Consider the following 213,325-nt stretch of genomic DNA (forward strand, 5'->3'; position numbering starts at 1 on the left):
CCACCCCCTGGCCATCTCAGCTTAAGCCAGTGTGGCTAGGACAATCAGTTCTCATCTTTTCAGTAACCAGAAAACTTCCCCCTATTATCTTTTTATATACCTCTTTACAACTTATGCTTTTTTTCTTAATTTCCAGGTTTCTGGCCCAGATTCTTGGACCCTGCCTCAACTGGCCTTCGGCATTGCCTACCTGGTTCTTTGTTGCTTACTCAGCCCATTCCTGTGGCTGCCCCTTACTCATGCCTGTGTCTGGCCTCTTACCTGGTACTGACTCGACCTGCATCCGATGTTACCTCACTGGGTCATATTAACTACTACGGACCTGTGACCTCATTTATTTCAGACCATTCACTTGACTTTGGCCTGTGGCTTTGAGTTCCATCTTCCAGTGTTTTTAACTCTCTTCACTTTGGTAATCTCCAGTTTTCAGCTGTCCTCCCCCACCACCCTGCCAAAGCACCTGACACCAGGATGGGTCACAACTGTTTACTCAAATGGCATGAAGAGTTGGATTTTAACTCATTTGGTTCATAGAGTACTTTGGTATTCTACTTTAGTCCCAGACTGATCATGATAAAACTAGATTTGGTTCTGCTTTTTGTAGGTTTAAGAGAGTGTAAGAAAAAAAAAAAAGCCACGAAAATTGAGTGAAAAAATGCATTCAATCCTGGGCAAGAAAATTAGAATGGTTTCTTCTAGTTTCCTTCTTACATCCTCCCCCAAGAATATGTTTATTAATTTTAGAAAGGGAGGAAGGGAGAGAGAGAGAGAGAGAAGCATTTATCAGTTGCCTCCTGTACACATCCAGACCAGTGACTGAACCTGCAACCTTTTTTTTTCTTTTGGTGTACGGGACTATACTCCAACCAACTGACCCACCCAGCCAGGGCTCTTGTGGTATTGAATTCATACTATTCGCATGTTTCCTTGGATTGGAGAGAAAATAGAGAAGTGGACCTGCTAATGGGAGGGACTAGGTGATGTGTCAGTCCCTGAGGGTCTAGACAAGTGTACACATGCAATGGAATTTCTCGTGATTGACTGTGCTGCTTTGCAATAGAAATGTCTCGCAGCCTGACAGTCGCACATCCTAAACACAGGGAGAGCAGGGAAGATGCTAACACATGGTCCGACACCACCACCAACTGTTCTCCTTCGGGACAAAGTAGACAGTTGACCTTTGTTTGGACAGTTGACAGGGGAAATTGAATTCAAGAGATCCGTAGAACATGTGTTTTTCTCATCTCTCTAAGGACTACCAAGAAGAGTGGTGCCTTGCTTAGGAAAACATGGAGGCCTGGGTATGAGGGTCATATTGATTTCTGGAAAAGGCTACCTTCTTCCATGGGACCTTCTTAAAACTGTTTTACAAGCTGCTTGAAACCTTTTCAACCCAGACATACCCCTTACATCTTGGCCTGATTAAACAGGCTTATTTTCCCCTTTCTGAGAAAAATGATGGTTCTGAGGGTATCCTGATAGCTGTAGGGGAGGACCGTCACTTTGGGTATTCTTTCTACCAGTCAGGCAGTTCCAGGGGAATTCTGCAGAAGAGGGTGGGGCAGGGGGGAGAAAAGCAGAGCTGGTTGCGGTTAAATGTCTCTGTGTTCCCAGGATAGTGAGGGCACCGGGCTCACTCACTGAGCGCCTGAGTCCACTCAAGTTCCATCGCTTGTTCTGCTCGCATCTGTCAGACATGCACAGTGAAACTACAGGGACTGGCAAAACAAAGGCATGATCTCCCAGGATTGTGGGGAAGTAGGTGGAGGTCAGTAAAGATGCGTGTCTTCAACAGCAGCAGATGTTGGGAATGTCCCTGCCTGGTGTGCAGTTACAACCTTGCACACAGAGGACCTGAGAGAAGGCTGTGCTCTGGGACACCTGGGGGAGGGAGGTGATTCGGCATGCAGGGCTTGTGCCCTCCACAGACACGGGATGAGAGACTCTGCGTTTGCTCTCCATTCCATTCCTTATGGAGGGCTCTGCTATTCTCCTCACTGTATAGGTGGGAAGACCAAGGCTTTGAGGTGTCGAATAACTTGCCCAGGGTCACAGAGGTAATGCACGTGGACCTGTCATTCAAGTCCATTTCTGGTTAGAGAACCTTAGTTTGTAGCCAGTGGGATTAAGGAATTAAATTTCCCTGTGATGACAAGTCAGGTACTTGCTCTGATGACTGCAGTGCCCTTCAATTGAAAGAAGTGAGCTTGCTCTTCGTGGTCTTTCCATCCTCCCCAAGCACAGGAGCTTGAGGAGTAGGTAAATCAGTTCTTTCAGGCTGGCATTCCCTTCCTCCTCACCGCTTTGTCCCACTTCTTGGTAGCACTTCCTTTGAACTGTCCAGGCCCCTGTTTCTTGCTCCTTCTCTGACAGCCTGCAGCTTCGATGCTGCTGTGAATATCTTGTACTGCTGTTCCAGGCTCTTTAAGGGATGCTGAGTGGTATGGAAAAGGGCAGGCTAGAGCAGGGTGGAAAGAACCCAGTGTGCCAGGGTGGAGGGGGCTGCAGTATGAAACAGGGTGGTCATGGTGGGCCTCTGGGATGAGGCTCGTTGAGCAAAGGTAGAAAAGGTGGTGTGCGTGTGTGTGTGTGTGTGTGTGTGTGTGTGTGTGTGTGTTACCAACTACCTGGACTGGAAATGCTTTGACAGAGGTCATGTTTATATTACTTGATAGCTTGTGTGATAAGCTCATAGTAGGCACCCAAGACACATTTACTGAATTTAGTGCATATCAGACTTAGTAAATCGCTACCAGAATTGAATGAGGAATGAGTGAACAATAGGATGATTTAATTTTCCTTTAAGAGCCTCCCTCCACAAATGACATTCCTGCTCGTCTTTTCTCCAACCACAAAGGCAATATTTGCTTAGTGTAGAAAACTGTGAAAATCCTAAAATAATAAGGAAGAAAACAGAAATTACCCACAATTCAAATTCTCAGTAGAATTATTACTAAGCATTTTGGTATATTCTCTCTCTCTCACATACACACACAGATACACACACATGTACATTAGACATAAGTTTAAAAAATTAACATCAGCCCTGGCTGGTGTAGCTCAATGGATTGAGCGCGGGCCTGCGAACCACGCAATTGAGGTTTGATTCCCAGTCAGGGCACATGCCTGGGTTGCAGGCCAGTTCCCAGCAGGGGATGCACGAAAGACAACCATACATTGATGCTTCTCTCCCTCTCTCCTTCCCTTCCTCTCTAAAGATAAATAAATAAAATATTTTAAAAAATTAGCATCATATTATAGGGATGATATTAAAAATTTTGAATGACCTACAAGATCTGTCCAGAAAGTATCCAGCCATGTACTATGAAAAATACAGACATTTATTGACAAAACTAAAAGAAACATTGTACATAGCACAATGATGCCTCAGTCCGCTTCAAAGTTAGGGGCTTTGAGACTTCACACAGTTCTCCCAGCATCTCTTCTACTGTTCAGTACATTGTCCTGGTCTTGCTGTGACTTTGCTGCATTTCCTGTGGGTGTGGAGAGCCAAGGAACTTCCATTTGGATGACTGGACCATTGCTTCCAGATTGTAGCCATAGACTCACGATTCATCTCTGGTTATGACCTTTGTGAAGAAATCGGGTTCACTGGTAGCGGATTGAGTCGAGTCTCTAGCAACTGCAGCATGTTCCTTCTGCTCTGATAATAGAAACTACAGAATGAATTTTGCCACAACACATTTCATGCCAAGATCCTGAGTCAAAATCTCAGACACAGTAGTTTTGGGAATCCGCAGATCAGCGTCTTGCACTGTCAGACGCTGATGTTTGTTGGTTGCAGACCATACACATTCAACATTCTCCGGTGTTCTGCTTGTTGCAGGCCTTCCAGAATGTGGATCACTTTCAACAGATTCTTAACCATCATTGAAGCCTTTGTGCCACAGTTTTATTTGTGCTGCACTCATTGCATCATCCCCCAAAGCCTTCAAAATCATCTGAACTGTTCTGCGGGGGAATGTTCAATCTTAACACAAAATTTCATGCAGATATGTTGCTCTACTTGCTCAGTCATTTTGAATGTGACAGCCACACAGTACACATGCTCACTAACAGTGTCCACTGCCCCCACAGACTAGTACATTAAAGTTGTCATTGTTCACACATGTGCACTCCAGTCCACTCTCCTTGGCTGCCAGGTTACATCACGTCGTGCAAACTGTTCTCATTATATTAACAATGGCTGGACTTTTTCTGGACAGACCTCATATATATCCAGGGCACTGACCCACTGTAACTCTTTAGTGGTTGGATGGTGGGGAGGCCTGAGGGGCCCCAGAGGAGGACCAGTGCAACAGGGGCCCCTTGGAGACACCGCTACATTGCAGGCCCGGTTCAGGTTGGACGTACTAGTACATCTCGACTGACCACCAGCACTGAGTGCGCTGTACGTAGTTTTGTACTTCTTTTCACCTAATATAACACAATGACAACATGACTGCAGGTCTTTTAACTGCATGTGTAATTTCAAAAGTATTTTTATTTCTTTAGTAGTTGGATGACATGCATCAATTAAAAAATATCTAAATGCCCTAACTACCCCTTATGTTGGGAAAAGCAATTAAGAAGATCCTATCTTCCCTCCATTCCTCAGCTTCTAGCAGTTCCGACGGTATTATCGCCTCTGTGTCAGCAGTTGTTTGGCTCACTGTGTAGACTTCTGAGTGCCGTGATGTTTAGGGAAGAAAAGATGACAAGAGCAAAGTAAACTAACTTGAAAGGCTGCAGATCTGGGTTGCTTGCCAACCAAAGTGTGGGACATTTCCATGTGTCATGAACATGCTCTGAAGGAGTGGTGATGACTGGGTTTCTGTGTCCTCTGCTGTCCTCTGTTTAAAAATCATCTCCTCACAGCTGCTGCTGCTGCCGCTGCTGGGCCCAGTCTATTGCCTAAAGCCCAGGGCTGGAAGCTTGCACAACCTTCTGAAGAGCACTGCATGAGTAAACGGGCCCTCCTTGTGAAGAGTAGCTGAGCAAGCAATGATGCACCGTGTCGCTACCTGCATTTCCTAAGATTAAAAACAGTGCCAGCCACAGAGACATGGGGTAGGAATACAGATCTACTTTATGATGTGGGTTTTGAAACCAGACCGATTTTATTTAGAGCAGAAGTGCTGAAGTTCTACAGATTAAAGGAGTGAATTAAATGTATTCATTCAACAAACATTTATTGATTATTCATTAGTTGCCACTCACTGGGCCAGGAGCCAGAGACAGACATTGTTCCTAGAGTCATAAAGCTTTCATTTTTAAGGGGCTTTGTTAAACGGAGATGAAACATGGATTATGCATTTCTGTATTTCATGAATGTGAATAGGAATATACATGTTCTTTCTCAGTCAGAGAAAGATTGATTTGATTTATTTTACATCTTGAGCTGCTTTTGTATAGAAGAGACTCTTTACTCTTACACCCAAAGGTCCAGTGTGTTCTCACACACTTACAGGTGTGTTGCATACATTGCAATACACCATCATGTTATGTTTTAAATCCTCCTAGAGGGACAATTGCAATGTGCCAAGACATTTAGAGTTGAGAGGATCTTTTGGAAAACTACAAAAAGACATGCACATGATCACATGTGGAGGAAGAAAAAAACCGCCTCTTGAGAAAGGGGCACGTATGCTGGTGTCCAGCCCCAGGAGGCAAAGAGCCTGAGGAGCTAAGTAAGGGATGATGTTTAACCAGAGCCCATGCTCCGGATCACATCATGCTTCTAGATCATGACCTGAGTACGCAGAACCTCAGAACTTCCTAGCTCCGGGGCCCCAAGTCAACTACCAGAGCCTGTGAGAGCTTCATTTATAGGTCTGTCTTTTTGAGTGTTGACTCTACTGTCACTGTGTGCTGGTGTGTGTACCCATGCATACAAGGGCCCTCCAAATGTAGGCTGAAGATAGAGGAAGAGGAGGTGGCTGAACCCCCACAGATGTTAGGTATGGGCCTGCACGTAGCTATGGAAATTTTCTCATTGGCTAAAGAAAAAGATAAGGCAAGGTAATTTTTTTGTGTGTATAATCTTTCCAACTTTTTCCATTTCTAGCTAGGGTTGCCCTTTAACAATTTAGGTTGAAGAGAGATAACTTAGGCTAAGTGAAAGATTCTATTTATTAATGTATTCTCTATACTTAAATAATTCTTTAGAGGAAACATAAACTTGAGCATTTATTTTGTGTACCATTGTATCCTTTGAAATAATGGATTACATCTTAATTCTGCACATCTTTTTAAGATGAGGACTCTATCTGGGTGGCCTAACCTTCCATGCAAACGTCTGGGTCACACATGTCTGTTCAGTCCTTTGCCAAGTGCTTAGTGGAGCATGGAATTATTGGTTAAATACTCTGGGGTCCTCTGAAGAGACCTAAAAGAAAGAGCAGGGTGCTCAGGGTGGCCCGACATGCTCATCACTTGGGTACAGCCTCGATCAGTCAAGCCATTTGCTTTAAAAAAAATTACAATAATTACAATCAGACTCTTCTCTTTGTGCTGTTTCTTTCTACTTTTAATGCCATTAAGTTTGTAATGATTGAGGATATTTCATTCTGTCACTTTTACAGGTTTCCTTTGGGTTTCTTTTTGTCATTGAAGTTAAAAGTAGACAATAGCTGCAGAGTCCTTAAATCAAAAATCGAATGAATCTGTCCTCATGTTGCTCCAGGAAACACAAAAACGCAGCCAATCCTTCTTTGTAAGCCTATGTAGTTGTAGAGTCACGACTGCGTGCACACAGTCTGTTTTAGGGGTTCACTGTTGAATCATGGACTGTGAGAGCAGACAGGGGTCTGAAAGGTCACCTGGTGTCATTGCGTCCTTTCATAGGTGAAGCACAAGAATTCAGAGGGTGAATGCTTTTTCAAGGTCACAGAGCACTGGAAGCCATGCTACACTTTCCACCTTCTTTCAGGTGACTGCAGACAATGATCAGGCAGTTCAAAGAGAAAATCTTCCCCCTTCCCTGGCCTCAGAACCCCCCCAAATAGCTTAAGGATAGTTATGCTCCACTCCGAACTTTATGTACTTTTGTAATAAACTATTATGAGTAAATTAGGAGTTTTACTTAGGACTGATGTGGCTTTTGGCTTACTCTAGCCTTATATCCTTGTATATCATCAACTTCCCTTATTTGCAGTAATTATGTCCTATAAAGTCACTGTGAACACTGAATTTGCGAGTACTGGACAAGGCTCCTAGGGACCTGCAGGGTTGGGTCCCTGCAAACCTATGGTCACATTTTTATTAATCGGTCTTTACATAACTTTGTTTTATGTGCATTTCTATTTAAAGACACTTTATTTAATGTACATGGTGGGCAAAAGGAGGTTCACAGGTGTTTGCATAGAAAATAATACCATAATTAGTAAATAATATAAGAATGCCATTTGGTGTCGTCACAACTGTGAACCTCCGTTTGCCCACCCCTGTATTTTGCTGATCTGTTGATGTTGAATCCATAGCCAACAGCACTCTAACTCTTGCCTAAATGATGCTTATGTTATTCGTAAGGCACATCACAACTTTCTTGCACTTAGGAACACTGGACAGTACTTCAGCACCATGCCCGGGGGCCATTTTCAACAGCTGACTCACCCACAAAAGGCACACAAATGCAAAAACATGACATTAAATTGACCATAAAAAGGTCACTTGTTTACAGTATGAAAGTGCAACAAGAAGGTAAGGAAATCCAGTTTTTCAGTTTTTAGTTTTTCTGTGAAGTTTCCTTGAAATCCACAGTACAGCCAGTTCTACTTCTGGTCTCCTAGACACCCTTGAACAAACCTTAATTATATCACTACATAATGGAATTGAAAAAATGGAAGTGGTTTCAGACATTTTTGTGGTTCAAATGCTTGAGGTACCTGTGTGAGGAAATACTCAGTGGGTAGTTACACAAACTCAAGACACCTAACTCCCACAACATAAACCAAATTATGGGTTGATGGCTGCCTTGAAGAGTCAACCTCGGAAGTGAAGAAGCCCACTGCAAGAGGAGATGGTCTCACTCTTCAAACAACTGCATCTATTTGTGGTCAGAATGTGGAGTAATCTCTATAAATCCTTAAATATCACACTCTTTTAATTCAAATTTATATTTTCATTACTAAGATATTCCCTTAGTAAAGTCCCTCTAAATATTGACTAAGTTCTATGAGAAAGCAGTGTTAGTTACATTTCCGAGGGATAAAATCTTTCTGAGTCTCTTTTTATCTTGTACGCTTTATCAGTGCCTGACTTTCTAAAATTCTGTTAATTCATTACCATGTTTCCTCATCTTCAACTCACTCTCTCATGTCTTTTCCTTTGTATTTTAGGCAATATTTTTTAAAAAATGCCTATAGTCAATCAATCTCTGATTTCTTTAGTTCCATGCATTTAACAAAACTTCAAAGTGAAGTTAAAGTAAGTTAAATGTATAGGTACTGCCAAATTCCAAACCTACTGACCTGGCTAAGTGGATTTAAGAAAGTGTTCTCCAGTATACGCTTTAATTTTTTTTCCTATTGGTTGAAATTCTTTCCAAGGAATGTCAGACAAATAATATGGAAACATTTTTAGGTTTAACTAATTAATATTTTAGATAAGTCTAGATTGTTATGGTGGAGACCACTACTTATTTAAACAAAGAAGCAGAAAAATAAGTATCAAATGAACAATATTAAATATAGAAGACATTTATAATGAACAAAAGCATATTCCATTAGAACCACCCTTTTGCAGCTTTTCTAGCCAAAAAGAGCAAATTCTTTGGGTTTACAGTTTAAGCTGAAGTGGCAGCATTTCACCTGCATTATTGTACTGATTGATCGTAAGTGATAGCTGAACACTGGAGACAGTTCCGACCAATCAGATAGGGCGGTTGGGAGTCATTGCAGCTCTTTCCTTGCCAACGTTCAAATCGTGTTTGTTTGCTTTTAAACAGTTACATTTGTCTCAGATACGTGTTGGGTTCTTTTTATTAAGAACAATAAACTTATTTCTCTGGGTATTTTTAGAGCAAAATAAAGGCTAATTAATTTTTTCCCAAACCACTGTTGGCATTATCATCTCATGGATTAGAAGAGCTGTGGATTCCAGGTTGCCAACTCTTCCGTTAATCAGTCCACTTGATTACATGGAAGGCACGGGACGAGGCATCCTGGGAAAAGAAAAGAACAAAGAGCTTAAAATCTGGCTGTGCGGAGAGGAGAGAGAGATGAAAATACAGCTAGCTAGCACAGCACATGACACGGGCCAAATTGGTCTTGATCTACCTTCTGTTTTACATCGGAATTGACAGCTTTGACAATGAGTATGGTTTTGAAATAAATGAGTTGAATGAAATAAGATGTTTTGGGAGAATTTCAAATTACAAATATATATTTGGTTTTAATTCCTTAAAAGTAGATCATATTCTTTTTCAAGTGTTATTCTTAAAGTCCAGTATATCATATCTTATTAGTGGAATATCAGGAGGAAGCTTGAGCAGGATAGTGATGAACCATTATCATCCTTGCGTGTATCTCCTCCTGCGTGATGTGGGGTCAGCAACTAGACGATTTACAAAGCTTCTTGTAGCTACATGAGTCTAACATTCCCACTTTCCTTGAGAAAGGGAAATAAATTTGGGGAATCTCCAAAGTAATATAGGATGTAAAAAGACCATTTTGCCTCTTGGGTGAACAACAACAACAAAAAAGAAATGGAAGCATGAAGTTATGGGCAGATTGAAGGAGTTAAATACATGGATCATTGTTAACAAAATAACCTACATAGGATTCTATGTGTGCTAATATTCCATCATATAAATTAAATATGACTAAAAGACAGATGGAATTTGGTTGTCTCCACAGCCCCAAACACAGGGGACTGGAGAGTTCCACATCACTGCCTTTTCTGAGCCAATCTTGATAGTATAGTTAATTTCAATGAGAACATCTTTGTCTTCAACCAGTAAGTTTCAAGTGTATGTAATGCCAAGAGAAAGAGATGATTTGTTAGGACTCCAGGGTAAATCGCTAGAGTAATGGTACTCCATTAAAAGATAACCCTGGTCCAGAAATACTGAAATAATTGGAGCAATTGCCCAGAGGGATTTTTTTACACTCCCTTAGCTTCATCAATCAAAAAAAAAGAGAACCAAGCTTGAACCAAAGACTATGGTTCATATCAAGAGGAAGAATCCTAATTTATCCATCTTTAATTTCTATGATTGTGCAAATCTAAATGAAAAACATTGGGAATATTCAAAATGTTTTCATGTATTTTTAAGCCACAATAACAGCTCAATATAGTACATTGTGTTCAGAGAGAAGTAAGAGAATAACTTAACACCAGCTTTATGAAATTAACTGCCAAGTAGAGAACTAGCCAGGTCAAGTTTCAGATTTTTGTCTTAAATACTAATATTCTGAAAAAAGTGAACAGATTCTTGAAGAGTTTAAGAAAAGAAATGGTTCTTCAAGCATATGCATATTTTACACAAACAGCTTGCCCCTCCCAACATGAAAATAATTTTACATATGTGTACTTAATAAAATATGTTTTTTGGAAACAACCTTATTTCCTTCTTGGTACCCCACAATGTCCAATCTATTCTCATATATCTCTTTCAGAGTTTCTCCATATCCCTCTCTCTTTTTAGTAATAAGCTATTTCCTGTTTTTTGTTTTTTTTTAGTATTTGGATGTGGATAGCCCCAAAATTTGATTATTCATTCTGAAATTCTAAAGCACCTATTTTTTATAGGAAGTGATGAACAGATATCATAAGATGTAATGATAACATCATGAAATGTTTCAAAACAACACACGTCCAGAACTTGAACAGCTAACTGAATAGCGCTTCCATCAAAGTAGTCACCTTTGGAGACGAGATGTTTGGGATTCGCTGACCCTGCTGTAAACAATTTTGGAATTTTTCTTTTGGAAAGGAGTTCAGAGCCAATGAGTGGGCAATGCCAAAAAGTTACTCTATGATTATAGTCTGTCTTTTTTACTGAAACACATGTTACCCAGCTTGATCATCTAGTTTGTTCAGCATAGTTGAATCCTTTATCAGCCAGGGTTTGAAAGAATTGTACAGTATGGGGCAAAAGTAGGTTTACAGTTGTGAGTGTGTGAACAGAGTTTATTCTTGTATTACTATTTACTAATTACTGTATTATTTTTCACATGAATAGCTATAAACCTACAGTGTGTGTGTATGTGTGTAATTAAGGAGTCCTAGATAAAGGCTCTGCAGTTGACCCTTGAACAACACTGGTCTGAACTGTGCAGGTCCACTAATACATGGATTTTTTTTCAATAAATGCCTGAACTGTTTTTCATTCACAGTGAGGAGCCTGTGGCTGCAGAGGGCTGGATGTATGCACTGATCTACATCATTTAATATAGGGAACTAGAGCATCCATGGATTTGGGTATTCATGGTAGTGGGGTGGGTCTCAGAACTAATACCCTGTGGATACTGAGAGACAACTTAAGATTTGGGGGAGTTGAAAATTATATACAGATTTTTGACTACGCAGGAGTTGGCACCCTTAACTCCTGCATTGTTCAGGGGTCCACTGTATTTACGAAAGATGTGTAAATGGTCATGGGAAACCAGCAAGGGATAGAGGGCAACTTATGTTCTGTGGGCCTGGAAGGGATAAAAGGAGGAAGCTGCTATTGGGATGTGCAAGGAGATGCAGGTAAAAGGAGGAAGGCAGCTACACCTCTGAGCTCATTTTCTTCCTTGCCTTCACATTTCTGATAGTGCTTCCCTTTGGATGAAATTGAGAGAAAGCCAGAGAGCCAGGGTGTCTTCGTACAGCTCACACAGATCAGTCTCCCAGGACATGGAGCACGGTGGAGGGACAAACGGAGACTCCCCAGCCCAGCCTTTAATGACTTTCATCTGTTAATAGTAATGCACCTCACTCCGCTGAGGACTGTTGGGAGGAGGCGGTGCGGCTTCTGAAGGCAATTCTGAGAACCATCCCTTACATAAGATGAGAATGTGAACTCACCGGAATAAAGATTCTGCCAACAGAGGAAATGAATATGTCTTAATTCATTCATTACAGTTCCTTTATGGTCATGTCTTTTTTGTTGTTGTTTTTTTGGACAACACATTGGAATGTTTTTTTGATACATTCAATCTAAGACATTTTCATAGTTTTTTAGGTAGAACAATGTATTCTTTGTTGGTATTTATAATGGAAAATGGAAATAATACAAAACGAGAGATCCAAGTATTCATGCTCATGTGTACATATATGTGTATATGGCTCATGGAGCCATTTGCATGCATTGGCAGTGACCTGAGTGAAATAGAGCCCTGAAGACCTCACTTTGAGAATGGGGGGATTACAAACAAAAATTCCATATATCTGTAATAATCTAAATCTGCCTGCTCTTGGCAGTTTTAACTTCATTGAACCAACCAATTTCAATGCTTGGCAGGTTCAGTGATGTTATATTTCTGCTGGAAAGTAGGAACATGGCGTAATCATGAATGCCAGGGCCAGAGAAGACGAGTTACACTGAGGATGCTCTGGAAAGCATGGGAAGTGTGGTCCCCAAGCCCGACTTGCTGGATTGGGATATGGATTACCTAACTAGCTTTCAATGCTCTTGTGTAATCAGATCATTTTTCAACCAAAATGAGAAATTTGAGCATTTTTCTCTAAACATCATGCCAATTTTTGATCTTGGTAATTCATCCATTATTATTCATGGTCACAGTCACTGGCTAGTGAACAATAGTAGCTCATGAGTTTTAAATGAGATACCAAGAAAAAAGTTGTTGTTTTTTAAATCTGGAGTTTCTTCTTTTTTATTGATTTGAGAGAGAGAGAGATTTGTTGTTCCACTTATTTATTCATTCATTTATTGTGTTTTTTTTGTGTGTATGTGCTCTGACCATGGATCAGACCCACAATCTTGGACGGCTGAGGCAACACTCTAACCAACTGAGCTACCTGGCTGGGGCCTAAGACAAAGTTTTTATTGCACATTTTCTCTGGTCTTTGCCTCCAAGAAAACTCCTGGTTTAGATGGTTTCTAGCAAGTATCTAGCAAATTCTTTAAGAAAATAGAGGGGATAGGAATACTTCGCAGCCCTTTATGAGGCCAACATAACCCTGATACTAAAACCTGTCAAGAAATATTACAAAAAAAGCAAAGAAAATTGCAGACCAGTATCCCTCATGAATGTAGATACTGACTCCTTCATAAAACATCAGCATTTAAGTCTAATAACATGCAAAAAGATATTATGCAATAAAAAATGGGAGTTATGCCAAAAATGAAAGACTGCTTTAATTCTTGAAAACTAATGAATGTCATTCATCATATTACCAAAAGAAAAATCAGATGATTATTTTAATAGATGCAGAATTGGTCTTTTACTTTTCTTTACATACATTTGAATTTATGTTTCTTTCATTTTAAAAAAAAGGGAAGAACAGGCCCTGGCTGGTATGGCTTACTGGGTTGAGTGCCAGCCTGTGAACCAAAACATTACCAGTTTGATTCCTGGTCAGGGCACATGCCTGGGTTGCAGGCCAGGTCCCCGGTTGGGGCACTTACTAGAGGCAACCAGTTGATTCTTCTCTCCCTCTCTTTTCCCCTTCCTTCCCTTCTCTCTAGAAATGAATAAATAAAATCTTTTTTTTAAAAGGAAGAGCAGAAAATAAAAGCAAACTCCATAGTTTGGTTTAAAACTCTAATATTATTTGTCTATAAAGATTAGACTTTTTTTAGAGCAGGCAAAATTTATAAAAGTCCCAATAACTCACATTTTGGAGTAAATTGAACTTCAACTTGAATCAGGAATAAATTCCACATCCATATTGTATATACCGATAAAGCTGTGTTTTTCATGTCACACATCCTCCATCCAAATCAAGATTCTAGAATCTGAGAGCCTTTGGGTATGGCTGCTGTCAACTAAAAGGGGACAGGAGAGTCATCAACATAAGGGGTGCAATTCAATGTGAAGCAACATCATCTGCCATCCACCCATCCACCACCCATCCATCCGTCCACCCATCCACCCATCCATCCATCCATCCACCCATTCACCCACCCACCCATCCATCATCCATCCACCCATCCATCTATCCACCCATCCAACATCCAGCCAGCCATTCACCATATATCCATCCATCCATTCACCCATCCACCACCCATCCATCCACCCATCCACCATCCACCCACCCATCCACCATCTATCCATTCACCCATCCACTATCCATTCATCCATCCATCCATTCACCATACATCCATCCAATAAATAACTGAGAATCTACTTCATGCAAGGCACAAAATAGATGAAAGCCACTGCCCTCCTGGGACATATATTTTAGTAGAATTACACAGAAAAATAATGTGTTTATCTCTCTCTTATGTATCAGAAACCTAAGGATGAAGTGTGGTGGTGATTCTTGGTTTGCCACAGGATTAGTAGTTTATAAGTGAGCCAAAATATAACTTCCAGCCTTGTTCATTTCATTTCATTTATTTTTGGCCAAAGGCAATTTGCTTTCTTCATCTTCCCTTCCCTTTTCTCATCTCTGTACAGGGCTCTGCGTGTTTCAGGAGTTGGCCCTGCCCTCCTTCTTGGCCCACCTGATCACAAAGCAACCTTGATAGAACATCTGTTTCTCTATCACAGGGCAATTGATTCCAGATGGTAGAGCCCGATCATTTAAGAACTATTGACAGAGACGTTTTGTGAATAGTTTGATGGGCTTTTTCTTCTTCTTTTTTTTTTTAGTTTCCCACTGCCTTCTGAAGAGTTTTGAGCAGAACTTTTAGGTTTAGTTTTCCTTGGACATTTACATATTCAGTAAATCTTTTGATCAGCCTTATTTAGTGTCATGGAACACCATGAAATTTCTTTGTTATTTTCTCAGTTAAGTTTCCAAGAAAGATTTGGGGGCCTGTCAAGGTAGCATGACTATTTAAGCAAGAATAGTTATAGAAATGAAGTCAATTACCAGAACAATTTTTGTAGATGTGTTATTTTGGATCTCGGGTGTTATAAGTGACATGATATACAACAGGGTAAATATATGATGTGATAGAATGTCACATCATATATTTATATGATGTGATTATTACCATGGGAGAATATCATTATTTTCATGGGAGAATGTATCTATCTCTCATGGAAATAATATGGAAATGTTCATAAGAGAATTTCTTCTAATGATACTGCCATTGTTTTCTTACTCTGTTTTGGTTGTTAATTCCAGGGTTCCCCTTTGATTTTTCTGAAGGTTTTTATCTTTTGAAGCACTGTTTTTTCTCAAGTATTTTGAGGTTCAGTTGAATATGTGTGGTCCTTGAACCTATATGCGGGTTCAGAATGACTGTTAAGCTTCTACTTGTCTGAGGGGGGCTTTTCCTAAGTGGAAATTCATCTTTAAACATAAAACCATAATAGATATTTAGTACACTATTCTCTATCAACATTGCCTATTACACTGAATATCGACTTTATAGTAATCACTCCCACCTAGGTTTTATTTTATGTTCTGTGTTCTGAGTCAGGTTCTCTTCTGTGTTTAAGAAAATAATTAGCTTCACAATGACAAAGACAGAAGCTTTTGTTGAGTTGGTAGTGAGTATAATTTAATCCTCAGTTGTATATTTATGTTTTATATGTAAGATGTGAAACTCAACCACCCTCTGAAAACATTCAACTTTAATTCCAGAAGTAGTTAATACAGTGGTCCCTATGGCTTTTTCTGGAGGTCTACTTCCCCCTGCATGTCCAGTTAAACAATGGCCAAATGACAAATTACCCAGATTTTAATAACCGGCAGTGTAATAAAATAACTGAAGATTGAAGTAGTCCAAAGAGATTGTGAAACTCAAGTACTCTATCATATATTTTGACCATTCCTTAGATGAGAAGGAGTTTATGATTCAAAGATGAACCAAGCCAATGTAATTCAAGATTATTGATTGAAAACTGGCAGGCAGGGAGAAAACCAGCATTTGCTGAAATTATTGCATCATTTAATCTTCCAAATTTTTTTTCAGGGAAAACACTATTTTCTTCTATGTCACAGATGAATGAACTATGATAACTTGTCCAAGACCAGGCATCTAGTTAGGGACAAGACTAAGGTTTATGGGATTACTTATTCAAAAATAGTAATCCTGGCTCTACTTAGGGAATTTCTTTTTACTTTAAAGATTACCAGAAATAAAAGAAAGAGGAAACGACTTGGTCATCATGATTTGAAAAAATTTTATAGAGTTTATCAGTACTGGAAAAAAATGACAAGAAATGAGTAATTTTTTCCGGAAAGGGAGCATAGAGAATCACCACTCTCCCCTCAACTCACTGGGGGAAGAGGATGAAAGCTGATACATGGCAACTAAAATTTCCAGCCTAAAGTTTGCCAAAAAGTCATAGAAGATTGCAGTGTCCTTTTACTCTCGTCAGTGCAGCCTCCCCAGGAAGAGAGTGTGGAATGACGTCATTCCCTATGTCACTCATCTGAACTGGCAGCAGTTCCCACAAGGGGTATCTCACGCTCTGAAAACAGACAGCTTGTTCAGACCAGACAAACGGGCTCATCTCAGTGCTGTGTCTGGCACTTTCCTCAAAGCTGGGCTCTGCCCTCCGCTCTGTCCTTTGATGGATAAAATGATGCTGATGTCTGAAGGCATTGGTACCATTGGTGGCTTCTTTTCTTCTCTTTATTTTTTTTGAACAATTATAATCACTTATTTTCAATGCTTTTTTTTTCAAAAGGATCTATTATCTCTAATTCTGGAAGTGCCCACTCTCCCTTGTTGGGTGGTTTGTTCCTGTCATGATTTGTCATGTTTGGTGTCAGCTCTTCTGCAGTAGAGGTCCCTTTGGAAGCCCCATGCACCCTGGGTCACCGTGTCCCTGCAGAGTAGTTTTGGCTGGTATCTATCTGCCTGGACCTACAGATTTCCTTGATTCACTATTTATGTTCATGTGTCACTCTTGGATTTTTGCGTCACTTGAGAGAAGGATATAGACTCCACACCTAAGCATGTGCTGGGATTCAGGCTTTGATGACTTAGAAATAAGTCTTCTTTCACTATCTCAGGAGGAAGGATGATTCGTGAAGCTAGCTCAGGCTAGGGGGCAGAGATATTTTATTCCCTGTCTCTCACCTGGGCAGCTTTATTCAGAAGGCACTGTTCAGTCTCCCAATTTTTCTTGCGTCTGAACGCTTATATTTCTCTTCCCTGGGTATGGCCCTGACCCCAGCCTCCTGGGGCTGTGGCCGAGACTGACACCACGTGGGTCAGTTGTCTTTGGTTTATCACTGAAGATTTTAAGTTCTCCCTTTCTATCTGACATAGGGATCTTTCTTTTTCTTGTTCTCACTCTCAGCTTAATTTTCATTTGCTATTATTATTCCTCTTTAATGTTTTCGTAGGCTGGATGGAGGTGTTCTCTGTGCCAACTCAGTCTACCAGAGTGACTGGAAGTTTCCCATTACTGAGTGTGTAATATCTTGATTCTATTGTAAAGGTTCTGGTTACCTGTTGACTCTCCTGAGCACTTTGTTATGCTAACCTCTCAGTCACACTTACAAGTTGACTATATATATACTATGACAGCAAACTACGCACATAATATGCTGGCTCATTAAGAAATAACTTATTTAATCACTATTGTAGTTAAATACATATTAATTCAGAAACCACTTTAACCTAGAAAATGATGGGAAATATATTTAAGCTCAGAATTTACAAGAAAGCTCTTGGAAAGGTTGAAAGCACAATTTGCAGAGTGCCTAAGGGTTGAGAGTTACATTGACCTTGAGCAATGAAACATTAGCAAAGGATATGTTTTAATGAGGCTTTTTTTTTTTACCCGAGAGAGAGAAGACTGGAGTTGTACTTGCTGTATATAAAACCCCCTGTAACCTCTTAACAGGTGTTCCAAGAATAAAGAAAACTACTGTTCTGCTCTCCCTGGAGACTTCTTACTTGTCACACTGGTTCAGATCCAACCACAAGGATAGAGTAGGGAACTATACAATGAAGTTGGTCTTTTTCTTCAGCTTCAGAGTCAGAAAAGAAACTAGATTCCCATTTTGGATCTGGAAGCAAATGACTTTGAAAAATACTTTTATTGTATTTTGTCCTTGTCCATTTCTTTAACCCATGGATCTCGGGAGGAAGATATTCATGTTTCTTAGATATGATTTGGGTCAACTTTATTTTTTAAGGTTGTGTCCAGTGAAAGGCTTATTTTGGTGTACTTTCTAGAAATGCAGTGCTAATGAGCAAGGTAGGTCAGAAAGCTGCAGTGCTTAGTGGAATAGAGCTGAAATGGTGTGCCTATTTCACAGGTATTCATAGAATGCATCACATTTGGGCTCGTCTTGGGCTTAATGTCAGTGGGAAGGAAGGCTTAAATAATTACCTAACCCTGATTAAGATTCTTGACCTGTTAAGAATTTCTCTTAAGATGCCAGAAATGAGATTATCATCTTTTCAGAAGAGTTAGCACCCAGAGAGGGGTTAGAAGCATGTGTAGCAACTAAGATAAAAACAAAATATGAACAGAACACACCCTCCATTCCACCCTAATACCCCATAGTGAGAAAATCCTAACCCAAACAATGAAAGCCCAAGAGCTCTAAACAAAACCTGGTACCCTGAAACATCCCCATAAAAATATGTAATACTCTATTTTTAAAAATTATCAGATGTTTTAAAAGCCGGGTGAAGGAAAAGTATAAAAAGGTGGAAAGAGTATGGTGTTGTAATTATAAGGAATTTCCCTAAACTCTGGCAAAACCCTTAAGGGCAGGGTCTCGGAATCCATCCCACTCAGTAAAGCATCTCCGCTGATTCTGGTTTCTTTACTTTCGAGGCTCACCAATAAGTCTGCTACACACCAACACTTTCTTTCAAAGCATATATGGAATCCTTGGACAGAGCCATTAAAACTAAGCTTGGACAGTGCCATGTGGTGGAGAGCACATGAAGCTTTGTTAGCTTGGGATACATTTTCAGTTTTACCAGCACAAGTTTTCTCCAATCAGGTGGTCTGTTCCCAAGGAGAAGAAATTTGAGTAATAAACATTTAAAATGTCATGCGAATCATTTCATTGTAAAGAAAGACAACTACCGATGATTTGGGGCAAAATTATGCCCACAGTGATGCTGTGGATCTGTCTGGATATAGACTTATTCTAAGCATTTCTAATGGTACTGGCACCACCCACAGAAGATTGGCCATCTTGAGCAGAAAGAGTTTGGGTGGAGTCTCCTGGTTTTCTTGGTTTGAGACGTTCTTTCCTAGTGAGAATTTTCTATGTGCCAACTCAGGTGCAAAGTCAGATAAGCAGGTATACTAATATATATATATATATTTTTTTTTCTTCCTCCTTCAAAAATTCAGTTGCTTATTAAATTTTTATACATGTAATAAAAGAGCAACACAAGAAGTTTCTTGGGGAGGAAATGGAAGATCTTTGGAAAAATTGAACTCTACCTCACATCTTTTTTGCACAATTTCTCAGGTCATAGGTTTGGAATTTTCCTTTCTTGGCACTAAATCTTCCTTCCCCCAGAGTAACAAACTCATAGCCTTGTCATAATGGAAGAAGAGGCCTTGCCTCCACATTTTTATGAAAGACCGACACTATGTGACCCAGGTCTTCCAGGGAGAGACTTTTGTTGTCTTGTCTGAAACAGAATATAAAACCTCTACATAGCCTGGGCAAATCTGAATATGAATGTAAGTATCAAAGTGAGCACATGTTATCAAGAACTTTATCATTCCCTATACTTTCTGTTTGGTGACTTGGATTTTAAACATAAAACCCATGCACTGTCAGCTTGGGAAGGGGCTATAGACATAGGTAATCTAACTTCCAAGAGTTAATCATGAGACATTGAGGTCCGGAGAAACTGAGTCTGGAGCCAAGAAGTCTGATGCTTTCCTTTACAGATTCTCCTAGTTTCCATGTTTAATTGGGGTTGTATGTGTGTGTATGATTGAATTGAAAGATGATTACTCCAAGACAGAAAGGAAACAAAGGTCAGCCATCCATAATCTCTGCAAATCCCAATTCCCCACAGACATTGTCAGGCATCATCTCAAGAGCTAATGATGCAGAATGATTATCTACTTAATACTTTTGTGCTGTCCCTTGGAAAGAATTGTGCAAGGTTATTTTTTCAGCAATTACTTTATAGACTTAAGAAAACTCAGTAAGATCATTCGTCTTTATAACCCTTGCCCCCAAATTCTTGTTCTGCAATTCAAATCTCCAGTGTGTTGAGTTTTGGTTCTTTTCATCATAATCGTTTATGTTAAGAGGGGCATTTCAAAACTTAATGCAGTTTCTGGGCTTTGCTATGCAAGCATCTGTGTGAATCTCCTGATGATATCAGGGATGGGAGGTCTGCCAGAATTATTGCTTTTACTTGGTGACTAAACATTGAAAGCCTTTCTTCAATATGGCAAATATTGAGAAATTGAATTTTCACAGCTTATGAAATCTTTTTGAAAAAAAGGAGTGATCCCTGGCTAGGTGGCACCATTGGTTGGAGCATCATCCAGTCCACCACAAATGTCATAGTTTCAATTCCTGGTCAGGGCTCATACCTAGGTTGCAGGTTCAATCCCCAGTCAGGGTGCATGAGGGAGGTAACTGATTGATGTCTCTTTCTTATGTCAGAGTTTCTCTCTCTCTCTCTCTCTCTCTCTCTCCCTCTCTCAAAAAATCAATAAAAATATTCTCAGAAGAGGATTTAATAAAGAAAGAAATAATAACTTTTTGGAAAAAGAGGAGAATTTCGTGTGATCATGGGTGAGTTTATTTCCATATTTCAGTGGTTATCACCAAAAGTAAGTTGCTCCCCCAGGGGCATTTGGCAATGCCTGGAGGCAATTTTTGGTTGTCATGGTTTGAGTGGGGTGGTGGTGGCGATGGTAGTGGCATCCGGGGGATAGAAGCCGTGGATGCTACCAATATCTCTACACATGGGGAAACCCTTCTTCCCTTTCCACAGAGTAACATTTATCTGCCCTCAGTGTCAATATTTCTGAGGTTGAAAAACTCATGACAATGTATTTGAACGGTGTGTGTCATTTGTGATGGCCTGCCAACTCTAATTTACACACCATGCCTGAAGCCAGGCACGTGGTAGGCCCATCTTTCCAACATATTTCAAAGTACGGTTTTACAGATCAGAGAGGGTAAGTGCGAGGTACACCCTCTGCCTTCTGCTGAATTTTAAATAACTTCCTGTAAGAGCAGAATCCTTTTTTACAAACACTGACATTATACACGCTGTGCAATGCAAAAACACAATATGAGAATTACCTAAAAAGGAAAGTAAAATGGCTGAACCCTTCCTTCACCACCCATAAAAATATTGGAGTCAGCCTGAACTATCACTAGCCTTTCAGTCATTAAAAACAATTAAACAAGAACAAGAAGGAAACAGCCTTCATTCTCCTTCTTGTCTTAAGCCTGTAAAACTGTAGTGCTCTTGGGTTAAAGTATTTTGCATTTTATGACCACTTGAATTTACTATTGAAATGTCAAACATCTTTATCTAATTTATGAAGTTGTACGTTGTCCAGGTTCGACTGACGATTGGAGCATATTTGCCCTTTCCCACGTGTCTGAATGGAAAAGGAACAGATGAACTTGCCTCCTTGTCATATTTGAAACTATTCGTGTTGGTATCATCTTCATAGTCTGCACTGTTCTGATTTCCATAGTAACCACGCTGCCCTTTAACTTTTCAAAAAGGCGATGCATTTTCCCCCCAGTGATTAGAATTTCTTGCCTGGTACTCTGCTTTTTTTTTTTTTAAAGCCTTGGTTTGGAAATGAAAGCAAATAGAAGAATGAGAGGATGCCACATACATTAAATGAATTTGTGTTCACTTATCTTGAAAAGTTACCTATAAGAAATATGTGTGGGTTCCCTTTGTGTTATGTAATTCCTTTCTAAGATTATTTTTAATCTGGGTGGTGTAATGAACCACATAGAACATCTAGGTGTTCAGCCCATTCAGTATAGTGAACACTATTAATGATAATACCTAAGGTTAGGGAACTAATCCTGCATTTTTACAGATAGGAAGCAGGGTGTGTCTTATATTAGATGAGGAAGGGAGCTTGGCTTGCTTGCCTAAGAGCTTTGATGTGACAGATCAGGGATTTGAACTCATGTGACTATAAAAGGATTCCACGTTCTTCATCAGTGCTTGGTAGTCTCTTATTGAAACCTAGCAAGACAGTTGCTTCAAGACTGTTTTCTTGAAGTCTTGAGGTTTCCTCATTGTCCCACCAAGTACCAAATTCAGCTCTCTGTTCTCTGCTCTTATTTACATTTCTGTCTCCTTAGCAGTTGACATTGTGGGGATGGTTGAGAATCCCTTCCTCACTTGCTCCCACCTCTTTTACTTTCTGACTTTTATCACCAGTTCTTCCATGTCTTGTAAGTCTTTTCTAACCAAAGTTCTATTGTTGCACTTTATCGATATGAATCATACTTTTGTGGGGAAAAAAAAAAACCCAACCAGATTTCTGACTCCTCTCTACTTTTCAAATCTCTGATCTCTATATCCCTATTTCCAATTGACCACTTGGGTGTACTCCAGCATCTTTAATTCAGCAAGTTCAAATGTCTTGAAATTTTTTTTGTTATTGTTCAATTACAATTGTCTCCATCGCTGCCCCCATCCATGGCTCTCCCCTGCCCTGCTCACCTCCCCACATAGTGTCTTTCCATTGACACTAGCTTCTCCTTGTGAACTTATATCTGTGAATAGCTCCCCATTCTCCAGTCCCCAGGTTCAAAACCTTGGTGTCTTCTCCAACTCCCCCTCATTTATTGCCCTCCACAGACAACACATTATCAAGCCCCATGGAGTCTAACTCTGTAATCTGTGATCTCTTGTCTTTTCCCCTTGCCCACCTTGCCTAAATCACGGACACACTTTCAGCTGTTCTTCCTGCCCTTTCAGCTCTCCATTGCAATCCATTTGCAATGGATTGCAATGCTTTTATCAGAAAATCCTTCATGGGATTTTACGTTCTGATCTTTCACGTTCTGATCATCTCACCTGCTTGCTCAGAAAACATCAGATATTCCTGATTACATCCTATGTATGCTTATGCATCTATGCTCTTCTGCTACCAAGAGAATTAAAACTACTTGTCATTCTCCAAACAAGTCATATGATCACAGGTTCTGTGTCTTGGCTCCTGCAGACACACAGACTTCCCCATTGAAAGTCTCCCTGTATTTCAAGCTCTGCTTCAAATATTACCTTGATCACGAAACCTGCTTGACTCCCATACTTATGATTTTTGATCCTTACATTTTCCCCACTTTCTTCATGCGATTTTGCATCTGTGTTATGCCATTTTTCCTACCCTTTAATTTTAGTTTTTGTTAATTTTACAATTTTTGTTAGTCCTGATTGCTTCCTGTACCTTGTAAATCTTCTGAGCTTTGTGAGCTTTGGCAAATTGTGTCTTTCAAGAAATTGGTCCCTTTTATCTACATTGTCAAATTTGTGGCCATTGAGTTGTTTGTAGTATTTCTTTATTATCCTTTTAATGTCCATCGAATCTGTAGTGATATATATTTTTTCCTGGTGTTAATAATTGTGCCCTCTGTCTTCTTTTCTTAATTAGCCTGGCTAGTAACTTAGCAATTTTATTGACCTTTTTTCAAGGAACCACCTTTTATTTCAGTGATATTCTTTTATTGATGTCCTGTCTTTAATTTCATTGATTTCTGTTCTAATTTTTATTATTTCTTCTGCTTACTTTAAATTTAATCTGCTCTTTCTCTCTCTCTTTTAGCTTACTAAAGCAATCTACTATTTTAAGTTGTCATTCTCCTACTCCCAAACTTATGTCCTGACTTACTTTCTATTATGGGTTGAATTGTGTACCCCCAAAATTCATATGTTGAAGTCCTCACCCCAGTACCCCAGAATGTGACCTTAATTGGACCTTTAAAGATGTAATTAAGTTAAAATGAGGTTTTTATAAGATTATTAGTATGGGCCCTAACCCAATAAGTCAGGTGTCCTTATAACAAGGGGAAGTTGGGGATGTACACCCATAGGGAGAATGCCATGGGAGTATGAAGCTGGCTGTCCACGAGCTAAGGAAATAGTCGCAGGACAGGTCCTCTCCTGACGTCCCTGGGAGGGAACCAGCTCTGCTACTCTGATTCAGGCTGCAGGACTCTAAGACTGTGGGACAGTGACGTGCTGTCCTTCAAGCCCCAGGGGTGGTGGCAGTCCTAGCACCCTACACAAGCCTCCAAATGTGCTGTATTTCTCTCACCTTTAACACCCCGACCTTTTCTTGACTTCTCCTCTCCCTCTGGCTATTTCCTCATTCCTTTGATACTTTACAGAACACTCGATATTTCTGCACTGGCTCTCCAGTTCCTGTCCTCTCAGTTTCCCTTCCATCTCATCTTCTGGTCTCTAAGGACTGGAGTATCGCAAGGCTTAATCTTGGGAACTTTTGGCTCTTCTCTCCATACTTACTCTGTATGTGAATTAATTTGGTCTCATGGCTCTTAAACACCACCCATAAGCTAGCAAATTCATCTCCTCTGCCTGGACCTCTCCCTTGTATATCAGGGACATTATAAAAAGGGGGAACCTGCCCTCTCCGCTCAACTGTGTATCCAACTGGCCACCTAATGCCTCTATTTGGAAGTCTTAATAGCCACCTCAAACTTAATATGACCCAGTCTGAACTTCTGATTTTCACCCTCCACCCACTAAACCCCCAAATCCTGCTCTCTCATTGACTTCTGCATCTCATAGATGTATGAGTTGCACATGCAAAAGACAAAGAAAACATAAACTAAAAGCCTTAGAGTCATCTGGGAACCCCCCATTCTCTCATGCTGCTCATCTAATCAGCAACTCCTGCTGAATTCACCTTTCGAACGTATCCAGAACCTGACCATGTCTCACCACCTCTTCCGCCCTCACTCTGGTCCAATCTTTCATCGTCTCGCACCAGGATTATTGCAATAATGCCTCATTTTCCTGCTTCCGTCCTATTTGCCTTAGCTACTCCCCATTTCCTTCATATAAACCTCACTCAATGTAGCAGATAGAGTGATCCTTTATAAATATAAATCAAATCATGTAACTGCTTGCCTTAGATCTCTTTAACAGCCCCTTGTCTGACTCAGAATAAAAGCTGGAGTCCTTACTGTGGCCCTTGAGGCTCTAGAATCTGCTCCCCAACTCCCTGAATTCATCCCCTGTCTGAGCGCATCACTTCCCTTACTCCATCCTCACTCACTCAGCTCCAGCCACGCTGATTTCCTTATAGAGACCCTGAGCGCTCTGCTACCTTGGTGGTCTTGTCCCTGATAACCCTCTGTCTGGAATGCTTTCCCATGAGGAGAGGTGACCGTTATATTGCACCCAAAATAGGTCGTCTATTCCAAGTGCTTTGCAGATATGCATACATTTTATCTACATGGCCTTCCTTTAGATATCCACTCAATCTTCTCTTTTCCAGAAAGGCCCTCTCTGGCTCCTTTGACAAAAAAGCAACCCTTTCCCCGTCCGCCTCCCACATCACCCTATGGTCTTTACTGTGTTTTTGCCTGCAGCTCTTACAATCATCAGTAATGAGATATATTTACTTGTTTGTTTTCTTATTACATGTTTTCCTTCACTGGCATTATTCTAAGTTTAAAGAAGCCAGGAACTCTATCTGTTCATTGCTTGTTGACTGACTGACAGACTGAATTTTATACTTGGTACCACCTGCAAGCTAACCTGAAATCTGTGACCAGGAATGAGGCCCTGGTTCTCTTCTGTGGCCCTTGTACTGCGTGTGTCCACCAGGGCTTGAGGGGGTGGAGGGACGTTTTGAAAAACATTTAAGTCACTTTTTGTTGGAAACCACTCTGCCTGGTTTCAGGAGTTGTAACTGCCCCCCATAGCTAAGACTGAATGAGTGACCTCTGGAATGTGAGCCCCAAGGAGACAAAGCTTGTCTCTGCTTCCTCCCCACCCCCAGTGCTTGGTTGGTTAGTCAGAGACAGGTACAACTCCTCAGAGGAGGGGCAACCTAAGCCAGACACGATCACTTGGGAGGCCATCATGGAAGGACTCGGGGGGGGGGGGGCTGCGACAAAGAGGAAGTGATGGACCTTTGTCCCCCAGCTATTCTGACAGCCCGAGTCCCCATAGAAATGGGGAGAAACGCTTCCTGGCTCTAATCCACCTCAGCCTAAAAACCTATGATGCAGAAGGCGGCGCAGCCCTGTGCCAGAAGCGGCAGGTTCCCTGGGTGATCAGGCCTAAGAAAGAATATGTAAAATCCTGTGAAACCTGCTTTGTTTAGAATGCTCTCATTTAAACAATAAGGGTCCAAGCAAGAAGTTTGTTCCTCAAAGCTTTATGGCTCTTTAGCTATCTGACCCTGACTGAGAATAAGCCCTCATAGTTCTTTGAATACTATCTGTTGTTTGATCCTTACCTGTATTCTTGTGCAAACGAACCCAATAAAAGGCCCTTGACAAAGGGGCTCTTGGCCCCTCTCCTTTGAGGGATCAGCCACCTTTCCTCCCCAAGCAGATCACGTCTTGGTAGTTTCACTTTCATCTGTGGCGGACGAGGGTGGGGGGGACTTTGATGGCAAAATTGCCCCCACACCTTTTCTCAAATAACTTTTTGGATAGGCTTGTAAAATTAGTCTGATTCACAATTCAACAGTGATTTTTCTGCGGGGGGCATAGGAGTAGGTCTCAGTGAGCTCACGCAGTCAGATGTAGCTTCTGTAAGGAAGAAGAGCGTTTTGTTCCAGGCGCTGAAGGATTCGGTAGGCGCGGTGTGAGGCTGGGGTACAGAGTTTGAAAGGAGGCCAGTGTTTTGAGAGCATCCTTATGTCGATGCTCAAGTGTATTCACATCTACATTTAACCGCTCTTTGGTCCTACCACAAAAATAAAGAATTCACATATATACATGTTTACAAAAGAGCATATTAGTTTGTTCAACATTTTGTAACTTTTAAAAACTGACAACAGATTAATAGCACCTTCCTGGGACAAATCATATCTAGTCTTACTGGATTTGTTACCTCACCTGGTAAAATTAGCAAAATAAAACCTGCTTTCTCAGGTTGGTATAAGAGTCACTATATAGAACCTAGTGGGTTCAAATTCTGGCTCTGCTACTTTCTAGTTGTGTGACCTTGGACAAGTCACTTGGCCTTGCTGTGCCTCCTCCGTTTCTTCATATGTGAAATGGGAGTAAAGATAGCAAGTACCTCATAGGGTCATTTTAAGGATTTAATGAATAAACAGATCTGAAGTTCTAGAGCAAAGGCCGAGACAGGCAGGGCTTCATGAAGGTTGGTATCGTTATTGTTACTAGGTGAGGATTAGCTACTATAATGTTTGTGAAAGTGATTTACCACATTGTACACGTACGTGTAGGAGGAGTTTCAAGTGTGTTTGTGTGTGTGTGTGTGTGTGTGTGTGTGTGTGTGCGCATGCATGGTGTCTGTCCTTGCTCTGGCACTGTGTAGCAGTTAAAGATAGGGACTCTGCAGCTGTGTGGTTTGGAATCACATCCTGGATCCATATGCTTGATCATTGGCATCCTCCCTGTTCTGAAATATCCTGCCTCATTTTTAAAGTGAGAATAATAATACCTCCCTTCTTCTATAGGTTAGTGGCATAAACACAATACTACATATAAAGTGCTTTTCCCAGTGGCTTGGCAGAGTAAGCCCTTAATGAATGCTAGCTATTATTATTAGCTCTTATTTGTGATGAATCCATGTGACTGGGGACTTAATGTACCAGCTCTATTAACTCTCCAGGTTTTACAGCACAGTCTGACCCCGGGCGTCCCTTTTGGCTAGTAAAGCGGGTGGTGAGAGGCTGAATAATAAGTCCCAGCCTTGAGTTTAGCTTATTCCGCCCCATAACATGCAAACACTTAATACTAATCTGGATTTCTCCCACCCTGGCTAATCATTACTTCTCAAAAATGCTGACCAAATCTGAAAATAATCCTTCACTTCTGTCATTAATTTAAGGAGTAATGTTTCCAGTGTGGCTAGCTTTCTCAAACCACGCTCCCAGTGAATTACATTCATTACTGTGGTGGGTATTCATTTTTGTTAAATTAATCTTTTAAGAGTGAGTAATGACCAGAGGAGTTGGCATCGTTGTCCGCTCCACGCGAGGACGCTGTTTAGAGAGTCCGCTAGGCCCAGCCGGACCAGCTCGTGGGGCCAGACGAGTGCTGCTGTTGCTCTCACCTTCAAAGCACATGTTGTGACGTGGTGTGGTGTCTCGGGTGTCATTGGTTGTATGGACTCTCCAGGACGCTTCGCGGAAAGTAATGATAACTTTTGCTTGCTAACTGGCTCTTATTTGGTCTCTGCTTTGACATGGGTAAAAGCTAAATATATCGGCGGGGGCAGGGTCTGTGTGTGTTTAACTGATGACAAATCAACTCACCCCAAGAATGTCATTCACACTCCCTGCAAAAACCCAGCCATTTCTTTAACTCTGCATTAACACCGAGTCTATTTTCCTTAGAAATGCATCTCTAACAGATGTGCTTACTTTTATAGGCAGGATATTTGATTGGAATGTGAATTTGTGTTTTATTTCTATTGCTGTCAGGTTTTGCTTATATTCATCATGTGGTCAGGCATTTACGCTCCATTAGTTCAGGGGCTTCGGGGCTATAGGTCAAAAGGAGAAATTGCCCGGTATCCACAAGGACTTCCCATCCCGTCTTTGGCTTCTGAAGGCCTGGGTTCATTGACAGGACTGATGGATCCTCAGTGAAAGGAAAGGTGGAGAAGGGCATTTGGCGAGGTGGCAGCCATCGCTGGCAAACCAGAGGTTCGACTCCCTGAGACGAGAGCGGCTAGGACTGGGCCGGAGGGTATCTCTACACTGTGCAGGGCCCCTCTGTGGGGGTTCGGGGGACTGTACAGGGCGGGCTGTGTACCCTCTGGGCTTGAGAGCGCGCTGAGGCTCTCTGAGCTTCAGCTCTACCCAGAGGGCATCTCTGTGCTTCCCGGAGCCCAGAGGCCTCCATGAGGAACAAGGATGGCAGGGGTGACGGCCACTCCAAAGCTGACATCTCATTTCAGTTTTTTGTCTTAGGGCAAGCCCCCAGCTTTGAGTTGGATTCCTCGGGGTTAGGGAGGAATTCTTAGTACTGACTGGAGTTTGCCACTGGGTTCACTTACTAGGGGAGCGGGCTGAGCAGATTTAAGCTGATTTAGAGACATAACTGGATCTAAGATTTCCTGTATCCAAGTATTGTGAAAGAAAATCCATGCCTGCCACATTTATAAGCCCATCACAGGAAGGTGGTCACAGTGAATAGAAAGAACCCAGAAGTTGCCATGAGGCAGAGCAGCGTGGACCAGGCGAGGCTTTCCTTGTGCACTCTGTCCCCATAAGTAAAGACCTAGTCTGTTCCCCAGGGGGAGGGTGGATCCAGCCCCTGTGTGCGGCTGTGCAGAACGAAGCCTCCAAAAGGTTCTGAACTAGAGAGTTCCTATCAACAGTGAGGATACTGAGTTTTATCCTGGGAACCAGCGGTGCATGGCAAGAATGCATTGTTCAAAGTGTCGGGCGGGCTTGGAACACTGCTCCTCAGGTGACTCTTGACACATTTGCCTTAAGGAGCCTATTTCTCATGCCAAACCTGGGAAACACAATTCTACTTTTGTTTTTGCAGATCCCCAGAAAAAGATGGAGGTTGCAGGTTTGAATAGAAAAATGCAACATTCGTTAGACAATGTTGAAAATCACTTAAGGAAAAAATTAAGTGAAAATAATGGGCTCTTCCAGCCATAGCTGCATCCATGTAAACCAAGAACAAACTCTGGTCAAAAACTTCAGCTGCCAATGTGTGAGGGGCAGATGTGGGGGCTTTGTTCCAATTGAGAAAAATTTTGTGTTTTCTTCTATGGTCGGACTATTTATTTGCCACCTCTGATGAGCTATTTCTTTGGGGTTCTTAGGAGAATTTTTATTGTTTCCAAGTGAAACAATAGGTTATAAGATACCCCTATGAGGAAGGGTTTTGGAGCTCACGTTGCTACACAAAGAAAAAGCTCTGGCGAAACCCTCTAGTCTAGAGAAGCTTTAGGCTTTTTCCCCCGGAGCTGTCGGATTTGGCAGCGACCTCAACCGCTTGGGAGTCAGAAGAAATGGAAGCAGTGATCCAGAACAAAAACGAAAAGAAATTTTAAGAGGCCCCTGCCTGGGAGAAGGAAAGGGGGTGAAGGGTCAGGCTACCAAAAGAGCCAAGACTATGCTTTCTGATTTATTCACTTTTGGAGAGGGCCGGACCTCCCGTGAGGGGATAGAGGTTCCTTAACCAGAATGGGCGGCAGCATTGGCAAAGTAAAATATTGTTCTCGTAAGATGCACCTCTCAGAAAGAGAACTGAGTGTCTCTTTGAAGTTCCTCTGTGTAGCAGCCTTCTTTATTATTCTGCGTGAAGACCAAACAACTTGGGCTTACTATTTTTCCATAACGGCAGCAGAATTCCACTGTGAGCATGCAGAAATACATAACAAGCCGTTGTCTGAGGTTTTCACTGAGCAAGCCCTCAGCTTAGGTATCTGTGCAAAGTGTGTTTCTCTACACTGTAGGTCTCTTTCTCATTGCATATCCACCCACCCACCTACCCATGACACACATGTGGTCGCTTTTTGTCTGGTGTACGTACATTCTATTATTTTTATTCTGTTATTCTACTGCCCTTGAATTTCATTTTCTAAGGGAAGTTTTGCTTTTTGGGAAAAGCAAATGTCAGGTATTTTTAAATGATCAGTGCTGTTTTAAAACAAAACTAAAGCATGATTAGTTGACCAGTGCAATGGAAGCACAAAGTGATAATAAATGTGCATGTGGGCACACACATAAAAATCACATAGTAGTTACTAGGGAAAAGAAGCTTTTAAATGTCTGATGAGTATAAGAGTCCCAGGCACAGAGGTGAAATAAAGGGCTTATGTTTGGCTCAGATTCTAGGCAGCACCTCTGTTCCTGAATTTTATGGACTGTTTCCTACTGCAGCATTGAAGCTGTTGATCCCAAGCAGCCTGGTATCATGCATCAACAGCATCATTCACTGTATCCAACAAACTTGTGACTAGCAACAACTTGGAAATAAATATATGGGCAGGCCTGTGGGAGCCCACAATTGGAGTCACTTAGCGTTGGGTTCATGGTCATTAGAAGGAGAGACAGGAACTTGGTGGTGTTTGGAGTTTCTTCCCTGTCAGGATGTGTGATACCAAGCGTCAGGGTTTGGGGCTATAATTAATTCTCTCCTCTCATCTAGAAAAGTCTTTTCAGATAAAATGTCAGCTTTAAAAAGTGCGTTATGAATGGATCGCTCAAGGCATTTTATTTTGTGGAGAATAAATTGGTAGCCAGAGAAGCTAACCTCATTCATTTGATCTTCAAGTTCTCCCTTCCAAAGATTAAGGTCCTTGTATTTCTTTAAGACTGGAAATTCCATTTTTTTTTTTTTTTTGCTAATTGGGATTGTGGGAAACAGAAGCCTCCTTCTTTTTTTAATTTACCTCTCTCATTTTGGATATCTGGATATTTTAATTTTAATTTTTAATGATTATTTTCTTTAACCACAGGATCAAATGCTTGTACTAGTCATTCATTTGGAAAAAAGTCTAGTGGGACTCTAGTCCCAAATCAAGGTTGCTGATTTTTTTCTCCATATGGCAAAGTGAAGGGTAAACTAGCTTATGCTTCCTTTGTGAATAGACTCAATACAACTTTTCATCAATGTGTGCAAATATGAGTATATAGTTGTGTTAGATCTTGCTGGAAAATATGATAAAGTGTAAACTAGAACCAGAGTTTCTTTTGTTGGACTTATTGTACTAACTACAACAGGAAGAAAAGAGGATTCTCTGATTCACAACAAGTTTGCAGACTTCCAAATAGCATCTTTCCAGACATGATCTCAACAACATTCATTCTTTGGGGGCAAAAAATAAGCTGAAGATTATTCCCTCTGCTTTCAGGAGAGAACAGTTTGGCCAGAGGTAGAGACAGCACACAACCAAGCAGCTTGGGGCTTGGAGTTTCTCAAAACAGAACACAGATTTCCCACCTCGGGCTCCCGGAGTGGGCCACACCACAGGTCTGCGAATCTGCAAGCTGTCCTTGTGCCGGTCTGAAATCGCAGGGCACGTTCTCGAAGAGGACTTTTCAGTTCACATTCCCGTGCTCGCTCGACTACTTCCGAGCAATCCGTGTCCCGGATCCCTGATGTTCTGGCCAGTTTACTTCTTATTAAATCACTTTGTGGTGGTCTTGGTAAATCTGTAAGTCTAAGTTTGTTATGGAAGCTATTTCAGACAGTTAAACACCAGAAAAAAGGAGAAGAAAAACTGCTGATGGGGGGTGAAGCTGCTCTCGGTTCATCTAACTGCTCCCCTGTGCTGAGACGGCAGGTCGCGCCCTGGCTGTGCCTCTGGGAGAGATTTTAATACTTCTTCCCTCCTCATGTGCTAAATAACTTCTGGTTTTTTCCCATTTATTTTTCATAACATTTTTCACTTTCTGGCTTAGGGTACATTTTTGCATAAGTTACATTTTGGGGACAATGAAGTGAATGGTCATATGCAAGTTTTTTTGTTGTTGTTTTATTATATTTATTTATTTATTTATTTAGGCTGTCCATTATTATCTTTAAAAACAAAAATATTTAAAAATTATTGTTACAAAAGTGACACATAATCATTGTGGAGCATTTAGGATATTCAGAGTTAACCTTTAGAACATATATACATTTATATATAGTCTATTTTTGAAAATAAATTTGGATCATACTATGAATACCGTTTTGGGCTTTTCTCCTCTGACAATATATTGTGAACATTTTTCCATATCTTTAAATAGTTCTGTGCAATATAATCTTTAAAGAATGCATAGTAGTTTTTTAATGTAAATTTTATATTTTAGGCACTATTCACTTTTTGGGCATTTATATAGATTCTAATTTTCAGCTATTATAAGTACTGCTTCTATGGACATATTTGTAGACTAATCTTTGAGTGCATTCATACTGATTTAGAATAAGTTCCTAAAATTAAAAGTATTGAGCCAAAGCATAGGAACGTTGTTAAAACTTTACCTGTTTATTGTCAAATTGTCTTTCAGAGGAAAGCGGATCAAGTTACAGGCCCACCAGGCACGTCCTCCTGGCCTTGCCTTTATTTTATCTCCAACCTGGTTTACTGATTCTCCCTCTTGACATGATGCCTAGTTGCAAAATTGCAACCCCATGTTTTCAAATGATAGATTTCCCCTTGTTTTTCATGAATGCAGGTATATCCTTAGAATCATTCTCAACTCAGAATTTTCAGTATAAAATACTACTAGTTAGAATGGTCTCATGAGAGGAAACCTAGATGCCATACCTGCTCTATGGATGAAATAAGAGAGCAGATGGTTAGAGGTCGGCCAACCAATGCTGCTGCATGTCACCCTCCACCATCTCAACCTGGCGGTACAACTCGATTTGGGGATGGTTTTGTGGTTTTGTGCCTACAAGGAAATCAGACCTACTAATAGGGACAAGGTCTGGGAGAGAGCACTGCTTACAGGGTTGCTTTCAGGTTCAAGGCTGGGCTGCAGCATGAGGAGCTGTGGGAGGTAGAGAAAACACAAGGTGCACTTTTCCAGGCTTAGGTAGCTCAAGAGGGCTCTGTTGGGGAAGGTCTCCCCTGCGTTAGCGGACGGCACACTTACCCAGTGCAAAGGTGGCAGTGATTTTTAAAATCCAGGTTAAGCCACCGTCTGTTCCCGTGTCTGAATTTTCTGTTACAGCTTGTCTGGAGGTATTATTAGGAGCTGCTGGGGGAACACTAGCTGCTTGTGGATGTGAGTGATTAGTACTGGGCTAACGGCAAAGGTTATGGATTCAGACATAAACCCTTTTTGGCGCTGCCTGAATGAGTATTCCCTGGCTGGTTCTTTCTTCTCTTGACTGCTCGCTGATCGCTTGGAAAACCAGACCTTTTAACCTCCGCAGTGCTCTCTCTGTCGCTGCTGAGTGTGACCCTGGGGGACAGCTTCCCTGACCAGGCCCAAACATTTGACAGCAGGAAGTGGGGGGGCGGGGATGGAGTGTGTGAGCTGGCTTGTGATTTAGAACAAAACCATACCGCTCTGAAAATCAATTTTCAACTGCCCTTGTGCTCACTTTTGTCCAGCATTTCTCAACAGAGTTTTCTTTGTTGTGACAATGAAATGTTTCTTCTGCCAACATTGAAAAAGTCCTCTTAATTTTAATGGTTTGCCTTAATTTTCTTAAAAGAGGAAAACGATACACGATAATTCAGAAAAAGAAAACAAACAAACCCTGATGCTTTGGAAATTCTTCAGTTAGATTACTGGCAGACTTATAAAAGCCTTTTTTAATTATGAAATATTCAGGAAGCCGAGAATGTTTTTACTCATAATTCAAATATTCTTCTTGAAAGAAAACATGGTTTCCCGGATAACCTTTTCTTATTCACTCTAGTTCCTCAGCAAGGCTGCAGTCTGACTGCACGGGGTTCGAGGGAAATGCAGGGACTGGTGGGAGCCCAGCCTGTGGTTGGTGTGATCTCCGCTCACGCCCCTTGCCCCTTCTTTTTCTCCTGTTCCTCTCCTGCTCCTACCTCTGCTGCTCTTAGTTTTCCATCCTCTCAGGTTCTGCAGCTTTGAATTGTGAGGCAGCATGGCTCTTGGTGATGTGAAAGCTTAGTCATTGAAATCAAGCATATAGTGTGTGTTCTGGATATGTGTGTGTGTTAATAACATTATAGTTCTACAGGTGTGTTTCCCCCCTCACTTGCTTATTTATATAAATGAATAACCAAAATACGGGAATGAAGCAAATTTCATTTCTAATTGGTGGGCCCATCCCCTTAGATTGAAAACTTCCCGACACCTCCAAATGCAGCAAGGCTGCTTTTAGCAGTTTCATGGGGGATATTTGATCCATATCTTTTTTTTAATATCCCCAGATCTTATTTACTTTATAACTGGAAGTTATACCATTGACCCCCTTCGCCCATTTCACCCCCACCCCACCCCTTGTTTCCACCACTACTCCTCTGTTCTATGTGAGTTTAGGTTTTCTTTGTTTGTTTTGTATTTTATTTTCTTTAGATTCCACATAAAAGTGAAGGCACGTGGCATTTGTCTTACTCTGTCTGATTTATTTTACTTGGCATGGTACCCTCAAGGTCTATCTATGTTATAGCTAATGGCAGGATTTTCCTTTTTTATGGCCAAATACTATTCCATTATAATATATGCCATATTTTCTTTATCCATTTATCCATCAAGGGACACTGATATGTATTTTTGTGTATTAATTTTTTCTCTATTTTTATAGCTCTAAGTAACATCATTTTGTGTGTTAATTTAGATCATTGTCATGCTTTGGTCTCAGATTCTAGTTCTACTCTCGATTCTGATTCAAGTGTATAGCCGTCTGGGGTTGGAGAGAAAGGGGCCATGACCATGTTCATTTGTCCTGCTCAGGATGCTTGCTTCTCTGATACCCGGTGAATGAATTGACTTCGGTTCAGACAAGGCTACTAGTTAGTAGGGTTGGAAGCCAGGCTTGCCGCCCTGTTGATGTGGATGGGGATCATTTGCTTGATGGTGCTAGTTTCATGAAAGCTGATTGTCTTCTCTTCCACTGGCCACACGGTTAGGAAAAAGAGAGAAATTTCCTAGAAAGTACACTCTAACAAAGCCTCATTTTCAATAGCTAAGAAAAGAGTAGTTAGACATTTATATTAGTTCAATCAGTTAAATTTGTGTTTGTATTATCTGTGAAAGCTCAAACAAGAGAATGGGGTACATACAATGAAGAAAATATTCACTTAAAGCAACATTTCAAACAGATCAGAAGCGTCCTTTCTTTTGTAAAAAATTGCGATGACAGCCACAACAATATTTACGTAATCATGACATGACGAAAACCTTAGAGTAACAGTTGTATTTCTTTACTATATGAATCAAGCAATAATAAGCCTTAAATCTGTATAAAGATAGGGTTAACAGCTATTTATTCAAATCTTTTTATTTGAATAGAATAATTTGATGTGGCATGGCTGATGTTATTATCCCATGGGCTAGTTGGGGTTAATTAACTTCTGTTGCCATTGTACTTAACTCCTAAAATCCCAGTGGTTTAACACACCCAAGGTCTCTTTCTCAGTCAGGAAGTCTGTTGGCAGCTGGGCCACCCTTCTCAGCCTTCCGGCCGCACCACATTGAACACCTGGGACGTAAGGCTGTTTCAGCTTAGAAAGAAAGAGATGGAAGGGGTGCACTGGCTTGTACCTGCCTTGGCCCAAAGTGACCCTAGTCACGTGCCTGAATGTTTTATTGGCTCAAATTAGTCACATGGCCTCAACCTAACTGCAGGGAGGTTGGGAACTGTATCTGTAGAGCTCTACCTTTCTCTGCCACACGTACACATTTACAAGTAAGAAAACTCTAAATAATAAGCAACTTGTACAAATTCACACAGATTTCAAATGGGGAAGCTGGTCTTTACTCAGTTCTTTTGACCCCAGTGAACTGCATAATGGTATCTCTATATACGTACATGGCTTGATAACTGAGATTCTCATTTAATCCTGAAGGCACTGAGACAGTTGTTTTGCGCACATATATAAGGAAAATATAAGGAAGGACTTTGGTTATTCCTGTTGTAAATAGTATGTGGAATCCTGCTTCAACGATAATGTTCAATGACAATCACCCCGCAGGCTTGTTATATTTTCTTCAATCCCCACATAGCCAGGCCTGTGATGAGGCAGTGTGGGGAAATACCATTGGTTTTGGTGCAGGATAGATCTCTATTCCTGTTCCTGTATCACCACTTCTGAGCAAGTTACTTAACTTCTATTACTTTCGTTCTCTTCCTCCACATAATAGCAGTAACAGTACCTGCCAGGTAAACTTCTTAAAGATATAAATGTAACTTTTAAAAAGTACCTGGAAATAGTAGATACTCAATAAATTATTTTTCTTTTTATATCCCTTAAAAAGTAGTAAGTTTAAGTTCATGAAGGAAGATATCTTAGATTTAGAGAATTCAAGGCAAGTCAGCCTTAATGCAAAGAGATTAATCAACTCTTTAAAAGGTATAACTGCAAATACTTATACAACAGAAAAAACTCACCAGGTAAGCAATGAAAAACAATGTGAAGAAATCCAGAGATGTAGCCTTTGGCTGGATTTCTGAGATTAGGTTGATAAATGTGGGCTGATCTGTATTTTTTGAAATTGGTAATTACAGGTTTTGATGGCCCATCTGGCACTATTTGTCCCATGTTTTTATGTCATTTATCTGTATTACACAGGAGGAATACAGATAAAGGGTGATAAAGTCTAATTGCAAAAGCAATGATCTTTCCATATGAAAGTCTGAAGCTATTGTCAGTTCGAGTAACCAGCAGACTTCCTGGGAACTGTCATAGCTGGGGCGGAGACAGGTGGCAATTGAGGTTTTTGTGTTCAATTTGCTGGTCCTATCCAGCACTCCCCAGATCCCCAAGTCAGTATTGCACGAGGGGAAATATTGTCTATCTTTCTTGGGTAGTGACAACAGTGTTTGATTTTAAGCATATTATTGCAGAGTATCTTCATAGCTGTAGGGAAAGGTGTATGTTCACATGCGAAATCCAGTGGATACACACATTTTTAAAAATGTCTATTCAGATTCTGCCCATTTTTTAATTTAATCTTTACTATATTTTTCCATGATCATTCAGTCCCCTACACCTTTTTATTTCCTTGACTTGAGCATTTTAAAGTCCAAGTCTTAAGATTAATTCAAATCCCTGTTGCAAAGGAGTTTTCACTTTGTCATCCGCTGGAGGAGTGGGGTCACCTTGGCTTGTGTGTTACAAAGTGAGCAGCGAAAACAGAACCGCGAGAACCACAGAGAAGTTGGAATTCATCACTGCCCAGGATGGCTTTCCATAGAAACTGCCAACAGCAGATCTCTGATACTCTGGTTGGTTTGTTCCCCGTTCTTAGGACCCTTCTGACTGAAGGAGTCTGGGATGCAATGGGAAAGGGGCTTCCCCAGTGACGTGTGCTGTGGGCTGGACATAGTCAACTAGCTGCTGCAAAGCACTGATGAGATAAATTGTTACTTTCTGTTCATGAAACTTCCTCTTACAAATTTTAAAACCAATTAAAAATGTTCTGAGTTTCTTTAAAACTTATCCTGAGCATTCTGGATATTTGGGAAAATAGCATTTTGTGAGGTAGGGGTAATTTTTTATTTGTTCCCTAACATTTCCCTCCTCAAATACCAAATGACAGTCACATTGCCATCTTGCTTTGTGGTGTATTGATCCCCAGCTCCTCCTGGTCCATGTTTTAGATTCAGAGACATGGAGGTAAGGAGAGAGAAGAGGCATTTGCTTTCGTGGAGCCCGTTCTAGCACTCACTCCAAACAGACAGTGTGGGGTCTTTGTCACATATACTTCTAATTGAGTCCCTGGCCTCTTTCATGTCATTGGTCACTTTTATATGATGGGTGGTTTTCTATGTTCACTCATTTTTTAAACCCTTCCATCCATTTATTTATTTAAAGAGGGCCTAGAGTTCACCTAGGACTTCTGAGTAAACATTTCCTACAGTCATCGAAGAGAGAGGCCATGGTGACTGTCCCAAGGTCCTCATATTCCATGGCATCCACTTTTCAACCTGTGGTTCCCATTTAAGGATGTTGGAACCCAGAAATGAGGAAGGTTCACTGACAATAACCAGCTGAACATTTGTTGTTCTGGGGATCATGTTATTATGAGGAGTTTAACATTTGGGAAATGGCTTTACAGAGAATAAAAATCACAATCCAAATGGGTACAAGTTATTGAAGATGACTTAACCCAACTCTATTCAAGTTATTCAACTAGGAGATGGAATTTGAGAGACCGCATGCCCTTCCAATATTCCAACATCCTTCTCTTCCAGTGTGTTCCGAAGCACAATAAAGAACAAAAACCCACTGGCTAAGAAAAACAGAGCCTAGCTGTAGTATAATTCGAAGCAGATTTCTAAATCTTCCTTCTGAAAGTTTCTTGGGTCTCTGAGCTAAAGGCATAACTACAGGTTGTGAATGTGGACACTCCTTTCAGTGAGAGGGCTGGGAACTGAGCACCTTTTCACAAATATTTTGTCAAGGGGAATGCAATGGAAATCAAACTAACTTTCTCATAGCTTCCAGTTCTCTTAGCCTGCCCATGAACTTGTGTCTGTGCATCTACAAATTTAAGAACTCTTCACTGAATAGATTTGTAAACAGAGACTGGACAAAGGGGTTGAACAGGGTGGGCCATAAATGTATTTCCTTCTGCACTCCACACCTACTCCCCCTGGCTTTTCTGCTTGTGTTAAAGGTACTTCTCATTCTTTGGCCACTTGGCATGGAGTAATCTATGAATTCTCTTCTTTCTTTGTTCCTATCAGCCTCTGGTTTCCACATTTTAAAAATTCTATTGCCAAAATACCTTTTCATGTGCTCTATTTATTCACTTTACTTCTTTTTTCTAATGTCCCAATCACTCTTCCAATACTTCACTTTACTGAACCTGCTTCTGTCCAGGTGACCAATGACCTCTATGCTCCCAGAACCTGAAGTCACTGTTCTGGTTCAATCCAAGCCCCTCTCAACCTGGTTCAGCACTGCTGTCGAAGGGAGCTCTCTCTCTCTGAAACATCCTCCTTCCTCGGCTACTCTGATGCCACCGTCTCCTGCTTTCTCTTTCCCCTCTGGCCATGCCTCTTGGCACTCATTGCTGATTCTTCCACCTCTGCCCAGAATCTAAAGGGAAGATGCAGCCCCCTAATCTTCTGTTTTTAGGCAATCTCATCCATTCTCAGGTACTTGTTTTAATAAGGGAATACATTTACTTGGCTGAAAAATTTAAAACATAGATATACAAAAATACATGTGAAAGTTTACCTTCATTGCCACATCCTCAGTACTTTCTTAGACTCAATTATTTGAACCATATGTATTTTAAAACTCTTTTTCTTTACCTCCAATATAGTATGTAGTATACCTATACCTCTATTCATTCTTTAAAATTCTTACCTGAGGGTATGGTTTATTGGTTTCAGAGACAGGAAGGGAGAGGGGAAGAAAGAGACAGAGAGGAACAGAGAGAAAAAGAAAGAGAGATCAACGTGAGAAAGAAACTTTGATCAGTTGCCTCCCACCTGGGGGTTAAACCCACAACCTACATATATGCCCTGATGGGGAACGGAACCCTTAATCTTTTTGGTGTACAGGATGACACTCTAAGCAATTGAGCCACACCAGCCAGGGCACCTCTGTTCATTGATTTGTTAACTTTAGATAACATCTCTTAATTCTTCATGATGAAAGAAGAGGGATTTACTTACTTATACTTCCCTCCAATTTTTTGATATTTACAGTATCTGCAGTTGTTCTGTCGCTTACCTTTACAAAATATTTATACCCCCATAGATGTGTCACCACTGTTAGATGATAATGCTTGTCTTTTTACTGTGACAGACAGGAAGTGATTGTTCCTGTATTCACTTTGTTCCCTCCTACTGACTTCTCTGAGCTATGCTTTGCTTTTTAGTCACTTTGCTTTCCCTTTCATTCCTTCCCTTTTTTTTTCCTGCCTTCTCGCAGAGTGGTCAAGTTTTCGGTATGCTTCAGGTCCCTTTATTGACTTGACAAGCTACATTTTATAGCCTTTTTAGTGGTTATGCCTAAAAAGTTTAATGTGCCTACTGCCAGTCAGCCAACATTAATCAATGTTTCTGTCCTCTTTTTAAGGAGGGTAGAATGATACAGTGCTTTAATCTCAATTTGAGCTTTCATTTTTCATGTTATTGTTATCTGAAATTTTGGTTAAAACTAGTTTTATAACTCCCTAAAATAAATTATTTAGAATTACCAAATGGGAGAGCCATGGAGGTGCCCTGTTCAGATGTCCCATTTACAGCAAGAGGGTGGTTAGCTGACAGCCTCCTTTTGCTGCACCTTCAGGATCCACTGCAGTGTTCATGCTGAAGCCCTCCTCCCCACAGGCTGCTCCCAGGCAGTGGCTAAGCTCAGGGTGTGCCCTGGAGCCAGGTACTTCGGCCTGGCATGGAGCTCCTTTCCCAGACCATCTTGGCATTGGGGTTCCCGGCTGGCCTGAGACTTTTTCAGAGATGTATGGCCACCTCAGCCTCTTCCTTCCCAATCGTTCTTCATTCCCCCTCTCCTTTACCAGACCTGTGCCATGTCTGAAGGATTTCCCTGACTACTCCTCATTCCACTCCCCTTTATTTTCGCAGGTATTTCCTTGTAATAAATCTCTTGCACTTCTGATTCCATCATGGCGTCTACTTCCTGAAGAATCTAACACTACACCAACATTTTCTACGCATACCTTTGTTCAGCTGTGCTTCCTGTACTCCCGCCATTCTGTTCAGGCTAGATGTTTTCTTAGAGCATCATCTTACAATTCTTCGGTTGGCCTACAAGGTCCTGGATGGCCAGATATCTCCTTACCTATCCAACCTCATCTCACACTTCCACCAATTAACTATGCACCAGTCCCATAGGCCTCTTTTTAACTTCTCAAAAAAGCATGGCTTGTTCTTCTTCATGGCTTTCTATGTGTGTGTGCGCCGGCTCCTCTGCCTGTATGTTCCTTCTCTTACTCTTGGTAGAGCTAACTCCTTCTCATCTTTATATCTCAGCTGAAATGTTACCCCTTCAAAGATATCTTTCTTTGATCATACCCCCTCCTAATTTTTTATTCTACAATACTGTAGCTAGTTATTTTTATCTTTAATATTGGTTTTGGTAATTATTTACTTGTATATTTCCACTATGTAGCAAGCAGAGGTTATGTCTGTTTTATGCAGCACTGTATACCCAGCACTTAGCACAGGGCATGCAACAAAGTAGATGCTTCATAAATATTTATTTTTGAATGATTGTCTACTCCTTTAACTTTCACTGACACTATTCTTATTTCTTGTCAGAATCATTGCTATAGGGTGCTTAACGATCTTACTGTTCACCACTGCTAGATTAATATTCTGCTCAAAAAGGTATCAAGGACTTCCCATTCGCAGTGACGGAGCTTGCTCAGCCTAGTGCTCAAGGACGGCCACAACATCTGTCTTTCAAGCCTCATATCCCACATCAGCTTCACCTACAAGTCAAAGTGGATAATCACCAGTCACCAAACACATTCTGAGCTTCTTTATCTCTGTGTTCTGTGCTACTCTAGATCATTCATCAGGCTGCTTCTCCATTTCCTTCCTCCTTCTCATCATCTTTTAAAGTCAAAATCTCCCAGCACAAATTCTTCCTCTTCCCCTTAAATGAATGAGCAGCTCCTGCTCTAAATTCTCTTGGCACATTGTTTGAGGCTTGGTGCATCCCTCCACTTTTCACACATTAAAATCAGTGCTTCCTTGTCTTAGTTCCTTTCTCAGAGTCAAAGATCTTCACGACAGGGAGTCTGTTATATGTCTGTGTGTCCTCTGCAGTGCTGAGTACAATACCTTTCTATTCATGTGTTTTTATTTTTTAAACTTTACCTTTATTTATAAATACTAGTTGAAGATTAATATCACTTTACTTTTAAGAAAATGAAATTGTTCATGTATATTATAGAATAAGGAAAAATAAATACAGAGAATAAGAAATAAAATCAACCACAATCGCACTGCCTTACAATCACTATACCTTAGTGTTCTGTTGTGCATACTTTTATTCTTTTTTTCTATAAATGATACATGTACTAACAGAGATCACACTGAACATTAAAAGTTTGTGTTTTGGAGAGTTAAAGTTCTAGCAGGAGCTTTCTTTAGAATTCATTGTAGTATGAGTTTTCTAGTGATAAATTCTCTCAGCTTTCTTTAACTAAAAATGTCTTTATTTTGTCTTCATAATTGAATGTTTTTGCTGGATGTGGAATTCCAGATTGACAAGTATTTCTTTCATCACTTTAAAAATGTCATTTTACTCTCCTCTGACCTTCACAATTTCTGATGAGAAGTCAGACAGTTACTGAATTGTTGTTCCTCTGTATAAAATTTGTCATTCTTTTGTTGCTGCTTTACAGATCGACTCTTTATAGAGCAGGGAAAAGTAGGGTTATAGTTGTGAGTAGGTGAAACACAGTTTATTCCTGTATTATTAATTCTTGTGTTGCTTATTTGTGCTGCAACTATAAACCTACTTTTCTCACCCCTGTGTGTTTGGCTTCTGATTCGGACTCTGACATAGTGTTCATAGAGCAGCTATACTCTTATATCTTTTATCAAATGTAGAAAATGATTGGTCATCACTTATTCAAATAGGTTTCTCGCCATTTTTTTGTTTCTCCATTTGGTGGGACTCTAATTACATGCATGTTCTACTACTTTGTCTTATTTAACAGGCCCTGGGACTTGGTTCTTTTTCTCGAGGCCTTTCTCCTTCCTCTGTGCGTGTGACTTGGTTAGGAATCCAAGAAATACTTGAGGAAAGTACACTTTTAATTTCATACGGAAAACATAATCTGTGCTGGGGGAGTGAATAGACGTGTAAGTGTAGCAACAAGGAAAAAAGTTTTATACAGTTATATGAGGAGGGTCTTCTGAATGGGCCTATTGAATCTTCCAGTTTTCCTGAAAAAAAAAAAAAACCCCAACCATATATTTATTGTAAATGACAAAAAATGAAATAATGTAATAAATAGCATCAGTTTTAAAAAATACAAATCCCTGGCTTGTGTAGCTCAGTGGGTTGAGCACGGGCCTGCAAACCACAGGATCACGGTTCAATTCTCAGCCAGGGCACATGCTTGGGTTGCAGGCCAGTTCCCAGCAGGGGACTCACGAGAGGCAACCATTCATTGATGTCTCTCTCCCTCTCTCCTTCCCTTCCCCTCTAAAGATAAATAAATAAGATATTTTTAAAAAATTCATCAAATTATATAAAAAATACAATATGTGAGCCATAATTCTATCTGTTCTGTAAGAGTGGGGTTTTTTATATCAACAGAGAAATTAGAAGAAACAAAATCTTATTTGCATATCTCAGAGGCATCTATCTAAACGGCATCTATCTTAACAGCATCTATTAGTGAGTTGGCCCCACCTCCCCTCCATTTAAATGGTGATGCTTTTTTATGGGGGAAGATTTCAGGTCATGCCGTATTTACACGACAGTGAAGAGTGAGAGAAGGGAAAATTCATACATTGTTTCACAGAGCTCACCAAAAATCAAAGGGAAATAAACTGCAGGGCTCTGATTTGTTAACTAGAACAGAAAGGTAAAAACAATATCGAAATATGACATTTCTATGGAAGTAAAATATTTTGTTCTCTCAAGATTTTATTTATGTATAATTCTATAATTTAAAATATGTAATTGCTATTTCTCTAGTTTATTAGTTTTTAATTTGTATAGCTTTTCTCTTCTTTTCAAATGTTATGCCTTGTTTCTTAATTATGGCTCTGGTAATGTGTGTTTGGTTAAAGGCAGGGTAACAATGCTTAAAAATATTTGAAGACAATATTTAAATAACTGTGTAATAATACATATAACATTCACCCACATAGAATTAGCAGTATGTACCCACTTACACAAAGGCATATGTCTCAAGAGGAAAATGTCTTATATAAGTTTTGGAACCTGTTCTTGGTAAAAATTTTAATTTTTAATTTGGTAGAATAAATTGGTTATAACCTATAAATAAATAAATAAACAAACCTGTCTTCTACTCCCAATCCGTTAATGCTCAATTTAAATCTAAGAATTTCAAGATAAACTAATCAGAAATAGTTTTTCTTCAAATCAAGCCAACCATCAAAACTCTTAAAAAATATATTTTCCTCTGTTCTTTGAGAATAATCCTTGATATTTCATCTGTTGCTTTGCTTCTGGGCAAATGAGAGCACATTAGGGGCAGGGAAAGCTGTGGAATATGGCCATCTTATTGACCTGAAACATGCAAGTGGGGTCATAGGTCTCTTGAGATGACGCTCAGCCTTGGGCAGGGTTCTTTTCCTGACCCTTGGAGCACTGACCTCTGACGCTGGGCGAGACTGGAAGTGGAGCCAACGAGAGAGGAATTCAACCCCTCAGGGATCTTATGGAGAGTGTTTTGGTTTCCTTGAGAACCCACACAGCTTTAGCTCTTCCAGCTTCTTGCTGGGCTGGAGCAGAGGAGAAGAGAGAGGTGCTAGTGCGGGCCACATTAGGTCTGGTGTGTTGTCCTGGGGTGGTTCTCGTCCAGTCCCCTGCCTGTGGCTTATGACTATGTTTGTTACTTCAGGGAAGGAAGAATGCTCAGACGCTGGGTTCTCTAACTGTGACTCCCCTGGTTTACTCAGGTGCGAGCAGGCCCCCTTCTCTGTGCTCTGCATCTGTTGCCTTCTCATTTGTTTTAGCCACCTTTTAACACATTTTGTCCTCAACTCCCAGTCCTTAGGTCCTCTCTTTGCTCAATCTAGGGCACAGGGGGCAAATACAAGGCCCCTGGGCTGAATCCGGCCCTCCACCTTGTTTTATCCAGCCTGGCACCTTGTTTTTACCTGGCGGCAGCACTGAGCTCCTTGCCCCTAGTTAAGGAGAAGTTATATTTATACAGCCCTAAAATTATATTCAGCCCTTTGCAGGCAACCTCGAGGCTAATGTGGCCCCCAGTGAAAATGAGTTTGACACCCCTGATGTATGGAATCTCAGGAAAGAATCTAATATCAGACATTTGCTATTTTTTTGGTTAGAGAGGTGGCAGATTCATTTTAAAATTAAAATCTCACTGTAGCCCTGGCTGGTGTAGCTCAGTGGATTGAGCATGGGCCTAAAAACCAAAGGGTTGCCAGTTTGATTCCCAGTCAGGGCACATGCCTGCGTTGTGGGCCAGGTCCCCATTATGGGGTGCACAAGAGGCAAACACACACTGATGTTTCTCTTTCTTTCTTTTTCCCTCCCTTTCTTTCTCTCTAAAAATAAATAAATACAAATTTAAAAGAAATCTCACTGTAGAAATGAACATCTTTGTTTGCTACCAAGTAAGAGGATTTGGTAGAGAAGGAGGTTTGTCTCATGTACTTAGGGGACAGGCTGCCCTTCGACTGAGGTTGTGGTCTAAAAAAGTTTGGCAGGAGTTACAAATCCTTAAAATGTGACCTTCTGAGGTGCTGGGGTTCCTCCTGAGGTGCTGGATGAGCCGAGTTGGTGACGAACTGGAATCTTCCTCTGCAGAACAGAAATTCTCAGCACAGCATTTCCCTGCTACCAGTTTCTCTGTCTTATGCCTCCAGTGGACTAGACACTCCCTGCTCTGAAGCTGCATGAACACTTTGCTAAGGAAATGCAAGCCCTTAATAGCATTTCCAAGGAACATATACTGACTGGGGCTGATGATTATCCCAGAGTTCTCATTTGAAAATGGACTGTCAAATTATATCAGCCTCAGAAATGTTCTTTCAGGTATTTGTCTTAGCTCACTGATCCTGCTTCTATTGTCTCCTGGAACTGCAATCACAACTTACTCTCAAATAGAGAAATTCATTCATTCATTCATTCATTTGGTGTTTATTGGATGCCCACTTTTGTCTCTGTGCTAAACTCTGTAGGGACTAAGATGAGTATAACCTCAGAATCTGATGATTGTTGGAGACTTTAGATATCATCTAGTCAAAAACAAGATAATCAGGATAAAATACCACCCGATGCCTGAAAAATGGTTTCCCTGCTCAAGAGAGGTGAGAAGTCAAGACAAACCCTCTGTGCCAATCTCACGGACTCAGGCTTTTACAGTCTCCAAGTATCATGGAGATTCTGTTGTCTTTTAGCACTTTTCGCTATTTGTGTTGCACTTAACAAGGTCAGCCTTGCTGGGAAATGAATAAGCAACCCTGGCGATGACCTCAAGGGTCCAGGGAAGGTCGTGCCCTTTTCCCGCCTCTCTAGGCCCCTCCATTCCTGCTTACTGATGTCTAAGATTTCACTAATAGAAACCGAGGTCTTACATATTTTAGGGATGCTTAAAAATCCAAATTACTCCAGAGAGATAACATAGACTTACATCTAAAAATGGTGTTAATGACTGCAATCCTTCCCTTTTTGGAGAAGAGAGGGAAGAGAGGAGGCTGGAAGGCAGTGATTCGGGTGAAGGGTTTCTACTCAGAAAGAAGAATAATTTGGATGCAGCCACTGTTTCATTCCAGAGCTACGAACCAGTTAAACAGAATTGTAATCAAGCTTGTGTTAATACAGCTAAATGCAGACTTTTATGTACTTAAGATCCCCAGAGAGTTGCTCATTAGCATGTGAGCTAATATTTACACTGAATAGCCAGGGAGTGCCTCTGAAAACATAAACATTCTGCTTTGCATATATGTGGTTTTGAACATTGAAAATGCTTTGTAACAAAGCTTTTAATGGAGTTTTAAATGCTCACCTACATTACCTTTTTAGGAATGAGTGGAAGGTAGGCTTATTCTTCTTAGTGCTTATGAAATGTAAGCCTTCTTCTCTAGCTTTTCCCTTCTCAGAAACCACTGGTGTACACACACATACACAATTCACAAGCAATAATTCAGGATTTCTGAACATCTTTTTTTAGGCTTTTTTCTTGCAAAATAATAAAATGTATTGTGCACCCATCTTAATGAAGAGAAAGCAAACATTCTAAATGATATAACATCTGCTGGAATGATAATCTAAATGGAAAACGTTTGCAGACATAAGGAGCAGGGGAGAAAGTATAGCAGATGGCAAGATGTCAATTCTAAAAGCAGTGTTTTTTTCAAACATTATACATGATAGGAAGGGCATAGATGAAATGTTTTTGGAACAACAAAAAAATAAAACCCAAACCCTAATCTTATCTACAGATTGAGAGCAGTGCTAATTTACTCCAGGCATAGTTAATTTTATTTTATATTCCCACCAAATTTTCAGATCCTAGAAAATAGAGAGGCCGTAGGTACAGAGCACCTGAGGACTTAGACTTTCCTTCAGGAGCAGTAATTCTTACCTAAGTAACTAAAATCACTAATCCCTATGAGGGACAAAGAACCATATCTTATTTCTTTTTCACAGTCATCACTTAAAGGAGCCTTGCATTTTTTAGCTAATCTAATATAGTCTCCTCAGTAAGCAGTACTGGCTAACCCTTTGGATAAGAGAACTTGTGTCTAGTGTAGGAAAAAGGGTACCAACGTGTGGAGAGTTCTGTTACCAGGCAAGGTAGAGGTGCTGTTAGGATCAAGTGAGATAAAGGGGCATTGAAAAACTATGAAGCTTATGAAGTGCAAGATGAAAAGTCTGATTAATTGTGCACAGCTGAAGTCAAATACAGTATTGCACCCTCCTGCAAGGCTCAGGGACCCATGCTGTGGTTGGGTATCTTAGTGGATTCTGGCTGTGGTAAGAAGATGCTATAGACTGGGTGGTGTAAACAGTAAACTTTTATATTTCACAGTCCAGAGGGTGGAAGTTGGCATCAGGGTGCCTGCATGAGGGAGTCTGGGGAGAACCCTCATCCTGGTATATTCTCACGTGGCCTTCCTTGGGATCTCTCTCTCTCTCTGAGTATAGAGAGAAATTCTGTGTTTCCTCCTTTTTTTTATGAGGACACTAGTTCCATCACAGTGGCTCCACCCACATGACCTCATCTACCTCCCAAAGGCCACTCCCCCAAGTACAATCATAATGAGGGATAGGGTTTTAACACACAGACTTTTAGGGGATGCAAACACTCAGGCCACAGTGGTGGGTAAATTAAGTGGCCACTGGTGTGGCATAATTTCCAAAGTGCCGTGAGCTCTACTCACTTCCTGAACAGTAGAACCATCGCTTCGTGCTGAGATGTTGGACCTAGAAAGCTTCTGCTGCAAGGGCTCCCCGACACAATAGAGGTAACAAATGTATTTGTTTTATCAGATTGGCCAGCTCTCACCTACGAGACAGCAGAGCTTCGAGGGAAGGAAACACAGGACAGATGCATTTGGAAGGAACAGGTGTGAGGATAGAATGGGGAGTTCTAGACACCGTTTATTGTGGGCAGGGCAAGCCCTTGGCAGTGTCATGGAGGGGGGTCCTGGTAATCGAGAAATAGCTCTGGGCACTGTGTTGCTTGTGTGGGACAGGAGACAGAGGAGAGAGAGTATGGAAGGTGGGAGACACATTTAAGCCACGTGCTGCCTGCGACATTGTGTGCCTGCAGCTGGGTCTTCTACGCCTGCTCTCAGTCCATTTATCTCTGAGCAGGTCCGTACTCCTCATAAATGCACCTCTGTTTTCTGCCCAATGCACAAACATCACGACCTGTGTCTGAGAATGTTGGGAATTTTATTAGGTCCATAAAGTTTTAGCTGTGGTCTAGTCCACCGAGGCCAAAATAAATAAATAGAGTGTAAGGTTAACAATTTTTTAAAAAACTTGGCTTAAAGAAAGAAAAACTACTGAAGCTCTAAAATAACTCTGTCATAGAGGCTTTAGAGGGGATTTCTCTGTACCAGCTAAGAATTCTGTAAAGTGCAAGCTGAGAAACTCCAGTCAAAATGCAGCCAGCGAATGCACTTGTCAGATCTCTCTGAGAACACAAAAATTCGAATAATAATCATGTCTGCCTTACAGGGGTGCCTGAGGGTTATGATGTGAACTGTTATATGGAGGAGTCTTCATGTGTTGGCTGCTGTTCTTATGTGTGTGTGTGTGTGTGTGTGTGTGTGTGTGCGTATGCACATGCACACTTCTGTTCCATGGCTGGAGATCTGGAATGTAATGAATTAAAGCAAGTGCTTCCACATCTCATTTGATCTCTCTCTCTCTCGCTCTCATTCTAAATTCACTTGCTTCAAGTGAAAGGGTTATTGTTTGCATTACTTCATTAGGTAATTCGGATGGTCTTGACTTTGTTGTCTCTGAACATTATGGGTGTTACAAAGCCTTCGAATAGCCTCGGGCAGCCATGAGGTAAAAGTTGGCCTGTCTTTCCTATTGAATGATAAAATAGAATAGAACTGATGAAGCCAAGCAGAGCGAATGGAGGATGTGACTCAGGTGGGGGCCCCAAAGCAAGGCTGACTAAACATAGATGTGAGCACATGAACCACCGTGCACAGAGTCCTAGATTCAGACTCTGAGAGAGCAGAGAGCTTGGGGTTTGGGGTACCCAGATGGCACAGACTAGCTCTCCAGATTGGCTGGCTTCTAATATTCCAGGCCCAGAATATTAGAAGCCCGGAATATTCCTGGGACCGGAGGGTCCCAGGCCCAGCTGGGCTGATCTCAAATGCTGTAGCATCCAGGAGTAAAGATCTTGGCTCTTTGAAGTAGTCTTGAATTAATTTTCAGGTGGAATTGGGTAGCAATGAGGTCAGTCTAAGAACAGGAGAAAAATGCTTGCATCTTGGGAAATCATGATAGCTACAAGGAAATATGCATTTCCAGACTGACTCTGAGACCCAAAGTCTTGACTTCTAAGGAGCTCAGAGTCTGAAGAAAAGACACAGAAGAAACTCTGAGAAAAAAAAAGCAAATATGTACATAAACATATGGATTTACACTTGAACTCTGAGAGTTAGAGGTCTAGCTCATGGCTAGGTGAGTTACTGAAGGTGTTGTGGGAGCAAAGCCTGGAGAGAGGAGTCTGGGAAGGAATGAGGAAAGGAAACACTTTGAAGACTGCTTTGAAGGAGTGAAGAAGGTCAGGGTCACTGGAAGAGAGCTCCCTTGAGAACACAAATTTGCGAGTTCCTTGCAAAACAAAATTATGTATATTTCGTTTTGGTGTTCCTAGAACTTTCCATAGCATCTGGCACACAGTAAATCTCAAGTATGTTGGTTAAAATGAGGGTAATCAGTCAGGTTTCTGTTTAGGTGGTGGTTTAGGGGGGATGGGAAAAAAGGCAGAGGGACAATGTATCCCTGAGTGAGATAAGAGTTCTAAAACAGGTGTGTCAGGGGCTCTGGGTATGGGCCAGGAAAATCCGAAATATGCTGTAAGTCTGTGTCCCCATGCGGGGTCTACATACGTATTCCCAGGGTTGGCATGTTCTCCCTAAGAATCTGAAAATGCCTTTTCTTCCCAATCATCTGGGTGACCGCATTCTAACAACCCTGCCGTGTGATTTAGGTCTTGTGTTTTCTCTGTATCTGTGGTTGAATGTTGGCACCACGTAATCACCAAAATGATAGCAATTAACTTTTATATATGCTGGTAAGCACGTCTGGCTGCTATTAGGTTGGCCGCTTCTCATGTCAAAGTCACAATAACCATTCCTCACCCACTGTTGTTCAGCACAGTGGTTGTTTATCCAGGAGTCTAAACACTGGAAGTGCCCAAAGAACAAAATTGTCCTAAATAACTTTAACAGAATGATAAAAAGAAATTCATTCTATGGCAATAAAGAATGACTGGCCCTAGTGCGTTTGGTCTAGTGCAGTGATTTTCACCCCTTTCCATTTCACGGCACACATTAATGAATCACCAAAATTCAGCACCACACCAAAAGTATATTTTTTGCCCATCTGACCAAAAAGGTAGGTACAATTTTGATTGTTACACTGGATGACTATTGTTATGTTGGCTGTTGTCATTGTTTTATTTGACAATCTAAGAGAAAGGAGTTCAGTGCCCCTGATTAAATAGTCAGGTACTGCATGTGTTAAAAATTCTTGCAGCACACGGCTGAAAATTGCTGTTCTAGAGAACGGCCTAGGAATTCAGAGGCTCCGGGGAATGGGACAAAAAGGATGTGTACATTGCCATAAATGGTCACTGTGGAGCCATAGTGTTCCCCTCAACCCCTGCACCCAGCCAAGCCTCTGTTCCTTGCTGGTAAAATGGAATTGTTGTTCTGTGTTCGTGTTTTGGCAGGAAACACCTAAACCAAAGTGTTAAATTTAAAATATTAAATTGAAATTTGAGAAATATGTTTTATGTATCCCATGTCTTAATTTAAATCCTAGAAAAGAAAAACAAGAGGCAGCACTTGGGAAATGCTGGGGTGTGGCCAGTGTTTTTCCACCCTGCTCTTCTTTTGGAGTTAAGGCTCCAGAAACATAGAGAATCCTGATGGAGCCATAGGGCGGGGCATGTTAAAGGATCCAGACAGTGTATATTAAATTATTTTAATCAGTTTTAAAGACAAAATTACCCATTTGTAGTGAAATTTGTCCTTTAAAGTCTCTTTCGTAGAGCAAGATTGCAGTTTCTTAAGTTATTTAACGTATTGACGTGTTGCATTGGTAGGAAGGCAAATGGAATGGGTTGGCAGAATGGTGTGCAGTTCAGTTGTTGGGGCTCACGAGAAAGGACAGTAGTGGGTTTGATGTGGCAGTGACGCTGCTGTGTTCGATGATGGCCCAGTTCCACATCTGCAGGTACCGTTGGCAGTTGCTGAAACAGAGGAAAGAGGTGGCAGAACTGGGTCAATGCATGGTCAACACAGGCAGAGACACGTCTGGCTCAGATGACAGTGGCACTTGATCCCATATAATTATGTTTCAATTGCCATTTGGTTTTGGCATATCAGTATTATGTGGTTCTTCCCATCCAGGTTGCTAATATACTATATAATCCATGAGGGCAGGTATTTGAGCCAGTTTGGTTTAATTTTGTGTCTTCAGCACCTCTGACAATACCTGGTGCATAATAGATGCTCAATAAAAAACCTTTTGGAATTATTACACTTGGGATTTATTGGTGGTGTACTTTTATTTTACTTCATTTATAGATTACTTTTTGTTTTATGATTGTGTAAGAGCTTTAAACCTAGTTCTATGTTGTACACATTTAAATAAGCTTAAAAATAGTTAAATTTTTAAGGGAGAGTCTGTGAAAAGTTCTTATTTTTATAAGGGTCTATACTTTGCTTCAGTTTGTCCAATGCTATAGCAGGGTAGGAGTGCTCAAACCCTGTGTTTCGTGTGTGTGACAGGAGAAGGGAAGTAGAAATGACACAAAGATCATCAACCTTGGGAAGTGCCATGAGGGTGATGCCATCACTCCTGCGGTGAGTTGCATGGTGACGCCCTCCCCAAAAACCAAAAAAAAAAAAAAGAGCATTTAAATCCAGAACCTCTGAAGGTAACCTTTTTGGAATGAGGGTGTTTGCTGTTGCAGTTCAGGTAGGGATCTCCAGGTGAGATCATCCTGGGTCAGGTGGGCCCTGACTCCAATGACTGGAGGAAAGCAGACAAACAGATGCGCAGAGAAAGAGGCCATGCCATGGAGGCAGAGACCGGGGCGAGTCGACTCTCACAAGCCGTGAAGCGCTGAGAATGGCGGGCAGTCACGAAGACCCAGCAGAGAGAGCCACGGAACAGCTTCTCCCCCAGAGACTCCGGAGGGGGACCAACCCTGCCAGCACTTTAATTTCAGACGCCTGGTCACTAGAGCTGTGGGTGAAGAAATATTTGTTGTGTTAAGCCACCCGGTTTGTGGGGATTGTTTCAGACACCCCGGGAAACTAACACAACTGTGGGGTACCAAGAGAAACAAAACACATCTTTAGAACTGGGGAAGCATTTAAAAATATTTTAAATATTCTGTTTTCTGACAGTTTTTTTTTAAAGTCCTATTAATCATGTGTCATCTAAATGGTCGAACATTTGAGAATAAAAAGAAGTGCAACAGAAAAGACCTTTAAAAACCAACTCATCACGACTGTCATATGCTCACAAAGCAGATTCCTCGCCCCAGGATGGTCTTTCCGTGACTGGCACCCGCCCGGCCCTCTCTCTGCGGCACAAACTGCCCTGTGTGCACGCACGCCCCAGCCAGGGTTTGACTTCTATCATTCTCTCCCATGTAAGGTAAAGAAAAGGCACAGATGAGATATGGCTGTCTTGCGAAGAAAGTTATTACAAATGGTAGTTGCTAACATTAAAAAAAAACCCAAACCAGATACAATATCACGAGTTTCTCACCGATTCCACTATAATCTGTTCGTGCATCTAAATGATCGTCACATTTTCACATGTCATCCTAGAGTCATTCATCTTTGCACAAAGGAGCTCATTTCCATGGGGCCGTCTAGAAGATAAAAAAGGAAAAGAGTATTTTTTCTCTTTATAGGTAGTTAAAAAACCTGATTTAAAAATATTTCCATATATGCACTGAATATATAAAATATCAAGTAATCACTGACCAAGCGGCACAGCCGTGAGGTTTCGTTCCTGGCGGGAAGATACGTAAATCAGATCAGCATGGGCCCTGCAATCTCCTCCTGAGAAACCTGTGCATTCCTGGCCTGTCACAATGGCTAGGAAAGGCACTTTATATTCTCCATCCCATATAAAGCCTCTGGTTTAGAAATGCTAGCATTTTCATCTGCTTAAATCAGAGTGGACTTTGAAAGGTGGGGAGGGGGTATTATTTTTCATTTCAACCATTCAAAAGAATTAGCTTTCCAGAAAAACTGTTGTTCCTATAATAAACCTAACTAGACCTACTTATTCACTCAAAAAAGAAAAGAGAGAAAGAAAGAGAGAGAGAATATGGAAGAGCCAACAATCTGTCAGCTCCACAATAGTGGTGGACCAGGCTCTGGCACTGAACTTGGGCAGGCTTTCTGCAGAGCCAGAAGACTCACAGAGTGGAGGCAAGTGTTACAGGGAAGAATTCTGGGGCGAAAAGAAATCTGCTGCTAACGTGCTCTGTAGTCAGGGAAGAAATGTTTCGCCTCTGAACTTGATTTATCAGTTAGGGTATTTTCTAAAATAAAACTGCTATTTCCCCCACCACCCGGAGCCAGAGGAGATGGGGGTTGTCTCCCAGTGAAAAAATCCTCCGTGGAGTAGTAGTTTGACTGATGGAGCATGCATGTTTCTGAAAGTTGGGTATAAGTTAACTTCAGAAATTGGCTCCCTTCTCCAGCTTTATGGAGATATAATTGATATATGACTCTGTGTAAGTTTCGAGGGTACAATGTGATGACTTGATGGATGTATATGGTGAAATAACTACCACAATGAGGTTCATTGACTCACCCATCACCTACTGTAACTACCTTTTTGTGCGTGTGGTAAGAACATCGTTAAGTGCAGTCCCCATGCTGTGCGTGAGATCTCCAGAGCTTACTCACTTTGTAACTGGGAGTTTGCACCTTTGACAGCCTCTCCCTGTGTCCCCTGGGTACTACCCTCCTACCAAGTTTCTATGTGTTCAGCTTTTTTAGATTCCACTCGTAAGTGAGATCATGTAGGTTTTGTCTTTCTCTGACTTATTTCACCAGCCTAATGCCCTTAGGCTAGGGTCTAGAATAGATCTAACCATGTTGTTGCAGATGGCAAGATTTTATTTTCTTTTTTTCTTTTTTCTGGCTGAATAGTATTCCCTTGTAAAACTGAAGTAGGTTTAGAATAGATTGGCATACTTGACTATAACTTTCCTGTTATGTTTTCCTATGTTGGGTTCACATACAGTAAACCCCCCTGTCAGAAAAGTAGGAGACAGGGTTTGAGTAGTGGAGGCAACAGAGGCTTTGGAGACAGTCCCACGTGGCACAAATTGTCCTTTCTCACTTATTAGCACTGTGACCTTAGGGAAAAGATTTAATTTACCTGACTCTCTAGTCTCTCTGTTGTCAAATGAGCACAGCTATAGAGAATTCAGAGGTTCAATGATGGGGAATTAAATACAATAACATGGGCTGAAAAATCCAGTATGATACCTGGCTCCAGGGAGGTCCTCTTACTGAAAGCACACAACTTAAGTTATTTCTCTGCACCCTAACCTAGTGAGCAGCCCCTAACCTTTCATTAGTTCAGTTTGTCTATCTAGATTCTGAATATCCTGGCATGCTTAAACATTGCTTCATTTCTAGACTCTGTTAAAATATGGTCATGCTAAAAGTAACACTGGTTCAAAATATCAGCAGCCTAAACAAGGTGGGAATTTACTTATCTCCAGGAGAAGTCTGGAGGTAGATGGGGCAGATTGCTGTTCTGCTCATAATCCTCAGGGACCCAGGCAAATTTGGGTTTGCTCCTCCATCATGCATTTTTCTGTCTCAAGTTACTTTGTGATCAAATACAGCTGCTCTAGCTCCGGCCATCATGTATTCATTCCAGCAAACTGAAATGAAGGAGGAATAAATAAAAAAAATGGGCAAAGGGCATCCTCTACTGTGTTTTCACAAAACATAACACTTTTATTTTAACACTCATTGGCTAGAACTTAGACACATGACTAATTCTAGCTGCAAGATAGGTTTTGGTGTCTCCAACTTACAGCTGGAGTTTCTGTCATTATGGAAAAACACAAATGGATATTGGAGACAACCTGTAGTCACAGCTCTGTATTAACATGTATATGTGCTTTTCACTCCAAGCCCATACCAAGAGTTGCTGAATACGACCCCAGTCTGCAAAGCTTGCTGTTCCTCTTGACTATCACTCATCTGTTGCAATTACCTTTCCTTTTAGCAGTAGTTTCTGGAGAATATTTAGAAAGCTGGGGTTGAGAAGTGTTACAGGCCATACCTGGTATGCTAATAAGAGCAGGCTTGTTGCGTTAGAATCACAAAGGCAGCTGATTCTGCAGAAAGCAGAGCTTCAGAAATCATGAAGTATCAGGATTCCAAATCAGTAAGAGCTGGACCCTATTGAGCCAACATCAAGAATGAGGCTATAGTAATGAAATCTGTATCTGAGCAACTGACACTTTCCGAATCCCATTGAGGATGATGTCGACGGTGTGATATGTCCTGGAATTAAATAATATTGGTGCGCTGGGGGAAGGGACACCAGCACTTGGTTATGTATGTGTGAAATTCTTAGTACTTGCCAGGGGGAAGATCGCACAGAAACACACATTTGGATGTTAGTGGTTCTGTAAAGAATTGCAGACCCTCGTCCAAACAGAAGACACCCTCTGTCCTCCAGGCCAGGCTGGTGTCTGCCTTACTGTGAGGAAAGGCCTGAAAAGTCTCTTGTAAGTTCTCATGGCTGGTTGTTTTCAACTACAAGAAACATCTTTCCTACTTTAACTCTCTACATAGAGAGGCACTTTTTTTCAAAGCTAAATCGCAGCTTTAGCTAGAGCTGCAAGTTACTACTGACATCCTCTTCACTTCCTGCTTGATTTTACAGATGAGAGAACAGAGACTTTAAAGGAAAGAACCTGTCCAAATATGGCTACCAGCAGTGTCCAAATGAGGATCCTGACCATATTTGGTGCCCCCAAATATTGCCAATCATTACTAGTTAAAGCAGAGAGGCAAGTTTTCTCTGTGAGTTGATTTGCATGCAACGTATTAGCATTATCTGCATATTCCATGGGTTTTGTATTTCCAGGGGATTGCTAACCAGGAATTTGAACCAGCAGGGATGGTTCAACAGAACTGCTGCTATTGGCCAACACTCCAAAGCCAGCCACATAACTGACATGGCAGTCTGACTTGTCACCACTACGAGGAAGTCTTTGCAAAGAGGAGGCCAGCTGGGAATTGTCATGCTTGTCATCAGAACAGAGGGTGAAGCCCAGACAGTTTTTAGTGCCCTACAGTGTGTATGAATGTCAGTGGTTAGTTACTAGCTTGTGACAACGGTTGTAGGCAGGGAAATGCTATTTCCTCAGTTGGCATCAGGTCTAGGTTGCAGTTCCACACCTAAATGTCTTCTCAAAGATAATAACATGTTGCCCGTGATTACTCACAAGCCGATTGGACTGCCAGCTTTTAATTTTTAAACCTATTCCTATTGTAAGCTTCTTGGCTCCTGACTGTAGCTCAGACTGGGACCTCATGACTAGCCGATCTCCTCATGGAAACATAGCCGAGGTGCCAGAGAAGGTGTCTTCAAGAAAACAACTGAGATCTGAATTTTATCTGGTTCAAGACTTGAGCAAACATTTACAAGGATAGTAGTTCTCTGACAATAGTTAGTATGGAAACTGGCTTTTAAAAGGTAAAGGCTTGAGTTTTAAATGCTTCTGACCTGTGTTTTAAAAATATCTCCCTTAATTTTCTACCCACTCGTGAACAGTCTTTGATTTCTTTCCATCCTTCTCTTTCTCCCTCTCCTTTCTTTAGTCCTTTCAAATTGGCTTTCACATTGTCCAGGCTGGAATTCAGGGCAAGGTCACATTTTCCCATGGCTCCCAGCCAGGAGGGGCTGTGATGTTGGTCCCGCCCCCGGGTAGGTTTTCCTTTCTCCCCAAGGCTGCAGCTCTGCTGCCGTAGGAGACATAAGGCACCTGGTGTAGTTGTGGGAGACAGCTCCTGAAGCCTATCCTGGGACAGGGGGGCCAACTGAGATCATAATCAGTGGCCTTGGCAGGTGCTTGTGTACAAGAAAGGTTGCACAGTCTAGTGGGCAGGAAGAACATTGTGCTCAGCCAAGGTCAGCTGGGTTCTGGTCCTCATTTCTGGGTGGTCCTGGGCAGATCACTCAGTTTTTCTGAGCATCTATTTCTTTACCCATCAAGTGACAAGGTTAGACTATGTATTCTCCAATTCCTTTGCATTTCCAGTGTTTATTATTCTGGAGACTCAGTTTGATCTGAGGCATATCCAATTCCATTTACTAGGATGCACGTGATGAAGAGATCCCTTTTTGCATTCTCAAAAAAATATGAATATAAATTTGTTTTGGAGTTACGGTAATTGCATGTGACTGCCTTTGGTGTAATTCCAGCATCAGGGAGCTCACCAAGCATCGATGGAGGAGCAGAATGAGCTGAGGTCTCAATCGGACTTTTCATTTTAAATTGGAGATGATGGTTCATCTTCCACTGATTTACCCTGAAAGTATCAGATAGCAACAGAGTGCAGTCAGAATTCCATGCACATTGGTTATTCCCACCACAGGTAGAGTTGCACAGCACTGCAGTCAAGATGGTGTCACCATGGCAACCAGTGGGGTCCCCTGCCCCCAATGTTCTCCTGTTCATCCGTTGTGTGAAGCTACAATCACCCTGATCTTTATATATCATTGCATGCATTCACATAAATGATAGTTAAAGGACAAAACAACCAAATTTGTGGTTAATACAAATGACTGGAGAGAAAAGTCAAAACTAAATGAGAACTCTCATTTGTGAAATGTTGAAATTTAAAAAAAGAAATCAGTGCCTTCCAGCTATCCGATTCACATAATCTTCTCAACCAGAGGTTCTCAGCTTGGTGGTGACCCCCTGGGGAGTCTCCATCCATTTGGGATGTGTCAGAAATAATATGTGGGGACATGTGGAGTGTCATAGTTTAAAGTAATCCATTTGCAAAATTTCACATAAAAAAGTAAAACAGATTCAAGGTCATCCCTTGAATGTTTATTTTCCCCTCACAGCATTCCAGTGTTTTTAAAATCAAGGGAGAAAGGGGTTGAGTTACCATGAGGGTGCAGGGACCTGTGGGTCACTCTGGGGGTGTCCAGAAACTGCCTGACCTGGCAGGAAAGCAGGCTGAAGATCTGAACTAAAAGACTGTGAGAAAAGCTCACATCAGCCTGGACTGAGCAATCACCGGAAACTTGCCAAGTACTGAACTCTAATGTCAGTTTTTCTCACTGGAATTATTATACGTGCACATGCTCAACTTTCCTTTATTGGGTAAGATATACATGTTCATTGCAGAGAAAATCAGCATATTTAGATACATCTAAAAGTAAACCACATTCCAGAATGCAATAATGGTAAGCCATCTCAATGAGTTACTGTGATAACTAAATGAGTGGATGTAAATGTAAAGCAGTTTGCCTGGCCCAGAGCAAGCGAACACTTATATGAGTGTTAGCTACAATCATTATCATGTCCTTGGCACGTGTCCTTTTAATTTCCCCTCCTAACTATTGCTCTTCCAGTAATTTCTAACTAGTAAAGGGCATTGTTATTTTTTTAGAGTTATTCATGCCAAAAATTTTACTCCTCTGACTCTCTCACACTATGAGTCCAGTCCACTAGATAATCTTGGTGATTCTACTTTTCACATATATCCAGAATTTAACATTTCACCAATTTTCTTACTACTACCCTTACTCCAGCTATAAGCATCTCCTACACCGGTGGCTGCCATAGGTTTTGAACTGGTCTTTGTTTCCACTCTTGCGCCCCCTACAGACAATTTCCCATGCTGCAGCCAGAGTCCTCTGTCCCTTTCCTGCTCCAAAACTTTCCAGAAGACCCTGGCCCTTGTTAGCCTACCAACCTCACTACTCCTTAGCCCTTAGCCATGGGGCCTTCTTGCTGTGCCTTGAATGTGCCTAACATGCTTTACTCCTAGCATTTGAACTTGGTGTTATCGGGGCTGGTGGTGGGAGCTCTGCTTTCCTTCTCTTCCTACAGATTTTTGTCCAAATGTTATTTCCTCAGAGAATCCTTCCCTGATCACACTATTTAAAATAGCTCCCTCCTACATACTCCAATTCTTTACCCTACCTCATTTTTACTCACAGTGCGTATCCTACTCTGACACTGGATTTGTGGTTTTTTTGTTTATTTACTTTCTCCCCACCCTTCCAGATTATAAACTGTGTAAGGGTGGGGACTCTGGATGTTTTGTTCACTGCTGTTTCTCCAGTGCCTAGAACCGTAAGAACAAAGAAGTGAGCCGTACGTATTCGGGAATGATGCATGTGTGAGCATCCTCTATATTTGTGTACATGTTATAAACTTTATCGTGCTGGACATCGCTTTGTGGTCCATTTTAGCATTCCATATCACACTGGGTTCACCTTCCCTGTCAGTGCACAGGCCTTCGTGACATTATTCTTGCACAATAAATCTCTGCTGATGCATGAATACATAGTAATTAATTGAAATGGTACCTTATTAATGGACCTTCAGACTGATTGCAGATTTTTCTTGTTATAAAAACTGCTGACACAAACACCATGCGGGACACCTGTAACTATAACCACAGGGTAAAAGTTGTTGGAAATAAGCAACTGACTTCAGGTGACTTCAGGTATGCTCCTTGGAGGGATTTGATTATAATACATAGCACCAGATAATCTTTCAGAGTAGTCGTGCTGATCTCGGTCTCACCGTCCATGTTGAGGCTACTTTTATGAGAAGCCCTGTGTTTTGCGTACAAAGATTCTGGAGGTGGAGAGCAGGGTTTCACGTACTGAATTTGAATAGCAACCAAGAAAAGCCCAGTTTAAAATGTCTTGGTGGTGGTAAGGAGAGGATGTGAGGAGGGACGTTTTGCTTTGGGATAGTTGGTTTGCAGAGCAGTGGCGGGCCTGGAAGTGAAGCAGCACAGCCACGCTTTCTCCCAACCACTGGGCAAAAAGTCTGCAGATAGATCGTAAAGCCTGCATTTCTGCCCTAACATAGAATGGTTGCATCCATGTGCCTCTGGGTAAAAAGGAAAGAGCACTTTCCTAGGTAATCCTACAGAATGTCAAGGATTGCCAGGGCACAAATGGTTGGACAACCTTCCTGAAGGTAAGGATGGGCAGTTCAGTGCTTGCGTGCCTTTCCCTATGACAGGTGCCCCCACTATCCAATAGTTTCCCTTCCAATGCTGTTCAAATGAGAGACGCTCCTGCCAAGGATGAGTGGTTTAAAGAAACATGCATTTCTGTGGCGCTCCATCAATCACTCCTGATTGGACATCCAGCAGAACTGGGGATGGAGGGGGACCACCTGCCCTAGGAAGCTGGCTCTAGGGAGGTCTAGCAGGCCCCTGGAGTTGGGAAAGATGCCTCCAAAGTGATTAATTTCCAGAGTTGGAAATATAAGCACCTTTCTAGTCTTGCCTTTTTTTTTTTTTGCAACTTTGTGTTCACAGATGACAGCCTGAAAATATGGTAGTCCAGAGGCTTGGGTGGGTCCTTCAGGAATTCCTGTGAGCCGGTGACCGGGAAAGCAAGAAGGCCTGGGTCCAGGAAAGTGGGCCGCGGCCACCTGCGTGAACTTCCTGGGAAATATTCAGGGACAACAATGGTGACCTAGTGCCTCTCTACAGCCCCCGAAACTCTTGAATTTGGCAATTGTGACAGAGAATTTAGATAGGTTACCATCCTGCTGGGATCAGACACCCTTCTCTAGACATTCTTTTACCATTTCTCTCATGCTGCGAAGCATCTCTGTGAGTAATAAAGAGAGCTGACTCCAAAATTTTCTGCTAATGTTACCATGACCATAAAGTTCTTAGTGAACAAAGAGGCTCTTTTGAAAATATTTTGTCCTATACCCTGTTCCCTGTGCGTGCTCCGCGGCACTTAATTCCCACAACATGTACGTTTCCTCTGGGAATCATTTTAAATTTATCATCGTGGAAGCTCTGAAGATAGGCTCTGTAATTCTGACTCCGGCACAGATGTGTGGAAACAGCAGAGAGAATCCCTGAGAATGAATCCACTTCCCCCAGATCCTTTGAAGAGCTGGCCTCTGGTTCCCAGGCTGTCTCCCAGGGCGCTGGCTTCCATGTGTTACCCTCTCAGCCTCCAGCGGGTCCAGCCTCCCATGCTGGAGAGTTCACTCATTTCGTGTGTTCCAAACGCTGCCGCCCTTGGAGCCAGCGCCAAGCAGCGGACCTGCACTAGCTTCGTTCCCGCTGCTTCCTAGGCCCGCAGACTGGAAACCAGCCTCTCGGTGACTCAGGGTGAGGGTGCTGCACCGAGGGCACTGCTGTCCCCCCTCCGGGCCTCTGATGTTTATCTCCCTGATTTCACAGTTTGTTCATGACATTTTCAAAAGTTCGGTGGGCTCCAAAATTGTTTCCATAATTTCACTTTTTCATGAAAGTTTTAATGTTGCTGTCTTTCAAGAGTGAAATTGCTCTTGTCCTATGTTTTAAGTGTGAGACATTTCAGCGGGAAAGCCTGGGTTCTGGAGCTGTGCACTTCTCCTTGGGGAAGGCTGAACCGTCCCCTCTTGCTCTGATGGAGAGCCCTGCTCTGCCAAGCTGTATTCAGACCATTCTCGGGGGCAGCCAGAGGGAGGAGGGGGCGGGGCGGCGGGGGCAGGGGCACTGGATTCTGCTGGAAATTCTCCTGGGCCGATGAACCAGGAGCTGAGACCTCTTCAGGGTCCTACCTGCTTCAGTCTGTGGGTTTGGGCTCGAGCATTTCCTGTGTCCCTGGCATAGTGATAACATAAGACACAGTCTCTGTACAAAGACTGCAGAGTGGGGAGTTACCTGGGAGGCTGGGGCCACATGCAGCTCTGCCACTTACTGTTTGTATGACTTGGTTAAGCCACCTGATCTTGGTTAAGGACTGATCTTGCTTGTTCATCTGTAAAAGGGCTTCACATCTGTCCTGGAGTTGTGATGAGAGTCAGCCGTGATATCTATTCGCACACCGCCTGGGACTCACACTCAGAAATACAAACAGATGCCTGCACCCAAGTCCTTCATTCTTTAGGGACTTAGTCCTTCACCTGGGCCTCCTCTGCTCCCCAGGGTGATGGGGAAGATCAGCCACAGTGACCTCTGAAAATCTACGACGATGCTAATGTGCAATAGGTGCTCAGGAAGTGATGCTTCCCTTCGCTTCAAAGCCTTTCCTGTGACCCAGAGACCTGATCTGACATAGAGAGGTTCCGGAGGTGGCGTTTTGTTGGAACCGGAACTGCCCCCCTATTTTATATTTTACTTTTATATTAAATTTTAAAACATTGCGCCTGGGGGTTTCCAATAAAATTCTGATTTCCTGCTGCTTGCTTTTACATCTGTTTGCCAAAGGTAATATGTGTTCATAATTTAAAAAACAGAGTAGCATGAGACAAAACAAGATGGCAGGCCCCTGACTTTGCATCCCACACCACTCTCCCCTGAGGCCGCCACTTTCGTTTCTTCTCATTTTAGTCCTTTGCAGTTAGCTCTGCATTTCCAAATAATATAACACCACTGCCACTTCTCATTATAATGATCGACTTTTCTTATGAAAGATGGAAATTGAACTTTCTTACGCACGCACACTTCTCTTCAGCTCCATTCTCCCAGTGCAGTTAAATCCTAATTAGCTCCTCAATTTGTTCTCAGTGTTTGCATTTTCAGGACAATGTAAGTATTGCTCACAGCACACTGTGATTACATTTCCGTCCTCGTACAGCCTTTTATTTTTCCTGGAATTCAAATTGCCTTTTTTCCTTTCAAAAATCCGCTCAGTGTTATGTCTTTACATTCATTAGTACCCACATTCTGCAGGAGAATGGGGCTTCAGAAGTTGGTTTTATTTTATGTTATTTTTTTTCTTGGAGACATTGTTTAATGGAGTATTTCATTTTCCTGCTGCAATCTGAACTTGAGGACGTTCAAGACGGCTGCATAGCTGCTGACCTAGGTATTCCCATCATTGTCATACAAGGAATTCTTTCCACACCTCTTCCCGAGGCCTCATCCCGCAGTCCTCATTTTCGGGGTGTCTTATGTTCCTTTATCTGTTTCCTCTATTATTTTTAGGGACCATGTCCTCCTGAAGTTTTCTGATATAGAGTGTAAGTTTTCTGAGACCCTGGATGTCATACATTTTTTATTGTACACTTACTTGATTTCTAGTTGACTGCGTATAAAATTCTAGATTGAAATTTTTAAAAATTGGAATATCGATAGTATTGCTCCAGCATTTTCTAGATTTCAGAGTATTTTCAGAACCCCCAAGGCCATCCTGATTCCTGGCCCTTAGTGTGTTTCTTGCTTTTTCTGTCTGGGATTTCTTAGGATTTTTTTTTGTTGTTCCCAATATTCAGAAATTTCACAGTGGTTTGCCTTGGTGTGGTTTGTTTTGCACTTATCGTCCTGATCACTTGGTGGGCCATTCAGTTTGGAAACTCCTGGCCTTTAGTTCTGGAAACTTTTCTATATTATCTGATTTTTTTTTTACTTCCATCTGTTTACTTGGTGTTCTTTCTGGAACTTCTATTAGTCAGAGTCCAAAGTGAGTTGAACCTCTATTTCTAAAAATTTCTTCTTTCTTATTTTTCAGTTTGTTATATTTTTTGTTCTACTTCTAAAATTTTCTCAACTTTATATTCTTTTTCCCACTGAATTTTAAATTTTGCCTTCGTATTTGTAATTCCCAAGAGTTCTTTCCTATTCTCTGAGTCTTTTTTTCTTGTCTTTTTCTTTTAAAATAACATTCTGTTTTTGTTATTTCTAGTCAAGGAAGCAATATTTTGTTTTATCTCTAGGATTTTAGATTGAGGTTTAAGTTTCCTTTTGTCCCAGCCTGGTCTCTGCTTCATCTTTTTGGTTTGTTCATTTTAGTCTCTGTTTCTTTTCCTCCTTTTTTTTTTTTCCAGTCCTCACCTTGAAGATACATTTCTTGATTTTAAAGAGGGAGGGAAGGAGGGAGGGAGGGAGGGAGGGAGAGAGGGAGAGAAAGAGAGAGAGAAACATTGATGTGAAAAGGGAACATCAATTGGTTGCCTCTTGTATGTGCCCTGACCAGGGATTGAACCTGCAACCCTCTTATACATGGGATGACCCCCTAGCCAACTGAAGCCCATGGTCAGGGTGGTCTCTGTGTTTCTTATACTATCTGCTGGCTGCTGGCTGACTGTAAAGCAGGATTGCAGGGTTCAAACTAGAGGTATACCCAGCATATATCACACCTGGATCAGATCGCTTCATTTTGTATAACACACACACAGGCATACAGGGGTGGGCAAGAATAGGTTTACAGTTGTGAGTATGTGAAACAGAGTTTATTCTTGGATTATTATTTATTAATTATTGTATTATTTTCCATACAAACAACCATAAACCTACTTTTGCCCACCCTTGTATATACCATAGATAACAAGTTATTTTCAGCAATGATAAAAATCAGTTAAATGATTATTTCTTTATTCTTTAGTTGAAAACAATTAACAAACATAATAATAAATTTCCATCTTAAAGAAGAATACATTTTAATTTTCAAGATATTAATTTTAATCAAATTATTTCACATTGACAGTAAATTTTGCAATTAACAAGCAATTATTTTTCATAGTCCTCTGTTCCTTGCTTTAAATTTTAAACCTCAATTAGAACCAACCTCTGAGTGGTTACATAGAATGACAAAATCCAGTAATTCCAGGTTTTCTGTCTTTACAAGGACTGTCGTGTCATTGTGGACTTTCGAATCAATGTTTAAGCACAGGAACCCCTGGGCCTGGAGACTCAAACTGCGCCGAAGCAAACTCGAATGATTTGAACCTTTGAACTTACTCTTGAAAGGAACACACGTAGCTGACTCTGCATTAACAGGGGGTTGACTGAAAATTGGGGAGTGGCCTGAATTAACTTTCAGGTAGAAAATAAAAATGTGCTAATTGGGAGTGTATGTACATATTATTGGTACTCCACAGCAGCCTCAGCAATTGTTTGTAACTTAGATGCAGGAAAGGGTTTGAGGGTGGGGAAGGAATATTTTATCACCGAGGTTCAGAATTGCTGCCCAATTGTGAGTAAAAATGCAAACCAACTACCAGTCGATTTCATTATTGGTTTTAAATTCTCTGCAGCTGATCCTGTGTTGCTCACACCCTGCGCTGACAGCTCCCGGCCCCGCCCTTGCTACCCAAACCGCTGCAGGGTCTGGGTTTTCCCTTGTGTTCCACAGATGTCAGTTTCATTTCTTTTCTTTTTTTAAAAAAATAGAGAATCATTGACAGACAATATTATATTAGTTTCAGGTGTACAACACAGTGATTCTGCATTTATATACCATATGACGTGATCACCAAGATAAGTCTAGTAACCATCTGTCACCATACAAAGTTATTACGATATTATAGACTATATTCCCTGTGCTGTATGTTACAGCCTGGTGACTTACTTATTTTACAGATGGAAGTTTGTATCCCTTAATCCTCTTTGCCTTTTCCTCATCCTAGCACTCCTCTCCCTCTGGCAACACAGATGTCAATTTCTTTAGGTCTTTTCTTTAGGGTACATCAGTCCCTCTGGGGTGTATGTATGGCTGCCAGCTTTTGGGGAGCTGACCAAGGGAAGAGGGCCAGGTAGTCACGTTTCATAGGTAGAGCCACTGAATCTTCTTGTTGGTAGGGGGCTTCCCTCCCACAGACAGCTAGGTCTGGTTCCCAGCCTCTCTGACTTGGTTTTCCAGAAGATAAACTTGCCATCTGCTTTTAGGTTGGGAGCTTGGGGACCATATTCACCTGGACATATGGGTAGAGGAGGATCTACAGTATGTGTTCCCTAAGTAGACTTTTAACCAGTTTCCTCTGTTTTTGCTTCTGATCCTCAACTCTGTTTTCAGAGATACTGATACATCAATTCTTGGCCATCCCTGAAATTTGCAGCCCAGATTTGTGGGGTTTTGTTTGTTTGCTTGGTGCTTCCCTCCAGAGTCATTTTAGGTCCTCACTTTCTCTACTCTACTAGGTTAGTTAGTATTAGTCAGTTTGCTTTCCATTTTCCGTTGGCTGCATCTGTTTCTCAGCATCATTGTCCACCATAATCTCTTTGTCTTTGTAGGTTTATATTATTTAAAATTCTTTTTTGTACCATCTTGTATAGAGCAGAGCTCAATGCATTGTTCTATCTATTTTACTTGATTGGAAGTCTTCTTAATATGTGTCTATTTATTACTTTTCTATGACAGTAGCCATCGACATTTTAGAGAGCAGAATGTGAAATTTAAATTAATTTTTTGATAAAAACACAATTTCAAGGACGTTTTTAAATCCAAGTTGTGCCACTTCTTGCTCTGCCACCAGATCCTGAAGGGAACATAGTCGCTCTGTAGTAGACAAGTGGGGGAAGCTGTTATGAGGCAAGGCGGTTTGGATAGATGCTTTGAGAACCAGGTCTTCAGTTGAGAAGGAATTTATACTACCCTCCAGCAGGTCAGAAAAACCCCTCATCCAGTTTGCCAACCAGGAAGTCATGCTTTGAAAAACATGTTTTCCACCAAGCATCACATGAAACCTGCAGTCACAGTACAAAACGATCACAGTAATAAAAGGATGGAAATAGTCTTTTAGCTAAATTCCTATGATCCCTGGATTCTGTGAATCCCAAACTCAGTTTGTAGCTCAGAGTCAAGAGCTCAGCTGTAATACACCCTGTGGAAATCTATTTGTTTTCTTGTCCTGTAGGTCTGTACCCTAAGGAAGTGTTTTTGTTTCATTTTGTTTGCTTATTTTGATTGGTAGTAATCGGGGTGTCAAGGACCCAGGGAAACTGGAATGCAAATAATTACTACTGGAATGTTTATTGGATGTGGTTCTTGGTAGCAAACAACATAAAGAACTCTGAGATTTCTATCAAAACAAAGGAATTTATTAAAGGAATTAAGTATCTTAACATTGCTCACTAGGACAATGTGAACTGATTATGAAATGCCCAGGGGAAGAAACGAGGACACGCTTATCAAGCAGCTCCTGTTCTCCATCAGTCAAGTTTTGCCCACCAGGTGTTAACTGCCTCCCGCTGGGGGACTGCAGGTGTACAAGTGTAGAGGGGTTCTGTGCTTTCTCAGAGAAGCTCTGCAGAGGGATGACCAAGAGGTCTGTGCCAACATGTTTTTACAGGAAAGTTTGGGATTGGAAGTTGAGATGAAGCCTATAAGGAGAAGTTTTGGGAAAGTTGGGTGTATGTTAGATACTGAGAAGGAAAGTAACTTGAAAAGGAGACTTTTATGAAACAGGACTGTGGGTTATAAATTGGTTCTCTTTGACATCCTTTAAGATATTCAAGGGGAGGTTGGAACTGCCTTTATCTTCTTATACTTGTTGAATTGCATTTGCCTAAACTCTATGACTTGCAGAGATTGGGCCACCTGGACCTCTCTCTAGTTTATAACCAGCTGTTGAAAGTACAAAGTATTCTTCAGTTCATGAGAACCAGGCTCTTCACTAAGAGTACCATGTTCATGTTCAGCCTCAGTGGATTTCTGATGTGAACTTCCTGGTAGCTCCCAACCAACTGAGTTGTATTATAAGCAGGATAGCTTATAATAGCTGTATCGTCTGAGCATGAGCTATTTGCAAAGCTGCGTTATGAGCCTTTAAACAACTGAATGCTTATTCCATTTTTTTTATTTCTGACAATTCAGGAAGTATCCATGGGACACTGAATTCTTTGGGAAAAATCACAAAAAGAGAAGAAAGAGGCGAACATTTAGCAGAAAGATTTGGAGAAGTTAAAATGCATCCAGTGGTATTTGGAGGCCTAAAATTAAAGAGCTAACTTTTCTTTTTGATGACCCAGAGTATTTCACAGACTTGCTAAAATGAGAACATGTGGTGGACTCAGTGATTCAGGAGGCTGGAATCTCCCTTTCTCTTGAGAGGGAGATCAAGGATATGTCCACACACAACGATGAGTGGAGAACTAGGGACTCAGGCTAGCTTGTGGGATCAGGAAGAGATCCAGATTCAGAGCAGGCAAGTCTGGAAGGACCAGGAAGGGATGGAAGGTCATAGCAGGTGATGAGCTGAGCCCAGAAAAATCAGACCACATAGGAGTGACTGGATAGATCTGAAAGGTCAAAACAGAAAAGACATCTAGACCACAAGAGGTTGTATAATTCTAGCATGTGGCATTGGCCAGGAGAAATCATTCTAAGTTTCGAATTTTGGGAGTATTACATTATTTGCCACTTATTAGCCATATGACTTTGGGCAAATTATGTAATCTCTATGAGACTCAAATTTTCATTGCCAAGTGAGAATAGTAAGGGTTGCCTTCATGTAAGGATTAATGTGTGTGAAATGCCTGATAGGTACGCAAAATTACAGAATTATTTCTAAGACTGAAGTTCTTTATCAGCAGAATACCTTGTTCCCGTGTCCATGCACTCCTGCCCTAACCCAGTGCTGTTTTGGAGGCAAATTAAAGCTTCTGCCACCTTTGTTGACCTCCTCTACATTTCTCACACACCTCTGACCCTACTCTGCTAAGCTCACGTAAAACATTCAGAGGCCACGTATATGTATATGTACGTGGCTGAGCTTGAATTTCCTTATCAGCCTTAACTGTAAGATTGACCAGGGCAATGTTACAGTTAAGATTGAGGGGCCTCAAAATCATGTCACGTGAGGCACAATGGAAAGAACCAGGGAAATTTAGCTTGGAGCAGAAATGACAAAATTAAAGCAAGTATGAAATATTTAATTCAATTCGGATCTATTGTAGGGAAACAGTGGAGTCACTACCCCTGAGTGGCCACTTGTGGGGTGTTTAAAGAGGGACTCCTCATGCTGAGAAAGAAATCTCCAAGAATCTCCTAGTTTTCCCGACTCTGAAGAGTCTGATATTTGGGAGCACAAGGTGGCCCATGTGTTGTGTATGGCATTGGCAAAGGTGCCAGGTTCTCTATGGAGCAGTTCCTGGCAGCATCCAGACCCCAAGCATGGGCCATGCCATAGAGTTTGCATTGTAAAGTTGGGACGTCAGAACCCTTGTTACGATAATTCTGTCGAAGTTCTCTCAATACATTTTCTTTCCATTCTTCTCTTTCATCAGTTGGCAATTACACGCTACAGAAAGTGTACAAAGAAGGAGCTTGTTTTGGTTACCATGTAGCTGGGTGAGAAGGAGCTGCGGCTGGTGGCTGATTGTCTGGGGTGACTGGGCATGGGTTATGGGAATGGAGGATGAAGTCCCTCATCAGTTTCCACAGCGTTGCCTCCCTAGCACCCTGGTGCTTGTGAATAGCATTTAAATCAATGGTCAAAGTGGAGAGGGAAGCTTAGTCCTCATTACTCCCCAGGACTAATTGACCTCTTCTGAAAAGGTGCATTCTTGATTGGGTGAGACTCTTCCTCATCTGGAAAGGCCAGTGAAGCAAAAAGATCTCATGTGAAAGGGTGGGGGTGAGGGGGTCAAGGTTGGCATTGAAGGAAGAGAAAGGTGCAGAGAATTCACTAAATCATTTCCACCAGAATAGAGGAGAAGAAAGGCATCACCATCCTGGGAGCATTTGTTAAGAACTCAAGCAGATCAAGCGCTTGTGCAGAGTCTGGTGACCTTTTCCTGCCCTGGAGACTCTCAGTTTTGTCATTTTGATGAATCTCTAAGTTGTGTTCACTGAGAGTATCTCTGATAGCAAGTAAGTGATTTAACATAAAAGGTCCTTTGAGCTAAATGCGTAAACATGGAGTCAAGCTCAGTGCCACTGCAAAGCAGTCCACTTACTTTTCATCATTCCCCTCACCCATCTTAGTTGCTAAGAAAGAAATATAAAAGAAGGAAGGAGAAAAAGTAAACAGAGAAGGAAAGGTGAAAATGATAGTAAAGAAACAGAAAGGAAACATGCAGTTTGATTCTTGTGTGAATCTTCTGTTGGTGATGTAAGGCTCGGCCATTCATGCTACCACCCCTAGAGCCAAACATGTATTCAGTATGTGGGAATCAAACCTCAGAGAAATCAGGCTGGATGTTTAATTTGGTGCCTCCCAGGGAGAGTGTATGTATAAAGATTCGGAGCATCATACGCACATCTATTTCCAAATAAAAACAATAGCATTCCCATCTATTGTCCACTTCAGGCTTCTGTCAGCGCGATGCTAATAATCCTGAGGTTAATCAGAGTAGAATTCGTATAAGAAGCATTGAGCCTGCATTAGTCTGCAATCCGATGGAAATTTCACCTGCATGCTGTCCAGTGAACCTTGTATCTCTAGCCCTACGGCTTGTTCCCAAGTCTTTCTCACCCTTTTCTTAGCAAGAACTTTTGTTTCTGAAAAATTTCAGGAGACCAAGTTGGCACTCTATAACTGCAGTGTCTAATCTTGTAGTTCCTAGCTGCATGTTATTTAACTTTAAAATTTTGAAAATTAAATAAAATTAGAATTTAGTTTCTTGACACACTAGTCACATAAAATGTTCGGTAGCCTCTTATGGCTCGTGACTCCCTGTTGGACATCATGGATATAGAGCATTTCAATCACCACAGAAAATCCTATTGACTGCACTGATCTACAGAAATACAAGCCTTCAGATGTACTTCGTCAGCATGGGGAAAGCATGCTCTTACCCAATACCTGGATAAAGTTAAAATGTAATGGGCATATTGGCACTGAATTTCAATTTCTCTTCTGGAAAGTGGTAATCACTGAATACAAGGATTGCTTTTTCCATGATCCTTAGTTATGCTAAATAAAGGACTTTAATCAAAACACACTTTGATCCATAAAGGAATTATAATAGTATAAATGGCATATTCTTCTTGTTACTCAGAAGAAAAAGAACTCCATGGCTATGAGACTCTGTTTTCTTGGCCTCGAATGGTCATTCAAAAATAAACCCGCATGTATCTTTAATTGCAGAATTCTGCCAAACAGACATGACAGTTCTTCCAACTTTAAACTGTAAATAAGAGAGAGGGCTGAAAGAGGAACAAATGGGTCAGGATCAGGCCCTATAATTCCTTATCAGATCTCTTATCATACTGAAAATCCACTTGGAATTGAGTCTCATGCTTTATTATGTGAAACCATATTACTCTGATGCCAAGAAACCAGAGAAAGACATTATAAGAAAAGAAAACTATGGGCCAGTGTCTCTCGCAAACATTAAACAAAAATCCTTTTAAAAATAGTAAATTGAATCCAGTACTATAAACCAAATCGGTTTATCTCAGGAATGCAAGGTTGGTTTGATGTTTGCAATCAATGTAATTCAATAGCCTAGAAAAGAAAAACCATATGATTATCTTGATACATGCAGGAAAAAACATTTACCAAAATTCAGTGTTTATTCATGATAAAAACACTTAGCAAAACTGGAGACAGAAATAAACTTCCCCAAACTGGTAAAAGACACCTATGAGAAATCTATAGCTAACATCATACTTCACAATAAAAAATCAAATACTTTCCCCTAAGATTGTCAAAACAATGATGCCTGCTTGCAATATATGATCGCATAGTTGCTAAGTAATGGAGCCAGGATTCAGACACAGCTCTGCCTGGCTTTTGTTAGTTGGCAATAAGGGGAGTTACTATACCTCCCCTACTTCCTACTGAGCTAGTACTTTCACTATGTTCTAAACACTGTGTTTTCTATTCTTTTCTCAAAGATACCCTTGGTTGCTTATTTTAACTTGTTTTCACTTAAATAAAGTTGTTGGAAGTGGGGTTCAGCAATTATCCATCTTCCTCTAGTGGGGTATGGGCCCAAGTCCAGGTTGGCTGGTATCTGTGAGAGAGGGTAAGAGTGTGCGATTTGCCTTGGCCCTTACTCCCACCTCCACCCTAAGAACAGAGCACATCCAATGGAATCCGGAAGTGAGTCTGGACCCAGACTTCTGCCCTTCAGTAGGTACTTCCAGCAGTCCCCTCATGTCTTCCAAGGAGACCTCACTACTCCCACATAAGACAGCTCTGACCTCCAATAGGCGTCTGCCTTTCTTTGTCTCTAGGTTCTGTGACCAAGGGTCTGGCTGAGTATTTTGTTGCAACTTGCTATGTTCTATTCAGGCAAAGTGACAGTGGACAACATTGAAATAAAGCAATGACTTGATCCCTGCAAATGGCTAATGGATCCCTTCATTGTTTACACATTTCTTCAACAGAATGCAATACTTCTCTCAATACTTCTACCTTCCAGAACACAATATAAGCTGCCTTCCAGAACAGCAGAGTCACATCACCCAAGGTCACACAAATGGGTCAAAAACCTACACATAGGCATGGTCTTGGTTAAGAGAAAGGGGGAAATTGGAAGGGTCTTCCAGTGTGTCTCTGATGGACTGTTTCCATTCTGGAATGCTTACTCAAAGATCAGCCAGAGTTTTTCCCAGGTTTTGATGCAGTTGTTACTCGGAATATGAATATTGCAATGAAGGCCTGCAGGATTAAATAAGGCCCTTAGGTAAAGTATTTGACTTTCTATTCAATTCCCATAACCATATAGGTGATCTGCTTTTCACTGCCCTGCAAATGCCTCCATCCAGAACTGTGCCACTGTGTGCCTCTCCACTGAGCCTGGGGCTATTGTCCCACACGCCACACTGTATGTGAATGTGTCTGCTCCTTCTTCTTCCACCTGGTAGTACTTTCCCTCAAAGGTGGATCCAATTTCATTCATTTTGAAAGAAGGTGGCAGAGTGTAGTGGCTTCCACACTGGGTTCTCGTGCCAGGGTGACAGGTTCAATCTTGCTTACCACTTGCTGGCTGTGGACCTGGGCAAGGCACCCACCCCGCTGTGTAAAGTGAGGACAATGATAGGACTTACCACACTTGGGGAGCTGTGAGGATTAAGTGAGTTGGTTCAGGTGAAGGACTCAGAGATGTTTCTGTGAGTGGTATCATGCAAGACACATTAGCATTCTGACCACCACCAGCACACTCCAGGCAGGGTCAGGTGTGCAGTGGAATCCACAAACCTTCTCTTCCTGGGGCGTCTGCTAAAACACAAATTCCAACCTTCCCTGAAGTCACCTTTTTTCTCTGCACTGTATTATAAAACGCACTGTGGCTGGACAAACGTACCAACTTTCAAAGCCCTTCCATATAGCTGTGGAGATGTTTCACAGTGAGACAAATACAGCTTTCTGTGAACGACAAATACTGGCAAGAGTTAACTTAATTTAAATCCAGTGAAAATCCCCTGTAGGCTACAGGGAACTCCTCAGGCTCCTCACACTCTAATGCAGGGGCCAGATTTCTGTGCCATGTTAGGGGGAGGCCAGTTTATCCCATGAGTGGCTCTTGAGTGTCTGCCCAGACCTTCACCACTGCCTGGGCAGGATGGATACCCACATCCCCAGTGGAGAGAGGAGGGGGCCTCAGCTTGAGACTGTGAACTGTTTAGTCTTCAACCCATGTGTGTGTGTGTGTGTGTGTGTGTGTGTGTGTGTGTGTGAGAGAGAGAGAGAGAGAGAGAGAGAGAGAGATGGACAGGCAGACAGACAGAGGCAGAGAAAGAGAGACAGGGGAGATGAAGAGAGAGTGGTAACTAGGCGGGTGAGGTTTTTTGTTTTTTGTTTTTGTTTTTGCTCTGGATTCTGTCAACATGACTTTCATGCTCCTCATGGTCCCCACAATGCTGCACAAGAGATGATGGCAAAACGCCATCAAACCCAGGTCCCCATGGCAGCCCTTCCCATAGATGGTTTTGTTTTTCAAGTCGATGGAAACATAACAAGCTAAGAATTCCCCTTGCCTTCCAGGACTGGAATCTAGTATACTTGATATTTAAAAACTTATGCTAAAATAAATGAATTTAAATTTCTTTATCATCTTTTCTTTCTTACCCCCTCCTCCCCTCTCCTCCTATTTCCCCTCTCCTTTCTCCTTCTTATGTCCAGGAAAGGAGAGAATTTTTAATGTTAAGATTAAAAAAAGATTTTATTTATTTATATTTAGAGAGAAGGGAGGGGAGGCAGAAAGAGAAGGAGAGAAACGTTGATGTGAGGGAGACATCCATCAGTCGCCTCTTGTATGTGCCCCATAGGGACTGAATCTGCAATCCAAGCCTGTGCCCTGTCTGGGAATCAAACTGGCAACCTTTCGCTTTGCAGCATGATACCCAACTGACTGAGCCACACAGGTCAGGGCAGTTAAGATTTTTAAACTCTTGCTTAATCAAAGAATAAGAATGCCTTGAAAGTTCTGGTGTGGTGCTTTCATTTTGAGAAATAAAGTTTAGCATTTACTCCCCCTCATTCAATGTTCTTGCAAAATGTAGAGATCCACTAGCAAAGGGCAGAGCCAGTATGTGTATATGCACAAACACAGACATCCCCACTGCCAAAGAGCAGGTACCATGGAGAACTGAGCAAGGAACAGAGCATTTCCTCATATGGAAAGAAAATACCCAATAAAATCCAAGCAAAGAGCCCAAAATAGCACCAGTTCACTTTTGAGCACTCTTGTGCAGAGCTGCTCACCCAGGGCCAGGACTAATTGGAGCCAGGTGCCTTGTAGAGATGCCAATTGTACGGATCTCCCACCCCTGTTTGTGGGAGGACGAGTTAATAACACATCCTTGTCTGGTGCGTATTTGAATCTTGTTTCTGAGGCTGCACCCAGAGACAGCAGCCTTCCTCTGTGTGAATAAATAAATCAGACTGAAAATGGAAAAAAGGCTGCAGGTGGTCAGCGCCTGCCTCAGCTGGAAAATGCTAAGTCCACTGTGCTTAGGAGTGCTATTTGATGACAAAGAACATCACAGTTACTAGGCCGGTGGTTTTCAAACTTATTATTATAGAAAGTGTTTTTTTTTTCAGATAAAAATCTTAGCTTGAAACTTAATATACAAAAGAGTTTGCACGGAGCTGCTCTGGTTATACTGGGAAGGGGGAGACCAGGGTGCTGCCCATTTGGCTTCTTCCTTGGCCCCCGCTTCAGTCCTCCAGCTGCCGCATCTCCACTGAACCGTGGGGCTCCACAGACGGAGTGCAAAGTACTGGCCAATCTGCAGACTCCCCTCGACATGTGTTACTGGTAACTGGAGAGGAGGACACAGGCCTGGAGGACCAGAGGGGATGCCAGGGTGGTGGGGGCTGGAGCCGCTGGGACCCACAGCCCTCCTGGCTGTCCCTGCTCCATCCTTGTGACTCTGAGCAGCCCTGCCGCCATTCGAACAGCACTTGCTCAACGTGCCTCAATAGGAAACAAATGTTTACTTTATTTTGACCAAGAATGTACGGTCATGGGTTGAAAAAACTGACGTAGAGCCAGCTTACCCTGTCAGAGCTTTCTCCTTTTCCTGTAGATCCAGGATTTGGGTCTCTGAAAACAAAAATATTCCGTAACAGGAGATTTGGTTTGGTTGCCATGTCTTTGCCAGTAATAGGAGAAATTTGATCGCTGGGGGTCTTGCCATCCTGCCCTCCACATGCCTCTTCCCTGCCTTCATAGTGGGCTGCCTGGCCTGGTGGAGTGGTGGGCCTGCCCCCCAAAGCCCCAGCAGGAGGCTGGTCAACTGGAAGGAAACTCATCTCAGACACAGCTTCAGCTTAGCTGCTGCTGCTGGTGGTGGTGGTGGTGATGGTGTGTGTGTGTGTGTGTGTGTAAGTGGAATGATTTTCCCTCCAATTAAAAAATAACACGGGCTGTAAGGAACATTTATAAAATGTGAGCATGAAGAAAAAGGAAAGTTAGCACACAGGGAAACATTTTAAGGCGTATATCCTTAGACTTAACTTTTTTCAAAATGAAGATTTAATTTGCGGTGTAACAATTTCCCATGAAAGAAATACTCCAAATCACAAGAGTTGAACTTGAGCAGCAGAAGACCACCTCTTGCTGCTTTACACTGTCCTTAGACTTTTTCTTTTCTTCCTTTCCTCTCCCTCTGTTTCCTCTTCTCTCTCTGTTCTTTCAATTTAATTTCCCCAAAATAGGATCATTCCATTTGTAAGCCCTTTTATCGCCCTCCTGTTCTGTGAACATCTTCTTGCAATAAATACATAATAATAAATACTTGTTAATGGTTTTGAAATACTCCTTTGTGCTATAACTCATTCAAAAAAAATCTTTACTTTTTAATTTTTTTTGCTTTTATAAAGAATATATCTATCACTATTTTTATCCATAAATTATTGCATATTTTTCCTAGAATGAATTTCTAGAGGTGGAACTGATGTTCAAGGTGGAGACTTTGAATGGTATCATCAAATTGCTTTCCAAAAGATTGTGACAGTTTTGTTCTAAAAGCAAATATGAAGGTGCATGATTCCCTTCATAACTCCCTTTGTCAGCTGGTCAAAGTAGGGTTCACGGACAGGACCAAGGACGCTGAGGCCGGCCCAGCAGAAGTGTCGCAGGACTAAGCTGAGGGCAGCACGTCCAGGGTGCAGGGCGTTGCGTTCAAGAGGAATTTTAGTTTTACTGAGAATTTCTACAGATGTGTTCAGTTTTCAAAAATCAACAGAAAAAAATTAAAACGAATGCAACTTGTCTTGGTCAGGTGGCTCAATTGGTTGGAGCACTGTTCCATACACCAAAAGGTTGTGGGATCGATTCCTGGCCAGGGCACTTACTTACGTTGTGGGTTCAACTCCCCTGTCAGGGTGCATTAGGAGGCAACCAATCAATGTTTCTCTCTTCTCTCTCTCCCTGTACCCCTTCCACTCTCTTTAAAATCAACAGAAAAACTTACCCTTGGTGAGGGTTTGTAAAAACTCAACAACAGAGAGAACTTGTTTGCATTTGTGTCCTGAAAGAGTGTCAGGAAGTGCACAGACCAGATACAGTGTAATTAGACCCTGGGTCTAATTACACACTGTGTCTAATTAGACACTCGGAGGGGCTTATGGAAGCAGCAGAAAGCCTCAGAGGGTCACTATGAAGCTCAGCATGGAGACTTTGCCACACTACCTGCCGCAGGTGTGGAAGGTGGGGCTCGGAAGCTGAAGTGCCTCTTCCTCTTCCTTTTGTCCCAGAGGGGAATTCGGGGCTGAGAGGTGGGGGGAGTTGAGGTTGACACACCTGCGGCCTCACAGGCCTCTTGTTGTCCCTACCTGGAGGCCTGAGCTATGGCTGATGGGCAGCAAGGTGAGGGTGGCAAACTGTGCCCTGCCTCTCTTCCTAAGTAGTGATGCACTGACAAATTTAAAAAAACCAAACAGCCACTCTTCTCCATCTCTTCCTGCCCCTGCCTTCCCTAGCTCTGTCTTTCCTAGTCTCCTCTCAGCCTTCCCCACAACTCTGTATGACAGCAAGTGATACAGCGAATGTGTGGGGTATGCAGAAGCAGCCGAGTCAGGTAACAGGAGGTCTCCTGGGGGCGCTGAAGACCAAACACGAACAGATTCAAGGATCCCGGGCCCAAGAGCTGAGCAGAGCCCTAGAGTATCTGTGTGCAGGGAAGGCCTCGTGAAGATGGGCTCTGAGTCGGCACTTACAGAAGGTTCTTCAGTCTCCCAGGCCATGCATTTTCTCTCTATCCTTCAGCCACCTCCTGCCTTTATTTCCCTCCCCGGCAGAGCTGATGGCTGCCCATGAAGTCAACCCTTCTCTTGCCTGGATCCTCTTCTCTGCCTCGCTGTCACTCAAAGACACTGCAGCTGGGCCTGGATCACACCTGGTTTTCTGTGCTCATACCCAGGCTGCTGATGACAGCTGGAGAAAATCACACAGCCCTGCAGCTAGGTGGGCGTCCCTTTCCGCAGGTGGCTTGGCACCACAGCCGGGCCCTTAGCTCTCCCCGGAGGCCTTCTGTTCATTATTGGTGTCCACTCTCTGTCCTTAAAAACTTGGTACTCATGGCACCACCCCCACCCCCTAACCACACAGGCTTGTGCAAAAAGTGACATTTGATCCCGCTGCCCCCCACCCTGCCCCACATTTCTCACAGCTAATCATCAGATAGGAAATGCACTGTTTTGAAGAGTTTACCTAACATGGAGTGGCAGAGAAAAGGCAGAAGAGAATGTCCGAGAGCAGAGAGCGGGCCCCTCTGGGGGAAGGAAGTCAAGTGCGAATTCTCCAGCGCCCCCAGGTCTCCCTCTCTCATGTCCGACCTTCAGGTCTGCTTTGTCCAGATGGTTGGAGGACTCCTGAGCAGACAGAGCAAGACAGCCCACATCTCCTGCCAGCCTGCAGTGACAAGAGGTGAGCTGGTGTGCCCACAAGATGAATCTCCATCATTCCTTAGCCGAGCCAGTTGGGACTCGAGATGACAGTGGTCAGGCTCAGTTTTTCACCAAGATGTAACTGCAGTTTTTTTTTTTCTGGGTTGTGTTCCCTGGGGTCTATTTAGATGCATGGCCAGGGGCTAACTTTTGGGGTGTTTTTCAGCTCTACGAACTTTTCTCTACTTTGGACACAGCACATAACCACAGAAATGTGTAGGGAGAATCCAGTGCAGAAGAAAGAGCCAGCGCTGGACTCCCTGAACAGAAAGTCTTTGTGTTCACAGGAGCATAGGGAGCGCAGGCCTCTTTCTTGCTCCTCGGGGCACGACCTTTCAGCCCTGGTGATGGGCCATGTCAACCTTCCTGAAAGGGGCGGTGGAGCAGGAAAATGGGTATCTGCTGTGAGTTTGAGAGGTGCACGTGCATTCACTTAAAGCAAGGTGGGACCCTGCCAATGTGTTTGGATTCACTGCCAATTGGCAGCAAAACGGAGTCCCTACCCCCACCCCCACCCTCACGAGAGAGCGGAAGGTCCGGTCTGGGGCTCAGGCCGCCGAGCGAGCGGTAGCTTTCCCGTGTGGAGCGCCTGAGCGAAACCCGGCCAGGACGGGCCGGCCCCTCATAATTCACTTCACAGTTTTCTGCCAGGAACTATAAGTTTTTCCAAGGGAAAACTTAGCTTTGTTTTGGTATTTTTAACGTGCGCATGTGCATGTGTGTTGGCTCTCGGTGCTAAGCGTGCGTGTTCGTGGAAAGGAACTGGCAGAAGCACTCCCCTCTTCTCACTTTGTGTGCTTGACCCATGACCTTGTGTTCTCCCGAAGCCTCCACCGCGCAGTCTCTCCTTCCTGAACGATGGTTTCTCCTGGACTATCCCGTGGGCATTTTTATGTCAACAGACTGGAATGTTTCTCTGCTCCCTGGGAAAAGCTCCTTTGGCCTTTGTGAACTCAGAGGTGGAGGAATTCATAAGAATCAGGGAGCTTGTCTCTTATTGCCTCCTATTAGGACTTCCCGTAGGACCAGAGAGGGGGTCGGAGCCTCTCCCCACAGTGTCCAAGGAGGGAGAGTGGCGGTTTCATTTTCCTGCCGCAGCGGTGCATAGCCTCGTGAGCGCACCCGCTGTCTGGGAGGCCCAGCGGAAACCTGGCGGCGCAGGCCACGCTCCTACACGCCCGCATTGGATCGTCGTCCTCATGAGAACCTGGCAAAGTGGGATTCTCAGTCTCCCTTGACAGATAAGGAGAACAAGCCTTGTACAAGTCCATCACTTTCCCACCAAAAGCCATACCTTTTGGTGGATGGAGAAGAGAACATGACAGCCTTATTTTATTTTGAGTTGAGTAGTGTTGTAAGCTTGCACCTGAACCCCGAAATGTCCAGTCCTTAAGGCTGATTCTATCCAAAGCAGAAGAGTTCCTAAGGTGTGGTGCCAGGAAGCTCCAAAGCTGCATACGTGAAGCTTCATCATTACAGTCATCCTTTCATTTACTGGGGTCTCCCCAATTACAGTTAAAATATCCGTCCATAATCCTTTGGGCAGTCATTTACATCTAAGTGTAAATGAATTTATTGAGTCTTATTCAACGTAATGCTAATTGATTTTCTTTCCCTTCATGCATTTATTCTTTTAATCAATAAGCCTTTAAGCTGAGGACAAGATACTATATGAGTTTAAAAGAGGAATAATGCCTGTACTCTGCCCTAAATGAGCTTGCAATTAGAAGGGAACCTAAACCTAACTCATCAGAAGGTAGCATGTAGTAAGCACCATAAGCATAACACAAATGGAATTAAAATATCGATTGGGATGGGAGAAATGGACAGAAAACTATACTTGAAAAATAAGTAAATAAAAATTAAAACAAAATAAAAGCTTTTACACACACACATACACACACACACACACAAAATAAATAAATAAAATATCGATTGAGAGCAGGAACTGAGGACAAACCCCTGGGGAGTTCAGGAGGCAATGTGTGGCTGGAGCGTTTGTGAAGAATGGTCAGGGTTTCCCTTCTAACTGATGGTGGCAGAGAGGGTACGAGGTGAAGAGACAGGTGAAGGCTTTCCCAGGGGAGAGGAAGCCATGAGCAAAAGTATGATGCTGCGGGGGGATCAGATAGGAAACCACCACATTTGTTTGGGGAACTGAGTGGTCCAGTTTGACTTTAATGTAGAGAATATATAGGGGAGTAACAGGAGATACAGATTTAGAAGGTATTTTGAGACCTATTTTTAGAAGATCGGCAGCGTCAGACCCAGGAGGGCGCTGATTTACCTGGAAGGCAGTAGGGAGCCTTTGAAAGCTTGTGAACAGCACACTGCCAGAATTCAACCTGTGCTTGGGGAAGACTGGCCCGGTGGGGACCGTGGGTCGGAAGTTCCTGGAGGATAGCCCAGACGGAGGCAGTCGTGGCCTGGGCTAGGATGAGAGTGGTGGGCACTCAAAGGAGGGGACGGACACATGAGATGGGCTCTTGGCTACGGAGGAGCTGTGGGGTATGAGGGAGAGGGAGGTGTGAAAGATGGCTCAGGTATCAAGTCTGGGTAAGAGGGAGAGTGTGGAAGAGAAAGAGGAAGCTTAGGAGAAAGAACTGGGTGAGGGTGGGAACATGAGTTGTGCCATTCAGACACAATGACTGAAGGTAGCAGCCGGCTCACCAGGGGCCCAGCTTGTTCTTGTGGGTGGGGAGAAGGTTGAGTGAGCACAGGAGGGCTCTGAATGGGAGCATTGTGGAGAGGAACATGTCCACGGGAAGCTGCAGGGGCCCAAGGATAATTCAAAAATAATTTTGCAGTGATGGGCACTAGTCTCGGTGGGAGATTCAGGATGAACAAGGACAAGTTGCTGCTCTGGTGTTTTTCCTTTTTATAGGGCAATTAATAACACCAAATTCTTACGCAGAGCCCTAAACCAGTTTTCCTTCACTAGTTACTCTTCTCAACTCGGAACAATTTAGCATCTGCTCCATCTCCATCCAAAGGAAGGAGTTCCAGCTCCTTAAGCATTTCTGGGCTTTTCCCAGTCAACTCCGCCTTCCCATCCACCCACCACCACCCACCCTCCTGCGGAAGATACTGCTACCTGACTTGTGTCGTTATAGATCTGTTCTGTCTGTTCTTGAACCCGAATATAAATGTGACCACACATCCTTTATCCTTGATTTGCTCAATATTGTGTTGTTGAATAGAATAGTAGCTCCTTTTCCCTATTCTTTAAAAAAGTTCTGGGTGCTCCTTTGAACAAATACGCCATATCCTATTTCTCTGCTCTACTCCTGGTGGACATTTGGGTTGTGTTCAGTTTCTGGCGATTATAAACAGATCTGTTATGTAAATGTGTATCCATGGTATTTAGTGGCCAAATGCACACATTTCTCTTTGGTGTTTACCTGGGAGTGGAATTGCTGGGCATTCACTAACTACTTCTATTAAGCACCTACTTTATATCAGGCTCCGTGCTGACCACTTGATATTGAATATGAGCAAGACATACATGAGTCCCGGTTCTCATTAATTTTACCAACGAATGGAGGAAGCTGACATAAACAAATAGTCGTACTGAATAATAAAGCACTCTGAAAAAAAGGGGAGATGTAACATCCACTTTCAACTTTCCCAGCACCTGGAGAGCAGCTTGTAAGCTCCAGGGAGAACACTCTGGGCCTGAGCATCAGCACACTTCTCGGGGTGCGTGACTGTTGCCCTGGCTCCCTTGGGACAGAAGTAGAGGCTGGACTGAAGGTGGGTCTCACGCGGGCTCGGGTGGAGGAGGCGAGTTGTTCAGCGTGGCTGCATGAGAGCCCTGCAGGCCCAGTCGTCCGGCGCATTCCTTGGCCTGGGGTGCATTTCTGGCCTTGATCTCTGGCTCCGGAGGTGGTTGGGATAATTGAGAGCTTATGCCCCACTCCCCAAAGACTGGTTTTAACACATTTGCAACCTGCATTTTTAATATTATTCCTTCTGACTGGAAGCATTTGGAAATGGTCCTTGCCCCTAGTTTTAAAAGGTGGCATTATTTTATGAACATTTAGACATTGATTAATAAAATTCCGAACCCATTAACTAATGGGGAAAATGCCAAACTTTTCTGTGTATCCAAGAAAGTAAATGTAATAAAAACTATCCCAAAAGGTAAGTTAAATTATAGCCTTTGCATTTCTTTTCTCCTGATGGCCCCACCAGATGTTTTAAAATGCAGGACACAGGCCTTTTTTCTTCTTCTCTCTGGGGGAAGGAGAGAGAAAACTTGGCTCCCATCTACTGACTTTCCGGAGTCAGAAAAAAGGAGCTACGGTGGGAGAAAGTCCGCCGGGACTCCCTGCGCTGCTGGTTCGTAAATGTGGAGACAAGGGAACACGATTACTCTCTGGGGTTTTTCTTTTCCATTTTTTCTCAGTTACCCCGCCCACCCTCCCAGATCACCGTCAGAATTTTGTTGTGATTTCAATGGAAGAAACTGAGTTTGTAATGTCCCTCTCAGCCCTGCGAGGCTGAAAGGAGGCCATTTGGTGTCTTCTGTGTTGAGTCAGACAAGGCCTACCTCTAGGGCAGGGCCCTGGGTTTGCGGAGGCCCTTTGGAGGCACCGAGCCAGGGGTAGGGGCAGGCGAGTGGGCAGCGAAGTGCGCTATCAACGCCTCTCACAAGAAAGTTCCCAGTCTTTAAGTTTCTCTTATAAACTGAGAGCTTGATTTCTCCATCCTCTCTCAACCCCCATCCAAGTTTTCTGAGTCCAGAGGAAAATAAAACAGTTAAAAGTTGATTGGCAGCGTACATCGAATCTTTCAGGGTCCTGCCATCACGCCCTTTACTTTTGCCCCAATGAGCCAGGAGATGTTTGTCCCCTGCTGCTTCTCCGTGGGCCTTGGCTCCTGGCCCGCCTTTCCTCGCCCTTCTTCAAGGGAAGGACCAACCTGTCTCTCCCAGTGAAGCGAGGAAGTCAGGATTTCTCCGAGGACTGACCTGTCCTTTAAAATTCTCTCAGAGGAGACTGTTCCTGCGAAGTGTTCCCTCACAGCCTTGCTTGGAGCTGGGTGTCAGGATAGTGCAAGGAAGAGGGGCTGGTGGGCCTGGGCCTCCCGTTCCTCTCTTTGCATCCACCAACCCGACTCCCCTGGACGGTGGCCCCATCCTCGTCCCAAAGCGTTCGCAGAGAGCCACCCTTCCCAGCGGGGGTCAAGCCACGCTGGTTCCCTCAGAGTGGGTGGTGTGGGAACAACGTCAAGTTCCAACTTTTCCTCCTGGATGTTTACTTTTCCTTTGGGCGGCGCTTCCTATTCTGCTGCCCCTCAGGGTCACTGAGGAAGCTTCAAGCGTTGTAAGGGTGCATGAAGGGCCAGAGCGAGTGAGGAGCCTGGAGGAGGCCGGGGGGACGGTCTGGCTCGATGCAGTCAGCAGGGGAGTCTGCGCCACTGAGTGTGTTTAGCGGAGTGGGCAGTGCTTTGCTGTAAAATGCCATCTCCAGAGCTAGAAAACACCAGGATTCTAACAGAGTCCTGCACAGGGGCAGGGGAATGGGCGGAGAACTGGAGATAAAGATGAAGGGGAAGGCTGGGGTGAGACAGGGCAGTGGAGGGGGAAGAACAAAAATCCAGACTCCAATTGAGGCTTTGCTGCGAGCAGACTCTGTGACTTTGGGAGAACCATTTAGCCTCTCTGGGCTTGGGAAAAATGAGGACACCATATACTATTTTGCTTAAGCAGGTGAGCTCCAAGGCTGCACTCTAGATTCATCTTTACCATTTATCTGCTGTGTGACCTTGGGAAAGTGACTTAACCTCTCTGAGCTCTGGTTTCCTCACCCATGAAGTGAGGATAACAGACTTGTCACAAAGGTTAGAGGAAATAAAGTACTTAGCAGTGCATTTGGCACATGTTGAGTATTCGATACATTACCTATTTTTACTATCTCCAGTGTAGGTTAATGGAATGCACACAAAATATTTTGATCTCATGCATGGTCAACTTACTTAACATGTAATGACTCTTCATAAGGATACTAATATCCTACCTTATTTATTTTTAGGTTATTATAGGTTACCTGTGTTAGGGGAAAGGGAAATGAACCAGATAGCAATGCACTATTATTGTTTCCTACACAAATAAAATTATTTATTGTAGATGTTAGGGTGTGACACATTGAATATTTTTAAGATTGTTTTTCTCCTCTGCCATCTTCCTGTTTTTATTCTTAATTTTTGTTTTTGTCAGGACAGGCTAGGTTTTGCTACATTACAAACAACCCAGAAATTTCCTTGGCTTCCCCCAACACAAGTTTATTTTTCACACACACTGCGTGTCCCGTGGGAGTTGGCAGGGCCGTGTGTGGGTCTCCATCTCTCAGAAACCCAGGCTGATGGAGGCTCCCTCTTGGGGAGCTTCCATGATCACCATGCTGGGACCACAGCCATGACCATGACCATGACCATGGCCAGGACCATGGCCAGGGAGAGGGAAGGTAGCAGATTATGCCCTGGCTCTTAAGCTTCCATTGAGGTAACACTGGGGGAGTTCTCTGAAGCTGAACTCTTGTATTTAATTCAGAGTCTTCCCTTTCCAGGTAGGATTTTCCTTATACTGTTATAGTCACCCTTTTCTCAATGTTGCTTTTGCAGGAAGTACAGTAAAAATAATAAGCCGACTCTGATTTTTCCCATCATCAAACCAGCTCCTCCTTGATCTCGTAGGTGTTTTACGAGAGGAGGGTCCCAGTGAGAGAAGGCTGTACAGGGTGGGAAAAGTAGGTTTACAGTTGTTCATGTGGAAAAACACATACTACAAGAATAAGTAATAATACAAGATTAAACTGTGTTTTGTGGACCCATAACCGTAAACTTACTTTTGTCCACCCCATATTTTAGTTGTTAAAAGTTTCTCCTTCACCATTTTCAAGGTACTGTTTCCTCAAATTTCTCATTTTCTGAAATCCTCAAGAAAAGAGAACATCTAAAAGATTCATACTTCTGCATCACTGCCTACTACAAAGCCTGAAGTCTGGCTGGCATCTGGTCCTGTGCCACACGCAATCCACACTTGCCTCCTGGCCTGGGTGCAGGGGAACCTTCAAGGTCGTCCAGGCAGCTGTAGAGCGAGATTGACACAGGTCGGAGGAGAGGAACCACTCTGAGTCTGGATGCTGCCATCTGGACGCCAGGCTGTCCGTCCTGTTCTTCGCCATCCTCTTCTTCACGCATCTTGGAGGGCCTGAGACCAGGGTTAAGATGAGGGGGGATAAGATGGATGAAAGAGCTGAATCAAACAAAGGCAACTACAAAATTAATTTATGTAAGAGGAATTGGATGTCTTCGCCAACACCTATTTAAAATACATGGTTTTCACAAGCGGGAAAAGTCTTCAACTGAATCAAAAAACCTCCCAGACAGGTTGAAGTGAGTCCATGGAGGAAGCCTGCTTGGCCTTGAATGGCAGGTGACTTTGCAGTTTATTCTTAGTCCTTGGTGTGAATGCTCACCCTGAACTTCCCATGGGTGAGGATTTACTGTGCTCTGATCCCATAACTTAACTTTTTCCCTCTGTTTTTCTTTCGGATTACGAATGTCTACTGGAGTTAGGCAGCACTAACACCATTTGTCACTGTCTAACACACTGTGTTAAGTTTCAGCCCTTTGACTGAGGTGAAAAAAATTAATGTCCTGTTTTATTAATGGTATAAGTTCAGAAGACTAGGTTTATTTAAAGTGAGAGAAAAGCTGCATGGGAAGGTAAAAGATGGAATGAAAATGCTCTGAAAAATTGAGAAGAAGGTGCTCAGTTTTGTGCCGTCCTCCCACTGGGCCAAGCTTCCTTCTCGCAAGGATCTCCCTGCAGGCACTTTTCAACATCCGAAGCAAGAAACCCCAACATATTTTCAACTCTACTTACATACCTCCCTCCTCACTTCTGCGGTCTTCAGAGGCCACAGACCCAAAGGTCATTCTTCCGTTATTGTTTGGAGTCTCTTCTTGCTGAGCTTCCTGCTGAGCCCTTTCTTTCACTTTTTTTGCCAAAGTCACCTTTTGCTCCAGTCACTCAGCTCATTCCACCCACCCAGAGGTCTTAGAGAGGCTTCCAGAAGCTCTGCTGATGAGGCCCGAGGGTAGCACCCTCTGTACCAGAAGCTAACCCTGTCCTTTTATTCTGCACAATCCACTCTGCTCCTGCTCAGATGTCCTCCAAGCCACATCTGGCCTCCAAGTGTTCCAGACGCTCCTTCCAGAATAGTCCCAGTTCTTTATGAGTCTTTGGGGAAAGGGCAGGTCTCTACTGGAAAGCCATCAACATGGCTCCTCTGCCACTCATCAACCCTTACCTAATAATAATAATAATAATAATAATAGTATTCAAATCTCTTTCTCTGTATAGCACAGGATACATACACATCCTATCAGTGCTGCTTCTTTGTGGATCCCTGACTGGTGGCTGTTTTCACAGTTATCACATTTCACAGACATGATGACTGGGGCGCTGGGAAGTTAGGCAACTTGCCCATGGTCATTGGTACCAGTAAGCGGTACAACTGGGATTCTGTCTGACTTTCGAGTCTGAACTCTGCCATGAAATTAAATATATATCATTCATGTTGTGTTTAGAGTTGTTCATTCATTAGTTGGCTTCCTGTGTCTTTTTCTACTGGATTATTATGTTTTTAGCTGTCAGTTTTGAGAAGATAGAATCTGCCCATCTGGTGAATGTGCCATGTGGGGTCCCAGCCTCGACTTGTGAGAGGAGGGTGCTCAGTGGCGTTGCCGAGGCACGAGTGGCGCTCCCTGTGAAGGCAGTGCAGGATTCAGGTTGATGCTCCTTGGCCATCCTCCTTCTTATCTGAGGATCATCCCAAGACCACTGAGGAAGGTCCTGTAATTTCACCACTGGGCAAAATTTCAGGCAGCATTTGAGGAATTACACTTCGGTTTCCCAGCAGTTCTTTCAGAATAAAAGATAGTCAACATTTGAGAAGAGTTGACTCTAACTGTTTGAATGTATGTGCTAGCTTTTCGTAAAGCACAGCACAAAGAGGGGTCGAATCATCCTTGCTATTTTCTGAGTCAAGTAGAACTGCTCCGGGGAATAGAGCTTGGCCTCCAGAGACCCAGAGCTGTGGCGACGGGGCTGCCCCTCCCACCCCCACGGACCCTCGCCTCCTTGGGGCGGCAGTGCAGCGGCCGGCATCCTAACCTGACATTTGCACGCCCTTTCCCTTGTGCGTTATGCTCATGCACTGTTGAAGGAAGCCCTGTATTCATCTGTTTCTAAAGTCAGTGAAAGCTCTGGGACTTCAGCAGCTCTGCTGGCACCCTTGTTCTTGGAGCAGTTTTCATTTTCCATTGGCCCCGTGCGATTGTTTCTGCAGGCATTTATTTTTAATTTTTTGAGGTAGCAGGCAGGACCGACCAGGCAGAATGGGTGTCCAGCAGTAGACGTCTCCCTCTCTGTGTGTCTCTCTCTCTGTTTGTGTTTGTCTCTGTCTGTCTCTGTGTTCATAGGTCTCCCACAAACACATACACAAACACACATGCACACATAGTCTTCTTTAAACAGTTCACCTCAGCACTATTTTCAACCTTTCAGGCTACAGGCACCAGGGTGTTTAAAGTTTTAATAGGCTTAGAGGTGACTCTTGAGTCCACCAACATCTGCACTCATCTGTAATTTATGGCTGCCTCTTATTTAGTTGGTTTAGTAAATTGTACCTAAGAGTATTCTCTGAGACTTGGCAGCCTGGTGTACAGTTTCACGATTCAGCTGTGTTTTTTTGCCAACTATTTGGTGTTTTTTTCCCCCTCTTTCTTTTGGATGACATTCTCAAATACTTAATTTGGAGCTTTGGTCTGGAACACACTTTATCAGACACCTTTTCCGTGCCAAGAGACCCCTTACACATTCTGTGAAGGCTAACTTTCCACATGCTAACACCTTTATTTCTAAATTGCTTCTAAAGTCACCACATTTCCAAATAACAGAAGGTAAAGTGGGGTGCATTTGGACCACTTGGTTCTTGTGCCGCTTGCTTTCCCCTCCACCTTCCACCCTTCTCTCTGGATTTGTGTCGAGGGGAAATTCCTCTCTAAGTGGAGAGGTGAGGGTGACAGTGCCTAACCAAGCCATAAAAATTAATGTCTATGGCAAAAATAAGAGGGCTTATTTTCTTATGAGGTATGTGAGGACATGTTTTGGCCATATTCGTGTGCTCAGTCTAACCATGCCCCACAGATTAAATCAGAGCTGTTATGGGTGTAATTCATTTCTCTATCAAGTCTGTCATCCTGTGTGCAGATTTGGGGTACTGTGTTGTCCCACTTTTGGGGAGGAAGGTCCATGTTTGGCAAACACAGACTTCAGGCCGTCTATGCAAAGTCCCTGAGGCAATTTGTTTACAGTTTTGCAGAATGTGATTTTCTAGCTGAATCTGTGACCCACTCACTACGCCCCTTTCCTTTCAGTGAGCGTGGTGGGGAGCTCAGCTTCCCAGAGCTGAAGTTCCAGCTGTGCCGTGGCCTCCACACCAGGGAAGGTGTAATTCACCCGTAGTAGGATGACTAAATACACTGTAATCATGGAATCTGCTAGGAAAAGGTGATCTTAAGGCAAAATTTGCAATGGAATTAGATCCTCTACTCACACCATTAATCTTCCTTTAAGGTCTAAAGAGGGATTAGTGGTTAGAATAAATCTTTTAACATTCTTTTTCATGAGTGGAGAATAATTTAACCACCTTAATCCTTTGTGATAGAGGGATGGGAATTTCGGTTGTTGAGCATGAAATATAAACTTCCCCCCACATTCCCTCCAGGGTTCACGTCTTCTCATCCCGTTACACTTGTGGGCCAGCTGAGAAATGTCTGACGGCACATGCGCAGACCGCTCTGGAGCTGACCCACTCTCTACGCTGCTGCCTGTTTGCTCTCATGTCCCTGGTGTAGAGATGCCGGACATAAGTGCAGTTTGTGCGTAGTGATGGCTGACGTGTGGGCACTGTGTATCTGAGATCATTGCTTTTTATGAATCTTGTTTTTTCCTCTTCTGCATCCTATTGCATAGAAGGAGCACAGAAAGACCATAGCAAAGGACATCGTAGATGCTTCAGTGAAAAATAAGTAGCATAATCCCATTTCCTTCCTACTCAGTGGCCCCAAATTCCTAAACCTAGGCAGGGGTTTCTGCCACCCAATGCTTATGCATAGCCTTGCTCACTCGAGGTGCCAGAGTCAGCCTCTTTCCACCGCCAGCCTTGCAGGGCCAAGGCTGAGCCAATGGGTGTTTTTTTGTGGCTATAGCTAATGCAAACATGTAATTATTTTGTTAAAAGTGCTCATAAGCATCTTATTTTGCTAGGAGGTGAAGAAGTGCTGAACAATGAATGGAGATCTATATAAATGACAGATCTATATAAAGCTCAATTGAAAGAGCTTCTACTTGTCAATCTAGATAATAATAAATTATATTAATGGATTATAAAACATTGAATAAAAGAAAAAGCTACAAGTTCATATTGATACAAGTGAAAATAAATGAAGAATACATACTTACTAATAATCACAGTGTAAAGCATAACCAAAAATAGTAAAATGGAATGTCACATAGTAAGTAGAGAAAGAAAGATGGGCTTTGAACTCAGCATTGACAAGGACCACGTGTGGGGGCATTGAATGAGGGTTGGGGGTGGGTGGGGGAGAGCAATGAGGAAAATATGAGGACAACTGTAATTAAACAACAATACATTTTTTAAAATAAAAAAATAAAAGCTAAAAAAAAAAAAGAAAGGAAACAATCAACACTGGAGGCTAAAACCAGTGAGTGAAAAGTGGATGAGAAACAGGATATTTTCATGATCTCAGAGTGTCTCCCCCAAGATTACTTATTAATTTCATGGGGAAGACAGCGACTGTAATTGGAGAAACCTCATGGATGCCATGGTAACCAAACGATCGGAGGCAGTTTCACCAGCAAGCGGACAGGCGAATGGCACGTGCCTCAAAGACGCTGCACTGTGCAGGGCGCAGCGTCCCCGCGTGACAGGTCTGCAGAAGTGCACCATCCGTCTAATCATGAGAACACACCAGTCAAATCCAACATGAGAATCGCTGTGGCCTATAATCTCTGAAAGTGACAGGTCAACACACTCAAGGACGGGAAACGGGTGACCGAAGGGGACTGAGATGTGGCTCCCAAATGCACGTGTGTCCCAGAGCGAGTCCTGGAGTGAACAGTCAGCTTTACATAAAGGATATTTGGGGGAATTTGGACGGGCTTTGAAAGCCGTCTGTGCGTTAGATAATAGAATTGCATCAAAATGACATTATTATTTTGAAAAGTGCACTGTGGTTTTGTAAGAGAATGTCTGGTTCCTTGAAAATATACACTAAAGTATTAAGAAATAAAGGCATGTGGTGTCTTTAAGGTACTCTCGAGTAGTTTAAAAATAATGTGTGTATACATGTTTAAACACATGTGCACATACATATATGAACATCATATGTGCATACACAAGCACACACATATCTGTACACACATATCTCTATTTTTTTATCTATCTATGGTTGGAGAATGATAAAACAAATGGAGTAAAATAAACAATTGATGACTCATTGTAAAAAGCACATGGAACATACTTTGTACTCTTTTTATAACCTAAGTTTTAAAAATGATTCTAAAGTACAAAGTCACAAGAAATGTTCATAAGAATAAGCTTGATTAAACTTAATATGAGCAAACATCTTGGGAGACTCACTACTATTCCAGCTTGCTTCCTCTGTGACCCTACTGGCTACTATTTTATTTTATTATTTTTTAATTGATTATGCTATTACTGTTGTCCTGATTCTTCCCCCTTCGTCCCCCTCCACCCAGCACCCCCCCCACTCCCTCAGACAATCCCTCCACCATTGTTCATACCCCTGGGTTGTGCATATCGGGGCTTTGGCTACTCCATTTCCTATACTGGCCACTATTTTAACCCTCTTCTTGGCACTTATAGCCAGGGCAGGCGTCTTTTCTTAACTGTGGGTTGTTACACCAAGACCACACACTCACCTTGTGTAAGTAAAATAAAAGTGAGCATCCCAGCCACCTCTTGCCCCCTCAGTTCCAGCCGTGAGGACGGAGGAAGGCCCCTCCCAGAACAGGGAAAGCATTCTCCTCACTCCAGGATGGGCGTCCGCCACTGGTGGCAGAGAAGTGAGAGGGGGTGCACTCTGGAGGTCTGTGGACCCCTGAGAGGTGCTGGGTCTAACCTGGCTGCTCAGGGGAGTCTCAGCAATCACGACGGGATGTTGACCCAGCAGCCACAGGGGCTGCACAAGCTCCCGAGAGAGGACCCCAGGGGTTCGGTCTTGGTGGGGACGAATGGCATTCATCAGGAAAGGTCCCACGTGAATGCATGACCCACCGATTTGTGCAGATGTTATCTCTGAAAACAGTAGTATCCTCACGTAGCTTCTGTGCCTTCATTCAAGCTACTGTTTTCCACAAAATTACATGATCCTACTTGAAATTTAGCATCAAGAGGTATTAGCTAACATAGGAGTTAATCTGGTGATCGAAGAGAATGAGCTTAGTTAAAATGCAGTATTGACATGGCCTTAGACCTTGCAATAGGATTTAACAATCTGTGGGTTATTGTTTGGCAGACGCACAATTTGCCGTCCAGGTCACCATCAACATGTCACTAGCAGGCACTGGACCAATTGGTGTCAGCCAGGCTGAACGTCCACTGCTGTCATTTGAGTGAGTGATAAGGGGCAGATTTGTATTCAGGGTACAGAAGTGAGAGAATTTGGGGTCTCAAGAGCTTTTCAAGTGTGCTGGAAAAATACATAGTAAATTTCACCTCTTGGATATACTTCACATGTCTTTTTAGAGTTTGCTTCCTTTCGTAAAGGATTTAAAGTGACTTCCAGGAAGAAAACCTCAGGTACCTTTTTTAGCCAATAGTACTGTTAGTGATTTCTCTTCACTGGGCCTTACCTGTAGAGCAGAAACTATGTTATCTTGTTTATTTCTCACGGCTGCCCTAAGAGATAAGACCATTAATGAGGATTCAAATTTGGGGCTGTCAGTCTGTCAGCACTTAATTACCAGGTGCAGGGGGTCCAGGTGCAGGGAGCCCAGTAGAAATCATTCATGGAGAAGCCTGTTGGTGGACACCAGAGATTTCTCCTGCTTAGTAAATTTGTAGCCATTTACCTGTGGGAGCAATGCTGATAGAAAGTTAACTCTGCAGGTTTTCTGCTGCAAGAATTAGTCCTCACTGAACTGTCATGTGACGGATAGACACTTACTCTATTTTGGTGAGGGCAATGCATTTGCATATACAAGTGTGCAAAAGTCATTTGCACACATGAGCAAGCATTTCCTTTCCTTTCCCTCAATATGCAAACATTCCACTGCAAACGCATCAATGAAACCTGCTGCTTCCAGGAACACATTTTTAAATAAAAATGTAATCTTCAAATCTTGATGAACAAATACTGGAGAAGTTAAAAATAGAAATGGAAAAAAATTAAAATAAACCTGTATTAGTTTCCTACCACAACAGAAATGTATTCTCTCACAGTTCTGGAGGTTAGAAGTCTAAACTTATGGTTCAGCAGGGTCATAGTCTCTTGGAAGGTTCTAAAATCTTTCCTGGCTTCTTCTCGCTTTGCTTGGTGGCTGCTGGCAAACCCTGGTGTTCCTTGGCTTGTAGATGCATCCCTCCAATGTCTGTTTTTGTCTCCACATGGCCTTCTCCCCGTGTGTCTGAATTTCTCTCTCCCTATGAGAATTAAGGGTGGGCACCAGAGACGGAAGGGGTGGGTGGGGGATGAAGGGAGTAAAAGGGGTCAAATTTATGGTGTCAGAGAGCGCCCAGAGTTTGGGTTGTGAGCACACAGTTCAGATGATATATTATAGAATTCCACACTTGAAATGCACCTAATGTTATTAACCAATATCACTCCACAAAACTTAAAAAGAACCTTAGTTGTTGGCTTACGGCCCACCCTAACCCAGTATGTCCTCATTTTAGTAACATTACATCTATGAATTTTTTAATGAAGTCACATTTGAAGATAACAGGGTTAGAACTTCAACCTATCTTTCGGGGGATTATAATTCAACCCACAACACAGCCCAATATTGTTATAAAGAAAAAAATATGACCCAAGTTATAAGAAGAGGAAATCATGACTTGGAATATCTCTTTCCAGCCCCTTCTTGCCTGTAAGGTCTCTTTTGAGAAATCAGCTGACAGTCTGATGGGAAGTCCTTTTTAGGTGACTGTCCCCTTATCTCTTGCTGCTTCTAGGATTCTCTCCTTCATTTTAATCTTGGCTAATGTAATGATGATGTGCCTTGGTGTGTTTCTTCTTGGGTCCAACTTCTTTGGGACTCTCTGAGCTTCCTGGATTTCCTGGAAGTCTATTGCCTTTGCCAGCTTGGGGAAATTCTCCTTTATTATTTGTTCAAATAAGTTTTCTACTGGTGGCTGTTCCTTTCCCCCTTCTGGTACCCCTATAATTCGGATGTTGGAGCGTTTAAAGATGTCCTGGAGGTTCCTAAGACTCTCCTCATTTCTTTGAATTCTTGCTTCTTCACTCTTTTCTGTTTGGCCATTATTTGCTTTCTTCTGGTCCACTCCATTGATTTGAGTCCCAGTTTCCTTTTCATCGCTGTTGGTTTCCTGTGCAATTCCATTCATTTCAATTAGTTTCGCCTTCATATGTTTCTCTAATTTGTGGCTATAATCAACCAGTTCTGTGAGGATCCTGATCACCAACCAAGATTGCTCTATCCAGCAAAACTTTCATTTAGAATGGAAGGACAGATAAAGTGCTTCTCAGATAAGATCAAGTTCAAGGAGTTCATCATCACCAAGCCCTTATTATATGAAATGTTAAAGGGACTTATCTAAGAAAAAGAAGTTAAAAAACATGAACAGTGAAAAGACAGCAAACTCACAGTTATTAACAACCACGCCTAAAATGAAAGCAAACTAAAAGGACAGCTAGATCAGGAGTGGAAACATAGAAATGAAGATCTGAAGGAGGGTTAGCAACAGGGGAGTGGGAGGAGGAGAAGGGGGGAGAAGGTACAGAAAATAAGTAGCATAGATGGTAGGTAGAAAATAGATGGGGGGCAAGAATAGTAGGGGAAATATAGAATCTAAAGAACTTGAGACACATGGTCATAAACTAAAGGGGGGGTAATGGTGGGGACGGGGGGTAGGGTAGAGGGGAATGAAGGGGGGAATAGAACAACTGTAATGGCATAATCGATAAAAAATAAATATATATATATTTAAAAAAAAAGAAGAGGAAATCAAAGCTTCATCCCTGAGAGCAGTGGCCGTCTGCACTGTGTGTTCTGTTGACATCTTGGCACTTATGGTTCAGTCCTTTCTTTGCCGGCTCTAAACTGCAGCCGAGGTGAGGGCAGAGATTTCCCCGACCTGAGCCTGGAAGCAACAACTGAGTCTGCCCTGGCCCAGCTATCACTGTTAGTTAGTTATGTAGCTCGCTTTCAGAAATACAAGGTGGGCTGTCAGGCAATAAAATATCTAGCCTTCAGTCCAGTGGCTACACATCACAGCCCCATGTTTCTGGGCTTTAGTCTGTAAGAAAGAGACAAGGAGATGCACTGTGCAAACGATCTAGTCATCTAACTGAATATTGTGTCAAATTCCAAAACTGACAGGAGAAAGAGAGTCCACTTGGGTGCTCAGTCCCCTGATGGGGCTCCCCACCATGGTGATGCTGATATTAGAACTGCGGGGCCCTCTTAAATCTATAATGAAACAATACCTCCTTTGGCTGTGTGTATATGGTATAAGAACATCTTCAAGTTCATTACCAAACCTGTGACTGGATCTTTGCAATAATTGAAACAAATACGCTCTTCTGTCTGGTTCTTGACATTCTGCAGAGAAGATGGTCCAAACTCTCTAGTCACAACATACTAATCTCTTCTTATAACTGGGAATGTGATCAGCAGCTGATCTTCGATAGATGCATCAGGGAACAAATTTCCAGTGCCACACACAGATAAAACTGGGTCTGACTGTTTATTCAGAGGAAATCTTTTGGGCTGACCTAAAGCTAAGAAATACAGTGTCAGTATTTTACTGTAGTCTCATTTAATATAGTGAAAGCATTCAATCCCCAATGTCGAGAAAACAGTTGTACTCTGACTCAAGAGCCAAGGCTTACATTGCAATGTGGTTAGTGATGAATGTTGGTAAATAACTCTCAGTTTTCATCTCTGCTCACTGAAGGAAGACTCATGCCTATAGCGATCGCTTGGCCCTGCAAGGAAAACATTTCTAAATGCTGCATGGGCAGCAACTGGTAACTCAATTTCTTTTTTGGAAGTCCATCAAGGCTCTGCTGTTATTAGACAAGCGAGCTCTAACAATTTGTAGAGTGTAGGACATGTCTGAGATGTTGAAATGTTGGGCTGGTTTAGATTAGGGGCTTCCTTTCTTTCATTGTATTCTTAGAGAGCCTGCTGGAGAACATCTAATTTCTCTCTGCCTCTTACCTCATCACAAACAGAAAACCTGTCAGAGATCAAGCCAGTCAGTCTCACCTGCGAGAAGAGTTCTTCTGGAATGTTTAAGTTTGGGGGCATGAAAGAGGAAGGGGATTAGCATGCTCTCAAGCTGCCCCAGAGTACAACTGGGGGCACCTGGAGGGTCTGCAGAGGGTAAGAGGGTATCCTCAGAGGCATCAACAGAGAGAGGGGGGTGGCTGGAAACCAACCAATGAGGGGGCAGTGGAGTGAGAAAAACCTTACAACACCAGGGAGCCAAGTGGTTGTGGCTTGATGTGTCCTGCATCTTACTTTCTTTGATTTTTCCAGAGAAAGCTGGCAAGGAGAATAGAGGAACTGTGAACAATAGAGTGCGCCCTTGCCAAGATATAACTGCAGAAGGAACATTCTAAAGGACCATGTACAGTATCAAATTATCTGCAAAGATGACGAAAATAATGACTTACATTCTCCACCCTCTGTCTGGTGACTCACCAAAGTGGAAAATGAAGCAGTGGGGGGATTGAAGTTACCCCTCGAAGGAGGGGGTGAGGAGTAGCCTCAGGAACATCTGGTCCAATCAGCCAAGTTAAGATGTGGCTGGAACATTAATGACAGGAGGTGGCAGCTAGAAGTTTTGTCTTTCCTTCTGTTCTCCACAACCTGCAATAAGGCAAGTTTCAATACAGGCTCGCCATACCCTGTCTGGGTCACAGATACTTCTGAAAGCACCTGGTGAGTCCCGGGGATCATGTGAGGACAGGCAGACCCTTACTACTACGTGCACTCACTTGGTGAGAAGATGGGGTAGAAACCAGTGTCCCTGGCCCGCTCTGTTGTGTTTTTTGTAAAAGGTGAAAGATTTATACGATCTGAAGAGAAACCAGAGTATGTGTTGTGTTTTTCTGTAACAGGCTTATTGAGGTATAATGGACACAGCATCCATCAACCCAGTAGTATTATGTTTTATATTTTTACTTGTTTAACATCTGTCTCATTTAGCTGACAGCAGTCTCCACGAGGGTAACAACCATGCGTGTTTTATTCATCAGTGCCCTCCCAGTGCTATTCCAGTGCTCAGTGCAACTACTCAGCAAGTACGTACTGTTGACAGATCCTTAGTGAATGAATGGAGAGAACAATTAGATTTCTAAGGCTCATAGATTGGCTTCAATAATCACTCATTCTCTTATTTGCAACCACTGAACAACTATATATATTCACTTACTAGATTACTGGTTTACTATGAAAGGACATTCAAGGACAGCCAGACGGAAGACAGGCATAAGGCTGGATGTGTCGGAAGGACCCAGCACTCCCAGTTCCTCTCTAGGAACACTGCTGTACCTGAATCTTTAACCAGGAAGCTCTCCAAACTTGGTTTTTTTTTTTATGGAGGCTTTAATATATAGGCATGATTGATTAAATCATTGGCCATTGGTTATTGAGTCAACCACCAGCCCCAACAACTATATATTTCTAAATAAATCCATAATGAATGAATAAAAAGGAAAACAGATTTCTAAGGGTCACCGATTGGCTTTAATAAACCACCCATTCTTTTATTTTTCTCTATAATTTCAGGCAATTTTAAAAATTGGAAGTACCAAGGAGAGAGAAAAGTCCTCCATTTGGTAGGAGGAAAATAACTCAAGCTTATTCTTTTCTTCTAAATACTTCTCCCTGGCTCTATGCTTCTGAAATAAGAGCAGACAGGGACTTAGGTGGGGTAGCCTCCTGCCTGCTTTGTACGCTTAAGAAAGAGGAAGAGATCAGACCGCCATTTGTGTTGTCTTCCTCCTCACTGTCCAGTTTGAATCCATGAGCCTCACATGTGGTTCCTGAGTGGGCTTATGCTAAGGCTACAGGGAAACAAAAGCTATGAGTCGCCTGCTCATCTTCTAATTCACTATCCACATGGGACAGCAAAAACAAATGCTTTTGATAGAAAGGAAAATAAAAGGTGGTATGAGGTTTAATGCCAAGTGCTCAGGTCAGACTCTGGGTATGGAAGAAATTGGAAGGTCAGGGAATACTGTGTTGAGGAGGTGGGCTTTGAACTGCATCCTGACAAAGAAGACACAAAGAGAAAGCAAAGCCAAGGTGACAAGGCATGAGCTGCACTGGGCTTCTGTGGGGACTGGCCCTGCTGGAGGATGGAGGTCAGCCTGGGGCCCGTGGGGTGGGGGCATTTGGCATGGGCCTCGGAGTCCTGGTTCTGCATGCCATGCTTTGGTGAGCGAATAGCAGAGAGCAAAGGCTTCCTTGGCTTTGGCCTCTACAGGAGCATCATGCATCTCCACCTTTCTGGCGATGCTCCCTGCCGGGCTGTCATGTTGTTCTTAATATTGTTTTATTCTTCCTGTAGCATGTGAGAGAGGAGGAACCTTGCCTGCAGGAGAGGGATTTCTGCAGAGTCAGATTTGTAAATCAGTCACATCCCAGAAAGGATCAGTGACAAATCTGGTGTCCGTCTCCCATAAGGTGAACACTGCCCCGGAAACTGTCCGTCAAAGGCCAGGCAGGGAACAAGGTCTTTCTCAACGTATCATTTGCATCAAACACCAATGTCATCCCTGAGTTGTAGACACTTAGCTCTATGGAAACTAAGATTACTTTTCCTTCTTAATCATAGTTTTTTTTTTCTCTTTTGGCTAAGGCAAATAAATACATCTAGTAATCACTAGTATTATCAATAAAGGGTACTAGTAGTCAGTATTTTAAAAAGAGAGACAGTGAGAAATTTCATGACAGGACTTTCCACAGGAGAAGTTCTGTGGAAAGTTTCAAACCTCAAGGAATCATCGACTGCTCAGCCTGTTACCTCGCAGATTCTTGCCTTGCTGGTGGTCTCCATGGGCACAGGTGGGCAGGGGTCATCTGAGTAATGATCGAAAATAGAGTTGGGCTTCCTTTCCACAGACACAAGCTGCCTAATATTTGAATCACTTAACTTTTCAAATTTTCAAAATGAGGTTTCCTAATACGAGTTATATCTTTCAACTATCTTTTTTTCCTTCTCTGTAGAAATCTTCATCTTCCTTGTTTTGTTCACTGACTTTTAAAAGTATTGATTCAAATCTAACAGGGAGAAGAAGGTAAGAGAAATAAGTGTTGTGCAGATGGTAAGTATAGAAGCTTTGTGAATCAAGGCTGGTCGGAATTAGCCCTCAGATTTTAGCTCTAAGATGTTTTAAGACTGTGTTCTGAGCCCTTTAAGTGGCATGAAATAAACATTTGGTTCATCTTTATCTTCTGACTTTGACCTTTTATTTCTCTTCAGCTGGAAGCCACTGCTTAGGAGGCCTTCCCAAAGCATGTCGGCCTGTCACCACTTCCTCCGTATTGTAGTCCTCTGTCACTTCTCACCCCTCTTTGCATTTCCTCTCTTCCTCCTTGTTTTACCTTTGCAGGCCCTTACAGTGAAAGCCACACCCCCTGCTACAATTCATATGTTGAACCCAAGTCCTCCCAAAACAATAGTATTTTTCATATTAGGAGGGGTGCCAAATTGGGGTGTTGTTAGGAGGTAGGACCTTTGGGTGATAATTAGGTCATTTAGGCATTAGTATAAGGACCAATGCCTAAATATGGAGATGAAGGGACTAAAATTCTCTCTCTCTCTTTCTGCTATGTGAGGAGACAGCAAGAAGGTGGATGTCTACAAACTAGAAAGTGGGCCCTCACCAGATATAGGATTTGCTGGTGCCTGATCTCAGACTTCCCAGCTTACAAGACCATGAGAATTCAATGTTTGTTGTTTCAGCCACCCAGTCTATGGTCTTCTGTTGCAGCAGCCTAAACAGACTGAGACACACACAGAGTTCAGGGTCATGGGCGATGTGGTGCTTGTACTTGCCTCTCTGTTGCTCTGAAATTTATCTGGCCAAGCTGTAGAAGGTAAACTAACTATGACATTCGGAGACAGAGAAGTGTGGCTTCTCATGAGGGTCTTAAAATATCTGAAGATCCTGGGCTCTCCTTCTGAGTATTTGGTAGGAATGACATGTCTTTATATGATAACCTATTATTTGACCAGAATAGATAAGATGTTGCAGGAAAAAAATGAATTTAAAAGAAGCAGTCCTTTCTAACTCCTTTCATACATAATTGAATCAGTTCCTGGCTGGAAGTATCTTTAGGGAGAGAATCGGTCAACATGCTTAGCAAGAGCTTGTGTAAAATATGTAGTCGTTTTTATAGAGCTCTTAACTAAGCCTTGGAAACCGGGAAGTCATTTAATATGCTCTCTGGGAGCAGGGATTCTGTGGTGCTAAGAGTAGGATATTACAGTTTCCTCAACAAAGCAAAATTATGCACATACACCTGTGAGGCAGAGTGGAAATCACTTACTGGGTCGTAAAACTCTACTTCACAGTCACATTGTTTACCTTAAGGTAACTGTCAGTGCTGATGCAGCATCTTGGAGCCGATGTGCCTCTGTGGGTTGGAGCCATCATGACTCTGGATGCTCTCTCCAGTTCTGATCTGTAATTTGAGCAGCAGTTTCTTTTTGTCAGCAAGCTTGTGTGCTCACTGGGAACCCAAGGGACCTGTGGGCTCAATTTTTCACAGAGTGCCAAGAAAAAGGAGGTGATGGGGCCCCCAATGTTTATAGACCATTTTGCATTCAACTTCAAATTGGTTCTACGTATTTTTAGTTGCTGGGGAGAATTCTGCTGATAAGCTCCTAGATAAGCATAAACACGCAATAAATGGGTTTCTGAAAAGAAAAAAACAAACACTTTAGCTCTGACCTGTATGGCTCAGTTGGTTGAGCATCTCCCCGCAAAGAGAAAGGTCATCAGTTCAATTCCCGGTCAGGACACATGCCTGGGAGGTAATAAATCAATGTTTCTCTTGCACATCAATGTTTCACTGCCTCTCTCCTTCCCTTCCCCTCTCTCTAAAAATAAACAAAATCTTAAAAAAAACTTCACTTAAAGTGAAACAAGATGGGGTATGTATGGTAGAGGTTGCAGGTAAGATTGGAGTTTGAATCATATTTTGAAACCCACTAGGGACACTTACTCTATGGAGAAATTCACTGTATCTTTGTCAATACACCAAGGTTCATCTTTTAATGTACCTTTTAGCCTACTTATCACATGTCTCAGGCACAGTTTTGGTGAGGGGAAAAATGTATAATAGTTTCGTATTTGTACACGGGCTCTCGTAAATTGAAAACATTTACTTTGAAATTCTTGAAACAGACTCAGATTTGCTTCTAAGCACGGCGCTGGAGGGCAGAGGGGCAGGCGGTGACACCGAGGTCTTGCTCTTGGTGGACTGTGCTGTTGCTCTGGAGGAACTTCGAGAAGGCAGACGGGGCAGTTTTCATGAAGTGACTCCTCTGAGTCAGTCACTCACTAGAATCATGGAATAATGCAAAAATCACAGTCACGGCAGCATTTTCCCTGCCTGGAGTCCATCCTGGATTCACACTGGTGACTGTGCCCTGGTGCTGGCTTCCACAGACACGTGCCCTTGGCAGGCTCACTCCTATTGAGGCTAGAATATCTTCTGAATAAACGGTGCCTCTGACCTTCACCTTCCAGCATGGAGCCAGTTCTGAGAAGCGGCCACTCAGGACCATACTTGCTTGCTTGTGAACATGTTATCAAGTACAAAAATTGGGCCGCTGCTGGAAGTTCCAGTTCCAGCAGCTCAACTAGCCTGCCCCTCCTGGCCTCCTGAGCCATCCACCTGGGCTGAGAGAAGGACAGGAAGTCAGCTGGAATCAGATTTGGCTTGTGAGGGAAAGCAGTGGCCCCATCCAGAATCCCTGTTGCCTTCTTCCAGGGGGGCCAGCCACCTGGTTGTGCACCCAGTACTCTTATTGGCCATAAGCTCCATCACAACCCCTTCTTTCCTAGACTGTGAAATCGTGGTAGGCAGGGGCTATGCTTCACGCTGCTCCTGTGGGCCTTCCAGAAGCCCAGGCTGTCTACTAGGTAGGCAATATAGCATCCTCAATTAGAAAAAGGCCCTGGAACCAAATTGCCTTGATTGAACTGCGTGGCTTTGCATAAGTTGCTTGATTTCTCTGTACCTTAGATTCTTCATCAGTGAGATGGGGGCAGTAATAGTATTACATGGGTTAATATATGTAAAGTGCTCAGAACAGTGACAACTGCTAAACAAATGTTAGCTGTTATTTTGAATCAGACGCTGGGCATGTAGGTCATCCCTGTATGTCTAGGGCTTAGACATCTAGTATGCATTCTCTACCGCATTCTAGAAATAGTTTAAGATGGCATTTTTGGATTACAGGATGCATTTCCGTAAAGCACCTATCGTCGTCGAGATTTGGAGTATAGACCAACCCAAGGTACCCAAGTCATTTGGCCCAAACCAGCCAATCCTTTGTTCTCCAGAAGTTTAATTGCCTAGACGGCAGTGCCTAGGAAGCAGAATATTCCTATGCAGTGGTGTTACTGAGGGTTTTCATATTACTTCATTATAGGCAGACCTACCCTCTGGCTCAGGGCACTTGGAGAAATTCCACAGCATAGAAACATAACACCTTATTCCCCCCCCCCAAAGGTGGAAGTCTTCTTTAAAAAATCTGCTTGTCCAATATTTTTGTTCTTTTTAAATAAAGTGCTCTTGGCTGGTTTGGATAACTCATTTATTGAAAATGGAGGCTAAGTATTTTGCCTCCAAAAATACATAGGACCTTTGCCTCCAAAGGCCCTAAACGGACCTTTCTTCCAAGGAGTCCAAAACGTTTGAGAAGATGATCTCATGCCAGGGAAGGTAGGGGCCTCTGACTTGGATTATGTCAGAGGTAGGATAAGACAACTGGCCACCTGTCCTCTGCTTAAGAAGGAGAACCAGCATTAGCAATAGGACTAATTTGATTTTTCAATTTATATGGATTAAGTCAACCAATCTTGATATCTTACTATCAGGGTAAGATCCCATGCTAAAAGCTATACATGATTAACCATGTTCTCAAGGTACATAAATTTAGCATGAAGGCTTTCTTTTAAAGTAGTCTCTAAGTGAATAGTCAGTGTCCTGTAATCTGTGCTGTCAATGTGTGAGTGCCAAGGCAGATGCAGAGAGGTGAGAGACCTTCAGCCCAAACACTGAGCAGACTCTATAGCACAAGCAAATGTGCTATGGTATTTGGAATGCAACTGGCGTGGGCCTGAGCTATCAAATGTCTGATTTCTCTGGTCCAAATAGTTGGGGTGGGATGGCTCAGATTCTAAAGGCTCTCTTGCTGATTTTAATTAGGTAGAAACACAATTTGAAGATGAGCTGTTCACTGCTTGTTAACCAAGGAAGATGGCCCGAAGCTCCAGTCAGTCCCCAAGAATTTCTCAAGTGCTCTTTTCTGGCTGTGAAAACAGCCTTTCACATCCAGGAAAAATATGGAGGGCTTATTTAGGGAGAACTATGCCTAGAAACTGTCAACTTTAGATCACTATAAACTGTATAGATACGCAAACAAATGGTCTTAATGTGATTATATGTGTTTTCTCTTTGGTATGTGCACGTATAGATCTGTGTGTAATCAGGGGACCTCCACCCCCAAAGCAGCCCTTCATTAGACTGTCAGGAAGGATAGAGCCTGAAAGGGCAGAGGGGTGGGGGGAAGGGAGGGCAGGAAAGGTGTGTGCGTGCTCACAGACAGCAAGTTGGAATGTTACCTCTTGGCTGTTCCTTCTCACTCCTTCCCTGGGGCCCACAGCTATGAGCACTGGTGTTTCTAGTTCCCCCAACACCTTATGATCCTGGAGTGAGAAAGGGGGCAACTGACATTAAAATGAATTAAAGCTCTGCTGGTGGCTGCCCTGACCCCCCACCTGGAATCTGGCAAAATTCAAAAAGAAGTATCTGATGGGGGAAACCAGAGGAAAGGAGGAAAGAGGGAGCCACAGGCATAGTGAACGTTTGTTCACACATTCATCCATTTATTTAGTTCAAATTCATATTGGGGCACTGTGTTCGGCTTTGGCAACCCAAAATCAGTTCAGTTATGCATGCATTTATTTATTCAACAAATATTTCCAGTGATATTGTGATTCATAAGAAGGATGCATGTGTGGTCTTCATCTACCGTTTCTGGCTCAGAGCTCATAAAACCATTGGAATGTCTTAGGTGATGAGAGCCATAAGGGTGTCCTTTGCTGTTCAAATGAGATAACTTTTGGAAAGCCCCTACATAACCTAAGGATGGGGAGAGTCCCATCCCGACCTCCTAGGAGGGGAGAGGAGCTGGAGATTGAATCAATTGTCAGTGGCCCGTGATTTCATCAATCATGCCTGTGTAATGAAGCCTCTACAAAACACTCAGAAAGGACAGGGTCCTGAGAGCTCCCAGGTGGGGGAGCAGGTGGAGATGTGGGGACAGGGCCATGCCCTTCATCTATCTGTTCTTGGGTCTTATCCTTCTATGATAAATTGGTACTCTAGTAAGTAAAATGTTTCTCTGAGTTCCGTGAGTTGCTCTAGCAAATCAATCAAACCCAAGGAAAGGGGGTCATCAGGAACACTTGGACTTGCGATTTACACCTGAAGTCATAGGGGGACACTCTTGTGGTTCTAATCTCTTAACCTGTGTGACCTGACTATCTTCAGGTAGGTAGTGTCAGAACTGAGTTGAATCGTAGGATACCCAGCTGGTTTACAAGAATTGCTTGATGATGTGAGGGGGAAAAATTTCCCCACATTATAACTGAAATGGGAAGCCATATTTGTTCCGTGTCCAGTGTGGATCATTGAACTCTTTTAGGAATTGGGGTTCAGCCGTGAACGTGACAGGAGGCACTGCTCTCATGGACCTTGCCTAACAGAGCCTGGGGTGGGAGCCAGACAAGCAAACAGGCGGTTCCGACATACGTGAAGCACACGGTCCAGCTCTGAGTGTTAGGGAAAGCTCTCAGCACATAACTAAAGTGAGATCTAATGGATGAGGGGTCACCAATGAAATGTATTTCTTCTGGAGCCTTGCATATCACTTGTTTTCTCCTAGTGTGGACCATTTGGGGACTTTGCAGACCAAGACAATGCAATTTTCTTTCCATTCCTTTTGCAATTTGATAATAATATTGCTATATTATTTCTAAAAAGAAAATATCTAATATGCATGGTGGGACAAAAGTAGGTTTACAGTTGTGAGTATACAAAACAGTTTATTCTTACATTACTATATATTAATTACTGTATTATTTTCCATATGGACAACTGTAAACCTACTTTTGCCCACCCTGTATACTCAAATGGAGGGCATTATTCTCTTTTAAACTAGGGAAGAATTTTTTAAAGCAATGGACAAATACGGAGAAGGTTCCTTCTGTTTTGTTAATTATAATCACTCTTATTAAAAATTGCACCCAAGAACCAGATGTTTTTGGGGGTGAGGACAGAGGACCATTAGGCACCGCAGGCAGGAGTGAAGTTGGTATGCCCTTCTGCAGAGCGGACTGGCAGTACTAAGTCAAGGAGGGCATTCCACTCTGAGCAGGCATCCCCAATAAGTCTCACGTGTCCATAAAGAGACCTGGACAAGGATGTTCACTGCAGTGTTATTTGTGACTTGGTAGAGGCGGTCACCAACCAGGAGGCAGGTGGTGGATGTACACCATGAAGTGTTTGCAGCCAGGAGAAGCAAGAGGTAAGGTATTAAACATGAGAGGCTCAGTGAGCATTATAAGAAACATTGTGAGGTCTACAACAAAATACCACTCAGATAAATTAAAAGATATGTATTGTGATAACACCTTATGAATTTTATAAGCACAAACACAAACAAGAGGGTTTATATTAAACATTGGAATGGTTTCCTCATGTGTGTAGGAGAAAAGGAGAAGGGAATGGAAGAAAAGGGATAACTGACTAACTAACCAACGAATCCACTAATCAACCCAAGAGAGCAGCCTTCTCTGGACCAGGGTAGTTAATGTGCCATGGTCTAGGAATGTGATGAACTCATCTTTCTGAGGATCTCTAGAAAAGGAAGGAGAAGAAGGAGGGAAAGAGACAGAATGGGAGGTAGGGTAGGGTACCAATAATGGAAAGGAAGAAAGGGATGTAAGACGGTTCTACCCTTCCTCTTCCCCATCCTAGGATGGATGCTCCCTCCTCACTCCAAGCCAGGCACAGAGCAGGGCAGGAGGACGTCCAAAACTGGCCAACCCCTGCTGAAAGGCTGTTGAGGTTCACAAGACAGAACAGGAAGCTTGGGATTTAGTAACCACCTGACCATTAATTAGTCAGGGTGACCAATCACAAGTTTCTGGGTTGTGTACTCTCCAAGCTCTAGCTCAGCAGAGCTGGCCCACCCCAACCAGTCAGGAGTCTTTTTAAGCAGCTTGAAGGGCATCTTTGAGAGGGAGGAGGGTCTCTCAAGCCAAGTGTCACATGGAATTTACCCTTGGCTATGAGAGAAACAGGGTGGACTTCGTTACAGACCAGCATCTGTCTCATCAGGATAAGTCCTATCTTTAGGTCATGTTCTTCAACATTTGTATAGGAAATCATGGAGTCGCTAATATTAGATGGGTTTTCAGTGGCCACTTCTGACATTTTCCACATGATGATCAAATAGACTCAAAAGCCCCAACTTCTGATGCCCTGTACCATTTCCTAGGTCCGAAATGGGAATATTCTTACTGTGAAAGTCAGAACTGGGGGAGGGTGAGGGCTGAGATACCAGGCTGAAGAGAGTGAGCATAAGAAAAGGAGACGCCTAAGCTTTCAAGATTCTGTCCTGAGATAATTATCTTTATTGTGTTAAAAAGAGCAGAGATGACAAATATTTGATGTTATCGGCTCATTCAATCTTAAATTGATTATTTTTCAAGGTTTTCTGTACAACACCAAAAATAAATTAAATTTCCATCCCTAAAAACATCTGACAGAAAAAATTAATACCTTATATGTTGTGGAATAAAAAAGAACGCGAGTATGGCATTCACTCTTTTTTTTTTCCTGCAGGAGAAGGAGAAGCTTTCTTGAGAAATATTGCTTGAGATCTTTGAATTGAAACATCTGTTGGGCAGTCATTTCCGTAATTGGGATAGTTATGTTTTACCTTTGCCCTTTGTTTTACCTACCTTTCTATGATTTCTCTTCCATAAGAGTGCAATAGTTAGCTTCTAAAATAGTTTAAAAAATACTTTTTATCTATCTGTTTTACTTTTCAAGTTATGGACTTGTTTTTTCTTCTCATAGTAACCTTAGTAAAACATTTGTTTTTAATAAGAAAAAAATAGTTGTTAAAGATTTTTTTGCCAGCACTTGCAAGTTCATTTAGCCTTTGCTTCTAGTAGTGTCCATTTATTTATTATTGCCCCAGATTACTAGCCTTTTAATTAGCAGTTATTAACATAAAATCATCCAAGAAAAGAAAAAGAAAAACTTCTATATTTCATTTGTATTTTTTGGCCCTCTGCCATTTGGTAGCTAAGCAAAAAAATCAATATATATGTTACGGTAAACACCCATTTGTTACAGTACATTCTGGAGTGTACCATCTGTATTTGTCTGTGTGCTCAAGAAAATTGTATAATGTTCACCTGGGTAGCAATTTGTGTTCTGGCAAATCTTTATTTGCTCTCAGGGGAACCTATTTAATATAATTACACTTAATTGATATTTGTGGTGGTGGATTAAGGAAAAAGGAACCGTCGTTTAATATGCTTCAGGATTTTATGGGTCTTGTATTTCTTGGCTTGGTTTTCAAAATACATGTAACCACATTTTTTAAAGCTGGGTACTTAGATAAATTCAGTCCTCTATTAAAATAGAGCACTGGAGGGGCACTTTGCTAAAACCTCCTGCTGAAACAGTGAAGAATTAAATCTTTCTCCTCCAAAATATTCTCTTTGGTAACTGTGCTGTTTAAAGGTTTAAGTGATTAAAAATAGGTTGCCCGTGATTTGGCTGATTATTTGGCTCACATCCAACTCCATACATTAAGAATGGTTAGTTCTTGGAAGAGCTCGCACACTGATTCTTTCTGCCTACTTTGCATTTTCAACTACGGCTTTGGTTTTCTTCTTATGTCAGATGCAATAGAACATCCCTCTCTTTGCTGCCTGTCAATGTGCAGCAGTTGATTTGCTTAATTGATGGCCCAGGCAAGAGTCAGGGCTGAGGTATGTGTCAAATCTGGTAAAGCAATAGCCCGTGTTTTCATTATGGTTTTGTTCATTCAGTTATTTGTTGATTTTTAACTCCTTTTTAACTATAAGCACTCCTAGGGAGCAATGCAGACACCAGTTAAACAATTTAATTTGGTAGAAAAATGTAACTGAGGCCAGTTAATGCTGACATGTGACAGCTGTCACAGACTAAGTTGATACACTCAGAGCAGACGACAGAATCAGGTTAGGTCAGCAGTTGAAAAGATTAGCATATTTATGTCTAAGCATATTAATTTTACTTGTAATGGGAAACATAATGATGAAATAAGGCTCCGTGAGACACAAATGTTTTTTTTTCTGTCTTTCAAGGGAAAAATATTATATGTCAATGACAAGGTCACGTGTAAATGACAAGGTTCTAAGGAAAGGCAGAATGCTTCCTACAGAGTGAGCAGGTCATTTTTCTAGACCTGTTTTTCCATAAGAGGGCCGACTTCTTGTCAGGGCCATTGCCCCCAAAGAAACATCCAGTCAATCTCTTTGTTTTCCCCTCTGAACCCACAAAAATGCGGTAAGTGAGAGTCCCATCTAACCTCCCAAAGGCGATGACGAGAACCCATTCATCATTCTGGTCCTCAGATACACTACTTGCCACAGAGGGAATGGAACAAGGGTTCACAAGCCATGTGTTTCTAACCAGGTGGATGGGAGACCCCGCAGGCCCCTGAGTGTGGGAAGAGGTGCCGTGAGCAGAGGGTGTGGGTTTCTGAGCCTGGCATTTCCAGGCTTCTGGTTGCATCTGTGTAGAGGGAGGGGGATTGAAGGAGGGATGGAAGATCCCCACAAGCTCAAAGTCTCCTTGAAATCTCATTTCTCACCTCTTTAGTTGTCATGTGCACAGATCCCCAGTTCTAAAATAATATCTGTATATTAACTAACAACTATCCTATTTCTGAGGGAAGACTTCTAGAACAGTTCCTCATTAGTTCTTGTTCTCAAGGGACAGCCAAAATTTCCCAAGCTGAGGTCTACAAAGCAGGCACATCACTAAACACTAGGTTATCTAACCCTTCCCCACCATTCACCACCTATTTTCCCAGGTTCAGAAACTGAGGCCCAGAGAGGTCGAGTGACCTACTCGAAGTCCCACAGTGTCAGGAGCTAGACCCGCTGCTCCAAGCAAGAGGCCTTCTGCCAACCGGCTGCGCTGGAATAACTCAATTACTTAATATTGGACACTTTCACTTGGCAAACAAATAATCCTAAAAGCAGAATAATAAATTGACTCCTGACCTTGTTTTTGAGTTGTTGGATGTTTCGCGCTCTTTAGAGCATTTTTGTGGGTTGAGAGAGGGAACAAGGAGGGAGAGGAGACAGACACAGACAAAGAGATTTGTTTCCATGGAGAAGATCGTGCTTCTTTCAGCGGAAAGAACCTCATCTTTAGGACTCGGGAATATATTTCCTGCTGCCTGCCCCCACCTCCCATTTTCCAGGGCTCCTTTCTTTACGAAATCAAGGATCAGGGGATGAGGGTGATCCAAACGCTTACTTGCAATTCCCAGGTGGGATGAATTGTTCCCACAACGTCAGCGTGAGGCAGGTTTCAGTATAAAATTCCTGGGCTGCCCTGTCATTTGTATTAAACCATCAGTGTGTTGGCTTGAGATGACAGCACATGACACATCCAAATAATTCTCTGTCAAATCTGTTCAGAGAAAGCACGGGTGGAAGCACAGGAAAGAGAGTTTGAGAGGGACGGAGTTCTTTCTGACAGGCAGCGAAGAACATTTTCTCCCTGTTTTTAATTTCAGGTTCTGAAACTGTGGCTCCTCACCCTGGGAACTGAGACATTTCCAGGCCTGAAATGATCCTGTTTACCCTAAAAAAGGGAGGAAGCTGAGGTGACGAGGGTGTACTCAATCACAGGCGTCAGAAACCGAAAGGCTATTGACGGGAGAGAAAAATCCCCTGAACTTGACAAAGCGTAATTTTGAATGAAGGCTGTCCTTTCTCTGATCTGACCGTGGGGTAGCTTCTATTCTCCTCACCCCACGTAACCTGCCTGAGGTGTTGGGATCGTTTGACTGTAAGCATTAAAAGGCACAGGGAGAGATAGGAGCAATGCTAGAATAATTCTGAAGATCGCTGAAACGTTTTTCTCTATTGAGAAAATAGAGAAATGAGGGTCAAAAACGCTGCCTCATAAATTTGTTGTGAGAACAATAATTATTAGTTAATGGGTGTTTTCTGTGTGTCAGGCATGGAGTTAAGCAGTTTATGGATATTATCTAAATTAATCCTCATAATAGCCTTAAGAAGCAGGTATTGTTAATATTATATCACAGACATGTAAACTGAGGCAGAGAGAAGTTGCCCAAGTTCATTGCACTGTGAAGGGACAGATTGTGACTTGAATCCACGTTTGTCTGGTGCCATGGCTGATGCTCTTAACCACTATTCTCTTTGTAGGGAATTTCTTTGTAAGGTGCTGACCACTTTCCAACGGTTAGTGATTTTTGTAAAGAAATCACTTTACAGCAATCTCATAAGGTAACTGCAGTTACCTGGTGTCCTTTGGCTACAAATACCAACTGTTTGGCAATTAGCAACTTTTGATAATAATCGGCTATCATATAGGGAGAGCTGAGCCCTGTTCTAAGCACTTGGGATGCTTTGACTCATTCAGTCCCTACAACAACTTCATGAAGTAGGTGCTATCATCACACCCAGTTCACAGATGTGGGAAGTAGGATACTGAGATCCTTAGTACCTTGCCCAAAGCCACACTGCCAGTAAGTGGAAGAGCTGGGATTTAAAGTTCGGTTTTGCAGGACTGAAGAACATGACGTCTTTGTGTGAACCATGGGTCAAACATTGGCCCAGTGAATTCACCAAATGAGTTCTTGCTTCCCTGTCTGGGGGACCAGAGTGACTGCCGATGCTGCGGGGTTGACAAGTGGGAGGTCTTCTGTGTAGATTTGTCAGGGACACATGGCCACAGAAACTGGTGTTTTCGCTGGCCATCTCCAGAGTGTTCCTGAACACTTGTGAGTCCAAGGACCCGTGTAGAAAACCCAAGTCACTGTTTGCCCCAGGCAGCCCCAACTGTTAACAGGACAAACTCTGTGCCCAGCCTGGATCTTGCCTTTGTTGCTGGAGAATTGGGAATATGAGGGCTCAGACAGCAGGGAGTCTGTGAGGAGGTAGACCCAGCACGTATGACTGGTGGTTGGTTTCCACCAAGCATTTTTCTGGGAAACCCCTGTTCTGACCTTCATACTGCCCTTGGAAGTTTCCAGTGGTGCATGAGGGAGGGGTATCCAACTCTAGAAGGGTAGAGAACAATTAAAATTATATTTAAAAAATGGTGTTCTTAACTGTAGACAAGAGAATTTTAAGAGATTTTGTGCCCAAATGAACTTATTAGAGGGCCACTGAGTAGTTCACAGAATGGTAGAAAGGCCAGAGAAATGGATCAGGAATGGCAGCAGAAGCAGAGCAATGCACAGAGAGCCATGGCCATGGCCAGGAGCCACGGCCACCGCTGGTGAAGGCTGGACCCCACCCTGTGGCCAGGGTTGGACCCTGCCCCACCGGAGGTCCACAGCTGCCCTTGTCATTTTTGTATCATTTGCTTTGTATCAGATTCAAAGTCAGGGGCTGCAATAATCAGCTGGTCCCCTTTCAAACCTGATGTCCGTAGAGTAATTGCCAAAGGTTAGGAAGAGCCAAGACTTGTTGGGTATTGATTCAGAACTTGGGCAGTCCGGGTGTGACAACTGTCCACCGCATAGTTACTGATCCGTTTGCCGGGAACCGAGTTTACTCCTTGAAACCCTGGGTAAACCCATCTGGATGAACATCTCTGTGTTACAGCTGTGGGGGCTGGAGTCACAGAAGGTCAGTAGCTGAACCCTTTTCGCACAATTCCTGATGTCGGCCTCACAGTTAGCATCTTGTGTCTCAGCTCGAGAAGCATCGGCTTAGGCGGGAGGAGTGGTGTTTTCACGGGCAGACTGCCTGGATGGAACCTCGCCTCTCCCCTGCGTGGAAGGAACTAAGAAACTAATTGTCCCCGGTAAAGGGTTCCAGTGTCTTTGACATTCTGGCAGGAGCAGGGCCTAGAGTGTCTGAAGGGGAAGGCAGTTAAAATGAAGTGCAGTCTATAAAATGCACCATTTACTTCTATATATTCATTTGCATCTGGTATGCACAGAGCTGTTAAATATATTCCCAAAGAACAGAAACATTATCCATTTCCATAATTTTTGAATTATAGAAATATTTAGTAAAACTGAAAATACAGCAAGCTTTTATAGGCCGTTATCGTGATTGAAAGGCCCTGACAACTCCTCAAAGTTCACAGTCATGGGAAACATATGTGCGGGTCTTAAGGGAACAAAGATGTGAGAGAGCCCCGGAGACCAGGCGCGGATGCTTTCTGTGAGGTTTCAGCGGGCTCCGCAGCCGAGGAGCTGCAGAGAAGCTCTGGGAAGCTGCAGGGAAGACTTTCAGCTTAAGCCGAATCGCCGCCGGCCCGTCGTGGGGTAGGCGGCACCGACGATTTCGAGACAGACAAGGCCGTGTTGACGCGGCCATCCGACGGGCTGGTGAAGGTCTTCCCTGGACCGGACCGGAGTGGGGAAGTTTCCAGGATTCACGTTTCAGGAATGTGTCTCTTTTTTCAGCAAGTTTTCTGGGCTATGTCACATTTGTGAAAAGAAACACGTTTTCTTCATTTGTTTTCTTCATAGAAGGAAAGGCAAAAAGAAAAAGAGACCGCACGGTTGACTCAGCAGCCAGAGACAGACACATTTGAGAACTGGGCCCGCCGGTGACTGGCTGTGTCGACCTTAGTTCTTCTGAGTCTCAGATCCTTGCCTACCTCACGGGGTTAAGTTGGAGAAATTTTAAAAAATGCCCATCTTGGAGCAATGCAGTGGTGCCTTCTTATCAGAGGGGAATATGTTCCAAGACCCTAGTGAGTGCCTGAAACTGCAGATAGTACCAAACCTTATACACACGAAGTTTTCCCCTTTATATACACACCTTTGACATGAAGGAAGCACCTTCTGGCTTCTCAGTGGCATATCCGGATCGCCAGCATCACTGCTCTTGCGCTTTGGGGCCACTAGTAAGTAAAATATGGTGACTGGGACTCAGGCCCTGCGCCGTTGCGCCAGTCGGTGTGATAACCCGGACAGCCTCTTAGGGACCGAGGGCGGGAGCCTCTGCAGCAGCACAGATGCAGGGATGATTCACATCTCGGGCAGTTTGGAGCAGGACGGGAAGAGATTTCATCACGCTAACCAGATCTGCACGCAATATGAATTGTTTGTTTCTGGAATTTTCCACTTCATGTTTTCTGACCGGGGTTAACTAAAGCCACAGAGAGTGAAAATGCCGATAGGGAGAAACTAGTGTATTTGACTGTGAGGTGTCGTTGGTTAACAGAACTGTGCTTGACCCCAACTTGGGTATAATTTGCAAGTCTGTTTCTTCTAAAATTCAAGCGAAGGACTCAGTAAATTCACACAGAACATACTATACGTCAAGGTATTGACCCAGAAACCCAAAAGAGGTGGGCAAACATGGGGCATTTCTAGTAAAAATGAATGAATGGACGTGCACCTACTTTTATCCCCTCCTAAACCCTAACAAAATAACAGTGAAAGGATTTGTTAAAAGTGTAAATACCCGTGGAAGGGAGGAGAGGAGAGGAGACACAGCAATCAAACTTTGGAGGCTGGAAAGCAGTCGAATGAATGGAAAGGAACACGAAGAAAAGCGAATGGTAGTAGACAACAGGGCTACCTGGGAATCCACAAAAGCTCTGCCGCCCAGTCGGGGCCTTAGGGCTTCACAGCACCTGGACCCCTGGAAGGCTGTAGCACAGTTGACGCCCAGGTCCCTTCTCCGACTCCACTCAGGCTGGGGACTGCCCTTCTCCTCCCCAGAGGGAAGACCGGAGGTCGCCGGACGGGAAATGGAGGGTGTCTGGCGCACTTGAGGACTGAGTGTGTGTTTGGATGGTGGAGCCCAGTCCTCTTCCTCCAGAGCCTTTCCCAGAACTCCCTGGGCAGGCAGATGCCGGCTGCTCTGCAGCAGTTCGGAAAAGTGTTTTAGTGGGAGGCTAACCAGCCCAAGTTGTAAAACTTAAAAATACCGACTTGGGAGGTTCTATAATAAGTGACCCAGCCAGGTTCATTTCACCGACATTTATCGAAGGCCTATTGTGTGCCAGACACTTTTCTAAGTCCAAAAGATTCTGCAGAAAAAAAGAAGAAAGAAATCCTTGCCCTTGTGGAGGCTACACTTGACAGGGGTGAAAGAAACAATAAAAAAAGCCAATGAATAAAAGGTGTGTTGTGTGTCTGATGGTTATAATTACCACAGAGAAAAATAAATCAGGAAAGGGACAGCAGGTGTCTGGAGATGAGAGAGGAAGCTCTGACTTAAACAAGGTGGTCGGAAGAGGGCTGGCTGACAAGGGGTGTGTGAGGAAAGGCCTGGGGGAGCTGAAGGGCTGCCTGGCAGAGGGAGTAGCCACCACAACAGCTCTGGTGTCTGGCGTGACACCAGAAGGGCCAGAAGCCTGAGTGGCAGAACAGGAGTGAGTTCAAGGTCAAGGAGGTCAAGAAGAGGTCAAAGTGCCTTAAGGGACTGTGGCACACTGAATAATAGATCCCAAAGATGTCCACATTCTAGTCCCCAGAAACTGTACGCGTGTTACCTTACATGGCAAAAGAGACTTTGCTGATGGGATTAAACTAGGGACCTTGAGATGGGGAGATACCCTGCATGAACCAGGTGGACCCAGTGTCATGACGAGGGACTTTTTAAGTGACGGAGAGAGGCAGGAGAGTCAGCATCGGAGAGGGAGATGTGGACCTGGAAGTCTGGATCGAGGAAGGAGTGATGCTAGGAGGAGTCTGGGAGCCAAGGAACGCAGGCGGCTCCCAGAAGCTGAGAAAGGCAAGGAACCAGATTCTCTCTTGGAGCCTCCAGAAGGAATGCAGGCTGGCTGACACATTACTTTTATGAGTTCTGGCCTCCAGAATCGTAAAACAGTAAATGTGTGTTATTTTAAGTCACCCAGTTTGTGGTAATTTGTTACAAAAGCCATAGGAAAGAAATAGAGGAGGAGAGGGACCAGGCTCAGCATAGTCTTTTTTAAAGTATATTTTGTTAATTATGCTACTATAGTTGTCCCAGTTTTCTCTCCTCTTTATCCTCCTCCTCCCTGTATCCCTCCCTCCACAACCCTCCAGCATTTCCCACCCCCTCTTAGTTCACGTTCATGGGTTGTACATATTAGTTCTTTGGCTTCTCCATTTCCTATACTATTCTTAACCTCCCCCTGTCTATTTTGTGCCTACCTATTATGCCTCTTATTCCCTGTACCTTTTCCCCTCACTCTCCCCTTTCCCCTCCCCACTGATAACCCTCCATGTGAAATCTCCATTTCTGTGATTCTGTTCCTTTTCTAGTTGTTTGCTTAGTTTTTGTTTTTGTTTTTTAGGTTCAGTTGTTGATGGTTGTGAGTTTGTTGTCACTTTACTATTCATAGTTTTCACTCTTCTATTTCTTAGATAAGTCCCTTTAATATTTCATATAGTAAGGGCTTGGTGATGATGAAGTCCTTGAATTTGACCTTATCTGAGAACACTTTATCTGCCCTTCCATTCTAAATGAAAGCTTTGCTGGATAGAGCAATCCTGGATGTAGGTACTTGCATTTCATGACTTGGAATGCTTTCCAGCCCCTTCTTGCCTGCAAGTTTTCTTTTGAGAAATCAGCTGATAGCCTTATAGGAAACTTCTTTGTAGGTAACTCTTTCTTTTCCTCTTGATATTTTTAAGCTTCTCTTTCTATCTTTAATCCAGCATAGTCTTATATTTCATAAAGCAAGAACTTTGAAAAAGAAGTTGGCCTTATTTTTAATGCAAGTAGAAAAAAAAGCCCATCACCAAACACTTCTGAAGTGTTATTTATTGCCTGGAATATAACCTGAAAATATTATTTAACATTAAGCCACTTAAAGCTCTTAAATAACCCATTTACATTTTTTCCTTTAATACCTAAGAATCTGCTCTCTCCATGAACACTTGCCAGATATGCCTGGTTAATGCAAATATACTTTAATCTGTGTTTATCCTTCCAATGTTTTCTCTTCTGCACCCATTTCCTGGAACTCACGAGGATGCTAAGTGCTTCTCTCTGAAGGATCTCCACAGCACTGAGCAGAGGTCACTCAGAGGCCAGGGCTGCAGATGCCCACCGAAGACGTAATACCTGGGAAGGGAGACGCACAGGCTTCTGGGGCCAGTGATAGGGGCAGGAGATTCTGCAGACTGAATTAAGAAAGAGCTGTGGGTTCTTCTCCTTGACAATACCCCAGAAGCTAGCAAGACCTTTGAGGGCAGTGATTTATAAGAAAATAAAAGATCAGTGTATCTTTTCTTTTTACAAGAAGACCAACATCACTGGCCTTGCTTTATAGGACATCCAGGAAAGAGGCAGCTTTTGGACTTCTAGCCCTTTGATGGAGATGAAGTGAGATTATCTCTGACTTGACAGGAGATGGAGGCCAGTGCTTTGAGCTGAGGAGAGTGACTAACCTGCAGGCGGGGAGATGAGTTCTTCCTATGGAGGGGAAGGAGACAGCACGGGACATGATGCCTGGGGACAGTGCTTCAGAGCTGCAGGGTACCAGTAGAGACGGACAGTGAATGCCTTTGGAAGGTGCTGAGGGTGTCTGGGGACCCTCCTTAGTCCATGGAGCAGACTTGGGGAGGAAGATCCTGGAAGTTGCTTGGAGCTGTGTGCCAGACAGACAGAGGAGACTAGGCCCGATCAGCTTCCTTCTGAAGGGATGGCAGTGGGTGAAGGCCCATGCCCCTTGCCCCCATTCTAGGCTCACATAAGTCCCTGGGAATTGCATACCCATCTAGGGAGGAAAGTTTTAGCACCTGTTACAACTCTGGCCCATTCAGTAGATGCCACATGGAGCTGACTTTGCTTCCAGGCACTTGTGACATTGTGTTGTTTAATAAGGGCAAACCTGGGATGCTTAGTCTCCTCCATGGCTCGGCCACTAACTAGCTGGGTGGCATCGATTAGGTCCTTAACCTCACAATAAAGAGACTGAAACACAAGCTTTCCTAACTGCAAATTCTTGAGCGGAGTAGAAGGCTTCTGTTGTGTTCCTTTTCTCCTGATCGACCCCAACCTAGAGCAAAACCAAGTCAAAGCATGAAATAGTCCCACATACTGCAAAGAGGTATGATCAAGTATTTTTAAAACTGCGGAATCATCTCAGAGGGTCCGCAGACTATAGGAGAAAAAAATCATATGAGGAAAGTTTAGGGGAAAAAATGAGGACCCATCAAATACAGTTGTCACCCATTCTCATACAGTGCAGTGAATTTCACTGCTTTCTATGCTCCGTGGTAACTACAATGGCTGGGAGGGTGGGGCCCGCTGTCATAACAGACCCTTGTTGGAGTGGGGTATGGAAAACAAATCTTTCAAGTGGCAAAATCCAAATTTCATAGCTTGGGAAAACAGCTGGCCTTGAGTAGAAAATGTGATCCTTCTTTGTGGAGCCTCGGCTTTCAGCTTCTAGGGTTACCTTGCTGTCAGACCCGTCAGTCATTGCTCCAAACTGCCGGAGACAGCGGTTTCACACGGCCCGTGGAAGCCTGGTGCTCTGGGTGTTCGCAGACCCGTGGTGTTCCAACGTGGCTGCCAACAGACCTGAAGGTTGTAATAAGAGTTCCAGAAATCTAGAGCTGCGTGGTTATTATGGGAAGCGCAGTGAAGAAATTTGCCTTTGATTTTCTTTTCCCCACAGGTTGATGCTAAAACTGTGTATGTGGTGGGATCTGAACTGCTCTTTTCTAAGATGGTTCCTTGGAGGCTCTAACAAGGAATTAAGCAAGGCCACCATCAACTGTGCCACCAAGGGTTGATGTCTGCCTCTTGTGTCTCTTGTGGCAGGGAGCTGGGACTTTTTCTGCAGAGGGTCCCTTTTCTCTGGATCCTACTCTGGGCTCCCTTTCTTGTCTTGCTGCTCACAGGTGGCTGCTTCCTGTCATCCCCGTGGGAGCACCAGGGCCCACGGCTGCTCAGTCCTGTGTCCCAGGCAGGGTTGTGACCATATCTGGTGAAAATCTTGCCAGGACTCAAGAACTTCACATTTCAATAATGCTCTTTGTTAGTGTGCTACTTTCTTGGTCCTGGATTTTGAGAAACTGGACAACCTACAAATGAGAAAAGCCTCGTTGCTCTAAGGTCACGGAAAAGGGCGTTAGTTCAATTGTGGAAAATTGTGGAGCAGCTCATTCTCTGTGGCTACTCCTCAGATAAGAAATCCAGAGCCCAGACTTTGCTTCCATTATAGACTTTTTAATTGCTTCGGCCATATTTTACTTATTCACTTATTTATTTATTTATTTCATTTAATGAAATAAATAAATATTTATTCATTAAATGCTATTTATTCATTTAATTAGCCAAGGAACTCAGTTATCAAGATACAGATTTTAGTACAATATTTAAAAAATAAAAATAAATGCTAATGGTCCCTAATAAAGAAAATACCAGACATTTTAGTGATGTTAGGATCAGTATTTCCATTGGTCCTGTTGCCTCTGGTTCCGGTGTGGCCCACACAGCAGTGTTGCAATCCGGTCTGCGTGGTGTTTTCTTATGTCACTCCAGACACCAAATGTGTGGTTTCTCTCTCCAAAACCAAATACTTGTCATTTTTTTCATACCAGTTCCCCAGTTCTCCCATCTGATTGTGTGTCCAGTGATTCAATTCAGTTCAGCCACTAACTGCTGGAGTTATGCAGACCCCACAGGTTCAGGGCTCAGGCCTTCGAGACTGCCCCCCTACTTGAGAACCCAGCTGCAAATGGGGTGCCCAGGTTACCCACGCTTCTGCCTGCTGGCTACCATTTCAAGTGTTCCCACAACACCCTCCTTATGCTGCAGAATCCACGAGAATGACTCAGAGAACTGAAGAGAGCACTTTAGTCATGGTTACTAGTGGCTCAATTGGTTGGCGTGTCATCCTGGACACGAAGATGTTGTGGGTTTGATTCCTGGGTGGAGTACGCACCTACGTTGCAGGTTGGAACCCTGGTGGTCGGAGCACATATGGGAGGCAACAGATCAGTGTTTCTCTCTCATGTTGATCTCCCCCAAGGGATATAGGTTTGTGTGTAATTTTTTAAAAAAATTAGCTTTTACAATATTAATTGATGGTAAACTTAGGAAGTCAGAAAAATTCAAAGTAGAAAATAAAAATTGTTTGTTATTCTATTTTCCAGAGATAACTGCTGTTGATATTTTGACATGTCTAGTACACACACATTATAAATAAATAAACACTGATTTTGGAAACCTTTATAGATTTGGAGGAGGTGTGGTGGCTAGAAAGATGGTAATGAAGGAAATCTCATTCTTTCAGGGTGTATTTTGGACAAGCTCTGTGTTCAGGTTGAATCTTCACATTTTATCTCCCTTTTACATATGAGAAAACTAGGTTCAGGAAGGTCGAGTGGCTGTCCATAGCTAATAAACTAATAACCGAGGCAGGGAGGAGCCTGGGCCCACTTGCAGAAAAAGCCTATATTCTCTGTAGCCCTATTTCCATTACTCTTATTACCAAAATAAGAAAGGGGGGGGATGTGGAAATAAAAGCCTTACTCTGTGAGTGGGTAAATACAGTTTCACTAAAATTAAATATAGCCCTGCTCTGAGAATTCAAATTCAGATGAAGTCTATAAGACATGCACAAACGTTTGTTTTTCCTCTGGGTTTCTAGAGAATGTCTTTTCCTGGGCAGACTTAAATCAGGTTTTGGCAAAAATGGCTTCATGGAATATTTTTTTGAATAGAAGGAGGGCAATTTTTGTAATGAATTTGGAAAGCACCTACCTAACATCCACAATGATGGCAGAGATTAAGCAAAGCTTTCTTTTCTCCTTTAATGCTGTAATTCAAAATGTGCTGTTGTAAGGAGAGTCAGAATTGGTACCTTGGTCAAGTCTCTAGAGTTCAGGTGCTGCGCAGGCTCCGAAGTTAGGTAGCTGAATCATACATTATATGGTCATGATCTCAATGCTGCCTTTAAAATGTATTAACTATGGAAAGAGGAGGGGCACGAGGGAATCAGCCCTTAGCTGGCAAAGAACTGCGATCTGCTTGAATGCTTGGGTTAACGCCATCACTTAGAGAATCTAGGTTTAGGAAAGGACAACATCCCGTGGGCCAAACAGAAGTCTTTGAGCCCACCACGGACATTTTACAGGAAGTTCTCACCAGCCCCCAACATTTCAGAAAGATAGAGAGTTAGTTAAGCAGCGATAGTGTGAAGAGCAGGCTGGGGTGCGTTGCTGGTTCCTGGCCCATCCTTGCTGTGTGGAGCCCCAAATTAGCCTCTTCCTTCCTATGTTTTGTGTTTCCCATCAATCAAACCCAAGATATAAAATTTTCCTCCATTTTTCTCAATGCTCACCCTTATCGGTCTGTTTTAAAGTGAGAGTATCTGTCCATAGTTCCACACAGTAAATTCCTAGAAAGAATACTGCATAAAAGTGTCTAGTGTTGTGCTCTTCCTGCCCTTCTTCCCTGATTGCCGGGACAAGGCAACCCATGGGGGCAGCCTGGAGGAAGGGGTGTTGTTCTCCCATCCCCCTTTCAGAGTCTCCGATTAAATCGCAACTATTCTGCAGACAGGAGAGTCAGTCTGCTTATAACTTAATCTATGTAGCTGTAAATAATCTTGCCCACGTCCCCATTTCTTCATCTGTAAATTGGAACTAATATTTATGTTGTAGCTGAAAGGGATTTAGTCGGGCCTAATGAGATCAGTTGTGTAGTGGGTTTGGTGCTTGTTGGATGGAAGACATTATATAAATATGCCGTCATTTTCATTAGGATTATTTTCATCATAATTTTATGCTAAACACAGCTGTGGCAACATATGTTTTAAAGATTTAAATAAACATTCCTAAATTTGTGAAACCTGATTCACTTTTGCCCAATTGGGCCAAATTTGCCATCATTTTGAAAATTCTGAAGACAAGGCTTTCAATTCACAAAGCTTCCCCTGTGGCCAGGGGCTTATACACTGACAAGCTTCATTTTCTTTTGCAAGCTATTTAAAAACACAGTGCAATTGCCCGACGTGATAGCCCAGCAAGTTGAAGGTGGGGTTCCTTCACAGGGACCGTGTGAGGGGAGAGTCACCTATAAAAGTCAAACTTGAGGCCATCGCAAAACACTGACTTCTAACACAAAAGCTTGATTTCTGGAAAAGTAGAACACATGGTAGAGGCTCAAGTATGTTTTAAGGTGGGGATCAAATCTTGACCAGGTCTTTAGTAGTTCAAAATACTGGCTGGGAGCCACTTGTATTCCGGGCTATATTACTAAGGCTTTGCTTCACCTTTCCCTAGGATTAAGTGTATGGTGACTCGGCTGTGCAGTTTAAATGACCCAAAACACCGACTCGATCGTGCCCTTGGTGTATGGCAGTGGAAGTACCCTGAAAGTGGATTATGCCAGCAAAAAGGACTCCAGTCTTCTTGGGCAGAATCTCCTCTCCCCAGAGACTGTCTTCCAGGGCTTTGAGTGGCAGGATCATAATTCCCAAGTTTCTTTTGCTGCGATACAGACAAAGTACCAGATAAACTGAAGACCGTGTATTTCAGTTTTTTCCAGTGTGCCCACAGATGATTAAACTCAGTATTGACACTAACGAATCAGGTACACAACATTACTATTGACTCCTTATTTATATTTATTAAAATGTATTCTCTTCCTCGGTTGATTATATAAACCAGTGACCATCTGACTTAGTTTTGGAACATCCAAACTATCTCCAGTTTTATCTCAGAATTAAACATTTTAGGAATATTTTCATTTTGACTTATTAAAAGAATAAATACATGCCCCCAAGTGTTTTGAGGAAGGAGGGTTTTTCAAGCAAAATGTTAACAGTTCGGGAGAATCTGGCATGCCTCACTGTCAGTAGTGATGATCAGATTTAGAGTGTATGTTAATTGGAGCTTCAGGGCGTGTTCTGGGAAAAAGTGTTCTTAGGAAGGTGAGGGTGAGACATTTTTTCCATGAGACCAAAAAAAAAAGGAGATGTTGTGCTTTTTTCCCATGATGATAATGCTGTTTTTTAAGCCAAAGAATCTCAAACCTTATGAAAGCATATCCTCAGGAATGAGCTTGTTTTTAAGCAGACTTTTTAAAGCAAATCACACACACAGTCCCATGCTGTTGCTTGAAGGTGCAGCCAGGATTGTCCAACTCATCAAATTCGCCAGCTGAACGTGTTGGTGACGTTCCTAGGGCCCCTGAGCCAGTTCACGAGAGTAGCAGGAAATCAGTGTTCACGAAGAAGGTGGCAGCTATGCTGTCCTTAGAGAGGTACTCTCTGCACTCTCCCTTTGCTCACACCCAAAAAGAAGTACTGGAGGCAAAATATGAGTGATGTCCCTTGGGATACCAAGATACATCTGGCCAAGCTCTGTGGGTAGGGGGAGCAGGTGGGGTAGACCCCGCAGTTGTCCAGGAAGTGGGGGAAGGCAGGGCCACTGTAATTCTGGCCTTGGTGTGGTGTGAACCCATTAGTGCTGTGGTAGGATGAATAACGCCACTCCCGAAGATGCCCATAGTCCCATCCCTGGAACCTGTGAATGTGTGACTTTGAATGGTAAAAGCAACCTCGCAGATGTGATTAAATTAAGGGCCTTGAGTTGGGGAAATTATTCTGAATTATCTGGGTAGTTCTAATGTCATCATAGGGGCCCCTGTAAGAGGGAGGCGGGAGAGTCTGAGGAAAGATAAAAGGCGATGTGATAATGGAAGCAGACAGAGATTGGAAGATGCTACACCGAGGGACTTGAAGCTAGATGGTGAGGCCAGGAGTCAAAGAACAGAGCTGGTCTCTAGACCAGGGTGTCTAACTCATTTTCACCAGGGACCACATTAGCCTCACAGTTGCTTTCAAAGGGCTGAATGTAATTTTAGGACTGTATAGGAGCAAAGAGCTTGGTGCTGCTGCTGTATAGAAACAAGGTGCTGGGCAGGATAAAACCAGGTGGAGGGCCAGCTTCGGCCCTCGGGCCCTGCGTTTGCCACCTGTGCTCTGGAAGCTAGAGAAAGCAAGGAAACAGATTCCTTCTCCCTTGAGCTTTTGGGAGGAAGGCAGATCTGTGATCCCCTTGAGATATCTGACTTTCAGAACTGCAAGAGAATGAAATTGTGTTGTTGAAAGTCCCTCAGTTTATGGTAGTTTTTTATAGCACTAATGGGAAATGATGTTGAACATGGTCCCCAAACCCACCCTAAAGACTTGATAAATCACTAAATGGCTTCATAGGATTAAAGAAAACAATTATACTCATGGTTATGATTTAGTACAGTGAAAGAATAGTTTAAAGTCAACAAAAGGGGAAGGCATGAGACACAACCATAAATTGGATTTGGTAGCCCAAACTATTTGATTAAACTGGTACAGTGTAGCCCAAGTCCTCAGGTATGCAAATCCACTCTCATTAGGGAGACTGTTCCAAGGGGTCAGAGGTTATCTCCCAAAAGTTGGCTAAGGGCTAGTGTTAAAGACAGGCTCTCTTGGGATCATGCAAGGTTTGAGCAATATAGGCCTACTGAGTTAACCATTTCTCACACAGAAAAGAACACAGGTAATTAGGTTGGTGAGGCCTGGGTACATTCAGGTTGTAATTTTGGGTTCATTGAACACATTTGCACCAAGCATTTACTGGTTCAAAGAACTACATGAATTTTTATGATTCATTGATAAATTAGACAATCAGAAAGCTCCCTATCTGGTAAGGGAAGCTTACCAGTAAAGGAACCACACAAGATTTAATGGACAATGATCAGGGTTTAAGAAAACCTCAAAATTTACCTTCAACGAAGAGGTAAAATTAGACTTACAATTGGAAGGATGTGCTGGTACTGTAAATGTATTTATGATTCTCCTTCATGGACTCTCAGAACTGAAAATAACGTCAAGAAATAACATTGACTATTTCTTATCTGAAGCTGAACAGAGGAATGAATTAGCATCCCTCTCAGAAATATTTTAAGAACAGTAATCAGACCTCCCCTTCTCAAGGCCATGAACATTCACAAATTTTATTTCCAAGCCTTTGAAGGGCTTCTTATTTAAGTTTTCTTCATTTTAGGGCTTCTTGATTAGGTTTTTTTCTTCAGCTATTACACATTCTCTGTACGTTGCTTCAAGTGAATGAGCCTCTTTAACTAGGGCTCAGGTAATGCACCATTGTGGGAATAAATTTCTTTTCCTGTTATGTCAGGAAATTCATTCAGAAACTGGGCTCCTGACAACTCTAACAAGGCCCCAGTTAATACCAACAAAATGAGGGAGGATTTTAAGAGAACAAAACAAAACACACAAACAAACAACAACAAAGCAGCCTCTAACCTGCATTAGAAGCTATAAAAATATCTTTCTCCACAAGTGATTTTTGGCTACTCAAACCAACCTGAAGGAAATCTCCCTGTATAGGTACTCTTAATATATGAAGTGGAACATCAACTAACATTTATTGAGTGTTTAATATGTACTAAGCACATGTTTTGAAGGGTTAACTCATTCAAAACTCATTCAACAACCTTCCTAGAAAGTGGATTCTATAATTATTGCTCCCATTATACCTGTGGGAAAACTGAAGCACAGAGATGAAATCACTTGCCCAGGATCACATAAGCAGGAAGCAAAAAGGACTCCAAGAAGGAAGAGGAAACAAGAGAAAGGAAAGAATAGCAGGAAGAAGGGCAGGAAGCCCAGAGGTCTGAAGACATGGATTGGAAGTGATGGTACTAAAAGGCTGGAGCTCATCCAAAAGCCCTTTGAAGGAAGAATAAAATGAATATTCATGGCTATGTGGGGGTGGCAGGTGTCTTAATAACCAAAAGCACCCCAAACACTGAGAGGGCAGCTCTCCAAGGGGGCATTTGCCATATACAAGCGTGTGAGACACCATTAGTAAATGAGCCCACATCCAGTTCTCCACACCCAGAGCCACAGCTGTACCTGGGCTCTGGGCTGATGTGCGCCAACTCTCTGCTCGTAGGCACGCTTATTTGTCTTGTAGATCTTCTGTTGGACATCTACTGAGAGGTGCATGGTAATACAGGTGTACTTCATTTTATTGCTCTTGTCTTTATTGCACTTCACAGGTGTTGATGTCTTTTACAAATTGAAGGCAAGGCTCTGGACCAGCAAAAAGATTACGACCTGCTTTATTGCAATACTCGTTTTATTACGGTGGTCTGGAACCAAGCCCACCATATCTCCAAGGCGTGCCTGTAATGCTTACCTTATAGGGTCTTGAAGAAGATACTGTGTTTAGAAATGCATTTAAATGACAAATTCTAATTATTATCCTCGTGATCACCTATTCATAGAGACACACTGAATGGGCACTGAGTCGGGAATTAGAAAACGCCGTCTGCCATTAAATAAGTGGAGTCCTTGGAAACCTCCCTTAACCTCAGGCTTCAATGGCCTACTCTGCAAAATGAGCGAATGGTTTTAGATTGCTGGTTCTCAGCTGAAATATTTGACACCCTGGTGTGGGCTGATCTAAGGGGTGATAGAATCATAGTTAGCTGGCTGGAAATTGTGCAACATCCACAGTTTATAGAAAATGTGGGTTTAGCGCACGCTCCCCATGTGCACACCATTAAAAGAAAGGGGAAAATTGCTGACGTGGATCATCTGCAAGGTTCCCTCGAGCACTGAGGAGTTTTTTCATGCTCTTCTTCCTAAGAAGACATTGAAGTGCACAGTATGTGACAGAATGATTTCAGCCCCGAGCAGTGCAGTCCAATACATTCAATATTATACTGACTGGCACGTTCATCTGGGGAGACAGCAATTATGTTGACTTCTGCTTTGGCTGGGTTTTGTGTTGTGTTTTATTTATTTCTGTTTGTTTGGGGCCATGATGAATTTCTGCTCGCATTCAGTTTGTCATCAGTTCTGTCCTGCAGAGTTTTTTCCAATTTATAAATATCTTGCCTGACTCTACCTGGTTTGGTTATTGGTTTGTTTTTTTTTCCCTGCGGGTAATTTGATCTCTACTTGTCTTCATTATATTTTTTAAGAAAAAGAGTTCTAATTTATCATCAGTGCATCACTTTCAAGTGTAGGACTGCTTTCCACAGTAACCTCAAACATTTCAGGCAAAGCCGAGAGAGAATTAAAATCGTCAAACCTGGGTTATCCACAGTTGTGGACACGTCCAGTAATAGCAATATTTCAGATGCTCAAAAGATCCATTTCTAACTTTGAGTGTAGGCATAGCTGAGGCTCAGAGAATTTGTGAAGCTTTAAATTCAAACACTGAAGATAGAATGGGAAAGCCTGACATCAATATTTAGCTAGGAGGGTATGGATCAGAACCCTAGACATTTTCCTGATCTTTTTGGCCCTGGAAGAAGGGTCACAGGCACTGCTGTTCAGTGGTGACAATGGGACTGAGCACATGCCCTGTAGCTTCTTATTGCAAGAGCAGGACCAAAAAAAAAAAAAAGCAAGAAAGAAAAAAGAGACAAAAAACTTGGATCCAGTTTGAGCCTCTGTGTAAAAACTAAAACCATGTGAACTTTAAATGTGTTTAAATATTAAAAATCCATTCAAGTTGAAACTGCAGAAGCTTATAAAGTAATCTACAGGCAGTTATTTGAAATCTTCTGTACACATCTCGCTGATGACCTGCCAACCCAGCCCCATTGCTGACTCCATCTCAGCCCCACGCCGCTCCGTGCAGGAGCTGGACAAACAGGCTCAGAGAACAGTTCCTTCAACATCAGCCAAAGAGTGTTTATGTTAAATGTCCTTACCATGAAATTACACATGTTGTTGAAATTCTGCCTTTGTTAAAACTCAATGTAATTAAACATAAAATTTACAATAGAGTATGTTTAGAAAAGTGTAACTTTGATTTGTGTGCCTTTTATTGTTCCCATGCTGGTCATACTCCAAAGTAATTGACATGAACCATTTTGCAGATGAGTTTCTTGGGAGATAAAAGTAATATTTTCCATGAATTCAAAAAACATTGATGTAGGCCCCTTATAATCTGTCTTGTCTCATCTCTTTTGATTTCTTGTAATCAATTTCTCTTCCATTTTTGAGTTAATATCTGCTTCAGTGCTTCCTGGCCCCTTGCTTTTTGAACTTTTCTGTACTCACTGGCTTCTATATGCTGTCCCATTTCTTGGTCATCATGGTATATGCCTACTCCTCCATCTTCACTTATACCTGCTAAATGCCGAGGGTATAGCTTTTTTTTCCTCTTTAAATTGGTTTTAAGTCTACTTGTATCAGTATTTAGAAATACATTGTTTTATACACATTATTTGACAAAGATCATTGAAGTTAGGACCTATGGTTCTGTAAGTCCAGAACAAATGACTTGAAATAAAGATGTTAGGCAAGGAGAAAACAGAATGAAGTGTTAGGTGAGGGAACCTGGTCATTTCACCCTATTATTTAAAATTCCAGAAAATATCAGTCATGAAGTTTCCAAGATTTACTTTATAGTCTTACCTATAGATGTGATTTGCATTACAGGTTTCAATAAATGAACACCAGAAGCTGAGATTTTAAATAATATTATAAAATCTAAGTTCTCCAAGTTTTTTAGAGCTTATCTCTGATGCGTGTAGGCCTGGCCTCATTATTTTATAATTTTTAAGGATTTTATTTATTTATCTTTAGAGGGTAAGGGAAGGAGATAGGGAGAGAAACATCAGTGTATGGTTGCCTCTCGTGCGTCCCCTGCTGGGAACTGGCCTGCAACCCAGGCATGTGCCCTGACTGGGAATCGAACTGCGCTGCTCTGGTTCACAGGCCTGCACTCAATCTGCTGAGCTACACCAGCCAGGGCAAGAAGTAAGAGGTTTTAGAGAGTCCCTATCCTGAATATTCCTGGAAAGCTGTAGGTGGAAACAGAGTTTATCAATGAATTCTGATGGTGACCACCATTTGGAGAACCCAAGCAGCATTCACCATTCCAGACCCTAGCATTTCCACTGGATTTTACTGCCCCTGCGGCTTTCTGGAAAGTTATCCTTGAGACAGAGAGATAGGAGCAAGCTAGCCTCCATGCGGAGTACGTGAGGCCACGGACACTGCTGGGCACCCTCTCCCTTCCATGGCCATAGTTCTCTCCGGGTTCCAGACCCTTTGTTCCTTCGGTCTCAGAGGTGGTAATGGCGTCCCTCTGTTAGTAATTCCGTGTGCCTTTCCATTCCTTATAGTTCCCCTAACATCGTCCACATCTTTGTAAAGTTTTTAAAAATAAAGTACCAACAATTTTTAAAATATTTTATTTATTTATCTTTAGAGGGGAGGGAAGGAGAGAGGGAGAGAAACATCAAAGTATGGTTGCCTCTGGTGCGCCCCCTGCTGGGAACTGGCCTGCAACCCAGGCATGTACCCTGGCTGGGAATTGAACAGCAATCCTTTGGTTCACAGGCTGGTGCTCAATGCACTGAGCTACACCAGCCAGGGCTAAAGTATTTCATTAAACTCCTCATTTGTCTGAATGTGTCTTTTCACTCCTGCCTGTGTTCAGATCATATCTCCCCATGGGGGTTATACGTTTCTAGCAAGTAGGGATCGAGTCTTGCTCATCTTTGAATCTGCATAGTATTGAACGCAAAGCCTTGCAGGGAACTGTCTGTGAATGGTGATGGCTGGAAAGGAAGAAGGGTCAGGGTGGGGGAGGAAAGGAGAGTAAGGAAAGGAGAAAGAAGAAAAGGAAAATAAATGGAAAGGTAGAAGGATGGTGGAAAATCGGGATAACACAGCAATTGGGGACCTCACACAATCCTCCCGATTTATGCTCTCTGACTAGCAGGGTAAAGGAAAGACAGCCAGGAAGGCCAGGGGCCCGAGCTGCCTTCTTGCTGGCCTCGGAGCGGAGAGCTCTTTCTCTTTTACTGCGCCACCTGCCTCCTCTCACTGCAAAACACCTTTACTGGCACCTGTGGAGCCACGCAAATCTGGGGAAGCAGCTTGGCTTCTCCTTTTAAGTTAGAGGCCCCAGGCACCTCTCTGGGAGAAGCCCACGCAATGCTGAATGATCCTAATCCTGGCAAACTGGGCTGCCCTGGCCCTCTGAATGCACTCACAGTTCCTGTTGTATGCAGACTGTTAGCGATGTAAGGACAGAAAGGCATAGAGCTTCTACCCTCAGAAGTTGTGGAAGCACCATGCAGAGTCCATGGAACAGGTGGCAGGAGCATTTTCACAGCATCACCTTAATCTCCCAAAATGAACTAGGAAATCCAACTGAAATAGTATCAGCTGAGCAAAGTGCAGGGTGCAGATGGGAAGAGCCATGGGAGATGACTCAGTAGGACCGGCTGGATTTTGAGCCAGATTTGTGGTAAGAACATTCAACCAGGTAGCTTGGAAAATATATTAGTAAGCAATCGATCAATGTCAAGCACTGTCTTTAGGAATGTGGGTCTCAGGGTCCTCTGAGGATGCATTATTGCTGGTGGAAGAAAACCTATTATGTAAGGGTGTGTTCAAAGGTCAGTTTGGAGGCTTTGTATTCTATTTTTTTCTTAGTTTGGCAATCTCCACAAATAATAATGTGCAGCAGAATGAAAGGGATTGGAAACTCTCTTCCTGGAACTCAGATCATACGGACTGATTGGGTATTTGCATCAGATTCCTACTTAGCTATTCATCATTTCTGCCCATAAGCCCATGGTGTGTCTAGCACGTTGGAGCGACCTTTGATCCCATCTCAAATAAAATACACTAATGCACATTTGTTTTTGCCATTTTCATTATCACCAAATGAAATGCCAGAAAACATTTCAATATAACCTCTGGAGAAAATAAACCACTTTCCTAACTGACATCAGTTCTGTCTTTTCATAAAACAGAACTGCACATCTCCACTAGGCCAAAGGCACTGCTCTTCTACCCCTGCTGTTTCAAAGCTGTGGTGTATGGAGCTCCTGTCCCGGGCCTCCCTCTGGAAGAAGCTGGTCTCCAGAGCCCAAGACAGGACAGGAAAAATAAACCATGGCACAAACGCGTATTCAGGAAGGTCTTACATTTTTGCATTTCCCCCCGCTCTGGTACAGGGTTGTTGGCGCTCTTTCATGGAGGTAAGCAGTGAAAGGCAAGTTCCATGTCGTTTCCATTGAGGTCATAATGATACAGGGTGCAGCCAGGGGGGCCCCCAAAAAAAGATTTAGAAAGGTGTCCAGAATTCAAAGTGTATAGAAATATTGGAGAGACATATAAGATGTCCTCACCGCCCCCCCACCCCACCCCCCGGCCAGGGGGAAGGGATGAATGGAGCCAGGCCATTGAGAGCTGTTTTGCATAGCAACAGTTTTGCAGCTAACCTCTGGAATGATTATTTAACATATCTATAACCTTTAACTGGTTTCTTAGATATGTTAAATAGCAGTGGCCAAGTTTGGATGCTGGGGGAGAAGGTAGTGGACTGGGACTCAGGAGGATGTAACTAAGGGCTGCTCTCCGGAGTGAGAAGGGCTTGGACTCAGAATGTAACTAGGGGCTGCACTCCTGAGTGAGAAGGGAGTGAGGAGGACTTGGACTCAGGAGGTAACAAGGGGCTTGACTCCTGAGTGAGGATGGAACTGAGGGACTCAGGATGGAAACTAGGGGCTGCGCTCCTGAGTGGAAGTGCCTGTGTGGGAGCTTGGAAAAGACTGGCTCCGAGACATGAAGGGTCCCCGCTTGGCCAGATGGAGAGAGAGCCACGCAGTTTCAGCAGAGTGAGGACCCCCTTTTGGTGAGGTGAAAGAGAGCCACGTGGTTTTGGCAGGGTGCGGACCCCCTCTTTCCCAGGTGAAAGGGAAAAACCACGCAGCTTTGCCAGAATGGAGATCCCTGCAGCCAGGTGAAGAAGAAAGCCACATGCTTTTGGTGGAGTGCGGACTCCTGCAGCTTTGGTAGAAGAGGCCCACGCGGCTTTGGGGTGCCCCCTTTGGCTGTGGGGCCTGAAAAGCAACAGAGACTTTGACTGGAACTGGGTACAAAGAACTCTTGCCAGTGGACCATGAGAGGGTACCACAGTACTTTGGATTAACTAGAGATCCTGCCTGCACGGTGACACAGCTGACGGTGCCAGCAGCCTGCAATACAGACGTGTGCTCTTTTCCTGATTTACGGTACCCGGAGTTGGGACAGTGGGAGAAGGGAGTGCTGTGTGGGTGTAGGTGTATACCCTAAAGGACTTTGATATTTTAGTGGAAGCATTAGGCCTGAATAGTATTAAATAAACATTTTGTTTCCTTTTCAATAATCTCTGGCATTAAGAGATGTCTTTCTAATTGGCGGCGGACAGAAGGGCCCAGTAGATTTTAGTATTTTGTTTTTGGGAGGGGCCCCTGTTGTATAGCAGTTTTGGGCATCCCTAGGTGGGCCAAATATTGTATTGCCCCTCCCTCGGACCTCCTCTTGTTCAGTAACAATAAAACTGAAGAGCTAGCTCAACAGCAGAAGAGAAATGCGTTTAACAAATCATAATAAAGGCAACACAGGGCTAAAAGCTGGGCCAGATTGGCCATTGGGTGACTTAGAGAATATCATGGGGCCAGCTCATTGAAGAAAAATTAGACATAGCCTGCTATGTAGAGGTGAAAAAGCTTCTGGTGTCTCAGGCATTTGTGTATTTATTCAGAAACTATTTCCTGAGGACCTTCTCTAGGTGCTGGGAAGAAAGGAGTGAACAACACATGTGTCTAGTGCTGGGGACAGACAACAAACTAGACAAATAAATGAGGCAGGGACTCTCCTCTGTGTTTATACCTCTACGTCTGACATATTGTGCATACAGTAGGAGCACAATGAGTGCAGTTAGAGAGCCTGTGGCTGGGGTTGGAGATTGTGCACAATGAGTGGGCTCTTCCCAGCGGCGCTTCCCGGGCCCTCTCTCTTAGAGGGAGAAGCCCAAGCTGTAGCTTTGTGTGGCAGCCATCAGTGGCAGGAAAGGCGCCTCCAGGAAGAGAAGCCAAATAAACAGTGGTTAAGATGTATAGTTTCCTAGGTAGTGCAAAGGGGAAAAACAGAGTTCAGAAGGAGGCTAGGAATGTTAATGGGGTGCAAAGCTTTAGGGAAGTCCCTGCCATCTATCAACAAAGAGGGCTTGGAAATACAATGAAGTAAAGTACTTGTTAAGAGCTTAGCCAGGAACTAGAGCTGCCCTACACCAAGGTGGCTGACAGTCTGTGTACTAAGCAGCAGAGGTGTAGGGTCTGGGGGCAGAAATCCTGGCCCAAGCTGTCGCTTCCGGCCAGATGAACGTGGGTAAATCATTTTAACTTCTCTGGGCCAGATTCATCATCTACAGGACAGAGAAAACATCTTCATGGCCTGCTGCCATGAAACGGGGTTATGGGGAGGACCTAATAAATATTGAATCTGCAAATGCTTTGCTGACATCAGAGCTCTGGGATCGCTTGGCAAACACAGGTTGCCAAGGACCTTTCCCCTCCTCGCCGCAAGAACTTCTGATTCGGTAGATCAGACAGGGACCCAGAGTCCAATTTAGTGGTACTCAACCTTTTAAAAAATTTTTAAATGTTTATTGATTTTAGAAAAAAAGGAAAGGAGAGAGAGAGAAATATCAGTTGGTTCCCTTCCATATGTGCCCAGTCTGCGGACTGAACCCACAACCTAGGTATGCGCTCTGAGTGGGAATCGAACCTCCAACCTTTTGGTGTATGGGACCATACTCCAACCAACTGAGCCATGCCAGCCAGGGCTCAATCTTGAACAACTGTGAGAATCACCTAAAAACCTCCTGAAAAATAGGTACCGTAGGTTCACTGCAGACTAATTAAATCAGACTCTCTCGGTCACAGGCTTATGTATTTTTAAAGAACTCTTCAGGATATTCTAATATGTAAATAGATTGATAGTCAAATCGAGTGCAGTCCATGCCACTGTGAATTAGTAAAACTACAAGATGCTGAGAGATCTCAATCACCTCCCTCTTAAGTATCAGAAACGTGGGAAATGCTCACTTCACTTATAGGAAATGCCAAGGTCATTGCCACAAATGCCACTTACAGGAAATGCCACTCTAGACTGGGGAGTGGCATCCCAGGTCGCCAGATAGGCTCATGTAAACCTTTCCAGATGCCTAAGAATCTCTCCTACTCTTGCCAGCTTCTGGAGGACAAGAGTACAGCGTTTCCCCCTCTCTATTATTTGATTATCCTCTCGATGAGGAATCCATCCTTTAGGTTTATTCTAATTTGTCAATATAAGGACACAATGCCACGGGAAATGCACATGAGGCAGGAGTGTCTGAGCACAAAGACTGACTCAGGTGAAACCTCAGCAGGAGGCTGTAACTGCGACAGCACATTTCCTTCCTTTTTGTCACCTTTGATTGGGATAGAAGTAAGCAGGGAAGTGCCTCAGCTCTGAGAACAATCCCAAATTAAAGTATCCTGGAGTCCAGTGCCGCAGGCAACCTGATAAAAAAGAGAGAGAGGGAGGGAGAGAGAAGGAGAGAGAGAGGGGCCTTTGTAATCGTGTCAACAGTAAAAAGAAACAAACAAAAAAAAGAGGCATGAGCTACTGCCTGCAACACTGACCCAAACAACTGGTTTGCAAATGGGAGTGTTTTCTTTAAAAACAAATGTGTAAGAAAGATGGTGAAACTAGGTCAACCTATAATAGAGCCTTGTATTTAGATACAAATATCAAATGATCAGATTTTCCTCCTAAAAACCATCACGTATCTTGAAATGATCACAGATCCTTTTCTCTTTATTTTATTTATTCTGTAATCTCTGCCAGAATCTTATATGTGGGAAAATGTGAAAGTTCAAGAAGGACTGTAGAGAAAGGAGAATGAATGGCCGGTTCCTGTGCTGCTAGGGAGCCGTTTCTGTGGGGTGTGGAGTCCAGGGGTGACTGCTCAGGTAACAAGTAGGAGGGCAGCTGGGATAAGCAGGACCATGATGCCTTCAGCCCCTTACCAGTCCCGTAACAGCTATTGGTTCACCAAGCTTGTTTTTCTAATTAGCTGGAATGTATACAAGAACCCCTGAAGTGCAAACAATTACTTGTTGGGACCAGGTGATGGCTGATGTCCCTTACACAGCTTAAATAAAACATCTTTCAACTCTGGAATGTATTTTTGAATTGTCTTATTTTCCCCGTGGTAATTACTGCCTTAAATAACCATGTAGAGACAGATTTTAATCTTGGCATCTCGATTTTGTGAAACCTTATTTATAACCCCTGACGAGTTTCATTTTTACATTTAAAAAGTGAGATAAGAAACAGCTGATTTTTTGCAAAGGACAAGTGTTCCATTTGGTTGTTTAAGAGGTGGTTTAAAAGGTCCCTCGTAACACATCTTTCAATTAAGTATTCATAAATGAGAGCAGCTGATTTCTATTTTTCAGAAAACAGAAAAGAAAAATAAAAACCACCATGTTTGGAAAGAAAACATTATGAGAAATCCACGATTTCATGAAGGGTTCAAGGCCAGCTTCATTATTTAGAATACCTTTTAAAAACCTGACAAGGAGCTCACCAGTAAACTACGCCAGTACCGCTGATGCACCTTTATATCTATTGACTTTGGCTTCGTGCTGTTCTTAAAAGCCATTCGAATTACTTTTTGTGACTCCACATTTCTTCATTTTCAACCATTGCCCTCTGATCCTGGTTCATTCAGAGGCCCCAGAAATCATTGTTCTCAGCATGTAAGTATCAATTAACATCCTGTGTTAAATGTCTCTGTTTATTTTCTTCCTTTCTTCTGATTCGATACATCAGTCAAGAATGAGTCAAAACTAGCTCACCTCAGTTCAAAGTTCTGCATTAAAATTGAGGCCAAAATAGGAAAAACTCCTTGAAAGGTTGCTTTGAGGACAAATGATTTGATTTTTTACAAACTGTTGATGAAGATGGGTTTTCCCTATTAAGCTGCATTAGACAATTCCAAATTAAATAAACTTATGTTAATTATATGACTATTTCTGAGAGAATCATGATTGTTGCTGCTATGTATATCATTTTAAGTGATCCTTAATAATGTCATTTTGTTCTCTTTTTTTGAGTTCTTGTAGTCAGACTTAGGGTTTGGTACCTTTTCACCAGTCAGAACTTCATGGTAGTTCTAGAATGCTATATATGAGGTCTGTCTGGAAGGGGTCCAACCATTGCTAATATGATGAGAATGGTTTGCATGACATTGATGTACTGTAACCTGGCCGCCAAGGAGGGTGGACTGGAATTCACATGTGTGAACAATGACAACTTCACTGTAGCAGTGGGGGCAGTAGATGCCACTGAGCGAGCATACGTACTGTGTGGTCATCATATTCAAAATGAATGAGCCAGTAGAACAACGAATCTGCATCAGATTTTGCATTAAGCTTGAACATTCCTCCACACAAGCTATTTGGGTGATTCAGAAGGCCGCAGCTATGGGTAACAGGTGATTGGCAGCTTCCTCAGGACAACATGCCTGCTCATGTGTCCTGTCTCATGCAGAGTTTTTGGCAAAACATCAAATCACCCAGGTGACTCAGTCCCTCCACAGCCCAGATTTGGTGCCCTGTGACTTCTGGCTTTTCCCAAAACTAACATCACCTTTGAAAGGGAAGAGATTTCATACCATTGATGAGATTCAGGAAAATACATCAGCGAAGCTGATGGTAATTGGGAGAACTGTGTGAGGTCCCAAGGTGCCTACTTTGAAGGGAACTTAGGTGTCATTGTCCTGTGTACAATGTTTCTTGTTTGTATCTTATGTCTTCTTCAATAAATGTCTCTATTTTTCACAGTACATGGCTGGATACTTTATGGACGGACCTCATACATACTCGGAAGGCATTTGGTAGATTTTTATTGACCAAATAGTTATCTCTTTAGCTTCTTGCTAGCCTGTCTATCTTTTCTGTCACTTCCCCCACACTATCTTCATGAGGTAGGTAGGGCAGGAAGGACGATTTCCATTCTCTAGCATGAAGAATTCATGGCCCACAGAGGCAGAGCACTGAACCCGGGCCTCCCATTAACTCCCTCAGGAGCTTTCCTCTTTCTCTTGCCCTCCCTGTACCTCAGTGGTTCTCTACCATGGCCAATTTCGCCCCTCCACCCATCTCCCAGAGGAAATTGTCCAGAGTCATTTTGCAGTGGGTAGAGACCAGGAACGCTGAGCAGCACCCTTCAATGCACAGGACAACCCCCTACAGCTCAGAGTTAACTGCCTCAAATATCAATAGTGCTGCTGCTGAGAAACTGCATCACAGGTGCTGATGACTCCGGACGCTGATGAAGCCCGAGGAGCTACGTTCCTGTGATCAGCTGTAAGGCTGGCTGGTTACAAATGCAAGAAGCCCCTTTCTTGGAGTCCAAAGTCACCTGAGATCATGTGATTTCAATTTTAAATACAGCTTTCTTTAATTGCAAAAGAATATATGCTCCATGCCTACAACAACGGCAATGACCATCTTTAGCCAGTGGCCACCAGGAACAGACCTGCAGTAAACCGAAATTAGACTTGGCAAGCTTACTACAGCATGGGAAACCACTGGGAACCGTGGCAGTAAGATGGTGCTACCGGGGCTTGCAAGAGGATTAAGCTTTGTGTTAGTTGATTTCGGGTACAGTTCAAGAATGTGTGGTTTAGCACAGTCTGGGTGCGTCAGGAAGTGGGAGAGGTTCAAGGAGGTGGGAGAACAGAGTGGGCTAATGCTGTAATTGGCAAGGATCCTGCAGTCACTTATGTTTGGCTGTTTGTGATTTGCATGGTTTTGTTCATGTGTATTTGTCTGTGCTCAGACATGTTTACAGAGCGGGCCTGTGTTTGGCTCGTTCCACTGCAGTCACAGAGGAAGGTGTGAGCTGATGTTCCTCAGGACACTACTGTCCAGCTATGAAAGCTGACCCAGCTCCCAGGTACAGCTGTAGGGAATTTTTTTTTCTCCCTTGGAACACATGAAAAAAAACACAAAAGAAAAACAACAAACACATCAGAAATGCCTATAATTGCACCATTCTGAGATAAGCAAATTAAGATTTTTACTGTAGATCTTTTCAGTATTTTCCCCAGGGATGTGTAACTCTCATCAAAATAATAGTAATATTTATCAAATGGGGTTTTATAGCCTGCCTTTTCACTTAGCAAGATATCTGTCCATTTTCCTCATGTCGACAAGTATTTTTCCACAACACAATTTTTTTTTATTGACCACAAATGTTTCATGAGAGTAATGGCCTATAAGTTACTTAATTCCGTATTGTAAACATTTGCATTGTTTGACAGTTTTTAACCATTACGAATAATTCTAGGATAAATATCCTCGTAAAACATCTGATAATTTCCTTGAAATAGATTGCTGGCTCAAAGAACAGCTATCATTTTCAAGGATATGTGGAGACAAGCCTGTTTGAGGATGTCAGCCTCTGTCTCCCAGGCAGGAGAAAAATGGTAAGAATTGGGTCAAAGTGGTTATCATGGAGGTCTTTTTTGCCTTGTGTTTCTCTTATAATTCAGACTCCAGAAAAAGAAAAATGACAAGAAACACAATGTTATATCATTGGAGAAAAATCTCCTCTGTGACTTGCTGAAGGTTTTCAGGAGAGCTAAGTTTCATTTGTGACAGACATCTGGAATTTTTTTACCTCTTATAGAAAAATCAAACTTACAAATCGGAATGAAAACCCCTCTGATGTCTCTCCTTCCCTGACCCAAGGACTGGCCAGCCACCCCCTCTTCTTTCTGTGTGACAATTAGAAGGGGGGCGTGTGGTGCAGAGCACAGTGGAAGGAGGACTTGCTTCCTCAGAAGGAGCTTGGTGTTGAGGGGAAGCAGGAATTGAGGGAAACGGTGCGAGTGCCTCCCCCGCACATCCATTTCCACCTGGTGATCTGGGCGCCTCTGTGCTGTGGGCCATTCAGTGTCACACCCTCCGTGGTTAGTTAGGTTCTTAGTTTCATGCACACGAGGAACAAGATAAGAGAAAGATAATTAGTTGGAAGATGGTAGATCTCTTAGGCTATAGAGAGGTTTTTATGGCCTGAACTTTTTCATAAATTATGGTCAAGTCCAAGCACCCATGACTAAACTGATGCTCTTTTTTCTCCATTCCTCCACATTATAAATTTAATGGATTGAGCTCATGAAAAAGATCACTGAAAATGGTCGCACACATATGCTTTCTTAGTGGTAACACAGAACATCCTTATTCGGTTGGTTTATTTCATATTCTGGGCTCAAAAGAAGCTGTCACTTCTTTCATTAATACCCATTCAATGTCAAGAATGCCATGTTTATTAAATAGTAACTTGTAGGTTAATTTTAAATAGCCTTCCATCTTCCTGATCCAAAGTTGCCATGTGGGGAAAGTGAGATGTCTCTTGGTGCAGTGGCTTCACCTTGACAATGACAGTGCCTTTCCATTGCCTCTGCCCTGCCTATTGGAAAATTGCTGTGTGTTGTAGGTGTTATTGATGGAATTATAAGCACTGTGGGAAGAGAGGAAAAAGTGTGAGATCTCTAAAATGAAATGTTAAGCTGTCTAATTTTCTAAGGATTCATTTACTTCTCTGAGTTCTAACCTTGGCTCAAATTAGACTGTTGAAACACAGATTACTTTATCCACTCCAAGTTTTGCTTTAATTGTATTCTTTCAGCTTTTAGCAAGACTTACTGTAAAAAAGAAACAGAAAGTGTTTGTTTTTTAATTTGCTATAAAAATGATAAGAGGATTGTTCATTACATCACTTAGTGCTTTATGGACAAAATACCATGTCAGAATTTTTTTTCTAGAATCCAAAAGATTGGTTTTTCTTCCTTAACAACTGATTTGACTCCTCCTTTCCAATAGGAGAGTAATGCAACCAACTGTGTTGCCCTTTTTGGCCTTGGCTGCAAGGAAGTTTAGAGGCAAAATTTTAGTTTACATTTTTTGTATATGTGCAATCTTGCTTTTTATTTGTATATGAATTTGTATTTCTATATTTTACTAATTTTTTAAAATTTGATTTTATGTAAGTAACTAAACATTTCTTTTTCAAGATACAAATTAAGAATGAGTTTAATACATTCATAGATGTCCTGTTATGGAGCTTCTATTCCTGGGTTTGTAGCAGACCTTTGGAATGGGAGCAGTCGAGGACTTAACTCATCTCCTCTTCTAGGTAAAGTGCTCACTCTGTAATTGCACCTTATTCCAGAAAAGCTACACGTTGAACACTGAAGGCTTCTCTTGAATTTCAGTCCTGAATAGGACTAGTTTCAAGAGGCTGAGGTGGATGCCAGGAAGCTTGACGAGCAGCTTCTAGTCCTACACACACATTATTCAAGATGGCCTTGCCCCACACACCTGCGCATGGGCGGTTTAAGGATGATTGAAACAGGTGGCCTGGTTCAATCATCCTTAAAGGCAAGGAATTTGTGGTACCTAAATGCTTATGCTCCATTTCAGTAGAATTCCTTTGTGTTCAGGTCACATTTAGGTGGTATTCTGACCCATATGTCCCGTTTAGTAATTCTTGGAGAACCTTTCCCCTCCAGCTTTATTGAGATTGTTCTAGCATATAACACTATGTATGTTTATAAGGTATACGATGTCATGATCTGCATATTATTGTGAAATGATTACCACCATAGATTAGTTAACACGTTTGTCACCTGACAGAGTTACCATCATTTTCAAGGCAAGAATTTGTAAGATCTATTCTCTTAGCAACTTTTAAGTGTACAATACGGCAGTGTTAACTATAATCATCATGCTATACACTCGACTCCCAGAACTTATTTTTCTTATAACTACAAGTGTGTGTCCTTTGACCACCTTGACCCACTTCCTGTCAGCCTCCTCCCAGTTCTCCCCCACCCCTCCCCTGGCAATCACCAATCTACTTTCTGTTTTTATGAGTTTAGTTTTTAAAGACATCACATATAAGTGAAATCATACAGTATTTGTCTTTTCTCTATTTGGCTATTTCACTTAGCATAATGCTGTGAAGGTTCTTCTATGTGTTGCAAATGGCAGAGTTTCCTTCTTTATGGCCGAATAATATTCTGTAGTATCTATGTGTACCACCTTTTCTTCATTCATGATCTTTCCATGGACAGGTGTCTTCCACGTCATGGCTATTGTAAATAATGCTGCAATAAATGTGGGGGTGGTGTAGATATATTTTTAAGACTGTGATTTTTATTTCATTCATAAGTGGAATTGCTGGATCATATTATAGTTCTGGGTTTAATGTTTTGAGGCACCTCCATACTGTTTCCCATAGGCTGTACTCATTTACATTCCCACCAACAGTGTACAAAGGTTCCCCTTCGTCCATATCCTCACCAATACTTGTTATCTGTTGTCTGTTTAATAACAGTGCTCCATAGAAGTTTTGATTTCCATTCTCCCAGATGATTACTGATCTTTAGCACTTTTTTTAAGAAAAAGAATTTTATTTATTCATCTTTAGAGGGGAAGGGAAGGAGAGAGGGAGAGAAACAACAATGTATGGTTGCCTTTCGTGTGTCCCTTGCTGGGAACTGGCCTGCAGGGAACCGGTTTGCAACCCAGGAATATGCCCTGACTGGGAATCGAAACTCGATCCTCTGGTTTGCAGGCCTGTGCTCAATCCACTGAGCTACACCAGCCAGGGCTAATGTTTAGCACTTTTTAATGTACCTTTTAGCCATCTCTATATCTTCTTTGGAAAAACATCTCTTTGGGTCCCTTGCCCATTTTTAAATTGGGTTGTTTGTTATTATTGAGTTGCCTGAGTTTCCTATATATTTGAGATATTGACCTATTACCAGATAAATGATTTACAAATATTTCCTCACATCCTATTGCTTAGCCTTTTAATTTGGCTGATCGTTTCTTTTGCGTGCAGAAGCTTTTTAGTTTCATGTGATCCCATTTGGCTAGTTTTGCTTTTGTTACTTGTGCTTTTGCTGTCCTATCCCAAAAATTGTTGCCAAGACCAATGTCAAGAAATTTTTTCCTATGTTTTCTTCTAGGAGATTTATTATTTCAGGTCTCACATGTATGTCTTTAATGCGTTTTGAGTTCATTTTTGGTGAGTGGTTTAAGAAAGGGGTCCAATTTTGCTTCCGTAGAAAAATAACTTCACCAGTCAGCACAGCTTGGAGGAGTGGGTTGTTCAGCTGATAGCGCTCTCAGGCAGGCACAGCTTGTGACTGGGGTCTCAAGTTGGGCAAGGCCACTCACTGCCCATACCCTGAGGTTGGGGGAAGATGCTACTGCATGTCTTCTAAAGGTTGAGTGGGGCTTCTGGCTGGTTTTTGCATTCAAGAGGGGGTTCTGGGGGACTCCTTGATGGGGTTGGGCCCCTAGCTATGCTCTGTGGTCAGATGAGCTCTGTGATCACCTCTGGTCTGGCAAGGGAGCAGCCTTTGGTTGTGGCAGGGTAATGCCCCTGGTTGGGCCCCATGACTGGGCCAGACTCCAGACCCGGCTTTGGGATTGGATAGGCCTGTTCTCTTGCTGGGCAGGTCACTGACTGGGCTCTCTGGTCAATCAGGGTTTCCAGCTCTATCCCATAGCTGGGTGTGGTGGGTATGGCGTGCAACAGATGGGCAAAGCCTGTTGGAGCTCTGGTAGGGTGGGGCTGTGGGCTATGCAGTGAGATTGGAGAGATCATGGACCAGGCTCCCAGGCTGAGGGAGACCACAGGCTTCCTTCAGCAACCAGGCAGGGCTATGGGCAGGTTCTGCTGCTGAGTGGGGTTGTAGGCTGTGCTCCGCAGCTGGACAACACCATAGACTGGTTTTTGAGGCTGCCTACGGTCACTGCTCAGGCTCTCAGGTCACACAAGGTAAGAGGCTCTGATCAGCAGCTGGGCAAGACTGTGGGCCTGTCTCCTTGCTACAGTAGTATGGAGGGTGGGCTCCACTCTTGTCAGAGTTTTCTGGCCAGCTTCCTTGTGGAGTGGGACTAGGGACTAGAGGTAACCTCAGCCATCAGGTAGGGCTTCAAGCTTGCTTTTCTGCTAGGGCACAACCATAGAACTGGCTCTTGGGTCTCATTGACTAGAGACCCAAATCAAACAAAACTCCCAACTGAGTGCTCTGGATAAACAGGGCCACAGAATAAGCTCTACAGAAAAGCAGAGTCATGGGCTGGCATTGCTGCCAACAGTGGCACTGTCTGCCAGGTCTGAGTGCTGGTTGCTCTACGCCTCACTCTCCTTCTCTGCTTCTATTTTATTCCCACTGGCCAAGCCCTGTAGATTCCCTCAGGGATCCCTGAGAGGCAACTCGTTAGTGGACACATACCAGGAGGTGCCAGGAAAGCTGGATGTCCACCTTGGGTTCTCTTCTTCCCACTGAACAAACCATAGGCCCATGTGGGCTATCTCAATGTGGTGCTGCGCCAGCCGGTGGAGGGAGGAGGGAGGAAGGAGGGAGGAAAGAAGAGTGGTTTCCTTCAATAGTGAAGCCACTCTTCTTACCCTTCTATTGTGGTCCTTCTTGGTCTATGGGATCCAGGGGGCTGCTTCAACCTCACTCCTTGTTCTGGGATTTTCACAATAATGTGTTGTCCATACATAGTTGTTAGTTGGTCTCTTGAGGGAGACAGAAGCTGGGACCAACCTGTGCTGCCATCCTGGTGACATCACCCCTCCAACATGGGATTTCTTTGGGGAGCAATGAAAATGCTCTAAAATTGATTGTAGCGATGGTCGCACAACTCTGTGAATATACTTCACTTTTTCCAACTGTGTCTAGACCCGCGACTCAGCTTCTCTGCTTGCTGCCTCCCCACCTTCCTCCAAATAAACGTCTGAACTGAATAGACAGCTGGTGTAGGAGTCAGCTGAACCAGATGCATCCAAATACTCCAGCCTTCCTCTCTTCGCTCTTTTCAGAAGCCTGATCCAGGTGTCAGAGCGCTTTAAGACATGACCCAGTACTGACCTAGCAAGACACTGGGCACATAGTAGGTGATCAACAAATTGAATTGCATGATGTCACCTTTCATTGTTCCCTCTTCAGGGCAGAGTGGTGATGTAAAGTATTCTTGTAAATACTGGCATGCAGGTGGGCTTCAAATGCCTCCAAATAGAGCTCTCAATGCAGAACTGCATGGTCCTGCGTGGAACTCCAGGGGTGCTTTTCCAGAGCAGTTGCTCAAGCTCACAAAAGCCTTTTGTGGGTCTCTCCGCCAGCACATTATATCATCCTCTGGGCCATTAAGTCAATCTATTTTAATTGGATAATGACCCCCATTTTTGAATCTCTGGAAAATCCATCCCCACCTACGTTTGTATCTCCAGTGGCAGATTTCCAGCATCCTGACAGCAGCAGGGCTTTTTGTCCTCTCTGTAGCCCTGCAGCCACCAGGGGCCAAAGACCAATTTGCTATAATGAATTTAATGTGTTTAGTCTGAGCCATATAGTTCCAGGCCAGCCAGAGAAGGCCTCTGTTAGGGTTACTTTCCATTAGGTGAATCAGAGAGGTATGTTGGCAACTGCAGGCTGAGTGTACCAACCTCATTTCAAGTTCAGCCAGCTTCCTAGCCACTTACTGGACTATCCCAAGACCTTTTAGGCAGCAGTTAATCTTAGAATCTATGCTAGACCATTCTGAAGCATGTATTGTGACTTTCAGAAGATGCACTTGTTGGTTTTCCATGTAAAAGTTGTCCTGTGTTAGTGATAAGAGATGGTTTTGTGAGTGAATAATTTCTTTAGATATCTTGGGAACCTGTTTTTTTATGTGACTTGATGATTATATATATTTAAAAATGTATCTAACAATTATATTTTCAAAGGAAGGCAAATGCAAAATAGTGTAGGTCTTAGTAACTTTTAAGGGCTTTAAGAAATTATCTGGTTCAGGTTAACACCTCTGGAGATAGACTACTTAGACTTTTAGGGTGCAGGCCCTCGCTCTTGAGTGGAAATTCTAGGGCCCTTGACAAGGTAGGCGCTGAATACCTGTTAGGTTTATCCTCTCATCTATTCACTTGTTCTGTCAACATTATGAGCAGGTACTCAGGTAGCCATTAGAGGAATCAAACATGAATTAAAGAAGGTACTTCTTGAGGATGTGGAGAAAAGGCAAACCTTGTGCACTGTTGGTGGGAATGCAGACTAGTGTGGCCACTGTGGAAAACAGTATGGAGTCTCCTCAAAAAATTAAAAATGGAACTGCCAATGACCCAGTGATTCCACTTCTGGGGATATATCCCCCAAAACTCAAAACCCTGATTCAAAAGAACATAAGCACCCCTATGTTCATTGCAGTGTTATTTACAATAGCCAAGATGTGGAAGGAGACCAAGTGCCCATCAGTACATGAGTGGATAAAAAAGCTGTGGTACATTTACACAATGGAATATTACTCAGCCATAAAAAAGAAGGAAATTTTCATTTGCAACAGCATGGATGACTTACTTAGAGAGTATTATGCTAAGTAAAATAAGCTAGTCAGAGAAAGATAAATAGCATGATTTCACTTATATGTGGAATCTAATGAGCAAAATAACCTAACAAAATAGAAACAGACTCATAGATACAGAGAACAGACTGACAGCTGTCAGGGGCGGGAGAACAGGGCGGCTGGGTAAAAAAGGTGAAGGTATTAAGCAAAAAAAATTTTAAAAACCCACACACGGACACTATCAACAGCATGGTGAATACCAGTGGGAAGGGATTGGGGAACAAGTACACGGGGGTAAAATGGGGTTAAATGGTGAATACCTATTTACGGTGGTGGAAGAAGACGAGACTTTGGATGGTGAGCGCACAAAACAATGTGCAGATGAGGTATTGTAGAATTGTACAATTGAAACCTATATAATTTTATTGACCAGTGTAACCCCAATAAATTCAATAAACATTTTTTTGAAAAGAAGGTACCTGCCCTTAAACAGTTCACATCCTGGTCCAGGAAACACATGAACACCACAATATGATGAGGGCTGTCAGAGGCACAATGGTCCATATTACTAAAAACAAAACAAGCTGGAACCAAGTAAAAGCCACTTAAATTAATTTAGTTAAAGTGGGACAAATTTTTCAAAGCTACTTGGAAAAGTACAATTTGCTAGCAAATTGGTCTCAAGAAAATAAAACTAAAAATATAAAATAATTTGTATTTATTAAACAAAACTTAAATTATTTTTAAAACTTAGCTATATCACAATTCTTATGAGAATATACTAAGAATGTATTAAAATAATGGTTTTGGTTACAAATGGCATATAAAGGTTTACTTTGCAAAAATATCCAAGAGTTTCATTAGTTTTTACAAGGATCAATGTTATTTTATTTTGATATCCAAATCATTTTATTTAGCTTCTCTATATTTGTCTTCTTCAATAGCTAATGCATTAATTCTGCTGGATTCTCATTTTTAATAGCTTTCCATGTGATTCCAGCAGTTGTCTAAAAAATACTTCTCTCCTTCTCTTACCTTTATAAAATGCTACATCATTTTCAATGTTTGCAATTTCATAATAAAATTGAAAAAGTTGTTAGGACCAGAAGAAGGAAAATAGACACCAATGTGGACTTGGGCAGGATCTTTTGGTGGAGAGTGGTATTATTAATGGAGAGTTGATTAGTAAATATTTCATGTTATGCTGACTACTGGTTCTTTAACCAATAAGAGTTCAAACTCTTATAGGGATTTGGAAACTGAATATTTAGGTAATAACAGTCATCTCCTCCTCTGCAATATATCAAGTGTTTATGTAGCACAAAGACTGTGAAGACACTGGAATAAAAATATTTAAGTGTATTCACACATTAGAAGTGGTTGCATTCCTATAGTAAATTCCTCTGTGAATATGGCTTGGCCATTGATATGATCAATATTAGTTGCAACTAAACTAGAGGTTATTGAACTTGTTTTGAGATCAGTGGAATTTCTTTCACTGAAAACCAAATATGTCCCTGAGGTTTTCTAATTCTAAATTCAGGGACTATTGTTTCTCTGTATAATTGGCTCTTAACTACTTATAAATCTTGGAAGATGCTATGTTTGCAATTTCCCAGAATTCTTATCTTTACAAAATACTAGAAAGAAGACTAAAAGTTGTTTCATGTGACAAACAAATATTCTTTTACTAAAACAATAAAACTGTCCCCTGTGGTAGGGACAATTCCACTGAATCTACTTTGTAAACCATTTCCTAGTTTGTTAAATGAAGTGGCTTGTGACATGGAGTGCTATGAGGTAGAAAAGTCAGAATTTTAGGTAGATTATCCATAGATATTTATGACATTTCTATGATACAAAGAAATATTATTTTTAATCTCCCAGAACATCTATCATGCATATGCAGTGCAAAGTGTACCTTTAAATATATTGTTGAAAAAGCAATTAAAAAAAATAAAGCAATGGCAAAAGTGAGATTGAGGGCGGAAGAAAATCAAAGTAGCAGAAACCAAGTGTGTCTCATGCCCATAAGAGAATTCAAGCATATAGGAACGCCCTCTTAACTTCACACGTTGAAAATCTAACACTAGCTAGCTTTAATTCAATAATGAGACTTTATAGTACCACAAATGCAAACTCAGGAGAAAGGACAGTATTGGCCTTACAAGCACCTCAATGCCATCTCCTGAATGCTATCAGGATGATACCTCTTTCCACTTCCGGCTGGCATCTCTGCTTTTTATTTGTGCTGGCCTCATCCTATTTTATTTCTACATGCCTTTCTCCATGCAGTAGGCAAAGGCAGCCCTCAACTGAGCCTAACAGATCTGCCACTGGAAAAGGAAAGAAGTTATATCTAATCAGCTTCAGGTGGAGTGATTTCAGGGGATCTCAGTTTAGGTCACCTGACCACCACTTGTCTCTCTGGCTTCCACAATGTATGAGGACAGAGGATACTATATTTGGGTTAGTCCAGGTCTTCTGCCTTCTTCTGCCAAAGGGGTAGGTTATATTACCACAAAAATGGAGACAACAGCCACTGTTGAGAACTGCTTTGCCTGATTACAGAAGCTATAATCCCCTGCCATGGCTAAGGTTGAGTGAGCAACTTTGGGACCATAAGCCACTAAGGAGACAAAGGTTATCTCCTTAGCATGGGCATGCATCTGACCCTTTTACTTAACTCTGCCTGGCCCCCAGTGCATGATTAATTAGCCAATGATGGGTAAGATTCCTTAAGGGAGGGATGATCTAAGACAGGCATGATCACAGGGGGCCCCAGGGAAGGACTTGGGGGGCTATAGCAAAAGGAGGTGATGTACCCTTGCCCCTTGGCTTTGACATAGCCTGAGTCATTCTGTCTGTGAGAAGTCTCCTAATCTCCTGGCTGCCTTACTTCCCCTGCCTGACTTAAACCTGAAACAATGACAGAGGGCAGTGCAGTCCTGTGCTGGAAAGGGCAGGTTCCCTGGGCAATCAGGCCTAAGAAAGATTACATAAAATCCTATGAAAGCTGCTTTGCTAAGAATGTCCTCAATTAAATAATAAGGGTTTGAGCAGGAAATGAGTTTGTTTCGCAAAGTTTTATAGCCCTGTAGTTAACAGACCCTGACTCACAATAAGCCCTCATAGTTCCTTGTATGCTATCTATTGTTTGATCCTTACTTCCTGACAATGATGAATGAGATTTACCTGTATTCCTGTGCAAAATGAACCCAATAAAAGCCCACTGTAGAAAAGACCCTTGGCCCTTCTTTTTTGAAAAATCAGCCACCCTTGCCCCACCCCCCCCAAGCAGATCTCTTGGTAGTCTTATTCTCATCTGTGGTGGCTGGGGGTGGGGGCTACTAGTGGAGCCCCCAACAAGCCACTACAGGGACAAATTCTCACTTTCTATTCCTTTGGCTTTCCATTCATCTGCTAGTAATACATACTGCTTATGGGACCTCAGACCATTTAAACTGAGGTTAATCTGACTTGGACGTGAATTTTGTTTTCATTAGCATTGTACCTGATCTTGAAAGAGAACTTATACAGGAATAGAAAGTAATTTACAGATGGCCTGAGTTGAGTTTTGTGAGCCTATTTACTGTGATCACACCTGAGAAAGAGTGTGTAGTTTTCCTCTTTTAATTTTAACTGTGATTTAATAAATTAAAAGAGGTATGACAGCAAACACATTGAAAGGTCTCAGTTTAAAATAAATTTTTTTCTAAAAATAAATTTGTCTCTCAAAACACTATGAGAAAAAAATCCAGTAAAACTTCTTTCATCCCCTTGAATGAAGAGATGGTCATTTAAATTTATTTTAATAATATTTATGGTTCTTAAAGTTTATACATATGTTTTACATTTTTATTTCTTTATACCTTTGAATCCAGTTTTAGTAGACATTTACTACACCCAAACTTATTTAACTGGTAAAATTTCCCCTTGCCTTCATTAAGAATCAATGAAGATCGATAAACATGTGTCAATAGTAAACATTTAGTAAATATTTAGTATATAAACAATAGTAAACAATAGTAAACATTTCAATAGTTCTGGACTGCACTAGAAGCTGTAAAAGACAAAGCAAAAGTCTTCAACAAGTTCACCATCTAGTTAAGGAGAATAGGCTGAGACTTGAAATAAGAGAGAAATACATATGGCCATGCGTCACGTGAAGAGAATCCAGAAATTTGTGGGAGTCATTCAAGGGGGTGGTCAGCTTCACAGGTTTGAGGTCTTCATGTGGTAGGGAGAGCATTGCAATGAAGCAATAATGACATTCTGTTTTCATCATTCTCATCTCCTGCTAGCCTGAGTTATGTTAGCTCAAGTCCTCATTTGTAGCAAATATATTTACATTGAAGTAGTGTTAGGTCTTGTAACAAACAACCCCAAGATAGAGAAAGGCTCGAATGTGATAAAGCTCAAAATGGATGGGCGTGAGCACCAGTGATTTAGAAACCCAGGCTTCTTTCACCATGTGGCTTTTCCACCTTCAACACAGGGCTTCCAAGGGCACTGCTTGTCCGACTCATGCTAGAGGAAGGAGGGAACATATGTAGGAGGTTTTTATGAGCCAAACATGGAACAGCACCCATCCCTTCTGCCCACATTCCAACTACTAGAAGTCAGATCTATGGTTACCTCTGTGTCTAAGAATGGCTTCTAGGTGTGTGCACAAGGTGAAGAAGAAATAGTTTTGGTGAATAGTTGGCCATGAAACCCATTCAAGAAACAAAAAGGACACCCTAACTGGTGTGGCTCAGTTGGTCAGCCATCCTCCTGCAAAGCAAAAGGTTACCCATTCAATTCCCAGTCAGGGCACATGCCTGGGTTGCAGTCCAGGTCTTGGGTTGGAATGTTTACCAGAGGCAACCAGTCAATGTTTTTCTCTCACACCAACCTTTCTCTCCCTGTCTTTCTCCTTCCTTTCCCTTCTCTCTAAAAATAAATAAATAAAATCTTTTTAAAAAAAAGGAGAGGGGAAAGAGAGTGCAAATTGAAACGTGTCATTTGGTGACCCACTCCTCCACTTCTTAACAAATATGCACTCTGAATCTAATTAATTGAGGAATGTCCTTCTCCATTACCAGACACTGATTTGGGAAATGTGTTCAGAGGTGGTTGGGCATTTTTAGGTATGCTTAGGTGGTACTTGTGCATATGTACCTGACAGGAGAAGCACCACAGTAAAGGTGTCTTATGTTCTCATGCAGGATCATGTGTGGGCTGAGACAATTGTGTGTGAGTGTGTGTTTGTGTGAGTGGGATGAGTGGGTATATTTCCACAATGTACAGGAATGAAAATCTTTGATATTATATCAATAGTAGGATATGCATGTTTCTCAAATTAAATGGACATATATTTTACAGTTCCCAGTAGAGTGTAAGATATAAATAATGTTCTCAAAATTTGTTCATTCACTTACACAGAGGTAATTTTAATATTTTTAGCTGAATGAAAACACCCTGTTTTGCAGATGCTGGGTATTATGGGTTGATCTGTGTCACCAAGAAAGGTATATTGAAGTCCTAGCTCCGTGTATAATATCTAGAAATGTGAATTTATTTGGAAATAGGGTCTTTGCAGATGTAATCAGGTTAAGATGAGGTTATACTAGGTTAGGGTCAGCCTCCATCCAATAAATAATGTACGTGAAAGCAAAGGATGGTTGGACACAGAGTGACAGTGACACTGACACCCAGGGAGGACTCTATGAGAACACAGAGGTAGAGATGGGAGTGATGCATTTACAAGCCGAAGAACACAAGGGTTGCCAGCAACCACCAGGAACTAGGAGAAAGACACAGAATAGATTCTTAGAATCTCTGGTAGGAACCAACCCAGCCAACACCTGAATTTCAGACATCTAGCCTCTAGAACTGTGAGAGAATAAATTTCTGTTATTTTAAGCCACCCAGTTTGTGGTAATTTGTAACAGCAGACCTCGGAAACAACCACATGGGTTATGCATTTATTTACAGCATTGATGCTTATGTCTTATAAACTTTCAACTTACACATTTTTGTGCTCATAAAGAAAGGTGTGAGGTAGAGCTAAGAACCGTGGCTCTGCCCACTGCCAACATATGGGGATAGCAGTTGCTCTTATAAAATCACTTTGGACTTATAAACAACTGAATTTGAGAATACTTTCCAGAAACTAGCCAGTTTGTAAGTAAAGGAGCTTCTGTGTCATTTAAATTATTCATATATATTTATCTCACGAGAGGTGTATCCAATTGCATTACATACATGGAAGAAACAGAAAATCAATCTTTTTTCAATTCACAGAATGTCTCAGTAGTTTTTCTTTCCTCACAACTGAGTATGACCTTGCACCCCCACCCTACCTCCAAACTAACAATGCCTGTACAACCTCTTTTCAAAAAACAAATTCAAACTCAATGCCTCTGAGCTTCCATTGAGGTAAACTGGATGCTCACCTAGAAAGAGATGTCACTAAATGTCTCAGATGGTCCCAGCCCCATGAGACTGATGAACCTGATCCTGATTCACATGCTGAGGAGCTGTTCTCACCTTCAACCACCGATCCCTTGTCCATAGTGGTGGGTCTAATACACTGTGCTTGAGAGTAGGAGGTTGACACTGGTGGTGTGAGTGTCATTTTACCAGCAATTGTGCCTTTCCTTCCTTCTTCTTAGAGTTTTTCCAGAATATAATTCCTTTTCTAGCAGCTTTCTACTTTTCTTGAGAAATTGGTACAGTTAGATGAAACTTAAAAGTAGCACTTCAGATTTTGTATCTGGTTTTAATTACATTCATGGGAAGAATGCACACATAAATATTCTTCACTTTCAGTTTCACGTAAGGAAATCTGTTTAGATACCACCTGCGAGGTGCCAGCCTCATGGTTTACCCGAGAGTGGGGATAAAGCGAGAGTGTCTTGTATCTCAAAAAGAATAGTGAGCAGGTCAGAAATAGGGACAATTTTTCGTACTGAGCCATAAAGTATTAAGATAGTATTAATTGCAAAGGTTCCTCTTTTCCATCCTTTTAAAGCACGGGCAACACATGAAAACAATTTCCTGTGCTTTGTCTTTTGATTTAATGCTTGCTCTAGACATGTGTTACATTTTAATGGGGGTGTGGCTAGAGGGAAAATTGTACTCAAGCTCTATAGTCTCAAGAGTGTGGTGGATAAGTTTCTTGCAGAGATGGAAAGAATTACATTATTGACCACATAAATTAGATTTGGGATACTTGACAGGATTCTATGATCTATTTCCATGTTGTTTATAATGCTGCATCCCTATGCTTCTGAGAAGTCTCCTGTAATTCTTTTTCCTGCTGGTTTGTTTGTTGGTTTAATTAAGTGCCTTTTACAAGGGAGATGCTTAGAATCGGGCCATGTATAATGTTTGTGGCAGAAGGAAAGACAGGGCCAATGCACAACAATAACAACAAACTAATGGAGTTTGAAGTTTATAAATGAAAGGTCTGGTTGAACTAAAGATGGAAAATTCATGTAATGAAGCTTTCCAATAAAAAAGTGACCATCTTCAAGTGTGTGAGCTTTCTCAGGATTCTGAAGACTCTTCTCTTCATTTCACTTACCTGAAAAATTTAAACTTCCAAAAGCAAGACAATGAAATAAAACTTAAGCTCAAGACTTAAGACATTCTTCTCAAGGTGAAAACAAATTTTCTTCTAGAATATCAACATTTCATTTGCACCAGGAAATATCTAAGAAAGTGCCTCCAGAGTTTGAGAATGTTCTTTTATTACAAAGCAAGCCTTAATTGCTTCTAAAATCCACTTAAAAGCCCTCTGTCACTTTTTTCTAGTAAAAAAAAAATACCACAAAAGTGCTAATGAATTATACCAGAATAAGATACCAAAAGAGTTTATGTCTCAGAACAGTTTTACATGACCATTTACAGAAAGACAAGGATCAAAATATTCACAGGTCAACTGTGATTACCATAAGGATGCCCGGCAATGCATCAGTTTTTCAGGTTAGAGCATTTGTTGAAGTACCATACATTGCAATTGATTTAAAAGGCTGAATTTTCTTATCCCCTGTGTAAAATGACATAGCTTTATTATCTTGGTGCTGGTAGTAACTGTTAGTCATTTATGTCTATTAGAGGGAAAAAGTAGGGAGGAAATAAAATGTGGGCTACGAAAAAGATAGAAAAACGAGAACAGCCAATTAAGAATCTCAGGAAGACCTCTATTTTGCCAACCAAAGCAAATAGCTTAGTCAGCTAATAGAGGGGTGTCGGGGGGTATGGGAAGTAGCTGCCACTCGTCCCCATGGTACGTAATGTCTCCATCTTTTCTGAGAGTATCCTCCAATTATATAGGGCACAAGTCAAGTTTACATTTTCTCAGGAGCGCAGAAGTCACAGAAAAAGGACACACTTGAGCTGATAAATGTTATTTCTTAAGTTCAAAATTAAAGAATACAAATCGAAACAGTAAGACACTGCTTTTCAAATATTCAATTTGCCATGTTTGCTTTTTGGTTAAAGATTTTATGTATTTATTTTTAGAGAGAGGGGAAGAGAAGGAGAAAGAGAGGGAGAGAAACAATCTATGTATAAGAGAAACATTGATCAGTTGCCTCTTGCATGTCCTCCAAGTTGGGACCGGGCCCATAACCCAGGCATGAGCCGTGACTGGGAGTTGAACCAGTGACCTTTCGCTTTGCAGGATGATGCCTAACCAGCTGAGGGACTTCCGCCAAGATGGAGGCATAGGTGGAGACACTGTGCCTCCTCACACAACCAAGTTTAGAGACAATTAAATATTAGCAACAGAAAACACAGACAGAACACAGAAAATTGAACTTTTCGGAAGTGTGTTAACAACAAATTCTTCAGCCTGACCGGTAAGGGGCGAAACCAGCAGCTGGCAGAGCGGGGTTGCACAGGAAAACTTGGTCAGACAGACTCAGGTGTGTGGAAACCAGGTGCAGGGTTGGACCTAGTGAGAGACCCAGCGACTGCGGGGAAACAGCGAGGGAGCAGGGCTGCGGGTTGACTGTGGTCGTGCATTCGTGCGTGGATAGACAAGCGAGGGAGTGGGCGATTGGACCGGGACCCAACGGGTCCCCACGGCAAGCGGCAGTGGTGGGCGCCGCCATTTCCCTGCTCTGACCCCGCCTCCACATACAGCATCATAACCCAGCGACTCTGAGTGGCCGGCCCTGGTGAACCACCTAAGGCGCTGCTCCTCATCCAGTGGCGTGAAACAGCAGAGGGCGCCGCCATTTCCCTGCTCTGACCACACCCCCACATACAGCGTCACAACCCAGCGACCTGGGAGTCCAAGGTTCCGTTCCTCACACTTAATGCGCGTGAACAGACCAAAAATGGCTCAAAAAGAACTCAAAGCCCCAGAGTCTATAAATCTAAGTGATGAAGAAATAGCAAAACTCTCAGATGCCTAACCAGCTGAATGATACCAGTCAAGGAGCAAGGCTTGTTTTTTATGATAACACTGGACACTCCTAAGAGGTTCAGTAAGATGGATGCTCTAATACACTGTTGTCTGGAAAATTCTCTTTTCTGAGATAATTTCAAATACCTATTAAATTGCTTTTAAAAATAGCATCCATTTATTAGATGAACACCTACATATAACATAACATCATGTCAGTGTAACCGTGACAGCACTTCTTTTATCAAATTATTGGGTCATGTCAGCCACGTACACGGGGGAGTGGCTGCTGCTGCTTTTATGTTTGACTTTTGTGCCTGTACCAATGGGCTTCTTTGTTTTCTAAATTCATTCATTCTTTTTATTGTATTTTACTTTTCCATTTCCTATTGTTAATGACACCATTACTCTAGTACTTTGTTTATTGAGATTGAGATATGATTGACATATAGCACTGAGTGTGCTCCAGGTGTACAACATGATTTGATACACGCACACACCGTGAGATGACCGCCACCGCAAGTTGAATCCATCACCGCGCACAGTTTCACACTTCTTTTTTCTTGTGATGAGAACTTTTTCAATCTACTCTCTTACCACTTTCAAATGTGGAGTACAGTGTTATTAAGCATAGTCACCATGCTGTACCATACATCTTCCAGGATGTATCCTATTGTATAACTGGGTTTTTGCACCTTCCTGAGTGTGGGGCTGACGGATGTCTGGGTGCTGAGGGCATCTAACACAGGTGAAGCTCCCCCAGTTCAGAAGGTATTTCACGTTGGAGGAAATGTAGAGCTCCACTCCCAGCTCATACCAGGAAGAGAGACACCTGACAACTATCCTTCCCCTCATTAGCAGTCTTTATTTTGCAATTTAGGGAGGGAAAAAAGAAGGACTGATAAGTTCCCTGGTGGGATGGGGAATTGCTTTTGTCTCAGCACAAGAATTTGAAACCAGAATGTATTGTTTAATTGTTTTCACACATGAAGTGCAAATTGCATTTGCACTTGAACAAGATCTTTTTAAAAAAATATATTTTATTGATTATGCCATTACAATTGTTTTATTCCTCCCTTCATTCCCCTTCACCCTGCACACCCCCTCCCCCACCATTCCCCCCTTTAGTTTATGACCACATGTCTCAAGTTCTTTAGATTCTATATTTCCCCTACTATTCTTGCCCTCCCCCCTATCTATTTTCTACCTACCGTCTATGCTACTTATTTTCTGTACCTTCTCCCCCCTTCTCCTCCTCCCACTCCCCCGTTGCTAACCCTCCACATGATCTTCATTTCTATGGTTCTGCTCCTGATCTAGCTATCCTCTTAGTTTGCTTTTGTTTTAGGTGTGGGTCTTAACAACTGTGAGTTTGCTGTCCTTTCACTGTTCATGTTTTTTATCTTCTTTTTCTTAGATAAGTCCCTTTAACATTTCATATAATAAGGGCTTGGTGATGATGAAGTCCTTGAATTTGACCTTATCTGAGAAGCACTTTATCTGCCCTTCCATTCTAAATGAAAGCTTTGCTGGATAGAGCAATCTTGAATGGAGGTCTTTGGATTTCATGACTTGGAATACCTCTTTCCAGCCCCTCCTTGCCTGTAAGGTCTCTTTTGAGAAATCCGCTGACAGTCTGATGGGAACTCCTTTGTAGGTGACTGTCCCCTTATCTCTTGCTGCTTCTAGGATTCTCTCCTTCATTTTAGTCTTGGCTAATGTAATTATGATGTGCCTTGGTGTGTTCCTTCTTGGGCCCAACTTCTTTGGGACTCTCTGAGCTTCCTAGACTTCCAGGAAGTCTATTTCCTTTGCCAGATTGGGGAAGTTCTCCTTTGTTATTTGTTCAGATAAGTTTTCCACTTGTGGTTGTTCCTCTTCCCCTTCTGGTACCCCTATAATTCGGATGTTGGAGCATTTAAAGATGTCCTGGAGGTTCCTAAGCCTCTCCTCATTTTTCTGAATTCTTGTTACCTCATTCTTTTCTGTTTGGTCATTTTTTTTTTCCTTCTGGTCCACTCCCTTGATTTGAGTCCCAGTTTTCTTCCCATTACTATTGGTTTCCTGTGCATTTCCCTTCATTTCACTTAGTTTAGCCTTCATATGTTCCTCTAATTTGTGACTAAAATCAACCAGTTCTGTGAGCATCCTGATCACCAGTGTTTTGAACTGTGCATCTGAAAGTTTGGCTATTTCTTTGGGCTCTGGGGCTATTTCTTTGGGCTCTGGGGCTTTGAGTTCTTGAGCCATAATGTTTTGCTCTGTTCACACCTATTACATGTGAGGAGCGGAGCCTTAGATGTTCACCAGGGTGGGGCCACCCAGGTCGCTGGTTTGTGCCGCTATGTGGGGGTGGGGTCAGGGAGGGACAATGGCGGTCTCCTGTGCTGCTTCCCAACGCTGGCCCCTGTGCGGTCTGTCTCAGTCTCACTACTTGCTCCTTCGCTGGTTATCTGTGCGGGAATGTGCGTGGTCAGCCCTCAGTGGGTCCGCCCGCTGCTACTCCACACCTGGGATCCGCCCACTGCCTGAGCACCTGGGTCAGTCCGGTGGATCTGTCCTGCCCGACCCTGCTCTGCTGCTGGCTCTGCCCCTCTTACCGGTCTGGCTGAAGGGTTCGTTGTTGTCGGACTTTCATGTAGTTCAATTTTCTATGGTTTGGCTATGTTTTTGTTGCTAAAACTTTGTTGTTTTTAAACTTGGTTGTGTGACAAGGCACAACGTTTCCATCTACGCCTCCATCTTGGCAGAAGTCCTCTGAACAAGATCTTCTCTCAGTCCCTTGGAATCAACCCCAGGTGGTGGGAACCAACCCCCAGGGAGTGGGAAAGACAGATTTACTTCAAGAGGTTGAACTCTGTGCTGGTGGTAGAACTGAACTCTCACTGCTTTGAATCTGCTGGTTGGGTCTCAGCATCATCTCTAGGGAACATTGTGAAGGTCCACAGAATGAAAGTTTGCAGTGATGGGGCTCAGGGCAGGCTGCCCCCAAAGATGTCCAAGTGGTTATTGATTATTTTGTTTTATTTTTTATTTCTTTCAATTATAGTTTATATTCACTATTATTTTGCATTAGTTTCAGGTGTACAGCACAGTGGTTAGACAATCATATACTTTTTGAAGTGTTCCCCCACCCCATATTTTCTGTACCCACCTAATAACATACATAGTTTATTGATTATTTTGAATTAAAATTACTTGAGAAACAGCTGGTGCAAGAAGTACACTCTGCCCCTCCTCTCTCTGTCCTCCTCAAAGCAGGAAATAAATCTTCCATTTGAAAGGTACCATCTCTACATCAAGAGACAGAGAGAAACCCTTATTACCACATATCAGGAATTCAGAGCCTAGAAGCCTGTATAATCAAACTTTGTTGCTTCTCTACCAATTTACTTCCCTAAGCCCACATTTTGCTGAGATTCTTCACTAATTAAGCACCTACACCAAAGTTTTTTGTCCTATCAATTCCTTACAAAGTTTGCATTTCTTTGTTTGAAAAGTGTAAAAGCTGCCTGCTTTGGTCATTTCTTTAGGTTCCATTTCTTTGGGACATCCATATGTACAAATTAAATTGTTTTTCCCCCTCCTGTTAATGTCTTGTGTAAATTTAATTATTAAACCAGCCAAAGGAACCAATGAGAGTAGGGTGGAAATTTTTTTTCCTCCCCAGCAGTAGACACCTCTGAATTCTGTGGGGCTTTGAATGCAAAAGTGGATGAAAGTATTTGTAATGAACTTTGGGGAAAATCTCCACAATATTCTGCTGGGTGGAATTGCTATTCCTTGGAGGTTAACAAACTTTCGATGGATGCAAAAAGGGACTTATTATGTATGTATAAGACTCACCTTCAAAGTGTTTTTTGTTTAAGGGACAATATTTTTTTTATCACTTAAACAATGAACATTGTAAAATCTTAACAGAGACAAACTTGCCAGAATAGACACATTTCTTTCTTCCCGCCAATGTCCTGGTGGTTCCTGGGTTGTGGTGCAGCTTCCTCTGTGACCGACGGTTTCCTAGGCACTGGTGAGTTTGGTCCAGGATAGCATTCTACCAGTTTGCCAGGTAAACTATGGCTCTCCTCATCCAAATGGGAAATTTAGTGTTAAACTGATTTAGCTCAGGTGCAAATTCACCGTGTCTATCTGGTTTCCCACCACCGAAAAGAGCCATGTCCTCTTTGGGAAAGAAATCACCAAAACCCCAAACCTCCTTTCCTTTTCATAGCAATTTCCAGCCAAAAAGAAAAGGAGTTTTATTTTTTGTAAATCCACAAAAATGTGATATTTGCCAGGGAGGAAATCACATTTATACAACTGTATTAAAGAAGTTTCCCTCATGCAGGCAAATGGGGGAGTTTTACATGAAACTGTTTGGGGAGGCAGGGTGAAGGGCTGGTGCTTTTCTCTAACGAAAACAGTCTTCCTTGCCTCGGAAGTAGGAGTTGCTCTAAAAAGTGAACTTGGAAGCGCTCTCTCACCTCTTTGCCTTAGTCCACTACTGATGCAGGTTCAAGTCGGATGCCAATAAACCATACTTTGAACTTTTTATAGCTAGACATTTTTTGATGATTTAAGCTGTGGTTAGAAACACTGGCTTGAGAACATGCACATGACAAGGCCACTTTTCCAAAGGGCGTAGGGGTGTGCGATGCTTCCTCAGAGGAACCGGCGCCCTGGCCAAGGCTGCTGGCTGGGAGGGAGCAGGCCCCACCCGCCCTCCAGACCTGCTCTGTCCCAGAGACTGGGGCTGCACCACCCAGCATTCCCAGCAATGTCCAACTCTGGATCTGGGTCCTTCCCAGCAAACCTGCCAAATTGCCCAATTTGTGTCAGAACATGTCCATGGGCAAGAGGCAAATCTCTTGAAAACAGTACAACTGACTGTGCTAAGGAGGCAAATGAGGGCACAGGTGCATGCGGTGTAGAGGTGCATGACTGCAGAGCCTGAACTGACTGACCTTGACCTTGCGAGTTGTACAGTGGCTATGTGTGGAGGGCCGTGGCAGGTGGGAGAGCTGGGGACAGGAGAGCAGCCCCGGGACAGTCCTGGAGCTTGCTCCCTGGGAGGTAGCCCAAGGCGGGGCAGGTGAGAAGTCTCCCCCAGCAGTGCCAGGTGAGACAGACTCTGGCAGACCCCAGGTGTGTTCCCACATGGGGACTGGGCAGGACAGGTAGGGAGAGTGAGGTAATGGGAATTGGGAAACGTTAGAGGGAAATCAGACTGACGGACTTCCAGCACATAATAGTAGAAGGTGGCAAAGCAGAAAAAAAGGGGCACCTCCAATCTCCCTGTGAGCTATTTATAATACGCTACAGATCAAATCATTTCCAATTCCAAAGAGTCCTTAACATTCCTAGTCACTGGTGGGACGGGATACCTCTAGGAAGGTGTTTCTCAGAATATAATCCCAAGATCAGCAGAATCAACATCACCTGGGAACTTTTTAAAGCAAATTCTCAACTTCCGCTCCAGATGCACCGAATGAGAAATACTGGGGTGGAGCTCACAGCCTGAATTCCCACAGGCCCAGTGGAGGATCTGAGTGCACCCTGAGGTTTGGAAACCATTGCTCTGGAACATTTCTTCTCGGGTTCTAAGGTACATGGGAATCACCAGGTGATCTCGTTAAATAAAAATCAAGTGTTTCTATGAGGCTTTACAGTAAAGAATTGTGGACAGAACTTAGGAGACAATATAAGGAAAGTGGATCAGAGAAACGTTGTGGAGGAAGTACATTTGAGTAACCCTGCCACCTCCAAGGGAGGGGCAGCCCTTCCCTGTGTGGATTTCGGAAGCACCACTGCAGCACCTGGTGACAGATGTAGGACTGCCCTTACGGGATCATCTGCTCAATGGCTCTCTTTTTCCTCAAGGTGCAAGCCTTTGTTTAATTTGACTTTCCCTCAGCACACAGAGGAAGCATTAAAAGAAACTGCCAGTTGGTCTTTCTGTAAATAGATTTAAGGTGATGTCTGGAAATAATAGGAACCACAGAAAGGTGTGATCATCTTATCATTCAATGATTCTGTCAAAAAGTGAATTTGTTGGGCATCGGACAACCTGGAATTTGGGAGAGCGGGTTTCAGAAAAGTCAGGAAAGGTGTGGATAATTCTATAGCTAGCTAGTCTAAAAGAAAGATGCCCGAAAGATATTAAAGGCTCTAAGTAGGCAAAATTCTGGCCCTAAAACTTGAGTGAAAAGAGCAAGAAGGGTTTGAGAAATCATCATGCCTTCGCCAGGTGCTCTTGGAGATAGGAAAAAAAATTCATTCTGAAATTGGAAAGACTCCTGTCCCAACCCCCAGTGAAGGAGGACGCAAACTCAGGGCCTGGCCCAGGATGATGCTGCCATACAGGTGTGGCACCAGGAGGAGCTGATGTTTTGTAATAAGCAGAAGACATAGAAGAAGGACATTTTTTAAAGTGTGGCTTAAGTAAGAACAAGAAAGTTTAGGATTCATAACAAAGACCATGTGGAATTAAACAGGCCCAGAAAACAGAACCTCTCCTCTGCTGCCCCTGTCGCTCTTCTCTGCGAAGGAGAAAGAACTTTAAATGAAATGGGTACCAGGTCTCGTGAAACTAAGGCCCCTGGGAATCCCATACAGAGAGCTCAGTGCAAGAAGCAGCGTTTAGGCCGCCATGAACCAAACAGACTCGGGTGCTTATGGAAAATGAGAAGGTAAGTAAAGAAATAATAAAAGGTTAATGTATTTGTTAACTCATAGCTGAAAAGGAGGTGCGTGCTAACTCATAGCACAGGGAGGGAGCTGTGTGATGAGTGGGCTAGGAAAGTGGAAATGTTAGGGTTTTGTTGACAGTGTTCAAACAGGGGGACAGGCAGCTGCACTCGTTGATGCTTGGAGCCTTGTGTTCCAGTCTATGACCTACACTTGTAGAAAAGGGATTGTGGACAAGAAAGGGCCATACAGTAAACCAGACAAGCTCAAGGGAGGCCTTCATGGTGGTCTTACAAACTCAGAGACCCAAAGAAATCATGTAGGATGGTCTAAAATGAAAACTTCCAACTAAAACTGAGTCATGGTAGGTAATTATATCCTTGGCTGGTATCTTCCTTGACAAAGGTCAATCTTTACCTTAACTGAGCCTGTCTATTGTCTTTTTGCATTTATGATATCATACCTTTGGATTGTTAGAGTAGTCCCCCTTTATGTAATCCTTCTTGTGACTCTTGCTTTGATTTAGGTATAAAATTAACTGTAAAATTGCTATCCTCCAGAGCATTTTCTCAATCCAATGAGATTTTGCTTCCCATCAATTATCGTCTGTTTGGCTCAAATAAACTCATGAAAGTTTTCTACAGGTTTGAATGTTTCTTACATCAACAGAACAATGAGAAACAAGAACACTTTTATTTTCTTGAAAAAGAGTGGAGGGAAGATGGGAAAAATCAACTTGAGCCCATTCTAGTGCTAAAACTAAGCCTGGCCCTTGGAGATTCTCACCACCCTCCCTAGAACTTCACTTGCCCCTGCCTCCAAGTTCTGTCAAAATAATTGCGTTTTCTCCAGGGCTGGTCTCCAGCAGACAGGTGCCAGTTGGGTCTTTGCCCATAACGGAGAGACTGGCTTCCAGCCTGGACTCGCCTATGAAACAACAACCTAGGGGGTCTGAGAGTCAAAGCAAACGCTGCGTGCCCACCACTGACCTGCTGCTCCACCCCATGACCTGATGCAGTTGCTTTTCCCACACCTCATTTTGCTCAGCTAGTTAGCAAAGTAGAGGTAATAATGTCTACCTGTGAGGACTGTGATGAGGCTTAAATGTGTCAACTGTAAAAAAGTCAGCCAGATATTTCCGCAGCCAAATGGGTTTATTCGAGATCAACAAATATTGCCACCCAGATTATGCAACCATGTGGGGCCTGTGTGCAAGTCAGCTGCTAAAACAAGGGGAAGAAGTCATTATCACAGAGGGGAAGAGAAAGTCGTGAACTACTACAAAGTGCGACACTCCTGTCGTATTTCATGATCATCCTAGGGTGTGAGAGCTCCCCCTTCTGGCCTCCTTACTTCACTTTAAACGAGGTTTCTGTTGATCAGTTTTTTTTACAAATGGGATAATGTACACAGAGAAGTTTGTCCAGTACTTGACGTGTGGTAAGACTGTATAAATGGAAAACCATTAGAAGCATGCATGGAGACATTTAATTTTGGAAACAGTCCACCCTGAGCCAGTCTACCAGAGCCCAAGTCAGGCCGCCACCACACACCAAGATTTCCCGCCTCAGCAACCTGCTTCTTTGGGAAACGCAGTTGCATTTAGGGTGAAGCAATGCAACCAGAACAAAGTGGGGAGACAGTCCATAGAGGACGCCCTTTGCTAATAACTAAGCAGGTTATTCAGCAGGTCTGTATTAACTTTTCTGGAGTATTGACTTGCTCCCCACCACTATAGAAATGGAGAAAATTGGGGGCATTCTCAGCTCCTAATCACCTCTTCTCTCTTGATACTGATAGTTAATAAGGTCATGTGGGCTTAGCCCGGCCCCTAAATCCTCAGCATTACTAAGGTTCACAAAGGCAGGAGTGGAAGTCCTAAACATTCCATTTCTGACCAGAGCCCTAAATGTTAAGGACTTTCCTGACCACTAACTGGCCCGTGTCCGCATCACAGGGCACCATGACACCAGTGCCGTAACACCACTGAGCTGTGTGCCAGGCCCTGCGCGTCCTGGACTCCATGGCCCCCGGGAAGCAGCTGGGTCATTCCAGACAGCAGGGTGGGGCAGGCACAGCACACCTACCGGTCAAGGCAGAAGGGCTTGCTGGTCCTCTTGACAATGAAGAACCATTTTAGGGCGGTGTTTTAATGAACTGAGTGTAAATGCATTAGGAACACATGGAACAAATGCTCCTTGAAATAAACATGGGTTTAAAAAAAATGAAGAGGAAAGCAAATGTTTTGGCAAAATGCATTCTGGGTTTTTTTGAACACCAAGTATTTGAAAACTGTTCAGGCATTCTTACTCAATCCAGAGTGCCATTTAGCTCTCTTGTGGTGATTAATAATATATACAAAAGTGGGAAACATTAGCTTATTTCTGTAGTCCTGGCATTTCCAGAATGACACAGACCAACAGGAAGGCTTTCAGAAATAGTTTTTAAAATACTTAGGAAATGAAGTTGGTGTTTGAAGACAAAGAAGACTTGAATATATGTAGATTAATTAATGGCAGACAAAAGAGTAAGTAGCTCCTACATTCTCTATTTAAATGCTGAGATGCTGAGGTGCATAGTTGGGGTCCCAAACAGTGAATATTTATGCTGATGACCAAAAAATTGCAACCAATCTTATCTACCAAAAACAAAAACAAAACCAACCACACAGACAAAATAAAACCCAACCAAACAAAAGAACAATGAAACAACAAAAAACCTTTATTATTGAGTTTTCTATTCCTGGTCCTATGCCCAACGGGGTTGGATGAGAAAATGGAGTTCCCTGTGAGGGCGGGAGTGCCGAGGCCGGAGAACACCCCTACCCGCCCTATACCCCACCAGGGCCTTTACCTTGACTCATGCTCTCTATGCCCCACCAGGGCCTTTACCTTGACCCAAGCCCTCCCTACCACCTGAATAGTGTCCTCGGATGGTTGAGAGTCCCCACCCACTCCTACATCCAGACGCAGCCCTAGAAATCTCGTGGCATTCTGTCACACAACAGAAAGACTCCCTCCACCAGGTGCCTATAGCAGTGGAGAAAGACTGACTGTTTTACTGGTGAATGGCGCCATCCAGAAGAGGAAGCTAATGCTCAGAAGCCTGAACTTCCCAATGGCACGTGGGTTGCAGATTATGCAGGGCAAAATCACAAAGCACCATGGATTAGGGGTTCAGGGTCATGCTGGGAGCTGATCGGTCAGAGCTGAGGTAAGGGTAATAAAGCATTTCTTCAGGCCTTGAGGAGAGTTATGCGGTCTATTTTGGTGTCTCTCTGCCTGGTTTCATGGGGAAAGTAGCCTGGGGGATCTTTCTACCTTAGTCCTCAGGAACTGGAACATAATTTAGGTCGGGATGTTATCTTTAGCCTGCCAGACCTTGTGACCCTTGGTCCAAGCTATTACCTTCTGATGCATGGGGAGTGTGAGTGAGTGAGATGATGCTGATTATTGGGAAAAGGCTAAGTCTCTGAGGGGGATAGATAGATAGATAGATAGATAGATAGATAGATAGATAGATAGATAGATGATAGATACGATTTCGAGAGCTAGGATTTAATGCTCCATTTAATCAAAGTCATAAAGACTCTTGGTTTCAATTCTGAACCTTGTCGACCTAAGGTCCCAGCTGTCCTCCAACTTGCCAGCATTTCCCCACCTCTCTGGAAACTGATTTCCCAACAGGCACTTGCTTTCAGATGGCTGTCAGCTCAGGTGTTAGTTAATAAGCAAGGTGTTTGCTGACAAGAGCTTAACACCTCCCAAAGGCATTTGCATTTTAATAGGGGACTGTTACAAGAATTCAGACCCCAAGGAATGAAGGTATGGTGGTAAATTGCCCAGAGCCAGCATGGGTAGTTTAGAGCAGGGAGCCCTCTCTTTACCTCTTAACGCCTTCTGGCTAGGCCAGTCTACAGCTCTTCCAGATCAGCTTCCAAAGTGACACAGGCATCTCCCCAACAGCAGAACCCAGAGCCCTGAAATCCTGCTAGTTGGGCCTGATGGGATGTCAGGGATAGGCTTCTGAAGAACTAAAGACCCATTGAAGCCACTGTGGAACATCTCTGATCTCTGTTAGGAGCTGAGCTTACAGGTATGAGTAAAGTACTGTTCGTAGAGGAGGCAGATCTCAATAGATGGGGTGCACAAAGGAAGAAGGTGGTTCTGTTAGGGCTGGGAGGTTTCATTTCCCAGCAGGAGGTATCTACCCCACTGCTGTCTCCTCTCATTTCTTGCACCACCTCATTCCCTAGTTATGGACACATTTGGGGGCTTTGGGAAAGTATAGAACTAAGGCCAGTTCATTTTAGAAGTTTTCAAAATCATAGAGAAGCTCAAAGGATCCAAAAATCAATGCTATAATGCCACTATTGTCATTGCGTAAAGATAATGGAACATTGGAGTCTCAAAGTTAATCACTGTTTTATGTTCTTCTGATCTTTATTTTACACTTAGAGGTCTAGTTTTAAAAAGCTACTGAATGAATAAAGGATGAAGCAAAAGTAGGTTTACGGTTGTGAATACTTAAAACACAGAGTTTATTCTTTTTTTAAATTATATTTTATTGATTATGCTATTATAGCTATCCTGATTTTTCCCTCTTTGCACCCCCTCCATGCAGCAACCCCCACTCTTTCAGGCAATCTTCATGGTCATGTGTATAAATTTTTTGATTATTCCTTTTCCTATACTGTATGTTATATTCCCATGGCTATTCTGTAACTACTTATTTGTACTTCTTAATCCCCTCATCCCTCACCTATTCTTCCTGACTCCCCTCCAATCTCTTTATCTTTAACCTTTGGCATTTTAATTATGATGCCTTAGAGTGAGCCTCTTTGTATCCATCTTGTTTGAGACTCTCTGTGTTTCCTAAACTTGCACGTCTATTTCCTTCACCAAATTAGGAAAGTTTCTTCTTTCACTAGTTTTTCAAATATCCAATTTCTTGTACTTTCTTTTCTCCTTCTGGCATCCCTGTGAAGTGAATGTTGGGTTGCTTGAAGTTGTCCCAAGGGCTACTTATACTATCCTTGTATTTTTGGATTCTCTTTTCTTCTTGTTGTTCTGATTGGTTGTTTTCTGCTTCCTTATATTCCAAATCATTGATTTGATTTTCAGCTTCATCTACTCTACTCTTATTTCCCTGTAAATTGTTCTTTACTTCAATTAGTATATCCTTTGTTTCTGGCTGGATCTTTTTTATGCTGTTGAGGTCCTCACTGAGATCCTTGAGCATCCTTATAACCAGTGTTTTGAACCCTGCATCTGATAGATTGCTTATCTCCAGTTTCATTTACCTCTTTTTTCTGGGGTTCTGATCTTTTCTTTCATTTGGATTATGTTTCTTTGTCTCCTCATCTTGGCAGCCTCCCTGTGTTTGTTTCTATGTATTAGGTAGAGCTGCTTTGACTCTGTGTCTTGGTAGTGTGGCTTTAATACAGTAGGTTTCCTGTAGGGTCCAGTAGCACAGCCTCCTCTATCACCCAAACTGGATACTTGAGGTGTACACCTCATGAGGGCTGAGTATACCCTCCTTTTGTAGTTGAGCCTTGGTTGCTGTTGGCAGAGGGATATTACCCAGGCCTGTCAGCTACAAGGACTGGCTGTGACCGCTTACCACAACCTATGCCCTCTGGAGGATCAGCTATGCAGGAGCAGGATGTTGGTGCTCCATTGTGGTTTATAGCTGTCTACTAGGTGTGCTGGTCCTGGAGTTTCCCAGGTGGTGCAGGCCAAAGTCAGCCCCGACCTGTGTTTTTCCTGGGGCTACTTGTCTGAGTTACATAGCAATCTGAGATGGCTGCTGCTTGGTTTGGTCTTAGAGTTTTCCAGGTGAAGCCAAGCTGGGAATCTAAGCTGCTAGTTCAGGGCCTGGGGCTCACTGAGGCCAGGTGTTGCTTGTTTGAGAGGTTATAGGAAGTAGTGCAGCTTGAGCTAGGACCATTCATATGGAAAAGCAGTTTGGGTGCTCCAGTAAGTTGTGTGCGGCAGAGTCTCTGCGCATCTCCAAGGTAGGTCAAACAATGTTAGCTAGGTTGATAGAATCTTAGATCATCATTAGTCTGCCAGGTTTGTGGGAGTAGGGTCCAGAAAAGGGACAATGACCTCTGCTTGCTTTGCTGCCAGCCACCTTAGAGTCCCCCTAAATGCCACTGGTGCCCCTCAAGTCACAACCCCATCACCAGAGCCCAGAGGGAGGGAGTTTGAGTAGGTGAGTCCTTGTGCGGGTTCTTTAAAAGGAACTGCGTGGGGCTACAGAAGTTTTTTCCACTGACTCAGTCCTTACTGGTTTTTGCAGCCAGAAGTTGTAGGGACTTATCTTTCTGGCAGTGGAACCCTGGGCTGGTGTCAGGCTGGGACTCCTCGTTCCTGAGATGTCCTTCCTAAATTTTTATCCACCACACATAGATGTGGGACCAGCCCATTCCATGTCTTCGCCCCTCCTACCAGTCTGGGTGGATGCAGTTTCTTTAATTCTGTAGTTGTCAGACTTCCATTCAACTCAATTTCTGCTGGTTCTGATCGATGGTTGTTCCATATTTTAGTTGTAATTTTATTGTAGTTGTGTGAACAGGCAAGCCATGTCTGCCTATGCCACCATCCTGACAGCAAGTCTCAAAACAGTTTATTCTTGTATTATTTATTAATTATTGTATTTTTCCATACAAACAACTGTAAACCTACTTTTGCCCCACTCTGTATATGTGTGCATATTTATTACATTCCAATAATTTTACTTTGTTGGTAAGAATTCTTTGAAAATGATATAGTCCATAATATAAAGGTAAAATCAACAAAATAAAACTTTGTAATGTATGTAGGTTTTAGCAAGATCTCCATTTACTTTATTAAACAGTTCATGCCCTGTATTTAATTCATTCATTCTGAAGTGGGCCTTGGGATCCTTGTTTTTAACAAGCACCCCAGGGGACTCTAACATCCCAGGGCCAGCCTTTGAGAAACACTGTCCTATAGAAGGAAAGTCCAACTCCTTATTATAAAATACAAGCCCCTTCTTAACCTGGGTCAACTCTGAGTCCCACCCAGCTCAACTCCCCACACTAGATTCACCTGTTCTTGAACACAGCAATGACCCCTTCTTCCCCTAATATGCATGCCTTCATCCTTTTGGTCAGGCATGGTAACTGTCCTTTCCCCTCTGGGCTTAATGAAATCTTCGTGATCCAATATCTTCTCCTCTGTGAAGCCTCACCCTGTCCAACAGGTAGAATGAATTAGTGCCTTCTCTGAGGTTTTGAAATCTTGCTGCTCTTATATTACTTATTGCAGAATTGCTTGTATCTTTGTGTCTCTGCTAGGTGAAATCTCTACGGGGTTCCGGGCCACATCATCCTATTATGACTGGTGATTTCTTAGTGCTATCTATGTACTTTATGCATATCAGTTTATTTCACCTAACATCTCTACTATACTATTATTATTCATGTATTGCAGTAGAGGAAACTATAGCTGAATTAAATTAACAAACACATGAAAGAATATTAGGGATATTTATTGAATATAAAATTTTAGCTCAAATAGAATGGGAATAGATCTTATTTCCTGGGCCTGAGACTTAAGGGGCATGGAATAATTGTCTATATTTCACGGGATTATGAAGGTAATGGAATACCGATAACTCAGTATTTAAGGGAAAATAATTTTTTAAAATGTCTCATTTTTTGCATATATTGTGTATAAATTATAGTTTAGTGATGCAAGCCATTTCATAATTTTATACATACTCAAAAATATGCAAGACACACATAACCTATAATATTTTATTTATGGACACAAAGTCTATTTGGTTGGCCAAAAAGTCTGTTTAGTTTTTTCCATAAAGTAAGACACATTTTTCATTTTCACCAATAACTTTACTGATTTGGATTTTCCTAGTATGTTGGCTATCTCCTGTGTGGTATGACATTGATTGTTCTCAATTACTGTCTCGCTTTGATCACTATGAGCTTCAGCTGGTCTACCCAACCGTGGAGCATGGTTCAGTGAGAAGTCTCTAGCATGAAACTTCACAAACCACTAGACACATTTGATCAGTCACAGCACCTTCTCCATACACTGCACAAATCTGTTTTTGTATTTCACTTGCATTTCTACCTTTCTTGAAATAATAAAGCATACTATGCTGAAAATGTTAAAATGGCTACATAAAATATTTCAGCATTAAAATATTCACTTTCAATATTAAAATGGCTACATAAAAATTCACCAATTTTGATAAGTATTTTAAGAAATGCACATTGATAGGACAGCTGTCACAATACAATCTAACAAAATTGTTTTGAAAGAAGTTCAAGACAAGTAAGCCCTTACTAGGGCCATTTTGTAGAAAAAAACACACAAGCTTTTTGGCCAGCCCAATATAACATCTTTTCCAAGGATGCCCTTTTGTTGTTCTGGACAGCTCTCCCATCAGCCTGCGGTAAGACTCTCCCCTGCATTCTGGACACACTGGCTTCCTTTCAGTTCCTTCCCACCTCAGAGCCTCCACTCAGATGGGACCTTCTGACCAGAATGCTCCTCCCCTCTCCCTACCTGGTCAATTCTAACTCATCCTGCAAAGCCTAGATCAAATGGAACCACCACTAACGTTTTCAGGGTTCAAGGCAAGAGTTCATAGAGAAGTTCACATACCTTAGACCAAAATTAGACTTCTTAAAGTCCTTGGAGTTCCACATAAAAATGCTTTAGTGTAAGGACAGTGATTCTGGGTTCCTGGCTAGGGGCCAAAACCTCATCTCTTTTCTTTCCACATCGCTGGTCCCTTTTCTCATCATGAAGGGACTAGTGAACATTCCAGTGTGCACATTGAAGTTCATGCACCCTTATAGTCTATAAACAGCCCCTGTTGGCCATGCTGAGGAGTACCCTTTGGGGTCACAGACCCAGGGAAGAGGCCCCCAGAAGCCCGAGAACCAGACTTGAGGTCCTTTGGACAGGGATTTTGAGGTTCAGCGCCTCCTGAGCATGGTCTAGAATGGGAGGGGTGTGTACCCTTACAGGGCTGGGGACACTTGGCATGACCTACCAGTGACACTGAGCTGAAACATCCCTTTCTAATAGAAATCTTCCCTGACCCCAAACAAGGCCAGATTTCCCTGTGAAATTTTTGTAGCGCACTCTGGTTCTCCTTGAAGCACTTGCAATGATAATTAAATAACTCACAGTTTCATGAATTATTGTTCAATTAGTGGTGTGAGGTCTAACCCCTTACTAAAAAGTCAGTTTCACAAAAATGGGACGATGTATTTTTGTACACCTTTATTTTTCAGTTGCCTAGAAAAAAGGGACATCTAGAAAGAGTTTTGTCTTTTCAAACAATGTGAAACAAACTTCTACTTTTTCTCACATGTCTCTATAATTACCACCATCAACAGCCTTGCAAAAAAAAAGTTTAAATATTGCAAAAGATTTTCGCTCACTTTGGTTCCAAAGATAGAGTCCTCCTGGGGCTTTAGGGGATGCAGGTTTACATGACAGCCCCAGACGCAGGGTCACACAAATACCTGCAGTGTTAATCCTGGAGCATAAATGCCAATGTCACACTGTGCACGATGCTTTTTCTTCTGGAAAATTACAAAATTAACATTTTGAAAACCAAGCTGGAAGTGAAATGAATAAAATGTATCCTTTATAGGTTTGCATGCAATTGTACTTAGAGATTTTCATTTAAAAAATCCTTTTTTTGAAAGAAAAACAAATCTGGGTAGTGCTTGAAATTCAGAAGGCAGCTAGAGAAGCTTTGCCAACGACAACTGTAAGTAATAACATGGTATTAAATTTTATTTTCCATTTTTAAGAGCGGATTTTCAAAAACCAGCAGGTATGTGGAATTATATTCCTAACAGACATTCTGAAAAAAATGTAATAGTTTTATTTATCTTGGTTGGTATGAAAACCTCGACCTTCAAGGGTAAGGTTTTGATTCATTGAGAGATACAATCCTAAGGGACAGAAGGCCCGCATGCCGCAATTTGGGGTTTTAGCTAGTTCCAAGGTTTTTGTTCTCTTTTTCCATCTTGCTGATTAGTGGGCAAAAATCATCTTCTAAATCTGAAAATCTGTTCTCACTTGAAGGTTGTATTATAATTCCAAACGATCTAGCAGAGATAATATTGGGAATATATCACTTTTCCTCTAAAGAAAACACTGGGAGATGACAAGACCACCTCAGTCTGCAAGCCACTTTGAACAATGACCATCATTATTCAATGAAAACTAGATCCCAAGCCCTAGGAATTCAGACTGCTACTTCAACAAGCTCTCTTCCATTGGAGGTTGCCGAATTCACAGGAGCTTAACAAACCTCTGTCCTGTATTCCGACCCAAGGGAGTTGGGGGGGAGTAGACAACAAACACTCAAATTCTAAAAATAAACCAGACGAATCAATACACAGGGTAACAGAACACCATCTGCCTTCTGGGACATCTCTTGACGGAAGGTTTCTCAGCCTCCGCACCACTGACACTCAGAGTCAAAGGGCCCTTACAAAAGTGTTTGCCTTTGACTCGTGTATTTTTTTTTTTGGGGGGGGTCAAATTTATACATAACGTGAAGTTTATCGTTGGAGCCATGTTAAAGTGTGGAGTTCCGTAGCGTTCAGAGCATTCACCTTGTACAGCCGTCACAGGTTGTCCATTCCCAGACCTTTTCATCTCAGACTGGAATTCCCTTCCCCTGAAACAGAGTCCTCGATTCTCTCTCTGTGGTCCTTGGCGACCATTTACTTCACTGTTCTTTCTTTTTTTACTTGAAAAGTACCCACACCTTGAGGTGACAGTGAAGTGTGAGTGTGGGTGAGCCTGTGCCGTAACGTCATGGAGTCCGAAGGGCCAGGGACTGGGCGTTTTTCTGCCCGCGTCTGCGGGGCTCCGGGGACCAGGCCGGCTGTCACACACAGGGCCTGGCTTCAGTCCTGCTCCTTGGTCAGCGATGGAAGGTGAGGCAGGTCGCTGGAAGTTGTACTGCCTGGGCTTTCCCTCTGCAAAGCAGGGTTGATCACAGAACTGCCGCGTAGGATCCTTGTGAGGATGAAATGAGCTAAAGAACACCAAGTAGTACTAGGGCTGCTTCACACTCCATGGAGTCCAACGTCCACAGAATGATGAGAACCAGAGCCCTGGCTGATACTTGGCTTAAACTTTCCCGGCAGCTCAGCTTGTTGGGGTAGAAATAGACCTTTAAGCCCGCTGTTCTCTCCCTGTTACGATCTATCTCTAATGCAGAGTGCAGTACATTAGCTCCACGAGTCTGGATTTTGTTTTCACACTCCGGGAGCAGAAGGCGAGAACAACAGCAGATTCGGAATGTGGTTTCAACGCGTGCTGTGTGTACAAACGTGATGGCTGCCCACTCTCAGCCAGGAGACTCCATGATCTTAAATCCCCACGTCTCTCTAGTGCTGCAGGAGCTAAATCTCAGATGCCAAATGCCACTGGGCTCACCTTCCTCGCATGACGTGAGTTCCAAGCACATGGTTTCTTTTCTCTGCCCTCTAAATATTTGTTTCTCCTCTACCATGTAATTTATATAACTCAAAATAGGGCTTGGAAGATACTTAGTTGGTCGTTCTTTTAAAAAACATTTTGTTTATTTATTTTTAGAGACAGGAAGAGAGGGAGAAAGAGAGAAGGAGAAACCTGGATGCGAGAGAGCCCCAACTGGGTATCAAACCCACAACCCAGGCATGTGCCCTGACTGGGAATCAAACCTAAGACCTTTTGCTCTGCAGAATGATGCCTAACCCACTGAGCCACATTGGTCAGGGCTAAGTGGATGGTTCTTATCTAAGGTCCAATTTCATAGATTTGAATGCTGCCTCCATCACTTAACTGTTTATGTAGCCTCCAGGTTCTCAGCCTTAGTTCCTTCATGTTTGAAATAAGAATAGTCACACTTTCTGCCTCATATGATTATTTTGAGGAATAACAAGACACTAAATATCGTACCCTTGGCATGGAAATGCAGCCTTTCTTATCCATGGGAATCTCTATTCCCAGGTCTTAGCAGACTAGACAGGTGTCATATGAAGTCAGAAAAAAAAATCAAGGTTTCTCAAAGAAACACTGGCTGATGAATCAGAATGATGTATTTGTTTGTGAACCAAATTGAATACTATTCTAAAAAGGAAGCTTCTAGAGTGTAAAATAAATAGCTATTAATAATTATTTATTCTATGCTAAGAGCTGTTCAAATGATTTGGGGGATATTTCTCATTCAAATCCTCATACAGTCTACCTAACAGGAGGTATTATTCTCATCCACACATTGCAGATGAGCTTTCTAAGGCAGAGGGAGGCTAATGAACTTTTTCAAGGTCACAGAATTCATAAGTGATAGGACAAAATCCAATTTTGTCATGTGGCCCTCCACTGTGTGCATTACCTCCATGCCAAAGTGTTAACTGACGAGGCCTGAGAATGCAGTGATGATACGTGATGTGATAAACAGCATATCACATGTGCAATGCTATGCTTCTCTGCATATTCTCAAATTCATATATTGTCTTTTAAAAAATTTATTCATATGAGCACTTAACTGAGACTCACTTTATTTTTCATGTAGAACATAAATCAACTAGTATTTGGTCAAAACAAAAGCTAAATATGGGAATGATATTAGCGTTAGTTTTTATATCTTTTGCCTTATAATTTGGCCTTTAGAGAGTTGCTCTTTGCAGATCTTTTGCTTGATTTCTACTCGCTAGTTCAGGCTTGAAGACCTAACCAATACCCATAGGTATTCATTGTTGGACAGACCTTCCCATTTGGAATGAGTAGAACTGGTCAAGTTTGAACAGTCCACTGTATGAGATTGGCCCATAACCAAATTATAGCTTTAGGAGAAACAAAAAAAACCTGATTGCTTGTTGCCTTCCAAATTCTTGACATGTTTTTAATGTAGAGAGCTGTTCTAAAGAAAAGGGGGGGCTGAGGAGAGAGAAACCTTGAAAACCCCACAGTATACAATCTGCGTCATTTGCTTTTCTAACTTGTTGTTCCTTGCCAGGGTCAATAAACTACTTTAAGTAGTTTAGCATGTTTGGTTGGCTGTTCCTACGCATAAAATAAACAAGCCATCTAGCATTTTCTTTACAAGGCATGGCGATGGGTGCTGTGTAACTGCCCTGTATAACTCTTAATGAGGGAAGAAAGAAATTTACCTTGCAGAGTTATCAAAAAACAAACATGTTTTTCTAGTGCCTGGGTCCCTGACCAACTTGCCTATTGCTGTGTAAGAATTTTTTATATAGTGTCTTAAATTCCAATCCTGCATGCCAAAGAAGCATTTCAAAACCTGCGCTCGTCTTATCTGATGTGACATCAGCACAATTGATTCTTTCTCCCTTTTAGAACAGTGTCGGCTAAGATTCAGAAGTGAACCAAGACAGCTCAAGGTCTGAAGAGTACGTGAGTGGTTAGATTAGGGCATGATGTTTGCAGTGAGCACTTACAGGAATGAGATGCTATGTGTGGTAACTTGCTAAAAAATGTTGTGTGCTGAGGTATTTACATGAATTTTCGCTGGAATAGCTTGTTAGTTTTATTTTTAAATTACACAATTAACTCTTAGGAACAGCAAGAGTTTGTCAGAAGAAACCTCAGGTGGGTTGGGAAGCAGAAGACAAACTCATTTTTCAAATTATGAAATCTAGTATGAGCATCACTTTTAATGTTTTGCTTTTTAAAAAGATTAATAATAAATGGGAGATGCTAATGCTCAGTGCATTTGGATTATCTTAAAAATAGATTTTGTTAATGAAAAAAATTGCAAAAGTTAATTTGTTGCATGAGAATCTGATTCTTAAGACTGATTTAAAAAAGAGAGAGAAAGGATTTGTTTTTAAGAGAAAGGAAGGAGAAAGAGGGAGAGAAATATCAATGTGTGGTTGGTTCTTGTGTGCCCCCTACGGGAGAGCTGGCCTGCCACCCAGACATGTGCCCTGACTGGGAATCAAACTAGCAGCCCTTTGGTTCACAGGCCAGCGCTCAGTCCACCGAGCCACACCAGCCAGGGCTCAAAAAGGATTTTTAATAAGCAGGTTTGGAATGCTGAGTTCATGGTGTCCTTCCAAGCTGGATAAATCAGGAAGCATGCTCTTTACCAAGAAAGGGATGGTCTTTTGGAAGAGAGGGTAATCAACCTAGATTCCGTCTACTTGGCATGAACATCAGAGTTCTTGTGGTGGTTCACAGGAGGGAATCCGCTTCCATACATTTGGCCAGATTTTTGGTACCGGCTTACAAAGATTGAGCAACCATGAGCCTGGCTTGAATTTTATTAAAATGGAATATTCAAAGCATACTCTTACCATTGGAATGGAGTAGAATGAGTCCTTTGATTGAGATGGGCCCTTAGTATATGCATGGCTTGGGCAAGTTTTTTTACTTGTTTCATTGGAAAACTTGCTGTTTTCCTTTCTTTGTCTAGACATGGTCCTCTCTATCTACAATATTCTTTGAAGAGCATCTAGCTCTCTGTAAAACATCTAGCAAAGGAGAAAAAAATAAACCCATACTTTCACAAATGCTTGTCACTTTTTTAAAAAAAAGCAATGGGATTTTATATCAAGTTTTTGTCTTCCCTTACACCTGAATTTGTTTAAATGTGATGCTCATGATTAGGTTAGAAATGAGTGATGATAAATGGTTATTTGTTGAACTAATTCATGGAGGAAAGTGACCTCCCAAAGCAACCCCACCGAAATCCTGTAGCAGGTTTCTGAGGAAGCTTGTGTTTTCCATTCGTTCCCGAGAAATTTGAGGGGAGCCATCCATTTTGCCAGTGGTTTAGCTGAAATTAAAACTTAATAACCTTCTGGCCCAATGCCTTTGCTCAAACTTCTGGGAAGCACAGACTTCTGTTGTTTAGTATTGCCTGCGTCTTCCAGATACTCAGTTGGGGGAAATGCAGATTCTGCACTCCGGCCTTGGCAGTGGAAACCTCGGCCTGGGGAGCAGTACTTCACGTGTTCCCAGCAACACTAAAGGCTACCACAGGTCAGCGACCTCAGAGTCTAATCTCTTGCTCCCACCCACAGTACAGAATGTTTAATGGGATACAAATAACGTATTTTTCTGTATATAGTGTGCACCCATGTTTTTGGCCCAAATTTTCAGGGAAAAATTTTTTGTTTTAATTTTTTAATTCAATTTTTTTGTTTATTTATATTTAGATACTTGTTTTTTTCTATTATAAAGGAATTTTAGCATATGCATTATTTTGCATATGGATATTGTTATTGCTTTCTAGAGTTATACTTTTAATGCATAAGCCTAAATGAAAGAATTAGAAATAGATAGATAGATAGATAGATAGATATGGAATTAATACTATCCATGTATAATGTGCATTCTTAGTTTTCCCTCAAATATTTGGGTGAAAAAGGGCACATTACACATGGCAAAATACAGTACATCCCTTGGGCCTTTGCTTCATTGATCAAGGCAGTTACTTTTTGTTTCTTTCAGCCTTTTTATTTTGAATATTTGTAAATTACATAAAAGGTAAAGACTAGTATAGTAGAAAATCTATATACCCTACATCTGTATTTATCAGTTATTCTTATTTATTTATTTTTACTGAAGTATTTGCAAGTAAGTCGCGAACACTATGACACTTCACCACTGTGGACTTTGCTGTGCATTTCCTACACATAAGAATGTAACCATGGCACCATTATCCTGCATCCCCAGATTAATAGTAAGTCCATGATATCATCTGATAGGAAGTCCATATTCAAATCTCCCCGGTTGTTTTCCAAATGGCTTTGGTTGTATTTATTTTCCCGATTGATGTAGGCATCAGTCATGGTTGATAACTTGCATGTGGTTGTCTCTTTTTCCCCTACAACAGGTCTCTCATATTTCTGTTTTCTCTGGTTGTTTTGTTCTCATAACAGTGACTTTTCCTGAAGAACCCAGGCTACTCTTCTCATGGTATCTTCTCCATTGTGGATTTGCCTGATTGATTTTTCATTGTTAGATTCAAGCAAGAACATGACAGTGGGGTCTCATATTTCCGAATGCTGTGCGCCAGGAAGTCCGTGGCGTCAGACTGTGCTCCCACTGGTGATTCTGCTTGGTCACTTGGCTGAAGTGGTGACTGGAGTGGTCTCTCCAGAGTGAGGTGCATTTCCTGCTTTGGGATTAGTAAATAGTCTCTGTGTGTTTGGGGCACGGAACTTAACTGTGTGATTAATCTGTTCCCTAACAACATTTCATCTTATATTTTCATGACCTGTCAATGATTGTTGCTCACTATAATTATTACTTGGAGCTTGAAAATTGGTAATTTTTCCAATGCTGTTATTATTTTTTCATTTGTTAGCTGGTATTCTTCTACGAAGCACAGATTTTTAAAAATTTCTCAATCTTGCTCCTTCTCTATTATCATTACAAAATCATTTAAAAAATTCAATGTATTATAACTCACTGCCATCATGGTTCTTTTTGATACTCCAATGTTCCAAATTTGGCTGCCAGAAACTACTTCAGGAAGGCTCTCATGTCTCTTTGATATGGTCCTGTTAGTATTTGAGCACTTCGTTTTCTTTCGTTGTCTTCTTACACTACACTATGCCTTGTGTTTTCCTTGCCCTGGACCTGGGATTAATTGTTACTGGAACAGGCCATGGTATTTTACAGTGTGGGATGTGTTTGGAAATCAATAGCTGAATATTAACTATGCTCGTTCCTATTGGAGTGTCATTATTTCTAGTTAATTTAGGCAGAGTGCTAGAATGTATATAAATTATGAGTTCATATCCATTCTAATTTTAAAAAGTATAAGATTTAAAAATTTTCTTTAATTTTATATGAATGCCTATATCATCTTATCAGTCATCTACTGTTAACAATCTGAAGAAAAGAGATGGGGATATATTTGGGCTTATAAAAAAGCAAGTGACTGACACCAGTTGATATCGAAAGTATAGGTACCAAGTTACCTGGCTGAAATGGAGAATGTTACTTGAAGTAAAAAAACTGGGACTAGATTAGGACTGTGATTCCTGATGCCTGAACTAGTAGGTGTCAATGCAATCACCTGGTAAGCTTAACATGAGGGAAAGTGCCTGGGCCTGTCCCCAGATGTCCCTATCGAATTGGTTGGGGGCTGAGCCCAGGTAACTGTGGTTTTCAGAGCTCAGCCAGTGACTCTGCTGTGCATTCCGATTGCAGATCCTGGATGATCAACACAAGCAGCACCTGGGAGACTGTAAAACATGTGGCTCCTTATGTCCATCCCAGACCCAGAGTGAGAAACCCTGGGAGTAGGACTCAGAAAACGATGATGGTGCCCTCCTTCCCAGCCACCCTCCCTGCAGCATGCATTTAAACGTAAACACTTCACTGAATTGAGCCTTCAAATAAGGTAGGGAGTCCAACAAAGCTGTGTTCCTGCCCTGCAATAACTGTTTGAATGCTTTCTTTTTCATTTCCTACCATGTTCTAAAGACTGTTTGGCTTTAAGAATAGGCTTGGTTTCCTGATCGGGCAATAAGTATTAGGGAAACGGCATTTGCAGAAGTCATGGACAGCAGAGATAACATGGAACATTCAAAGAACTCGGAGGGCAGTCTGGGGGACTGAAGTGCCAGCTGGTACAAAAGGAGACCAGGACCCAGGGAAAGGCCACACGGTGCAAGGCCCAGGACAGGCTCTTAGTAACATACTTAGGTTTACGTTTGCAAAGATCAATTTGGTTGTTGTGTGGACAGTGGTCTCAGTGGACCCAGAGTGGATGCCAGTCTCCAGGCTGTTACAGTCATGATGGACAATGTTGGGGACTTGCAGACTGCATCCTTAAGCACAAAGGAGTGAGCTCTCTTTCAGGATGGATGGCAGAGGGACACTTTATGAAAGTAGACTGATAACATAGCACAAGGGAGACTAGCCCACAACTAGAGTAGACACTGTATCTGACAAAGAGGAATAAATAAGTCATTGACATTCCCTGAAGATATGTCAACATTCCCAGTCCCATGTCCCAGAAAGCACAGCTCCTTGTGTCTGTCCTTAAATGAGGCTGAGGAGCAGTACTGGTCACATGCTTGCCCGGGACTTTGCCGACCGGCCAGGGTGGGGGCCCACTGAAGCAGGTGGACCTCAGGGTGGGCGAGCACAAAATTGAGAAGGTGAACTGTTCTGGCAGCCCCCGGGGTATTTCTAATGCTGAGAGATAAGAACATGCCAAACTGAGTGTGGGGCTGCTCAGGGGGTGTGGTTTGGGGAGGAGGAAGTGGCTACAAAGGTCGTTTTTGTCCTGGGCCTCGGAGTAAAGTGGGAAGTCTCCAAAATTTTGTAAACCGGAGTCCACAGGTTTGTCCTCTGGGGTGACTACATTATCCAAACACCTTGGAAATAGTTTGTGAGAAGGTCTAAACCACAGAAACAAAGCAGGCAGCTGTTGCTTTTATAGATGGTCATCCACACCAGCTGCCATTTGTGAAGGGCTCCTGTGCCAAGGCCCGACCAGCTGCCGGCAAGGTAGACAAGGAACCTGCAGCACTGGGAGGGCAGGCGGGGCCTCCTGCCCCAGCATCTTCAATTGCTGGTGTTCTTACTTCTAGGTACACCTTCAGAGGTTTGGGAACTTACCAAGGAGCGATTGTGTGGGTAATTTATATATCTAGTGTTTAGTTAGATGTTATTTTTCATTACATAGTAAACTGTGGCAGGGCTTGTTAGTCTTGACTTGAAGCAAGGTCCTGGAGAATGAGTTTGCCCCAGTGAATGCTTATGGGAGCAGAGGCAGCAGAGTGGGGAGTCAAGGGGCAGGCGACAGTGTGGGCTTCTGGGAGGGAAGGAAGGCAGGAAGTAGAGACCATGGTTAGAAGCTGAGGGGCAAAAGGGATGGGGGGGGTGTCTGAAAATAAACTAGCACAGGTTTTTCTAAGGGCTTGCACAGGCTGCCTGTAATCAGAGGTGTGAATAGTTTGTTTCTTGACTCTGCAGGCAAATTTAGGTTTTGGGGGGCCCCTAGTTTGTATAATTCTGGAGTCCCTCTCTGATAATTTTTTTAATTTTTATTGTTTATTATTGTTCGGTTACAGTTGTCCCACCTTTTCCCCTGTTATTCTCTTCTGCCCCACCCCCTGCCCCATTCCCACGGTCACTCTCCACCCCATTGTCCGTGCCCACGAGTCCTCTACTCTTGTTCCATGACTTGCCCGTTCTCCTTCTTGGAGAAAAAGACTAAAAATTGTTAACAGATTTGATATGGAGTGGATATTATTTTGTAAGATGGACAATCACAACAAATTCCAAAATTCGAAAACACAACAGGCATTACACTAAAAACTCCAAAAACAATATAGATTTTAATTAACCCCATGACATACCTCTAAAATACTTCATTCTACGTTTTTTCTTCTGCCTACTCTTTGATCACCTCTTCATATGATGGTGCATTTGCTCTATTGTTTTTTTTTTAATTGAGAGAAAAGATAATATTCCTCGAGCATGAATGATCAACACTTGTTTTTTTATTCTTGTTTGATAGCACTCTTTCAGCTTCATAACTTGTTAATGGTAGTGTTACAGACAGTTGACCCTTAGACAACATAGGTGTTAGGGGAACGAACAAAACCCCCGATGTAGTTGAAAATTTGCTTATGAATTTTGACTCCCTCGAACTTAGTTGTCCCTTGGTTTCTGCAGAGGATTGGTTCCAGGACACCCACCCCCCACCCATTCTGTGCATACCCAAATGCAGGGATGCTCAGGTCCCCTGTATAAAATGTCCTAGATCAGTGCACACACTCTGCATCTGGGCTCCCAACCACATGGGTAGAAAACCAGGCAGGTAGTCACTGAAGAAAATTTGCATTTAAGTGAGCTTGTGCCGTTCAAACCCATGTTGTTCAACAATCAGTGGTAAATAATGAGGATTTTGTCAAGTTTGGAAAACTCTGTATCGAGTCTTTATCACATAAGGAGTGTGAGTTTCAGCTTCACAGTCCTACCAGGGTCTGAGCAGTTTTCAAGTCCAGAGATGTACGGTCAAAAGGCTGGGAGCGTTTGGCAAATGTGCCGTCTGAATGGGCCAGAGCTGTTTGGTAGGATTTGTAACTACAAAGAAATTGCAGACCATCTGACTGAATGCTAATGGGCTGATCTGAGGCAGGTTTTAAAAATACACAGTTTCATCTACTCATTGCAGAGTTAACAGGTTCTGATGACTCCAGCCCTTTCTTTTTTTGCTGGGTGTGTGTTACCGGGCCAAAGAACCTAGCTGCGTTGGAAACTGGTTTCAAATTACTTGCAGATGGCTGGAGGCAGATGAAAGCCACCATCTAGGTGTTCCTCATTCTCCTCTCTGGTCCCCAGACTGTAGGGCCCTGTGCTGACACTTGGATGCTTGTTTTACAATATCATTTGACAAGTGGGATTTATGTGTCAAAATTTCAGCTAAAGCCAAGAAAATGTCAGAGTAAGCAAAGAGAGGCAGCATGAGAAAGGGGGAAGGGGGTGCCTTTGGAATCCTGAGTGGGTGAGCTTGTGGGGGTGCAGAGTCCTCACTCCACCAAGCACACAGGGAAATTAACCTGGCTGCCAAGAGCGGGAGGTTCCTTTGGTGTGTCTTTGTTCAGTGCTCTGACTGCCTTTATCTGGAGGGAAACAATGTAATAAAAGGGAGACCTTTTCCCTGAATGCATCAATAAAGATAACTCCCTGGATCGGGTCCAAAACCACTGGAGCCACATTTAATTTGCTGTGCTTATGGTTTGGGGGTCTGGTACACAGAGGGGCTCGGGGCCACAGCGACATCAGTGGGAACCCTGACAGGATGTACTAAAGGAGATGCCTGTTCTTTCTTGAAATCTTCAAAATGCCCTAGGTACTAAATATTCATAAATCCTTTTACACTTGGTGAACTTTCCCAAAGGTTTTTCGTCTTGTGATTATTTTAAAAAGTTAAAACATATACACACCAAAAAAAATCTTAAATTCTACCAGAAACCATTAGAATTTTCTATGAAATTTATTGTAAGGTAACTTTCCCTATTCTTTTTTTTTGTTTGGTGTGGGGGAAGGAGAGAAGGCAAGCCCCGTGTGCTGCTCAGAGCAGCATACTAAGAGCATGTGTGCATTACTTCATAAACTATCAGGTGACATGCATCTTTATTCAGACTCAGGAAAGAAAAATAATGAGTTATTCTGCAAAGTTGTTTCTGACACAGGGCAAAATACCTTTGCAAAAAGGCACCATTCATGGGGGTCAGCCCAGACTGGCTCAGGGTCCATTATCCATTAGTTCCAAACAGATTTGGGGAAGAAGTACATCTGTGGACACCATGTTGTGTGCCAAGTCTGGGAAGTAGATCGTGAACAAGTCATAGTAAATGTGATGGCAAATACCCTCTTCTCCATTCCGTCCTTCTCTGTGGATTCAGTTGACCCAAGTTCAGGATCAACTGCCTAGGGAAACCTTAGCAAGTCTGAGTGTCTGTCTTCTCCAAATGTATGAAAGACAGCACACTGTAACGCCCTCGGATGAACAGTAGAAGGAGGGACAAATACTGAGATTTATTTAGGGGGATTTCATACCTTTGTATTTTCTCTAAACCTTCCTGTGTGAAATATAGACTGTTTTCTGCCAGGACCCCGGGCCAATGGCTAAGTAATTTCTCCCAGCAGAACTGGGGTTGATGAGGGAAGTTTCATGTGAGTAATTGCTTCTTAGATAAAATAAATTCTGGAAAATATACCTGGAGCTCATAGGTATCAGAAGTGCCTTGTAAAGTGACCCAAAATCTGACTTGTTGATTTAGCAATTTTGGAAATAAAAAGATTGGGATTTTGGAAAAGTCCCACTGTATATGGTGTCAGTAGGTTAACTGTGTGCTGGTAACTGCTGCGAATCAGCATTTCATTACTGGTGGGATAGTTTGAACAGCCCCTAGGAGATTGTACAGGAACACAATGCACAAACCTAAACTGCATTAACATTATTAGTCCCTGAGCTCTGTAAAGATGATCCAATACTAAATAAAGACACTAATTTTACTTGCTTATACAGACTTCAGTTCCTGTGTGTGTGTCTATGTGTGAGTGTGTGTATAAAACTTAGAGAAGAATAGGCCAAGATACTTGATTAAAACTAAAAAGAGGGACTTCTGGCCCAGATGAAGTATAGGTGGAAACACTGTACCTCCTTGCACAACCAAGTTTAAAGACAACAAAGTTTTAGTAACAAAAACGCAACCAAAACACAGAAAACTGAACTGTACGGAAGTCTGACAACAATGAGCCATTCAGCCAGGTGGGTAAGGGGGTGGAGTCAGTGGCTGACGGAGCAGGGTCAGGCAGGAAAAAGTGGCCAGACCAACCTAGGCACACAGGCCGAGTTTGGCAGATCCCAGGTGTGGGGTGGCAACAGGCAGACCCAGTGAGGGCGCAAGGCAGCTGGCTGACCACGGCCACACATTCACACTCAGATAAACCAGGCGAATGAGTGAGCAGTGAGACAGACTGTGCAGGCTAGGGCCCCAATGACAGGAATCAAAGCCTAAAAGCACCAATTGGAAAAACTTTCAGGGTCGAGGTGCTGGGAGAAGCTCCCAGGCTCACAGAAAGTTTGTTGGAGAGATCCATGGGGTCCTGGAGGGTGCACAGGCCCACACACCCGGAAGCCGGCACCAGGGGGGCCTGGTTTGCTTGTGAGAAGCAGCAGAGGGGACCGAGAGAGAGCAGAAAAGAAATGCCATTACCCCTCCTTGACCCCGCCCCCACATACAGCGTCACATCCCAGCGACTAGGTCACCCTGCCCTGGTGAACATCTAAGGCTCCACCCTTCATACATAACAGGTGTGAAAAGACCAAAACATTATGGCTTAAGAAGAACAGCTCAAAGCCCTAGAGCCAATACTTCTAAGTGACCAAGAGATAGCCAACCTATCAGATGCACAGTTCAAAACACTGGTGATCAGGATGCTCACTGAACTGGTTGATTTTAGTTACAAATTAGAGGAACAAATGAAGGCTAAACTAAGTGAAATGAAGGGGAATGCACAGGAAACCAATAGTAATGGAAAGGAAACTGGGGCTCAAATCAAGGGAGTGGACCAGAAAGAAGAAAAAAATGACCAAATAGAAAAGAATGAAGAAACAAGAATTCAAAAAAATCAGGAGAGTCTTAGGAACCTCCAGGACATCTTTAAACGTTCCAACATCCAAATTATAGGGGTACCAGAAGGGGAAGAGGAACAACCACAAGTGGAAAACTTATTTGAACAAATAATTAAGTAGAACTTCCCCAATCTGGCAAAGGAAATAGACTTCCAGGAAATCCAGGAAGCTCAGAGAGTCCCAAAGTAGTTGGACCCAAGAAGGAACACACCAAGGCACATCATCATTATATTAGCCAAGACTAAAATGGAGGAGAGAATCCTAGAAGCAGCAAGAGATAAGGGGACAGTCACCTACAAAGGAGTTCCCATCAGACTCTTAGCAGATTTCTCAAAAGAGACCTTACAGGCAAGAAGGGGCTGGAAAGAGGTATTCCAAGTCATGAAATCCAAAGACCTACATTCAAGATTGCTCTATCCAGAAAAGCTTTCATTTAGAATGGAAGGGCAGATAAAGTGCTTCTCAGATAAGGTCAAATTCAAGGACTTCATCATCACCAAGCCCTTATTATATGAAATGTTAAAGGGACTTATCTAAGAAAAAGAAGATAAAAATATGAACAGTGAAAGGACAGCAAACTCACATTTATTAACAACCACACCTAAAAAAAGCAAACTAGGAGGACAGCTAGATCAGGAGCAGAACCATAGAAATGGAGATAACATGGAGGGTTAGCAACAGGGAAGTGGGAGAAGGAGAAGGGGGGAGAAGGTACAGAGAATAAGTAGCATAGACGGTAGGTAGAAAATAGACAGGGGGCAGGGCAAGAATAGTAGGGGAAATATAGAATCTAAAGAACTTGTGACACATGGTCATAAACTAAAGGAGGGGAATGGTGGGGGAGGGGGGTGCAGGGTGGAGGGGAATGAAGGGGGAATGGGACAACTGTAATGGCATAATCAATAAAATATAATAAAAATAATAAAACAAAAGGGGAAAAGATAATACACATACACACAAACTAAAAAGGGGGAAAGAGGGAAACAGCTTCTCCCTGTGTAATGGTTATTTTTAATGTCTTCACCCAATAAGCAGGAAAAGAGGACAAAGAATAGAGAAAGCTGAGGCATTTGTATTTAAATAGCTCTGTATGTTTTGGAGAAGGTTAAAGAAGGTAAAGCAGGTGACTATTTATTTGGACATGGGGAGGTGAAAGTTGAAGGAGTTTGTGTCAGTGGCTTCCTTTTGTTAGTTTCCTAGAAGACAAGGTCATCTCTGAGAGTCACACAAGAATAAAGGAGCTAATCCAAGAACTCTAATATCACTGATATATGGGGAAATAGGAAAGGCCAAAAATAAAAACATTAATGAGCTGGACTGAGGGCCCAAGCAAAGGAGGAAGTGACAAATAGATAGGCGCCAGTAGCTAATTGTTACAACTTTGCCATTTTCTTCAACTGAACTCAGCAGGCCAGGAAGGAGACAGTGGCTGTGATGGGATTATGTTTTATGTTATGAATCGTCAGACCTAATACTCAGAAGGTCGTGAGAGTGAGGGACCTAAGCGTGCTGTCAAGAATATGTTGCAGTTACTAACTACAGGGTCCAAAGCAGGTGAGAAAATGAAAGCCAAGCCAAGTTTGGGAGGGTAAGGAGGCATGGTGTGCCTGGAAGTTTCACGGAACAGACATAACTAGGGTGAGAAGAGGAGGCGTTGGAGATAGAAATTAGATAGTGAGATTCTGCTGATACAGCAGTTCCTGGTTGTGGTACTATCTGGACTGAGGGCCTGGGAGGGTGGGCTGATATGTAGGGATAAAGGATAAGGTCGAGGAACCACAAGGCTGAGAAGATGGGTGAGTCAGCACATGGATCATCTCATCTAGGATGGTGCTAAGACTCTGGCTGAAGAAAAACAATTACATGCAACAAAAGATTTCATTGTCCTCTGATGTTCTGTGAAAGCGTTGCTAAATTGTTGGTTGGCTGTGCTTTGAAAGAACCCTACGAGTCAAAAAGTCCCTTCAGAGAGACTAGCTGCTGTGTCCTGGGAGCATCCTCAAGGCAGCGTGGACTTGGAACTGGAAACATGGACCCTGGTGTGATTCTGTCATTGACTTACTCATGTAACAGACTAAATAGCAACCTCCCTGGGCCCCTTATCTGTGAAATGAGAGGTTTGGCTTATGTGGTTTCCCAGCAATTTTCTGGCTCTAAATCACATTCAGCTTCAGCAGAATATTTGTTTCTAACCTTTCCCATGTTGCTGTTGAGTTAGCCTAATTGCTACCTCTTCTCCACTGATTTCATTCTGCCTCACCCGCCTATGACTCCTTCTTTCCACTCAGAGATAACGGTCTCAGCTGGCGCAGGATAATTTCCCCAGCTGCCAAAACTATTTCCAAAATGCAAACTTGTGGCTGCTGATTCACACACTGCTTGAGAAGCCCTGTTTCTGACTGGTTTCACATATGGTGCCATTATATCCAGAGACCGAATCACGGGTGAAAAGCTGAGATAATCAGGGAAAATGACCACTTGAGATGTTATTTTGTGACTCAGAGAGGTACAAAAGATAAAGGTCTCAAATTACCAACATCATCATTACTACAGAGTGGGAACAGTTTGATGTGCATGCCCTCTGTCCTTTGGAACCTTAAAATTGAAAATACTCCAGCTTAATGTCAAACATGTAACTACACAAAACACAATATAAACATCGTTTTGTTGATTGGATAAATAGCCAAATGATTTAGGAGCCAAAAGATATTACCCAGGGGCCAGCATTGTGTCTTCAGGTCCCGTTAGCAACATGTAGGATGGGGTAAAAGTAGGTTTCCAGAGTTTATTCTTGTATGATTATTTATTACTTTTCCCACACCCTATATATTTGGAGTTTATATGTGTAAGGCCAGCACCATGAGAATGAGTGAGATGATAAGCAGAAAGTATGGGATGCAATGAAAGGTATTCTCAGCAAGGGGGATGAAGAATCGTCGCCATCCCCCACCGTCCCCCCCCCATTTATAGGCTTGGATGACAACAGGAAGCAAAAAGGACACGGAGCTGACAAGCAAGAGAACTAGTTCAGAAATGTTCCATGGGATCAAAGAGCAGCTCTGAGGAGAAGGATGCCTTCTCCAGAGGAAATGGTGCAGGGGAATCAAAGAAGATGAGGACTGAACGAGGCTATTGGGCTTGTCCACCAGCAGATCATTTCGATGGAATTGTGGGGCAGGACCCAGATAGTATGGGGTTACACAGTGAATGATTGGAGTGGCAGTGATGTTGCTAAGACCAGACTATTCTTTCAGAAAGATGGCTCTTGTTCAGATTTTCTCAATAATGTTTTGTAGTTTTCAGTTACATTTGTAATGAATACATTGCATCCTTTTAAATTTTATTTCTCTTTATCATGGAAATATAGAAGTACATTTAAATTTTATATATTAATCATATGTTTAGCAGTCTTGTAAAATGCTTTAGTTATGTTTTACATTTTTTCCATCACTGTTTATTCCCCCCTTTTATCCTCTTCCACCTCCACCTGCCCCTTTTAGGGGGGTTCTATGCCTGCAATCTTGTCATCTAGTTATGGCAGTTCTTTCTTTCCATTTATTAAAACTGTATTTCACGCCTTATTGAAATGCATCAGACCTCAAATGCAGTGTTGAAAAGAAAAGCTGATAGTGGCCTTTTGCCTTCCCAATGGCTTAGAGATAACTGTCAGTATGTAATTAAATATGCTTTTTGTAAGTATTCTTTATCACAGAAAGACAATTTTGTAATTATCCTATCTATCTTGGTTTGCTAAGAGTGTTTTTAAAATCATGAATCAGTATTACATTATATTGAATATTTTTCTGCATTTATTAAGATGGTTATATAATTTCTTCCTTAATTTGCTAACAGGTGAATACACTGTCATTATCTGTCGGGAGCCAACCAGCAGCCGTCCCTTGACACAGTCAGGATGGATGAGATGCATCTGCACAGCAGAGGCAATTGTGGCTGGATTTCTGTCTATCTCTCTTAGCAGGTTTGTCTTTGAGATTAATAGGTGGTGGGATTTTTAGACACCTGCATTTCAGGGTCAATGATCCACATAATTCCTACAAAGTTGTACAAAATAATCTCTTGGCCAGAGAACAAATTCCCCCCTAATGAGGTAGCCCCTGAATATCTAACAATTGTTAGAGTAACAACCCCTCCTCTACCTTGGACAGGAATAGAATTAGACAAATAAGAAAAGCAGGACATCAAAAGCTCTATGCATACAGCTAGCTCTAATTGTCTGATTAATGACTCTCCTGGTCAAAATAACTTTTGTTTAACATAACTTCATACCATGCACCTGCTCCTTTAATGTTACGTATCAATCTCTATAAAAATGAAGCTTAAATCAAACTCTGCAAGTTCAGTCAGACCCTCAGAGGCTGGCTGTTCTCTGGCATCCAACCGGGTGTCTGACTCTTCATGTCACCTGTGCCGTCCATCCTTTGGGGACCCTGAACCCTGCTGAGGCTGGACCCCAGCCATTATCTATGTATGTGTGTGGGAATATATACCTGGATTTAATTTGCTAATATTTTCATTGATTTAAAAAACTCATGTTAAGAGATTGGCTTCTCTGTTTGCTCTAGAGTATAGATTTCTGGAATGTGTTTTAATGGTCCTTGTCTTTGGAAACTTGGTCCAAACTTCTTTGTTTCATGAGTCCTCTGAGACTGCTGAAAATGCCACTCTGCATTTCAGAAGTTTTTGCTTAGTTACATAGCATTTTGCCCTGAGCAGGTTAATATTTGGCAATTCCTCTGAGGGGAAAACACAAATATCGGGCTTATTGCTTTGTGTTTTGTGTTTTCTTTGTCTCAGACCTGGTCCTTCCAGTCCTAGAGGCCTTGCATCCCAACTAAATTCTCTGTCTTCCAAACCCACAGAATTGACTAAAGCTCTACTGCCTCCTGGGCCCCTTCACTGTGATGCTTCGCTTGAGTTCCAGCCCCTTGTCCAGGACCAGAATCAGAAAATGCCTCAGGATGAAATTTGTTTCAAAGAATGTCAGCTCACCTTTCTTTCTTTTTCTCCCTGAGATCTTGTCTCATCAATCTGGGTCACCCTCATAGTTTTTTGATGACCCTCAAGAGAATTTTTGTTTGTATTTTTTTTCCAGCTTTTCTAATTGCCTCATCAAAAGCATGGCCTGCCAAAAGCGTGGCCTGACTCCATTTCAGCCCAACGAGATTTGGTAAATGCCATTATTTGATTTTTATTAAAAAGTTCTATAACTTTGGAAATTTCATATTGTTCCTTGAGCTGGTTTATTTGCATATTTTCATTTTACCTCCTCCACAGGCTTATCCTATGTAATGTAGGATATCTATGTAATATAATTTTAGACCTCAATGTCTATTGATCACCATACAATATTTTTCTTAAACAAAATGGGCATATAATTCTTTATAAATTTAATTCCCTGTGACCAATGGTTTCTAATAGCTCTCCAAGTCTTTGAGTCAATGGTTCTCACTTTTGTCTGCATTTTGAATTACCTAGGGAGCTTTAAAAATTGATCTCATATAGGTCCTGCCCCTAGAGGTTCTTATTTAATTGGCCTTAAGTACAGCTTTGGCATTAAGTTGTTTTGAGGTGTCTCCCAGTAGTTATAATGCGCAGCTACTGTTGGCAGCAAGTGCTCTGAATGTCTAAAAAAATGGTTCTGGTTTGAGTAAGCACTGCAAATTTAGTAATCCATAGTTGATCACAATGAATTAAATACATTATACATTTTAAGGAAAGGGACCTCACAGAAATCAATGTTTCAAATTGTACCTTTGCTAATCTCTTCAAAGGCTTTCATACTTCATTATAATACATAGTATGGATGAGGTATATCTTTATTTTTAGATGGGTAAGAAATGCCTTTAGAAAAAGGTTAATAGGGCATTTATGAAAGGGGGGCAGGAATGAAATTGCCTCAACCAAAGGCACATTTTCAGGCAGATCAATGTTAGGAAAAAAATAATACAATTCAAGGATCTAGAATTTGCCAGGTACCACAGGAAATCCTCATGTGTCCCCCAAACTGGGTGAGGGTGTGCCGCTTTGAAACCAGTGTTCTGTGGTGTGCTGGATAATGTTCCCTTTCCCCTCTAAATCCACTCCCCACCCCTCTCCACCCTGCTCTCTGCCCCTGGAGGCTGCTCTAATAGACTCCACCATCAGCCTTTCTTGCCCTCTAGCTTCCACTTATAATTATTCAGGGAGTTAGAGAGCTGAGTGAGGTCAGGGTGTTTATTTTCCAGGTTCCCTTTCCGCGGGGTTTTCTAGGGAAGGCTGACTGCCCTGATTCAAGGTCACAGTTCCCCTTAGGTGGCCATCTCTCCCTGACTTTCAAGTTTTGGGTGGTTACTCTCTCTTGTCCTGCTGGCCTTAGAACAGGGAACAACCCCGAGATACTCCACTTTTCTTGGTGATTTCCCTATACCATTTGAAAACTCTCTTTCTCAGGCCCTCCTTAAATCGTCTGACCTTGAATGCATTTGCTGATACGTACAGGAACAGAGGAACTCTCTGTATGACCGAGTGGCTTCTGCAGTGATTGGAATCAGCAGTGTTACCAGGGAGTTCTTCTAGTTCCTTGTCTTCTCTAATTAGAGAGCACAATAGCTATTTCTGAACCAAACCTCAACAAAAAAAAAACCCCTGGTATTACGGCTCTGTCAGTATACAGACCCAAAGAATAAATGCTTCAGCTGACATAATCAAAACTAATACAATGAGAACATGGATATTCTGTTCTGGACCATTTCCTGCCCACATCTTTATGCTTGGCAAAAGAGGGAAAAATTGACAGACAAGCACCAAAGGAGGAATGTCAAGCATATACAATGAGTACACTGTTCCATCACTTTCCCCCAGTTACCCCTTATTTATATACAATTATATCTTTTGTTGTTCACGATTGGTTCTTGGATGTCTGTCTTCTCTTCTTAGCTAGATTGTAAGTTTCATGGGGACATAAACCACACACTTCTATTTCTTTGCAGTTGCTGTATCCTGACTATTGTCTACTCAGCTCTCTTTCAGTGCACACATATTTTGCATTTTCAATCGGATGCCAAGCTCATCTACTGAGTTCTTAATTTTAATATTTGCATTTTCTTCATTCATTTATTCAACAATAATATTTACTGAGATTCCATGCTAGATATTATATAAAAATTAACAGGGGACCCTAATTTTAATTACAGAAGAGTGTGATAATGATTGATTTAGAAAGATTGATTGCATTTTTAAAAATCATATGCCCTTATACATCTTTCACCAAACTCTATCTACTCTGTGACTACCCAAGCTCTTGGTTGAAAATGATATAAACCAACGCTGGGTAACTTAAGTAGAAAAGGAATTTATTGGTACAATACCTTATAAATTACAGATTCAACCAAAGGTCTGTAAAACCAGGTTTAGAAAACGGACAGAGACCTGAGGAGGGTAATAGGACCAGGTGAGGATTTAGGCAGAATACAGGTGGGGAGCATGGTGCTGTCACAGCACTGGTGATGGGTGCCTGGCTTCCTCCCTGGACTCCTGGCCCCTACAGCTCTCTAGAGACTGGAGGCCAGAGGCTAGCACTTTCCCTGCCTCTGGCAGGTATTGTCAACTCTCTCTGCCCTTTGTGTTTCACTCACTTGAGACCCTTAAACCCCATGGTAATTATCTGTGGAAGTGAGTTTAGATCTCTTCCAATTGCTAAGGGTCTGGAAGAAGGTGGACATTCAGGGTTTCTGAGAGAGGCACACCACTTCCAATTGAGACCGATACAGTGGAAGATTTTCCAAACATGGGAAAGAGGCCCACATGTTCAGAGGCCAAAAAAAATGCTTGTAACTGTCCACTCTATTCATAATGAAGTTTGCAGCCCACACACTGATGATGGTATTATGTACAGGTAAACTGCTTATTCCAGACACTCGTGAAGCCAATGGTTTCAGGATAAATCCTAAAGACTTTCCCAGGAATTGAGCTATTCAGGGCAGAATTTGTCATTGTTACTTCACTTAAATATTTGTAAGCACAAAACAGCTCAGAGCTAATTCATTCATGCATTTCCAGAAATATTTATTGACCACATGTTAAGTGAAAGGTAGTGAAAAGTAGTAAAACACAGTTGCCCTGCCTCTCACCATTCCAGCACCAGCTTTCATTCTAGCCTAGTCTGGAGGGCCTTGAATTTACAAGGATCTCACTTTATTAAAATTTCTCTCTCTCTCTCTCCCTCCCCCCACCACCCCTCCCTTTCCTTCTCCTCTCTCCCCCTCTCTCCTTAGTGAACACAAACTAAGAAAAGAAGGCTAGGTGAATGGTAAAATGCAGAAAGTGACCCAATGTCAGAAAATTTACTGTTAAATTTTGGGGTGAAAAGCAATAAATAAACCCAAGGGAGTATCCTGACGATGAAGATAACAACATAAAGGCCAAGGGGATACAACCGCTAAGCAAAAAAAGGTGAAAATCCTCTTTTTAATTTTCCTTACCCCTACATCAAACATTCACTCAATGCCAAATCCAAGACAATTAGGAGTATGACCACTGCAATTGGCCACCATGGAGAAGCTACCCTGTACCAGGCACCATACTAGGCCCTTCGGATGCATTGCTTCTCTTGGTCTTTACCACAATCCTATGACGTAGCTAGATATTATTACCCAACTTTGTAAACTAGCACACTGACTCCCAGAGAGGCTAAGTAGCTTACCTAGTCACACAGACAGTAAATAACAGAGCTAGGAGTTGAACCCCGCTTTACTGGACTGGAAGCTGAGCTTTTAATCACTTACAAAGCTGAGAGGAAAGCTTAATGGGCATACCAGTCTGGGATGTTTCTTGGACTTGAAGAAGACATCTCTGCAAGGTGCCTTGCAGTCCAGTTCAATAGGAGATGGTGGTTGGGACATTTCATTTGACTTCTGAGTTCGCCGTGTATGAGCTTGCTCCTTGGAATCATATTGATGATGTTATTTTTGGCCATTCAGTGGAGGTTAAGCATGTGAAAATTAAGTGTTTTATTGTGGCGAGTCCTGACTGCTTCCCAGACATCCATATGCAACTCCCTGAGCTTGTGAGGACGCAGCCTGGAGGTTGTGGTGACCGCCTAGTGTTGGCTGTGCAATGGACACAGTAAGCTGTAAGCAAGCAGGGCCCTGGTTCTTTCTTTTAAGACTATTTTTGTGATGGACTCACAAGCCACAGTCTTTTATTGTAGAAATATTACTGTTTTATTTGCACAAATCTTCTAAAAATGAAGGAAAGCCTGAGTCTGGGACTTGATTTTATAGAACACTGCCTGTGCCAAAGCCAGTCCAAATCTTACCTCATTGCAATGTGCCTCTGTGGCTGATTTTACTTTCCATTTCTTTCTCTTATTTGAGGTCATTATAACACATTTTATAGGTGAGTGTCAAACAGCAAGACTTCACCAGTGTGGGGACTATTGCTGGAAGTCATGCCGGAATGCACAACTGTGATCACTAAGTTCACGGAACTGCAACATTATGGCTGGGATTTTACCTATACAGAAATCATGAAAACTCCCAACCTCAAATCCCTCCTGCAGCCCACAGAGGAAAGGGAACGGTGCTCTATACTATAAGCAGACAGCCCGCACACCGTTAACGACTCCATTTGTGGAGTAGGAGACCCCTGCTAGTTCCCATTTCAATAAACCATAAACTTTTACATGCACACTAAACACCAGAAGGCTTGCAATCATTTCACTATTATCTAAATCCATTGAATATGCATTTATGCCATCCGAGACCAAAGTGCAAGACATAATGCTGCTCCTTTAAAAACCTTATATGTTGATCCAATCAATATCTCCTATGTCCCCAGAAGTGTAGCAGCATGGAAAATAGTTTCCTAGTCCCATTTGGGCTCACTGGATATTCCATTTTACAGCTACAGTTTTCACTTGCATACAATCCTCACATCTTTTTTGCTAAGCAGAGCCAGCAGGGGCAACACCGTACAACAGTGATTTTCAACATTGGCTGCACGTTAGAATCATCTGGAAAGTTTTTAAGAATCTTGATGCTCAGGCTGCACCCAAACCAATTACATCAGACTCTTGGGAGGTGGGACACAGGCATTCATCTTTGCTAGCTCTTCCCACGGGGGTGTGCAGCCGGGCTGTGGGCATACTGTCCTGCATGCCCTTCGTCTTTCTGTGTCTCGTTTCTTTGCTTTTTCATCACTCCCTCTCTCCACCCAAGTTCTCTAAGCTCCAAAATGCCTTTTTTCCCTCAGCATAACCTATTTCACAATAACATGCAATTTTATGTTTTCCCTAAAGGAAACGGCCTCTGACTTCTGGCACCACGGCAATCTATTCTGAGAGAGGTCGTGGGATGAGCTGTGTGTTTCCACTTTCTACTTTATGAAAAAAAAATAGCTTGTTCCAACTGTGTCAAGAAGACTCTGTTGCTATGGATATCCAGGGGCTAGGAACAAGGGGAGCATTAGCTTATGTGTGCGCCTTCAGCTATTTGCCCAAGTCACCTGGGCCCCAGCTCCAGACCGCCTGAAGGTCTAGGACGGGGCTTGGTAACCTGCATGCTCACAAAGTCCTCAGTGATTGGCACATCTTGGAAACTACTGAAGCAACATGTTGACACCCTGATGGTAGCACCACCACTGTATATCAGCTTATCCAAAAGATTAGAACACTGAACTTACAGAAATGTCTAGCTAATACAACTAGTAGGTAGGAATGAACTTCCATAAAGAGTTAAAGTATAATAGAAATATCTAATTGTTCCTGAAGCTCTTGGCTCTCATTGACATTAAATGTATTTGACTGTGTCTCTTTTAATGGATAAATAAAAAGCCCTCAGAAAGGATTTGCATCATCAAGTGCCAAGCACTAAAATTTCATGCTTGTACATCACACAGTCTGTGTCTTTGATACGGCCTTGGACACTTTTTAGCTGTGTGACTTTGGACAAATAATTTAAATTCCTCTGATTATCACCATCTAACAGATGGGGACCCTGAGGCCTCAAAGACTAAGTGAAAATTTAATGATATGGTAACTGTGAAAAGCACTTTGTAATCTGTGATGCATTACATGAGTGCTGGCTATCATTAGATTCCTGTCAGTTAGGTCAACGTCTTCATGTTGCTCAAAGCTCATAAAAGGTCTGGGTTTGCCAGGTACATCAGTCAGTTTTCTGGCTGGGCTGCTGCATAGAGCAGACTTTTTGGACACTTTTGGACAATCCATATGGAGTCGACATCAACCATGACAGTTATGTCAAGTGGCACAATGCCCAGAACTGAGGTAATGAGGTGTAGTGGGAACGCCCTTGGGATGGGCTTGGAAAGCCCCAAACCCCAAGTCTGGATACTTGGATAAAGTCTCCATCTGGACACCAATGTGAGTGGGACTGCCGCCCATTGCTGACTAAAAGAACTCAGAGCTTCAATCATTTGACACTTGAGCTTGGCCGTGCCATAGGTCATGCTGGGAGCCCTACTGGACCTCCACTGCACCAGATGTATGGTGCCACTGCAGCCACCTGGCTTGAGACCCATGCTCATGTCTCATCTGACATGGAGGAAACCTCCAGTGACCAGCATTTCATGCCAGATGATCACTCTGCTTGCTCTATTGCATAAGCTCACCCTTTCTGTGTGTGACCTACATGTGACACTATTGCCTTATTGGGGAGGTCTTGCCTAAGAAACCTGGTATTGTGGAAAGGCACAAATGTATGTGAGTGACTGCTTTCAGGGATGCTCTTCTGCTCAGGACAGCTAGGACTCCAGCCCAAGAGTCTCGACCGGACTTAGTCCTCTTTCCATTTCACCCCAGCATCTAAATTGAGATTCTTGACTCTAATTTGTATCATGCTGAGCAAAGAAGTCAAAGCAATGACTTCTTGTGACACAGAAAAAAATAAATTCCATGTGACACAGGAAAAAATAAATGTTAAGAATTTAAAATCCTCCCCTTCTCCTGCTTTCTAAAGAGAAAGGACACTTTATCAGGTTTGGTACCTGAAGGTTGTTATGCTAAAGAGAGAGGTGATTTGTGGAAAGAACTGGAAAAGCTGAGAAGGCCAAGTTGTGCTACTGGAGAGAAGATGAAGCCAACAGGCAAGCCAAGATCTGAGGAGCAAAGGTGAAGAAGGCCAGGAGAGTGGACAGAGAGGAGTAAAGGGTGAAGAGGGAGGCATGAAGGCAGGGACTGCCTCAGGGAGTGGAATTTCTAAATGAAAAGAAATATTCAAAGAAGATGATCAGGCAGTTTTGCTTTCTACATGTGTGCAATGTTATCTGTTTCTGCTCTCTCTGAGACAGCATCAGGAAAGACTCACATTGCTTTTAAATGGTTTTAGAGCCCATTTTGGGTTTGCTTGCACATTTGCTTTTTAAAATGTATTGTTGTATTGAGTTTGGCACAAAGAGTAGAAAAATTTAAGATGGCCACACCTGTTTGAGTAAATATTTCCTCACCTCCTTCTTCTCTGAGGCTTAAAAAAAGTCACAAAAGCTAAGTAAAACACCCTCATATAACAAAATAAACAATCCAGAAAACAGCAGGGTTTGTTAAATGGGTCAGGTCTTCCTCTAAGTCAGGTGTCTCCTCATCAGGCTAAGTGTAACAGTGAAACAATTCCTTTCTGAAGGCCTTCAGATTAATAGCTCCTGCTATAGAAATGCTGATTAACTGGAGGAATTCTGCTTGAGGCTTGAGCAGCCCCTTTGTCAGAAAGAGGTTGGGAAATAAACACAAAGTAATGACTCCCTAACTAATGCAGATCAGTGGGGGTCAATAAGGAACAAAGGGATTTAGAAATTTCCAGATTTCTTGGGACTCCTGTTGGGTGCCTGGCTGTCTATGGTCCCCAATTACAGATTCACTGCATGTAACCGCCCTTCTCTTGATATAAGACACCTGAATTTTTATCTCTCAAAATGGATTTGATAATTAGTTCTTCCATCTTCTCAAGCTAGGCCTTTTCAACCAACAAACCTTTCCTTGCTCCTTTCTTTTGAATCATTGGGTACATGAACTTTGTACCTGTAACACAGGGGCTATTCCCAGGCTGGACCCCCAGAACAAACAGTGCCTTGCCATTTCCTTGTTATAGTAGTTAGTTGTTAATGAAGGAAAGGAGCAAATGGAATCAGGCACTTAAGCTTGATTAAGTAAGAAATGGCAGCTTTGCAGCTGCCCCTGGAGAGGGGGAAGAAATGAGGAGGGGGAAATTTCTTTCCTGGGTGCATGTGCAGTAGAAGCTAGAACAGCAACCATAAAGGGGAGGAGACAAACCTGGGAAAAAGGTATTGTACAGAGGAAACATCCAGCACAGCCCTGGGAAGATCCAAGAAAAAGATTGGATAATTTGAAAGAGAACCTACTCTCTCCCAAGCCCAAGGAAATATAACTGAAGTAACCAGAGGCTCTTGTGCTCTCTCTCTCTCTTCCACAGCCAAAGGGGCTGAAGCACAACATGTTGGTTGTGGCTTGGGCACCATTGAGACTGGATGGCAGTCATGCAAATGGGGAAACAAGACACAGAAGTTATGCACTTCTGGGTCCTGGCCCTCCTGGGCCTGATAGGTGCAGGTGTGGGCCTGTGGGCCTGGAAGCTGGACTTCTGCAGCAAGTCAGAGCTGAGCCTGATTGTGGATGAGAAATCACTGAAGTCTTTGTTTTTGCTCTATTAAATCTTGCCGTGATTGCTCAAATTGTCCTATGTGTGTGTCCCCAAAATTCATTTCCTGCAATACCATGGAAAAAAACCTATTTCCAGACCAGTTTTCTTCTGATAACACCTTTGCCGGTTAAGACTGAACTTCCAGCAGGATGGAGGTGTTCTGAGCCCTTCAATGCTCATTCAGGGGCCCAGCTTTTCTACTGCTGGTCCCTTCCCACTGCCTTCCCGACTCACTTACAGTCTATATCCTCAGCTCTCTTGCATCATGCTCCATTTTTAAAATGTACATCACACTATAATTTTTATTGGCACCTAATCTTGGTTCCTAAACCTTCACCTAGCCTCTGATTTATAAGATTTATAATTTGTACCAATTTTTCAAACTTGATTACTGTTGTGAGTATGGAGCACCCCCCAAAACAGTTATTCACATATTTGTGTCTTTTCGTAATGCCAGGTTTATTAGGGGAGACCTTCCCAATAAGCCTACAGAGTCAGAGTAGAGAGGGGGAGCTTCTGCAATAGAAACAAGCAGAGCAAGCCTCCAAGGTCAAGTTCCAGTCACTGACATTGTCTGCAGGTGGAGAGACAGGCATTGGTCTCAAGCCAGGTGGCTGCAGTGGCAGCATGTGTCCCCATGGGGTGGAAGCCTGGCAGGGCTCTAAGTATGACCTGGCCAAGCTCAAGCTCAAGCTCTGAGTTCTTTTAAATCATACTCATACCAGTGTCCAGGTGGAGTCCTTATTCAAGTGTCTGGACTTGTGGTTTTGGATGTCTGCCCCTCACAAGGGCATTTCTCTTATACCCCATTACCTAAGGCTTGACATAGCCCTTGACATAACTGTCATGGCTGACAGTGATTCTATACTGGATTGCCAGAAGTGTCCAAAAAGTCTGCTCTGCTCTTGCTGTATATTAATTCCTAATTTGCATCCCAAGGACTGGCATCTGGCTTTTCTTGTTGTCTATGGTTCCCATCTGTCTCATGGACTCCCTTGTTCTCAGACATTTCTGGGAACACCTCTCTCCTTCCAGCCTCTTGCATAAGGCTAAGACCCAGAGACTAGCGAGCAGTCTCTGTTAAGCTCACTCCTTTCCCCAAAAGCACCACGGAGAAAGTCAATGTCCCTCAGAAAACAAGGCTATCATATTTGCTATCCATGCTTTAATACCCCCAAGGAACTGGCTTGGATTTCAAACGTAGGCATCTACACATAGGATGGCCGTGCCATTATCTGCTGTAGAGGGGTCAGTGGACACCAGGGCACCTCTTCTGTGCTCACACACCAGAATGCCTGTGTGTGTGTGTGCACCCATGCTGGTGCAGGAATCTACCTAGGCCTCTACATTTGGTGTTTATTAATTTTTTAGAGTCTTTAATTAGGAAACGACACATGTGTTCTGTGCTGTTTCCATTTGTTAATAAATTCTTTTCTTCACCAATTCTAGTCAAGCTTAGCAAAGAAGATTGAGAGTGCATTTTGTATTTTTAAAGCCCATCTGCTTTCCCATCAACTGAAATGCAAAAAAAAAAAAAGGAGGAAAACCCCACTTCTATTAACACTATTTTTCCTGTGAGGTCACGTCACTTTCACCTTTATTTCCAAATTGCCTTCTGAGGGCACAGACATAACATGAATTAGCTCCAAAGCTAATTGGAGCAGAACTATTTATGGTCTGAATAAAATATTTTTATAGACTTAAGTAGCATAAAAATCAACAGTAAACAGCTGTATTTTTGTGAGAAGTAAGAAGTGAGTCCACAAAACTCTATCACTGATGCTCTTTACCACCTTTTAAAATCAGCACATTTTCACCCTGAGAGTTGCTAACTTCGTTCCTTGGACGCCCTGCCCCGTTTCGGCTCTGCTCCTTTGCTGGGGAACATAAGAGAGAAAGATGCAAAAGAAAGATAATTGCAAAAATGTAGGGCTTTATGCTTCAGTTGCCAGCTTGCCCACTCCAAGTAATGCATTGGAATCTTGATGTATAATTATTTGTGAATAAAACATAGAATCATTTTGAAGGAAATTGCACAGAGAAAAAGTTATTTGTTTAAGGGGGGAAGCTACTTTTCCTCTGTTGTCAAATTATTATCAACTTTTTGTTTTTAACTGATTTCCCCTGCCCCCAGTATGAGATAAAGAGAATTTGAAGTGAATTTATTCAAGTCATATGAACTTTCTTTTGGGGAGGGGAGCAGGGGGCATTGTTAACATTTCATGTTTGGGTCTCCTATCATTCCTCTGTGGAAATTATTCAGATGATTCAGAAGGCGGAAGTTGTGGGCAACTGGTGATTGGCTCCAGAGACTGGACTTCCTCTGCAGAGAGACAGAATTGAGCCACTGGGCTGTGGGTGAGGCAGTGCACCTATGCCCTTCCTTTGTTTTCACACCAACAAACATGCCAGGATGCCTCAAGTCCTGCTATGTGTGAGTCCCTGGAAATTCTTTTTTTATGACTCTGTGGAAGAATCCTATTTCCACCTATAACACAAAAGCTTTTCTTTACATTAGTTATATCAGCAATGACTATATTAGTACTAAATGAGCAAAATTTTAAAATACGTATTAATTCATTTAAAAATAACAGTAACAAATCTATTTCATGTCAACATGTTATATGTTGATGAATATTAACTATATTTTTAAAACAGAAATGTGGTAAGAATAACATTGTTTTACATTTTTGTCAATTTCTTCCATTTTGACTTAATAGAAGAGCTAGATTCTCATATCTACTTCTGCAGATTGAGCATTGCAGTTTCAACTATCATGTAATGTACATAAGAATGCACATGAGAAGAGAAAGGGGAGACTAGGTGACAACACAGAGAGAGCCATTGTGAAGATAAAGGCAGAGACCCAGGGGATGATCCTGTATGCCAAGGACTGCCAGAAAACCACCAGGAGCTAGATGCAAGATATGGAACAGCTTTTCTCAGAGCCCTCAGAAGGAAGAAATCACCCAGTACCTTGACAGTGCATATTTAGGCCTCAGAACTATGAGACAATAAATTTCTATTGTTTTAGCTACCCAATGCATGGCATTTTGTTACAGCAGTCTAATAAACTCAGTCTCTTTCAATGAATGTGTCCATTTCATCTATGTGGTTGAATATATTAGATTAAAATAATTGGATTTAAGTTGGGGAATTTAAGACTTCTGACCAAGATGGAGGCCAAGATGGAGGTATAGGTAGATACACTTTGCCTCCTCACACAACCAAAAGGAGGAAAACAACAACAAATTTAAAAACACAAAACAACCAGAACTACCAGAAAATCAAACTATATGAAAAAGTCCAACAACCGAGGAGTTAAAGAAGAAACATTCATCCAGGCTGGTAGGAGGGGTGGAGATGGGCAGCCCCGGGGTCAAAAGGACTCACAGCAAGGCCGCAGCTGGAGGACCGGGGAGAGTGGCAGCTGGCATACTGGACCAGGCAATGGCTGGTGGAGTGGGTGGTCCCACATCTGCACGCGGATAAACTGGGAGGAAAAACTGGGGAGCAAGACAGAGCTCTCAACCCAGGGCTCCAGCATGGGGAAATAAAGCCTCAAAACTACTGACTGAAAACACCTGTGGGGGTTGAGGCAGCAGTTGGAGAAACTCCCAGCCTCACAGGAGAGTTCATTGGAGAGACCCACAGAATCCCAGAACATACACAAACCCACCCGCCTGGGAATCAGCACCAGAAGGGCCCAATTTGACTGTGGGTAGCGGGGAAGTGACTGAAAGCCAGCCAGAGCTGAGCAAGTGGCACTGTTTACTCTCAGACCCCTCTTCAACATGTAGCATTTCGAGGCGTCATGGATAGTTGCCCCACCCTGGTGAACCCCTAAGGCTCTACCTTTCCTACCAACAGGCATGCTGAGACAAAAAAAAAATGGACCAAATGAAAGAACAGATCAAAGTTCCAGAAAAAATACAACTAAGCAATGAAGAGATAGCCAACTTACCAGATGCACAGTTCAAAACACTGGTAATCAGGATGCTCACAGAATTTGTTGAGTATAGTCACAAAATAGAGGAAAAAGTGAAGGATATGAAAAGGGAAATAAGGGAAAATGCACAGGGAAACAACAGTGATGGGAAGGAAACCAGGACTCAAATCAATAGTTTGGAGCAGAAGGAAGAAAGCAATATTCAACTAGAACAGAATGAAGAAACAAGAGTTTAAAAAAAATAAGGAGAGGCTTAGGAACCTCCAAGACAACCTTAAATATCCCAATATCTGAATCATAGGGGTGCCAGAAGGAGAAGAGGAAGCACAAGAAATTAAAAACTTATTTGAAAACCAAATGAAGGAGAACTTCCCCAGAGGAAATAGACTTCTAGGAAGTCCAGGAAGATCAGAAAGTCCCCAAAAAGTTGGACTTGAGGAAGCACACATCAAGGCATATCATAATTACATTACCTAAAATTAAAGGTAGGGAGAAAAATCTTAAAATATGCAAGAGAAAAGGAGACAGTTACCTACAAAGGAGTTCTCATAAGATTATCAACTGATTTCTCAAAAGAAACTTTGCAGGCAACAAGAGGCTGGAAAGAAGTATTCGAAGTCATGAAAGGCAAAGACTGACATCCAAGATTATTCTATCCAGCAATGCTATCGTTTAGAATGGAATGACAGATAAATCGCTTCCCAGATAAGGTAAAATTAAAGGAGTTCATCATCACCAAACCATTATATGAAATGTTAAAGGGACTTATCTAAGAAAAAGAAGATGATAAAAAATACGAATAGTAAAATGACAACAAACTCACAACTACTAACAACTGAAACTAAAAAAACAAAAACAAAAACAAATAAAGCAAACAACTAGAATAGGAAGAAAATCACAGAAATGTAGATTACATGAATGGTTATCAGCTGGGAGGTGGAGGGGAGAGAATGGGAGAAAGGTACAGGGAATAAGAAGCATAAATGGTAGGTACAAAATGGACAGAGGGATGTTAAGAATAGTATAGGAAGTGTAGAAGCCAAAGAACTGACATGTAGGACCCATGGACATGAACTAAGGGGGGGAACTATTGGTGGGGGGTGCAGGGGAATAAAGTGGGGGGAATGGGACAACTGTAATAGCATAATCCATAAAATATGTTTAAAAAATAAATTGGGGATTTAAGATGAAAAATACACTGTGATAACTATATCCTACTATATTACAAATATGAGTCATAATGACAAAGAGGCAAGGAACAAAGTTGATGATCTAAGTAACTTTGGAAACTGTGTTTATTGGATACTGTGAAGCGAAAAAAATAATTTATGCAAACCATGCTTTCACTGGTAAATTTGTTTCTCCCAAGGGTCTGGGTTCTGAATTTTCTTTACATGTATGTTAAAATTGAACACATAAGTAGATATGAGGTATGTCCAGAAGATATCCAGCCATGTAATATGAAAAATAGAGACATTTATTGAAGGAAATACAAGATACAAGTAACACTGTACATAGGACAGTGATGCCTCTGTCCCCTTCAAAGTTGGCACCTTGGGACTTTACACAGTTCTTCCAATCGCCATCAGCTGCCTCATCTTATTTCACTGACTCTCATGGACAGTCTGAAATCTCTTCCCTTTCAAAGGTGGTTTTAGTTTTGAAAGAAGCCAGAAGTTTCAGGGCACCAAATACAGGCTGAAAGGGGGCTGATTCACTTGGCTGATTTGATGTTTCCCCAAAAAAACTCTGCACTAGATGCCATGCATGAGTGTTGTTGTGATGAAGCTGCTAATCACCAGTTGCCCATAGCCGTTGCCTTCTGAACCATCCAAATAGTTTCTATGGAGGAGTGTTCAGGCTTAATGAAAAATTTGATGCAGATTTTTTGCTCTACTCGCTCAGTCATTTTGAAGTATGATGGCCACAACAGTACACATGCTCACTCAGTGGTGTCTACTGTTCCCACTGACTAGTACAGTGAAGTCGTCATTGTTCATGAATGTGCATTGCAGTCCACTCTCCTTGGCTGCCAGCTCACATCGATGTCACCCAAACCATTCTCCTTATATTAACAATGGCTGGACTTTCTCCCAACAGACCTCATACACTATAGATAATCACAGCCAGGTTTCCCACTGTCAAAGAAAGAAATTACAAGTAAAAGGGAGATTCTAGAATGAACCATGTGGTGTGCTGTATTGGATTAGAAGGAGGTATTCATATGAACTCACATATTAAAAAAATGATGACAGACAACAGACATGAATTTATATACATATGTATATCTGTATATACTTCCAGAGTCTAGAAGCAGTGACACTTTTGCATAATGAGTACACCCAGCACTCACAGATCTTGGTTTCTAAATACTTCTCCAATAAAAGGAACTAAGGTTCCTTGGAGAACTGGTTGATTCCAGGGCTGAGACAGAACAACTACAAAATGAGGTTGAAATATTGTGGGATGTTAGAAGGTAAGGAAATTTCAAAAGATACATGAGCGAGTATGAAAGAACTTCCAATAGCCAAAGATAGAATAATTTGAACAATAAAATAGTGATAATATTATATACAATCCAAAGAAAGAATAAGTGTTCATGAGCTTGTACTGATATAATGAATAGTTGAATAAATAAATACATGAAGGATAAAAAAACCAGAATTATTTAAATTAAAAATATGATTGGAATGAGGGCAACAGAAAATCAGTGTTAGAAGACTACAATAATAATCGCTTCCCCCAGGGCTGGGAACATATCTGGGAATCACTGAATTAGAGTAATTAGAACCCCTGAATTCTCTTTACCATTTATGGGCATTAATTGTTTGGGGGACAGAATTGGTCCTCTGCTTTCTTTTTGGGAGATGCCTACCTTCAGAAAGATGCCTACCTTCTAGGGGGTGAATATTTAATTCAGAATACTATTATCAAGCTCCTTTAGGCTTCACCTAAAGTATATTGAATAAACAGACAGCTTTAATGTTATTAAATCAGACCTTTTGATGGGTATCTACAGCAGTCCTACTCTATGTTTCAGTTAGTTCAGAACTCTGACTGGAATTGGATGTGTTATTCTCCTCCTAAATCCACAATATGATCAGTGAATATACATAGCCCTTAACAGAGGCATAAAAAAGATCAAAGGGGCAATAAATAAGGAGCAAGGAAAAAATCGCCTAGAGTATTCGGGTCCACCAGAGGAATCCTTGGATTTTTTTCTCTGAGCTCATTCTAGCCCAAAGAATGGCCTCTTTTTTTCTTGTGTGATATCTGTAATGCTCGATGCACTTAGGTTAAAAACCATCCATAACAAATTAAATGACTATCCTATGTGTACAGTTATAAATCTTCTCTTTCTCCCATGACGAAAGCTCAGCTGCTCATTTTTACACTGAAGTTCCAATTCATCTTCCTCTCAAATTAGATTCTGGGTAAGATCACCAAGCCATTTTGACATGATGGCTCAGCTGTTTGGCCCCTTCTGATCTCAGAAGACAGCTGCTGCCCACAGACTCATCACAGCTCATCCCAGCATCCTGCTTAGTGACTGAATTTTCCAAGTTCTTCTAGAACTAAGCTTGTACCATCTGTTTCTCTTTTACTATAATTCCTCTTTAATTGGTACTTTGCTAATGCAGAATTTTACATAATTTGAACACCACTCTTAGGATTCCTACTTAATAGAAAATTGGAAATTTTTTCCTCATTGAAAAGGTTTTGGGCTCTTAAGAAAATATTTGATTCTGAAAACAGTTTTCTATTCTTCAAAATAAGAGCTGAAAGATTAAAGTTTCTTTTAGTTTTTATTCCACTTCCAAGTCTAGCAATTTCCTTTCTTATAAAGATCTTTGGGATTTTTAGTGCAGGCCTAGTGAGAACCATAATTTCTCCACTTCATTCCATTTATAAATATTCAGACTACCCTATCTGTACCTTGTGAAAGAAAAAATCTGATTTTTTAAAGAAATATTCCATAAACTAAATTCTTCATAATCTATTCTTGTGGTTTGAGTATTATTTTATACAAAAAACACATGTAAGTGCCGCCTATACGTATTGCACAAGGTGAAATACAGGGGAACATCACTTTATTGGGCTTCAGTTTATTGCACTTTGAACATTTTTTACAAATTCAGCAACGCCATATAGAGCAGTCTGTTGGTGCCATTTTTCCAACAGGATCAGATTATGGTTACCATCTTTTAGCTATAAAGTATTTTTTAAATTAAGGTATGTACATTTTTAAAGCATAATGCTATTGCATACTTAATAGACTACGGTGTAGTATAAACATAATTTTATATTCCCTAGGAAACTCCCAAATTTGTGTGACCCTGTTTATTGCCATATTCACTTTATTGCAGTGTCCTACAACTAAACCTGCAGTATTGTTGAGATATCCTGTACTTAATTATAAGTAACTACAAATGAATCATAGTACTGACATGTGCAACATAAGGGACACTTGTATAATACATCTGTACATCCTTGATTTTGGCCACACAGATAAATGCTACTTCCTCATTCCTGAGACAATGTTTCCTATATAGTCACCCATTGTGAGGTATTTAGAACACTTTTTAATTTTGTGCCACTTGCAAAAGCTGATGTTCACATAAGTCATTAGTTTAATTTGAAGAGTTTGATGTAAACAAATATTACTAAGGTTGTATCTACAAAATGCAGACAGTTTATTTGTTTTTAAGATTTATTTATTTTTTTAGAGAAGGGGAAGGGATGGAGAAAGCGAGGGAGAGAAGCATTGATGTGCAAGAGAAACATCCATTGGTTGCCTCTCATACGCCCCCACCTACAGACTTGGCCCTCCAGCCAGGCTTGTGCCCTGATGGGGAATCAAACTAGTGACTTTTCGGTTTGCAGGCCAGTGCTCAACCTACTGAGCTGTACCAGCCAGGGCTGAAGATGCTGTCATATGCCTTTTCACACATGTCAAATGTGTGAGGTCTAAGAATGATTTTAGAAATGATTTGCAATCAGGTTGCAAAACTACTTGGAACCTGTGTTAGTCAGTCTTTTTTCTTTTCAGTTGTCAAGTTGATTCTGAAAATCATGGACACACCCTCGCACACTCCATACTTTAAATGATGGCATAAGCTGGCTTCTAACTCTTTGGTTAGGGCTTTTTTGATTTGAGGGGTTTGTTTGTTTATTTGTTGTACTAGCAAATACTCTCTTCCCGTTTCCAAACCCTAAGCACAACATAGTTGCATTATCAAGGGGAAACCACGGTCTGAGCCTCTGAATACTCTGTGAGGACAAATGGCTTCAGTAAAAGGACCACTGGCCACATGTTAAATGAGGGCGCATCAGTGCGCTTATGTAACTTTTGGTCAAAAACTCACTGAAAGTTAAACAACTTGAACAAATAACAGGCTATTGAAGTTGACCGTTTTAAAATTAGGACAATGAGCATGGAAAAATCAAGATGAGTGCATTGTTTCAATTTCATAGACAACATGAATTAAAAGTAGGCCATTGCCATTCTGCTTTAATTTAAATGAATAAAATGTTTTCATTGTCTCAAAAAATAGTTTCTTTTCAATAACATTTACAATATATTTTTCTCGGTTTGTGTGGCTCTTTGGAAAAGCAAGTCGTTGGCTATGGAAAAAACAACTCACTTAGCCATTTACTGGGCTACAGAAGGTGGTGGAAAACAGATTTCTTCAAATAAATCACTATTGGCCATTAAAAATATATTGTGCTGCTTCTTAGACAGACTGAATATACCCAGCATGTCTGTGTTGCAGGGTGAAGTCTGAAAAGTGATTGATGGCAGAGACACAGGATAAGATCTACTTCACACCAGATTTGTGATTCAAGTTAGCTTTAGAACAAAGTATTTCCAAGAGAAGTTTTCATCAACTTCGATTGGATCAAGGACTGTGACCACAGACCACAGTCGGCGCCATCCAGCTGGCTTTTTCTATCAGTTAATGCAATGGAGCTGTGAAGTTTTAGCAGGATCAGGTGGCCAGAGTATGTATCTGCTCAGTTGTATGTCTGTTCCTACCCTCTCTCCTCACTGCCTCCCCTCACCCCCACCAAAGGCTGATTAAGCAGAAGTCGACAATGGAAGTGATGAGTGAGGAAGGTTAAAAGACTAAAAGAGACCAACAGGGAGCTAAGCAACAGCATGCTCTGCAAAGGGACAGGGTCTGCTTCACCCAGAGAAAGCTGGGGGTTGCCTCATACCCCTTCAGCACAATTTCAGGCCCAATGGAGTTCAGGGAGCTAAATGTGAGCAGTGGAATTGGTGACATTGAACACAAGCTTGACAATGGTAGGAAAAAAGGATTGGAACTATTTTCATGACAACACAGAATCGGAGTCCTCTGAGGCTTGGGCGAAAGTCAACAGACAGCTGACAAAAGACAGGATATCTGGGAAGTAGTTGAAAGAATTTTAGGACGCTTGTGATAAGAAAAACAGCCTCGCTGGGAGTATTTAGAGGAACGGAAGGGGCAGTTTGGACTCTAGGGTACTCTAGATGTGGAGGAGGCTCACAACTGCCACTGACCTGCAAGAAGTCCGCTACTGTAAAAACTATAAAGGCAGCAACGTAAAACAAATATCTGGCCTTCTGTTCCTTAGCTTCCTACTCATGTGCAGGGCTTAAACTTCTTCCTTATTAAACTGTGCACCAAACCTTCACTACCATTTCTTCCTTTAAGTCATCTTTTTTTTTCCTGTCAATTTTTTTTAACTTCTCAGGGATAGCAACTAACTCTAAACTGGAGTAATTATTAGATGAGGTTTATTTATTTATTTATTTATTTATTTATTTATTTATTTATTTATTTATTTAATTGTTGTTCAAGTACAGTTTTCTGTCTTTTACTCCCATCCCAGCCAACCTCCCAGTGCTCCCCACCTCCCTCCCATTTCCACCCCCCCCTTAGTTGTTGTCCATGTGTCCTTTATACTTGTTCCTGTAAATCCTTCCCCTTTTCCCCTGAAATTCCCTCCCCTCTCCACTCTGGTCACTGTCCCTCTGTTCTCTATTTCAGTGTCTTTGTTTTTATTTTGCTTGCTTGTTTGTTTTGTTGTTTAGGTTCCTGTTAAAGGTGAGATCATATGGTATTTGTCTTTCACTGCCTGGCTTATTTGCTTAGCATGTTTTCCAGTTCCATCCATGTTGTTGCAAAGGATAGTAGCTCCTTCTTTCTTTCTGCTGCATAGAATTCCATTGTGTATATGTACCATAATTTTTTGATCCATTCATTTACTGATGGGCACTTAGGTTCCTTCCAACTCTAGGCTATTGTAAATTGTGCTGCTATGAACATTGAGGGGCATAGGTTTTTTTGAATTGGTGTTTTAGGGTTTTTAGGATATAATCCTAGCAGTGGAATTGCTGGGTCAAAAGGCAGGTCCATTTTTAGTTTTCTGAGAAAATTCCATACTGTTTTCCATAGTGGCATACCAATCTGCAATCCCACCAACAATGGATTAGGGTCCCCTCTTCTCCACAACCTCTCCAACAATTGTTGTTTGTTGCTTTGTTTATGATGGCCATTCTGACCGGTGTAAAGTGGTATCTCATTGTGGTTTTAATTTGTATCTCTCTGATAGCTAGCGATATTGAGCATCTTTTCATGTGTCTCTGGATCATCTGTATGTCCTTCTTGGAGAAATGTCTGTTCAAGTCCTTTTCCCACTTTTTAATTGGGTTGCTTATCTTCTTAGATTGGAGTCATGTAAGTTCTTTGTATATTTTGGAGATTAAACCCTTGTCTGAGGTATCATTGGCAAATTTGTTTTCCCATGTAGTTGGTTCTCTTTTTATTTTAATACTATTTTAGCCATGCAAAAGCTTTTAATTTTGACGAGATCCCATTTGTTTATTCTTTCCTTTATGTCCCTTACTCTAGGAGACATATCAGTAAAAATGTTGCTGCGTGAAGTATCTGAGATTTTCTTGCCAATGTTATCCTCTAGGACTTTAATGGTTTCATGGCTTATATTTAAGTCTTTTATCCACCTTGAATTTATTTTGGTTTATGGTGTAAGTTGGTTCTTGAGTTTCATTTTTTTTTTGCACGTAGCTGTCTAGTTCTCCCAACACCATTTGTTGAAGAGGCTATTTTTACTCCATTTTATGTTGCTGCCCCCTTTGTCGAATATTAATTGCCCATAGAGACTTGGGTTTAATTGCTGGGCTCTCTGTTTTGTTCCATTGGTCTATATGCAGTTTAAATACGCAAAGTATATAGGGTCAGTCTCATCTGAGCACATGAAAATAATGACTGCTTTCTTCTCCCCCAGTTAGGTCAGGTCATCCTTGTGCTCCTAGTGATGAGTGTGAGAGATGTCATCAGCGTGATTAAAGGAGAGAAAAACAGAAATAAAGAACTGGATGTGCAGAGATAGGGTGGGGAAGGTGGCAGGGTAATAGAAGTTGAGAAAGCACACAACTCAACAGATGGAGATTACATCTCTGTTCCTTATCAGTCATATCATGTCAGAAAGGTGCAATCCTATACCTCAGTGCACTGACCTGTAAAGTGGGTGTAACTTCCCTGCAGTCTTTTCCTTCAGAGTATTAACAAAATTAACTGAGGTGATATGAAAAACTCTTTGGAAATAAGAGTGAAACAGATGCAAAATGTCATAAAACACTATCTCCAAAGGAAGGGAGTAAGACTCCAAAAAATATTTTTAAACTCTAGTTTTCAATATGGCTTTTGTTTTCAATGATTTACACTTTCAGGAAACTCCAAACAAAAATGGCTTCAGCTCATCTCTCACGTCATTGATTGAGAACATTATTTTCTACCCCCTCTTAACACATGGACACTATGCTTTCATCAGTGAGAGCTCTTTCCCACCCTTCTGTTCTGATGTGCTTTTACTCCAGGTACTCACCCCATGTGTGACTAATGTGGGCAACTTTGAACTATTTAATACAACTTCTAACTATACCTGTCACATGTATTTTTTATCCTCACCCAAGGGTATGCTTCTCCTCTCTCTAGAGAGAGGAGAAGGGAGGGAGGGAAAGAGGGAGATAAATACCACTGCAAGAGAGAGATTTCTTGATATTTCTCGATGCAGGGCAGTTGGGGCAGCTTGCAACTGGGGACCAAACCTGCAACCTGGGCCTGTGCCCTGACCATGAATCAAAGCCATGACCCTTCAGTTTATGGACGATACGATACTCCAACCAACTGAGTCCCAGCAGCTGGGGCCACCTGTCACATTTTTATGTAAGCAGAAAGTAGGAGTCTAGTCTAAAACAGAGTGAGCAAGTTCAAGGATGGGGTTTTGAAAAGCAAGAAATAGAAGCAATGGAAAAATCATGACATTCTTCTGTTTCAACTTGGTGCATTACCAAACTGAGTGCTGTTGAGGAGTTTAGAGAAAGAAGAAAGGAAAAGGACCCTGTTGCAGAAGATATCATAAATGCTAGGCCAATTCAACCAGCCAGTTAATTGTAGAAATAAAAAGTAAGTTGCGAGGAATAAAGGAAAATAATGAAGGGGCCAGAGAAAAAGCACTGTGGGAGGAAACTTGTAATTAAAAACACAAAGAATGAAAATGCATCACAACTGGCTAGGCAGATGAAAAGAGAAAAATGGAAAAATGAAATAGTTTGTTTTTTAAAAAAAAGACAGTGATAGAGGAAAAGACTCTTCTGACAAAAAGCAAAGTTTAAAATAATGAAAAGCCATCTCAAGAGCAAAATGAGGCCCAAGGGGGTACCTCAAACTGAATGACAGATAAGAAAACCTATAACCCAGAATAGGAAAGAGACAAAACATATGGGGCAGATAAATCGAGCCAGAAACACATGGGAAAAAAGCCCATTATAAAACATGCCTGTTTTATTCAAACATTAATAAAAGAATGAGGCTCCGAGAGTAATAACATATGATTTACTATCCACAACATGCTGACTGTCTCCGCTGGCAGCTTCAGCATTTCTTCTTTTTTGAGTGACAATCTCCTATCTTTGCTATTTCTCCTACTTTTTAAAATCCTCCCTCCCCAAGGAAAACTTGTATTATTCTTGTAGAATCAGCTTAAACAATAGGCCAAGAAGCCTTGCATTTGGAGGGCTTACTAAGAAAGAAGATATACAGTTCTAAAATTTCTTCTAAGTAGAAAAAAAATTAGAAGCTTTAGCTCAAATGGTGGTCAATACCTAGAATGTGCTCCAACAGATTTATATCTCTAAGTGGGAATAAAGGCAATTTATACGGTTATTGAGGAACAGAATGAGATCATGCACTTAGAACATTGTCTGGCACCTAATGCACGCACAATAAATAGTTGTTATTATTAGCAAAATAAATTTAGTTTACATCACCAAAATTAGATAGCACTCTTGAAGCAACCGAGGTATGAAAACAGGGATGTGTGGCCAAAATGTTAAGTTTGACTTGTTAGGGCTCTCATGCAAGAGGACTAGAAGATTGCAAATGTAATCTCAGTTTAAAAAAAAAAAAGAAGAAGAAAGAAAAAGAAAAAAATACAGGAAGAATCCAAGGACTTTACATCATTATGCTACAGTTCTATTCCAGACAAGCTGATATTAGGTTATAACTAATAATGGATTGGTCTTTCAAACCTTTAAAAAAAATCCACATGGTAATGTGGGTTCTCCAAAGGAAGATTTTAAAATATGTTATTAATAAATTATGGATTTCCTTAAAGAGCTAAAAAGGCATGAGCATAAACAATTAGTTGCTATAGTCTACTGAGAATTTTAAAAGGCCTTTGAAAAAGTTCCACGTAAGTTGTTTAAAAAATCTGGTCATGGCATAGCGAAAAGGCTATTTTATCTTGAAAAGAGTTTAGAGATAGAAAACAAAGGGTGGAG

The 213,325-nt window shown here is 42.3% G+C and overlaps 1 long non-coding RNA gene across 1 annotated transcript; it reads left to right on the top strand.

Annotated features, from left to right (window-relative positions):
• The first annotated feature begins 48,848 nt into the window (after positions 1-48,848).
• Positions 48,849-190,099, top strand: LOC128626389 (uncharacterized). Its single transcript, XR_008390322.1, has 4 exons — positions 48,849-48,981; positions 178,905-179,097; positions 188,710-188,836; positions 189,738-190,099. It is a non-coding gene; the product is annotated as an uncharacterized LOC128626389 (long non-coding RNA).
• The last annotated feature ends 23,226 nt before the right edge of the window (positions 190,100-213,325 follow it).

The sequence above is a fragment of the Artibeus jamaicensis genome, unplaced genomic scaffold, assembly GCF_021234435.1.
Source record: "Artibeus jamaicensis isolate MK-2021 breed Jamaican fruit bat unplaced genomic scaffold, CSHL_Jam_final scaffold_537, whole genome shotgun sequence".
NCBI lineage: Eukaryota > Metazoa > Chordata > Mammalia > Chiroptera > Phyllostomidae > Artibeus > Artibeus jamaicensis.